This window comes from Gallinula chloropus, assembly GCF_964237585.1.
Source record: "Gallinula chloropus genome assembly, chromosome: Z".
NCBI lineage: Eukaryota > Metazoa > Chordata > Aves > Gruiformes > Rallidae > Gallinula > Gallinula chloropus.
Window position 1 is genome coordinate 52,469,457 of NC_140089.1, and position 288,358 is coordinate 52,757,814.

A 288,358-nucleotide genomic window follows, 5' to 3' on the forward strand; every position below is an offset into this window, starting at 1 on the left:
GAACAGATGACATGGTTTTACTAAACTGGCTGTAGCAGAAACTTGGTGGAAGAGTGATATATAATAGAGCACTGAAATGTCATACCAGGTGACTACTTGGCCTTGGGCAATGTGCAAGGGCTGGATCAAAAGAGAAAGGCTGACATTAAACAGCAAGGTAGAATTTGCTACCAGGAGGAGGAAAACAAGTTCCAAGGGGAGATGGAGGGTGGGGGTGGGCAGATGGGGACAACAGGAATCCTTCTGGTTAGTCAGAGTTATAAGCAGGCTGGTCAAAAACCTTGGAGGAACAACTTCTTGTGGGCATACACTTCTTAACCACTCACCAGGAGAAGGATGCCTTTGACTGTGTGAAAGGTGTGAGTGGTTGCATAAGTCAGGGCGAAAAGATGGATGGATGGATGGATGGATGGATGGATGGATGGATGGATGGATGGATGGATGGATGGATGAATGGATGGATGGACTTCATGACCTCTAAAGGTCCCTTCCAACCTTACACGTTCTGTAAGGCCATAGCAGAAAACTAAATACATTCTTCACATCTGTGTCCACTTGAAAGGAGCTCTCTAAGCTTCAGTTTGCTTTCTCTTGGGATGTGATGGAGGATCTGTGTCTGAATAAACCTATAAATCAACTTTATAAAACAAAGACTGAAAAAGTCACCATGAAGGATGACATTCATTGAAAACATCAAAAGAAGTCCATTTATGAATTTCCCACATGAGTTACTGTGGTGTGAAAGCTACCACTTAAAACAAACCTCGTGAAGGAACAGTGGGTGGTCAAAAGCATATTAATTTTGAGCACTTGTGGGGAGTGCAAATTAATAATTCTGATAACCATGTTGAGCAGTACAAGACAGAATTTATGGATATAACAAATGCAATCAAGAAGAGTCCTCAGATTTTGCAGGGGGAAGTCATGTTTCACCAATCTATGAGAGTCATTTTGAGGACCCACTGAAGATGTTTGTGAGGAGGCTCCTGTTGTTAGGTACCATGTGAGCTTTCAAAAAAAGCTTTTGACAAGATGATTCCCTACAGTTTTTTGGAGAAGATAAGCTCCAAATGGCTAAAAGAGAAAGATACTGCATAGGTAAAGAGCAGGTTAAAACAAAGTAGCATGTGACTAAAAAGTCTGATTTTATGGTGAAGACAGTTTTGTAATGAAGTGGATGTGTACAGAAGTAAGTGTTGCATAGCCTGTCAACAAAAAAATTGTAGAAAGGTTTGGCAAACACACAAAGGTAGGGTAGTAGAACAACAGGTGCTGGGAGGGGTTACAGACAACCCACAAGATGCAAACTAACATAAGAAAAGGTTGGTTGCAGATTAAACTCTTGTCCTATTTAAAACAAAGCAGTTCCCATGTGGAAACAGCGGTGGCAACACTGTGGTGAATTGTGAATTCCACAGTTTCACTAAAACCAATATTTCTGTATTACTCTGGGTTGGTCTGCAAAAACATTAGTTCAGTGAACAGTAAAAATACAGAAAGCAACTAATGTAGATGGGAAGACACAGAACAGACTATATCAGTATGTTAATCCATACATGCCTAGAATATCCACATCTTGAATACCAACTCTAATTCATTTGTCACAGAAGAATTTTGGGCAGCCAGAGGAGAAACACTGGGATGACTGTTGTGTGGAGAGGCTGCAGCATGAAGAGTGATTAAATATAAGGAGGACAATTCTTCCTTAGAGGAGATGGCTGAGAAGAAATATGCTGTAGCAATGAAGTGTAATGTCCAAACCCCAGGGAACCTAGATTTGTAGTGCTGCAGCAGTGGAAATGGTTCTCATGAGAGGGAAATGCATTTGGGATTTCTGAGCTGCCAGAACTCACTTTGAATTTGAACTTTTGTATATTCTTGGTGCTATGGAAGTTTAAGTTATTTGGCTTTATATGGAGAACAGGGCTGAGGTTAAACACAAAGAGTGAAATAGGTTTTTAAGGGATTCATCTCCAGCTGCTGAGGGCACACTCTTCCCTGAGGGCACACTGTTCCCTGAAGGCCACTGTTGTAGGGACACCCTCATTTCTCAGGAGACACACTTCTGAGACTGACGTGTTCTTTGGCAGAGTTTTCTTAAGAATTTTTTCCCTACTGCTAAACAAGCACCACGACTGGCATACAAAGGCCTTGAAGAAAGGGTGCTGAACTGGCAGATTTCACACTTATAATCTGTAAATCAGTATCTGGAAATGGCCCCCAAAAGAGAAAGGCAGCCTCCCATTGCTCTACAGCAGCTTTTCCTTCTTGTGAGTATTAGGCAGGCCAACAAGAGGCCAAGGTGCTAAGCATGATGTTGACTTTAAGGAAAGGGACAGTGGACAGTGAAGGAAGCTGTTTTACTATATGAAAATCACAGGGCTTCAGGTCTTTTAAGTTTAGTGAATATTTAATAATAAATGATGCTAAAACAGTCCATGAAAATACCAATCCAAACAGTCTTTTTTTCTTCTCTCCTCCTCCCAGTTCTATGCATTTTGAATGGCTCTTGGCAACTGAATGATCCTTTCTCTTTGCAGCGGACTGGTTCTCACTCACATAATTCTAAACCTTTCACATCACCTGCCTGCCACATCATCCATGTCTGTTCCATGATTCTACATCTACACTACCAAGTCTCCTGAGTTGCCAAGTATCCTAGCTGAATGACACTATATTCAGTGTTGCCTGCAGTTTGTGACTTCATCTTATTGCTTCTGGATCTTCCATCTTAGCTGACCTCACTTTCACATTCCTTTAACCAGGTTTCTTTACCTCTGCACTCCGTTCTCATCACAAAAACCACCACATCAATTATATTAATCAATCTGGCTTTTGGAAGTAGAAGCAGCATTTCTATCTGTGATTTACCATGTATGTGAAAATGCTATAAGATGAAATACATAGTCCCTTCTTCTCATGGTGTAAGAAAAATCAAAAGTGCAAAGGTCAGGACAGAAAGAGGTTGTAAGAGACTAGGGCATTCTTAAGGATTTTGAAACTCTAGAACAAAACACCTAAACATGAAACCCATCAACTTCTTCAAAACAGCCTTGTTTTGAAGAAACCATGTGCTAGCATGGTTTGGGGCTAGTGATATTTGTGGGATCAGTTTCATTGCTGGATGCAGAAAAGCCTGTTAGGACTGCCTTCCTGAGCCTCATATAAACCTGTAGGGCTGTCATGACAGTCTGAATTTGTAACTAATGATAATTTTTGGTAGATGGACCATTATCAGTTCACTAGCACCTTTGTCTGCCTTTAAATAGCCAAGCCTTTTACTTTGTTCACTCTGCAGAATGAAAGAGGCAGTACACAGACTGAGGCAGGGAAGGTTTGGCCTTCACGACAAGCTCAGAAAACCGTTCAGCTGGGACAAGCCCAAGGTACTTAATGAGGAAGCAATACTAAGCTGCACAAAGAGAGAATGGGGAAATCCTACCTGAGGACCAGCTATGCAGAAGGGATCGGTAGGTAAATACAAGTTCTGTTACAAAGACTGACACCCCAATAAAAATTAATTCATTTTAAAAAGGACTCTTTAAGACTGGGAGCTCTTAAAGAGTTGTTTAGAGTGGGACCTGGCAGAGTACGCAGGTCTGCAGCTGCCCTTATTCTGGGATATCTTGCTAGGTGGGCCTACTGCATGACCATGGTCTCTGAGGGGCCAGACTTACTGATAACACAAATTCTTAGAGCATGAACACAACTGGTAAGGCTCGGGATAAAAATGGCCGGAAAAATCCTCATTCAAAGTCTTGGGCTTGTGTTTTCTGAATGTTTACATACAGAAAATGGGATAGTGGCTAGAGGCTGAGCTGGAATCAATACTGTTTCCCAAATGCCTTCTCTCCATCCATAAACAGACTGAAAGAAGGAAGGTATCAGAGGAAACCCGGAGAGATAAGGGCTATTTTCCCTGGCCTCTAGTTGCTTTCATCAGACTATGTAAAACTAGCCATGCAGCATGGGTGTTTTTCTCTTCTCTTTGGTCCTTTTCTGGGTTGTGACCCCTGTAAATACAGGACCTCATCTTTCCTCTCCTGGAATACAAAATCATAACTCCTCTCTTTGAACCACAACTTCCAATATCTCCCCACAGCCCTATTTTTATGGACAACACCCCATACAGCCTGTGATCTTCCATGCCATAGGGTGGGGAAGAGTCTAGGAGACAGAAATCTTCAAGGAAGACGAGGTGGACCAAAAGTATTGCGTCTAGTATGTGATGCTCTGGAGAGGAGAAACGGAAGGGAAGGTGTGGGATAGAAACAGTTTTCTTGCTGTGCCTTTCTCAGCCATTGGGCATGCAGGATTGGCCAGGTCCTTTGTAAACAAGATACACAAAGGACAGTTCAAGCTGCTATGAAACTGATGTTCTCAGAAATTACTTTCAGGTATTTGATTTAGGAGGTAGCACTAAATTCAGGAAGTCTGAATCTCTATCTTTCCAGACAGACTGATGGGATGGGAAAGTTACAAGGAAAAGGTACTGAAGGAGAAAAAACATAGCAAAACAAATTAATGAAGCAAGAAAAGGAATATGACATGTATAAGCAGTAATACTGCACCGACCCAACCATGTTGTCTGTATCACCAGAATGAAGAGGTTTAACTTCTCCACAGGTAATCAGGAAGTGCAAGTGTAGCACAAAAATCCATGGCACAAAAATCCATGGCACTGCCTCTATAGTTTCTCTATGCAAAACTTCTCATTTCATTTAGAGCTATGTCCACACACCATAAATTAGCTGAATGAGAGGCACTTCACACAGGAGTCTCAGAAGAGAAATCCACCATGATCTGAATTAAGTGGAGAAAATTATCCTCTAGCAACACACACATGATAAATATGAATGTTTCTACCTCCTGTGGCAGCCTGGATTTTACATACACCCCGAGCTTCAGGAATGATAGGCATGGCAGAATATAATCTCATTAAAAATGCAAAAACAACAGCTGCTGGCCATTATGTCTACAAGTTAACAACTTCAGTATAAAAATGTAATCGAGAGATCTAACCAGGAGAAAAAGGAGAACCCCAATATTCAGTCATTGTGGTGGTTGCTTTGGAGGGTATTCTGTGGGAAGTGGAAAAGTGGCCCTGGAAAAGAAACAGTCATGCTTGTTGGAGACAAGCTGCAAAAGCAAGAGAAAAAGCAGAAAAGAGGGTGGTTTAGCAGGGAGGTGGCATGGTGTGGTTTGTCATGGTAAGGAAGGTGCAGAGGGGAAGACACCCCTGGGACAACCTTTTGTATAGGAATGTTGTGGTTCTAGTATTCATGAAAAGTCCTGAAACCTGACTCGAAGCTGCTGCGTCAGCCACCAAGAGGGTATGAAAGTTTGCTCAGTTGTTATTCATGTTGTCTTCAATCTACCACAATCAGAGTCTGTGCCTTTCAATACTCCACAGTACCCGATATCCAGCCTACAGTTCTTTGTCCTGACAATTGAAGACAATTCATGCTCCAGCAGCCTTTTCTCAGGTCTGAGCTGAAGTGGACCATGCCACTGCTGAACAGACCCTAGGACAAGAGTAGGACAGCCTTTGCCTCTTCATATCAGGTAGGAGACACTTTAGGGTTACCTAAATTTTACCACATCTGTCCATCCAGTAAGTCCTTAGATGTTGGCAGAACCAGTCTTACAGGAGAGACTAGCCCAGATATGGCTTGTCCCCTTTGGGCCCATGAAACACTGACACCAGAAACTGGTATTTGCTGCAGAAGTGTTCAGTATGGGCTAAGGTCATGTGTTCTCTTGTGGTTAAGGCAGGCAGGCTGATAAAAGGCCAGCAGGCACTTTTGAATCAAATATGGATAGTGGATTAGCATTCTAAGACCTTAGTGTCCTCAGCAAGACCTTTGACACGCCTAGAAGCAAACCTGACAACAAATTCATGCTACCAGCCCACATGGTATAGAGCTTGCTGACAATTTCAGGCTGCTTTGTGTCACTAAATTAAGTAAGCCATATCAAGCCCAGACAATGTTATGTAAGGCCAAAACCGGGGTATAGTGGATGGTCTTCCAGCACAGTGGCATCTGTTTGTTTGACTGCTGCAGCCAGGAAAGTCTTTGTTAAGGTACTCATGTGAGATTCCATAGAACTGAAGGCAGAATGCAGAACATGACTAATCCCATGGAAATATATAATCACTTTTGGCCAGCCTGCCCCCCCCGCCCCCACCCCCCAACACAGGCTTGATTACTTGTACACAAACACTTGATACACAGAAGATCTCTCCTGTGCCTGACAGGACTGTGTCTTCCTGACACTACTAGGAAACTTTTTCTCTTACTCCAGCTGCCAGGAGCTGCTGTTATTGATAGGAATCCTTAAGTAGGAGACAGAAGACTGGAGATACTGATTTTACACAGCTTTTGCCACCAGCTCTTGTCCGGGCCAAAATTAAACTCCCTTCTCTTTTTGCACTTGACTCAGCACAGGGGGATCTCACCTCTGCAGAAAGACCACCACTGCCATTAGCCAAGATATATATATATATATATGTATATATATATATACATACATGCAGGTGGCTACCTGGTGTGAAAGCCCCAGTGACTCTTCGAAGGCCCAGTTGTGCCAAGCCATTAAGGCACTTCAGTAAGCAAATCTGAAAGCAAAACTTTGGGCAGGACATGTTCCTGTGCTCATGCCATTGTGCAGTGCCCTAAACAACAGCACAGTAACTCCCAGCTTGTTAGCAGCGGGGACTGCTGAGGGAAGGGGCTACGTGTAGCCTACCAGATGCTCTTAGAACCCATCTTACTTGCATGTCAAGGGAATCATGGTGATTACTCCTGCTGTGGCTGTAGCAAAGGCCAGGAACGAAGAAGGTCTTACAAATCCTTAAATTGCTATAGCTGACTCACTGTAATTTACCTGTCTAGGCCCTAAAAGTATGTTTAAAAGGTCCCTCAAAGTAGATGGCTCATCCTGTGTTAATTTTCATCAATATGTTTAGATGTGCAAATCACAGCAGTTAAATTGCTGAAAGGGTTTTTTACAGGAGGGCTTGCTCAAAGGGTCCATTTTACTTCAGTTATCTGGACAGCTGCACGTAGAAAGGGTTGAAGAACCAAACAAAAGTGTCAGAACTTACAAACAAACCAACACATTTCTTTCATTTTGTTACACACAAGTAATTGCACTTGCCAGGTACTGTATTTGTGGAGTCACAGAAGAGTCTAATTGCATCCATTCAAAGACATCTGGATTCCATGAAAGGTGAAAAAAACAGCCTTGCAATATTTTTAGCTGGAGATCCAGGTATCAATGGAAAATCTTTTAAAATTACTCTTCAAGCATCATAGTGGATGTTACAGCAGGGCATGATCCACATTTGTTTTCCTAACAACGCACCACAACTCTGCTATCACAGATCGAAAGCTGTCTTGAAGAAACTCCTAAGAAGTGGTGGAGTTTCAGATCACAGAGTCACAGAATCGCAGAATCATAAGGGTTGGAAGGGACCTCAAGAGATCATTGGGTCTAACCCCCCTGCCAAAGCAGCTCCCCAGCTCATATTGCACAGAGAGGCGTCCAGACAGGTCTTGAATATCTCCAGAGAAGGAGACTCCACCACCTCCCTGGGCAGCCTGTCCCAGGGCTCTGTCACCCTCACTGGGAAAAAGTTCTGCATGTTGGTGCGGAACTTCCTGTGCTCCAACTTGCAGCCATTGCCCTTTGTCCTGTCTCCACAGACCACTGAAAAGGGGCTGGCTGATTCCCCCTGCATCCCATACTTAAGATATGTATAAACACTAATAAGGTCCCCCATTAGTCTCCTTTTTTCCCCCTACAGGCAGTACAGGGGGATCCAGAAGCTGAAACTGAACATGTACCCAAGCCCTATGATAGGACAAGGGGCAATGGGTGCAAGCTGGAGCATAGGACATTCCTTGTGTACAGGAGAAACGTGCACAGTGAGGGTGACAGAGCATTGGAACAGACTGCCCAGAGAGGCTGTGGAGTCTCCTTCTCTGGAGACATTCAAAACCTACCTGGACATGTTCTTGTGTGACATAATCTAGTTGATCCTGCTCTGGCAGGGGGTTGGACTAGATGATCTTTCAAGGTCCCTTCCAACCCCTAACACTGTGATTATGTGACTATCTTTTCTCTGGCTTTGTCATTTATACACGCATGGAACAAGCTACACAAAGCATGTTGAGACAAACTGGGTTTTAGCAGGGTCTGTAGCTGACAGCATGCATTGATGGTAGTGGCAGAAGTTATGTTGGGGGGGAAAACTGAAAATTAAATGAGAGAAAGAGGTAAGAGAAAGGAAAAATCCTTCTGTGGTAGCAGGTGGGGAGAAGCAATGGAAGTTACCGACAAGAGTGCTCATCCTGATTTCATCTCCAGGGCAGCCGATGAGTCCCCCCATGATACTTCCCCCATAAAGTTTTTCATTAGGCACGCAGACTCCTGATTCCCCCTGCTTATGTGATGCTCTACACACTAATGAACCCTTTGCTGACGTAGAAGTGCTGCACGCTGGCTGGTTGTTAAGCTTTGTGCATGCATGTAACAGGGCTCACAGGTATAAAGCTGAGCAAAAGGGGGCTATGGGGCAAAGTATCCATGTCGCTGGGGGTCACTTTCCCAGGGAGCCTGTCACGCTGACACTGGCAGAGTCACAGGTGCAAGACCATGCCAGCAGCAAAACAGCACAGGGAGAAGGCTCTGCAGAGTGTCTGGAAAATACGGCCACACCATCTCCAGGGAAAAGGTACTGAGCCGTGAAAAAAAGGCCGGCTACAGAGCTGCAAGTTTCTACTTGCAGCAAGCAAAAGCAAAACCTTTTGGCATTACAAAAGGTAAGGTACCTACAGGACCTTGCAAAAAGCAGCTCCATCAGGGAACAGTGCAGAAACCCTGCACTGAGGTAGACCAGGGCATGTAGCTGGTGCATGAAGTGATGAAAATGGAAGACTAAAGTTTCCTGCCCCACACCTACTAACCAACCCATCAGTGCAAGGATCAGAGTTGCGCTCTGCCTCATCCCAGCCAGGCAACCGCTACACTGTGGCTGTGTCTGCTCTGCTCAGGGCTGTGCTCTCACATACAGGGGCACAAGCACTCTCCTTAGAAGCTGGAGGAGTGCTTGTGCTGGGGATCGTGATTCCTGGCTCTTTCAGTTACCTGAAAGGAGGTTGTAGAGAGGTGGGAGATGGTCCCTTCAGGCAGGTGACAGGTGATAGGACAAGGGGAAATGTCACAAAGCTGCGCCAGGGCAGGTCCAGATTAGATGTTAGGAAAAAATTTTTCACTGAAAGAGTGGTCAGGGCCTGGAACAGGCTGCCCTGGGAGGTGGTTGAGTCACCATCCCTGGATGTGTTTTAAAAAAGGGTAGATGAGGTACTTAGGGATATGGTTTAGTATAGGAGAGGAACCACTGGACTCGATGATCTTAAAGGTCTTTTCCAACCTTGCGATTCTGTGATTATGTGATTCTGTGATTCCTGTTCTGCTCTAGTCCTCTGCAAATCGCTTGCATCAGGCTTTCACAGTGGTATAGGCCCACCCTCTTTCCTCAGGCACTAAAAGCTCATGGTGCATTGGTTTGAAAAACCTTTGCATTGAGTCTCAAGTCAGAGGACAGTCAAAAGCTCTTTCTGTACAGCTGAGCAATCGCTACACTGCAGAAAGATGTTCCTAGCCAGATGATAACACTTGAGCCATTGTTCAGTGAAAACCAGGACCTTCAGGGAAGAGTAGTCAATGGATATTGCAGACTGAAATGTGCAACCTGTGGTTTTCTGTCTCCCTTATATAAACCAGGTTTAACATTGGCAGCTCTGAGCAGGTAGTCTGTGAAAGCATGTTTTCTTTGTAAATAAACTAAAGAGCAGTTTCTCTGTCTGAAAGTCACCTCCTGCCTGCATAAGGGAGACTCTTGAAGAAGACTGGGCGTGTCTTCATGTCAAATTGGGAAACACCAAGTGGCTTAGCCCCACGCTAGAGGACATCTTTCTACTGCCTCTGTGCACAAGGTTTATTTAACTGATTAGTGGCTAGCTCAGTTTAACAGCCAGCTTATGGTCTCAAAATTAGGTATAGACCATGTAGGTATCAATCAGGTAACCTAAACACCATTTGGCAGGGAATCATCATGCCAGCTTTAGTGTTTCAACAGTATTAGACAGTGCTGCACCTTGTGTCCATTTGACGGCTTTCCCCCAAAAAAAAATAATGGTCAAACAGATAGGTCTGAACAGATCCAACAGTTCCTGCTATTCAGGCATTATTCATTCCTCAGCTTCTTATCCATGTGCAAGTCAGGTGCATAAGCCAGATTCTGCAGCATAGCAGGATAGATACTGATTTTTGTAAGAACATGAACAGTGACTTCAACAAAATCTTCTTCAACTGCCCCTCCCAAAGAGATGCCATCTCTTCTGCACCGAGCCCCAAGAGAGAAGGGAAGAGAGGCCCTAGCTTCCACCGACCTGCTGCCTTCCCCAGGTGGCAGGGACGTCCCCATGAGACCCATGTTGGCCTGCCTTCCCCACATGGGTAGGGACAGCCACAGCCTTGCAGAAGCTGGACTGTCCCACTAGCACCCCAGGCCTTCGCTTCAGACTGTCATCAGCATTGGTCCTCTTACCAGGCTGAGGTATACCACCACTACCAGCTGCCCTGTGTGTGGCATTTGTCCTGCTGAGCACAAGGCACTGGCTGTACCACTGTATTGTGCCCCGCTAAGCTGTGCCTCAGTCGCCATGCCAGAAATGGGGTGGGACGACACTCATGACTCGAGTCCTGCAACAGATAGCTAGAAGCTCTTCAGAATGGATAGGTGTGGAATGAGAGGCAGGGGAGTGGCTCTCCATGTGAGGAAGTGTTTCAGCTGCAAAGAGCTCAACGATAAGGTTGAGCGCTTCTGAGGAAGCATGAGGGCAAAGGCCAATGAGGCAGCCATTCTACTGGCGTTCTCTTACAGACTACCCCAGCAAGATGAAGAGGTAGATGAACCACTCTACAAGTGGCTGGCAGAAGTCTCACAGTCGCTAGCCCTTGTTCTCATGGGGGACTTAATCTTATCAGACCTCTGCTAGAAACACAACATAGCAGAGAGGAAGTAGTCTAGCAGGTTCCTGGAGTGTGTGGAAGCTAACTTCCTGACACAGCTGGTAAGCAAGCCTACCAGGGGAGGTGCCTTGTCCCACTAGGACAGCCACCTCCTCAAAGCAAGGCTCATGATGCTCCCAGCACAGCTGGGAGGACACTGAGCTATGAGGAGGGTGTCTGCCCACCTTTGCATGCCATGCCATGAAGCTGCTACTTTGCTGAGCTTCAAGGCCCTCACATGCCAAGCGTGCCTGGAAGGAAGAGGGCATGGAGCAGCGAGGAGGATGTCTGCCCACCTTTGCCTGCCAGGCCACAAAGCTGCTACATGCAAGCGCAGCAGAAAAATGCACCTCCCAGGAGGAGGAAGCAGAGGCGGAGGAAGAGGAGGAACAATCACAAGCCCACAATCAACCTTGCTCCTTTGATCAAAGCCATGCAGCCCATAAGTGACTGCCACAGGGCCCAAGCATGTCTGCCTGCCAGGGAACCCCCAGAACAGTGTGGCGGGTGGCTACCAACCAGGGAATGCCAAAGGGCCAAGACATCTCACCCTACCAGGGAGCAATGGAACAGCAAGGCGGGTGGCTGCCCACCACAGAGCACCGTGAAGTGGAGATGTCTGCCTGCCAGGCAGCAGCCACAGCAGCAAGGTGGGGGTCTGCCCACCACAGGACACCATCTAGCCAAAGTGTGCCTGCCTGCCAGAGGACCCCTGGAGTAGCCCCGTGGGTGGCTGCTCGCCTCTGTGTGGGACAGCACAGAGACAGTTCCCGTGACTGCCAAACATCACCCTTCCACCATGAGAGCCACCACCTGTGCTCATGTGACTGTTGCCAGCCAGCGTGCGGCTGTGGGCACGCAGGTGAACAGCCTGGGCCCTGGTGTGCCTATGTGATGAGGTACGGCCTGCTGCCTGGGCGTGGTGGCCCACCAAAGGACAAAGTGGAGCCCATGGGTGTGGTTCCACCACAGCATGGCCTGGGGCTGACCGCTGTTAATCCACCGGACAGCAGCGTGCAGCCCACGGACCTGGATCCACCTCCAGAACCATCACCCATGGTGGCAGCAGGTCCACCTGCTTCAGGGGTCACCTGCCAGTACCCCAGCCGTCCAGGCTCCTTTGCGTGAGACGCTGGCAACAGCCTGGAAGGAGCACCTGCCCGGATGCCTCCTGGTGGCTTAGCCTCCACACCTCCCTGGCCGGACAAGAGTCAACAATAAAACAGTTAAAATGCTTTTGGTCTCTCTTATTTGACGTTCTGGCGACTGCAACCACACTCCGCTGTCCTCTCCTGCTGTCTGTCTCGGAGGAGGAGGCTCTGCTGCCATGCCCTCCTTGGCACTCTCAGACCTTTTTCCACAATTCATGGACCTTCTGCTTCCCTTTGAGTTTACGCATGAGCTCTCTGCTCATCCACACAGGTCTTCTGCCACCCTTCCTTGATTTCTTATTCATAGGGATGCACCGATCCCGAGCTTGGAAGAAGCGCTGACCAGCTCTTACCTTCTAATGGCCTAGCCCATGGAATAGCTCCTATTAGGTCCCAGAAGACATCAAAGTTTGCTCTCCTAAAGTTCAGGGTAATCTTATGTTTCAGTACAGGTTGGGGGATGACCTGCTGGAGAGGAGCTCTGCAGAGAAAGACCTGGGGGTCCTGGTGGGTGACAGGTCGGCCCTGAGCTAGCAGTGTGCCCTGGTGGCTAAGAGGGCCAGTGGAATCCTGGGGTGCATTAAAGGGAACGTGGCCAGCACGTCAAAGAAGATGATTCTCCCCCTCTATCTGCCATGGTCAGACCCCACATGGCATATTGTGTCCAGTTCTGGGCTCCCTGGTATAAAACAGACAGGGATCTCCTCCAATGGAGGGCTACAGGGATGATGAAGGACCTGGTGCATTTTCCCTATGAGGAAAGGCTGAATGAACTGGGGCTGTTCAGCCTTGAGAAAAGAAGGCTGAGAGGGGATCTGATTAATGTTTATAAATATCTGAAGTGTGGGAGACAGAGGGAAATAGCCAGCCCCTTTTCAGTGATCCGTGGGGACAGGACAAGGGGCAATGGCATCAAGTTGGAGCACAGGAAGTTCTGCACCAATATGCGGAAGAACTTTTTCACAGTGAGGGCGACAGAGCCCTGGGACAGGCTGCCCAGGGGGGTGTGGAGTCTCCTTCTCTGGAGATGTTCAAGACCCGTCTGGATGCCTACCTGTATGACCTGTCCTAGGGAACCTGCACTGGCAGGGGAGGGGGGTTGGAATCAATGATCTCTGGAGGTCCCTTCCAACCCCTAAAATTCTGTGAATCTAATGAAATGGTTCGCATTTTCTTATGAATCTTGACAAGGCTGTCAAACCATTGGACCTCAAGTGGATCAAGCAATTCTTCAAACCCAGTTTCTGCAGACTGGGATGAGAAGGAGACTCTTAGGCTTCCTCTACCTGCTACTACATTACATGGTGCAAAGCAATGAAGAATCATCCACAGTTATGTTTTTGAGAAGAAGAAATGGCGTAATGTTTTCTTTCCCTGTGTGCGTTGCTGCACAACATTACTAGATACAAACAAGATTTGGCACTCTGGGGGGGAAGAGGGAGATCTTGTTCAGGCTGTTATGTATGTCAGGAACAGCTTAATCACTGGTAAGGTCGCTTCCTTGCCTAAGACCATTGCTGTATCTTTTAGGAATCATCAATGTTCCACTTAGGAAATAGTTTTGCTTCTAGTGATTTGTATGTGTGTGTTAGTTATCCAGCAAAAGATGGCATGACTAAATAATCCAACAAGTGTTTTATCAGCTTGTGTTTGCTCCCGATTCAAAGACAATGCCCCCCAAACAGTCATTCCCCAGGAATGCAGATCTTAGAGCTTTGGCATTAAATTTCACTTAATGGAATTTGCTGCACAGATAAAACACAAAAAACAGCAAGTCCTGACTCTGAGGACATTTCCTCTGATAACAAACAGTTGACATAGGAAAAAATATAATTTATCCACTGGTTTGTCTGAGGTCAATGATTTAGAAAAACAAAGGTTTTTTTTAAAAAACGACAAGCACCCCAGAAGAATGGATTTCAAATTGATGAGGTATTTTATCCTGATTTTCAAGTCAAATGAACTCACTTGTTGCCGGACGTGCTTTAAAGGACTGACACCAGGAGCTGCAGAGGAGATGTGTTGCCATTTCAGCAGCCAGAGGAAACCATGCTTCAAATCTAGTACCTGGAAGCCCTCCGGACAGCTAAGTGTGGCAGAGATCTGACTGTGGCCAAGAAAATGGCAAGGAGTGTCACACATACTTCAGATGATTTTGGAATGAAACCAGCATCCACAGACATATTTGTCTGGATGGCCTCTGTGTCTCAGGTTCTGCCAGGGAACCCGTTTCTAGTATACTAGAGTGCTGTTGCAAACTGGAGACTGAATATACTGGTAGAAACTAAGGGAAAATGAGAAGCTTCCACCTTTCCAAAGTACTGGTACCTTCTACAGATGCAGCTGTCTTTACATGTTTTACTATCATATCTTCTTTGCATCCAATGCCAGTGCCACTGTCCCTTTCTTCATTGATTCAGCGGGTTGCAGTGGTTTGGGAGGGAATGGATAAGGGTTGTAATATGTTTTAAAAATTTGGTACATGAAGAATTTGTGTAGAGGGAAATTGTCTTGGTAATTGCTCCGGCATAATAATCAGACACCGAAGTGAACAGAGATTGGTACTCATCTGACTTGTCAAGGTCCCAGAAAAACTTGTTGAAGCATCATATGGGGATCATGTAACAGGGCATGTATACTGTCCAGACGCCTCTCTGCTATTGCCTTCCTCATGCCTCATCCTCTTCTCCTGGCCCTCAAGTCTGAACTTGTGATGTTCTCCTGATTTTCACCATGAGATGACTGATCTTCTTACACAAAAGCAGAGGCTTGAGCAAGGAGGCCCAGAACATCTGAGCTGTTCCACAGTACCAGGTCAAGCCTGCAGCAGAAACTAGCTGGCAGCACTCCTTTAGCGGGCAGAGAAGCATGCTGTACAGAACAGCATGTCCACTGGGGATATGAAAGGGGAGCTTTCTTCTCTACTCCTGTCTGTTGCTTGTCTCTCTGCAATATAGTCCTGAAATTAAGTTTTGCAAAGCATTTGCTATCTCTGTTAAAAAAAAAAACCCAAAAACCTACACGCAAAAAAACCCCAATACTTCCACCCTAGAGGATTCTACAAAAGAAACATCTAGTTGTTTGACATTTGCTACCAGAAATGGCAGTGTACATGCTCACTGTGGGAGTAGATTTCAGTTCCAGGGTGAGATATTAATAATAGTAGTACACCTGGATAGGTACAAGCCTAGCACTTTCTCAGGGAGGAAAGAGAAGAGCAACAACTCAGTGCCTTGGGCAGGCAGACTTCCCTGACCTCCCCTGAGAACATGGGTATTACAAGAGTGTGTGGTGTTGATCCATTTACAAAGTAAAAGAAGGCATGCTATGGGACTTACTGGTTGCTAGCATCTTGGAGTCCTCTACAGAGCTTGGGTGGTGGTGGAGACAACCATTTCCTCTGGAAAGGACCTCTGTTGTCTGTAATTGCCAATGGTTTTCTAGTATACTGGTCTGCCCACCCAGCATCAGCTTTAGTAAACTACAAGTGAAGATGTGGTAAGGTAGCTGTCATCCGTGAGAAATGATATCTTGACTGGCCTCCAACAGCATCCAGGAGCCTGTTCTCAGCAGAACAGTGAGAGTCCTCTTTCCAATACTCTGCACCTGTAATAAGCTAACAGTGACTAGTAACAAATTTCACCTGGAGCTGAGCTCTTTCTATTCAGCTCATCTTCACAACAATCAAGTACTAAGAAGTAATGCAGTCTTGCAGCTGGGAATGCTGAAGCCTTCTGGCTGTTCTGTAGTTGGAGGGCAAAAGAAGATGACAGCAGGCAAGAGAGGTTATTTGTAGAGTGGGTCAGAAAATTGATTTGTTCCAACCATAAAGTAGCATGGATGAGAGTAAAAATAGAAACCCTTAGTCAGAATTTTCTGCATTCACTATCCATACTCAATGACATTTGTTAGAATGTGGACATGAACCCTTCAGGGCACCAAAATTTACTTTTGCTTGTTTCCATTCTTTTCTTAAATATTTTAACTTGTCAAAATCCCTAAATATCAGAAAATGGATCTTTCGACTTCCTTCTCAGTGAAAAACCCCTGGCCTGATTTTCATCAGGAATCAGGACATACAAATATGCAGTCTGCTTGCCATCTGCCACCCTATCCCTATAATAGTTATTGAAGCTATTCACAAGTATCTCAGAGGATTGAATTTCCTCAAGTCTTAGGGAAGCTGGAAGTTGGCTAGGAGAACCACTGTAGAAGGGATGGTGACTTGAGTTCACCAGGTGTTTTCTTTGGCCTGTGATAATTTCTGTCTCTCCTTCAGCCATCAGGTAAGGACCAGTTAGAGGGGCAAAACAGGGGATGGACGGAGTGGGGGGCAATAGCAGTGCTTCTTAGCATGAAATCTTGTAAAATCTTCTTTGGAGAGTGAGCTGGAGTTATACAAAATCTGTCTTAGTGCTTTCAGAGAGGAATGAAATGCCTGCCTGTCTTTGTTCACTGCTCCAGTATGAGAAAAGCAAGTGGATAAATTGCCCTTTTCTCCAACTCATTACTCTCCGAGTATGAAATCCAACACAGATTGAATTACAATGAAATACAAATAGAGAAATCCAACTGTTTACATCGTCTTTGTGGTCCCAAGACCAAAGATGCATCTGCAGCTTTTTTGGCAGGCAATAGAGGTGTCACCTTGAGATAGGTATTTGGGACAAGAGCCAAAAAATATATTTCATCAGAAAAAGGAATTATGAGGTTCTACCAATATCACACCCTCTGCTTCATTTTCCTCTTGAGAACTTGAGGGATAATATGCTAAGTCATAAATCTTCAAGACACACAACCTTTTTTGCTCTGACTGCTAGCAGAGTGTGATGGAAGAGCAGCTAACTTATCTAGATCTCTATAAAGATCAAATTATGTGAAATTTAAGTCTTGTGTTTCATTAAAGTTGAAATTGGACTCCAGTTGATCCAGTTGTGTATGCCACACTGCCTTGGATATCAAGTTGAGTCTTGACTATCAAGCTGACATGCTTTCTCATCACTCTCTGGTGGGTTTTGTCCATAGCCAGTGGTTCTGGGCTCCCTGGTATAAAAAAGACAGGGATCTCCTGGAGAAAGGCCAGAGAAGGGCTACAAAGATGATTAAGGGCCTGGAGCATCTCCCCTGTGAGGAAAGGCTGAGTGAGCTGGGACTGTCTGGGGGCAGCTGGGGACCCCACTGCAGCCTCCTGGGGGACCCACTTAGTGAATAGTCACTGCTGGAAACCTCAGTGCCTAGACCCTCTTGATTTGGGTGCCTAAATGTCATTTGGAAATTGTATGTGTGAGGAAACCCAAGCTGACTGTGCCAAGTAAGCAGGCTGATGGCCAGAAGTGCTGAGCATCCTGCTCATGCCCATGGTGCAGCAGTAGCTGCTGTGGGTTGCTATTGTAGATAGAGTAACACAAAGCAGTTGTGGTTGCTTTTCAACCATGGCCAGCTAAATTTGCAAGAAAATCATTGATCAGCCTGACACAGTTCGTTAGTTGTGATGAGTCCAGAAGACACTGCAGTTCCCTTTGCTGTGTAGGGGCATCAGTTACCCCTGTCTAAGGAAGGCTTGTCTTGAATGGGAGGTGTTTGGGAATGTTAGTGTCCAGCTGGAGAGAGTGAGCGCTGCTGAGCAACAGCAACCTTGCCTGATTGAAAGAATACAACTGTTTTGCTGAGCTCCGTTCCCAGTGTTACTATGATTATGAATTCAGTTGTTCATATTCTGTCATAGGCATTTTTCACGGATTAGGCATTCGGTTTCCACACTGCCATTAAGCCATGCACGCTCCAGGGCCCTCCATCCCTCTGCTCACCCGCTGGCTTGCTGAGGCTACAGTGGTGAGGTACTCGAGGGGACATGATTATGGAAAAAGTAGACAGCTATTTCTGTAATGGGCAGGAACTGTCTGATGCTTCAGAGGTGTCAGATAAAAATTACAAACAGGTGATGTTAACTCTGTGGTAATGAGACAGAAAGGACATGCATCTGCTAAGAATTCTCAGGGCTGGCTTCTGACACCCTCTGACACTTCTGGCTGTCTTACCTCTCCATGCCTGACCCTAGAGAAGACGCTGGCAGTATTTGCATCAGGAGGTACTCCTGTGAGGAGGGAGTGAAGTGGTCTGGAACCAACTGCTACTGAAGTGCTGTGCTCTGGAAATCCCAGGAGCCAGCATTATCTAAAGGATTAGTACAGTAATTAACAGGCTCTCTAAACACCTCTGAGTTTCCAGAAGTTTAGTTTTCATGACCTCACCTCAGAGATCGAGGTTTCCTGGCTAGACTACAGCCAGTAAGGGTTATTTGAACTTTATGCAGTTCAGTTAGGGAGTATAATAATTTCAAAGGTAGGAGGTTTTCCCCGTCATAGCGTTGCAGCACAAGATAGTTGTTTCAGTGTGTATCTGCACTTTGTTACTGAGGCCAAGCTGGATTGCCAAGCCTACAGAAAAGCACCAGGTTAGCTTCATGAGTCCAGTTACACAGGTATAGCCACTGGGACATGCAGCTGGACTTCAGGAAGCCCCAGGGTTCAAGCAGTGTGAGCAACTGTGTCTTCCTGACTGTGCTAATCTTGCCTCTTTCCTCCATGCCACACCTCTCCTTGGCATCCTGACAGGTCTGCACTCTTTTTCAGGGGAGCCTTTTATCCCTCTCCCTGAAAACTGCCCAAACAGCAGCAGCAGTTACTGCTGGGTGACCACAGTCACCTTTTGAGTAGGTGGTGGATGCCAGCTGAAGCATGGCTCGGGACCAGGGTGTCCTGAAACTTGCTGCTGAGCATCCCTGCCAGCTTCCAGTGGCAGGTAGGAGGCAGGCAGTCTGCAGGCAGTCATGGCCCTGTGCTGCCTTGGCTGATGTGATGGGATGTTACGCCCACGGCAGCACTGCCAGCCGCCCCCTCTCAGGCAGAAAACCTAATCCCAGGTCAGACACTACCTCATATTGAGTCTCAAAGTGATGATTATGCCTCTGTGCTGAGCAGGACAGGGAGCACTGCTGACACTCTGTAGGGCTTGGTGTTGGCCCCTGCTTGCTGCCTGAGGGAGTCCTGCACCCTCCTCAGGAGCAGTCCGCATCTTCCTCCTACTCCCTTACCCTTTCAGTTGTGGCTGTTTGTCCAGACCATAATGGCAGATGTGTCCTGGTCTCTTTTCCTCCCTTTCTGGACCTTTTCCTGCCCCTCCCAAACTTTTTGGGCTGCAGCAGGTGATGTGCGCAGCAGTGCTCAGAGCTGAGGTAGCAGGCAGAGCTGAGCCCAGCCCAGCTTTCTTGTTGTTGACAGAGGTTGCATGGGCAGAAGGGCTGCCCTGTGCTGCTGGGTGATTTCCATGCTGCCCTGTCCTCTCCAGCTCTGGGCACCATCTCTGCTCTCACTCATCCACAAGTGGTGGTGCCCAGGAAGAGCATGACTGGTCTGGGAGTAACGCAGCCTTTCATTCCTCCTCACCCCAACTCCATAGCCTTCTCCTCTTCACCTTTTTCTCTCCTGCTCTCCTGCTCTCCCCTAACCTGTCACTCCAGGGTGCCCTACCCTAGTTTTCCCCACCTAAGTGGCACTGGGGCAGGCTGGAGGAGCCAACACGGAGAGGCAAGGAGCCTGCCAGATCCTCCAGGTGCTGTCCTTCTGTCCTGCTGGTGGGGGCTGCCAGGCAGACAGCTGGTACCCTCAGCCATACAAAGCAGCCCAAGATACTTAGCACAGAGTCTGTCATCTTGTGCCTGAGGGTGAATACAAGGAGAGCGAAGGGGAGGGATTACCTCTCCCCACTGTGCACCGTTTAGAAAGAAACACAGTTTGTTATGATGCCAGAGCATCAAGCATGTTATTGCTTAATTTGCCTTGCAGGCCTCTTGCATAGTTTACATCATAGCATTTCAGCTCAGACCCATATGTTATCAGCTGCTAAAAGGACTAATCTGAAAAATATCTGACACTGTATGCAAGTCTCCTAGCTGCTGAAATAGTTTAAACAGATATGCTCTGCTTCTGTTAACACTCTTTTAGACACCCATAAAAATGCAAATCACGCAAGTAGATGGATGCTTTTGTACCAAAAAACCCCACTAAAGATTAAGCCCACTTTTGGGAGAGGGAGGAATTAAAGATAGGTTTGTTGAAGAATAAGAACAGCTAAACATTTCCTTTGCCTTTTCTTTCCTAGTTCAAATTTGTCTCCCTCACCGAGCTGATCACATACTCTGCGTGATACTCTGTGTGCTGCACAAAATGGCTGACATGTCATTAATGCCTTGCCTGCAAGCACAGGCCCAGCCCTTCAGTGTGTGAGGTATTCACAAGCAGTCCCAAAGGCAGGGCAATACTGGCTGGAGCGTGTGACTCAGTCAGACTCCACGATATATCTGCGTGGTTCCTCTTTCTTCACTGTTCAGGTTTGTCAACTTCACAAGAGACTTTTTGGTCATTATTTAATGTTTGTGTTTTCTACCTGGCCAGTACATGTATTCTTGCACTTCTTTTCTGCACACTCTCCACCCTAGAGCCCCATTTGGGTGGTGTCATCAGATTTGCCCACTATATTTGGGTCCCAGGCATCAGTTTAGGACATCAGTGTGACTGATCCAAAAGGTGACCTTGGATTTAACCCCTTGAGGTTAAAAGGAACCCCTCTACTGGCAGTCCTGCATAAAATACAGCAGCCTAGGAGCCAGATGACATAGTCTGACATTGTCTATAAACTGTTGGCCAAGTCCTGGAGGTGAAGCGTATCGGGCCATAGACACTCTGCCTTCAGTACATCTGGGTTTGTCAAGGAAGCATTCAAGGTCAGGCTTGATGAAGCTCTGAGCAACCTGATCTATTTCAAGGTGTCCCTGCTTACTGCAGAGGGGTTAGACTAGATGACCTTTAAAGGTCCCTTCCAACCCAACGTGTTCTATGGTTCTAAGGCTGGAAGGGAATATTCCCATCCACTTGAAGTGCCTCATTCTGAAGTCCCTCACAGAGAGAGAGAGAGCATGTGTGAAGAAAGGCCTTGAATCTGACCCTTCCAGCTAGCTCATAGAGGAGATGCTTTGTCCAAAGCTGAGTTGGTGTCCTTAAATAATTTTTTCTTGCCTGCTACAGAGCAGCCTGAGAAAGCTGGCATGACTGAGTGGATTTGCAGCTCCTTTCACAGTCTCTCTGCCTCCTTTAAGCATTTTTTTTTTTTTAATGAGAACTATCAGCAGACCTTTGATACAGGCCCAAGCATAGCTGGGCTGAGTGCTGAACAATAGTGCAGCACATGTATTAATACACATGCTGCCTACACTTAGGCAGTTGGGACTGTACCATTTGAAGAAAACACCTAAGAGCTGGTAACTAGGCAAAACACTGGAGATGTCAGAGATTTTTTTTCCCAGATCCCTTTAATTTCAAAACTGATCATCTGACACTGTTCAAAGATGTGGTACTGCCCTGCATAAAAGAATCACAGGAGGGGCTACAGGGACTTAGATGCCCTAAAGAGCAACTGAGACTGTGCCCTGGTTTCACTTTTATGTTGTCCATAAGTTCTGGAAACTCTTTCCTATTGCTTTCATTTAGCTTTCAGTACTCTTAATCTGAAATTGACTTTGCCTTCCCCCTAACCAGAGCTTTTTTAATGCATGAATAGCACTGGCTAGGATAGATCATCATTAAAGCAAGACCGGAAATCTGATCAAATTTCTGGCTTACTCTTGTTGCCTACAGCAACGCAGTCTGCACACCCAGAAAATGATTTTCTGAGGGACTGCACTTCAATGCACAAGTTGACTCAAAAAAAAATTTAATTAACCTTCTTGACTTTTACCTTGCTTAGGCTATTTCCCACTTCCACAGGTGTCTTTTATTTCTCTTCCAGTTGCATAGAAACCAGAATGTAACTCAGCAGCATCAGCTAAAAAAGAAGTAAGATGATGCATTTCAACATGATTAAGCCCTTTATGCTTTCTTTCTCTAAGTGCAATTTCAAGTGACAAACTCTTATGAGATGTTTTAAGCAAAAAATTGTAACAGGGAACAAGGGACTTTCGGCTTCATTTGGAGCACAGTAAGGTAGGAAGGCAACAGAGTGCCAGTACTGTAGGATACTGGTACCCAGCTTGTAACCTTATGTGGATCGGATTGTTAATGGCATGGTGGTGTGACATACCCATCCCTTGAGCTACTCAATACTTGATGCAATCTCTCCCCGCTTTTCTGGGCTGCATACCTGAGCAGCAGACCAGAGTACTGAGGCACCCCCTTGATCTGCCTGGCTCTTGCTTCCTCAATAACAGGAACAGCTTGGTACATCTGTGCTCAAACTGTGACCTTCTTGTTCCCTTCCTACTTGGGAGCAATAGTCATAATCAATCACCTCCTAACAACCTAGTGCACCTGTACCCGAGCCCTGGCCCAAAAGGGGTGCATACCAGAAAGGTTCTGAGTCTGTGCATCTGATGAACGTACCAGAATATGTTGTCACCCGAGCTGGGCTGGAGTGGAAAAGTACCTGACAAAAGTCAGCTATTGCGGACCCTATAAATACCGATTCCTAGTGAGACCCTTAGAGCTCTCCTGGATTGCAGCAGGCTGTGACCAGTACCCCCACCTGAATGGAGACACCTCTCAAGGCACAAACCATGAGAATCATCTGCCAGAGCCCAGCCAGCCTTCTCAGTCCTAACTATCACCCCTTGAGGAATTCTAGTGCTTTGTGAGTATTTAAACTTAAAGAGATAAATTCTAAGTATAAACTAGCTCCCTTTATCCACCTCTACTTATGTATGTCTTCAGATATGTACGTTTGCCTTCACCAGTGTGGGTGGCATATACCACTGGCCCCAAATATCTCTGTCTGTATTTGCTTGCCTTATGTTTTATGTTTATATATAAATACACACTTTGATTTACGATATCATACAGAAAGTTAGTGTGACTCTTATCTTCAAATCTGTAATTAAGTTGCTGTTTTGATCATAATATATTTTACTGAATCACTTGTAAATCTTGAAAATTAGTCAATCATGAAGTGCTGCTAAAATTTAACTTTTGATTTACCTCATAATATTAATAAATTTTGGATCAGCTAAATCATAACCCTGTCAAATACTTTCACCTGTGATAGATACATTTTCTTGTAATTATAGACAGAACAACTTGTATAAATGCTGCTGGGCACCTTCTTGTGAGAAGGGACTGGTTTACTACCAGGAAATGTAGCCTGTTGATTGTGAAAATAGCAGACAGACAAGGGGGCAAAGTGGGTCACTAAATCTGTCTACCTTGGTCCAACTTCACCTTCCACAGTGCCTGTTCCCGAAACAATACAGGTCCTGTTTGGGTGGAGCACTCCTTTCCTCGTGGCTAGCATAAAAGTTCTTCTCTAGCAACATGCACCAAATTGTTTTCCACTTAGGAACAGTAAGACAACAGTCTGTGAGAACCTAGCTGAGCCTCTGAACTGAGGCTTGGCAGATCCTACAGACCATAGTATCCGAAGAAGAGAGAAAACTAGCAATACCAAAGAACAGCTTGATGTTCAGTGACAACCCTTACAAGATGTCCACAGCACACCACAGAGAAACCCATTTTACAGACCCCAAGGTCCTGTGGGGTGGTGATGAAACATTACCTATCTGCTAACCTCTCTGAAGAACAAAATGCACTCTGCAAGCAAAAGTTTGCGTTAGCTGGGTGAAGCATGGCAAGAGTGGAACAATGTCATTATGGGAAGTTGCTCTGGCTGCATCAACCCAGGAGCTAAGCTGTGATCTCAGAGAAGAAGAATCAGATGACCGAAGAACCAAAAGGAAAAACTGTTTTGTTTTCTAGCAGTTTGTGGTTTTGTTCTCTGAGGCCAGGGTAGAATGAGGCACGTGGTAACCAGGACAAACATCGGACTGAGGATTAGGCTCAGCACTTGCGTGCTGTTTTGGAAGACGGATGTATTTCTACCCAGAAGTGTGGAAAAGTCAGAGCAGCAAGGATGCAAGAATGCTCTAATAAGCATAACTCAGATATCGCATAGGCCTGCTAACTGGCACAGTGACTGGGATTTATTAGTAGATGACCATATAAACATGCCCTAGCCAATCAGTTAAGTCACTGTTCCTCCATCCTTAGAGTAAATCAGGAAAGGCTTCGGTTTCTGGAAGTGTACTGCTGGTAATTGCAGAAATCCATTGTCATTTTGTTTCTGTTAGGAGGCAAGCAGACCTTTCTCCTCCATGTGTCAGACTCCCTTGCTGACTGTGCGGCACTATTAGTTTCATGTTTATTTTATTCCAGTCCTGCTTGCACAGCAGTAAGTTTCAGGGGGGCATTTCTAGCCACTGTGCACAGTTGTTTGCAGTGGAGAAGCAAGTCCTGTCTGCTTCTGCAACAACAGCCTGCAAACTTAGGGAGTGGGATAATTCTGCATTCCCACCTCCTCTTAGTACTGGCTCTTGGTGGCCAGGCAAGTCTTCCTGTTAACTTAGGAGACATGAGAAAGATGACTGCTATGTACAGCATCTCTAGAAGTCCCAAGTACTCATTATGGATCAACTTCTTGCCTTATTCCACAAGGACTTATCCATGGAGATTTATTAGGCAGTCCATAGGAAATGGGAGCAGCAGAGAGATACTCTTTGCTTTCTGTCTTTGAAGCTGACCATGGATGACTTCACACACACCCTAAATATCATTTTCTGAGCACCAGCCATCACAGAACAAGAGCAAATTTTGTTACTGAGCACTCCAAACAGCTTTTCTGTGTTTCATCTGCCAGCAGGGGCAACAGGATCAAATGCATTATTGTTCCAGGGTCCTTCCAAGAAGTGGGGCATTGCATGGGATACTCCAAATGTGTGCCACTTACAGCTGAAGCTTTCTGCAAATTAGCTGACAGAGAACCCTGAAGTATGTTAGTGGTAACAAACTTCAGCTATAACAAGGTTATGTACCATACAGCACTCCAACATTATCACTGTCACATGTTAATAGCATTAGCAACCCTATTTTTAATCCCAGTCATTGCATTAGTGATTGCTGTTAGCAAAGCAGCTATTGATGCCGTTGCCAAAACTTTGGAGCTTTGTGAATGAAGGCAGGAACATTATCTTTTGAGAAGCTGCAGAGTGCTCAACGGAACAACCAAACTGTAGTGATGCTGAAGCTAATCAGCACATGCAAATGAGGTCTACAATCCTTGTAGAAGGTTTTCTCCTCCAGGGCAAGTCATTATTCATCAAAGACCAAAAAATGTTTCTCCTGGGAAGGGTAAGGATGCAGACTCTGCATTTAACCCAGTTATCTTCATTTCTGTGTTAAAAGTGAGCAACTTCTTCTGTGGGGAGGCACGAAAGCATTAAAGATTCACAAGCACAATTCTCTTTGCCCAACTACTTTAGAGCTCTTCACTTCCCCAAGCCCCTCCTACAGCATCTGACCTCAGGCTTCTCTCAAGTTTAACGCAATAGTGGAAAAGGCTGTTCCAGAAAGACAGGGTCCAGCATACACAACATAGGTCATTTTGTGCTTGGACTGCATGAGTCAGCTATCTTGGGGAGAGGGATGTTGGGTAATTTACTAGCCTGAGTATGAGTGAGAGCTAAGACCAACATGTTTAGCCTCAGTAATTCCTGGAAATATCAACTGTTGAACATTTTTCCGCTGTTTATGTAGGCATAGCCAGGCTGGTAGATGAATGTTTACCACAGCAGAGAGCTTGATCTGCACTTCAAAATCTTTGTGGAAGCCTAGCTAAGTATGCATGTGGCCAGTGCATGCTAGGATCTCTGCTGTCACTGCTATTTTGCCATTAGCAGTAAAGGGGATATTCTGTCCCCTTGGAGGCATTCCAACTTGCAAAGTTTTGGAGACTCTTACAGAGAGGTCAGATCTTTTAGACTTAGTGAGTCCTCCAGGAGAGTTTACATCTGGATGAGAGCAGTTACATGCTTTAGGCAACATAAATATCTTGCATGGTCAGTGGCTAACATGCAAGAAGTTCTTGATGCATAGGTACAATGTTTATCTATAGGTGGATGGGACAGCTGGTTACAGAACTACACTCCCCAGACACTGCTTGGGTATACAAGGATGGTTGGATGGTTGCAACCATGTTGTCTCAATCATAGCCATCTACCAATAGTACCGCTTAAAACCAATATAAACTTCTTCTGAAGGTCCTGTGGTGCATTTGCTGCCAGGAGCTCCATGTCTGTAGTGAGTGAGAGCATCTTCTGTCAAAGTGATGTCTGTGCCTCCAGGCTTTGGAGGACTCTAACCCAGACTGCAGGCTTAAAGTTTCCATTGCACTTCATCTTCTCAGCTCCTTCCCACAATCTCTCCAAGAAGTCAGGGAAAACACTTGCTCTTTGGTACAAGAGATTGTTCAGCTTCTAAGTCACCGAATGCCTCTGTTCTGAAGTAATTCTCACTACCATAGCTGTCATAGCAGAGTATTGACACAGTGTCTGGTTCCGGGCCAACACAGAGAAAGTCAATCTGTGCATTTGTTTTCGTCTCCTTCGGGCTGGAAGAAGCATTGCTGAGATCCTAGGTCTCCTCACTGGATTCAGGAAGAAAACCCCAGATAGGTGTTTTCAAGGCAATGGGCTTTTCTGCCCGCCTGGGAGCCCTTAACACCCCTGAAAGCAATTTGCAGCCAAGAACTACTGGCCTTTGAAACCTTGGGCATAGTGCATTGCAATGCACTCAGATGGCTGACTTCTTAGAACAATGCTCTGAGTACTTCTGAGGCTCCCAGGTGAGCTGGGTCTCTGTGTGCCACTCCCTAACTGCAAGGTGGTTTGAACCTCTGCTCTAAAGTTCAACATCACCTCAGGCAGAATGGCACACTGCCCAGCACCTCAGCTTGTGATGAATAATACCTTGCCCAGTGAGTGTAGCAAAGCTAAATATGGTCTCAGTGGTAAAGCTGTTCATCTTTTACTTGTGAGGCAGAACCTCATAGTATTTCCTTTGTTCAGCTGCCCCTCTGAAAGCTCTTTCGGTTTCCTTAAATCTAATGTGGTGCATGCACATCAGAAGGGTTGGGAAATGGATGAACCCAGCCCTTTTAGATAGATCTTTAAGCAAAACTATTTCCAAACATCTATGTTCTGACATTGATGATGTGATCCTGGTGAAAGACCAAAGAAGGAGCATCAAACATGCTGTTCTGTTGCAGTCACCTAGGGACCAAGCTGTGAGCTGTTCTGCTGCTGAGCCAGTGGAGTGCTTGTTAGTGAAATGAAGTTGTAATGCATCTAGTGAAGTTTCTTAAAATACCTTGATTGCCACATCTGAAGTCCTAGAATGGCAATTTTAACTAACTGGGAAATATTCAGATAGGCCCTGGACTAAATCAGGCAGGCAGAGGAAGGAAAATGCTGAGGGTAGAATTACTATGAAGATGATCCTGTTACCTGGACTTCATATTAACTGGACTTCTGTTACCAGAACTTCAGCAATCTTAGTTTCCTCTTTGGATCTGGTAAAGCTGTTTGTAACAGGCTACGCAAGTCTTGCTTGAAGGAACATGGAAGTTCTTGGACATGAAAGTAATAGGAACTAGAGTATAGGAGGTCCTCTCTGTAATTTCACTGATATGACCCAAAACGAGTGATTTAGCTCCACAAAAACTGAACTGCTAATTCTAAACCAGAAACAAGATAGTTATGGTCTGCCAGTTCTTATTTGGACTTTTATTTCTTTGAGCTTTATTTCATAATCATGATCCATTAGATAAATGCTTCATATTTTATTTGAGTATGTTGTGTGCAGATGCTAAGATGTCAGAATTACAGGGCTTTAAAAAAAATTAAAATGGTTCATGTATCGCTAGGACAGTATAATTTTGTTTTCTAGAGCTTTTCCAAGGGGATGATTTTTAAACTGGATGCTGACTTGCAGGTTCCTGAATTTATACAGTGCCATTCCCTTAAATACCCATAATTTCGTACAGTTTTGGATTACTGCTTCCACAGCACTAGTATTTCCTGTTGCTTTTTCCAGGAGTGATGCTGTAGGTGCAAGGTGCACATATCTGGGTCTCCTCATATACATTCAGCAGATCGCCATCGTTTCTGTGGAGGATCTGTCTCAACTCACCCTCAGCTTTGGGGCCTCTACAAGCACTAGGTGGGAACCTCCCAAGAGTCAGAACTCCGGGTAAGAATTGCTTTTCAGGGGTTCTCTCTCTTTGCCACATATAGAAGGCCCAGGACTCATCACGTGGGCATCTTCAGTACCTCTCTTTCTGTTTGGGATGAATCCTTCATGTCTAGCATTATTTCAATGAAATGAGTGACATACTGCCCCCCTTTACCTTAACCTGAGCCCCCTCATTCTTCTACCTGGCCAGCCCCTTCTCAGTCGTGGTCCTGTGAAAGCTCTTCTGGTCCAGCCTGTCCAATTGGCAAAGCAAGAAGCATTCCCTTTTCCTCTCTTTACAACGGTACAGGTCAGATACCACCCTCATTTTGTCTTCTCAGCTGTGGAAAAGGTGTTTCCTCTTAGATGCAGGCAGTTAGGCAGCTGCTGAGTGCCCTTCTTGAGGCATTTTTCCTTACCTGTCACTGAGAACTCACTGAGCATCAGGAAATCATTACAGGAAATTGGGACTCTGTGTGTGTAAGTGTGCGTACACAGTGAACGCATCACCCAACTGCCTGCAGTAATGTGAAGGGTAAGTTAAAATACCTCCCATACAATATTTGGCTTCTGAAGCTGGGTTCCAAATTGGCCACTACCAGAGCAATGATTTAATCAGTTGTAACAATCACTGCTCTTTCTACCAACTGATGAGCATGTAACCTTGCAATGACACACTTGCCACCGCTGTTGTGGTCATCAGAAGAGCTGACTTTGAATCAGGTGGTTTCTATGCGGTGCTGCCAGGGTTCCTATCCTGAATTCTCAGGGCATCACATCGAGTGCAGGGGAATCTCTTGCTATCCCCAAGGGGAAGAAACAAATTGGAAATCTCAGCAGCTGTTATTTATGTTAAAAGTCCAGCTTCCAACTAAAGTTGGTGCTAGGTTACCTCCTGGACATAAAGGCTTAGAGAATAAAGTCTAGCTTTCAAGGGGAATTTGTTCTGTTGATACTGATGGCTTTGTCTCAGCCTCAGATAATCTGAGAAATGCTTAGAAAGTGTAGAGCTCTAAACATTCCCTGGAGGAGAGAGCTATACTCCTTTGACATATAAGCCTTCCTAGGTGTGCATGGGCCTGATGATTTTCCACCTCTTCCAGAAAGGAACTTTCATTAAGTCCTTGTCTTGATGGGTGTAAATAGGGGCATTAGTAGCATACCAGTGTGACATTTGTTCTACCACAGTTCTCAGCCTCGTAACCTGAGTACAGTCTGTGTTGCTTTGCTTGAGCTGCACAAGTTAATCCCCACTGACTAGCTGCAACATCTCAAGGCATTTCACATAGTTTTCTTACCATCAGCTGTAGCTGAGACAGAGAGAACTAATTTGGGGGATGTATCATCCAAATCATGTGCTCATAAATGTGTGGAGTTGGCATGCTAAGAGCGTACCCAGCTGTGGGCTGCAGAAATGGGAAGAGTTTGACTCCTTTTTTTGTATTGTTCCCTGAGGCCATCTGCTTCCAGACCTTGTGGAGAAGTGCAGAGGCTGGAGCTTGGCAGAGACAAACATAGGATAAAGACAACATAGAGTGACAAACAATGTCTTTGCAAGGACAGCCATTTGGGACACACAAGGATGTGTTCCCTGAAGCACTCTTCTGCTCTGTGTCAAATGTGACATGAAGCACTTAGTCCTGTTGACACTGAATGGTTCTTATGGTACTTAATTGCTTCAGGAAACCTCTACTTTCATCTCCCACCCAAGAAAGGCCAGTGGGGATGCCTGAGGAGGAAACTAGCTTCCCAGAGTAACCCATTGCCATTTCAACAGCCTGGTAAAGAGGAGCATCCGCCTTTCCTCAATAGTTGAACTGTGCAATGGGATGGTGGCTTGGGCTCGCTCTGAGGTGACAAGGCCCTACCTAGCTAAGATGTTCAGGTGAAGCAAATAGTCTGAACACTCAAACTCGTGGCTACAGGATTCCTTTATGTGCAGTGGCAAGACAGGGAAGTTGTCAGAATGGAACTGAACCTGTCTGTAAGTCTGACTGGCCCACCGGGTCTTCCTTCTATATTGAGAGTGGGACAGGAAGTATGACAGAAAACCAATGCCCACCCTCCTTCCTTCCCTTCCTCCCTTCCTCCCTCCTCCTCTCCACCCCTCCATTTTTCTATCCTTCCATTCCTCCATCTTTCCATTCCTTCATCTCTCCTCAGTTTGGCATCTCATTCAGTACCTACAGGGAGATGGAAGGAGTCTGACCTACATGTTTCCACCAGGCCTGGGAACAAATGGATGTGAAACACATTCAAGAGGTCTTTGCTGCACTCCTTACTCCTTTCCTCACTCCTAGCTTTCCTTGTCATACTTAATGCCTGGCAGTCACAAATGACTTTACATACTAAAGCCATGCAAGGACAGCCAGATCATATACCTGCCTTGCACTATCTCCAAGAGTGGCAGAGAGGTGGAGAAGGCTAAGAGCATGGAAAAGAATACCTGCCTTGCACTCTCTCCAAGAGTGGCAGAGAGGTGGAGAAGGCTAAGAGCATGGAAAAGAATAAGTGATATTCCTAACTAATGCAACCTTCACATGTTTTCAGTTCAGTTGTTTCCCATGACTGATATGTTTTCCATGGATTTAGTAATTCTCATTGGATTACTGTGTAAGATCTGGACCCTTCTTGAACCCATGGAAACTTTTATGACCCACAACCTCTTGAAGAAAGGAGTCCTCAAAGTTCCCTACACCTCACATGAAGAGCCACATCTTTCTGAATACGGTGCCCAGTAGTTTTAATTGATAACTGAAGTTCTTGTATTGGAAAACAGCCATTCCTTTCCTATCCTCTACAAGATAATTAAGTTCCACAGACCTTTGTGATATCTGCTCTTGGTTGTCGTTCCTAACGAGACGCAGCCTTCTCAATGCCTGCTGAATACCACCGGCTCCCAGTATTTGTTCACCTCCAAACCCTTCTCCACTATGCTATTTCTCTTCTGAGACAAGAAGACCAGGACAATGCATTGTATTTAAGATCTGCACAAATCAAGAATTTATACACTGGTATGGCAATGTAATCTAATAATTACTAGTGTCTGATTTACTTTATTGATGTTACTGAGCAGTGAGATGACATTTTTGTAGAGCAGGCGCTCATAACCCCAAGACTGTGTTGTTTCAGCCCCTCCACCACCAAGCCCCTATCCACCTTGAGTAGTAACGGTCAGGATAAAGCTAATAATTCTCATTTGAGAAACTAAAAGTGTTGTACCTAGGAATAAGAGTGTCTGCCAGAGACCTCCACAGGGATGAGTCAGAAAACTCAGGGAATAGTGTCCCACAAAGACAGAACAAGACCTTTACAACATTTGGATCCAGTGAGATGGTGGCTAGTGATCTGACACAGTCTGCTGAGCAGCTGGGCCCGTACAACACATAAACAACTTAATCCAGCACCTCTTTTACTGAAAATGAATAACAAAACCTTAATAAATCAACAATTACTTATTGCTGTATTTGGGATAATAAATTCTTTAGTTTATCAGTAGCTTGTGGCTTCCATAGCATGTTCTTTGAACAGTTTGCCTTTCAGTTACATCCCCTTTCTCTCCTGAACAATAAATTAGCATTCATTTTTCTTTTAAAGGAAAAGAGGGGAAAAAGAGGATATATTACAATTTTTTTTTCAAAGCAAAAAGAAAAATGCAACATATTCTTGACATATATCTTAAAATAATATGAGGATAACTTTCTTCGTGTGTTAGATGCCTATGCATAAATAATAAAGGAGTTATGTTATTTACAGTGTTACACAATAAACTAAGAGAGTCTCATTTAACACATAATCCATAAAGACAGTAAATGATGAAAACATCCAAGTATGTACAAGATGTATTTACAATAGAATAGAGAATTACAAATGATGATAATTGGCCATGTTCTTTGTCTGCCCTTCTCTGCAGCATTTCATAGGTGCTTTTTTTAGTTTCTTACTAGAAGTAAGTCCCAGCTGATGGTAAGTAGACACACTGCAGGGCCAAGAAGTGTTCAACAGGCTGAGAAGTGTGTCCTTTGAGGGGACACAAGTTTGCTATCCTGGATGCTCAGGAAACTGCTTGCAATGTGTTTTAGAGAAGCAGGGAGATGCAGCGTTGGTGTTTTGGAGGATTGGAAAGAGAAGTAGCTTTCCTGTTTCCCTGATAAAGGCAGTGATTGATCTCTTAAACTTGTGGGGGTGTTGGGATGGCTCAAGTGAGGAAGGGAATAGCTGGGTCAAGAGGGGGGAGTAACTTTTTCTTCATTACATGAGAACCTCTGTGGAGCAGTAATGATTTACACCTGATGAACAGGCAGGCTGTACCAGGTTGTGCACAGCATATACCAGCTATACACCCCTGAAGGAAGCCTTTTATCCTGGAATAATTCCTGCATATAAACACATACACAGGGAAAACTCATGGCTCAAGTTAAACAACATGGAGAGAAACCAGGACGATCTTTAACAACACTGCCACCACCGGGGTATTTTCCCCCTCTTCAAAGTACGTGTCTCCTTGCCACGACTTTCAGCCAGAAGTTGACAAGGCTTATACAGTGATGGCTCAGGGATGTTGGGACTGCCTAGCTCAGAGGTCCAGGTAATGAAGTGAATATCCCCAACAGGGGAGCTGACCTTTCCCATAGGCACTTGCTGGCTCTGCTCCGTGCTGCTGCAGTCTCCAGTCCCTTGGCGAGCAGGAGCAAGCTGCAGCCTGCCAGCAGATCTCATGGCCATGTAGACATGCTAACTTCGGGGTGTGGACTTGACTGACACAGAGCACCCTCACAGTGTGCAAGTCCAGAGGTGAGGGGCAACATCCTGCTCCCACTTCTGTGAGTGCCAAGCCAGGGCAACTCCCATAACTCACTGTTGCATGAATTGTGCTGTAAGACTGAGCTCTCCCCAAAGACCTAAGGGCTTAGGCAGCCATATCCCCAATTGTATTTTCTTGTTCTTAGGTCCATGTGGAGTCCCCAGCCTAATTTCATGCTTACCTTATAATATGCTACTTACTGGTGGGGGGAGGGAAAAGGAGAAGGGACTGCAGACCGCTTTGACTTTGAGGCACTGCAACCGAAGACGTGTGACATTTTCCCCTCATCCCACACCAAATAAATCTCACATGTACAGCTCCCGAGCATGCAACTGCTCTTTCTTTTTATACTGGCCTTCTATAATAACAGTGTTAGTAGTCAAATAATTTACCACACTTCAAGGCAAGTTCCCTCTCCATTCTGATTAATCTGTCTGGGCTATCACAGACACTTCAATAAGAGCTGGCCTTGTCAGTGATCTATGCTGGAGGAGATTACAGAAGACCTGTGTTATAATCTCTATTCTGACTGTATGATGGGTGATTTTGGGGCAAATCTCTTGTTCCTCTGCCACCCTTTTTCAGTCTTGTCTGCCCTGTAAGATCTTTGTGGTACCACAGACTTTACTGAAAGGAAAGATTTAAGTGCCTCTGGAAACTCAACAGTGCAAATCCTTAGGAAACTGGTGGTCTACATGAGGAAAGCCCACCTGACCCTCTGTACTACTGAGTTGTAGAGTTACTGGGGAGGTGGATGTTCTGCTGCATGGGATTGCAGATAAATAGGCATGACTAAAGGGATGAAAATGAGTGTGTGGTATCTAGAATTTGTAGAAAACATTTGTTTTGTGTTTGCAAAGGCAAAGTGTGTTCAAGTACATGCTAGCTTCGGAAGAAAGGGGACTTAAGTCCAGACAGTATGTATTGTATTGACAAACTTTGCCATCTCCCACAGACTCCTCAAATAATTAGTGCTATTTCAGCCACCATGTAGCCCAAAGCTGTGCTAGTTTCCTAGCCTTTTGCTTCTACCAATAATATTCCAGCATACAACTTTGTCATCATCTTCTTACACTACGTCTTTATTTTTTTTCTTTTTTTTTCTGCTGAATCTAGTGGTCAGGTAGACTCACCCATGTTCTTAATAAGGTGAGAAGCTCACTTTCATCATCCTGATAAACAGCTTAATTTACTAGACTTTACTTACAGATCTCAAATCAATAGGACACCTCATTCAGCAAATCTCTTAAGCGCATGCTTAACTTTAGGCATGTGCTGGATGCGTCAATGGGAGTCTAGCACATGCTGAAGATAACTTTTGCTGGGATTAGCATAAGCATATGCTTGAACAATTTACTGAGACAGTACTTTACTTCCTTGGGTTTACTTCTCATGAAACTTCCTTGACTTATTTCTCTTCATTTAACTAGGACCAGGATGTGGCCCAAAGGATGAGTGTAGTTTGGCTGAAACTCTTTTTCTCTTGACGTGGCTCTTATTTAGAGACCAGTAATACCTGTAGAACATATGTTCTCATTTTCAGAATCCCCGGAGTCTAGGAAAAACATTTGTTTTCCACATCAATCCTGAGTCTATGCTGTGCCAACAGAACACACAACAAAAATCAAAAGAAGAAAAGAGGCAGAGTGACCCTGACTAAACTGATAGGAATTCAGTGTGAAAGAGGCCATTTGCTTCTCTCTGAAAGGATGCAACCACTCCAGCACTGACAGCATCCTTGTTCACTACTGGTCAAAGACTTCAAGGCCATCACTGGCTGTATAAACATTGATATCAAATAGCCATGCGCACTACGGCTCTAACCCACGTTGTGCTTGCCTTCATAAATGGAGCTTGCATCAGCCTTGCCTCTCTCACCCCAAATAACAAAGTCAATAAAGGCGAGTGGAATTGAACTCAGTATTTCTGCTGCGTCCTTCCTACTTGCCTATACTTTTTAACCATTCAGCAAATCAGTTCTTCCCTGAAAGTAATTTTTTTGTATCCAAGAGTAACCCTCTTCTAACAATGTCTTGCTAGAAGCTTGCCAGGGTTCTTTCTGAGGAGAAGAAAGGAGAGAAAACTGAGGGGAAAAAAAAAGGATAAGTAATCTATTAGAAACCAACATTAGAAAATAGAGGTGAAAACTGATTGCACTTTTATTAGTGGCATTTGTTTTCCAGCTAGATCTCTTCCTTGCTTAGTTACAGATATCTGCTATTATATTTGCCCCATTAACTTAAACTAATATAAATATTTTTTCTTTTTTTTTTCTTTTTTTTTTTTTGTTTGTTGATTTTAATAGAGTATTGGGTTCAAAGCCTCAGCTAACCTAAACCCATTTTCTAAGGGATAACTAGAACAATTAATATCTGGAAAATAATGAAATGGCAGCTCCTAGTGATTACAAGCTGACCTCTGATTAATAATATATTTGGTTTAAAATCACAGTATTACTTTCTTTCTATAAGTAACATTATTTAATGCAGGTTGGCTTTTTTTTTGTTTGTTTATTTTTTGTTTGTTTTTTTTTTTTGTTTTGGTTTTTGTGGTTTTTTGTGATTTTTTTGGGTTTTTTTTGTTTTTGTTATCCTGCTGTAATTAATAGTAGCATGCTGTTGGATCTACTATTATCCCAGTGCTCAAAGAAGCAAACCTTTTGGCTGGCAGAGAGCAGACAAAACTCATTGTATATACGGAAAGCAAATAAAACTTCTTATAGAAGAAAAATTTTTTTGTGGTTTTTTATGTTTTTTTCTTTCCTTTTTTTTCTTTTTTTCTTTTTTTTTTTTTTTTTTTCCTTCTCTGCGTGTGTGTGTGTGTGTATTTTTGTGGTGGGGTGGGTAAGGTAGGAGTGCCATTACAGGGCTTTTTGATCTGGGGATTCTACAACAAGCAACCAGAGGGACTTCTGCATTTCTTGAAATCATACATCCAGTCATTATAATGCAGTGCACAAAAAGCCAGGACAACTGAGGGCTAGAAGGTTTTGCGAAATACTATGGGACAGCAATCATTGTAACTGTACAAAACTTGCTCTCAACGTAACATAACATAAAGGCACCATTGATATCTTTCCCCATTTTTGAAATACTGTAAAAAATTGCTACATATGGCACATAACACATTTGTACATACGTATATTTAATTTATAAAAGTTTTTTTTTTCCTCTCCTGTTTTCTATCAGCGGAATTGCTAAAATAAAATAATTGTTTAATTTAAAGGTGGAATACTTCATTATATAAAATAAAGTTTTACATGTGAATCTATGTGTTTTATGTTTTATACAGCAATAGGGTCTTGGTTAGCTATCACACTGGACAACCTTGCTTGCAACTCTTCCGGTGTGGAGAAGCGATTCGCCGGGTTAGTCCTGTTCTCAGCCAGCCGGTAGGCAGCGGCCGGCTCCAGACTGGTCGCCCCGGGGTTTGGGATGCTAAGGAATGGTGTATCCTCACCTATTCTTTCATCTTCGGTTTCGGTCTCAGAGCTGCTGCTCTCAGAGGTCGTGTCGGAGTCCACTTTCACTCTGCTGGAAATGTGGCCGTTGGGCTTTGTTCTTTTCACCCTCCGGCTGTTGGTGAGTTTCTTTGGAGGCTCCTGTGCTGGTTCGTACTCCTGTGTGGTCTCATACTCCTCATCCTCCACTATCCGCAGAGGACTTGGCGGCAGGCTGTTGCTCTCGTGGGCAGGATTGTGATGGAAGGAGTTGAACTGCTGAAGTTGGTGGTCGTACTTGTCACGTAGCCGTGGTGGGGTCACCAGGAGCAGTGGTCGCTCCTCTTCTATGAAGGGGCTCACTGCCACCGAAGGGACGGAGATGGTCAAGCTGGAAGCCGGTGGCGACATTTTGGAGGGGGGGGATTTGGGAGAAGTTGGAGTGTGGAAATCGACAGGTGACATGCGAGCTGGTGTGGTCATAGCTGAGACATACCTGAAGAAAAGAGATGGGGAAAGGTTGCAAGCTCAGGAGCAGTGGTGACATGGGAACACAGCTGCTCAGATGGGCGGGGAGGGAAAAACCAGGGATCCTTTAATATGTCCAGCATCCTCACACAGGCTACCAGGGAAACTTTCCTGTTGCTACTAATCCTAGAAAATCACTGACTTCTGGGCCTCTGGGCAAAAACATTTGTGAACAGGAGGAGCATGGCAAAGCCCCCAGGTGTGCTTGCCTCAGAAGAGCCATGGAGATGCTGTAAATTATTTGCCAGAGTAACTTCCTGGAATGAATCTAGGAGTGGGATTCAGAGACGGGGGGAGGGGGGCCAGAAACAAAATGCATTTCCAAGTATCAACTCTAAAGAAAAAGTGCTGCTGCACTTCTAGCAGGATTTCACCAGAACCTGGGGTGTACACAAACAGACAGGAGGAGAGAGGGACAGTTTTCCTGGGGCTTTCACCCTCTTTGGGCTAGACTGTCTCAGGCTGAGGCAGAAGAAATAGTTTGAACAAAACCCAGAGCTAGTTTCTGCTAATTTTAATCACTAGGTGTAATAAGAGGAGGATTTGCAGCACTGACCCAGTGGCTCTGTTCTGCTCCTCTCCTTGGGTGCTATTTTCCCACATCTGGCAGGTCTGTCTGCAAGGAGACATGGACTGTTATTTGTCCTCATGTGGGAAAAAATGCTGACAGAGAGGACTGTCTGGTCTAGTGTTCATGATCGCCCTGCAAAATTTGCCCCTATTCCTTCAAAAGTTTGTTTGGGAAGGTTGATTTCTGAAAGGTCAAAGGTGATTTCTGAAAACGAAGCTCAGGTGCCAGTACAGAGCTTTGTCCCAAAGAGCTCCGTCTCTTACACAGGCCCACTGAGACAAATGATATAGCTATGATCAACAAAGTTATTTACTTTTTCATTTGTGATTTCTTTTTCTGAGTCTGAAATGACCAAAGTAAATCATAATCCAACTTCCTTATCCAATCTATGACTCAGCTGCACATATTATACTTTTTCCAGAGTTGCTGGTAAAAGACAAAGTGGGTCACACCCTGAACTGAAAGGGAGTGAATTGGTTTCAGCAGAGGCACCTTGACTTACATCAACTGATGAACAGAGGAAAGAAAAACAAAACTGGGAACTAACCACATTGGCTGCAGTGAGAGCAGAGGGCAATTAATAGGTCTGTGCATTGGATGAATGAAACTATTCTTTAGTTTTCCTTTCATGAGTGAGCTTTTCATCCCTTACAGATTTTTAAATAGGCATTGTCTGAAAAAACAAAGCCTTTCTACTTCCCCAGCTAGAACTGTGTTGTGCATACATCTTCTTGACACACTGGATTTTAGTTAAGCTGGTTTGGTTAACACACTTAAGTTGGTTAAATGCGTTGAGGGTACTGTGCATGCTTCCATCAGGGTCAAGTTACTCACACTAGGGTGCTGTGCAGTCACACATTTCTGGTACATTCCCCAGACTGTAATGGGCCAGTGCTAACAAGTTCCTCTCCATGAGCTGAGGCACCGGAGCCAAACAAATGCAGCTCTAGCCTGTTCCAAAAGGAAGACTAAAAGGCCATAGGTTTATCCAGCTTCACAGCCGACAAGAGGTAATCCATGCTGGCTCAGTGAAACGGGATCAGAGTGTAGCCACAGACAGCCAACAAGCATTATGTAGGTACATGCTGCCAACTTCACCATGTAGATCAGCCTTCTGTGCAGACATGGTGTTTTTTGATCTTCTCTCCTCTATTGATGGCTAAGGACTTTCTGAAATACAGGTGCTCGAGTCCTCTTCATGTAAATGCATATGGGATACAGCAATGGGACAGGATAATGCAAAAGAATGCCTTGTAATGTCAATTCTGTCTCATTTCAAAATTGTGAAAAACTGGGGGACTGGAGGGTGGAGAGAGCACAGCCTCCATCTACCAATTCACAGCACAGCAACATCTGATGGCTTCAGGAAGGGATTTGTCAGCTTGTGCATTCCTTTGTGTTTCAGAGTAATTTTTATTTGCAAATAACTCTGGTTTTCCCCCATAAACACACACACACACACAATCCATCTCAGAAATAATCTGCCACGCTTGCTAAAAATAGATGAAGCCTAATTTAATGCCCAGGGAGCTATCTTCTGCACTCCAGTTTCACGGTTGTTCCAGGCACAGGCTATTCACAATGCCTGGTGAATTATCGCAGAACTGTGGCCACTTTTCATCTGCAGTATAATCTTCAAGAAACACAGTAATTGATGAAATGCCTTCTTTCAACTCATGGAAAAGGCATATGCTCCTTTCACGCTCTAAAATCTAAACAATTTATGTCAGAATGACTGTCCGGGGGTCCCAGGCAGTGTGGAAAGGTGGAAAGATAGTGAGAAGTATCTTTGCTTCCCAAGACATGCAGATGCACACATATACTAAGTGGCAATACTTGCTGTTGGCAGGCATGTGGCCATGCAGCCTGTATGGTTCCCAGGCAGGACACGATGCCGTATTTACTGCCATAGGTCCTGATCCAGAAAAGCACTTAAGAAACACGCTGAACTCTACCCGCGTGAGTAATCCTGCTGCTACTTGCACAATTAAAAGTTAATTTTGTCGAAGTGCTCTGCTGGATTTGGGCCATGGCTGTTTATGTCATGTGAACCACATATCCTGAAATTAAATTCCATGCTAAAGAGCAGATAACTTCATTATAAGGAGAGAGCTGGTTCACTATCCTTAGTGGCCCTACACGCCTTACTCAGAGAGCCGTCAGCCATGGTGCCTTGTCCTGGTGCTAAGTAGTTCTTTGTGCAGCATCAGGAGTACGACAGAAACGGCTTTTGCTGCACTTGCACATTCATTTCTTTGGAAAGGATGATTTGTTTCCTACACAACTCCGTCTCCTTGGGGATTGCCTGGCTGCATTTTTGACATCATGGACATCCCACAAGATCAAATCCTTTGACATTTCACAATGGTCAGATAATTGGTCCAGTAACCCTTTGTTTTCCTTTTCTTCTGCCTCTGATGTTGGAAGCAAAGCTCTCTTTGAATATCTTGATTCCTCTCAGTCTTTATTTTGCTATTCTGGGGCCATTCCAGAGTTGCTCTTGAGACAAAATCCTAGCCTAAAGCTGAGAAGACTTTTTCAATAAAAGTTTTATTGCAATTGATGCACTTCAAGGCAGACCTTAGACAATGATCAACCAGCATTTTCAAATAAAAATTACTTTCTTGGTAAACTCCTTGCGAACTTTATTTCTAACTACTCCTGCTTTTGATATCAACCTGGATTCTTCTGGCTTGCACATTGTATTCCTTGCTTTTATTTAATAATGGGGAATTTTTAAGGAGATAATGGGAGATAATCCCCCAGAAAGTAGGTGGCAGAATTTCTAAACTGCTTAGGAGCCCTTAGTGCCCTCCACCTATGGATCACTACATTATTTTCTTCCCACCTTTTGCATCTCACAAAATCCCCCCATTTCCTCACTTGATTCTTCTAAGAAACTAGTAATTAGGCAAAGATCCGTTTTTACTTTACAGTGGAAATTTCTGACAAATGACATCAGTGGAGTTTATCCAAATGTGACCTTCTGGCTACTAGGGAATAAATCCAGCAGAGGAAAGAAGGGAAGAAATGTTTTTGGTAAACTTTAAATTACTACTAAACTCTTCATCTTTGCAAACAAGGAAATGTACACCCTACATGAACAGCTGCACTGTTGCGTTTCCTCCTGGACTTCCAAGCTTTCAAACCATCTGGGAACACCAGGTCTTGTCAGCTGAAAGCAATGAGGTGATGTGTCCTACCTTTCACTGTGAGGAGAGTCTCGATAGGAGTCAGGGGTCTCTCTCGCATGCCGGAGGAAGCTGCTCCCTTCCCGTGGCCCACCGATGCCATTCAGGCGTCCCCGGGGCCCTGCTGGGCTGGTGTGCCTGCTGTTCTCCATGGAGGAGCTGACGAGCACTGAGTGACTTTCGGAGAGGATGCTTTCAGTGTGGCCATTACTCCAGCTGGAGGGGAGCAACCAGGAAAGGAAAGGAAGGGAGAGAAGTGTGAGAGGGTGCATTGGTCGCAAATGCGGATGAGCAGAAGTTTGGCCAGGAGAAGGGACCGGTTGCTGCCCAGGATGTGCAGCACAACCTTCGGGTTGGTATCTGGAGCTGTAGAGTTTTGCAAACTGTATGAATCCAGACACATTAAGATGATTTTGCATGTGTGGATAAAAGGACAGGGAAGGATGACTTTCCAGTCACCAGCACTGTAACTAACTTAGCAATCTGCACATATTAAAATTCATTGTACAAGTATTGGAATGCCATTCAGTAAATAAATCTCTGTAAATTCCTGGAAAGATAATTAGTTAGGTGACATGACATGACATAAAATATTGTTGGTCTTGAAAATGCTGTTAAGGGAGCATCAATTTTTCTGGTTTTGATCTTTTACACTTCTTTTTGGTTTTGCAGCAGCAAGAGATCAGATATTACAGGTGCTGTTTGCCTTCCCCCTCCCGTACCTGTGGCTGGGTGTCTGGGTGACTGTCACGGAGTGATGTGTAGTTGAGGTGTAGTGGCTCGTAGAAAATGAGGTCTCTGTTTCTCGTTCAATGACATGATCACTGGAGATTACGTTTTTTGAAACGTACTGCTGAAAAAAACCCAGACAAACCTCAGGTTTACAAATTGTAATTCAGAGCACATCTGCAGATATAATTTCTAATTCCTCCCCTTCAAGCCACAGCTTTTTACCCATGCCAAAACACAAATGTCGTCACTTAACTACAAGCGAAAATCACACTGATACACTTAAGGAAATTCATGGACATAAACCCCACCTAAATTCAAAGTAGGAAGAAATAAGTGAAGAAAATAGGAAAGGTCTGCACCCAAATCAGGCTATAAACAGCATATATATTTAACAAGGGAATAAGAGGTCCTCGTGGATGGAGACCTGGAAAGGCACCCCCCCACACACACCTTTACTAAAAGATTGGTCAAAAATAGTGCTCTTTGATGCAGAAAAAGTAGTAGTTAGCAGAAAAAATTGTTCCTTTCTGGTTAAGAATCTGGCCAGGAAATGGCTGCTGTCTGTGCCCATGGATGCAGCACCAGGGCAGACCTATTCTTCCGGGGGTGATCTGCAGAATGGGCCAAAGCCTTCTGAAGTGGGGCTGAAGGTGTGCAGTGTCCAACATCCTGCACAGCTCTCACTTGGAGCCCCCTCAATGCTGTTGCTGGTAGGACTTTGCATTCTCCTCGGTGGGCTGTTTTTCCTCAGTTAATAATCTGACCATGGATGTAGGTCCTTTGGGGGGGGGAAATACAGGAAGCTTAACTCTTCTGAAAAGGTTTCTTGGCCTTAACCAAAGTCAGCGGGAGCATTGCAATTGACCTAGCAGAGCCAGGGCTTGCCCCTGCAGTGAACTGTCATAAATATGTACATAGAGATGATGGAACAGGGATGGCTTGAGGCAGCAGGAAGCTGATGTTCCCTCTGGGCACTGGGATCCCCTGGGAAAGGGAGAAGAGGAGCAAGTAGCTACAGGCACCATGAATCCTAGCCCCTAAGGCCAAGGGGCTTGGCCAAGGCTGAAGAGTAACTCTCTGCTCCACTCTGAAAAATGGCTGGAGGATGCCAGTGGAGTATCCGCCCCAGCCACACCTCCCCAGCCACTGCCAATGTTCAGGTGAGATCTTAATTCAGATTTTTACCCCTGAGTTCATAATGCCACATTCCTGATCCAAGGGGACTGTCCCTACTCATCAACCACTGGGCCAAAGGCAATAGAAAGACCCAGGCATTTGTGTTTGAGGAAACAGGTCCCTGCAGCACTTAACCCCGCTGTAAAGCAGTTAGTACTTTTTCTGAGGTGTTTTTCTTGCTTTTGGTGTCCTAGATTCTCAGGAACAGCTGCAGTACTGCGGCACGCCCCAGTAAACTGGCTATCTGCAGAAACATAACTGATTTTGCTGCATATTTTACTTTGCAAAGTGCCCAATTGTGTCTGGGTGGGGAAAGCCAAGAGAAGTCAGTCACCAGCCTGAGGCAGCTAGAAGTTTAAAAGCTTGTGGCCCAAGCTTTGCTGTGGCACTGGCAGCCTTGGCTGAAACGCGGGCAGTAAGACCTACGTTCACCAGCTGGACATTATCCGGCGGTGGGTTGGGGTGGTGCGGCCCGTTGGCCATGTTCATCACATTGTTCCTTTCCGAGCGCAGGCTCTGCCGGAGGCGGTCATGCAACTTTTTCCTCTGCTTCCTGTGCACGAAACATAGAAACGGTTTTAATAGACTAAAGGAGAGCAGCTGCATCTTTCAGCATGTTGATGACGATAATAATAATAACAATAATGTAACATCACTTTATTTGTCAGCACTTTCCCCACTGCTGCAAGACCTCAGAGTAACTCTGAAGAGCCACATGTCTAGTTGCAGCTGGAGCTGTGGGGACCTGCTAATGGGGAAGGATGTGTGGGACCCCTTCCAGGAGTCAGCAGGCCACAGAAGGATGGGAATACGTGCGAGGAAGAGGCAAGCCATTTCTATGTCATGCCCCATCTCAGGAGGAGTTCCTTTCTAAGAGATTTTAATCTAGCCACCTTGACACCTTCACTGCAGCCATGGCCAGGTTTGTAACAGCTCACCAGCATAGTTTTTCCCATTTGCCACAAGTGTTCTCACCTCAGGGCTTGCTTCTGGCCAGTAGAAAACATGGTGCATGCCATAATCTTCATAATGTGGCACCTATACATTTTTTTTTGTGAGATTCATCTCCTACCTACACAGTGCACTTCAAATGCATACATGTATTAAAGAAGCGAAGGGTGCAGAGGAAGCCCCAGAAATCCAAAGTAAGTGAGTGTGTGAGGTATGCCTGAACCTGCTGCCATCCTGACAGCTCTGGAAGGTTTCATTATGGCAACGTCAAGTTAACTCTGGAACCTCATGGTTACCAGGTGGATGCCAGGGCTGCTAATGCATTCAGTAGTACTATCCATCAACCACATGTATTAATGACATGGGCTCTGGCTGACTTGGATGCTTCTACTGTGCCCTGTCCTCAGCTGCTCCTCCCCCAGTTGCTAATCCTTCCAGCTCTCCCCCAGAGAACTTTTCAGGAGACCGTTACATGCTGTCAGTAACAAAACTTGCAGCATAGTAAAACATGAGCCTGTGAAGGCCATGGAGAACACACTGAATAAAACACCAAAATAAACAACTGGGGAAAGAGCTATTCCATTTCAGACTTAATTTATCAATATTCCTCAATTTTGTCTCATTATGCTGGAGAATTTCCACCATCCTGCCACAGAATCCAGGGAAATGAAAGGCGGATGCAGGCTCCAATGCACTGCAGAGTGCATATGACCTTCGCTGTGGCAAGAGCTAAAATACACATAATTCCCTAAGCCATATGAATAAGTGCAGATAGTTTTGGCAGGGTAGGACAATGTAAGTTATAACCATTTTCAATTCCATTTTGAACTCAAGGGGACTATTCCAATCTCTCCAAAAAGGAGGAAGAGGGGAAACAATAAATATGTTGAAGCTTGATAGCCAGACAAGTTTAAAAACAAAGAAAACATGACTTGACACACTGCAGTTTACATATTTTCTCTGTGTGCATGTAATGTGCCTGGATATTGGAAGATATTTAATTTATGTCACTCCACATGAATGGCATAAGCAGACATGACTGTCTTGGAAATGCTCCTGTCTCAGCAGGACACAGTGTCTGCTGCATATGGGCTTTGTCTTTGGTGGGTAACCAGGCATCATCTTAGGACACACAGGTGATAAAGGTGGATGGAGGGTGCAGTGCTAGGATATATCTGAGCAGCTACCCAAAGATGAGCCTGTGCTGAAAAGCAATGCAAACATGGGTTTAAGGGTTTAACTTCATTTCTCAGCAAACACCTTTGTAAGACCTTGGAGACCTGGGATGCTGAGGACAACCAGTGGGCCCTGGCATGGTAGATAAACTGAGAGGGAGTTTGAGTTCATCATCTATGGGTCTAAGATTCTGGCATATATTGCCTGAGAATCTGTCCCTAGGAAACCACATTCCTTCCCACCATTTTGCATACTTCCATGTTTGCTGATTGTAAGGACACTAAGTAAAAAAAGAAATTATTCCAGGAAACCAAGAAGAAATAATAATGGGAAAGCTAATGTCTACTTTGCTTATTTCCAGAAGCCTGTGCCTTAATGTAAATGACTTGCAAAGGCATTGTCAGAAGATACTGCCTTGCATCTGACCAGCAGTGTCTCTTGCAAGGACACCAACAAACAAAATCCATTTTATTTAGTGTGTTCTCCTAACACCATCACAGCATTTCCCCAAGTTCCTGGGTTTTCTCCTACTAGGGGAAAGGCACACAAGGGGCACATCTCACAGTCTGGAAGGGCTGTTGCATTTGGAGGGCCATGACCTGGCAGCTTACTCTCATTTTCATCAGCTGTGTTTGAAAGCATTTCACTTTTGGGTAGCAGTGATTGCTGATGTTTGGGGCAAACCATGACAAAACATCCAGACCCCTGATAGAACACCATACTTCAGGACCCTGACTAAATGTTTGTTGAGATTCATGGGGATATCACCAAACTTTGCACCAGGAAAGATGTTGTTTAGCTGCTCTGGTTTGCCAGTTGCCATTTCTAAAAGCAGTAATTGATCTGATTCTTTATTACTGTTTCAGTCATTTCCCACTGACTGGCACAAGGTTGTAGGTGGAAAAAGGTTGTGTGTGTGGTTGGAGACTCACTGAGGGGGACAAATGATCCCTCTCCCCCTCTCCTTTTAACACATCCATTATTAGTGGGTCCTACAAGGAAAATCAACAACTCAACTGTCAATCAGGCCCTGCAACAATAAATCAGGTTTATACAAATGTGGAAGATTTATGATAAGAGTTTTCTGTGTTTTGGTGGGAAGATTTATAAAAGCAGCCAGAAGTTTGGGAAGCACAAATCCTGCTGATGTTCAGTGTAATTTATGATCCAGAGTGCCTCGTGTGTTTTTGAGAGTCACCCCCAGTAATTTACACAGACTTGCAGAACGCATTTAAGTGCCTACTTTTGCATTGGGAGCACTTTTGTATTCAGTTCTTTGGCCTTTGGTGGTTAGGAACTTTTAGCACCATTAATCTAGCCTCAAGTACAAACAAACTCGGCTGATACATAAAATTTACTGCTGGAGAGCAATGATTCCAGTGTTGGGCTTTGTTCCTTTCTGGTGATAGACAAAAAAATGCAAGTCATATTTGAAGGGTGAGAAACCTGTCTTATTTTTGAACTGCTGATGGGCATGGTGACCTGAAACCATCTGTCTTGGACTAGAGCACCCTGACCACAGGTTTTCTCTTCACCTCAGCTCTGGAGCCACCCAGATGAAAACTTAGAGGAGTAGAAGCTAGTCAACTGGGAAGGCCCTGACCAACAATCACAGATATAAAAAAGAAGAGATAAGTTTACTTGGTTTTGCAGTAGGCCACCACACACATGATGCCAACTACTAGAAGAGCAATGCAAATGCCAGTTATGGTCAGCACCCGTTTCTGGTACAGTTCCTCAGCTTCTAGAAAGGGACAAAAACAAAGAAGGTCACAACATGGAGGATGGTTAGGCAAGGAGCACACAGTCAACAGCCGGCATGCTACAAACCACTGAACAAATTCACACAGCCACACTGAAACACAGCCACCACACTTCAGGCAGACCCATTGACTGTGAGGAGAGCAGGACGACACCACAAACTCTTAACACAATACTGGGGATAAGCAATCATCTGTACAATTATAGTCAAGAGTAATCTTTGTTTGTTGAAGTAAACAAGAGTATTATCTAAGAAACAATTTCACAATTGACAAACACTCAGCATTTGTTGGAAATAAAAATGCAATGAACTAATGTAATAACATGAATTTGCAAATGCTTTGGAAGTTTTACTCTGCAAAGACAGCTGGAATGGAGGTCATTTTTATGGACCTTAAGAGAAAATTTATTTTCTTATTATCTTTTCTGATTGTTTTCATAGCCAGTTTTCCTCTGCCCCCATGTCAATTTATAACTCAGTTGTCTTTACATGAGAGATTTCAAAATATTCTTTCACATTTGAGACATGAGCTTGGCTTGTAATTATATCACCAATGGAAATAAAGAGAAGTTTTGAGCTCTGGTCATAAAAGTATGACTCTTTCTCCAGCTCTCCTTCACGAATACAGCAATGTCAACAACCAGCAGTACATTGTATCAGAGAAATGCTGAGTTTCTACTTGTGTCTTCTTGTGTCCAGCAAAGGAACTGTTCTATCTAGAGTGGCAGCTTTCTTGGTGATGATAACCTTACTGATGTGGATTTACATTCCTACTTTGACAACAAAAATGGTGTCTGGCTTGGTTTTTTTTCTCAACTCTTATTTTTGATTAAGTAGGCAATCCTTTTTGATTAAGGATCCAGACTCGAGGGTGACCTGAGCTCAGACTGCAATATTTACCACAGTCATAATGGTAGCAGAAAAAAAGAGAAAGAATAAAAGCTGCACAGCTCTGCACTGCCTTTGGGATAAATGCCAGCATTATTCTTGCTGGAAAGGGCTTATATAAAAGGTTTGTGGGGCAACTCACCAGGAGGTACAGAGATGCACAGTGTTTTTTCACATGTGACATAAGTGTCTGTCCAAGCTCAGGCACTTAAATAATGTGAAGTCATAAATGCCACATCAGTTCAGAAGAAAATGCTCTCTACTGAAGAGGGAGCAGTCATTTCTTACATGTGTTTCCTGATCTCATCTAGTTTAGTTTTATAATTGCTATAGGGAAATGGCAAATATTCCATGCAACAAACCACAAAACAAAAACAAATCTTAATTTCTCTGATACAATGTGCCTTACCATGGAATGAATTTGTCCTACAAGCCAAACACACTGTAAAACAGCAAACAGGTCATGAGTACTGTCAGACAAAATTAATAGCACATTATTAACACGGGGAGGGAAAGGGAAGGAGTAAGTTTGGTAGAACTAGGATGCTGCAAAAATGTATTAAGGAAAACAAAAACGTAACTCTGACAACAGAAAGTCTAGAAGGAAGGAAGGGAGGAAGGGAGGAAGGGAGGAAGGGAGGAAGGGAGGAAGGGAGGAAGGGAGGAAGGAACTGAAACTCCAAACCAAATTAGGATGAAGGTAAAAAGAGGAAGGTGAGGTATATGGAAAGGCAAAATTAGAGTGTTGAGAAGTCAACTGCAGGCCTGGCACAACATGCTTGAGACTAGAAAAAAAAAGTGAAGAAATGCTTGGGGACAAAAAAGAAAAGGCAGAAGCAGAGTGTGAAAGGATTTCTCATACAGCATAACTCCTCACCTAGGCTAGTTAGTGGCACTTGATCCCCTTCCCATTTTTGCCCCTTCTGAAAGCGCTTATTAGTTAGCCATGGAAATGGTGTATTATGAGGATGTCACAGGAAACAGGAGAATTGTGCTAAGCAATTTAGGGGGAAAATTTGAAATGCTTAAATGCTTTGATTGATTTAATTAATTTTTTTTTGGTCATGCTGTCAGCTGTTAGCTTGTGAAAGCAAAATGAATAAGAACGTATCAACCTGTTTTTCTTGGAGGGGAAGAGAGAGGGAGAAGAAGATTAATTAATAGTGGAAACTGCTTGGCCTTTTATACTCCAGGAAAAAAACTGCACTGATGCCAGGAGGTTTATGCCAGGCTGAGGCTCTTGCTAATGAGCTGGGCAGCTGGTTGGTGATGGCCTTGCTAAGGCTGTGGTGGGTTGCAGCTTGTTATTTGTGTGTTGGATATTCCTGGGTTGTCATCCACTCCAGGAGAAGGGGGTGAAGTGAAGGAGGAGGGATGTGAGTGCAGCACTGAGCAATGCTCCTTACATCTCCTGGAACTGTAGGCCTTGAGGGGCGTGGAGAGGTAACCATTGGGTCTGCTTTAATTGTCTTAATTCCCTCTTGTGCCCTTTGAAATGAGGCCCTAAGGATGATCCAGGTTGTTATGGTGTGTGCATGGATGACAGTGCTACATGCCTCTCTCAATCTGTTAGGGGAATGGCTGACTGGGAAGGCACATGTCAGGCCACATATTGCCTGTCAAACCAGCAAGTTCCAGCGTAAGCTTGTCTGTACTCCTGGCTAAGAGCATCTCCCAGCCTGGGACCGCAGGTCCTGATGGGGGGTGCCCGGGTGTCTGGTGGGGGCTGCTGAGGGTGGCAGGGGATGATGGCAGCTGTGATAGGACAAGGGTCCTGGCCACAGCTCTGCAGGTAGAATAGTGCCTTGAGGACAAGCCTGGGCCTCTCTATTTATGGCCAGACGAGTTTTATGAAGCGGGGACAAAAATCCCATGGGACACTTGTGCTTATAGCAGATCTCACCCCAAAACTGCCCTCTCTCTCTCTCTCTCTCCCTCTCTCTCTCTCTCTGACCAGTATTAACATTTATAGAGCCAGGTGATGATGCCCAGCCAAATGACATGTGCTGTGTTTGTGCTGCTCATCAAACTAACTTGAAACAAATTAATAGCAGCCTTTGGGAAAAGTCCATGGAGAAATGTATGTGCAGTGAGAATTTAGCCAAGGTTTTAGCCTTAAGTATTAAAAAAATTGTTTGAATACATTTCCTCCCCACCCCGCCGTAGAATTCTAGGAAAACCAAATCAACATTAGACTCAAGTCAAGACATTAAATCCCTCTATGTGCAGTCTTTTGAATATGCCCATTATGCAATTAATTTCACATCACCCTAATTTATACATAATTTATGTTATATATGGTCTTAAATTTGTTATGTTTTAAAGTTTTTCTTCTTAAAGGTGTCTTGGGATATTCAAAATAATTTCAGCCCAAGAGGCAGTTCTACTAGTGTAATTTCATATATAAAGCAAAATTTGCATGTCAGTTTTTTAAAGGTTTTTTATTTAATTCCTCATATGTTAATGTCACTATATATTTTTTACTACAATCTAGTACTTACAAGTGAGAATTAGTATTGTCTTGTGATAATGCTAATAATAATAAGATGGGTTGTGAGAGATTTTTTAAAATTTGGACTTGTAATGGGTTTTCCACGGTTCACAGCTCAAGCTAATGATATTTTGGGGGGGTATTTTATCAAGAACATGAACTAAAGCTGTGTGAAAAACATCACTGGCTAGCTCTTCTCATGTACTAGCAATTTTAGGAGATTTGAAACTGACCTGAATTCCAAGTTGACCTATTCAAGAGATGCGTTATTTGTACCCCTGATTACTAAATGTTAGTCAGCTAAGTACAGTCCATTGATGATGAGGTCTCCTAAGATCTATTTATATAATATTTAAACTGAAATGCAAAAATAGTACCCCCTGCCAATTTTCTTGGTTGGGTGCCATGTGAGTTTGGTATCAGAAATAGTGCATATATTTGTTGACACGAGGACCTGGAGTCTATCTGTATATCTCTACTTAAGTTCCTAAATAGCTTCTAGTTCAGTTCTAATTTACAGACCTAGAAATGAATATATATGTCATTTATACGTTCACATGTACATCAGATTTACATACCTATCTGTGGGTTTAGATATAAAACTTGGAAACCAGAGCTTGAAACTGTAAACCTGTAGGATTTTCAGTGGTTATCACAGCTTATCTTTTTTTACAGACTAGTTAGTCATTTTGCTTAGTGCTTACAGTGTCTCCAAAATCCAGCAACCCTAGAAGAACTTAGCAAAAGCAAATGTAAAATCTAGTCAAAATTGCTGGAACTCCTCAGGTCTGGAATATCCTACTGCTGTTGTCATTTTAGTGAGTTGATCTCCACTAACATTTTGACAAGGGTTGTTGTTATAGCTGTATGATCCCTTCTAAAGCATGAAGAAATTGGTTAGGAATTGAAAAGGGGAGGTGGAGGGGAAAAAAAAAAGGTGGTGGTGGTGGTTTATATCTCAGGGTCTAAAATCTGCAGGCTAAAAGGAATGATTGGTCCATACCCATAAATTCAATCCCAAGATGCTCTGCCAATGCAGAAAGTTGACAAAAAAAGAAAGAAAAAAGGAAAAAGTTTCAGAAAAGAGCAATACACTGTACTCAAAAACAAATCACATATGAGAATTACAGCTACTTTGTGTCTGCACATGAAACAGGACAAAGGGGCGTGTGGTTATTTGGGCAGTGCTCAAGTGCGCCTCTGTAAGCTACATGACCAGATCTTCTGCGAGGGTTACACACCAAAATACGTATGGGGGATCTGAACAGCCACAGTGCAGGGAATGCAGCAGGAACCATTAACCCTTAAAGATCTTACTGAGGTGAGGGGTGGTTTTGGCCTGAGAACCATGTGAAACCACTGATCATTTTTGGGTGGGACCATGAGAACACAGGGATGCTTTACAAGGGACAGCATCCCCCTGCAAATGGGTCAGGCAGTGTTCACCCTTCTGTCCCTGCTCCTGTCTCCAGTACATGGCTCCCTGATCTTGTGGGTTGTGGCCTGGAGGTGGCAAGAGCTGCTTGCTCAGCACTGGGACCCCTTCTCAGCTTTGCAAACTGACTGCAGTGGGACTCTCATTTCTGGAAAATGAGGACCCAACCCCTGCTTTCAGTGGGACTACCTTGACAGAACACCCCACTGGCTGGCCACCTGCTCTTTACAGGGATCACATACTTAAATTCATATTCCCAGGCCCCAGCAGCTGGGCATGAGGAGAAGCACAGGTTTCCCCTTGGAAGGTACCCTAGGAGACCCTTCCCACAGGCCCAAGACCAAAACTGTGGTTGTCTCACTTTCTTTGTCCTTGTATGCCATGAAATTTAAATCCAATCCTATTCAAATTGATTTTTATGTAGGCTTTACACATGGGGATTGCCAATTATTTCCTACCAATCAGTAACATTTTAAGGGTTAAATAAGTTGGAATCCATCCAGGTCTCTTTGTAAAGAGCCAGTATTACACACCTACGTGAAGACTGCTAATGATATGTATTAGTTGCGTGGAAAGCTTGGTTAAATCTTCAATAAAATGAATGACATGCCCATGCATATATATTGATGTATTTACGCTTGTTTAGGTAAGATGCCTAGCCTGGATGTAATTCAATTTTAGGGGAAGTCATTCATATCATGCAGTTTCTATTTAAAATACTTCAATGAGAAGTTGGTACTTAAAATGGGAATGTATTTTGGCTCAAAGCCCTAGGAAGAAAACATGCTGAAGAAACATGCATTGCTTATTCAAACCTAGGTGACATTTAGTTCTTATTTATCTTTGGTATTCCTAAGCACACTCCCTAGACTCGAGTAAAAGAAAGCAGAAAATCCCAACACTTTTCATTTTATAAACATGTAATCACTTTTGACCTTTTCCTATTTAAGCCAGTATTGTTGCATACTTTTTACATGTGATTTGGTTTCTGTTGCATACTTGTCCAGGTGCGATAAGAAGAAATACAATTAATTAACAACTCAGTTTTTATTCTGGATGTGATTTTTGTTGGAGCAGTATTGGAAGGAAAAAAATGCTTGGGATGCAGCTTTTTTTTCCCAAAACTTACAACTACAACTCATTGGACATATTGTAGCATGCTGGGATACAGGATCTACAGAACAAACATGATGCCTGGAGATGCTGGAACAGGTCCTCCAGGGCTGCATGCTGTGCTCATGAGTGGTGTACCACAGCTGCTGAAAACACGAGATTTTGGGTTGGCTACTCCATAGAGTTAGGTGGGTGGTTATCCTGGTGATATGGTGCTGCCCTGTGAGGGGTAAGCACAGCTGCAAGTTTGTGTGGAGCCTTTGCACCTGGAAAGGGAAGGACCCATTTGAATCAACTGCATGCAGCAGCAGAGACGTCCAGGGAGACCAGTTCCACCTCTGAATCATCAAGGTGTCATGTTTCTTAAGACATTATTTACTTTGCTTCCTAAATGTGTTCTGTGGGTAATGAGAAATTCTAAAAAATGTTTATTTTCTCATCTAATTTGAATTGAAAACAAACTAAAATCCCTCCAAACTGTCACAGAGCAGAACCCCCACATCAGACAATGCTTGAGGGTCTGGGATGCTGTGTCTCTTTGTGAGGCTTAGGATACACTTTGGTTCCTAAATCTTGGTTCATTTTAGTAGTACTCAGGCTGCAAAATAAATTTTGAACTTGGAATGTTAAGTCCTATGGGTCTTGTACAAATGTTATCCTAGAAATGATTAGAATCTCAGAATGATAGAAAATATTCTTCCTTAATTAGAATATTTTATAATAGCAATTTTAGCATTTAATGAGCATTAACTGAGCAGTTTATAATGACAAAATACATCTTCTTTAACCTTGAGCAGAAGATGGACAATGACATTTTTAGAACCTGTTTCTATGATTTAGAGATCTTGGTCTCCATGCAGAAAGAGTACAATTTAGGGTGCTGAAAGGTTTTTACATAATGAAACTCTCAGGTAAGATTGTCTTGTACCTTCATACAGATGTGAACACTTGTGAAATATATATAAATTGAGAAATACTGTACTAGTAGAATTGCTGAAAAATGGACTTCTGAAGATCTGTAGTTTATGTGGAAAGACTGAAAAATCAAGGCTGTTAAAGAGTAACAGCAGTTTTGGTCATCCTTCTAGAATGTCACAGCTTTACTCAACTTTTGCTCCTTTTAATTTCTCAGCCAGATTAATTTTGACAATATGAGTCAGGGGCTGTCATCTAAACAGAAATTTCCCTCTGCCCCTCTTGATACTGTTTCCCATATCAAGGACAGCAGAGCTGAAATGGACAGAGTTGAAAAGGGTGTCCCATGCTAAAACACTTGCCTGCAGGAATGCAGGCACCACATTCAATTCATGCCTGATGTGGCTCATAGCATACCCAGAAGTTCTACCCTCACAGTATGTATGTAAGTTTTAATTAGTGATGTAAGCGAGTCCATTGACCCTTTGGGTGAGGACCTTGGCTCATCTTGGAGAATAGTTTACCTGTGATTATGCTCTAGAGAAGTTTTCTCAACCTTCTTTTAATCTGAGGCTTGGCTAGTGTTTCTTATCCCAAGGATCACTCTGCATAGTGTTGCTGTAAGAATTCCCATGCATAGCTACATAAAAATGAGCCAAAAACGTTTGATGTTTATTAATTAATTTTGTTTCTCCCTTGATTTCTTGTCTGCAAGGGAGTAAATGTGTGAAGATTCAATTACAGAGAATATATCTGCATGGAACAGATATATTTTTGCAACACTGTTGTGGACCATCCTCTGATGTCTTATGGACTGATGTTGCACCATGAGCTTCAAAGTAAAAACCACTGCAGCAAAAAGTCATGGTATGGGGAGAACACCAGGTAGCAGCCGTGACTACTGTGCTCAAGTAAAGGACATTAGAGGGTCTGCCAGCCAGACTCCAGAGATGAGCAAAACTAGCACAGTGTTTCTTTAGTTTCCTTTGGTCTGAAGTGGTGGTAAGCACCATCTGAGAGGGAAAATCTGCATAGTTGCAGTGCTGGAGGTGACTGTGGCAGTGGAGAATCCAACAGTCATCATTTCTCAGCTACAATAGTTTGTCCTACAGTTTGGTGTATTTGCAGAGCCGTAAGCCAAGGGACAGTCCCCCTAAATATGGCCTTTACAGTAGTCTCCCTTGCATCCATTCCCAGTTATGCTCACATGTCTATTGACAAGAAAGGAAAGACATATCTATGGAAGAACTTCTCTTAAAGTGGGCATCCACCTAGTTTTCTGTATCCTTCTTTAACCTATTGCTAGTGGTCCATAACTGAATCCTCCACAGCTAACCAAACTACTCCCAAAAATAAGCCAGTTAGCATTGCACTTTGTTGGGATGGGTTATTCCCAAAATGTTCAGAATTGGCCTTGTTTTGATCTTGCAAAAGGGTGTCAGCAAAGCTCAACTTCAGGACTCTTATCAATATCACCTCTAGGGCAGATTCTGATGCTAACTTTTCCTCAACAGCCAAATATGGAGCCGTCCTGGTTCCGGCCAGGCCAGAGCTAACATCCACAAGCAGACAGCATAGGTGAGCTGAGCTGGCCCAGGCTGTTTTCCACACCACATGACATCATGCCCCCATAAAACGGGCTGTTTGGGGAGGGATGGGACTGAGCAGCTCAGGGGTAGTCTGAGTGTGGTTGGGTCAGTCATCGTGTTGGTCACTGCTCTGTTTTATCACCTCATCGGGTCATTTAAGTGCTCCATGTCATCACTGTGTGTGTGTTCTGCCACGGGCTCTGCTGTTGTTCCCATTTTGCAGTGCTGTGTCCGTAACTGCCCTTATACCAACTTGCAGGGCTCTGTCTGTCCTGCCAGGGGAGGGGTCAGTGAGTGGCATGTGGTGTTCAGCTGCTGCCAGGGGCTGGACCATGACAGTCCAATTTAGCACCCAGCATGGGGCTCAAAGGGTTGGGATAACAGTAGATCTGACCCAATTGTGTTAAAAAAAGCTGTTATCATACTATTCAAACAGGTGCTAGTAACAATGATGTTTTGTTTGGTCACCTGGCTGTGGTATGTGACCGCACACTGACTTTATGTAATCCCCACTCTGCCTTTTATCACCTCAGGGAGGAGAGTCAGGATTCCAAGTCTGTTGTACTGTGTGATATTGACTTATAATAACACATCATCTGTGTTTGTGAGCTTCAGTTGGTATTTGTACATGGCATTTCTGTTCTGTCCATATATTGGGCAATGTATCTCAGCATTGTTTAATAATCACACAGATTTTATGGGGAAAATGGCAGGGGTGGGTGGGTGGGGGGGACAAGGACGGGACGCAGGGAGGGGAATGCTTTGTCCTTCCCTTTTCCCTTCAGGCAGGTTACAACATCCTTTGAGAACTCTGACTACCCCTGGGGTGTTCAGGCCAGTATGTTCCTGTGGTTCATTCTCCAGAATGTGTGGGTCATAAGCTTGCAAAGTCCCTGACTTTTGTACACCAAAAGGGACAAGGTTTGGATAAGAACAGTTACTGACACAGCACTGTGAAAGGGGAACAACAGAGCCCCTGACAGAATACATACATCGTGATGATATGGAGCGCTTTACTGACCTGGCAAGGTGATAACATGGAGCACTGCACCGATGCCACAACTGACCCAATGCCCAACTGCACTGGGACTGTTCCAGAGCCATGTGGACCTGCCCCTCCCCAGATAGCCCCTTTTATGGGGTCACGATGTCACATGGTGTAGAAAACAGCCTGGGCCAGCTCAGCTCACCTGTGCTGGCTGCTTGGGGCTGCTGGCTCTGGCCTGGCTGGAACCAGGACAGGAGCCTTAAGACAGTAACAGCTCATCAGCAGACACACTTGGTGTGGAACCAACCCCAGGACCCTCTCCAAATGCAGGAAGACCTTTCTGAAAGCGAGTGAAATTACATAGCACCATGTAGTGCACATATACAGTTTTGTTTCCTACTGGCACTTAATGCTATTTAACATTCTTATTTGCACAGCACTTTGCAAAAGCTGTATCTACAGAGCTAAATTAATCACCTGGAACACTTGGTACAAAATATGAGCTTGGCTTTAAGCCCCAAATTAAATATTTGCCTGAAGGTAACTCCCATTTTAAGTACCCTTTTTAATTGTATGCTCTGGTCTGCATTGGGTGTAATAATAAAAAGTCATATAAATGCTTCTTCATTGATTTTTTTTTGTTAAATATAAATGTGCCCTTACTGGACCCCTTCCAAAAGTGTCATTTTGAGATTTGTGGCAATGAAGAAATCTGACGTTATACTGCAGATGCAGCGAAGGCAGAAGTGCCAGAGTCTCACAGACCCATTGTGTGGGGCTCTCAGACTAGCCTACGACAGCTACATTTACACCTTTTCCATGGAGGTATCTTCAGAAAATTTCAGCCTGGTGTCTGTTGCCCAAAGATTCCTTTAAAAACCCCAACCAGAGTTAGGAAACAGAATAACTAACGAAAGAAAACCCACATAAACTTTTTTTTTTTTTTTCCCTGAGTAGGAAAATTAGTTTATGATCAACATCCAATTCTTCCATCTTTTCAGGATAAATTCAGCAGCAAACAATGGATCTTATATTTTTACATCACCACCTTTTAAATGATTCTTCTAAGATCAGAAAACCATAACTGCACTTGTCACCACAATCCACAGGAAGGGCTGCTTAAATCTAACATTTGGTAAAATTAAACACTATAACAGCATAAACATTTTCAAATCCATAGTTACCAGAGGCATTTTAAAAATAACTCACATTAATAAAGCTTTTGAAAGAGGGCATAAAATACACACTTGAGTGCTGGAAGGTCTGGTCAGCACCCTTGGGATTCACATGGGTAGCTTCCATGATGGGCAGTATGAATTATATATGGACATCTTTCATCCATCAGTACACGAGAAAACCTATGCATCTTTTCAGGCTCCAAAATGTCGAGCACATGCTAACAGCTTTTTGTCCTATATACTAATGGAAATTAAATTAAGCTAGCCTATAGATTCTGAAGTCTTTCTGTGCTGGCAAGTAATCCATCAAAGAAATAGTTATGATAATACTGCTCTTAGATCATAGTACATTCTGATGCCAGCGACAATTAATTATGAATAGTACACATGCATTAAAAAGTGAAATCTAGCCAGTATTCTTACATGTTTCCTTTGACTTTGTTATAACCAATGACAAAACATAAATATTCAGTGTAGTTTCTGTTGCCTACCTGACAAACTTTCTGTTTCTGTCCCTCCATGGGAAAACATGTATGTGATGCAGTGCTGATTCCAACAGCAGTCTGACACAGTCTCGTGTGTGTGTGTGTGTGTGTGTTGCATTTCTTTAGCCAATTAATCTGGCTCTGAAATACTTGATCTCTTGCACCTGTTACCCACAAATAAATATGTTAGACAGCATTGTTTATGCCATCTCCTCCCCTTTTCTTTTTCTCTCTGTACTCTTTCCTCTGAAAGTTGGACAATGAGGAAGAACACTTTGATCCTGTTTGGCGTGTGCTCATTAGAAATGATGTGAGTGTGTCAATTGCCTTTAACTTGTAGTACAAAACACGAATCTCACATGTAAGTAGAGGGTAAGCTTCGTGTCCCTTTGATGGGGGAGTACTGTCCTGTATAGCGACTCACAAGCTTTCTGTGGCAAATAAAACATGAGACTTCCAAAATGTCATTTTTGCACTTTTACTGCTTTATGTCAGTGGGGACTCTGTATCACACCATTCAGTGTTAAATTTACAGCGTTCCTAAGTCTTGCATTTCCCCATAACCTGTCAAACAATCCAGGAGAGTATTGCAACTGCTTTTTGTTATCATTTTCATGCAACAGGCAGAGACAATCAATATTAGGCCTTAGGCAACAAATCTAGTTACAGATTAAACAAAAAAACAAAAAAAATTGGAGGAAAGATGCAGCGACAAGAAAGCAGCACCGACTGAGCATGCGTCTACTGCGGCACAGACAGAAAGGTAGTGGACGTACTGTAGAAGCTGGCCATTACGTAGTTTTGGCAGCGATCACCAGTAAATTCATTTGGGCACCTGAGAGGAAAAACAAACAAAAAAAATGGTAGAGAAAAAACAGAGAAAAGAGAAGAGGTGAATATATGCTAAGAAAGAAGCTCCTTCAGTGTGAACTGATATGACTTGGTGAGTTCACTTTCAGAAACTGAATCTCGGTTTTAGCGTGTCAAAATGGCTCAAGATGTTGAGAGCAACACGTTTGCTCTGTCGGAAAGAAATTCCCCCCTGAAAAACCAGCCAAACCCAAACCAATCCAGATCAATGTGTGTTTCCAGGTGTGAGAGAGATATTCACCATTCCAAATTCCTAAATTGCTTTTAGGATGCACTTTCCACAAGGCAGCGAAGACACAAGATCTGTACATTACTCATCTCCATGAGTTTGCTCTTTTAGGTTTGCACTTTATAGCAGTCTCCCAAACAAGAAAGCTGCCAGTGTTTGCATTACAAATGCATCTGAAAATGGACGGAAAGATCAAAAATCACATAAATGAGAAACATTTTGGAGGTCAATAATGCCATGGTGTACAAATTTTACTTTAGAGGACCAGGTTATAAATTAGTGTGTATAGAGGCCGGTTCCAGCTGAACTGTGAAAACACCAAGTACTATTGATTTTGTTGCTGTAGTTGGGGAAGAAAGCGAAGTTCAGATTATTTTAACATACTTTCTTGGTTTTGGATTTTCATGGGCAGAGTTTCAGTACATCTTGCTCCAGTGAATCCAGGTTGGCACCTAAAGGGCAAAAACGTGATAAGCAACAGGACACCAAAACCACTGCACTAACAGACTGACTTCTGCTGGCCTATGGAGATGGGAGTGCAATAAGTCATCTCCTGGTTAGGTGTTAGTCAAAAATCATCAGAAAATGGCTGAGAAAGTGTAACCTCTCCAGAAGATAACACTTTGCAAAATTTACAGCAAAAATCCACCAGAGGAAAAAAAAAAAATCTATGAAGTCTTTTTGTTTGTCTGTTTTGAACAAAAACGGAAGAATCAGGGCTAACAAAAATATGTATCAGCTTATTGCTTATTCCACTGCATGAAGGGACCAGATTGAGGCTTTTTAAAAAATATGCAATGCAGTGTATAACACCAATTTACACTGTTGCTTTCACCAGTTGAAATACCATGATTTCCCTGTTTCTGTAATGACATGTTGTATCTTCCAGTAATTTCTTTTGAAGGGGAATAGTTAAAACAGCAATCACAGAAAAGGCAAAAATAATTCCAAAAATAAGAAGGCAAACTCAAACTCAAAGGCAGGAAGTATATTTAACATGACTGACAAATAGAAAAATAGTCAGTCCAGTCAATAAGTGAAATGAGAGGGCAGAGGTGCTCTCAAAATTTGAAGCCCCACAGCTGTTCGGCCTTTGAATTCATAACCTCTTCTGCAGAAAACTTCAGCGTAGCTTGCCCCTTAATCACAGTCAAGGCATATATCTTCTGTGCTTTGTCTGTCCTTTTTGCTGCTTCTGGCTGTCAAGTCTTCCTTCCCCTTTGTCTCCATTTTGGGCCAAGGTCAGGTATTTAGTCCCAAATTATCACTGTAATGCAGGCTCCTGTTCTTCAGACGTAAGTGTGAATGACTGTCCACCTCACTAAATACCTATGGATTTCAATCTTTCTTCCTCCTTCTTGTATCCACTCTTACTCTGCATGTAACCTGAAATTACCTGATATCTGCTTCCTTGAATTAGTCTTGCTTATGTTACTCATCTTTCTAACATTCTCCATGAGTTTGCCATTGTGCAAGGAATTTCTTCTTTGTCTCCTGTCACCAGCTTGGTGCTAGCTTCCTTCTCAAAGTTCTTCATCATTTACTTACCAAGGGTCAAACAGCCTCCTTATTTGCAATGCAAGTTGTACAGAACAATTCTCCAACTCTTCTATCTGTTTGAGTTTCATGTGCATTGAAAGCTCTCCTGATTTTTTAAATTCCACTCTTCCATAATTGCCTCAAGTCCTAAGCGTCAGTGATGTTGCCTTTGTACAAGTGGGCCTTCCAGAAAAGCACTTCAGGAGACAACCAGTGTCAGGAATAAACACTAGTATCTTGTTCAAATAAACCATGTGGGAATGTTTTGTATAATAAAGGAATATTTTGAGGATCAGCAGGTGATTCTTTGGAGCTGATTTACTGTAATGATCTATTTGTTTATTAAGAAAGAGAGTTAATCCTCTTCAGAGCCAAGGTCCTATCTTTGGTAAGTACCCAGTATGGAGACATCTGAGCCTCCACAGGTACAATCAGTTGAGAGAAAAGCAACAAGGATAACTCTGTCATGAAAAGAGGACATTGTTGAGCATGATAGAAGACATTCTGCAACTTTGGTAGAAAGAAAAATGCTTTTTATAGAAGACATTGTGATCTGTGTAACTGCATGAGAGTAAAAATGTTTTAACCATCCATGATTTCGGTTTTATCTCGCTCAATGGTGAAGCTGTTAAATATTTGTCCCTAGAAAGCTGGCATTCGCACCTGCATTGGCTTTCACTATACAGGGACCTCTACATCTCAATCATCAGGCCCTACACAACACCAATGAACATGCTGTGGAATAAAGCCTCAGGCTTTCCTCCTGCCACTGTCTGGTGCTGGTTGCTTGCTCCATCTGTGCTTGTTCTCAGATATTGGTGCAGCTGCAGAGGTGATGAAAACAAATCAAGCACTGGTGCAGACAATGCTGAAATTGCTTCCAGACTGAGCAGGGTCAGCCCTATTGAGATGGTGCTGGAAATGGTTCAGGTGTGTTTGTATTTGCTCTGAAACCATTGTCAGCAAAAGGACTGCAGCACCTGCTGCTGAGAATGGGCCCATGGTGGGCCAGTGAAGATGTGAGCTGAGATAAGCTTGCCCACTTGCAATTTCATGTGAATGCTAAAGGCATCTCATTGCTCGCCTATGCAGTGCAGGACCTTTTCCAGTGCTGTTTGGCAGGTTGCTTACTGCAGACTGTGGCTTTACAAACAGCTTACAATGGTGTGGTTTTCCTACTCAGAGTTTCCAGACATTATTTCTTGTGTATTTATTTTCTAGTTCATTGCCCACATACCATTTGTGACACTAGCAAAAGTTGGAGACAAGCAGCTCAGGGCAATGGAGCTGCCTTTCATGCAAGTAGACATTTGTGTTGCAAGAGCCTTATAATTTCCTTTTGCTTAAAAAACCCCACTACTTGGAATATTTATTTATTGTATTAACTGGATGAAACCACAATACTAAACCACATATGCTAAGATAAGGACATTTTTCCTTTACACAGAGGAGTTGCAAAGAGTAGTATTTGCATGTATTCAGAAGGCACCTCTCAGAACATCGAAAGCATATCATCAATGGTTTTTGTCAGAAAAGGAATGGCTGAATGCATCAGGACCTCACGTTTCCATTTCACCCACTGCCTATAACCAAATACATTGTGCGAGATTTTTTTTTTCTGTTTTCAAGAAACTTCTGTAATATCTATTCCACCAAGGCATTTACATGGAGACACATACAGAAACTGATTATATTATTAAAAAGTGTGTAAGTCACTCTTTTTCTGTTAAGAAAAGTAGCACCATCCTTCTGCTAGAAATAAGAATTTTTCTCATCCAGTGATATTCAGATGTAAATGAATTTCTTCAGTAACAGCAAAAGCACTAGAAAAGATGATCTGTGATTAGGGAATAAATTAGTCAGACCAGCAAGTCATTCATGGTAGGATACTTCAAAAGAACACAATAAAAGTGTAACAGATATTGTATTCAATACCTAGCAAAAGGTAGGAAATCTGGTCTTAATTTTGTATTTATTGAAGAAGGTATCTGATTGTTTGTCTTTAGTGAACTTGGGAAAACATTTCCAACTGAACAGAAATTACTTAGGAACCTCGGTCTTCATAGGAAGCCAGTAATGTCCAGACTTCCAAAGTCTATGACATTTGCAAAATGTGACTCATGTTCCTATGGAACTTCTGAAAAATTTATACACTTGTTTATTTAAGTAGAATCACAGAATCATTTTGGTTGGAAAAGATCTTTAAGATCATCAAGTCCAACCATTAAAAGAAGTCCCAAAGCTTCCATTTTCATCTTTCATATTTTGAGATTGTTTAGTTCAGTCTGAGGCCATCATTAGAATACACCCAGGGAACATACGTGCTACCATAGATGTAGCTGTACAATGCATTATTAAGTCTTCATACATTTCTTGAATATTTCACATGGTTACCTCCTAAAAGCAGGGAACTTTCTTTACATCAGTATCTGGGAGAGCAAGATCTGATCCAGTCTGGATCATTATACTATGTATTTTACAAAACACTGGTTTGTTTGGGGGTTTTGTTGGGGTTTTTTTTTTGTGGTTCTTTTTGTTGTTGTTGTTGTTTGTTGTTTTTTGGTGAGGTTTTTTGGTTTTGTATTAAATAATAAGTAGCTAGATTTTAGAAGGAGATGGATTTAGGAGCTGCTTTTTTTTTAATAGAGTAGGGGCTTTACAAAAGCAGAGATATCACTTGGAAAATTCCATGGCTGTTGTGAATCTGAGTCATGTCTTTTTGGTTAGGGATAAAACCAATTTAGAATGATATGGCTCATGCTTTAGAAATTTTGTTTTTGCTCTCAACAGATGGACCATATGGAAAAATGTGAACTTGCTACTGAGACAGAAATATGAAGAGCAAGTACCATATTTCAAGCATTCTGTTTCCACAGGCATGTTCTGGGGGAAGATTTATTTTCTCAGAACAATGAAGGCAATGTGTACTGGTTAGATACTTACTTTAATTAACACTGGAATACTAGAATTAAAAGTAGACATCTGTATTTTTAATGAAGTAAAAAGAGAACCGTATTTTGTCTCCGTACACCCACTTTCAAATACTCACACTTCAATTTCTTACATGACTGTATTGTGTTCTGTTTTACTACACAACATAAAGTTTCAGTTCTGGCAAGTATTAGAGGACATAGGAAAGGGACTTGCAAAATAGAGGCAGCCCTGACTGTCCTTAGGATGAGAATCCTTTTCCAATGCCTTGCTCTAAATGAGACTCACCCTTTCGGATTTTACAACTCTGAAGCTTTTTTTAAATAGGTCTTGGGCCACCCGGAGAGAGGAACATCTGCCAAATTTGGGAATTGCCTTTTCTTTCAACTCCAGCCCCAGAAGTAAAGGTTATTTCTTGTCTACAAGTGGGAAAAAAAATCCCACTTCATTCAGTTTTCTCCAAGGCATATAATTAAAAACAGCCAGTGTATTACCTCAAAGCGTAAGTCTCTGAATTATATTTTTTTAAGTTCCCATACCAATGAAAATGGGATACCTCCGAAACTGTAAAGACAATGCTAATTATTAGCAAGTCTGCTAGATGTTCAGGTCTGCTGCCCTGGAGTTTTTTGTGTGTTGTATAGGACTTTGACAGGTAGGCTCTTGTACATGGAGAGTCATAGCAAACTGCTCCTGTTGTGTCACTGGCTTAGAACGATAATGTAAATTTAACACAAGTCTTTTTTCTCTCTCTCTCCCAAAGAAGGATTCAACCCAGCAGATCCAGTAACTTTTCCATGTTCACTTTAGCCAAAAATGATTCTAAAATCAATGAAATACCACTTTCATCAACAGAACAATCTCGGAAAACCAAAGCAAAACAAAGCTCATAAAGAACAGGTAACAACCTTCTACAAAAAAAACCCCAACAATACCAACCCAAAGAAAAAAATCCAGACAACTCACAACTAAAGAAGGATATTTTAGAGTTTGGTATGGTTTTGTTGGTTTGTTTGTTTTCCTTTTAAATTGAAAACAGACATAAACAGTATATGCCTTCCTGGCCTAATGAAAGCAACATAGACCTTCACATACCTCACCCTCCATAGTCATGTTTATAATTACCATTGTTTGATTTTCAGACTGCAAATCTATTCAGCTACAGAAGACAACAGTGTTTACTGATCATTGTTTCGTTTGTCTGAAAAACCTCAATATTTTCACAAGAGTGTCCTCTCTCCGCTCAGTCCTGTTAGGTACTAAGAATGTTTCCCAATAAATGCTGAGTTCTCTCTCAAGCCAGAGGTAGGCAGTAACTTAATATGACCAATTCAGCTCCAGATGTAAATCCTATGTGATGCACTACCAGGCAGGAAGTGAAGTCCAGGGCTGTTGTTCTTCATGCATGTTTTCCAGCATAATGGACTACTGCAACAGCCTGACACAGTACAGGCCAATACTTGAAAAAAATTCACAATTCCACTCTTAAAATTGAACTCCTATTATATGACTTCCTGAATCAAGATCCTCACACGAAATAGTAACCTCCACCAATTACTGTGACACTGGTTGTTTTTTATCCGATTAAACACAAGAGCAAAAACTCAACTTGTGGATGTGGTCCTATTAGAAAGTGTTCAGTTACTACAGCAGACAATAATCAATTTGTCCTGAACAAATGGTATGTATCCAATGTAGTTATCCACATACTTTTTTGCTATTTGCAGTGTATTTAGTGTACTGTAACCGTTTTGTTATTTGTATCATAAGGCTCAGGGTTTCTTACTTCATGCCATGTAAACATCAATGGGAGTTGCAGCGCTATTATGACATGGGAAGATTTCCCAAGGTAGTTTTTTCTATGCCTCATATAATGACATGGAGATAATTATTGGTAGGTTATTTTCACATACATATACTTAAAAATGAGGAAAGAAATATCTAATGCTGTAAGTACAGTAGAAAAAGTTGTTCAGGTGTTCCTTTAAAGAAGAAGCGTTTCTGGAACCTGGTGTCTCCACCAAAGCAAGGAAATACCATTTCTTACCTGCACAGGTATCTTGGGGGGTTTGGGAGATCTTTAACCATGTAACACTCTCCCCCATTTACACAGAAGGCTTTCTGTTTTATGTCACATTTCGTAAGATGACTTGTCCCAGTTGTAGATGTGGAAGTGGCTGGAAAAGATAAGCATGAAAATAGGGATCAGAATGACTTAGGTTTTTCTTCCTGACTGGTAATTGTACGTGAGAGAAGGAGTAAGGCCAGGGATGATCTGGCATGTCCTCTGAGCTTTCTGTCCATTGCCACCACAAGCACTAATTACCTGACCCTGTATTATGTTGATCAACACAGGGAGTGGAGTTTAAATGCACATCTCAGAGATGTGCTACTCCACCTGGGAATAAGGGAGGATTTCACCAGCCCTGTACATCAAATGACCTTATATTTCTGAAACACTCCTTTGTATTTCATAAAAAACCATGTAATTTATGTGCAGTTATTTACTCTTGCTCTTTATGCTGCTCTGTGCCTGCAAAATCAACTTTGTGAATGTAGTTAAACCTAGAGTCAGGCATGTACCTGCTGGGCTGCAGCTGTAGACCCAACCTGCAATTTCTGGTTGCCCCCTTATTTGGATAAGTTTTTCTCTAATTTTTGTCAAAACAGAGTAGGCATGCTTGAAAGCTGGACACCAGTCAGTACCCAGCTTAGGAACCATGGCACTGATGGGCTGTGTGAACTCTGGCAAGTCATTCAGGTTATTCATTTAACTCGATTTTACCTGCCTAAAACTGAATTGCTTAGTTGTAAGGCACATTCCACCCTGCACACACAAAGCAGCTACACTTATCCCCTCAGTGGGTGGGATAAACAGCCCCTCTGATGTTGTCTGTCTCCCTACACTGACTGCTGAGCACATTTGAGATCCTGTTAATATGCCCCTAAGTTTAAAATGGCTGAAGCTAACTGAAGAGACTAGCTGTGATCTGTAAAAGTGGGGAAGATTCCTGCATGATTTTTGTTTAGCCATTTCCAGACATAGAGAAGTAAGATTTTTTTTTTTTACAGTGTTGAACAAATCCTAATGTTTCTGAAAGATAGCTTCTACCCTGAGGAGGAACAAGTCTTTTGTCTACTGGTTGATTCCACTAGAGTTGACTAGGAACCTGCAAGCACCTACACAAAGGTTGTCTGATGTTCAAAGTCTTTTCTAACATGAAGGCACCCAAGGGCCATATTTGTAGTAGGTAATGTGTGATGTTCTACCATCTGCAGCACACAGTGAATCCAAAGAAACATTGCTCTTAGCAGATTGGCTATTACCAAATACCACGTATACATTTCAAGTTCTTTCTGAGAATAAGGATGAAGTTGTCCCTGTCACATTTGATTTTCATGTATTTCCCATTATGTTCCAAGTAAAATTGTATTTTTAGTGCTTAGAAGAGTGGGTCACCTTGGCTGGCATCATTTTCAGAGTGGCTTTGGCTATCTTGTTGCAATGAGATATGAGATAGTGACTGGAATATTTATGTCTCCCCTTTTATTCCAACAAAATCCCATCTGCCTGTACCACTAACATCTCTTACATCCCTTCTTTGCCATTAAACATCAGCATGCCAATTTCTTTGTCTTTCTTCCATGACGCCTTGCTTTCAAGGGGTCCCTTCTCCATTGGGCCAGGAAAAGCCCTCCTGTGACCCCTTCTAAAACTCAAGCTCTCTCCTGCTTCTCACTGTTGCACCCACCCATTGTGTGACATCTCCCCAGATCCAGATCTTGACTGGGGCCTCTAAGTGCTAATGAAATGCAAACATAGAGTACTAATGCCTCGTAATAACACATTCCTTTCTCCTGGCCCCTCAAAGCATGATTTAAAACATCTCAGAGCAGGATAAATTTATGCCTTGTCTAGCGGCAGGAAAAGGGGTCATGTTTTAAGAGTAGTCTGACACTCTTTCAGCCAGCACCAGTTCAAACAGGACTTTGCACCCAATGTTGACAAAAGGCTGGCCAGCAGATTGCAATCAGCTCAGCGGTGAAGGGTCATCTATGCTTGATGTCAGTGGGTTGACCACCATCCTTGACATGAATCTTAGGATGGAGAGATTTGCTTTGTGGAAGAGCCTTTCCTTCTGCACTGGTTTGAATGGAGCCTGGATTATTAGCCCAAAGGAGATGCCTGACATGACAGGCTATGGCATACCAACACATATGATGTGACAAATATGAGCGAGAGAATCTCATCTATACAGTAATGTGAATTTTGAAGCCTTTGTGTGTCTTCACAGGTAAACTCACTATTAAGCTGCTGACAGTCTATCCGCCACTGTGTTCTTTAGCTTTATTAAAAGACTTCATCCTGTAAGTGACACAAGCACTCTGAGGATGTCCTTAAGCTCAGAAAGCTAATGCATTAATTTGGAAGAGAAAAGAAAAAGGAATATTGTCTGTGGCATTTCTGACAAAAAAAAAAATAAAAAACCCAACCTATTTTACTACCCTGCTGGCTAATGGAATGTTTTAAATTGAATTATGAAGGTAGATACAGTAGCAAGTGGGATTGCAGCTACCTATAGCTGTTTTCATCATCTCATTTCATTGTCTTGCTTAGTGCTTTTTCTTTAAGCAGCAGTTCAATCAAAAGCACATCACTGTGAGTCTCAAAGTTAACAGTTATTTTGTGGCTGATGTAAGCAGGCTTTGGATCGCAGCAATCACTCTGAACTGATTACATGAGATGGGAATAACCTGCATGTCCCAGAGAAATGTCATGATGTAAGAGTTTTACACTTGTGAGGTGTGCCTCTATCCACGTTTTTCATATTGCCTGCTCAAAACTGTGGTATAAATCTTGCGTGAGAATTTTCTCTTCATTATAGATCCACTGGCACCATAGTCCCAATCTGCCTGAATTTTGTAAATCCATGGGGTGAGGGGAGGGAAAGTCTCCACCAAGTTAATTCTGGCATTAGTTTTAGTTTGCAAAGGATGCATAGTTTTTATGGCATATGGCCAGTATTCAGTCTATGCACTGTAAGTCTATTTTGCCAACTAAATACAAGAAACACTAACTATGGTTTTGGGTTTCGCTTAAAGCCACATAACGGAAGAAATGTGGTATTTGGGAGCAGGTGTTCATCAGAGCCCATTTCACACAGCCCATGACTAGCCCCACTACGCTGCTGTCCGATACATAGAGAGCTGTATAGTGGGAATGACCAGTAGTTGTGAGGTAAAGCATAGCTGTAGACCATGTATTTGTGTGTTGTTCTCTATTCACCTAGTCAAAATTTGTACTTCCTTTCTTTTCTGTAATATTTTCTTCAGTTATACAAGCACAAGACAGAAAAGCTGGTTTGTTCTTGTCCTATTCCAAGCTTACTGAAGGGACTAAATTACATGCTGTAATGAAATTGAAAATACCATGCATAAGATAACATCTGAAAACACTGCATAATCTACTTTTTTTCTATTTTATTTTAACCTGAATGTGGAAATACCACATGTAAAAAGGGAACTGCAGGCAGTATGAACAAAATTTTTACTAATGTAAATTTTCACAGGGCACTTGGAAAACAGTAAGATCTGCTCCCACCTATAGGAACTACCTAAAGCTGTTAGCAAGAAATAGGAGCTACTGCACCTTTCAAAAATACTCTCCGAATCATGAATTACTGCTGTAAAACTACTATCAAGCAGACATAACTTCATGTAATTCTGAGCTTACCTGGGGAATCTCTGACTCTTTTTTGTCCTGAAACAGAAAACCACATTCTTTTTCCCTCTCTTGCTTTCCAAAACCCCTTTGAAGTTCAGTGGCTACAGCAGCGGGACTCCCAGGCTAGGATGAGGCAGGTGAGGCTGTCTGTTGAGAGGAGCCCCAAGGGATCTCTGAGTCAAGACTAAGTGGGAAGGGCTTTGCAACCTAAACAGAACAGTATCCATGCCTCTTTGAATTGAGTTTCTGCCAAGCTGGTGTAAAATCAGAGGATGTGCTCAAAGTTGTGCAATGTGAGTAGTGAGATGCTTATGTCTCAGTGGTGACAAAGTCAAGAGACTGGAAGGTCACTTAGGGGATGTAAACATGTCACCTTATTGGACTGCAGGTGGAGACCTTTGTGGTCTCTTTTTGTGCACAAGAACAGTAGATAACTGGGGCAAGAGCAGGACAAATACTTCTGCTTATCATTGTTTTCTGAGGCTAAGGCTTGAGCAAAGCCTACTGGCAGCTCATGCTAATGGAAGTGGAATGGACATGCACGGAGGGAGGGAGGAAGGGAGGGAGGAAGGGAGGAAGGAGAGGCAAAACACACAAAAATAAGCTTTGGGTGATGAAATATGTACCCCCAGAAGAAAGTCAGCTTTACTAACTCACATTCCCTCACTTGAAGCTCTTTCATTTCTTTAAAAGCACAATCCAATTCCCTCTTGACTTGCTGATGGGTAATTTAAAGATGTCCAGCCTTCATCTGCAGTGTAGATTGATTTCCCATGTAACCTTGGCTTTAGCACTTAATCCCTCTATGTCTCAGTCAAGCCATCTACATTTTCTTCCCATTGAGTACTGAGCCTCTTCAACTCACTCTGACTGCCCCGGTGCGCCTGACTTGCAAAGTACTTGTGACTGCAGAAAACCTTGGCATTTTTGTACTGAATGAGGAAAACTGCTTGTTCCAACATAACTGTGGGCAGTGAAAACTCTATGGGTACCTTCAAGGAGAACAGAAGCCAAAATCTGAAAGCAACTGAAAACTAGCCCCTTTCTGAACACACAAGAATTTCCATTTTACCAGGTGTGTAGGAGGATTTGTTTCATTCCCTTCATACTTAATGGTTCCAGAGCCGAAACTGCGTCCATGTAGCTCCAAACATATCAAAAGTTTAAAATAAGTTACCAATACCAACAAATAAACCTCATAAAAAAATCCCCAATCTCTATAGGAGGCATTTACGGTCTATTTCATGGGGCTGCTCAGAATTTTTTACATTGCTTTGGTGATGTAATATGCTAAAGTGGCTGTTCAGTCTAGTTAAAAACTTCTTTCAGCTTCAGTCTTCACAAATAACATGCAGTGTAAACAGATTCCCGAGACCTTCACAGGAGACCATTTAAAGAGCCTGATGTTTTGCCAGCAGCTGGAACTAAGTGCTCACAAGTTAGCAGAATTACTTGCTGGCTCTAGGACAATGTCCTCACTTTGGCACTATCTCTGTGAAGATCAGGGCCAGCAAGAAGGAAACAGGAAATAACTGGGTCTGCAAGATAGAAACTTCAGGAAAGATTGGAAGCACATAAACTCTTGCTGAACCAAGGCAGTATGTCCCTCTTCCCCTTATGACATGGACTCTGTGGCAGTTTCCTCTCATGAATCCAACCTTAGCAAAGCAAAGGAAAGGGAAAAAAAAAAAAAAAAGAGAAAATCAAAACAAAAGACAGACGCTTCAGCTCCCTGCACTACCCGATCGCTTCCTCCCCGATAGGCCAACAGACTGACCCAGTTGGCAGGCACGCAACAGCGAGACCTGCACAGCATCTGGCTCACCACAGCAGGTCGAGAGGTGATACATGCTAAAGACAGGCTGACCAGGGACAGTTTTTGTTTGCTTCATTTAACTTTGGAATGGGATGAAAGATGAGCAGAGAGAGACACACACGCACAGCTTCATGGGCTGTTAGTGAAGAAATGCAATTACTGCTTGAAAACACTAGTTTTCAGAAAAAGGGGACAACATGGGCTGCAGAAGAGTGCAAGGGTGCATGAAGAGACCCATGGAAGTCAGCTTTGACACAAGTCATGCTTTCCCATTGCCATGGAAGATGTCAGGTTTCACTTTAGGGTGATGTGATAAGCGTCTGCAAAGGCCTTTAGAAAACATTCCCCACCCGGTGAGGGGAGACACGAATGGCAAAACACAAGGCAGTGACAGGTCAGAGGGTCCCAAGAGGAAAAATGTGGTGGGGAAGGACAGTGAGAAAAGAAAAGCAAGGGCGTGTATAGATGGAATGAGTGCGGGAAAAACAGGTCTAAGTCCAGCTAAACTGACAGCAAGATAGGGAAGTCCCTTTACAATTGGGGAACTCTCAAATAACCTTGAAAATGCCAGAAATGGGTGGGAGCTTTAGATTAAAGGTGAGACTTTAGATTAAAGCAGACTGTAGATTAGGAACCAAATACAACTGCCATTATATAGTGAACTTTATCCAACACGCAGTGCTTTGTTGTGCTGGAGAACATCCCACCATGTGGAAAAGCCTGGGCACCTTAATGTTTAGCCTTTTTGAAGGCAAAGCCCGCCCACTGAAATATCCCATGTTAAGCAAGTTTGCAGGAGGACGCTGTGTCTGCAACTTTCCCTTGAATAATTCTAAAGGTCCAGCCCAGGATTCCTGAGTATGCATTAATCTGTCTCCTATTGTATAGTCTGTGGTGAAAAACATTTACTACTTTACTAATTCCACAGTGAATAAAGCTTTGATTCCGAAGCACATCTTCAAAGTCATTAATGGCATGCCCCCTCCCCCATCCCCAAAGCACAGGAGACTATCTGCTGTTTTCTCAGTGGCCTTCTGCTTCATGAGGGTGGCCATGAGAAGAAGTCACTCTAAACTTGAGGCATGAAAGGGATGTGCTGACCCTGAGAGCTCAGTCTCTTTAACCAGCCAGAGGTCCTTGGGCAATGTAAAAGTGGAGTAGCAGAGAAAGGCTTTTCCCATGTAACTGTGGCTCTAAGGACACCCTCTGTAACACTGACTAGTACAGAGATATACCTCCATTTGTGAGTGAAAGATACAGCAAAGGCAGCTACTCTCAGAAAACACAAAGGTTTGCTCACAGCCTGACAAGTATCTTTGATATCTACGATAAGAAAGCATTACAAGAAAGGACCTCCAATAAGACTGGCAGGTATGGGAGATAAGTAAAGAACAGGAATGCTTATCGAAGACAGCATTATGCCTAATGCACTGAAGCTCACATCTATCTGTCAGTTTACTTTGATATTTGTACTCCAGCAGAGATTTCCAAGGCCTCAAGTTTTTTATTTTCTCTTAAAGGTGATTTACAATTCAAAATGGTTTTGAGATGCAGCTAGTAGAAAAGAAGAAAGACATTCTATCCCTGTTAAAACTTACTCCTTACATTTGAAATGGACCATTCCCACTGGAAAAAGGTATGAGAAACTGTTAGATGCAGCTGCTGGGTCTCTCATGTGGGCTCTGCTAAGGATCCAGCCTCCTGGCCTGTTTAGGAGCTGCTCACTGAGACTGAGGACGAAAATCTTCTCCAGGTGAGCATGCAGGGAAATTTCCGTTCTGCTATCCACCAATACTACCACGGGACCCACCTTCTCTGAGGAACGCAGACTTATCACTTCCCTGCTTGGAATTTCCCTCTTCAGAGGAGAGTGGTGGAGAGAGACATTATGAAATACTTTGCTTGTAGTGAGATCCTTTGGGGTCTGTAAGCAGGGTCCTTTTATGGCAAACTGTCAAAACACTTGAAATCCCTATCAAAGAAAGTGCTTTCAGCAGTGAGGGAGCCTCTTCTCATTTCTCTCCCTAATTTCCAGCCTGGAGGTATGAAACTGTCACTCTTTATAGTGCTCTTTGAAAATATGTGTGTATGAAATGGTACTCAGGGAAAACATACTCGTGTTGGTAAAAAGACAAACAAGAATGGCCTAGAAAACATGACTAGTGGGGTAAAACTGAAAGATTTCAAGTTGTCTACCCTGAAAGAATTATTTTTTTTCCCAACTGTGGGCTGTAGTTCTGCTGAGATTGACTCTAAGAGGCTTCAAAGGATATCATGATGTGCCAGAACTAGCTGTGTTAGCAGACACCATCTCAGTGTTTCCACAGTGAAACCTGCCTGTGACTAGTGTCACCCCTGTCCAGGACCGCAGTGCACTGCTGGGGATGACAGTTCCGAATGCAGAGGACCAAGTGCCTGCATCCAGAGCCAAAGCTACAAGCCTGGTCTCCCTCCTCTGTCTTCACTCCTGCCGCCATCTGCATTAAAAAGCCTGCAGTACTTCACCTTGGGCTCACTGGCAAAGCTGTGAGGTAAAACTTGAGGTCATTGCAAGGGGAATGGGATGCTGTCCTCAAATATCTGCTATTAACCTTGTAAAAGTGAACAGTGGTATATTTGTTGCAATAGGAAGGATTACCTTCCATCCATCAATGGCACTGTTTATTCTAGCACTTTATTTACCTGATAACCTTATTTTATTCAGCTGCTATTTTTTCACTGAAGTTATAGTCTAATGTGCTGATACAGTAACTGTCATTTAATCACTACCTGTTGTCAAGAAATATCAGAGACGACTATGCAATAAACATGTCACTGTGCCAGACAGTCTTTAATGTTTATGAAAAGTTTGTAGGCTTGGGTTTTTTTCACTTTAAAAGTAGTACATTAAAACAAGCATAAGGTTATTTTTCCTGCCTCTAAAAAAGTCTGGTAAGAAAAAATACAACCACGTAGAAAAATAAAATGTGTTCATGTTGAGCCTAAATGGCACACTTCCTCCAGCAGTTAATTTCTACAGTCTGGTTATAAATCTGTCAAAAATCAGATTTATAATGAAATGCTAACAGATTCCAAGCAATTGCTGTGTTAATGGAGTCACTGTCATACTCGTGTATTTGTGCAGGCACAGACCTGTTAAAGGGATGGATCTGTACGGGTAAGAAAAAGCATTTAACAACCTGAGCCAAGTGTGTACCTTTGCAAGAGAAAGTCTCAGAGTGAGGTGAATGTTGTACTTTCAACAGAAAGCCAACATTTTTATCCAACTAAGGGAGGAGATGTCTTAACAGTGCATGCAGAATCATATGCGGAAAAAGCCTCATTTATCCATTTATCCATAGAGCTGCCACCTGAACAGTTTTTCCTAAGGTGGTGCTATCCTTGGTCCTTGCTCTTCAGCCTAGGAGTTTTTTGCTGGTATTTATTATTCCTGTCATTGTAAACAGAGACGGGATACTGTTGTGCACCAAGATCAAGGAGAACACTAGGCAGAAATGCAAAGGATTTACAAGGCATATAAAGGGCAAGAAACAGAGGTATGTGGAGATTTGTGCACAAGAAAATATCAAGAAACTCTTCATGATGACAGCCAAGATTTCTGCAGATTCTTACACAGAAAAGAATATTCCACATAAAATGAAGATGTGTGGCTTACAGGGAGCCCTTGCAAATCAAAGTACTGAAGTGGGCATTTGAACAAGTGGTTTATGTGAAGTGGCACCTGCGTGCTTCCTGGAGGTGGGAAACTGCACCTATAGGATGCATGGGAGGGAAGCTGTAAGGGGACTGGTGTGCAGTGGCATGAGAAGCCATGGGAGAAAGGTGGAAGGAAAACACTAGTGACACCTGAAAAGCCTAATGGAGTGGAGGTCCTAGGTGTGTGAGTAAAAGCTGAAAGCTGTGCTCTAGTGATAGCATGCACAAGGAGCTCTCCAGACACAGATAGCTGAGCTGGACATCCACCAAGCCTACACCTTTTTAGCTTCCTAATTTCAAAGCACCATGGGATGAAAAAAAACACCTTTCTCCTGTAGACTGGGTCTAACCTTTCAGGTTCATTGCAGGAAACCATCAGTGCATGTGGTACCCTACCAATGACCTCCCAAGCAGTCCATTTGTTCCAGGTATTTTTGTGTCCCTTTGTATCAAAATGGAAGCCCTTTTTCATTAGTCAACCTTTTAGAGGGCTTGTTTTTCAATCTTTTTGCAGTTTATGAAATGAATCATTATGGCTTCTCAACTGCTGCTACCTTTTTCTGTACCTTCAAGCAAAAATCTGTGCTAATGAGAAGCTTGAGTGTGAAATATGTCATTGCCTCCTGCAGGCGATTGAGGAAACAGCCATCTACCACCCCAGAGGAGGGACACACTCCCTGTCCCCCATCCATCTGTCCTTTGTACCTCCCCTTCCTGAAGGATTGCCCTTGTCATATTGCCTCTCTGACAGCGTTATTTCCTGGGTTTCGGCCAGTAACTTAACAAAAGCCAAAAGAAAACCCAAAGGCTGGAAAGGAATTGCATACTCGAGCCCAGTGAAGCAAAGCGTGGTTTCCACCAAAACCCAGAATGTGCTTCACATGTCACAGTTATTACGCCCGCATCATTTTTTTTCCCATCTTTGTTCTAGAGTTAGGAACAAAGATAAATTCCTGAAGGTTTCCAGGACAAGACAGCAATACAGCACCAACTGGTCAAAGGGGAAGCTACCAAGTGCTCAAGGCCTACACATTAGGTCAACACTTGACAGTGGCAGTGGTGGAGATCTCCTTAAAATTACAGAACATGTAGGCTTAGCATCTATATTTTAAATGATCTGGTCTTGTAGTATGAGCTAAAACAAGAAGATTGATACTCTGAGACATTTAAAACCCCTTACTCAAGCCTTCAAAATCTTGAGATCAGTTTAGAAGAACAGCAGGATATTAAAAGAACCCCATTCCCTCAGCATTTTTTCTTGTTTTTCTGCTTTTCAGCTGTTAAGTCTATTTTGTATTGCAACCCAAAAAGTTAGGTTTTCCCTTTTTTCTTTCATTTGAAAGCTAAAATGTAGCTTGAAGAAAGATACGAGTGACTGCAGGAATTCTGCCTACTTTGTTTGCTGGTAGCACTGCTGCAGCCTTTCACCATAGCCTAAGAAAGAATGCAACCCACTGCAAAAGGATCAAAGGATCCTTGGCAGCTGTACCCAGTGTGAACTGCAAGGAGCAAATTACCAGCCTGGGAGGTGACAAGCGTTTAAGTAATGACCAATTTTTTTTACTCTTAGGAATGTTGAAACAAGATTGAGCTTTTTCACAGGACAAAAGTCCTCACTGGCTGATTTTCTCCAGGGCTGAGCAGTGTGTGTGGGAAAGCACTCGGATGCCAATGTGGCATGCGTGGTGACCTCATGGCTGTGCGCAGGCAGCGCTGCATCTCCGTGCTGCTGGAGCTGATGCCATTGGCATGCGGCTGCATCTGAAAGCTGCAGTGGTGCCTCTGTGCTTTCTGCCACCAGCCCTTCCCTGCAGCCTCCCTTGCCAGTTTGCACCTCCCGGAACATAAAGAGGCTCCTGGCACAAAGACGCAGTGAATGAACTAGCCAAAACGCATCCTGCCTCTCATAGGATGTGATACCTCACTGGAAAATACTAAAAGGTCAGTGAAGAGGAGATGTATGAGTATCACAAGGCAAAGCAGAATGATTTTTTCCTTCTTTTTTCAGGGTGTTCTCTTACAGTTGAGTGAAGCTGACTTCATGACTTTTTCAAGTTTCCTGTTGAATCAGAGACCTGTGTCAGCTGTCTGCCTTGTTCAACCTTGGTCACCAGGACACAAAACCTAAAGGACAGATAGTGCAGTGGCAGACACTGTTGTCTTCCTCCACTTACCCAACACGGTTTGCTTCATTCCACCAAAGACACGTATTTTGTTACCAGCAATGACAATATCTTGGTGGCAATTAAAGTCTTCTGCTGGTAGCATGCCAGTGGTGAGCTAAGTTACAGTGCCTGTGCAATCTTTTACTCTTCCCAGTACTGTAGAGATGACCCCTGGGTGCCATTAGTTTCCATGGCCTTTATGAAACTCACTGAGTGGGATGAAATTGCATTTTACTGTGAAAGGAGTCTGCTTTGAGACAAAAGGGCAAACAGGCCAGGAGGATTTATCTGCCAGAGTCACTTATGACTTGACTGAAATGAGATCCCACAGAGAGAGAGAGACAGAGACACAGAGTGAGTTCTTCTCCTCTCTGACATTTCTGCACGATTTATCTGCTGTTATTTACATGCACCAATGAGAAGTGGTCCTATGAGCACTGTTTTCTTAAATGCTTCTAAGGCTAAGAGCAGCCATTTGAATTAAATAGTTTGAGACACTGCCCCTATGAAAATGCAAAACTTTTAACATCTAGACAAATTTTCCTTTTTAGCTAGGGATGAAAATGAACACTATTTAATCAGATGAGCTCAAACTCATCAGAAGGAATTTGAGTATTAAAGACATATCCATTAGCAGATGATGCTAGGAAAAAGAAAATACTTTTTCATGCTTTTTGCAAAGCAAGAAACAAGTTCAAGAAACCCAATGATCATGTTAAACAGTTTTGGGCTTCTAAAACCTAACTTGTAATCAAATCTAGAGAAAAACTTCAAGAAGTCATTAGAGAGCACTTAAGAAGAATGAGACAGCAGTTAAGAATGCTTAATATGTTTAGAAGGATTTGAAATTAAACAAATTGGAAAAAGAGGTGGATCAACATTTAGAATATATCTCACTGCTTTCTTGGATAAGAATGGGAAGCCTCACAGTTGTAGTTTTCCCTGCAAGGAAAAGACTGTATTATTTTCATTTATCAGTTTGCTCTAATGATGCAAGACACTACACAAAAATCGGTATAAAAGAAAAAAAATAACACTTTCAACTGAAAAATTATCAAAATCTTTTAGGTGTCCTGTCAACAAATACAGCTTCTGTGTGGTGCATATCCCATGCATGTCTATCAGACTGCTGCAGTACATGTTGTTTGTGTCACTGACACCCATTAGGGGAGCAGAAAATTACCTATATGAGAAAAGTAATTATACTGATTGTTCAAGAAATTCTACCTGAAAAATCCTTTCATTTTTACTCACTTAGTGCTCAGTAGTTGGGATAGCCACAAAGCAGTTTCTCTAAAATAAAAGATACAAGCATTTAACTATAGCATATGCTGGTTTTGGCTGGACCAGCTTGAGACCTCTTGAGCTGGCCTGCTTTTCAGAAAGGCTGGGCTCTTCCTGCCTTGAAGCTGCCTTGAATTAGGGAGTCCAAAAATGGAAGTACCCAAAAAATCAGCACACTCTTTTTAAAATCTGAGTTTAAATGCAACAGTATGAAGTCCTAGTGGAATTACCCTGGGTCTGTCTTGTTACTGAGATCACTGTTTGGCCCAAAGTCAATAGCAGACACATTTTACAAATGAGTGAGAACAGGATGCCATTCATTACCTCCCATCTTTCACACATACTCTGTGTGATCTGGTGGAGTGTGTCACATTGGAAAAATAAATGGAAGAGGTTATCGCTTTGAGATAAAATGGGAAAAAGCAAGTTTCAGGGATTTCATCTTTGACCTTACTATAGCCTGAAATTTGCCAACTAGACTCTCTTTCCACAGGCTGAAAAAGAATTACAGCTGCCTAAAATGATACTTCTCCAGGCTCCATGCAGAGCTGAGTCCCAGCCTGACTCTCATTGTTGTAGCAGTGGACCTACAGAGCACAACCCTTACCCTTTCTGCTTTCAGATCCTTTCACTCTCCCCCCAGCAATTAATTTCAGGCTGTGCCAGAACAGCAGCCCAGTCTGTCTGTCTCTGTTCCTTGTCACATTTCTTCCCTCTAGCCCACTTCACAGTTGGTTGAAACCCCTTCAGTTTCTTTTCCCCACTCCCCTTGCACCACTGCTCCTGCAAGCTGTAAGGACTGCAGGGATATTTTAGGGCTCCAGAAGCATCAGATCCTGATGAGTGCCACTCTGCTCTCATGACGGAGAGGGAGGCATGCAGGTGACTTGCTGAGTCAGCAAGATACAAACTTTCCTGCAACCAACTTGATCAGGGCCATTTGCCTTCTTTAACTCCAGGTCCGAGTTTGTTTTGGAGGGCAGACGTAGTGTGTAATCTGGTCAGGTTAGAGTCTGGGGGGAGCTGGTGGTGGTGGTGGGAGATTCCTGTGCGGGAGCAGGCTCAACACAGTAACCAGACCCATCAGTAATTGCATCCTCTGCATATTCTGGTGTGCCTGGCTCCTCTCCTAGACTGACTCCTCTCTGGAGACAGGTCTGGTTATATCTTGATACAGAACATGCCCTTGGTGTTAGATAAAGGGTCACAAAGAAAAGCATCAGCTCAGCTACTTAGTTTGATAAAAATTTTTTTTTAAGTGTTTTTGAAGTGGTCCATTTTGTTTGGACTTCAGCAGCCAATTTGTCATACAGAGCTTATTACTTTGTATTTGAAACTGGAGATTTGGCTTTTCCATGCATTTCATTTTCCCTAGCCCTTAGCCAGGCCTTTCTGGATTTTCAGTAAAGACTGAATTAGGAGCAAGTGATAGGCACGTTATGAGAGGAAATTACCAAGCAATAGAGGGCAAGAAAAGTGAAGCAATTATCTGAGCTAATTCCAGCCACTGAGTTAAGGAAGCTAAAGAGAATACCCCCACCCCCAAGTCTGTTAAATAATAAAGTTAATTTACATATCAAAATTTTTGCAAAACCTAGCCCAGATAGCCTGCTTACAGCACCACCTTGATGTGACATCCATGTATACCATTCCCAAGGTGTATAGAACATGTCTGGTGGGAGATGGTGGGCCTGGGAATCAATCTCACTGGCTCTCTGAATAGCCCTGCCTGGCGTCATGTTTTGGTGGTCATCTCAGGAGGTGTGTAGGTCACCCGGTTCAGCCTGTATTCAGTGCTAGCCTTACAGTCCACAAAGCCATGGGAACATCCTCTGATCATGCAGTAATGCCAGCCCTGCTCACTGAGGACAGAAGCTTTCTGGACGTGCCAACACTCCTGCAAAAACCCACCCAGCTCAGCGGCACATTTTGTGCTCTGCTCCAGCAATGCTCCAGCTACCTGCAGAGCTGATTTAACTGCCTGATCAAATGACGTGTTGGCTCAGCCTGTGCTTTCACACATTGCAGCCTACACACTGCAGCCTACTGATTCTGCTTCAGTCCTCCCCTTTATGATACATATAATTTTTTGAGGAGATAATATCCTTTATTTTGCAAAATTCTTTCCAACACACAGTAAAAGTAATACTTAGAAGAAACAAGCATGGATGCAGTTCATGAGTGTCAGCCACGATCATTTTATCATGATCTCAGAGGTTGGATTTCAAAGAATACAGTGAATTTTGGAGCATGCTTTCTGACAGTGGTTGGTTGCAGGAGGAAGAGAGTTGAAGGTAAATTAAATGCTTCAAGAGATTATTTGCTCATAGAATTATACAAAAGGTATTTATTAATGTAACAAAGAATAAGTAGGCTATTTACACCATAATTCTGAGGTGTTTTTTTTTTTTTTTTAACTTGCTAAGGAGAATGTCCAGCCATTAAAATTACAACCAATATATAAAACAGACTACAGCGCTCTAAGTACTTCTGTTCTGAAGTGTCAGCAAATCCTGAAAAGGAAAAGACATATATGGGAAAGGCAAAAGTCTGTATGAATCCCAGGACTTACAGATCTTTAAATCCTTTGCATAGGACTGTTATTTTTGTCCCTTGGAGCACTTAAACTAAAATCGTTGGTCTCCTGCCTACTAAATATAATGCCTGTAAAACTTTTATGAAAGTGAAAGATTGCACTTCCAGGTGGACATTTAACTATGTGAAATCACACGTCGCATGCAATTCCCAATTCCCTGCTCATGAGTCTGGATCAATCCCGTCATTCCTTAGAATGAGTACACTATCACAAAAAAAGACCCCAAAACAAACCAGTTCGGCACAGCTGATGTGGATCTTACGGAATTTATCATTGACCTTGGCTCTGGCTGTACTTAAATGAACAAATCATGATCACATACACTGCATTTTTTGCGGGTAACTTTCACTGAAACCAAAGGGACCAGCAGGTGCTCATTACCTCTCTATAATTAATCTACTACTTTTTTTCGCCCAGATATTCATACACAACACAGATCTCTTGTGGTAGCAGGAGGAGGTGGCAATTTCTTGTGAAAGACCAGTGTTTTATGAGATAGGGAAATCTGATGGCACACTGCCAAAGGCTTGCATCCCCTTGATGTCTAGCACCTGGTTTTGGTATCTGAGCTGATCAATGAATTTGGAAAACTGAGCATTTGAGTACCCGGCTGGACTAGCTGAGACTACCCTGACCAGTCCTTTATGAAAATCAGACTGCATTAGAACTGGCAGTGACAAGCATCTTAGCAGCTCTTCTTTTTGCTTTCTCTTATTCTTCTGCTTTCTATGCAGCTTCAGCTCACTGAGGTAGCACTAAAGGCGCATGGAGGTAAAGAGACAAAGGACACTTTATAGCCACAGTGCATCTAGTCTCTAAAACATTGGAAAAGGGAGCCTTTTCTAAGGTTCCCATGAGGTTTATGCTGTGATTACTCTCAGGGTTTCTTTTTCCAACATGTTAATAGTTCCACAAAAAGCACTCCTTGTAACTGCTTGCACCTATTTCAGATTAGATAAAATCTGAGCTTGATCTCCTCCTGCACTGCAGAAGATGCTGGACTGCATGCTGTCTTTGAAGGTGCTAGAGGGTGAAGGGAAGGAGGAAGTGTTCCCACCATGTGCAACATATGTGATACTGCTAAAGCCAGATGAAAAAGTGGCTGGGAAGAGACCACCTCATTCCTCTTTGGAAGCAGTAGAAGCTGATGAAACTGTCTTTTTTCCACCTGCTTTCTTATTTGTGTATCACCTCTGGGAAGGTACTGAACAAAGGTGGACAAGGCTGTGGTGAAAAGCAAATTCAAAACTCTATTCCTTCACGCACAGATCAACCACTGCTGGCCCTGTTGAAAGGAAATCAGACCTATAACAGATTTTTTTCTTTGTCCTCTTCCTTCTCCTTCTCCTTCTCCTTCTCCTTCTCCTTCTCCTTCTCCTTCTCCTTCTCCTTCTCCTTCTCCTTCTCCTTCTCCTTCTCCTTCTCCTTCTCCTTCTCCTTCTCCTTCTCCTTCTCCTTCTCCTTCTCCTCCTCCTCCCTGTTTCTCCAGCCTTGCCAGATTTTTCAGCTTGATTGACATAGACCTCAGAAGACAACTCATGTGGGAGATACCTTCTCTGGACATGGACATCTTCACATGAATTTTTAAAACCCCTTAGCAGCAGCAAGGGGGAGAGGACAGCCAGTTTCTGAATGCACCATGGTAAAACTTTGTGCAAGGATGCTGCCACAGAAACACCTATGCATCTGCATCTCATATGGCTTCTTGGACAATGGATCCACAGGAAGAGCAGCTAACAGATGGCTCAGGTAGACATGGCCATATACAGAGAAGGACTAGTGACACTCTTCTGTGCTCTTCACCCACCCCCACTCACCCCATCCCCAAATCACATTTCAGGTATGTTTCCATTGTCTACAAGGAGTGCTGAGTCCAACTGGCTTCTTCATTAGAATGCTGGGGGTTAAGCCTGAATAAATACGTGCCTTCTGCCCTTTCACCTTCAATCCAGGAAAATAACTTTTCTGGCCTTGTGTAAAGGGCTTCTAATAGAAAAAACAATTATTGGTCTGGGGGCTTCTGTCTGCCCAAAATATGATGTGCAAAATACCTGAAAGAAAGCAAGCTGGTGAAAATCAGCTGGGCAGGACCCCAGTGCTCCAGGCTTCTCTCAGCATCCCAGTATTATCGTACAGAAATATAGACAAAAATGACCACAATCCAAAACATTGTTGCCTCAAATGTTTGTTGAAGCTGAGATCCCAAAAATGTGCTTCAGCTGCAGGTAAACATCAGCTCATGGACAGATGGACATCACTCTTATGTTGCCAAGGAAGAGGAAAATCTTAGCATGGGAAGCATCACATCAACTAACAGGGAACTCAAAGCCAGAGCATGAATGGGACAAACAGCTGGTCTCTGGTATCAATCCTGAACACTGAAGCAACACAGTGTCTGTGGGAGGTCTTATTCACTGATTGTTTTATTTTTCTAAGCCTCTGAACAGGAAAAACCTGGGGACGTTGAAAACCTGGGGTGAGGGTTAGGATGGGTGAAGAAAACAGAGGATTTCTTGCCTTTGCATGTGTACTCTATTGCTGAAATGGTATATCACACACTGGCAGCAGGGTGGCTTGAATGTCCTCCCAGTTTCTCTGGCTGCCAGGGATTCAAAGTATCTCCTTTGGCATATGGAAGTGTCTGTGCAATCACTGGCTTTTTCTTTTTCTTTTTTTTTTTTTTTTTTTTATTTTATGGGAGTACAGATATACTATTAAAGGAAAAAAATTCCCCAAAAGTGCCAATGGATTTCAAGGCTATGGGGAAGGCAGACCATAAATCACAAATGTGCATTGGGATCGCTCAAGGGGTCTGTGTCTTATTCCAACAAGAACTAAATTTTTTGAGAGACTGACTCTATTTTTATAAATATTAGGAAAAGTAAAAAATGCAATTGATTTTGTTTTGCAGTTATGGTTTGTAAGTAAAAATATGCATCAGCTCCTGTATTACACATTGGTTATGCTTCTTCCTCACTGTATTTTAATGTTTTTAGCATGTTTACTTCAAAAAACTTGACCAAATCACTTAGAATAGCTTTTTTCTCTTTCTCTTTCTCTTTCTCTTTCTCTTTCTCTTTCTCTTTCTCTTTCTCTTTCTCTCTCTTCTACCTCTCCCTTCCCTTCCCTTCCCTTCCCTTCCCTTCCCTTCCCTTCCCTTCCCTTCCCTTCCCTTCCCTTCCCTTCCCTTCCCTTCCCTTCCCTTCCCTTCCCTTCCCTTCCCTTCCCTTCCCTTCCCTTCCCTTCCCTTCCCTTCCCTTCCCTTCCCTTCCCTTCCCTTCCCTTCCCTTCCCTTCCCTTCCCTTCCCTTCCCTTCCCTTCCCTTCCCTTCCCTTCCCTTTTTTTTTTTTTTTTTTTTTGGACTGAAAGTCTAGCTACATCTGTTCCTAGCCTAGATCTACATGAAACCTACTGATGGGAGCAAACCCATCCATTTTTATCAGTATGGGGCCAGGTTGTAATCTTCTAGGCAGAATTATGTTGCCTGCAGAGAATATCTCCATGGTGAGAGGAAAGCGGGGTAATTGAAAGCAAACTCAGGTCTGCTCTCTGGAAGCGAAGGGATGTTCACGAGCAGTGATACAGCTCCTACAAACTGGAGTGAGTTATCAGCTCAGCCTGTGGGCTAGCTGGAGTCCTGCTGCTCACCTTTAGCTGTGTTGCTCCTGCCCCCTTTCTTTCGTTACCTAGTTGCAAGATGGGGGCTGGAAATGGAAGAAGGCAAGTCTGCAAGGCTCCAGCACTACTTGGTAGCAAAAGATGGACCCAAGAGAAAGGCCTGGATGGAGGACTGGCACATCATCCCTCCCAGTGTGTTGCCCTACAAGTTTCAGAGTCCTCTGCTCTGTGGGTGGTTGACAAACCCAGTACCAGTCAGAGACATAAGGTCCTCCTGTCCATGTCTTATGGGGCTGAAGGTGAAAGAGGTCTGCGCTGTTGTGGTGCATTCCCGTCTGTCTGGAAGTAACTGGCCAGCTGCCAGTGGAAAGCTGCCATTTTTGCCTCATGATGCTGTCTAGTGACCTGAAGGACTGCAGCAAGCTTGGTTTTTGATAATCAGAGAGATTAGCCAGAGGTTTCATCTGCTCCTTAGCTAAAGCATTTCCTTTTGCTGGCCAGTCTTGTCTGCATTGTTTCCTAGACTGAGCCAAGGGCACCTCCCTCTTCACCAACCCATCACCTTGGCACATATTCCTGTTTTGGTGCAGGATTTGAAGTTGGTAAGATAGTGCCACTCATAGCATTACCACACAAATATCAGGGTCTTTGATGGTTTCCACTGAGCAGTTTTAGTGACTTCCTGACAATCACCACTCTGGTTTTAGCCTTATGATTTCCTTTGGCAAGAAGCTTGACAGTTTAACTGAATGTAGTATAAAGCAAGATTGCCTTTGATTAGCTTTGTAGTGGGACTGAGCACATGCTTGCTTTCATACCCGTGGACAAAGAGAGCAGAATAACCTGTCTACCCTCTAAAGGCCATTTTAAAAATCATTCAGTTTTCCCACTACGTCCCTCACATCTTTCAGCTACGATATCCTGACATAGAAAAAAAACCCTGAGTTTTCCCAAACTCTCTGCTATTCCTTTAACTCTGCTTTCTACTCCTTTAACCCTTTTTAGTCTGGTATTCCATCTGTCAAATGAAGCAGCAGGCAGCACTCCAGACAAAAGTACATCAACAATTTCTATGAAGGCATAGCAATATTTTCCCTACAGTTTTCTCATCCCAATTCATGTTTCCTAACATGTAATTGGGTCTTTGAGCACAGTGGTGTATGCAGAAGGGCTCTTGATTTGGATTTAAAACCCGTCCAAAAATACTGAACTACAGGTATGCTGAAGCAGCAGTAGAATAAGCCATTTCTGTTTCACAAATATCTATAACGCAAGTGAAGACCCATCCCCTAGGGTGCTTATAACCCAAAGTGGCTGGACAGGTAAAAGATACAATGTGATGTTCCTGAGGATAGACAGAGGGTCTGCAGTAGAGGCAGGGAAAACACATCGTTGTCCTGAGCAAACAGCTTGGTTCTGGCTTTTGCTCTGGGAGATGGATTAATTACACCTATGCCTCATGCCAGCTCAAACAATTTAACCAAGTGGGAAGGGAACTGTCTGGCTCCTACAGTCTGTTTCCCTATATCCAGGGGTCCACCTTCCACACTGTTCCCTAAGAGGCTCCCTTCTTCCTTTCCCCCCCTGTATCATGTATAGTTTGCCGGTTTTGTTTAATATGAGCCATGAGAAATAACTCTGTTCCATGAGTTTTGCTCTAACAGATCTGCACAGATACGGTCACCCAAGAGACAACGAAACTTTGACTGACCTACTTGTAGCCAAAGTTTAACTTTCAACAAGGAAGGAAGCAATGCCTTTGATGCAAAGATTTCAAGGAGGAAAACCAGAGAAAACCAAAAATAAAAGTCAGCCAGTTATCCCTGAAAGACATAATACACTCCACAGTATATTTTTCAGGGTAGAGGGAAAGGAGGAAATGGGGAGCTCTTAATTCTGTTCCTCGTTCCAGCTGTCTCAGGGGTCCTTTGAGCCTTACAGATGGTCTGAGTTATAAATAGGTATATATCTTGCTTTTCATTTCTGGTCTCTCTGTCATTTTCTTATTGACACATCTGGTCCAAGAATGGCCATTGACAGGAAACTATTGCATATGCTCTGGTGAATTTTCTTACTGAAGTGACAATCTTCCAGTAACTAGACTCATATTGTTGACCCCCTATTATGCTAAGTGAAGAAGAGACCCTCTATTTCCTCCCTTCCATATTTCCAAAATTGATTTTCTAATCTATTTCCAGTTGTATGCCTCATTTCAGAATAGAAAAATTTCCAGTATTGATACCATCCTCTCTCTAGGTTTAACAAGAAATTGCTTTGTGTTTTGGAAGTTGAACAAAAGAAAATCAGCTCAACTTTGCTTTGACATTCAGAGGAAACCAAATCTTGCATGAATAAAGAATAACCTGATAAAATGGGGCAGACTTCTCCAAAGACATAAAAGCAGCCTGCTTCCACTCCCAGGACCTGATTTACAGATGCAGTCCATTGCCCTTACAGTTTTCTATGGGCACTGTGATGCCGAGTGCTGCCCACAGTGAAGTTTTCAAAACTTAGTGCCTTTCTTACCAGTTTCTTTGAGCAACCTCTGTGCTAACAAGTTTAACTTGGAGCTGAGATTGCATTATGGGTGCTGACCACATGTCAGAAACTGGCCTTTAAGGCATGGAGGGAAGATTTGTGGTTGCATTGGTCTGCTGCCATATTGTTGCTTGTAGCTCTGGGGAGGAGGGGATGGCACAGTAAAGAAGCATGCAGGGGAGAGTAGGAAAGAGAGGAAGGCAGGCAGGCATGATGAAGGGACAGACAGAAGGCAGTTATGCTGCTCTTCAAGGGCTTCTTTTTGTCCCAGAAATACAGTATTCAACCCCAGCTTTCTGTGACTGAGAGTTGCTCTGTTAAGCAAACATGGGGTTTTTTTGTACATGCCTATTCTTTAGAAAAAGTTGCATATGAATGATTGGTTGTACTCTACCTTTTTTTTTTTTGGTGTTTTCTTTGAAAGCCTCCTCTCTACCTATTTTCATATTTTCTCCCATTTTTCTTTTTCTTCTCTCCCTGTATTCCCCATCCCATTGCTGCAGTTATATATCCAAACATGGGAATCCTTCCCTTTCTCTCATGCTGGGAGCAAATGCTGACAAGTGCTGTGGTACAATCATGCTGTTCTTTCACAGGGCCTGCCTCTCTGTGAGATTTTTCTGGAAGGTCCAGGGAGAAATGTAGTCTTGGCAAAAGCCCTGCTGTGTTGGCAGAACTGCCACACCTCCTGTCCTGCACAGAAGGTCCCATTGAGATCACTTTAAAAATTAAAAAGTAGCATTAAAAATGGAAAAGGTTTTTGACTGGTCCCAGTGTTACATTTGAAGAGGGTGATGCGGCCTCTCAGACTCATACCACCATTCAGACTTAAAGATGTGTGTGGTTAGGTCTTGTTGAACTCAACAGATGAGGCTAGGTATTAGGTTTCCTGCTTTTGACTGGGAAGAGGCTAAACTTCTGGTTTTTTGCTCACAGTATCTGAAATGAGAAAACTTATTGTGCTTTCCCAAAACCTTGTTTCTATTTTAATTCTGAATCTGCATTTAAACCAGAGAAAATTGGTTTTGCCAGACTGTGTCTGGCTCAGGGCCCAGTCACCCAGTGTCCCCTCTCTGACAGTGGCCAGTACCAGGTGCTTCACAGGAAGGTGCAAGATAGTCTGCTAATGCTCAGTTATGGAATAAGCAGGCCCCAGGGAAAATTTCTTCCTAAACTCTGTTAACTAGAGCTTGGCTTCTGTCCTGATGCCCAAGGATTTATATTCCATCCAAAATCTCTTGTTTATTTTTAAGTATCAACCTTAAGTATTAACTGTTATGACTCTGGCTAATGTTGCTCTTCATATTATAACTAATCCTGTTTTGAACGGGGCTGCATTCTTTGGCTTCAGTTATATCCTTTGGCAGGGAATTCCATAAGCTAATTGTGTATTGTGTGAAAAAATATTTCCTTCTATTAGTTTTCACCTTTTTGTCTTAATGAAAATAATTTTGCTATTTTATGCCTCCCTCCCCTTTCCTGTTTTTCTCACAAATAGATATCCAGCCCAGAGCTGGAGTAGAAGGGAGAGACATGTACTACTGATGTAAGTTATGCCAGTGGTTCAAAGACAGGTAGGTGATGGGTTGGAAAGCATCACCTATTCAACCTCAAGCAGTCCACCAGGATGTGCCAGTCCCTGAAAAGCAGAGATTCTGTAAATAGTTTTTAGACTCATAGATGTGTCTAGATTAAAAATTCAAGGTTTGGGGTTTTTTTAAACTTCATTGCAACAAATTCTAAATTTAGATATTTCAGTTCAGCAATTTATTTTATTTATTTGCAGCACATAGTCACTGCTTTGTTACAGACAAGTAGCATTTAGGGCCAGAATTGGCAAATGCAAGGTAAAATTTGCTATTAGTTGCCAACCAGCATTCCTTCTTATTCACTAGAGATATTTCCCCAGAAAGGAGACAGATGGCAGTGCCAGTGACATCCTTCCTTGGAGATTTTCCAATGAGGAAATCTTCCTTAAATTAAAAACTGAGCTTTCTGAGAAACCAAGTAAAAAAAGTCTGCATAAGTAACTTAGGACTTGTTCTTGCAAGGTTCTTCACATCTCTTAGTATGTGGTAAAGTGAAAATTACTTTCCAACATTGTCTGTCACCATGAAGAGTCTCTGATGGAGGAGCAAAACTGCTAGGGTACCAGTTGGTCTCAGGCTAAATGGGCTCAGTTCGCCTCCATCTAGCTATAAAGATACATGGCCAGAGACATGAGTTAGCCATGAAAGACACATTCTTGCTGTAAAAGCAGAGTCTACAGCATTACAAGATTGCCCCTTATCCTCTTTGTAGCCTTAACTCCATCTTTTGACTTAAAATCCAGTATTTGAAGTATTACACTTAAAATCTGCTTTGGTCACCATTCTTATAATTAGATGTGTGTCGCAGCCTGTACTTTGTAGGGGTTATCTTCTAGAAAAAACAGATTTCCATCCTGCAGCCACATTAATCACATACCAAGCAAGCTGTTTAATTAATCAAAATCTGAGTCTTGCAACTGATTCAATTTAATGAATCAATTTCAGTGCCATTGCGGGCATACCAGGCCACTCAATCATTGTCTCCTACTGAACTAGAGGAAGTGAAACGGCTTCATTTTCAGTAACTGCTCACTGAAAGGAAGAGTAGAAGTGACATGGAAGTTTATTTCATGAATAGCCACTGGTCACGGAATTTGAGGAAGCCAGCTGAACAGAAAGTAGGGGTGATTGTTGGGTGAAGCATTCAAGCTCATGAATGTGATCTTGGGGGGTCTAGGAGATAACCCAGGGCAAGCTACAGGCAAGGTGCAGGGCTGACCTCAAGATAACCACAGTACCTCAAAGAACAAGATGCACAGAAAATGACAACAAAAACAGCTCAATGGAAGACTGCATGTAAACAGCAAACACATAATTGCAAGCTTGCAACACTTTTCCTGTGCAGTTGCTCTGTGTACTGGAGCATCACCTTATGTGAATGGATTGCTGCCTCACAGCCCTTTGTCTTAATTGGTCTCACAATAAAGTCATTGCTCCAGATGTCTTGAGTCATGGTGCCTTGACAACGGGCTGTGAGAGCATTAACAGGTGTATGACCTCACTGACAGACTGGGAGAAATAGCGACAGATATTTAGCCAGCAGTGGGTGTTACTAGGCAGTAAAGATGAAAAATGGCACAAACACAAGTAAAAGGAAATGCAGTGAAGAACACGGGTTGCACTGGCCTTTACTCATGATTATGAGCTGTAAATTGTAGTAAAGGAAGAATGTCTTCTGTACAAGTCCCCTTTCTTAAATGGTGTGTGAGAAATAAAGAGAGGTCTCCTTCCAAAACCTGTAGTATTGTCTGCATTTGTGATGCTGTACAGCAACCTCATTTTTACTTTAGTACTGGTACACAAATGGTCATTGGTCATCAGTAGTGCTCCTTGCTTAACATGTATCAATCTAGCTTTACTTGCTCGAGAAATGCCACCTCATTCTGACCCTGTGGTTGCAAATGTTTCTGTGCAAGAACAGAGCCTATGTGTTTGATGGTATCTGCATTTTCAGAGCTGCTTACAGTCTTTTGCCACTCATGCCATGGGGAGCCTCTCCCATACCCTTTGAGCTGTGTGCTGTCTCAGAAGTCTGTATATCTGCACCCTGAGAGATCAGAGGCCGAAGGACAGGTTCAATGAGAATCCAAGTCCCCACAGACATCAGTGAGAGCTATTGTCCTTAAATAGGGATTAAGAATCTAAATGTATTTGTAGTATATTGCCCAAGAGACAAGAAGATAGCCCAGGATCTCTTAGTTTCCACTGACATTCAAACAATGCACTGACAGAAAATCACTCCAAATGCTTCTGTTCCAAGACACATAGATCTTAGTAAGTGCATCTTGTGCAGATCCCAGGCAAAGACAGGCACAGTATGCATATCCATTCCCTACAATGCTATTTTTCTAGATTGAGTGCTTCACAGAAATTAAGACCATAAGGAACCCATGCTTCAGTTTTCTTAACCTCTTCATATTCCACCAACTCCTTTAATGCTACATAAAATGCCATTGTAATATGGGGAGAAGAAAGGCCTTTCCTGAAAGGTTGTTTCATTCCTGATGGCTACTGCTTTGCTACTTCCATACTGAACTTAACCACCGTCTGCTGCTCTGGAATGCCTGCTTCAGTCTGTCTGAGTAACTCTCAGCAACTGATTCCCAAAGGACAACAAAGGGCTGGAGCTGTGTATGGCGAAATGGGAAAAGCAATTCCAGAACTCCTTGTATTGACAGCCAAACTTCATTCATTTCAGCCCTGAACACTCAAGATTTTAGCTCTCTCACATATACAGTAGCCAGGATGGGTTTTCCATCTATGGCTGCAACACATTTCAAAACTTCCATGCACCAAGGAAGCCTGCTCTTGGGATTTATTTCTATCTGTCCTGGTTTCAGATGGGATAGATTTAATTTTCTTACTATTAGTTGGTATAGTGCTGTGTTTAGGATTTAGTATGAGAATAATCTTGATAAGACACTGGTGTTTTGGTTGTTGCTAAGTAATCATTATACTAAGCCAAGGACTTTTCAGCTTCTCATAATTTCCCAGTGAGGAGGGGCACAAGAAGTTGTGAGACTTCACAGCCAAGATAGCTGACCCAAACTGGCCAAAAGACTATTCCATACCATGTAACATCATGCTCAGTATATAAACTGGAGAAGTTGGCTGTGGGTATCACAGCTCGGGAACTAGCTGAGCACTGTTTAGTGAGTGGTGAGCAATTGTGCTGTGCATCTCTTGCTCTGTATATTTATTATGTTATTATTATAATAATTATTATTATAATCATCATTGTTATTTTCCTTTTATATCCTATTAAACTGTCTTTATCTCAAACCAGAAGTTTCATTTTTATTTCCCATTTTTCCTCCCTATCCCACTGGGGATATGGGATTGAGCGAGGGTCTGGGTGCTTAATTGCCAACTGGGGTTAAACCACAACACCATCAAAGGTCTCCATTTGGAAAAGCTTGGAAGAACCTGTAATTTCCTGAATGCATGCACAGTGCCATGGACACCCTGGGGACACAACTAAACAGACAGTAGTATGTGATGATGAGCAATCTGGAGAGAAAAGCTAGTGCCAGATGATTTGGGCATGAAGGAGTAACACAATGCAGCAGTGCTGTGGGTGCAGCCAGGCCACTTGAACTGAAAATGAGCTGAGGCCTTGCTCCTGAGAAGAGCAGGCAATTGCCTCAGTGGATGTCCCTAGTAGTTATTAAGGTGTGCCCCTGCAAAGAACCTCAGCTACCTTGCCAGGTCCTCATGCTGCCCAACATCTTTTGCATATTGAGCCCAGAAAGAAATAGGATGTTTGGCCTTTCAGATTAACAGATGAAGTACTGCTGCATAATTAAAAGATGTGGTGCTTTAATATGGATTGATGCCTGCTTGTGCTTTCATGGTTACAAAGGTAAGAAAGGATGAATCACCCTCATCACAACAACACCTGGACTGTGAACAAACTAAGAAGTCTGAAGCTGGAAGCAGCCACATTTTGCTAGTGACACGACACAGGGTGCCAAAAAAACCAGGAATGTTAAGACGATTATAAAACTGTAAATGAAGCTCTATTAATATGTAGCAAAGTTGTTACAATTTTTCAGTCCCCTGACTTAGACAATATCTATTTTCATGTAATGAGAAAATCCAAGCCAGAGTTTGGATGAATTTATTTGTTTTATCCATTCCTCTAGGGCTACTATGCACTTTACACAGACCAGTGCATTGGCTTTCAATTAAGACGACAGAAAAACATAAATCTAGGTTTCTTGCTGGAGTTGTTTCTGCATTTCATCCTCCCCCTCTATCCAATCCAGTAGCCACCAGAGACATGCAGAAATGGTAATATTTAGGTTTTATGTTTGACAACTTTCCTCCTCTCTCCCATTCAGTTACCCTTAATTTTCTGAAGCTATTAGTCCCTAGAAAGACCTTCATGTACATCACAGATGGACCAATTTCATTTGACCATAGCAGGAGAGAAGATTAATTCCAGGCTTAACAAGGAAAGCTAATCACAGCCTTAGCTACAGAGACCACCAGCTCTTCTTTGTTTTGAAACAGCAAAACCTGCTTTTAACAGTGTCAGTGCCTGCAGCTCACCGATTTTGAAACCACGGTGGTGAGGAAAAGAATCAGTTGCAAGAGCATGGTGTTAAAATGGTTTTTCTTTTACATCACTGGCATTTCTGAAATACTAATTCTTTAAGTGCTTGGACGCTTGCTTTGTACCAAGGCAGGGTTATATTACATTGAAGGGCGTTGCTGTAATGTTGCATAACACTGAAAAGGAACCTGAGGTGTGTGTGGAGGTAGGGATGAAAAGCACAGAAAATGAGGGCTTTTGGGGAGAAGAGCTCTACAGATTTTAATTGGAAAGCAAATGTAAAAGCATTAAGATAAATTATTGCACTGTGACTTGATGAGATGTCTCTGATGGGATAGAGTACAAAGAAAATAATCTTCTTTACTCTGTGAGTTTTAAACTGTACTTAAAAGATAGCAGTATTTCACTAGAAAAGAAAAGGCACTTAAAGTAAAAATGTGATTTGGGAATCTGAGATCATCACATACCATCTCCTTCCTGAAATGCTTCAAGGTTACCAAAGCCTAACCACCATCTTAGAGTATCTTTCTGAGCTTGTTCTTATGTAGAGGAAGCCCCAACCTCCCAGAAATATCAGGAACAATCACAAAATTAGCTAATGTCTACAGGATTTCCAAATGGCAAACTACAGCAAAGGCCCAGGGTCATGGGGGGATGTTTCATGCACATTTGCAGGTTTACATGCACTGTTTGAGAGAAGGAGTTGAGTTTTCCAGGACAGCAGTGGAAGGGTTACTGTCTCAGTTCCACAGACATTGTGAGAAATGGTAAAATTCCTTTCCCATCAATGGATCTATGAAGGGAGCTCCAAGTGGTGAGGCTGCAGGACACCAGAGACTGACATGGCAGGAGGATGCCGGACACACAGGCAATCTGTGATGGACACCATGAGCTAGGAAAGCCCTGAACAAAGCCCAAGGAGCTCCCTAAGAGCAGTTGCAGAGACACTAACAAATGATGCATTCTGCTTTTCATGCACCTTTACATGCCGTACTGGTTTTGTCATTTTGAAGAAAACTTACACAACAGTCATGATGCAACTGATGAATCAAACACATCCCGGTTCAGATGACATGCAAATTCGAGCTGTTAATCAAAACCCAACGCGAGTCATCCTCTTATGCCAAGGAAAAGGAGTAACAAAGAAAATTAGCCAACCAGTAACTAAACCCACACATGCATGCTTGCGCACACACAGAGGGATGCATGCACACACGCTCACTCTTGGACGCAAAAGGCTAAACAACAGAATCTCATCCAGTGCCGGAAATATTGTATGCTCATTAAAACACTGGCCAGACTGCTTTATGATTACTATCCCAGGATTTTAAACGATGGCTGAGGTTGAGATGAGGCTTTCAGAACAAAATCTGCTGATGAATAGAGGAGGGATGTGGAGATGAAGAGGGTGAAAAGGATTTAGACATATAGGAGGGACTTTTCTCCTAGAGCAGCCAGAATGACTTTGACAAGTAGCCACTGTTTCTAAGCCAAAGTTCGTTCTTTCTGTCTGTTGGGGCATTATCTTAGATGACGAAGAAATTATGGAAATGAATGGGAGAAGCATAGCAGCATAAGCTATTTAACATTACTCACAGCCCCTCACAACAAATCAAAGGGGAAAATAGAAATGTGGCCTGTGCTACATCCTCTCAATGCAATTGGAAAGATCACTGATCATGCCAGCTTTTATCCTTGATTGTTGGTTTCAGGGTTTGGTGGGGGTTTTTTTGCTATTGTTAATTTTTAATTTGCTCTCTATTTAAGACTGAGGCAAGTGAATCAGCAAGCCGGTATCTTTCAGCTAAACATAAAACAGATCATTCATAAAATGAAAGAAGAAAAAAAAAAAAGACGAACAGCAGTTAAAAGATCATGCTTCAGGGCAATGTGGTCTTCAGTCACAATCCCAGCTAGTTATTCTTCCTCAAGATAAGTAGCACCCTGCAAACTCCTTTCAACAGAGCATACAATGCTGACTCACTCCAGGAGGCAGATCACCTTTTTTTTTTTTTTTTTTCCGTTAATGGTGAATTGGGCAGCTGTGCCAAAAGTGAAGTAACAGTTTCTCCTCTCTTCTCAGGAATCCTGCAACTAGTGGGTATACAGTTTCTCCTTGAAAAAATCTCCTCTTCAGTCCTCCCCCCTCCCCCCCTTCCCCCACAACATCTCAGTTTTGGTTTTTTTGGAGAACAAGGTTATCATGGTGAGAGTAATACCTATCATTTCCCAGCAGGAACTCGCTAAATCAAATCTATCTGCTGCTGACATCTCTGTCCTTTCTACAAATTCCCCAATGTCTCCCCTTTATGTCATGTATGATCCAGAGGCAGAAATATTTTAGATGCCTTGGTCACAACAGCAACAGGTAAGCATCCCACAAGGATGCAAACTGGGTGCCACTGGGAAGAAAAAAAAAAAAGGCTGTGTGAAGAGGCTGAATGAAGCTGATGAGACATTAGGTAGCTGGCAGGAGTCCAGTGGGACAGTAAATCACTCCCAGGGCAGACCTTCAGGACTGCTGTCAGAGACCAAGCCTGTAATGCTGTGTAGATCCTACTCAATTCAGACAAGTTGCAAAACTGATGGGCAGAAAAGTAGAAAACATACTGAGATCTGGAAAGAGCAGCTTACACGTGGTTACACAAAATGCAGGATGTGTTGTACTACTGTTAGCTGCCAACATACTCCCCATACCATAGCCCCCAAACATTAGCAAGGCTGTTTTACCATTCTGATAAGCACACTGACGTTGTAAATGAAACATCACGCTGAATGCATATGTTTTATAGTGGTGCAGCAACGTGACTTCTCAGTATCTAAAGAGTCACCTGCAAGTGTGAGTGTGAGTGCATCCATTAGGTGCTCAGAAGCTATTCTTTAGCACAGGCAAATCTGTCCTGCAAGAACTTTCCTAATCTTACCCTCAGAAGATCAGAAAATTCTTTTTCACTGAAACTTTCCAAACAATGTTTTACCTACAGCAAGAAGCGGGGAAATTTTCCATTTGAATAGTCTTCCAAAGTTGTAAACCACATCGTGGGCTTATCATGGAAAATGCCATACAACCTTAGCTACAAGGCATTGGCTACTATAATGTAAATACTATAATGTTTAAAAGAAAGTAATTTCTTTGTTATGCAAGATTGCTAGACAGTTGTTTTCTGTTTCAGCTCAGTACTGCATGGCTTCCTTTTACACTTAGTGCAAGAGAGCGGCAATGATGTCATTCACTTCTGCAGAGGAAATAAAAAGCTCTGAGCTTAAATCTTGGCAAGAAGAAGCAGTTTTGCACTTAATCTCTAAACAAGTGTTTAAATACAGTTTGTTTTGCTTGAATGCTAATCAGGGTCCAACAGGAGGTTGGTAAACTTTCCCCAGGCACCCAGTGTCTGGACAGATGAGAAGTCAAGGCAGAGTAGAGGGACTGAAAGCACCAGGGTGCTGTAAGCCCCATAACCATGATAGCAACCAAACCTTTCTTTGACAACCTTACCTCCTGCCCAGCACCTATACCTTTCTCTGGGCACATTAAAAGAGATCAACATCTCTGCAGCAGTGGCTTCTCAAATTTTGTGTGATGTTCAGTTAGAGGTTTCCTAAAGGACCCCAAACCGCTGCGCATTTGGGTCTGCCTGATCAACCCCCCTCCACCGACCCCTAAGTCTGCTGGTGATGGCCCAAAAGACTCACTACTTTGGAAAATTTGGGTCATAAACTCTAGTTTGTAACAGGCAAAGCTGGTTACCAAAGGAAAAGGACAAACAGGAGTAGTCTGTGTGACTGGCTGTGAGGTACCTGAGATCCTAAAACATCGCCTGAGAGGCATTTAGCTGTGCTGTGTTACTTCACACCTGAGACAGTGACAGCACTAAGATTACTTGAAATGTGCTTATGTAAAGGATGTCCCTGGAGGCAATCTGGGAACCATAACAGGCAGAAGTAATTTGCGTGCCTATAGCACAGCTAAAGGCAAATACAAAGCAGCTGGAAACCGTGATTTCTTGTTTAGGGATGTTGGGTTTTTTTCCTGATGACACAGCTAACAAAGACCCATAATATAATTATCTTGAATCTGGGGAATGATAGAGGTGAAAGGAGAGTGCATTTCACTGTAATCACAATTCAGCCTTATTTTGCATGCTAACACCATTAGGCTGGTGATGAAAGCTCATCTATCCACCTGAGAGGAAGTGCACCAGAGTCAATGGCAGATGGGGGGTTAACTCTATCAGGCCCACCACAGGAGCCCAACAGCCATACATCAAGGGATGGAACCCACCACTGTGATTCAACTGTAAAGGGTTTCTGGAGCAGCTTTCAGACAGAGGAGTGTTGCTGCCTATGGGCATCTGAGACTCTGTATAGGGTCACAGAATCATAGAGTCAAGGAATGGTTTGGTTTGGAAAGGACTTCAAAGACATCCTCCCTCCCACCCCCCGCCCCAGCGCCTGCCCAATGCCAATGGAAAAGAGACCCTCCCCTAGACCAGGCTGCCCAAAGCCCGACCCAACATGGCCCTTAATACTTCCAGAGATGGGGCATCTGCAGCTTCTCTGGGCAACCTGTTCCAGAGCCTCACAGTGAAATTTTCTTCCCAATAACTAATATAAACCTACTCTTTCACCTTAAGACCTTTACCCATTGCCTTATGACTGCCAGTCCTTGTAAACTGTCCCGCTTCATCTTTCCTGTAGGCACCCTTTACATACTGGAAGGCTTCTATAAGGTCTTCCCAGAGCCTTCTCCATGCTGAAAAAATCCAAGTCTCTCAGCCTGTCTACATAGGAGAGATGCTCCAGCCCTCTGATCATCTTCATGGCCCTCCTCCGGACTTGTTCTAACAAGTCCATGTTGCTCTTATGTTGGGAGCCCTAGAGCTGGATGCAGTACTCCAGGTCGAGTCTCATAAGAGCAGAGAGGAAAAATCACCTCACTCCACCTGCTGGTCATTGATCTTTTACCATAGAATCATGGAATTATTTTCATTGGAAAAGATCCTTAAGATCATCAAGTCCAACTGTTAACCTAGCACTGCCAAGTCTAAGCAGTAAACCCTGTCCCTAAGCACCACATCTACGCTTCTTTTAAAGACCTTCAGGGCTGGTGACTCAACCGCTTCTCTGGGCAGCCTGTTCCAGTGCTTGACAACCCTTTCAGAGAAGAAAGCTTTCCTGTGATACAACCTAAACCTCCCCTGGCAGAACTTGAGGCCTTTTTCTCTTGTTACCAGGGAGAAGAGACCAACACCCGCCTTGGTACAACCTCCTTTCAGGTAGTTGTAGAGAGTGGGAAGGTCTCTTCTCAGGCTCCTTTCCTCCTGACTAATGATGCAGTGCAGTCTTCTCATTAAACTCCATTTCTAAGTCTTTTCTTTGGTAAGGGGTGCATGTGTGTGCAGATGATGTGTGTATGTTCCCACACCTGCTGGGAATGCGTAGCCAGACTCACTGTTGCCTGGATCTGGGGCATGGAACTGCCACAGTCTCGCTTCAGTGCAGCCACCAGATTTGTCCACTTCCTAGCAAATACAATATATTGTCTTCAGGAGTATGATGGTCAGTATAGGGAAGAACAGTGCTAACTAATTATTTCTGTGTACCACAGACACAACCCCCCCACTAATTCTACTTCCAGTCCCACCAGGCTGTGGGTATTGTAACTATTCCTCACTCTAGGTACAAATAAATGCAGTATACACCTCCTTGATCTGAGGTAATTAAGGAAAAAAAAAAAAAAGCTTATCCTTTTAAATTCATGTGGAAAGTTTTCCATTCAAAAACTGACACGATATCTGCTTGAGAATGGGAGACTTTTAAACAATTTGGGGAATTAAGAAGATCTTGTCACATAGTGAAATATTTTTAAAACAAGGTGGCTTAGTGGAAAACACACCACCACTTTAGAAACAGTATGTTTAATTTTTCTGGTTTGTTGCAATGCTTTCTGTGCAGATGTTTGTTTTGGTGTATACAAGATGCTCTCTATTTATTTTTTTTTCCCTTTGGCTACAAAATGCTGTCTTGGAAGACATCAGGGACATGAAGCAAATGTGTTTCAGACTGGGGTGTTATAACTCAGGGATGCTTCCTGCAACTTGAAGGCAATAAACTTGAAGTGGAATAAAAAGTAACAGAGTTTTTCTTTGGATATGCTCAGCTGATAAACATACAGCCTGTAATGAATATATGCACCTCAGATTTGGTTGCAATGAAGAAAAAAGCCTCTGGAGCATGGGGGCATAACAGTCAGTTTAGCAGACCAAAATTCAAGGAAACAAAGCATCTAACAAGTCATTTAGCACAGCATCTTGTTACAGAATATCCAGGGTAATGCCCCAGGTGACTCAAGTCAGATCTGGCAATTTCCTCACAGTCTGCCCTCTTAAGGTGTCTCCATTTACTGCTGTTTCTCTAAAGCCCTGAGACGTAGCTGTTTGGGTTGGCAGTAGATGAGTTGTCCAGCACTCAGATGGACCCTGATCCATAGCCTCCATGTCTAGAGAACACTTGCTACCATGTGGGCTAGCCTCAGGGGAGATAGGACATGGAGGGACTGATGGAGGTGGTAAATCCATGGAAAGGAAAACCCACTGCAGCACTGGAGCTGCATCATCCTTTGCCTTCCTGCTCCTCTCTGACACACTCCCTGGAGATCTGCTCCAGAGCACAGCTGCTCTGAACTACAGCAATTGTCTTCTGCATTCCAAAGTTCAATTTCTCTCCCTCCCACTACTGCTTGTCCCTTTTCCCATCTTAGGAGATAGCCAGAAGTCCAGCAATTATCATATCAGGTACATCTTCCAGTTGGCCCTTTTCTTCTTTCCAATTTGTTGGTGTCTTCTGAACTGGCTTGACGTCTTATCATACCTCCTACATGGGAGCCAAGGCTGTCTGGTCCTTCATGGGTGTATTCACCCATGTGTCCCCAGTCCCCAGGTAGTGACAGCCTACCTCATGACTGCAGCTATGGCAAAACACCAAGGAAGCAAGCTTTTATTCACAGTGTTGTACTGCACATGGGTGCCTCAGCACAACCCCCGCAGGACTGCTGAGGCTGTCTTTCATCCCTGGGTGGAAGAGGGCCCTGGAGATACCCCACACCTGAAGAAACAGAGGTGCCCTTCCCTTTCAGACCAACACAGCCATGTGGCAGACCTGCACTAGCCACTCTCCTGACTAGGAAGGGTTACTGTTTTTCTCCTTTCCTCACATTTTTAACAACTCTTAGTCATTTGGCCTTTGCTAAATATAGGCCAGGTGTAGACAGGGTCCCTCCTTCAATAGGCTTTGTGGTATTTTGGACTCTTCTCCCTCTCTAGCTGCCTGTAAACAATCAGTGACTGCTGGAAAGAATCTCCTCCATTTCTGTTTTTTGTCTCAAAAGATTTTCTCCTCTGACACTGTCACCATGCACACACCCAACCACTACACTCAGCAGCGTAGATTATCCTGTTTCTTCTTACGGAGACGGACACCTGTGCTGTTTCACCAGGGTACTCAGCAAAGGACAGATTGTTGAATCTGCCTTTTTCTTCTACTCCAGTGTAATTTTGATGAAATTTGCCTTTGTCTGAACATGAGGTATCCAGCTTATTAGGAAAAGCATTAATAATTAAACTGTGTCTCTGGTTCCTCACCTTTCCTGGCTCTGTATTACGTTCTTTCTCTGTTCTTTATGGTTTGCCCTGTTGTTAATATTATCTGTCTCATGAAAACATTGTTCCTCAGGGGCTTTCAGACTGGGTCATTAATGAAAAAATGGCAGATATACTCTCTGATCTGTTTTTTTCCATTGTACAGTGGACATTGCTTACATCTGCATGAAGAAGATCTTGGGCACAGTTTCCTCCTCACCTGATGATGCATGTTTGTCTTTCAGGTCTATTCATTAGCTTAACTTATTCATTAGTTTAGCTTAGTACGGGAATGGTTGGACTTGATGATCTTTAAAGGTCTTTTCCAACCTTGTGATTCTGTGATTCTGTGATTACTCTATGTGTTGAACAGATCTGGAATAGTACTCAGCTGACTGTTAGCAGCCATGCCTTCCATTCAGAGGACAGATCTGATGCTTTCCTTAGTACCCTAACTCAGAGGAGAATTCTTTTTAACGTATTGACCAACATGAAACCTTTCATGATTATCCATTTAAGCATGACCTTTTAAATATGACTGCTTGCAATGTTTTGCTGATGGCAGATATCCACATCAGACCATTTAATTGGTTTTTGCAGTAACATAGGTAAGCAGACAGCAGAACCATTTTCATAACTCATGCACACTATAGAACCTTACATTTTAAATGAGGTAAGGTCTGTATAGGGAGGCAGTACCTTTGGGTAGACTGATGGATTGAGTTGGAAAAAGGTAGATGAACTTTTGAGCCCACCAATGTCTCTTCAGGCCTCCACAGTTTCAACAAATTAATCTAATCCCACAATGTTCTTACACTCCATAAGCAATGCTTTCTGCTGGTGTTCTAGGGGTTAACTTTACAGGGGTCAATGTGGCTCCCCACATCCACTGGGGATTTGGCTTTATGTATGTATGAACTGAACATACAAGTGAGATAACTGAGCTAACTAATGGAGCGTTGACTTGCCTGTGGTCCCAAACCCCGTGACTGGCGGGTTGGTAGTTACAGGTGTTCTACTTGAACACAGTATCATTTAAGTCTCCAAGCCTGCTAAATTTGTGGAATTTGCTCTTACCTCCAACACTGTCCAGACCGCTTGCCACCTGTCCTAATTTATCTGTGTGCAACTGAACCAAGAATATTTTTGAAGGCCTTACTCTTGCATCCCATAAATCATTGTTCATACGCCAAGCAATGCTGCTGCCAGTGTTCAACAAGTACACTCAGTACAATGCTGAACAAATGTACACTCAGTCAGAGGTTTGTAAATTACTGGCCTTTCTCATATGCACCTTGTTTCCCTCCAGCCCACAGACAGCTCAGTCATCCTCTTCAGAGGCATTTATTCAGAGTCAAAATCAGCCTACTCCCTGCAGCATGGATGCTAATTAATAGCTTCCAAATGCACACAGGTATGAAACATCTCAGTTCAGTAATGCTAACAGCTCTGCTTCATTCTTTGACCTCTTTCCTTGTAGTGTCTCTTCTTTCTATCGCCAAGGGTTACAGCAGTTGGTAGAAACAGGACACCCTGGGAAACCATGCCCTATTATCTGGCCTCTTTCTGTGTGCTGGAATGGGAAGAACTACAACCCTAGTGTCTTCAGACACTGTCCTGGGTGACTTTGGTGCATGTTTCACAGCCTAGAAATCCACATCGGGCAATCAGGAAGGTAAGGGCTCTCACCCACCTGAATGGCTTCCCCAGCGACTCCAACACAATAAGCCTTTAACTCTAGCTGAGGCCTCTGGGACCAGATTCCCCAGTTCAGCAATGGCTGAACATCACTGGCATTTCTCCCTGGCTGAACTGGGCAGCGGAGATCTGATGGGTCACCCCAGCTTCTCTGGTGTGGTTCTTCACTTCCCTGTGCAGTCCCTATTACACTGTCCCTCCATTCTTTACGCAGCTTGTGTTAGGAAATACAGACAGGCACAGTGTGTCGGAAAATACCTAATTGCCCTTACTCAGCATGTTTCAGCTGCTAAGTAACTCAAGCCATATTCTCCAGCTCTCGCAGTCTGACCTCTTCTCATTTCCTGATACTTTCTCTAAACACTTCCATGCAGAAACAGCTCTTAGCCCCTCTGGGATCCCTGCAGAAAGCTTTGTGTGTCTGCCTGCTGGGGCCCAAGCAGCAAGGCAGTGCTCATAAAGGAGGTGTCAGAGAAAGTCCTTGAATGACAAACAAAGCAAACAAGCAAGAATAAATTCAACCACAGAATATGGATCCTTCCCTCTAGCCTGGGCTGCCTTATACCTGTCCAGCAGTGACTGCATTCCCCTCCTAATGTGACTTTTTCTGGGCAGCTGTTTGGAAGGTTCTCTGCTTAGTACAAGCAGCTTGGCCTTCCCAATCTGCCAAAAGTAGCTGCTCACACCAAGCGTGATCTATTTGTAACGTTTCACCTCTGAGGAAGATGCTCATGACTGATGGCTGTTAACAAGAGAATTGAGACAATGGTTTTCTTTTTCCCTCACTAGCACTTACATTGGCAGGAAGAGGAAAGCACTCAAACACCTCAAAAGCAAAGTGCTTACCCTTAGCTCTGTGGAGCCAAGCCACAGGACTGGAGACAGGATAGGGCAGAGCTTTCTGGAAGGCATTGCCCCTGAGCGTGGGGAAGAAGTACAGGCAGGGACACTACAGGGAATAGGCAGTGCTGCCTGTGCTGAGAGTCACACAAGGCTTGGGAACAGCCTGGCTCTTGGCTTCAATTACTGAGCAGCAGGACTGCACTTCAGAGACCACTTACCACTGCAATAAATCTTGCTTCTCACTGAGCACATGTGGAAGCTGAGACATCTGACAGTGAGGAGGGTTCACGTAGGCAGGGGTTTGGCAGTGCAGGCAGGCAGCAGTTTGTACAGACCTACACACTATTGCCAGAAATGTGACAGCAGCAGTATTCTTGACTAAAGCTGCTTTTTAGGTTTATTTTCTTGGCAGTCAGGGGGAACAGTAAGAAGAAGGTGATTTGTATATGGAATCTTTTTTTAAACAAAGAATGGAAAACAAAATTCAGAGCAAATCCACAGCCTCACAGCTTTGGTACAACTTCACCCATAGCTTCTGCACCAGGCTGCTGGCAGGGTAAGGAGAAGTTCCTGCCACGCTCCAATTTTTACTGCTGCATTTGCTGCAGAAACCATGAGATATCGGTGCCTTCTCACACTGTTTCCGCACCCGGCTGCTGCACCCAGCAGTGAGTCAGCACCAGATGCTTGCAGGCTTGGAAATCTCAGCTTCATCAATTGTAAAGCCCTGCAGCTCCACTGGCTACAAGAGTTCATCAGAGCAACAGCAGCTGGAAACCTGAGCCTGTAAATCTCTGGGGATGAGCTGCCCAACCAGCTCTGCTTCAAGCTGGCCCTGCACAAGGGTCTCATTCTTCCCCATTCCGGGGACCATTTCCACTTCTCCCAAAGCTTAAAGGGGGTTTGGTGGAAGTGGGAGCCAGGGCTCCTGGCATGTAGGTTTTGCTTCATCCCTAGTCTAAACAAAAGTATAAATGAGTTTAAATGAGAGTCAGGAGTTTGTGTGCCTGTATGTAGGGGAGGTGGTAAGGCTGCAGCCTGCTTCTGTCCTCCTGGGAAGAAAACAGGCATTTGTAAAACCTGCACACACCTAGTTTGGAGATGAACTGATTATCCATTATGTAAACACTATCAGAAGCCTATTTTTAGCCACTAGGCAATCACAGGGTATCTGTCAGCTCAGTGTTCAAACCTCATCCTATGCCTGTCATTCTCCTTCCCCCTCTCTCCTTCCCCCTCTCTTCATGTCTTCACCATCCCTCCCTAAAACTTTCCCCTTCCTATGGAAACTGGGAGATATTTTATGAAGTTGGAAATGAGATTCCATCTCTACACACAATGAATCATCCAAAGAGTTCTTCCCTCCTTTTCCACATTTTTTCACAAGAAAATGCACTGACACTTCTGTGATCACATAACAGTAATACCAATGTCTTCCTCCCTCCCTCCCTCCCTCCCTCCCTCCCTCCCTCCCTCCCTCCCTCCCTCCCTCCCTCCCTTCCTTCCTTCCTTCCTTCCTTCCTTCCTTCCTTCCTTCCTTCCTTCCTTCCTTCCTTCCTTCCTTCCTTCCTTCCTTCCTTCCTTCCTTCCTTCCTTCCTTCCTTCCTTCCTTCCTTCCTTCCTTCCTTCCTTCCTTCCTTCCTTCCTTCCTTCCCCTCCCCTTCCCTCTCCTCCTCTCTCCTCCCCTTTCCTCCCATTCCCCCATCTGTCTGTGCTAAGCAATAAGAAAACCTTAAACACTGGCACTATGCTATTACCATAATGACTTTGCATGTGCATGTGCCTCATGGTATCAAAGCAAGCTCACAGACCAAGAGGGGTTAACAAGAGTAACATAGTCCTCCCATGCGTCACTAGACCCAGGGATGACAGAAGCAGCACACACTCTGCTAAGTGCAGGGGCTCTGCTAAAGGCCTTAGCAGCACTCAGTACACAAAGTGTTGACATACAGGCACAGGCACAACGAATTTTCATTCTGCTTTGTTTTATGGTATGTCATATTCAAAGGCAGACCTCAAATGGTCTGAGGCACCAGAAAGCAATGAAAAAAACCCAGCAAATCATGCAAAAGTAGATAATGTTGCACTTCCAAACAAATCCAGGGAAACGCAAACATTCCAAACTGCAGAAAACAGGACTCTACATGGCCATTGCCCAGAAATGGTCAGCTACATAGAACTATTATTTTAACAGCCTCATACATTGTCTCTAAATCAGAACTATTTTTTCATTTGAAACTCTCTAAAAATAATACCTATGAGAATTCCCTTATTTTCCCTCATACCATAACAGAGTCAGGAGGACTACTACCATGACTCCATTAGAACAAAGATATTTTGTCACTCATCTATTATTGCAGTGTCACTGATCACTCCAAATTAGCACTGCACCCTCAGAAATGTAGCTCAACTCTGACTGCAGGAGATGGGTAGCAAAGAACAGCCAGGGGCAGTAACTTCCTCACCTGCTCCATCTCTGTCCTCAAATTACACACCTTCCCTGTGATCTCAGAATATGCAGACCCCAGCAGGCAAAAGTTGTTCTTGCTATACTGATGGAGAACTGAAAATACAAAACCATTCGGAGTCCCCGCAGTCATTTATCTCTGAATTTCAACAAATACCTGATCACTAAATTGTGCTCTTCTCAAGCTAATTTACAACCTCTTTTTGCCTCTGTTTTAACATTCTGAAAACTTGCAGGCGGTAGCAGGCTTCCGAGGCTAATTCACATGCTGTGTCACCTAAAAAAACTGCCAATGCTTGTCCTAAAGATGCAAGAGCTCCAGCGTGCAAGGATGGAGCAGCCTTTCAGGGAGCGCATGGAGCGGTGTCTAGCACTCAGTAATTGATCAAAGGTATCAAATGGCTGAAGTAGAACAGAAAATGAGGATGTTAAAACAGTCGCTGCAGCCCAGGGGTAGAAGAAGGTTACACCATACTGCTCACAGCATTTCAAACAAGATTGCTGCACTCCACCACCTCCTGAGAAGCTGGTTTTTCTGCTTCTTCTGTATGGACAGCTAGCAGAAACCTATGTGCTGAGATGCCTTACAAATTACAGGCCAGAGATGATACTGACTAAAAGCAATCTGGTTCTGCTGCACTGCCTGCCTATTTGCTTGGTGTTGTAGCCTGTGCAGAAATGGAAATTTTTCTCCCATCTTATTTTGCAGCTCTCACAATAGGAGTTGTGTGCACCCAGAGGGCACCACCTGCTGCCCTGCCCCCTGCTTCAGGCAGCTGTCATTGGAAATTTCCACGTGGCATTCCTCACGTCTGGGGTAGGTATTTCTACCATGGATCAGTTTTCATTCAAAAACCTAATGCCATAAATCCAAAGATAACCCCAAAAGCAGTGCTGTATAAGCAGTGGATTTGTACACCAGGAAGAGGGCATCAGACAGCTGATGGGGTGTTACACAGGCTATTTCACTCATGACTAAGCTGTTTTTGACTTCCTGGGTCATTTAATATTCATGCAACATTTCTTCCTTCACATTATGCAGTAAATCACTACTTTTCAAAGCACAGTCCCACAGCCTCTGCCCAAGGGAAGTTCAAGAAGATCTGGAATTGTCTGTGTGGCATTAGAGTTTGCTTGTTTAACGACAGCTTTGCCGATTGCTGTTCCGCCTTGATTTCTAGGGAAGAAACCTGTGCCAGCTGTTGTGAAGACAGTAACCCCTTCCTAAAACATGTGTTGTACAGTAAAGGCTCTCCATGACACATCTGCTGGGCAGCAGGTATGAGGAATGACAGAGAAGCCTAAAACCTTGCAACAGGCTCCGCTCCAAACCCTTAAGATGAGAGAGGCAAGGTGGGATGACTTTCCGCCCCTGGTTTGGTGCTTTGCCCTGTCACCACTGCATTTTTTCAGGGACGCGGAGCCATCCACCATGGCACCTCCTATGCATCTGCTGCATCGTCCACAGACAGCCCCTGCTGCCTGCACCCTCACAGAGGCAGGCACGGGTGAAGGAAGGAAAGAGGAGGGATGGAGATATACGGTAAGAAACAGCTGCACTCTTACTAAGGGTGAGGATACTCACTACCAGCAACAACGCACATGGCAGCGGCTTGCAAAACTCAGAGGAGGAAGCTACCAGCTCAGCACTGTCCTGAAGCAATGAAACAGGACCTGATTCCCTCTGAATGACTGCAGCTCAGTTAGCTCACTCACGCTGTTATCCTAGCCTCGTAATGGAAAGAAACGCATTGCAGAATGGTCCAAGAGCAGTTCCTGCCAGACTCTGTGCTTGAGGCAGAGCAGGCTGCTTATTTCTAAAACCTTTGCTGCATGGTTTTGGTCCAGGACGTTTCCCAGGTATTCACATCACCTCCTGAGACCACACACACATCCTTGTTTGTGGGTCCTGTTTCCATCCACTGGCAGGAAACATTACACAGAGTTGTCTGCGTAAAACCACAAGCCTTGAGATGAGGCGCAGAAGAAGATGAAAAATATGTATCTATATTGCTTTGCTTGAATAAAATGACCAGGAATGAAACTTAAAAATTAAAGAAACAAAACCCAAACTATGGAGAACAAGGTAACTGGGATCCCATCCATTCCCGTGTGGGGTCAGGCAGATGTGCTGGGGAGGCACAAGCAGGAGGAGACAATGCAAGCTCTCTTGCTGCTGCCACAGCTACAAAGCAAGCTGCTTCCTCCTTTCTGACACACTTCCCTTTTTCAGAACATGAGCTGCTAATAGCTACCACACATGTTATGCCTCCCTCTCAAATTCTGCTACTGCTTCACATACCACTTTCTCTGTATTTTCAGCTGCCCTTACTTCTCCCAGTAAATCTCTGGACCACCTTTGTTTCTTGCACTCTCCTCTGGGTGCCTTCCGCCTTGGCTTGAGAAGGCAGTCCTTGCATTTCCCCTGCATTTGCCATTCAGCTTTGTTCACCCCTTGCTAACTTCCACTGATTGCTCCACCTGAACTTCAGTTTAGGCTTGAAGGCCCTGTGAGCAAGGGAGGATCAACATCAGGGAGAGCAGGAGACCAACAAGTTACAGGCCTGAGGGACAGTGGGATGCAACTGTGCACATCCAGCTGGCTGTCAACGTCATCTGCTCAGCTGGAAAATCCCAGAGGGTGCGGATTAGCATGAGTGAGAGCTGAGATGGTGTATTCTTTGCAGTGAAAACTCTTTCAGGAAGCAGTGACTTCTTGCAACAAGAACATTTCTGCAGAAATGTTTGCTTTTCTACAAAGCTTTCAACAGGAATATGGCTTGGGGTGGCAGGCTTTGTGAGAAGCAAAGGCTGGTGTGCTTAGCCAGGGTGTAATATATCTGATATCAAGCCCTTTGTCCCCTGAAGCAGGAATTAATCTGTGTCCCATGCACTGTGAAGGATTATGTCCAATGTTGTTGGTGCTTAGTGGAGGGAAAGGACTGAAAGGGACTGGGTTTCCTTCTGACAACCAACAGAAACACCTCAGCCAGAGACCTAAGAAATCCTAAGAAGCACCTCTGGTTCTTTCTTCACACGTACCACCAGCATGAATGTTCACCAGCAGTTGCAGGGAAGTCTCTGCAGATGCAGCACAGAACTTCTCAGAGGACAAGCTCGAAGTAAGTGTGGAGCTGCTATGCAAAAGCACTTTAATTGCTTTTGACACTGCAGTCTAACTTCATTAAGCCCCAGGCTGATGACTCACAGTAGCAGGCTGTACTGGTGAAGGGAACACAAGGGGACACAGAGAGGAAGGCAGTTTTCACAGTAATTAGAAAATTTCTCACAACAAGTGGAACTGCCTCAGATCTTGCCTTCAGCTGGACTTTAATAGTAGGTGATCAGAGATGTCCTCTAGGATCAAAACATGCTTAGCAGCACCTACTATTATCTGGCTTGTATTGAAAAGAATAAAGTAATGGTTCTCCCTGAAGGGCATGCCTCCAAAGCTAGACACTCTCCTTACTTCTTTCCAGCAAATAGAAAACTTTTTCATCTGCCTAAGTACTCCACAATTTACATCCAGTCCCTTCACCCACATAGATCTTGTTTGGCCGGAAGAGCAACATCAGCATGTCTAGGGGAAGGGAATGTCCTTGCTCCATGATTGAATCTGGAGGGCAAAACCTGGAAAAACTGACAAGCCATCAGGCAGCAAAAAGGATGCAGCACACTTTTCGCCACCATTTTGTGAGGCTCAGGTCCAGGCTGCCTTGCTGTGGGTGCTGTTACCCACAATAACTCGTGTGGTGTGTGTCCTGTTCCTGAGAAGCTGGTGTGACCCCTGCTTGCATGTCCAGAAATGCACTTCAGACTCTTTGCAGCAGTAGGTGCCATGTTCCACAAAAGCTCAGGCCTTGATAAAACCATGCTGGCACCTGGAAGCAATCCTGTATGAAAGCTTGGCTATGACATTGAGAGTTTCCAGCCCCTGGGTATCTGCAGTTATTATTGTTACCTGAAAAATGACAAAGCTATGGTGGAGATCCTCCTGGTGAGACCACACTGGAAGATCTACTTCACCAACCACATGCATGTGGGCAATGTGAGCTGATGGAAAGGGCCACTCCACCAAATCCATCCCACTGTGGTCAGTGTGGGTCCAGCACTCTACAGGCTCTGACTGGAAGAATCAGTCTACAGAGGAAGGAAGGGAGGGAAGACAAGAAGCCTTCCAAAGAGGGACAGGTAATTGCAGGAGCTGCAAGGTTTTGTACTTTTTTCCCTTTTTTAAATATTTTTTTAATAAAATATCTAGCTCTCAGGTGAGACCAGATAATTTCTAGGCATACTTGAGCTATGAAGCATTCAAACTCATCAGCTAATCTAGAGCTACTTCCTTTCATATGAGCACATAACAAACAAATACTCTGCAGGCAAAAGCAAAAGAATCAATGAGTGCAACCAAATTAGGAAAGCTTTTCCCCTGAAACAATAAACGATATTGCAACAGTGAACACTAATGAGAATATCTTCTTTTATGTCCTGTCCCCTCACTGTGAAATAAGTAGTTATGTCATGAAAATTATCGGGCTCCGAGGCTCTGAAAAGTTATCAAATATTTGCCTGAATGACAGAACTTTCATGACAGAACATTGTCCTGAGATCAGTTATTATGCAATATGTTTGCAGATAACTTTGCCAACAAACTGAAAAAGCTTTCTAAATTAGTACTCATCATTAATTGCTAATAGTTATAAAAAAATCTTGAGGAGTGGCATTTTATACTTTCCTACATCTTTAAGCATATCATTAAAATAACTATAATAACTAACAAATGCAAAGCAGTCTATAGTGTCTGTTGCTGTGCAGATCTAGTGGTAACTGCAGAGGGAGAGGCTTTCTCAGAATCTGATTTTTTTATTAGCTTTTTTTACTTCTTGCTTCAGAGATTATGTAGAAGCAGCTGTAGCTCTCCACACTTGAGATGTCTTTGTGAAAATTTATTTGGTTTGTGAAGGATTAAAATATGGCTTTCTCAGTTTTGGGGGGAGATGAGGAAGTGGAGTGGAGATGCACTTTTGCCTATGTGTGTCTGTATCCAGGCTATTCCTGGTGAAGTCTAGGGCAGAACCTCTCCTGGACAACCACTGTGTGTCTAGCCAAGACAAGTAACAACTCCTATCACAAACTTGTGAAGGCAGACAGGTGTCAAATTTTGACTATTTATTCATCTAGGACCTGATCCCATTACAGTGTTTGATTCTTGAAGTTGGTGTAAGTGAGAATTAGAAGAGCAAATATGGCAAGGTATTTCCAGGTAACCAAACAGACATCTTTGAACTTTTTCAAAAGCTTTTTACACTTCCCTTTGTGGTGACTTTGAGTTAGTTCTCACTACTAGTTCATTCTCATAATCAATACATTTATGCAACGAGGCCACTGTGGTAACAGCTTTATAAAAACTACACAAACCCCCCCATTGCTTTTCTGCAGCATCCCATGAAGAGCAATGTTCACCAAGGCTCCCTCATTTTAATTGCAGATTTTAAACGTGGCAAGCTTTTAGAATGGGTGTGAGATTGCACATTTAAATGTGAGCTGGGCTAAAGCTGCTATAAAACTGGTACTATTATTCTCCCAACGCATTCACTGAATTTGCATTGGTGTGCTGGGGGAGGGTGAAAGACTCCTTTCTGTGGGGCTCCACCATTGCATTTTTAATTGCACGGGTCCCAGGCCAGCAATGCCAGTGGTCTGTTTCCATCTGTGGCAGATATGCCTTGCTCATTCTATCCCAGCTGTAGGATGCACACCTTGTTTTCTGGCAGTGATCTGTTTCCTGTGAGCTAACTTCGGTACCGGCATCAAAGCAGCAGTGCAGATGGAAGAAGCAGCTACACAATTAAGGTTCTGTGCTGTGCTGGAAGGGGACTGGAGCTTTACCCCTGGCTCTACCACATGCTTCCCGTGCAGCGTAAGCAAGAGAGGACATTCTCAGACATGGCCACTAATCTCGTTTCACTCATTTTTCTGACAGCTGGGGCCTGAGCTTTCCAAAACACTCTGCCTTCTGATGTGCTGCCGGCAGGGACTGAACGGGGAAGAGGGAAATCCTGAAGCTCAAGCTCTGAGTGCATAAAGGACAGCCTTTGTGAGACAGTAGTGCATCTAAAAATGTTTACACCTGGGCCACCTTACTTAGGTAGGGGTAGGAGCACCTGCAGAGTTACAGAAGAAGACACAGAGAGGACCTGTCAGTGGGATGGTGTTTCCTCTTTAAGCCACCGTATTGCTCTTTCAGGTACTGATGGAGATTCTCAGCTAAGATCCTTTCCTTCAGTCATCAGATAATTTGGACACAGCCACTGGATATCTTGGCCACAAAACCCATTTTCCAAATCACATATAAACAAACAAGTGACACAGACTGGTTTGTGTGACTCATACTCTCTGAAAAAGCACTCTGTAAACAGTTTTTATGGTTAAAAATTATTATAATCTGTCAATTACAGCATGCTACGCAACGGGGCACAAGTGTTCCACATTTCTGTTATTTGTCACACATTGCTATGGACTGTATCACACACTGGCAAAACTGTAAAGGTTGAGAAGTTCAGTTATGGTCTTGAGTGTATGAATGCATAGCAGGCAGTCTCTTCATTAAAGGGGATTTTGCAAAGGAGGAGGAAGATGCTGTTTGGTGGGAACAAATAAGCAGAATGAATCAACTACAGACATGCAGGTGGGGATGAATGATTTCAGGGAAGGACATCTGAGCCGCTGTGGATCACAAATAGTGGGGAACAACAAAGCCACAGAAAAGGCACGTCCTGTGCTGTGATGCATCAGTAAACCTCCCCTGCAAACCTCAAGACCCCTCTTCGAAGAAGGATGATGTGGACAAACCATGAAGTGTCCAGAAGATAGCAACAATTGCCCTAAACGTGAGCCTGAACAAATGAGTGGATGAACATGAAGGACTGAATAGCTTCAAGATCATTCATGCTTAAGCAGGGCAACAGAAATGATATGCATTTAATCTTTAGATCATTACTGTGGCTTTAGCAGTGTAACAATGTAATGCTACTGCTGCATGTCAACTCTCATTTTGCTGGGATAGGGAGTTTCCCTACCAATCTTGGCCACACGCCTTTTGGATTCACCCTTTTGCAGCTCAAATTCACATGAAGCTCAGTGCACAGAGAGGCTAGCCCTCCAGCAGCCCATCCTTTTCCATTTTCCAGGAAGGTTGTTCAGACAGACAACCTGCTCCATGCTTCTTCTGGTAGAAGGATATTAATTAAATGAGCCTTGAGTCAATTGCCCTCTTTAACCTTTAAACTCTTATGTTAAGAGAACTGACACTAGACAATAGATCAAAAGAAGTTTATTTTGTGGAGGGCGCTTATAATGAAAGCATGGCTTGGTTTTTAGCAAAAATTACCAGTCTGCTTGGGGCAGCTGATAAAACCATTTGGTTGGCTCAGATGTACTTTACAGACTCAGCAGAGGGAGGGTTGTTAGTTTTTGTGAGTATGACCTTCTGTGTAGTGTAGGACATGCAGCTCTTGAGATGGTAGAAGAATCAGTAAGGAAAGAAAAAGAGATTCTGACGCTGTGTTTGGCAAAACATTCCATGTTTGGATCATGGAGTGTGCATGTGTGTACGCAAGTACAAGTGCCTATGAGCACATGAAATTTGGAGTGGGGATGAGGGGAAAGCAATATTCACAATTCATCAGCTTAGTGTCATTTGGAGGATGCCGGATGTTTATGGCCGGGGATAGAGTAGTCATTTCCTGTAGGAAAAGACCATTAGTGGAGTAATTCCAGAAAGTTTCAAAAATTGCCCTACGTGTTTCTGAAACGTTCTAGAGGTTTTCAGACATTTGTAACATCATTCAGATCTTCCATCAACAACATGCATAGGCCTGTTTACATTTCATTCAGCCAAGCTGGAGACGTTTTAGAACAAGGACAGTTATTTAAAGAAAAAGTCATCCAGAAATCTGGCCTGAAGAGCTTGCCATAAAATAAAATGAATTAATGTGTCACTGTAACTAAAAAAAAAAAAAAAAGTTCTTTTAAAACACAGATTCCTGAAGATGCAAAGATTTGAAGTCTGTGTTCTCAATAGAAGATTATGCAGCCTGTCTTGCCAAGCCTAAGTGTTCAAAATTCATTGAATTGGCAAGAAAATGAAAATGACACATTAGTTTTTGGCCTCTGGATTTTTGAACTTTAGCCGCCCAGATTTTCAAGGTTATTTTTGCAATCATAATGATTGGACATTAATGAAAAAACATAAAATTTCAGGGGAAAGAAATACAGATTTTTGAGTAGTATCAGGGCTGAATGGGCTAACACTTGATCAAGAAAGCTTTGAGTACTAAGACTCTTGTGGTAGTAGCCAAAGTGTTGGCCCCCACAGAACAGCCAGCGTGTGTTATCTGCACAGATTTTTACAAGCCAGTCTCCACTGCTTATCTTTTAAGTGCTGCATTGGTGGAATATATCACTTGGCTACAAATGCTTGCTAAGACAATTGTTCCGACTGTCTATGTACCTGAGGTGCTTTTTATTACAAAGCAGGTATCTCCAAAGAACAGCTACCTTAATTAATGTTTGCAGATCTTTTGTCAATAGTCATTAGTATTTTTTGACAACAGCTGACCAAATCAGGGCCATGATCTAACTGACAGCTCACACAATCTACACTGGTTGAATTCACAAAAGCAGGAGCTTTTATTGCCAACCCAGATGAACAGATGCTGTGGGGAAAATCTGCTACTGCTGCAAGAGCCATGGCCCTTATCACCTCCCTTCTGCAGGCAGGAAGGCAGTGGAAAGCAATGCTGGATTGAATTTTTTACTCACTTGCTGTTCTCCCTGAACAAGGGAAAGGTTTAATGGGAAGCAGTGGACCAAGGCTGCACCTTCAGAATTTGTTTTTCAGGGGCAGTGCAACCTTTGCCTAATGCACTGGCAGATTTTAAGAGGGATTTAAATACCTAAGTAAAGTGGTTGACACCTAAAGAGATTTGCTAAAAGGGTCTACACTCCTCCACACCCTCCCCCACGGCACCCCCTCACCCCAGGGTAAAATGCATCCATTCTTCCTTCCTTGAGTCCATCTCATACAGCTTTTGCGGGGAAATGAGGAGAAAGAACACATTTGTCATCTGTTGGCCACATGACACGATTCTTTCTGCCTAGGGTCATTTGTATAACTTCGTCCACTTCCAGTGACTCACAGCAATTTGCCATGGAAGGAGCATCCACCAGCAGTAGGTGAGGATGTATCTGCCAAGCCTTTTAATGTCAGCCTCAGTGCCATTCCCACCATACCTTTCACTGCTCTGTGTGTGTGTCTCTGTGTGTGTGTGTAGGAGGGTTGGGTGAGAATTTGTCCCAGAGGAGGGCATTTCACACCTGAGTACAGACAGGTTAATTTGCAGGTGTAGCTGTGGGTCTGGGATATGTGCAATATGTGAACTTGCTTAATCAAATACAGAGATAGCTGTTGTGCTGACCATTTTCAGGTGGGTCATATGAAGCAGACTAAAGCTTGTGCCGTGAGGGATTATGCTTCTTTCCACTCATGCAAAATGTGCCCTGACATGATCTTTATCCAGGGCAGGGGGGACAGGTTTTGAGCTTGGAGATGCATCTGGTGGTTCGGAGGGCGGCAGGAGGAAGGAGGGACATCTTGGTGCAGAGCAGTTCTCACATTACACAGCATTAATGAAAGGCTACCACACAAACGGGCCAGCAGCTGCGCCTTTGTTTTTGTAGGGGTTTTGCATACAATTAGAGCTTGAACCAGCAGACACTGCAGACTGAGCCAGGCTGTTGCAGCCATAGGACGGCCTTCTGCTCTCTCTTTCCATGCACCCACAGCAGGTGCTGACAAACTCAGCCCTTGGCTGGGCTGTGGAAGGTACACCAGTCTGCTCTGGGGAGTGGTTTGTTGTTGGCCAGGTATTGAGGTCAGTGCACACTGCTTCTGCTGAGGTTCAAAACTGCAGCTTTCCATCCTGTACCTCTGAATGCCTTTTTGGTATAAAGCAAAATTGAGCCCTTCTAGGGCCACTACGTGACAAGTGCTGCTCCTCATGCCTTCCCTTAAGAGTTTGCACCAAACTTCTTCATTTCCAGCACCACAAGAAGATGTGCAAATACCTGTTTTACTCATTACTTGTCCTGCTGGCCACAGAGGGACAGGCAGTAACTGGACGGTACAAAAACCTGCCTGTACAATCGCTTTTGGAACAAATCTGAAACAGAGTTGATTTCATAGTACTTGACAGTGTCAGGATGAAGTGTGTTTGTACTAGTATGAGGTCCTCTCAAAGCTGTTTCTCTGTCAAATTTTAGCCTTCCAATGTCCTATTCAAAGGCAGGGAGCAGTTTGAGCATCTATGGGAGGTGACCAGCTTTGACTGTGTAAGTAATAGCTTTGATAAATTGCTGCCACTCCAGCAGTAGGAGGTGGGAAGACCTGTCAGCAGAGAAGACCTGACCCAGGAGCCTCAGGTTCAGCCCCTTGTCCTGTTTTTGTCTTGCAGCAAGAGCTTGGTCACACTGGTTTCCCCTTCAGCCCTTTGTCTGCCTTGGCTCTGTGTGCTATGACACCTTAAAGGAAGGGCTCTGCCTCTTATCTCAATTTGTTGGCATAGCAGACCTCAAGACAAACTTTATAATGCTAGAAATAATAAACATGCATTAGCAAGCTATTAACAGGATCTGAAATGTTACGCTGACCTACAACATAAGCCCAGAGGAGCCACATCTATGTGCATCATTTCCAGTTCTGGTCCTGCTGAGGTCTGTCTTTTTGCAGTCTTCAAAAAGAGTACAGATATGGTCAGAGCAGAGGAAGAGCTGCCTCACTCTGGAGGGTGCAATGTCCAAGTCCCCCAGGGTGGAATCTCACCTTTAATAGTAATCTTCAGCGCTTTCAGAGAGCCCGTATTCACCAATCACAAGATTGGGAAGGAGATTATCATTCACCAGGCCATAGAGGCAATTTAACCCTCTTGTTTCCTGCTGATCCCTGCTGGTCGTGAGCTACAACAGAGGCTGCTACATCTATTGTAGCTCATCCAGCAGGCAGTGATGGGATCTTTCTCGCACTTGGCCAGGCAGAGCAGTATGACTTGGCACACGTTGGAAAAGCCTGGGAAACAAGCTGCAATTGGCCATATCCTCAATGCCAAGAGGGTGAACATGAAGCGATGGTGCCTTGCCAACCCTGAGAAAACAGACCTTGTTGCCCATATTGTGCATGGCAATGTGTCCCTCAAAACAGCACTGTTGTTCTTGTGAACTGGGCTAATTAGTTCTGCCCCGAATTCAGGTCAAGTTTAGCCCCTGTGGGAGCACATATATCCTTTGTGATGCTTAACCAGTTCAGTCAGTATATGGCTTGGAGAGTCCTGCCCCAGGCAAGGGGCACCACTTCAGCACCCTTCCCTGTTGCTGCATGCTCCCGAGCTTGCAAGAGCTCCGTTTGCTAGTGCTAGCAAGACCCTGTGCTACAGGAATGACATAGCAGGAGTTACCCGGAAAAATGCATTTTATGAGAAGCAATTACAGCGCTGAGCAGATCTGCGTGAGAGGAACTGAGTAAAACATTAATAGGAAAGGTCTGCTGTAACTGTCGCTTTGAGAGAAATGGTATGGCTTTGGCCCCTGCCAAACTGTTTAATTTTCCCTAAAATTGGCAACACATTGGGAAGGGGAGTGGGAGGCTGTACGAGAATCCTCATTTACTGGAGAGCTCTCTATTTATCTCCTGAGGTTTGTGAAACCTTGTAGCTTGTTCTCTGTTAATGTTTTATACTCCTGCAAAGCTCTTTTTTGGTTATAATAAATGATGGCCTCCCCCACCATGGCAAGAACAGATTGTGATGTAGTTCTCCAACAGGACCTGACTGAATTGCACCACAAAAGATGAAATAGTATGGCATTTCTTTTGAAGCAAAACTAGTTACCCTCCATGTCTATGGTCTTTCATTTAGCAGAAGAGAGATGAATAATAGATGATCCCCTGAAAATATCGTTCCACCAGCTCTTAGTTGGCATCAGGCAATGCTAATACACTAAGAGCATTCAAGATTATTCTATTTAATATCCATAACGATATAGTAATTTTAGCCTAGTGAGAAGCAATGGCAACTTCCCCCTCTCCCCCGTAAAGTCCTTGAATCTGTAAGTGAAAGGAGGTCTTATACATGTCCCAAGGCAATAGATAAAGAGCCTTTAGCTTCCCTGTCATTCTCTAGAAGTGTCAGATAACCAGGACATGATAGAAGGCATTGTGATTAGGAAACAATATACCACTGAAATGTTCCAGGATGCAAGGGACTTCTTAAAAAAAAAAAAAAAAAAGTGCCTTGGAAATAGAAAGTTGATGAGAATTGTTGAGAGACAGTAAATTACAAATATCAGTGACAGCAATAGGACAATAAACCTTGTTTATTACAGATGTTTTTGGGTTCGGATTGTCAAGTCTCTAAGGAAGGGTGAAAGGACAGGGCCATATTGTGTAAGACCACCACCCACATCCTGAATCCGTGTTTCTCAGTTATCTTCCTGATATTGAGATTTAATACCTGCAAAAGTCCACACCAGCCCCAGAGATCATCCCGACAAAGTAAATGAAAACAGGTGCTTGAATGTTCCAGAGTGTTTGGTAAAAGCTTAGCAGTCAGGCCTAAAATGACTTCATTACACAGATATAAACTCACATGTGCACTCTACTGTAAAAGTAGCTATGTAAAAATAGGTATGCTTTCTTCTTCCTAATTTTGAATCTTATGGCAGATCAATCCACTACCATATCCACCAATTTATCTAAATTGTTAAAAATAGCCTTGAGTCTGTTTCCTTTCTGATGAGAATGATGTGAATGCAAAACAGATGTGTCACATAGTAGACCATCACTTTGGCTGCCGGTAGTGGCAAGCCAAATGGTTCTTTATTGTTTGGTGTCTAAGAGGTGTGCAGCATTTTGCCTCATGCCTGCGGACTGCAGCACTCCACAAAATATGCAGTGTTGCCCAGTAACAGAAGATACTGAGAAGTCTCAGAGCTATTTCCCTGCCTTACAGTCCATTGGACCACTGAGGATGAGAATCATGTTGCAAGAATGAAGCAGAACTTGATCTCTTAGCTCTTGAGCCATGCCAAAATCATTTAACCTCTCTACCATCACTGGTACAGGGACAGTAGGGTAGAGGGCCTGGACATCCCTCTAAGGGCTGCTGACTTTTGGAGATTGTGCATTGTCCCCCCAAAAGAGGTAGGATGCCTCCCTTTTGCAGTGCACAAGGACAGTGCAGAGGCACTTGTCTCTGCAGTAGGCACCATGTGCTCTGCGTCCAGTAATTTCCCTGCAATGTCAAACTAGAAAACTTTCCACAAGACTTATTAAAGTGTCGTCATGGCATCCTGCCCTCACTGTGAAGCAGCAGAATAATTTGGGCTGTGGCTGAAAACGTTTGAGTCTTCTGTAAATGTCATCATGGCAGAGCTGAACTCAGATGTAAAAAGGACACAGCTCCCTGGACTGTCCCAGCAACTGGTCACGTGCTGAGTTTGGTATAGGAGATACCATCACATGCAAACCTTCATTTGACCTCCCTCCTCAGATACAAGTCTGGCAGTGACCCAATCCCATGCATTTGTGCTCTGTACCAAGCCGTCTATCCATAACAAACCCTGTATTAACATTGGCATTTTCCACTCCAAAGCAATGGCATTAACCTATTCAGGAGCTGATTTCATGCAGGACACTGGGAATAAAGCACATCTAATGTAATCAATCTTGCAGTTCTAGCTGAGGCAGTGCTTATGTTGCTTTTTGCTAACAGCAGCAGCAATATGGGTATGCATAGTATCCCTGCTGCAGAGAAAAGCAAACTGGCAGGAGAAGAAAGGATTGTTCCTGGCATCATTTCCCCACCTACACAGCAGAAGGCAAGGCTGAAGCCAAGCAATTATCCTAAATTTATTACAGTAATGACAATAGTGAAGGGCAAAGCTAGAAAGTCATTCTGGACAGGGCTGACCAGTAAGAAGAGGGGTTTCTGCCAAGATTTCACTCAGACCTCCGAGTCCCTCCAAGGTGTTTGGGCAATGCTTATGTCCCTTCTATCCCAAGGGTCTGCCTTTTTGCCTGGTAAGCTGCAGCCAAGCCTGCACTGCACACCAGTATGATGTCTGCACCCTCACCGAGCAGTGCTGTGGGGACTGCCCTCCCTCCTGGCTATAGCACTGGCACAATGCTGTAGCAATGAGGCAGCAGACCCTTCACAGACCCTCTTCTTCCTCACTGCCACACTCTTCTGTCCAGCAGATCTGGGTTCCTTCCTATCTTGACCCAAGCAGTGGAGTGGCATTTCTCCCATATTGGAGTGGTGATATTTCTCCCAAGCAGTGGAGGTACTTCTCCCTCCACTATGGGAGAAATGCCCTGGCCAGAGACATAGGAGGTGATGGTGAGAAAACCATTCCTGCAGCCTTGCTTTGTGCAGGTCAAGGCTGCTAAATTTAATGGGGCTCCAAGAGTGGCTGAGGAATTGAGGTTTGGATGCATATTACACATGGTACAGTGAAAAAAAAAAAACCCAACCTGGCAGCAGACAGCAATGAAAATGACCAGTTGATTTTGTGTAGTTATGCATGAAACCTGAAATTAGCAAAATTTTGGAAAGAAGCAATCTTCACTATTAAAAACAAACAAACAAGAAAGTAAACAAAACCAGTAAGAAATGCAAACAAACAAGCAGGTCCTGCAGCTGCTTGAGGTTCAGCCAAAGGGTGAGCAAGTCTTCGACATTCAAAGCTCTCAACTTTGCGAAATGTGATGCCCAGACTTTGGCTAAACGGTCAGTTGTCAAATGTCAGTGAAATGCAACGTTGCTATTTTTTATTCTTTTTCTGAAGGAGGCTGCTGGCTAACAGTCTATTACACTCAGTGAAGCAACAACAGAAAAGCAGCCTAACTTTAAATGTCAGGATCTGATTTTGTTTATATTTATTTAATGCATTTTTAGTGATAAATGCCAGAAAGGAATGTCTTTTAGCAGTGAAGATGCATTGTCTTCTTATGTATGTTAAACAATATTTCTTATCACAAACAAACAAAAACCCCATGCCTCTGGAATGGGAGGATTCTGGTATTATATTTTAGTGTGTTGTATCTTTATGCAACCATACAAACTACCTGGATTTTCATTAGTATGTGCTACTCTTTAAAGAAAGGACTGCTGCATCTCAGGCTGTGGAACTTCATTCTTGGTGCTGCCACAGGTTTCTCTGTGATACTGGGTAAATCACAGAAGCCTCTGTAGGAGGAGCTGTTAGCACTCAAGAGATTGTAAAGTCACCCAAGCAAGGCAAAATATTTGTAAACTTGTCACCTACCATGTTATTATTGACTCATGGTAAAATGGGGCTGGCAAGTATATCTCCCTAGCTTTCTCCCTGGCTTGCGGTGGATATTAGTGCTGCTGTCAAAACATGTGTTTGTGGCTGTTAGTGGGATGACTCTTAAGGGTTCTCTTATGCCATACAGCCTGGGGTCCTAGCTGGTCCTGCAGCGTGCTTTGCTGATGCCAGCAGTGACATTGCAAACATCACAGCACCAGCCTTATGACAATGCGGGTTAACAGTGCGAACAAAATTCTTGCATCTGCAGCAAGATCCATCTCTACTTGCGGGTCTGGATATTCCCACACTTTCAAAGGAGAAGGTGAATTGCCCCCCACAGCTCACCTTTGTGTGGTCCAGCTCAGGAATATATCCCCCATCTCAAAACCTGAACAGCCTCTCAGGATCTAGGTGCTGTTTGTCATGCAGCCAAAAGGGCTGGCGTGCATCGCAGTGACATTTCAATCATGGCCGCCATTTCCCCATTTCCCCTTCAGACTGAAGGCCATTAACAGCTAAACTAGGCTACTTCCCAGCGCTCAGCTGAAGGAAGCACTTTGTTGGGAGTATAATCAATCTTACCACAAAACTCTGGCTGGTACTCTCTCAGGTGATTAAACAGTCACATGGGAGAAAAATGACACAATTCAAGGGCTGCTCTTAACCAAGCTAGGACATGAAAAATGAAAAGTGTCACTATATTACTTTGACTCACTTACATCACCACCCTGAAAAAGGAGCCATGAAGTGCAGCCCCTCTGTGATGGACTTATGCATAATTCAAAACACGAGCTGCCTTCAGGAGCCAATCTCTGGGTCTGAGTCTGACGAGAATACCAAGCAGCAGGAGCTTCAAGGCTTCTCAAGCAAGGAAATGGGAGATCACTAACAGTGCGAGAAAATGAAGTGCAGGGAAGACTGAGGTTGAGATCACACATGGGAAGTCACAAACTGACAACTGTAAAAAGCTCTGTTAGCAAGTGAACATCCCCAGCAGCTCTCATAGTTTTACAGATACCTCTAGATTTGTGGTCCTTCTGCTACATAGTCCTCTCATGCTTTATGAATGTTCACTGTATTGGCTCCTCACAAGAATGGAACTCAATGCTCTTTATGTTAGCAAAACTTAAACCAGAATTAGTGTCAGATTCAAAATGCTCATTACAAGATTTGAAATGATCATCCCAAGGTTTCTTCTATTTTCACATACACGATCAGAGATGATGAGGTCCAACTGGAAAGGTAGAGACCATTTTCAGTCCTGACCTCACTACAAAGTAAAACAAAGGCCAATGTGGCTGAACTGCCTATTAGTTTTCAGTGAAAACCAGTGCCAGCATGAAAGTAAAGAGTTAGTTTAAGTCATTTTTGTAAACGTGAAGAAATATTGATTCACTCAAAGTCGCCAGAACATGGGATTTGAATTTGCTAAAGCTTCACTCTTGGTGAGATTGTGATATGCATCAGTCACCTTGGAGCAGCCAGGTACCATGGTGCTACTAGTGATATAACTGGTCGGGAAACATATTCTTCCCAAGAGGTCAATGGAGATCAGTAAAAATTCCATCAGTTGGACAAGCACAGTTAAAAAACATGTGGCTAATTTCTGGCTTGAATTATTTTCAGCTCACTCCTACATGATGCAGTATTTCCTTGCCAGATCTGAAGACCCCAAATTTTCTCTTGTATGACCTATCATTGCACAAAAGTCATGGTCAAGTCATTTGTCTCATATTTCACCATTGACTGACAATTTTAAGTCTTCCTCCACAGGGGAAATACTGTCTTCATTTTGGATTAATTATCAGGAATATTTTGTCATTATTCCAACACCAATTGTAAAACAGAATAATGTATGAAAATGAATATATGAGTGAAATTTAAGTTAACATCAGACAGTATTGCTGGTGGACCCATTTGTTAAAATCAATGTATATTAGCATCCTGAAAATATCGGTAACAGGCCTGAGAAGACATTGCAGATAATCAGTAAAAGGAAAAGCAGAGCATGATCACGTTACTCGGCAACTGGGGAAACTTGCTAGGTTTCTATAAAGGGCAAGTCAATTTACATAGCAAATTCTTCCTTGACTGCTGACATAGTAACATGTCATGCTCACTGGATCTCATTTCTGCTCAGAAAACATCACAGTATTTTTCTGTTTTCTTTGCCTCCAGCCCCCTCCCCTCCAGCTTCTGTCCAGCTAAGTGGCTTTAGGGAACTGATACTTCCTCTGAGTCACAGTCAGTGAATCTGCTTCCTGGGCTTGTAGCAGTTATCTGACACTTACAGAACACGTCTTTTTACTCCTCCCTCCAAATCTGGAGAAGGGAAAACTACACACACTAAACAGTCGATTAGCAGCAATTAGGAAAATTAGAGGGTAGCTTGAAAAACTGCTTATCTGAGAGATCTCCATTAATCTCTGTAGAGAATTCAAATGCTTGGAGCTAGCAAGCAACAGCAAGGTTCCTAGTGATGGTCTCGAACTTTCACGTGTTCAAAACCCAACATATTTGTTGACCTTACTGGGCAGATGCCATTTTATAAAACAAAAGGAGAATTTGGAGGTATCTTTCTGTTAACTGACTTTGAAGAAAAGTCTTTGTGTGCTAATGCATTTATTGGATTTTTGATTCTGAAACACAACCTTTCCTTGCGCACAAACCCCATATATAGACAGCCATACATCCTGAAAATGACACAGCTGAAGGAGTTTGCAAAAATTTCTCCTGATAACCTTCAAAATCTATTAATGCTCTTGCTAAATCTAAGTCTCCGAAACATGGGGCGGGATGACAAACCTCCACGAGGCAATGGCTGGATTGTACCAAGGGCTTTTGAACACACTGACAGGAGGGAATTCAATGATGGAGAGCCACTTTGCAGGATTTGCTGCATAGACAGAGTGACCCTCCCCTTGAGGAGACTGGGAAGCAGGGTGCACAGGATCTCTGTGTCAGTGAGGAGCCTGTACTCAGCATGGCTGGATGGCAATAGGCTCTGTGTTGCAGAGGTTCCCTTTGGAATGCATCATGGGCCAAAGAATGGATGACTTCATTCACAGTCCAGCCCTTCAGCAGAGGGAAGAGCTGCTTCAGGATGGCCTGCAAGTCCTAGGCTGACTGAAGGTACCTATGGCACTGGCAAACAGATTATTTCTGCTTTCTTCCAGTCCAGAAAGGATCAGACCTCCCCTGCTCTGCATGACATGACAACCATTTCTTCACAGGTTACTGGAACTTTCCTGGCTACTTAATGATGTTCCTGTATTGCAAGTCTGAGCACAAGTCTCTCCAAGCCCCTGCCTGTATCAACAGATCAGAAAGCCTTTTGTCATCCCTCTTGTCCTGTGCTCCTAAAAATTGACAACACAGTCACTAGTTCCTCTACGGTTGTCTCACCTTGATACACTTCATTTCCCTTGGGAAGGCAGTATTACCTTCACACTGTGAACTGTCCTGCTGAACCAACCCACAGCCCCAGAAATGCTATCTTGAAAACACAAACATGCCTTGAGAATCTTGGCTTTCTTGAAATTATTTGTCATTATGACTCTCTTGATGTAATTGTGCTTCTTAACTCCCCTGTCCAGTCATGATAAAAGATGCTTGGGCATCATGTGACCCTGCCAGGCTGCATCCATACAGCAGCCCCACTGCAGGACAGAAATGCAAGAGAATCAATGACATAAGCAAAGTGTCTTTAGGGTGGGTAGACAGGAACAATGCACAAACACCTAATCCTTCCCTCCCACAAACCCATGCTCTTGGGCTGTGCTGCTTTTGGAAGGAGGAACCAGATTTTGCAGGAGCTGAGACAATAAACTGAATGCAGGGCGAACTAATGAAGTGGCCTTTCAGCCAATAGTGCGAGAAGTGTCAGCAGACCACAGAGGGAGAAATCTTTGAAATCATGAGCAGAAGTCAAGCAAATAGGGGGAGCCTGCACAGTTAAAACAATTGAGCTGACCTCTGGTCCAGCCAAGAAGCCTTGCTGAGTGCATACTTCAGAGCAGGATGAGACCAGCTGGGGAATGAAAGAGCTAAAACTCCTAAAATGCACACAGCGCTGCCAAGGACAAGTGATGTTGGTCTTTTCTTCTCTTGACTCACCCTTAGGATCATTGTTTCATCCAAATAAGAAGCAGCATGAGACCTCGAGGGTCAAGAACCAGGACAGTGAGGGACCCTGTATGTGTTAGACATGGGTCTGACACTCTGACTGGACATAATTACTTATTTACTGTTTAACATATTAAACAAACACCGGTGCTACTTAGAGCAGCTTGGGTGCTTCTAAACAGTCACCGGGAGACTGAACAGTTTTTGTCCTTTGTTGGGATTTAGGACTAGTCCCTGTATAAGTATCATATCAAAATTACAGCTCTATTTTCTGAAAACTAAGAAAGTGTGAAGGAGGATGAAATAATTCAAGGACTGCAAACAGTTCCCTCCACAGAGAGAATTATGGACTTCAGCTTGCCAGTCCTGTCAAAAAAGCTTATCTAAAGCTGAGCTGATTACAGTGTATGTGCACCTTTGTGAGAGGAAAATACACAGCATGGAAGAGCTTCTTAATCTAGGATACAAAGGTGCAAATGAATGAATGGCCAGAATACAAACATGCATTATCAAAGTCAAGGTAGGCAGTTCTGTTTAGAAGAGAAGCTAGGATAAGGGAAAAGGTGGATGCTGTCTTGCTCTCGGTCTTAAGATTACAGACGGTGGGGCTCTGCAATAAAACTTAAGTCAGGAAGATGCTTATCATGTAGGTTATGGATATGAACATCCCAATTCTCTGCTAGGCCGCAGAGAGCTACAAACCTGAGAACCTTTATGCCAGTGAAAATTCAGGGCATTTCATTCAAGCTGAAACCTGAATTAATTACCCAGATTAATTTAGTATAATGAAAAGCCTGAGCTTCTCTTCTTGAAATCCAGTTCCAGTAGCTTTACAGTGGCTTCCAGTTACCACCTTAGAAGATTTAAGTCATTTTTTATAAGCTTGGAGTCTTCTTTTTTTTTTTTTTTGAAAAGAGAAAGGCTTTTGAACAAGCTTGATACTCCTTTTTTTTCTCCTTTGATCTGTCTAATCACATGAATTAATTGACTGTTAAAAATTGTAAAATTCAAATCTCTTTCAGGAATCCCATAGAAATACTGAACTATGTCATGAATCATGCTTAAGATCATTGCTTCATATACTCCCCCCAGTGCCATGTGACTACCAAGCCAGTATTGATTTCCTTTCATCTCAAAAACTGAAGCAATATTCATTGCCAAAATAAAAAGCTGTCTGAGTTATGAGAATGCACTGCCAGCAAGTTCCAGGATGAAGCATAGATATAAAAAAGAAAAAGTGGGGGAGGGGGTAGTGAAAGCATATGTGAAAAAAAATGAATATACTCTGTGAGAAGATATAAAGGCTTTCTTAATAAAAAAATACAGAAGCAAGGGTAATAAATGGATGCCACAATACCACCGATCTTGTCTGGAGTTGGATGGACATTGCCTTTGGTTTATCTTAGAGCAGTGCTGAATAGTGGCCAGTCATGTCTCACTGGATTTGTTCCTTCCCATTTCCCCCCAGCTAGAACCTATCCTTTTGTCTCAGTTACTAAGACTATATTGATATGGAAAGGCAGAAATGAGAGATGGGAGAAGACAGGACAGGCTGTAAATAAGCAGACTTTGCATTGCCCAAAAATAATGCATAGGTATTTCTCCCTTGCTGCTTTCAAGAGCTCTCTAATTGCCAAACAACAGTCATGTTCAGGCTCTTGAGTTTAATGTGTACCTCCTGCTGAGACTGGTATTCATGTAACATTTTAACGTGAAAGATCAAGACGTGATTCACAGCGCTTACTCTCCAGGAAACTGAAATCCCTGCAGTATGAACCACAAAGTTATCCAGTGTTTCTACTATAAAGGAATCCACACAAAGGCAGCATCTGCTCCACTCTGTGGTCTGCCTGGGGAGGAAGAGGGCAGAAGATCTTAGCAGAAGATACTCTAAAATCGCCTACCCATTTCCAAAGCTACACACCATGACTCAGTGATTCCTTAATTTCATGTAGCCTGAACACAATCTGAAGCACAAAGACTCCTGTCTTTGATTGACTTAGACCCTTTGAACAAACAAGACATCTTTGGTCCAAACAGATTCCTCAAAGGAAGCGATACTCTTTCCTCAGTCAGGGAAAGCCTTTTCACCTAACAATGCCTCATCCTAGACGAAGCAGGGTTTTTCCTTCCAGAAGACTTTCATCACCTGCTGTGGCATCTTCTAGGGCTTCCTTTTTCTGCCAGAGCAGTGTCTGCCCAGGTACTGTCTACAGTAGACTGGCATCACATATGCTCTCCCTGAACCAGCTGCCTCATTGCATTGCTATTGATTCCGAGTTGGATTTCTGCAGCAAATCTATTGCATTTCCATTAGCAAGATTGCAAATGATGAAAACGCTCATTTATATCATTCCAGCTCTGCTTCACAATTAACCTGATACTTAGCCTCCAGCAAGCCAAATTCTGCCGTCTCATCTGATGCTGAGAAAGTTCCACAAGGTTTCTCTGCACCTGAAAGCTAGGCACGGCAAATCTGAGGTGGGCTGCTGTGTATGTTTATTTGCAGTGCCTGGATAGGAATTAAAACATTTTGCATACACATAAAATGCATACTGAAGGATGATAATTTCAGACCCCTACAGTGGAAATCCAAACCCTGGGTGTTGTTAATACATCAATTTTTAGTAAGTTTTGCTCATTAACTTATGATGTAGTACAGGTCCAGATATCCTTTTTAATAAAGAAACAATGGCCATATAGTCCATATAGCTGTTGTATTTCCTATGCTGACATACGTATATAAATGAGGAGGGATACCACTCAGAAGTTCCAAGTAGCATGACTACCTAAGATTATTCTCAGTGAAGTTAACAAGGTAAAACAAAGCTTTGAAAAAAGAAATACAAGTGCAGACTAGTATTTTGCTCTGAGAATTTCTGTTTGTTATTAAGAAAAAATACTTCAGCCAAAACCTGCTTTTTCCTCATCATGCTTTGGACATGATGGGTGGTGTACCACACCCATGAGGTAGTTTTGACCATGAATTTGGGGTGCTTGTCCAAGAGAAAGAAATGCAGGACTGATCAGTTCAGTCCTCTGCATGCTAAGTAGAAGAACTGTTCCTATGCAGGCAATGAATGTTAAAAAAGGAAGGTGGTAGAGATACAAAGAGATACAAAAATACACAAAACAATAAATTTGTCTGAACAAACTGTGTGCTTGTTGAGGGCATTTTAAAGACAGTGTGACAAACTGGGCTGTGGAGAGGAAGTCTCAGTTACCACTTTAGAAGGCTTAACGGACCTGAACTCCATAAAAATTACAGTGTCTTATGCATCTCACCCCACCAGCCCCAATCCCTATTCACTCCGAATGTTCCTGCCACAAGCAAGCACATCTGTAAGTCACCATGACCTTTGGGGCAACAGAAGTATTTCAGGGAAATACAGACTGGCTGGCTCAATGCAGAGTGCAGTGGCACTTGTTTTATTGCTGCTTGTTAATGGAGGCCCAGTTGTGTCTCCAAGGCTTACTGAGATCAGCATCTCTTTATTGCACTCTTGAGTTAGGCTCAGAACTTGTCTGGTATCTTAACCATGTTTAATTATAACTTCCATGTGCACGTCACAGGAAAGGCATGGCTTTCAGAATGAGTCTTCATATCATATAGCAGATAGGAACTTAGAAACTGAACTGCAAGATGTTTCTCCCTGTACACTCATCAGAGAAAGAGACTTCTGCTGGGCTCACACTGGGAATTGCCTGGGGGAGGTCCCTTCCTTTGTGCTGAATAGGAAGCTGAAGCCTGCTTAGCTTCTTAATGTAGGCACATTAAGTCAGGTGTCTGAAGCTGAGCAACATCAGTGTTTTACCAGAAATGGAGCAACTTCAGCTTTAAGGTGCTCTCCTCCTGCATCTTCAAGCTTTGGGGAGAAAAGCAATCTCCCTTGTGGCTCTGCCCTGCATAATAACAGTGAGCTCAGAAAAGGCTAGTGTACAGTCTGTGCTGCATCACCTGCTCTCCCCTCCTGTGAGTACCATGCACCACAGCTCTCCGAGACATCCCTGACCTTGACTTAGACTTACTTAGACTGTTTCAAGCAAAAGAACAAACACCATGTGAAGCTGCTACAAACAAACCTTTGCTGTCCATAAATTGAAGACTTCAGATGGGCTGCAGCACCTATGACTGGAGGGAGATGTTCCCTCCAGCATGACACAGGTAAAACACCGACCTTCACAGATCACAGTGTATAGGAGAAGGGACATCAAATACAGGGCTGAGAAAGAACAATCAGAGGTGGAAGAAGGAGGGAGAAATGGCAAGAAATATTTATGGTGTGACACCAAAACAAGGGACAGGATAGGTTTCTTTTAATTTCTCTCTATCCCTAGCTCAAAAAAGACATGAGAAATTCATCCATTGTGCCTGGATAACTTTGGAAGAGACCTGAGACCATTTCCTAGGTAAGCACACACCACTGGCCCTCAGAAGCACTCTCTTAACACTTTTTCCATCAAGGATGAGAAAGCAGCAGCCTTTGCTGATGTTGACCCAGAACCGATGAAGTGGCAGGAGAAGCAGTGAAGGAGCAGTCCCAGCCAGGGGCAGCTGGCAGGAGTGCACAGCCTTTTGGCGCTTTACCATGTTTTCCAGGTGAGGGCCAGCAGCAGTGAGGTAGGAAGGAGCCCTGTCCGTGCCCAAGGAGCATACACAGGCCCTGTGCTGCATCCCCTATCCCACCTCTGCATGTTACAGCCACCAAACTCAGTGGACACAAAGGTAGGGAGAGGCAAACATGCCTGTTGGTGACTTACTGGCCATCAGTATGGTGGGAGGCATATAGCTGTCCTGTTAGCTCACAACACCAAGGTGGTCAGGGAAGCCGAAAACAGAAAGGACACGGGGTCATCATGGCTGTGCCACCACAGCAGTGCATTCTCTGGACCCTACTTGTCTACTCAGCATTTTGCCCTACTCACAGAAAGCCACTCCAGCAAAGTCCTTATGCTGTGGTGAATGTCCAGCTCTGCCTCTTGTGTGCCCCACAGCACCTGATCAAGTCAGGGAAGATCCAATCCCAAAGCCAAGGGCTTGGGCATCTCTGCTTTGGGGCAGACCCAAGATGCAGGAGCACTGCACTCCTTTGGCAGAGCTGTGCCCCCAGAAAGGCAATGGCAAATGGATCTTGGTGGGTGGTTTGAGGGGAAACCCACTTAAGTGGAAAGAGAAGGTATTCAGAAGACCAGTAATGAGGGGAGTGGCTGGTTTGCAGACATATAGATGCAGTTATTACAGAAACACAGTTTTCACAGTACTACAGATCCACATCTATTATCAGCCTGGGTAAAGGGTAGAACTGTATTTAAAGGTGATAGTGTAGGAAGAAGTAAAATTTAGCTCCTGAACTGTGTTAGCGCTTTTGCAATCTGCATGTCTTCTCAGAGGGAGGGAGATTGTAGGTTAGTGTGTAATATATCCTGCTTGTAATGAAATCTTCTCTGGTGTAATTATGATAAGATTGACACGCTCCCTAAATATGGGAATGCTTTAAAACATTCACCTTTCCTTTCTGTTCCAGCAGAGGAGAAACGATATTGCAATGTAAAACAGAAACCAAACAGAAAGGAAGAGATTATTTATGTATTGATAAAGGGCAAAGTATAATAATAGGAGTGAGACCAGTCTTGAATCTAATGCACCAGACACAATTACTAGGATTGTCTCTCTTCTGCTTTCTCTCTCAGGCTCCAGGAGAAAGAAGAATCAATTAGCTCTCAGCAGACTATGACCTTGAAGGATACAGTTCTAAGGGGAATATGCTGAGTAAGACAGAAAAGAGAGGAGAAGAAGAGAAAAGGATTTGGAAGCTCATGGAAGGGTTCTGGTTCAGAAACAATACATCTGCCACAGAATATGAGATGTGATGGGGTTTTTTTAATTATTATTTTTGCAGTGGATAAAAAGTTTATCGACACAAAAGTGGCTTTCTGAGAACAAGTTACCTCACTCTGCCTGAAATGGAAAAAAGGACACAGAGAAGGAAAAGGGACAATCCAATTTGCAGATGCTATGTTCAAAGCCATCTCTCCGAGAATTTTATAGCTGTCAAAGGTATTCATATTAAAAAAAAAGTATCACTAGTGCAATCTGTCAACCTCTCCAACAAATCTTGCTCTACATGAAACACAATGATGTGTTTGAAATGCAGCTGCTTCAAAACCCCCAAGACAGTGCTTTAAAAAAAAAAAAAAAAAAAAGAGTTCTTTAAATACCTCTTCAAATTCTTGGGCAGATCTTCTGCCATGTACTTTTACAGCTATATTTTCTTCTTTTTCTTTCCAGGCAATTGCAGACCCTTGCATAGTCAGAATTATGTGCCACAGTTAGAGTAAATGCTGTCTACACAACCATCTCTCTCAGAGCAATCAAAACTTGACCTGCTGCTGGTTCTCCCTCTCCTTTCTGTCTGTATCTATCTGGAAGTCTATGGTGTCTTAAAACACATTTATGTTAAGAAAATTAAAGCAACAGGTAAAATAATAGAAACAAACCAAAAAACTCAATCCAATCACCTTATTTCTGGATAACCTTTTATTTCCTAGATATGAGCATATCCGAACACAGACAATGGCTTTTTTTTTCAGTGACTGCTCCAGAGAATCTCTTCCCACAATCCCCTCCCCCCCCACATCCCTTCATTTACTGCAGAGATGAGTTTGTGGAAATTCAAGAGGGTGAGGGCTGTCTTGTCATAACCAGCTTTTGTTTGCTTCTCCCTCTTACGCAAAAGAAGTCATTTTGACCTGATGGTGGTCCATGATCACTGAGTGAAGTAAAGAATACTGTCATATCTTTAATGTCAGATGATATTTGCACTACAAAAAAGATTCACTGCATCAAAAATAATAATTTTTAAAAATATCACCTAGTATAGTTCTATTTTAACTGTAAAGGTGGTTAAATGTCCCAATAATTCAAGTAATGATGTCTTACCTCCCACAGACAAAGCCCCCTGTCATTTAACTGTAGTGCAATACTTCCCTGTTAGACTGTTTCCATCAGACAAATTACTTTAAATTCAAAGGCTGGATGTCACCCATTACCTAAGCAAAAACCAGCAGGGTTTCTACAGGAGAACTTAAAATTTTCTTTCAGTGATTTGGAATTGATGTTCAGGCCTGACTCTCAGCTGGACGTACCTCCACTGAAAGCGCTGTAGTTATGCTCATTTTCACCAACAAGGTGGTCAGCCTGAAATGTTGTATCTAATCCAATTGCCACATTATCTATTCTGAGCTAAATCCTAGTGGGGCTAAACTCTACAGTGAACTTCTGGTGACTTCAGGGCTCCAGAGTGAGTTCCAGTACGTACCACCTTCAAGGTGGCCATCCTGCAGCATTACTGAGAAGGCACAAGGGAGAATAAAAGTGGTGGGGTCTTGCAAGCCAATTTACAAGGAACAAAGTTGCTCATTCTGATCACTGCAGCTTTCCAAAGGAAACATCAGCCCTGTGCTCTTGGCACAATGGTGCGTTGATTTCCCTTTTACTAGAGTTGCACAGTTTTACAGAGCTCAGGAATTGCTGGCTTGATCTGATCGAGAGTTGATGGGTTAAAATTATGAATGTCAAAGAAATTACACTTCAGCAATGCGGTACTTTGATGTTTTATGATTGCTACTGGAAAAACAATGCAGGTGCCTTGGATATTTTTTCCTTTAAAGATGAGCAAAGACTAATTTAGAAACCGACCCCTCCTGCATCAGCCAGAATGCTTTCCTGAAATGCTCTACAGAAGTCACTGAGGCAATGTCTGAGAAACATGTTTAACAAGAATCGGCTTGTGGAGGAGAGGAAAGACACAGAGAAATGTGTCCTGTGCTCTTAAGAGAAAGGGAAAGATCATAAACTAACTGCTAAGTTAGTAATTTCTGGTCTCTAGCTACTTCAAATACGCTGTTGTTCTTTCCCAATGTTCTCCCTGACTGTTTCAGCAGGATGACAGGGATGTCTGCCAGCAACAGACTTCAGGAAGGAGGTAGCAGAAATGCTTTGCAGGCAAGGCAAAGAAAATGAACACACTTGGAAGATCTAGCACAGGATGCAAATCAAATTTATAAGAAAAATACACTGATAGACTTTGTGGAATAGGTATCAGATAAGCCCTTGAAGTAAATCACATACTTCTCTACAAGTCGATGCAGAGAAAAGGGCCACACAGGGACTTTACAAAGTCCCAAATGAAGCCCTCCATATTGCCATGCACACACTTCAGCACTAAGTTCAGAGGTCCTTAGGAGCTCTCCTCAGAAGGTAACCCATGCTATACCCATCCTAGCACATGTAAACTTTGCATGCCAATCCTGTGTCCTACTTGAGGACAATTGCAGAACAGGCAAGGGCCTTTTTTCTTTCTTTCTTTTTTTTTTTTTGTCTTTTAAGGAAAAACAAAGAAACACATAGCTTCTACTTACAAAGTTTTGGAGCAGCTTGGAGATTGGTTTCTGTTGCTTGTGCCTGAGATGCTGTGGTAGGCTCCAGGGCGGGTGGTGACAGCGAAGGTGCAGCAGAGGACAACAACCCAACATTTAGGATGCGGTTATACAGAGAAGGCTGGAGGAACGGTTTGGAGGGCACGAGCGAGCTGTCAGTTTGCACTGTCACTTCAGCCTTGCTCTTGGGGCTAGGTACAGGGAAGGGTGAGGCATACACCTCCGAAGGCACCCAGGCAGACAGAGCTGTAGGATCCACAGCGCTCTTTGGGTCTTGTCCTATCCTCCCAGGGTCAAGGTGGGTAGGAGAGTCATACTCAAAAATCTTGTCCACAAAGACCCACTTGAGGCCAGCAATGCAGAGGCAAAGGCTGAGCAGGCAAGCCAGGATAGGGGCGATGCAGATCTTTTCAGAGTTGAGGCAGCCCTTCAGTCGCTCTGCCTCCAGGCACACACAGCAGGTCGTGGCAAGGCCTGCTATCCCCTGGACCCTCCTGTCCTCTCTTTGGGTCCCCGGCATGTTCTCCTCAGCCGGGAGCCCGTTGAGGGACGCATCAGGGCTCAGCTGAGCTGAGGGGCTGGGGAAAGTGTCGGCAGCTACTTCAGACATGTTTAAGCATCAACTCTCAAACAGCTCACCTCCAAAAGGCCTTAACTCTATCACAGTCCATTACTGTGAGACACAGACAAAAAGAGATGGTAGTAATAGTCACAGCGCTCTGCAAAAATCACAGAGTGGGAGTCAACAAAAGGTCCGAGCTCAGCAACATCATCCAAACTGAAGAGGAGTAATGTACAGGAAAAACAAGATCCCCTCTATCCCTCCCTGCCTTTGAGCCCTCTGTCGCTCTCTCTGCCTCTCTGAAGCAAGAGTAGCTTTGCTTTTACTGAGCTCCCGTTTGCTGGCCACTTTTATAATTCCTTAAACACCTCTCAAGCAATTCCAGCTCTTCTGCGGGAGGGAAGAAACATCTCCCCAAAAGCAAGCACAACAAAACAAAACAGGGGGAAGGAGAGTGAGGAGAGAAAGAAAACCACAAACACGGAACAAATTGATGGATTAAGTGAACCAATAGCCCAGAGCGAAAGGCAAGACTCTCACCTTGAGCATCTGAGGCTGGTATCTGCTTAGACGAGGAAAACAATTGTCATGCGGTAGAAGGAGCAAGAGCAAAATCTGTAACAACAGCGGCAGCGGCAGAAGTGACAGTAGCAGCAGCATCCTGTCGTGTTACAGCGGCGGCTGAAAGAGGCTGAATCATTACAGAGCAGCAGGTGCTCGCTGTCTGAGCATCACTGCAAACAATATCATTACACAGAGGTTTGAAAGGAAGAGCGATGCCAAGACGGTGGTAACTCCCTTTCTCTCCCCTCCCTCTTTGTCCTTCTTGAATGCTCATTCACTTTCCTCCTTCCCCCCCCCACCCCCACCCCCCCCACCCCCCGCCCTCCCACCCCGCTCCCCCAGCCCCCTCGCAGCCTGTTTCCCTGATGTACAGACTCGCTCCTTCCTCCCCCACCCTACCCCCGCCCTCTGCAGGGCTGGTCTGAGGGAAATCAGTACACCCAGCAACGCAGGACTGTCAGTGACTTCCTATTTTATCCAATTAGGAGGAATAAAGGCCATCAAATCAAAGGGAGGGAGCGGGCTGGCGCGCAACTCCTGCTCGCTCCCTCTCTCCAGCCGGAGCGCGGCCGGAGGCGTCGGCCATCGATGACACACAGTCCTCCGGCGAGGACCGGGTGTCGGTAGGAGCTCTTCGGGTTGGACTGGGCTCGCTCAGTCTGATATTTGATCTCTCCCAGGGGGAAGACTGCTTTCCAGCAGCAGTTTCTCCCTGTCTGACACCTAGAGACAGCTTTTCTTTCCAAGCCCCTGAGTAAGTTTTGTTCACTAGGAATAATGATGGGTCAAGAAGAAGAAGAAGAAGAAGAAGAAGAAGGAAAAAAAAAAATCCCAAAACATTCCTTCCTCTGACAAATTTGCATTCAAGATATTACAAAGAAGTTTGCATATTTTTCCAGCCTCATTTCCAAAACTGAAAAAGGAAAGACTTCACACTGAAGCCAGCTACTGAAAAAAGCAAAGACTTCACACTAAAGCCAGCTCCTGAACATACTTTTCAAGAGCTGGCATGTTGCTGTCACAGATCCTCACTCCCCCTTAGACTTAAAAAAAAAAAAAAGAAAAAATTATTAACAAGGCTTCAGCTTTGTTCTTAAAGTTGCCTATCATTCCTCACCTCTAGCAACACCTAGCACTGAATCCCATGTCTACTGGTGTACTGACTGTAATGCAGGGATAAATCAAAGGTACAGTTAACATAGTGAAAGTAAGATTAGAACCTACTCCATTGCCCGTCTCTTCTGTCTCCCACAGAAAAGTATACCTGTGTAGCAATGCAGACATACATAAAGAAGGAGAGGGGCTTTTAACACAATTGCTGGGTCCTTGGAGTAGGTGAAAATCTTTTGTATTATAGATTTGACAGCATGAATCCCCCACTCTCCTTAGTATAAATGGTTGCAGGATGCATAAGGAAACCAAGAATCAGACACTAAAAATGCCATGAACTTCTTTTTGCTGGTGCCTTAGTCAGGCATTCGAAAGGTAATTTCTATTGCAGTTACGTATCTTTGGTAGTAACAAAAAAGACATCTGTCTCTACCCATCTCATCTCTCTGCTTCCAACTCTCTCCTCCCACTGACTTTCATAGGAACATTAGTAACATTCATATAAAAAAAGACTTATCAAAATCTCAATGAATCCCATAGTGTTTTCACAGACTCTCCTGTCAAGGACTAATTGATGGATGTCTGATCACAAAGCTTCCTGTGAGTCTGTAGTAGCCAACTGAAGTAATAATGATACTACTGCATTCAAGTGCCTGGAGAATATACCTTAAAGCACAGTCAGTGATAACACTCTCCGGAAGAATGTAAAAAGATAAATCATCATACAATCTAGTCTACATTATCACTGAAGTGTCCGGTCCTCAGGTTAATGATGTGATCAGTAACCTCATATAGAATGAATGACTTGCATTGTATGTTTACATATGTGGCTCCTCTTATTACAAAGTACAGGTACTGGTAGTATTCTGTATGAGTGCAGCCTCTTTCAAGTATCACAAAACCTATTCGAAACAGCAGTAACAACACAGACGCAATGGAAAGGGTAACATCACAGCAACACTGCAATGACAGATGTGGTGGTCTGGGAGTAAGCAAGGTTTCTAGGAAAAGGATGAATCTCTTATTAGATTAACTGATAAATCTGGGAAAACCAGATATGTTTTTGCACACACAAGTTGCTCCTCAATGCGAAGCTGAAGCATTACTCCTCAAAGTAATGCACAAGTTGAGAACCAACTGGGAACATTCTCTTCATTGCACAGATGAGATACTACAGCATCTGAGTGCTTGGCACAAGCTTTTAAAAATATCTTGCCTCCTTTATCCACGTGTACTTTTTCAACCTTCCTATTTCCAGTGAGAAAATTTTCCTTGCTTCTCTGAGCTTGTGTTTAATCCACTGCCCTGTCTACATTTCCCTGCACCAGGCAAACTACTCATTTTCTGACTTCTGCCTGACTACTGTCCAGCCTATCTGCATTTAGCTGCTCTCCTTTAAATCACGTTTTTGCTTTCCTCACATCTTTCTAGAAATGAGGTAAATAGGAATGCATGTGGAGATCTTGCACCTTTCTTACAAAGGTTGCCATGAAGTTAAAGTAATTATGCACAATGCTACACAGCTTGACGGAGATAAGGATTGTTACCAGTTCAGACCGTGGGCTGCCTCCTCTCTGTCTGTACACAATGCCCCGTGGAACCTCAGAGCCTCTTCTCCCACGAGCCCGGTGAGGTCGCTTCCCGGAGCCCTCCCTGCATGTGGGTGCTTTGTCCCCCTCCTCACCGCCGGCGAGGCTGTGAACTCGCAGGGACCGGGCAAGGGCTGTGCCAAAGGGGTCTCGCCTGCCTGCCTGCCTGCCTGCCTGCCTGCCTGCCTGCCTGCCCCTGTCGTGCTCTCCCTCCTCCCGCAGCCTCCCCCTCCTTCGCCCTCTCGGCTAAATGGCGCCAGGACAGCTTCTGCTACCTCCGTTGCTTTTTCATTCTCTTCTCCACCGGCCAGGGCCCAGCCTGCCTGCACCATATCCTCCCGGAACGCAGCCACTCCAGCCCCTCCCGCCGCCTCCGCGGCCGCAGCATCTCCGTGGGGCCTGGCTCCCCTCCAGGCTGCAGTACTCTCCTCTGCTGCAGGTCCCTTCCCCCGCGGCACCTCCAGACCTGGCGCGCAGGATGCCTGCTTCAGCATCGCGCCAGTTCTGCTCAGACATCCTCCTCCTTCTCGCGTCCCCCTCCCCAGGGAAGCCCGCGGAGCCGCTTTTCCCCCAGCCTGCAGCTGCGGGGTGCTGGGGTTTGCGTCGAGAGGAGCAAGGCGGCACCCTGCCTTCGGAGGTGCCTAGCGGCTCCCCGGCCAACAAGGGAGAAAGGCAATGCTGAATCATCGGCCAGGCTGCTTCCCTGGCCCGGCTCCACAGGTGGCCGAAGAGCGGGGCTGCGGCGATGCTGACACCCGATACTGCACGGGGCTGCCTCCTCTCAGCACCTTTTGGACAAAAGTGCAACCCCATGGTCTTCACTGTACCCGGGTTGCTAATGGAGGATGCTGCCTTTCGTGCCAGCTCTCCTGGCTGTGGTAAAGGCTGATGGTGTCTGACTTTGGGTCTGATGATAGGACCATAAACTAGTTCGCTGTTTTTGGGGTTCCCTTCTGCTCCCCATCCCCCCAACAATACAGAAATACTTTCTTGTATCTGCAGTCTTGAGCCTTTTACATTTGTGTAGTGACATGCTAGCACTGCCTTCCCATGCCTAAAAATGGGGTTTGGCCCCGCCTGGAGAAGAGTGCATTGGAAAAGAGTCAGCTATTGGTTAACAGAAAGGGAGACCCTGGAAGGAAACAAGAGGGAGCATAGCCTTGGAGGTATAAAAATTTTACTAGGGTAGCCCACTGGTGGGCAATATGAAAGGATAAGGAAGGAAATCACTTGCCTGTTTGTAATAAGGTTAGATCCTTGTGCAAAGATTTATTTTTGGTTATTATGTGGCTTGGGTATCTCTGGCTTAGAGGAAAAAGTAGTGTGATTCCACACTAATGAAGCTAACCTCTGACTGAGATTTGGACTCTTGCCATATGTAAGTGACAGGTTGAAACTCAGAGGCTTACAAAACTGTAATTTTATTTTGTGGAGTGCTTTTTGCAAAGAATCAAGTGTTATTTTGCTAAATTCCACTCCCAAAATATTCAAGGAGAGACACAAAGCCAAAGTCAGTATTAACCTCCAGCCTGTGATGAAGATGAACAAGCTGTATCTGGTTCTCCAGTTTTTTAAAAGGAGGCTGATTTCATACTACCAAATAGCAGAGGACCATTCTCTCTGGCCAGACACAAAGATGTGAATAAAGCTTAAATAGATATCTGATCATAACTGACAACATCTTGCAAATTAAGCACAGCAAGTAACCATTTAACTTGGCTGACCCTTCGGTCATGCCATCATCAGACCCAAACCTACTGAAGATTTTGGAAATTAGGCTCATCAAGTCATTCACATAGAAGCCGTTGGATTTCAAATATCCATCTGCTTTTAATAAAGTCCCAGCAGTCCATGAAAAGATTCCCTTAATATTATCTACTTTATTGCAACTACTGATACATTAGGAAAGTAGAATATGTATCCAGAAGTGGTTATTCATGGCTCTGCTGGATCACAGTTTAAAAAAGGACGCTCAGAGGGCTATGCATCAATGCAGGGCAAGTGGTATCTCCCAAGACCGCTGTTTTCCTTTAAGATGCCAAATTTTCAGAAAGAACCAGCAATATGCAGTATCAACTACTTCATATGTTTGATTGCACTTCCTTTTTTCCATACATTGAGAAATAAAAAACTTTGTAACCAAGAAGCTAAAAAGAAAAAAAAATTGCATGATCATTAACAAGAGATTGATGAGGAAGATAAAAGGATCTCTTTTTATTGATTGCAGGCACTTTCTTCAAATTAAATAAGTGCACTATTTAAAGATGTGTGTGTGTGTGTGACCCAAAGCAACTGAGCAGTCTCAGTAAGCAGCATAACTGCCAGCAGTCATGATGTAGGAAGAGTGGGCTATCACACATGATGCAAGCAAGTCATTTGTTCCTCCTTTCAGTGCTTCACCAACCTCTCCCCTTAATCCATTTCACTTGGATTGATGCCAGCACTCTATCCTTCTGAGTCTTTCCAAAAGCTTTTACTAAAAACCTCTCAGCTCAAATGGCACAAGGAGAAAACTTCATTTTGCTTCTATACTGGTCCTGCCACTGGAACTGCAAATGTTAAAAAGGGACAGGCTGACCCAATACACATGACAGAACTGTTTGTGTGTCTCTGCCCATTCCCACCACTTTTTTCCTCTCTATTTTTGAAAACTCTCTGGCCATCTATGACTGTATGTGATGGAGGAGAAGAAACATTCAGTCTCTAAGAAAATGCAGGAAAGTGTGAGCAGTTAAAACATCAACTCAAGCACATATTCAGCCTTAGACATGAGGGAGGATCACTAATGTCAGCAGAATCATTAGTATGCTTAATTCATTTGGCATAAGAAGGCTGCTGTGGGAAGACCTCCTACCCTCAGATAAGACAGGAGACAGGGAAATGAAGAGGATGCATCCAAATCATCTCTGTATCCACAAGTCAAACTAACTATACTGGGATTTTTGCCCTGCCCATGTAGATGTGTTAGAAGCAGGTCCTCACACTAATACATTTCTTAGAAATCTCTGGAGCACAGAATAGAAACTTCAGTGCCTGTGAAAATATTAGAGAGCTCATGTTGTTTCTGTGGCAGTGTTTTCTGTATTGACATCACATGTGTACATTTACACCAGGCATTTACACCAGGAACTTGCTTTCTGTAAATAAAATAGCTGTGGCTTGCAGCTTGTGATTTGAAAAAACAACACAACTACAACGGCTGTTTCAAGAGATGTTTATACTTTAAATAGCTACAGCCAGTAATTGAAACTGAAAACTGCCATAAAATGGGCTGTTATTTCAGGGGAAACAAAAGGTTTTCTGAGTCCTTTCATCTTCAAGTGAAATGTGAGACACTGAGTTTCTTTCATCCTAATCAAAAGCAGAGCTAGTGGCACTACACAAGACACAGAAATCCAACATCAAACCATGAATGTCAGGAGTTTTCATCAATGGCACTGACTCATTCCACCAGCCTCTGCTCAGTCACAAAACTGGGATGATTCCTGCCACTGTTCAGGCTAATGTTAATTATCTCTGCCATGTGGTAAAGGAGCATTTAAGAGCTGCAAAGACATGTAATGTGTTTAGCTAGGCTCTTCTGCCTGGGGGCAGAAGCAGCAGAAAGACCATGTGCAGTTTTCTGGTCTGGTTTTTGTGTTGTTTTTTCTTTTCAGATCTGGCATCACCTTCATCTTGTCACTGGAGTCTCCAGCAGACCTGCTGGGACATCGTGATTGTTTATTTTCACATTGCAGCTGTGAGTTGGGGCAACATTTGTAGTCACGGGGCCCAGGCTCACTCATCAACTACTACCCACCTTGGTGCTCAAACACATATGCATGCCTGCATTTGAGCCACTGTATTCAGATGGATGAAATTCCTCATGGATGTTTGCGGGGCAGTGGCAATACTGCCACCTTGCACGAGCACAATTATGCAGTGTTTTGTGCTGGCCAGCCTTTACATTCACAGTGCTGCTGCTGCTGCTATGGGAGTCACTGGACGCTGATAATTTGAGTAAAGGTCTGAGAGCCCTAAATCAAGAAATTATCCCTACTCCATTGACCCTTGGTTAATAAAGTACTTAAATGTGCATGGAGTTAAACAAGTGGTGAAATGCCTTTCTGATTAGACGGGCTACATCATATATCTAAGTGCCTTTTTGAATCAGAGCCTAATTCAGGAACCAAAAAGGTATTTTGGAGCATAGTGCTGTAGTTTCACGATAAAGACAATTTGGCAACACTATCACTCTTTCTCCTGTCTCTCCCTTCTTTTTCCTCCCTCCATTCTGTGACCTGCACTAATTCAGTAACATTGTTCATGTGGGCAGGCTCTCAACTGGATCAGAGAACTAATTTTTGACATAACAATGGTTGTTTCAGGTTTTTTTGGTAATGGACAATCTTAGCAACTAATTCCCAGCCTCATCTCACAAAGATTATCAGACTGAAAGAATGGGGACAGGATCGTGTTCCAGGTGACAGAAGTTCCTTGATCTTGTCTTCTCAATAAAAACCTTACATAGTGAAACCATGCCCCATCCTGAATCTAAGCTTAATTTGTTTAGAATTTCATAGAAGATCCCAGCATCATACCTGTTATTTGAAAAGTCTTGACTTTACTTACTACACATTTAATTTTTTGTAAAGACAAAATTATTTTTGTACCTATTCCCAACTGTACACATTGTACACATTCCCAGCTGCTGCTGTTTAAAACTCAAGACCTTGAACATCACTTTAAAGTGTAATTTTCTAAATTTCAAATACGCATGGGCTTTTTTATAGAGTAAATCTCTTGTTTATATGTATGGTCAATAGTTTCACTATTAGAAAAACAAAAAGAAGGAACTCAAAGAGGTGCAGCCCGCCTACTGCATGTAAGAGTTTCTATACTATTAAATAAACAGGTATTAATGATCGGACATTGACATAATACTGGCTTAGATATGTAAAGCATGTCTTACAGCATAGCTCTACATTTAGACCCTGCAAACTTCAGAAATTGCTTGCAGAAGATGCTACAATTTCAGCTCAAGAACTGGTTTGCTTAACACCTTTCTGCAAATAGCTCCAAATAATGAATTTAATTTGCTTTATCCAACATCAAGATACTAGTTCAAGAACACTGGTTGGTTCAACTCTGGTCATGTTGATATGCAGCCTGATTATTCTCAAGTTAGCAGACTTGAGATATTTGCTCTTTAAAACAGATAAGCAACACGGTATTTATATCTGCATGAATTCCAACAATAACAAAAGCAACAGCTCTCTTCATGCCTTAGAATCCAAGCATCATCAAGGACATTTAATATTTAATATTCCTTCTTAGTGCATTCAGAAAGCGATAGAAGGCATGAATCACTCCTTTGGCATTGGCTGGAAAACTTTGTCAATTTCCAGCAAATAATTAAGAAGAATTCAAATAAGTATGACAAAGGGGATTTTATGTCTAGTCATGAATTTTCAGTGGTCTAATCAAATAGGGTTTTATTATACATAGCTATGTTTTAAATGCAAAGCCCAGCCTGCATTTTAAGACTCTTATCTTGTGCTATACATGGTCTTGTCAGGAGCAAGAGCAGCAAACAGCAAAGAAATCTTAGAGAAATCTATCTGCTCTACTCCCATTTCACTGACTCAGGTCAAAAATACATAGCTGAACCTGTGCTGCTTTGGGCACTGAGCAGTCCCTTACACCAGGGTGAAATGTTTTCGTTATAAGATTTTTTCATTTAACACACAGGCATGTGCAGGACAAGGCAATGTGGGCCATCGCTGCTGGGTGGTATAAGAGCAGTAGTGTGGATTTGGAAGCACTCCCTTCTATAAGACATTGGGCAACCTAGAAGTGGAGAGTAGGAGGCAGTGACAGAGCAAAAAACCAGGTCTTAAAGCTCACAACAGGACAGAGGAAGATGAGTAAATTGAGCCTTTGCTACAAACCGCACATATTTCTAACCCAACTACTTATAACAACTGCGAGGGAGTGTTTCTGCACTTGTACATACAGAAGTATCAGAATGAGCTCACAGCAATCATAATTTAATGTGATGGATGCGTTATTCCTGCCGCATTTCCTGCATTCAAACTGCAGGTGGTGCACAGCGGGGGTGCCTTACATCTGCCAGTGTTTCACCACAGAGGCTGTAGAGTGGCAATGGGACCACAAAAATGGGGTGGAGGGGACAGACGGCCTTTCTCTTTCTTCTTGAGTGTGTGTGAGGGAGGAGTAAGTGCATTTACTCAGAAAAAGAGTGGGCCAGACTGACAGGGTTGAGGTCACCCTGGATCACGTGTTCCCGTCCAAGCTCATCCAAATTACCATCCAGAGGAAAGAATCAAATAAAATAGAGCTCTCTGCAGGTACACCACTGTAACTGTGCCATGCCTGTGGTAGGAAGTGTGGCCATGGTGGTGGGGAAGGGAAATGAGCACCTACAGGGTGCAAGAAGGAGAAACAGGCACTGAGTGACCTTGACTTGAACACACATGAACAAGGTGAACTGTGTCCCTAAATCCCTTTCTGCTGAGGGCCATAGTTTGAAGTCATACTCTATAAAACTCTACCATTCCTTCAGATATTCACTGCTGCAAAGATGGAGCCAAACCTCTTGCCACTACGGGCAAGAATTCAGCCTGCTCAACCACAGCAACAGTAAAAATCTAATACCTGTTTTCACTTGAGGGATTCCTTGCTCTTGCTCAAAAAACTCCCTGCATACTGCTTAACTGCCGCTTAACTCCAATTAAGTTAAAAGCTGCCAAAGGGCAACAAATCCTCCCATGTTTCTAATTTCACACTAAACCCCATGTCCTTCCTTCAGGGTTTTCAATAAAGGAACTGTATTTTAACAACTTTGCACGTGCTAGAGGAGAAAACAAGGATGTGACCAAAATAAATCTGATTCTAAAGGCACCAGCTCCACAGGGCAAAGCCTGAGTTCCCTGGGGCAGACAAGGCTGACACACATACTCATGGGCATAACACTGTTTCTACTTATTCCAGAAGTCTGAATCTCAGTTAAGGGAGGAGAAGGCAGCATGTCTTGAAGTTTGAACTGCTTTCACCCCAAAGAGTGAGGATGGTGTTCCTGCCTCATTGGTCAATATGAAATGATTCTCTGGAGGCCTGGTTAATAATACTTGAAAAAATCAGTGAAATTCTGTGTATTACATTCTTTTCCTTTGTTAGGCATTTGTTCATGGTTTCATCAGGAAAGCAGCCCTGCTCAGCTGCACAGAAATCACTCTTTGAGGCTGCCTTGAAGGACACAAAATGACTAAGGTTTAACCAAGTGACCTGAAAAATAAAAAATGATAAAGTTTTGGCCTGTGTTGCTGAGTATGTCCTAGTAACACTGCACAGTGTAGGTGTGAGCAGACAATACACTCCCTCTTCTAAACTAGCCCATTTAAGAAGTCCTTGTATCATCCCAAATGTGACTTATTAGGGTTAGACATGAGCTAATTAAAACCCTCTGCAGCTGGGGTCTAGTCAGCATTGATAATTAGTTGTAGCTATTTCCACCACTTTCCACCTTTCACCTCCATCTCCTTTCTTCCTCGTACCAAAAAAAAAAAAAATTCTCTGTGCATGTATGAAATTACAGGAATAATAATGCATTATTAATGTGGCCACATCAGACAGAAAGTTTGGGTTTACTGCTTAACCGTGTGGAGGTAAGCTGTAGCTACTGGCAACAGTCAGCTCATTGGTGCATTAGGTAACAAGAGAGTTTCCAACTAAAGTAGCTAAATAATACCAGCTACTTGGAAAATCACAGAAGCTGGTAGGAATGATGGGTCTGAATCTATCACTGAGACAGACACCTGTGGACAACCTGTAGGAATTATTCCAGGAACAATTAACTTGCGACAATAAGGTTGCGCATTTTCTTTGATCCGTGAATGTGATTATATTCAAACACAATTATGCAAATCTCCAGAGGACAGGCAGAAAGGAAACAGGTACAGATAGCAGCATGAGACAAAGCACTCCAAGTAAAGGTCTTTACCAAGCCCTTTTCCCACTGAAACACCACATCATTCACAGCGAGATGGAAAAAAATCCCCACACATGTCCTGTGATTCAAGGAGTCTCAGACAAATCAGACCAGAAGTGCTCATTTCTTGGCACACCAAACAATGATCTATCATTACAGACATGTATCTGTCAAGTTGGTATCTGCACACACATGCTGAAGAAATGCCTTTCGAATTTCATTTTCCAGTTATCCTGGACAACATATTATGATGCATACAAATACAGATACATAAGGCTCAGAACAGCAGAAAAATATGGCATGATTTGAACAAGCAATATACCTATGGATTAGATATACAGATTAAAGTAACAGAAATTAATCCAGATGTTCTCCCCAGCAGGGTGCCTTTGTGCAGTCTCAACCCAAGTCACATTTGGGTTCCTTTTTTTTTTTTGTACAAAATTTGTAATTCATTGATACAATGCGTAAAATGTAAAAAATCCTATAAAGTGGCAAGGACCTGTCCTAAAGCTGAAGAGTCAGAAGCTTCTACCACACACCATTGATGTTTCTCACAGATTTCAGGGATCTACCAAAGAAATGCGAGTAGACTTCCTTCCTGATATGCCAGAGTGGAGGACTTTGGTCAGCAGCCAGAACCAAAGGGCTAGCTTGAAATTTGGCTCATGCAACATTAAAGTTTCATTGTCCCATATCACTTCTATGTTAGGGAGCAAGAACCACAAGAGAGTTGTCACAGCACCTATCAGTCAGGTTGCGGCCCCTCACTTCATCTTGCTGACCATGAGCCCTCTATAGTAACTTCTTGTTGACAAGGAACTACTGTTACTTATCCCAACCATTGGGCACAATAGGGATCAGAAAAACCACTGCAGTCCTGCCTTTGAAGTTGACTTTTACTGGTTTGAGTGGCAACAGTTAACTATAATCTTTTCAGCTGCCCATGTTCATTGACTATTTCCCTACTGCAGACAGGCTTTTTAATACCGCTGTGGGGAACTGTACTCAGATGACACAGAGAAATCCTTTGGTAATTATTTGTGCTAATCCTATTAGGAAAGAAAGGCTTTCAATTGCTGAAGCAACAAAAAAACCTTTCAGAGAAGGAACCCAACACTTCAAATTAAATCAACGCCCCCTTCCAGCCAGGATAACCTGATTATTATTGCACATAAGGAAACTTGTGTTAACTGAAATAAAAAAACTGTTTAACATTTTAAGAAGTTGCATTTAAAAATTTTTAAAACTTCCTTGAAATGCCTAGAAATTCAAAATACACCACTTTGCTTTCCGGCACTTTACTAGTCCACAATTCTACTTCTGTTTTTTCCAAGCAAGAGACAGATTTTTACAGAATGTGCATAAAATCTTTATAAAGATTTTGCCTATGCTCCAAATTTATGCTACAAGAGAGGACAAAATTTATGTTCCCCACATTTGCTTTTAGTTTAATGCTGTGGTACCGTGACAGTGGTAGAGTTAACTCTTTCATATGCTCATCAGAAATTCAGCTAAATATTTAAAATGAGAATAACTTGATTTATTGAGCAATCAGAGGAATTATTCCTGTATGGCCACCAGCCAAACAAGTAATCTTTTAATAAGGCATGTGAAGTCACTGCATTTCCTTTCCAAGGGAAAAAAAAAAAAGCCGTTTGAAAAAAATGTGCCTAGGCACCTAAAACGGACCTGTAGTTGGTTGACAGGCACACCCAACCATGTGGCCTTAGGCAACTCAACTCCTCACACCTGCATCTGCTCAGGCTCAAGGCCTGAGTGACTCAAGGCCTTGTGACTCAAGGTTTCCCTCCATTTCTCTCTTAAAGGGTAGTAGACTTCACCCAAGATGTTAATAGTAGCTTTTGGATTTATTTTAAAACAACCTGATATGGCCACCCCTTTTCTACCCCTTGGGAGTTTTCCTTCTCTCTCATTTTCACATTTTCAATGCTGGCACTGCAGGCAGTTTTAGGGACAACTTCCAAGTTCCTCTTGCTGAAATAAGTCTCCAGCTTTGCAGAAAATGATTCAAAATTTTCTATACTAAAGACAATACTGTCATGGCATCTTTTTTTCTTAGATTTTGTGAACAGAGGAATGACATGGTGAACAATCTCTTCACAGGCAAATAGTATGTGCACTTATTCCATGGTGGTTTAATGGTTCTCCCCACCCTTTTTTTTTTTCCCTCTTTTTTTTTTTTTTTTTCCTCCTTATACCTCATAGGAAGTGTTGAAGATCTAGGACATGGGCAGAACAGGAGAAAACTTCTCTTGCACCATTTTAGTCATCTCCAACATGCCAACTAGCTGCCTGGCTTCCCACTAAGCAAATAAGCATGGAACAACCCTTGTTAATTGTTTAAACTAATCCTTGTAAGAAATATTTTTCATTTTGTGGCATCTAAAGTCTCTCTGGGCGTTCACTAGATTGCTTGCACATGCAGTTCAAGGTTCATGGGTTGTTCCCTCAGGACCCAAGTGCTGGTCTGGGGTTTCCAGCCTGTTAAGCCATATTCACATTAGTCCTAAGAGATGTGCTCAGGAAATCTTTCTTTTCATCAGTATCTTGCTAACATCCAATTGCTGGAGTGTCTGGTTTTTTTGAACATGCAAGAATGTGTCCTTGTGATCACTGTCCCTGTGATATATTTCTGCATTTGCAGATGTACACCTTTCCTCAAGTAAAGGATTTAGAAAAATGTAAGCAGAATTGCATATCTGTTAGACACTCTGAGAAACAGAAAGGGAGTGTTGGTGTCTGACCAGCAGCATTGAGTTGTGTCCACCCTGTATGAAAACACAGAAGATACAGATGCTTTGTGGAACTCTATTTATTTAGAAAATACAGGTAACTGCAAGCCTTTAAAGCCTTTAAGATAATGAAAACGAAATACTTTTGTAAGTGGAGGGAAATATTTCATAAGCCATGAGAGAATGTGAGAATATATATTAAAAATTAGAGTAATTTCAAAAAATGCTGCTGCCAGTAATCAATGCATAAGTTTGAAAACTCAAGCAACAAACTTTGAACCTGTTTTATTTTGTACCGCCCACTTTCTAGCTGAGATCAAATATGTTGTTTAACAAATTGATCCTTTTCCCCTGCCCCACAAGCATTCCCATTTGAATGTCTACATTTTCTCATACTAACATTATGGATCATGTCTGAAATCGACATGCTCATACAAATTCCCAAAGGAACTTGGAGCATGGCTCATGTTGCTCTTGCTGCACAGGAAATGCAACCGTTCTTACTCATCCTTCCTCTTATAATGAAGAGTCAGATTCATTGCCTTGCTGTGCTGAGGAGGAAATTGCTGCATAATCTCCTTTCACAGCTAGACAATCCCCTCTTTCCAAAGCAGGCTAAGCATGCAAATTTTCCAGACATATTTGATGAATTTCTAATAACAGTGGGTGAAATGACAGGGCAAAGGTGAGTGTCAGTGACAGAAGCCTTGTGCTGGCTCCCTGCTGCAGACATTGTTTTCCTTGTACGTTCACCCACATATTAATTGTGGGTGATACATATTAACTGTATCTGTTCTGGGACAAATTAAGCATAATCAGGTCAAACAGTGGCCAATCTTAAGGTCAGTTAGAAGTCTTGAAAAAAACTAACATGTACTGCTCTCAGCACTTCACATGGGCTGCCAAATGAGACCCCAAAGGTGTCACAGTTTATGATTTTACATCACCAGCATAGTGAAGGGAGTGCCTTCAGCCAGTCAGGATATTTCCCTCCATCTCTTGAGTGAAGAGAGGGACTGTGAGGAGCAGGTCAAGTTATGCAGCCTGACAGGTGATTTTATAGCCCTCTGGTAAGAATTTCCTGTATGGTGTACAGACACATTTATTTGTACTATGTGGGAACGGAAAAGAAAAAAAATAATAAATGTCTGTGATTGAGAAACAAACAATTGCTCATGCCCCCCTTTGGGTCAAGTACTTCGTGAAATTTTGAGAAAAGATTTGATAGTTGTATGGAAAATAGGAACTTGCTTTCCCTTGCTGCACTAACAAGAACAAATGCTTCTTCTGCCAGGGCCATTAAACCTCATGCTTTATGTCAATTCTTAATCACAAGAAAGCAAGGATTCTAGGTAGTAAAACAAGTCAACCATTTTCCATGAAGACTATTTTTGTACCCTCCTCTCCCTTTTTGGTCTTACCCACAGTGAAATGGTGATCAGTAGAGCACTGACATATTCTGGCCCTCTGCATTCCCACATCAATCATGTGCGACAATATTCAAAGTGTCTGAAATGTCATGTTACTCCAGCCTCCGTATTTGATTATGTGGCTTGCTGCTGTAATTGTTTCTAGTTGATGTAGATATGAGATGAGGAAAAACAACAGACCAAGAGAAGATTACACTCCACTTAATGGCTTAGGGTTTAATCATCTGTCATCCTTGACTGCCCTGGGTCTAAAAGGTGGGGGAAGCTCCTTCCAAAGTCATAGGGCGCTGGTATCCTTATAGGAAGGAACCTGATCCAAGATAATAGTGGGGTGGTGCTGCTATGGGGGGATTGGGGGCGAGGGGTGGGGTGGGAAGGGAGGCGGGAGCTGAAGCCCACAACCAAAGATAGAGAAGAGACAAGACTCCCTGCAGGTCTAACAAGAGGAAAAATAAGAGTCAGAAAGGTTGAGTTACCTCTCTCGATCACAGCTTAGGAAAAACCTCATTTAACAGAGGCATCATCTTTCTGCTGTGTTTTCCCCTTGCTAGTCCCTGAGGCACCAATTGCTGCCTGAGACAGGACATGGGGCTTGACAAGCGCTGGGGCTGGCTAGCCAGCCTGCTGCTGTGTGTCTCTGGCTGCTCTGCTTCCCTGTCATCTGTGAGCATGGGCTGGCAGCAGAAATTCTGCCCTGCAGCAAAAGCTGTTTTCCAGAAAGTCAGCTTCCCTTTCTTCCCTGGCCAGGTAGAGGAGGTACAGCAGCATGACTGCTTTTCATATGTGGTCAGTTTCACTGGCTGACAGCTATGACTCTCATTCAAGATTTGGTGGTATTTCAGTTTTGATAGGTGGTGGTGCATGCAGAGATCATGCTGACAATTAATTGGAATGACTGTTTTCTGCAGAACTAGTGAAGGCCAAGACAGGATCATGACGGGGGCTGAGGAAGAACCAGCCCACAGGCATCAGAAAAGCATATGGAGCTTCTTAAAGACTCACTGTACCCTCATTATTCATTGTTTCTAATAAATTTTGTCTGTAATTTGTTACCTTGATGGTTTCCTGTGATAACTAAAAGATTAGACATGAAGAACATGGCAGTGTTTAAGATGTGAGCTGTGAGATTTGGTTGAGACAAAGGCTGAGCAGAAATGCCAGCTCACACTGACACGTCCTCTCCTTTCTGCTTGGACTGGCCTTCCCTGTGATCCACTACTGCTTTAATGTGAGGACACAGCAGATCAACTTGACAGTCCAGCAGAAAGTCTAAACAAGTGATAACCAATTCTCGGGTTGCCTCCCATTCTAGAGTTGCCTGATGCTGATTTCTCTTTAAACAGCTTTTGTGTGGGTTTTTTTTTTTTTAGAATTCTTTTTTCATTAAGGAGATTTCAAAATTTTCATCAATCCTATGCCAAGTCATCAACTCTAGCTAAAGTGTTTCTAGTAGAGCTGCCTGCTCCACATCTTGTTCTGAAAATTTGATAGCAGTCAATACATTAGGCTCATTCTTTTTAATTACTTTTTCCTCACCCAGAGAAAATTCTCCATCCAATACTTCACACATGCTGCTTTTGGATTGTAGTGAATGGCCATCTCATATTTTACAAGATATTTAGAGATAACAAAAACCATTCCTCAGCAAGGATGGACTCCACCATTCAGAGTAACAGATTCTTACCAAATTAAAAGAATCCCTCCCCTGTACCTGGACTTCCTTACTGGTCGTCTGCTAATAGTGTATATGTGTGTATAAAGTTTATTTGCACATTTAAATTGAAAAGCTCCATTTTCTCAGACTGAATGTATCTGTGCTCTTTTTATGGGGTGAGTATTAGGTCTCTGATGCATGCATACATATTATCCAGTGAACATATAATTGCAAATGCAATCCACATCCAATTATCTGGAGATTTACCACATATTTTCTATAGATAACTCAAACAGTAAGTAGCCAATACATTAGCTCTCTAGGTGTCCATTTGGCTGGAAGAACTAGTAAGGTGCTTGCACTTAGCTCCTGTCCTCTAAAGTGTAATTCCCTCATGGTGTTGCTGCCAACATGTGAGGTCACTTAGATACTTGCTGCAGGATACAGATGCTGTGCGGAAGACAGTGAGAATCCTCTGCATCTGACAGAAACATTCAACTAGACAGATGGAGGTAAGTCACATCTAATTTCCTCTTGACTACCTCCAGGAAAGCATTTCAACAATGCACAGCCCAAATGTGCGGGCTGAACGTGCATGTAGAGGATTTCAGACTTGTATTACCTCTCACAAAGCTTGGGATTGATCCACTGCTCTTGGAAATCGCAGCTACACTGGCTTGACTACTAGTCTATCAGAAACCCAGAATCCGTATTCACAGCATTCCTTCATTTGACCTATCTTCAACTCGTCCTCCCTCCAAATTGGCAAATATATAAAGGAGTTACAAGCATCTACTTTGTAGATGTAGGCTGTGTAGTAACCAGGGACAGCATCTGATTCAGAGCTCATTACATCAGACAACTGAAACACCAGCTCTGCATCGCAACAGACAGACACGCATCTGAATGAGCTCCATTGCTGCTCAAGGCAATTCTTCATCCTTCCTGCAAAATTAACATTTAAGATTCTTCTGGCCTCTTGCAGACTCTGAGACAACTGTTATCCTACTGTCTGTCAAGTATTAGTTGCCAACATGGCAGCTAATGGGTTTTGTGTAAATCATTAAAATATTCAAGAACTATGCATAGCCTACAGCTTGATTTAAGCCAAAGATCTCCCCAGTGGGAAATGGAAGGAAAGAGCTGTTCTAGGGAAATAATAAAAGTCATGCTAACAGTAGAAAAACTATAGTTCATGATTAGACTCCACTCCTATATCACTGTGTGTCCTGTGGAGTCAGTGGAATCACTCCATGTTTTGTTTGCCTTGCTTTAAATAACATAAAATATTAGGGAATTCAAAACAATAAATGCTAGCTTTGGACTTTCTTGGAATGGAAAAAAGTGGGGGTGGTGGTGTGTGTGTGTGTGGGGGGGGTGGCATTTAATCCGGCGAAAGTACCAGACATTTAAACCTACTGTTCTCTCAGAACAATAACTAAACTGTTGAACTAATGCCCCAAAGCATTGGATGATAGTGCTTAAAAGCATACAGCAGAATTTTAGTTACAACTGAAAGAACATCCTCAGTTACTATATATAAAAACACAGACATTTCAAACAAATAAAAGCATCACATGTGGTTAGCTCACTTCTAATTTGAGAAGACTAGAAAAAAACTTTCTGCCACTGACAATTTGTGCCACAATTGGCAGCAGAAGATCTGATGGGTAGCTTTCTACAATGTAGGTAGCTGTGGCTTTCACAGCTAGATGTCTTCCTGCAAAACAGACTCTTGAAAAAAATGCCCTCATATTTCTTCCCTGGACTATGGCTTATCTTTTTCTTTTAAAAACCAACCACTGCAGTAATACTTCTCAGCAAACCTGCTGACATTTTGGAAAGCTTGTCTAAATACCTGTCAGATGCTTGACTGTTATTAAGAATCATATTTGGGATCATTGTGAATATTACCAGAAAAATATTAGTAATAAAGCTCAGATTCTACTTTACAAACATCCAAAAAATAATGATTAACTTCTGAAGTTAACTTCACCATCCCATGTATAAATGTTAAGCTCAGTGGCAGATGATGTTCGTAAAATCCTTCCTGACTTGACATCAATTCTGAACATTTATAGCTCTTGGAGCAAGGATCTTTTCTGTGCTGAATAAACAAAACAGAAACCAATGAACAAACAAAAAAGCCCAGCCCAGTCCAGCCCAGGGCTCAAAACACAGTTGCCTTGTCTGTTGGCTTTGAACTGGATTGTAGTAGGTGTTGTCTCACCTTTCTGTTCAAGACCAATGGCCACAGTTGCTAAACTTGGAGGGCTGTGGTATAACACCAGCTGCTTTGTGCCCCACAGGTACACTGTGGTTGGGAGGGCTGTGGTGGGACTGGCAGCCTGATTGCTCAGATGTTCCTACACTTCTCAGTAGTAAAGGGGATGGATCATGCTCTCAGTTCAGGACAAGTCTTGTGGCTGGGCTCTATCTACATCACACTTCACTTCCCCACGGCTCTGGCCTTCATAAAAAATAATTTACTTGTGTACTTTTTCCAGTCCTCAGTGAGTAAATTGTGGGAAAGCCATGTCTTAACCAATCCAGACTGTGTTTTTATGGCATGGAAATGGCTTTATGATTAATTCTCTCTGGTATGGTATGGTATAAAGGCACGTGGGAGTTTTTGGGAGTTGCAATGTCTGTTGTGATGATATGGGAGGACTGCTCAGAGTGAAGGAAGCCAGGCTGATAGGGTGGTACCGATGCTGCCTCATCAGTAGTTGATGTGAGACAGAATGACACAAGAAAGCATGTCAATGATGACATGGGCAAACTGCTCCAGCACTCCACATCACTTCTCAGCCTCACTCAACTTAGCACCCTAGGTTTAGCCTTTATGAATATCCATCATAAATTAGAAATATCCAATGCTATTTTAGCTTGCAACAGGATTGATGCAGTTTGGAAAGTGGAGAGCTGTGTAAAGTTTCCTCCCTTGTAAAAAGTAGATCTCTGTAGAGGGGAAAATTTGTAATCATTTTGCCAAAAAGATCTCAGACAGCTGGATACTGTGATTAATATAAACTACTAATAAAGTCTATGAGCTCTGTATATCCATAACGAAGTTGAAATGATGAGCATGAAGTGTAAGCAGTCAGGAGTAGAAAATCCCGTGAAGAAATGCAAGAGACTTTATATGTGTACATATTCACCAAAAGAAAATACTGACATCCATCAGACATGATTCATAAAGAACAATGGCTCCAGGGCATTGCCTTCTTAAAAAAAACCCAAACAGCATAATGGGTGTTTTGTGATCCTTGCCATGCATTTCAATGCTACTGTGGATGTAGCTCAAAAGTACTGACTAACTGAATACTGCTAAATATTTGGGAAGATGTACACCTAGAAAGAAGATCACGCTGTAAAAGGCCACTCTTTAATTGCTGCAGTGACTACAGCAATTGCTTCTGCTGTCTGTACAGAGGGTGAATATCAAGAACAGCAGAAACCATTAAGAACCTGCGGGAACATTTTGATAATGAAAGTCACAGGAGAGAGCACTTTCCCACTTTGCATCCAATTAGGAGAGGTTACCAAAAGGCAATTTAGAAGAGATGTGGACATGAAGGATGGGATGGTAATTTCTTCCCGAGGGTTTAGCTTGGCTCCCACTGCACTGTAGACTACTGCTAGAATAGGAACGTGAAAGAAGAGTATTGCTTTTAATTTACCTGGTAGGAACTGCTATGGTCTAAATTGAGTCTCAGCCATAGTCTGCCACTGTGTTTGTGGACAAGCTAATGAGGTGATATGTTGATGGCTTTTCAAAGCCACACATCTGAATAGATCACATCTATGCATACAGTGCTCAAAAGCCTAAGGCACTTGAAATATATCTTCTTCACGCAGTCTGTCTTTTTTAAGAAGTAATTTATTAAGGAGTTATTCTTAAGCAAATCAAACTTATTCAAAGCCATACACATTACAAGTTATTCCAAACTGTACTTTTTCATATTTTATGTACTGCTGTGTTATGTTTTGCTCTCATCTTCTAGAAACAGAAGCCACTGAATGCTGAGGTGCTTCCAGTTACTAAAGTGGTAAGGACTCCCTGGATTCCCACTCAGGAATAAAGAGACCTGGAGACCAGGCAGATCCGAGGGGTATCTTCCCTTCTGTCTAAGAAAGTTTGTTCCTTCTCCTTAGATAACAGCACCTGCTTTTTGTTGTTGACCTGAACTTTCTGAATTGAAAGCTCAGCCTGAAAACAAAGCATTGGACCCAGTCTCTTGACTTCTTTGTATTTCATTCATTTTTTGTATCTGGTTTGTCACAGACTTCCACTACCAGACCATTGAACTTGAAACATGATCATGGACTAGGACCCTGCTGTGCCACAGAGTGTCCCTGCTTACAGTTGACATCTAGTAAGGAGCCCAGAAGACGCCATCTAAGAAAGCCAGCAGTATGTGACTCTGTCAGAGAGAGCACTGCAATCTTCCAGGCTCACTGGGGTAATTCATATTTGGAAGCTCAAATTCTCTTCGGTCCATTCCTCTTTGTTGGACCTTTCCCACTAAAGCTGAAACAGAGAAACTCCCACTCCAAAACCAGGAAAATGGGCTGCAAACACTCAGGATCTGTTCACAGATCTCTGCCCAGCCAGTATCCCTGCCTTTTGTGTACCTTCATTCAGTATGAACTACCTTCATGCCTCAAAAATGACATGGAAGAGATTTTGAGAGGACTGATCCAAGACCACAAAGTATGTTGATAATTGCTACCCAGAAAGCAAAGACAGCAGGGAAGCCCTTGAGCACCTGTTTTTGTCACAGTGGCAGCACCAGAGACTTTTTCCCATGGAAGACAGAATGGCAAAACACCATAGTCAGACCACCAACATATCCCTGTGCTACAAACTCACATCCTCCAGTACAGCAGACTATGCTGGCAAATCAGAAAGATGTTGATTTGCGTCTCAGGAAGGGCGTGTAGTATATGTCACAATTTGGAGAAGCCAGAAAGGCATAAACTAATGTTCTTTTAGGAAAGGTTTTGCCATGATTATACTCCCTGGAATACCCTCAAAGAAGCCAGGCCTAACCAGCATCCCCTTGAAAACAAATTGCCACACAACTTGTTAGGTGTGAGAAACAGAGGTCCTGACACACTCAGGGATCCTGAGGAAAGCTAGGAATGGAGCCTGCAATCTCCCATCTCCAAGATCCAGCTAAGGCAGTACGTAAGAACATGGCATTTGTCCAGCTACCCTGTTGTGATGGTGTCCCCCACTCTACTAGTGACTACACATTTATTTCAAAATTAAAGTAACTACTGATCCTTTTTGTTGAATGATGGGAAGAGTTTCTATTAGGACCTTGGAGAGGAGATGAACCACATGGTAAAGGCAATGAGATTTTCTTTCAGAAATATCACAAGCAACAGAAGAATCTGAAGTAGGTTATATGACATGTTTGCCAGCAGAGTAGACTGCCACACATTTGGTAGTTCTTTTCATGGTGTAATCCATAACCTCAGGAAAGCACAGCCTGAAATACACTAATCCAAAATATTGCCTTACATGTATATACTTTATAAACCTATGTATGTATGTATATTTATTCATAAACCACTACTGCCTCATCATATACAAACGGTAAGGCAAGTGTTAGCTGAATAAATTGATTATTGTATGCACAAATATACAGACAGCTAAAGCCAATGCCCTTAAAACCCTTCAACTCCGACAGCCATATTTAAACCATGTAAACTGTTGCACCTACTCCTTCGTGTTACATTAGCTTCTTGCCATTTTTGTACTGCTTATATCCATCATTGCCTTTTACCTCTCTGACCTCCTTGAAGGAAAAAAATCACAGCCCAAAACCAAACAAAAAACCAACCAAGGAACCCCATCACAGAAGGGAATTCATTTTATACTAATCATGTAATCTCAGAATCTTGACATGTATAAACCATCCAATAGAGCTGCTGAACCCATCTCAGGTCCTCAGTGCCAATCCAAGCTCTCCTTCAAAGAAAGGCTGCAGGACTGAGTCCAACTACAGAAAACCCTGCAAGATCAAGTGGTTTGGAATCACTAGCCTTAGACTGGGAATCATGTAAAAGGTTGAAAGCTGTGTCTCTGGGAAATGTGACCTATTCACATGAGTTTGCCCTATCTGTGAAATTTAAGCACAGGAAACAGTATTCGTCATACTAGATCGAATCATAAGGGTACTGAGATTACCACTCTATTGTCCACTGTGATTAGCACCCACTGTGGAGAAAGAAACTGTAAAATACTACACATTGTGCTAGGTTTTATCAGGGGATTGACACGTTTTCTTTTCCGCTCTTTCAGTAGAATTTCACTAAACAGGAGGCTTAAACTCACTTTATATTAAACTAGAACTAGTTATCTGAATGTGCTCTGTCTCTCTAGAACAGAAAAGAATGTTTTCTCCAGAGATGGAGACAGACACTGAAATAATAAAGCAAAATGTGTGAGGTGGTACAGTGTTTTCCTCTGACCCACTGTCTAACCAAGACATGAGGTATATAGCTTTCCTGGAGAAGCAGTTTTTTAGTCTGTGGAATGGATTAGTTAAATGCTGACCGTTGAAGATGTCAGTCAAACTTATTACAAGAGCAAGAGCTGGGAGTCCTGCTGTGCTAGCATAATTGCAACCCGAGTAATTGCCTTCGCCATATGAATTCCTTCAGCTTTCTCAATTGGTTATAGTATTCTCCTCTTCCCATCCCACCCCAAGTGGCTCTGCCCTGTTACTAGACTCTCCTAAAACAAGTCTGGTCTTTCACCCAAAGATACCTGCATTTCAGAAGTAAATAAGAGGCTACTAAAGTATTTAGGTTTTATGAGAAAACAGTCTAGCCTTTTGGGATGAAAGAGGTTAAACCCATGTTCAACAGTTGGGCAGCTTCCCTTGATTTTTTCTAAACCTTAGATTATGCTGCAGCACTGTCCATCATACCAACACCTTCTTTGTCTCCCAGTTTTAGAGGGGATATTAGAAATTAACATATGTCAAACTCAGAATAAAATGAAGCGAAATAAAAGACAGTAAAAGGAATTAGTGCAAAAACTGCAAAGGTACTATATTCTGTTATACCACAAGGTACCTGGTTACCAAGTGACACTGTATTTTAAGAGAACAGCAATTTGCATGGACCTCAGAAACTAGGAAAGATTGCAGGGTGGAGTTTCTCTCTTCACCTGCCTTTTCTTGATTCCATGAGTTTTGGCCACATATCAAAAACAAGCACATTCCTCTAGTTACGTGATGTGCATGAGTACTAACAAAAATTAAAATAAATAAAGATCCAAACATCAGACAGCAGGACAATTTGAGCATTCTAAAGACTTGTTACAAATCAAGATGTCCCTTTCAACAATTGCTTGAAATAGCAACAAAATCAGAAGTTCTTTAGATGTTTGGATAAGTATCCCAAAGCCAGAAGGAACAGCCTCATAAAACCTGTATCATTAGGGGTCTAAGCATTCTGATTTCCAAAAGCAACGATTCAGGTTTGTATGATTCTTAGACAAAACTGATGATTTTTGGAAATGAACTCCTGTCAGGTATTACATACATAGATACAAGGGAAGAGGATTGAGTTCACTTTAGAGGATGAAGGAAAGTAGAAACTAGCAGAAACTTAACTTTCTTATTAAGATTTTGGGACACAGATAATTTAGTGTCCAGTCTGCTTGCCTCACACATGCAAAAATGTTCCTGTTAAAAATACTCCATAAAACAATGACTCTAAAAACATGTCATCAAAAGTTTTACTACTCAGCATGGAACACTGTCATCGAAGCAGCTCAGTATTGTACTAGAGAAATGTGACAGGCAAAAAGTATTTGCATTCCTCCCTTCTATATGCCATATTTCTTCTCCATTTAATATGCAGGTTGGAATCTGTTACTGCACCATGAAAAGACGAAGTGCTAGAAAGGTGCCTTGCCAGGTTTGAAGCTTGCAAGTTAATAACTCCAGAGAGAAAAGATGAGCAGTCCAAACTGACACATTTCTTCTCCACTGTATCTTTCTTTTTTTAAGTTTCTGTACAGGTTTTAGATACTAGCATGAAAGCCTGCAGGAAAAATAGATTAAAATCATCTATGGGACAGATGACCAACACTGGGTCTTTCCCTCCAGCCAAAAGCTAAAGAAACTTGCTCTTCTGAAAAAGAAGCCATGAGCAATATCAATCTCCTACCTGCTCTTCACACTCCTGCCTTCAGATGGGCATCGTATCAACCCACCAGATAGTGGACAGGAGGGTGCATCCTGCAGAAGATATGCTCCAGGCACATACGGTGCTATGGCTGCTGGCTTACCATCTTGAATAAGCAGACAAACCTAAACTTAGAATCCCAGTGTAAGACAACCAGATCTGATATGCATGTATTACACAGTACGCTCCAGCATTTTGCAGGGGAGGAAGTGGCTCCACAGATATTTTAGGTGGCAGCCCTTAGTGGGCAGCATAAACAAGGGTGTGAAAGTAGTGCTGCAAGGTGCAACTAAACAAATGTTTCTGTCTGTGACAAAGAGTCTGAAATATATTCCCACAGGCTCTGGCTCTGTCTAGATTTGTCATTTCCTACTGTTACAAACGATCAGCTTTTGATCCTGGAGAACAGACTTTCCGACTGTTCCTGTCTATAGACAGTAAGCTAAGGTGCTGCATCACTGCTGGTCTGTACACTCATAAAGTGCTGCAGATGCTTCCCACACCAAAAGGAACTGTGATCACTGTAAACAACCTGTATCCTACCACTTCCCTTCTCCCCTCTTGCACTGTACATCAGGAGGCTGTGCACATCGCAGATGATTTTAACTTTGAAAAACTGATTGCTTTTGAATTTCCTTCCAGGTATGTTGTAGTTTACAAACAAGAATGCAAGTTTTGGGACCACAATTCTGAAGAAAATTAAGACTGCCACATGATATTTTTGCCTGTCAGGGTGAGAATCCAAGACTCCTTTAAGAAGTCACAGAAGAGCAAAACCAAAAAAATCTAGTCTTGAACACATAATTGACTACACCCATGAAACCAAGGCACCAGGGTGAAGTCTCAGATTTCCTACTGCAACCCCTGAACAGAAGAAAGTCAAAGGATCATAAGGCACTTGTTTCAGGGCACTGCAGTCCTGGAAACAAAGAGAAGAAATATGTCTTCCATCCCCAAATTGTTCTAAGGTGCTTAAGAGTAGCTTCTGCAATCTTTGCTAGTGAGACCATAGAGGGGTCCTATTGCTGGCTTGTTCACTTCGTTCAACAGTAAAATCTGTATCACAGTGAGCTCTGTCATCATCATCAAGTAAAATGCAAGTGAAGATGTAACTTCGCTTTCAGTATTACACAGTACTAAACATATATATATATATACAGAAAAATCCTAGGGTTGGGGTGGAAGGAAGGTGGGAAGCATTTCTACTTGACAGGGGCAGTGTTAGCAATCAGTGTCACAAAGTCTCACTCTATAAAACAAGACACAAAGGCATCAATTTCCTTTTCCTCCTTTGGATTACTGATCCCCCAACATGTTCACTAGCCCTTTATGTGAAACTGGGAATACATCACAGTCTTTTCCTTCTCCTTTACTTAAAAATGGAGACCTACGTTCTCAAAATGGGACAGATTTTGAGGAGTGTAGGTACATATGGACATGAAAGGGTAGAAAGACCTTCAGTTTTGGGGTGTCTGTTGTGGAGTGTCTTACAGAGATTGGATTTTAAAAACCCTTTTATTGCTCTGAATATCTGTCACTGGAACTCCAAACAAGCAAAGCATGTCACATGCCTGTTTTCTTGTGAAAGCCCCAGGGGAGAGAGCCTACTGAATCACTCTGTTGTTCTCAGGTCTTTCCCAGAGTCGGGCCAACAGTGACAGTGCTGGCATGTTCTCTGAAACATCTGCTATTGTCTGAAAAGTGGAAGGAAACAGTTTATTTTATCTCCTGTAGCTGTTACAAGATTGACAGTGACAAGTGTGAAATGGACATGTCCCACTGAAACTCAGAACAGAAAAGCCCTAAGCAACTTCAGAATAAGTACGTGGACTAAATTGCCTCACCTCTCTGTAGTGTGACTAGACATTCACATCTGTTAGCAATAAACATTGGCTCCCTCCTGCTTTGTAGTACCTTTCCTACCTAGCATACACAGCAATATCCAGTACTGCTCTCTCTTCTCCATTACTTATTTTAGTGACTTGTACTACATCCAATTTACATCAATGCAACTGAGAACACAACAGAAAGAAATGAGTGTTTTAAATTGCTCCAGGAATTATTCCTGCCTACCCTGCTGCTATGCATCACAGGAAAAAGAAGGCCAAAACCATTAACTCCTCTCACCTTGCTGGGAGGAACCTTTTTGGTCTTTTTAGATAACCTATCAGATTTCTAAAATTTCTTCAATACACGTTCAAAACGCTAATTAGTCCAAGAGCTGAGAAGGAAATCTACACAAATAAAATGTTTGCATATCATGTAAATTATGAAGAACATTCAGAATACTCTGTCCAGAGATTTGGCTTTGACCATTCCCACTTGTGCTGAAACAGTAGCTGTAAGATGTGAGTTAAGGGCATTTATGTATAGCTTCCCACAGAGAAGCATCTCTACAGAAGAAGAAAAGAGTCAACTGGGACCCCCAGAGCTCCCAGTCTGCTCCTAAGATGAGCAGAGAGACAGCCTTTCTTCCCCAGAATGGGGAACCATTTCTGGTTCTCTGTCTCAGATGAGGGTAGACATACAGTAAGATGTCCTCACCTTCCTCATCTCCTTCCTAAGACCAGCCAGGCACAGGAGAAAGAGCTTGAGGAGTTCTAACACACACCAGCTGGCACAGGGCTGAAGGGAGGCAGAAAAGACAGCTTTGAAAGCCATGCTTTACTGGGGAGGGCAGGGAATTCCAGATAAGAAACAGTGGAGAAGTTTCCTCCTCCTTTGCTGTGCCCAAACGTGTGCTTTGACCTTCCTGAAGGAACATGTTTAACCCTCAATCTGCAAAGGACATGGTTCTGAGAATTATACTCCTAATATAGATAACAAATAACAACTGCACCTGTGGAGCAGGAATCCTGCCCAGTCATTCTTGACTCTTTAATGTAGGTTTAGACAGAAGCACATTCTTGTCTGAGTTGGGAGTGAGAAGTGTACCTGAGGGTCTTGCCAGCAACAATTTAGACAACTTATATATACTTACAGGAGGAAGTGTTTGTTCCTTCTGTTGAAGCTTGTATCCTAAGCGTGGGTTCTGTAACACACAGAAGTAACAACAAAGTTGTTGATTCTGTAACACACAGAAGTAACAACAAAGTTGTGAGAAAGCCACCACAGCTACGTTCTTATAATGGAGAAGACTGAACCTCTTTCCCTAGCAGAGCTTTCTTTTTTTCTTTTCATTTTTTTTTCCAGTAATCAGAAATCCGCCAAAGCAAAGGAAAAAAAATGAGATAGCTGGAGAAAGCAAAGAACTTCAAAGTCGGTACAGCATGTCCTAGGCACGCTGTGAATAATCAATTACAGCAAAAATGCTCCATAGTCCTGGGAGGAAAGGCCAGGAGAAAACTGGCAAAGAGAGCAAAGTTTTCAGCTGTTTGTGACAGCATCAGAGGAAAGTGGAAAGCAGTGGGTCTTGAAGCTCCACATGCTGACCCAGGAAACACTAACTCCGTATCTTCTTCTCACATAACTCTAAAAGGATAGTCAGGTCTCCAGGTCTATGACTACAATGGCTAAGGACCTCTGTGGCTTGGAAGAGAGCAGAGTCCATGAGTGCCACAGGTCTGCAGAGAGCTGTAGCTGGAAGGAAGAATGGGACAATTTCCAGGTCCAAAGTGGTCGCAAAGAAAGGATAAAGAAGCAGCAAGAAGCAGCATTCTCAAGATGGCAAAGAATCTTGTAGGACAGCTGGAGAAAATGGACCTCCACACAAATCACACAAAGGAAGCACTCAGACAAATGAGTGGAAGAAGCAAGATAGCCTTCAGGTAGGGCTCAACCTTCCGAGCTGCAAACATAGAGCAAAACAGAGCCATGCATTTGAATGTCTGCATGGGCAGTCTTACAGCCCAGTAAAACATACAGTGTCATGTATGAATAATGATTTTATGGGAGAGCCTGAGGAGTGCTATCAGCTGGAAGGAAAACTTTGCAGTCAGAGTGCTTTGCCTAAGGTGACACTGTGGAGAAGGATGAAGGAAGTCAGGTTGGCTAACAACCATCCTGTGCATCCTAGAGAGCAGGTCAGTCATATTGCATGCTCTGAAGGGAAATACTTAACAACATGCAACATCAGGCAGAAAAGATGATTCTGACACTTAACACTTCATTTTTTGGCAGAGTAAAACCACCTTTAAAATCTAAGATCAGTCTGTAAGTCTTCTCATCACCAGAACTGTAACAATACTTCAAGCTCTTGGTGATTTAAACCTGACTTGCATGTCACAAGAGCTTATCTTCAATTAAAGAAGCAACACACTAATAATTTATTGGCATTTGCAAGAAAAAACTCAGCAGTGCGCTAAAACCACAGGCTGTATTGGTCAGCAGAAGACTCCTGTAGTGGCAGAGAAAACTGGTATGGTTTGGACCCAGGGCTGGGTGAGAAGAGCAGGAAAAATGACACCTGGCTGGGTTTGAGACTGAGCAGGTCTCTGCTTCAGCCACATAGCAAAGACCTGCTCAGAGCTCCTTGACAAGACCTCAACAAGCAGCCACTGAACATGTTGCTTTCTGCTCTCCTTCAGAACAGCATGATGTGCCACTTGGCATGAAATCTGCCAGTACAGATTCATCAAGAATGCAGACAGCCTTTTGAACATCCCAGCCTCCTCCTCTCCAGTGGCACAATAGCAGTAAAGGGAAGAACAGTACTGTAACAGCAGGCCCTGGAAGGGACATAAGCAGAGAAAGAGACCACTCAAGAGCAAGAAATTTAGTTCATGGGAAAGAAGGGAACAAAATGCAGGGACTACATTCTTGCTGCTGAAGGGAGAAGGCAAGGCAAGCCCAGTGGAGTCAGTGACCAGCGTGCCACCTCCTTTGAACAAAATGGTTCCAATGGTTACAGGACACTTCCTATTAGCTATGTGGTCTCATACATACCCAGTGAAGCACCAGTGACAAGCCCCATTGAGAACATGAAAGAATATGGGCACATCCAATGGCTCTTCTGTCAGGCAGCAGTGCCAAGATTTCAGAAGTAGGTCGCCACACACACAGATGCATCAAAGGAAAGGCTGCAGGCATGCTAAATGCAAAATCTGGCAATCACACTGTTTTCCTTGATCTAGCCTACAAACACTGTCATCTCACACTAAAACCTGTCCCTGCCAGACATAGCTTTCTCAAAAAAGCTAGCAGGACCCTAGCATCTTTGCCAAACAGGATATGTGCATCTTGTAAATCCTTGGGATGCTCAGCTTACACACGCCTATCCACAGCTCCCTTGGCCGAACTCAGTGGTAGAGACAACTGCTTGTATTATGGCCAGCAGTTCTAATAGTTAAAATAATGAAAGTGACTTCTCACTGGGGTCAGTTCCAGGAGTAACTCTGGAGGTGTGCAATCTGTGACTGCAGGCAGGATGGTGAAAGCAAAATTCCACTAGCTTGAAAGGAAACCATCTGGAAGAGAGTCCTGGTATGCCAAAGCAGCTTCAGAATTTGTTTAACTACTCACAGTGAGTTACCTGTCTACATTCACAGACCCTGCAGAGCTGTAGGGCCCTGAGGAACAGAGCAGTCTATGAATCAGACTTTCTGGAGGAAACATCAGTATGTCTGTACACTCTGCATAGCAAATTCAGATGCAGCTTCTAGGATTTACAAGAACAGGGGCAACAAGTGCTTTTCCAAAACACAGTTCCTAACAACTCAAATACTTTTTCACTTGGGTAGCTGCAGGTTGACAACTACAGGCGAAGTTACCCTCCTCAATGCAGCTCCAGGATATTAAAAAGTACAAGTAACCCTTCTTCATTCATTTCTCAGTCCCTGAAGTAGCTCCAGTATTCAAGGTGATATGCAGATACTGAGGCACTGGATGCAGGCAAATTGTTCTCTGCTAAGAAGGAGCAGTTTCAGAGCTGCGGAAGCAGTTTCAAGAAGAAATAAAGAGAAAGCGATAGAAAGACTCTGTTAATTCAACTTACGTGAAGAAGTTTTTGTCCCTTCTGTTGATACTGGTATCTTGCTGGTGCTTTCTGGAAAACACAAGAAGCAACAAGAAGTTATAATGCGGAGTCAGGCGATCCTCTAACAGCACTCAACTCCAAGAATGGACAAAATAAAGGGTGAGAAGGTGCTCAAAGAAGCAAGCTTAAATTCTGCTGCAGTGGGCAGAGTCTACAATCAGACACCAACTTGCAGAAGTTTTCTTCTGTGAAAAAAATGAAAAATGATGGTGTCTACTAGTAGGACTGAAAGAAAAAGCCCGTTTCTTCTGAAAGAAGGCAGTTGTTTGATCTCTCTTTCTCTCCTGGGTATAGTTGATCAGTGGCAACAGGAGAAATCATACAGATGGCTCTGCTTCTGGAAGGCATCAGGGTGAGTATTCATTCCTTTTGCTTCTAGGCAGTTAAATTTTGCAAAGACACATTCCTGTTCATATCACTCAGATTGCTGGTAAATACATCCAATAAATCTCACTTGCCACTTCAGGGAAAACTTTTCAGTCACATATGCAAACCCAGTCTCCCATGGGATGACTTCTTGGGGCGGGGGGTCTCTGTAATAGAAATGGAACATTTGTTTTCCTGAAGAGATGAGTAAAGTTGCTCTTCTGTATTGCGCCTACAGGGATATGCTAGTGACACACTGCCATGGGCTTCTTGCATCCACTTGTTGGACTGGCTCTTGGTTAAGGGGGATGATGCTTCTGTGCTTAGAACCCTACTAATGCCTTGCATTAGATGGAGAAAGCAAGAAGTAGAAAGTCTTCTTTTAGGCTTTACAGACTTGTACAGAGATCTTGTTTCGATGATGCCATCCATCTGTGTGCTGCTGACCCCTCAAGCCACCACCATGTGCAATTTTGTGGGCATGAACAAATTGCCCTTCAGTTGTACACGTCAATAATCTTGGCCTTCTGAAAGTTCTCAAAACACTTTTCAGCCTCATACTGGTGCAATTCAATACAGCTGCACACATTTCAACTTCACAGCTGGAGAAGGACCAGAAATGCTAGGAAAGAAGTCTTGCCTTGAATCCTCTGGTGGTCCAAACAGACAGAATTTAGAAAAGGCCTTGTAAGAGATTTAGGAAAAGACAACTTAGGAATGTTTTCACTCTGTTCCGTGATTCTAGATCAGGTGGCTCTGCCCTCACTGTCTTCAGAGTCCACAAAAACTTGACCAGAGAAAGAACTTAGTCCAGCTTTCTTCCCTTAAACATCCTTCTCATTAGACCTCAATATTGAGCCTGTATTTTAACGTCTTAATTCTTAGTTCATCTTTGGTATTTTTTCCAGTTTGGACCAGTTTTCTTTGGCAAATATTGTGTTTGCTGGGGCAATATGTTCCAGTTTCATCTCACTAGTGTGAGAAAATATGTTATTCAGCATATCCCTGATAGTCAGTGATGTGTGGCATGGAAATTAGTATCATAAATAAAATTTTTAAGGTCAAAAGCTTCTCACTAGGCCTTGGAACACAGTGGCCTATAGCCAGGCAGCTTTCAGGACCATTTTTTGCTGTTCTGCAGCTGGGCTGTCTGAGCAATTAACCTTTCTTAGTCACAACAGGAGACGGACCAGGGTTTACAGCTGTGTAGCTCAGCATCTGGCACAACTGGAGCAAATTTTTCTTTCACCATTAAAGAAACCATGTTCCATTTAGTGCCCATGTTGAGCTTGAGGCAGCATTTCTTGCTGCTGTCTCCTCAGCCCAGCTGTGTCAGTACAAATGCCGGCAGAAAAGTTTCCCTGCCAGTGGTAAACACAGCCAGAGCCACCCACATGTGAAACATGCAGAGGAACATGTTTGGAAAACATGTGTCAAAGCCCCAGATTACCAAGCCCCACTAGTGATATTCACATTAGCAACATTAACAGTGGATGCTTACATTTAGAAGATGCAAAATTTGTGTGTATTGCTTACTGTAGACCGCAAGCGTCATAGAGGAATTTTACACTACCCAAGAAGGCGAGAATGGAGCCACACGACAAGCCTTCTGAACACAAAAGGCAGAGCACAAAGAGGCAGCTCGTAGAGAGCCATCAGTACTTGCCTAAGGTAGACGAACTGGAAGCATTTGTCAGTTGTGATACTTGCAGCTGCTGCTGCAGTCTGCCAAGATATGGAAACAGCAGTCTGCAGCCCCGTTGTCTTCGTCATCATTAAGTCCCCACAAAGAGTGGCTACCTCAGATGCTCCATGCACATCTGTCCCCTGGCACTTCTAGGAGCACTTAGTTCTGGTGAAGTGCTGTTCTGTTGAACTGGATGTTTGTGTCTGGTCTCCTTATGCAAAAATATTGAAAGATGGACTAGAGAACCTTGTTTGGGGATGCTTTAGGGACAAGTTCCTGCAGCCTCTCAGTGTCATTTTCTTAATACTCTAGCCAGCTCCGTTACCTGCTGTGTCCTTTGGTAAGACAGAGAAGAACCCCCTCAACCCTGATGGGAGTCACAGCAAACCCCCACCTTGCTGGGCTCAGTATCTCCATCCACCCTTCCAGGTAGAGAGCTCTCCTTAGGCTGTCAAGAGGAGACAACTCAGTCCCTGGTCAACAAGGTCTGCTGTAATGCCTCTTAGGGAGAAGGAGTTCCTCCTGCTCAGGAGAGGTGTTTTCTCCAGGGGAAACCAAATGTCTGACAGTCCTACAGCTGCTGTTGTGAAAAACCCTCTGCATATGCTCAGAGCCCTTGCTGCCCCCACTCCTTTGCCAAAGTCTTGATGCAAAAAGTTTCTTGAACAAACTGAAGGGATTTGGTTGAACATCATGAACATCACAGGTAGTTGTAGCTGCAAGCAAGCTTCCTGTCATCCTGTGGTTTAGTTTCTGACAGTGATATAAGACTGAAGCCTTTTGCATTGATTGTGCCATTGAGATGACACATTCTGAATTACATGAAGAATGACACAAGTTAGCACATGCCTTGAGAAAAGGGGAGTATCTGAGACCTCTGCTACTTGTTCTACAGATGGCAGAGTAGGGAGTAGGTGTGTAGAAGGTAAGCCCATAGTCTGACACCTCAGAGGCAGACAGGCACATGTGATCAAGGAGACAGTGAGATACAATGGATAAACTGACGTTCCATTTCTTAAAAATACTATGCTTTTCTACCTTTTTCCTGGTCCTCCAAGAATCTACCACCCTCAATTGGATAAGAGCACCACCATCAACTGAAATATATGTCAAATTGCATGGTAAGTTTTGAAGCTATTCTTAGGGGAATTGCTATGCCAATCTGAGCGATGGACACATTTCTTTCTACATGGAGGCCCAAATCAGTGACATTGGTCCAGGCATGCTGATTTCCCCAGCTCAGAATCTGACCCATTATGCCAGTTAAAAATGATCTATGGTCCAGGTCACCTGTAACTACACTAGAGAGACAATAGATACCTTGATCTCTTGCTTTTATTAATAATATGAATAGAAGGGACTTCTGAAGTATTTCATAGCTGGCCACATGTTCTATGGATACTCAATGTAAGATGTTGATTTTGCTTACTTATTTTCTGCCATCTTATTGAAGATAAGCTACTGGGCACCTTCAGAAGAGGAAGAGCAAACTAAAGTTTAATGAATGATGAATATCAGATTTTCATTTACTACTGTACAACTCAGAAGTGCTAGTACCACTGCAAGACCTATGCATGCAAAAGAAGATGTTTGCCAAGGCCACTTACTATGTACCTAATGAGTTTACCAAATCTTACCTCTACCTACAGTTCAGTTACATAAGCACATTACCTTTTCCCTTCACTTCATGCAAAGTTGTCCCAGCCCACTGATGACTCAAACTACATCAACTTTGCACAGACGTGCAGGATGAGTACTCACACAACCCAGCAGTTATCCAGCACCACAGAATGCTAACTTCTGAAATACCTCCGCAGGAATACACCCTTTTGCATCCTGAGTCATGCCAGGCCCAGCAAACATCCTTAGAGAGGCAAAATATTTAGGTCAACAGGTTTTAATGGAAAAGACCGAGACCACATTCAGCTGTAGCTGTGGCATGCTCAACACTTTAGAAGACCAGGTGACTTACCTAGTTGTCTAAATAAGGGGGTTTGTAAGCAAGTTTTTGAATGTGAAACTAAAAGCTTCAGCTGTGTTATGAAGTATTCTTTCAGTGTTATTTATTAAGCTTAATCAGGTCTTATGTTAATGAGAAAGTCCACAAAAAAAATCACTATATTTGCCTGGTTAAAGTGACAAATTAGGAAAACTGCAAAAGAGCAGTTTCTGTCGCATTAACAAACATATACACTATTTATACAACTCCAGGATAACTTCATGCCTCTATTCTGACCTCAATTACGATCTTTCTTATGGGGTCATATATGAACAGGCGCGAATGAAAATAAGAAAGCAGCTCATATCCTGTGGGCAAGTTATGCTCATTATAAATTTAAAAGAGAACAGAATAGGTCCCACTGCTTGCTATTAAGAATGGTTAAAAAATAGTGTTTGTCTACTTATTTATATATTTGTTAAATTTTTAATCCATACATATGGCTCTATAAAAAAAGCTTTATGATTCTTTCAGTAAAAATAAGAAAATTTAAAAGTTTACATAGGTTAATATAGATTGGGGGTGTATGTTTATGTGTAGCAAAAATATGCACAAGAGCAAATTTGAGAGTTTTAAATAACAGCAACATTAACAGTAACAGCAACAGCAACAAGGATAGGAGTTATTATTGCATTGACTATTACTTTTTGAGACAGAAAATTTTAGTATTTCAGGGAATAATAAAGCTCTTTGCTCTTTGAAAACAACAAAGAAATTTTTACAATTGTTTTATTGAGAAATACTAATTTTTCTATGCCATGCAACAGGAAATTTGAATTAGCAGTTTTCATACATATGACCCCAGTGGCAATGCTGTGGGTTTTCATATTCTTAGGGAAAAAGTCCAACACATTTGCTTTATTCTTCATGTGTTTTTTCCTAATGCCCATTGCTAAGCATCATGCTAGGTAGACCTTTGGTCTGGCCCTAGAGTTATCTTTGGTGGAACAGAGCAGCAAACAAAATTTCAACTAAGATAGTTAACGTTTCACAAAATTCTAGGGAATTAAACCCAAGATTTTTAAAATGAAAAGCACTCATCTTTTAGTGTAAAAAAAAAATAAAGCAAACCACCCCATGCCCAGGAACACCATCACCTTATTTTCCCTCAGTCTTAAAGCATCCAGCATAAAGGGAAATGAGGATCTAGTTTGCAGATACCAAAGGCACACATAACAAACATGCCCAGGTGAGGTCATTAAATTAAAGGTAATAATTAAAGTTATGGTTCACATAGCAGAGCAGGCCGCTACAACTGTAATGAAGTAAGAACCTCTGATACACCCTTCTACACCCCGCTGTTGCCCTATCAAGCAAACTCTCTGCCTACCCTGAGAGGTTCGGCCCTCTCAACTGTCCACACACTAGTTTTCTACAGGGGCTTTTGTACTACACTGGAGCCCAAGGTCCTCTATAGAAGTCCATTCATAGGAAATAACACATAAGAGCTAAACATGCTGCTTAAAAAAAAAAAAAAAACAACCCAAACAAACCACTCATTTTTTATGAATAGTGCAGGACCACACAGATATATAGGACCTGAGTAATGACTGCCCTTCAGGGCTCATTACCGAGTTTGGATCCCAAATCTGTCATTAAGCTAGTAAGGGGAAGAGGTCAGGGAATGCGTGGGAAGGAGAGGTGAGAAGGTCACCTGCACAGGGGGGTCTTGTCCTTGTTTGCAAAGCAGATGTTGCCCTCTGAGGCCTTAGGGATCCATTGCTCTTAAGTCACCAGATGTTGCCCATGCTGTTCCTCAAATCCAGGTGGAAAATTCCATCATTATGAGGAAAATTAGAAACAATTTTACTGATAATTTATAAGCAACAATAAGCAGAAGGGGCTCAGATGTATGTGTGGCAACCACATACACACGACTGATTTATTCATCCAATGAATGCTGGCATGCCTGATTATAGATTATCAAATGTCATTGAGATGTTCCAGTTCAGATATCACCGAGTTTCCAGTTCAGATCTTTACAGACAAGAGCCAGCTGCCAGGTTTAGATCGGATCCAAGTTTGGTCGCATTTAAGGGAGTTTGCATGCATGGCTGTGTTTTAAACAACTTATGTTTCACAACAAGATTAGACAGATTCTAACATACCAGTTATAAATGCACATAATAGGGCTTGCCTGCAAATATATTCATTCAAAACCAAGCTCTCATCTCCCTGCAGCAGGAGTGTTTTGCTGTCATTCAGGACAGACCAAATGAAATTGAAAAATCTGTGTCACAAAGCATAGGAATGTGGGCCCACGTGCATTCTCCAACCACACCACCGTTCCTTGTCTGAGAAAGTAATAGAGGATGCCCAAGCATATTTTTGCATTTATATGTATCATTGCCCAGGCACAGTGCCCAAAGCTGAGTTTTGGAAACTCCGGTATCTTGGAAACAGTATAGGAGCTTTCCATGTAAGCAGCTAATGAGCAACCGAAAATTGTGTTCATGGAAACCAGGAGCATTTACAAAGCTACACCTACCCATTTTTCCTTTTAATAACATTCTGGTAAATAACACTTTATCTTTTCTATCAGTCTCCTGACATCTGACAGTGATTATGATAGCACACAGATAGAATGAAATCTTAGTACTTGAGATTCCATAGTGGATGAAACAGAATCATAAATACACAAAGTCAATATAGTCAAGAAATTGCTGTGTGACCACAAAACAGCAGATAACCAAAGTCAAATCCCTTTGGCAAAGGTTTATGTTTGTTTTCCTATTTATTTCAATGCCTATCTCCTGTTTCAGAGTACAATTAGGAACAGAAATGTATCCATGGTAAATTCCCATTTCAACATCATTAAACCCATCTCAGGTACACACAGAACTTCTGCTTTGTTTGCTCATGAGGGCATGTTTCTTTGATACTTCACAACTGCCTGGACACCAGAGTTTGAATTATAAGAGCTGAATTAGCCAATGTCACACTTAAACATTTCAGCCAAACTGCAGCCTCCAATGCACTTACAAGGAGAAAGAGTACTGCTAAAACATCTGTGTGCAATGGAAACACCCATGAAATTCCATCAGAAGGCATTGGAATTTCCTGTAAATGAAATGGAAAGGAGGCCTGTCAAAATAGCAATCAATAATACTTTTAAATCATTGGGGTAAGTGTGAATGCTATCTGCCTTATGAAAAGCTCCGTTCCTCAAAATATAAGTTTAAATCATAGTTAACCTGAGTTAAAATACCTGAATTACATGTATGCCATTGAATAATATGTCTTCAAAAACATCCAGGCCTTTCCCTTCATTATTTCAGAAATCAAAAGAAAAACCTACTGACATCTGTGAAAATAAAAATGCTGGCAATAGGAGACATACAAATATTATGTAAAGACAAAGAGAGGGGTGCTGGTTTAGAAGGACATGTTTCAATCTAAATGAAAGCTTCCCCACGTGACTACAGTGCCTCCAATTCTCACATGTACTATAGGAAGTAGAATGAGATTCCCGTCATTCTCTTGTTCTCTTGGCTATTTAGGCCATGTCTTAGATATAGTGTTGGAAAGTGTCACAGAAAATTCTGATCTTTCCTGAGATCTATAGGAAGGCATTCCATTTGTACAGGCAAGAGAAACCAAACTTCTCCACTACAGAGCAGACAAGCCAGGCCTGATTCATTCTCTTAGCACACCTAATAGATTTCAGTGTTTCCACTTCACTTGCAAAGCTTTCCCTTCCAACAAACCCTTTATTCCTGATGGCAGCTTTAATACACAGTCTTCCTGAATATGACAGTAAAAGAAATAGCCAAGCCTTACCATTGGTGTCCGTGATGATAACACTGGCTTTAGTACTGTCATTCCCTAATTTGCTGCTCACTCTGCATGTGTATTCCCCAGCATCAGTCAACGTGGCTCTGTAAATGTGAAGCTCAGAGTATTTCCTGTGAAATCAGAAAAAAAAAAAAGTAAACATCCTGTACTGGAGTAACAGTCACTGCATTAATTAATGCATTCTTTGATTTCCTCTCAACACCAAGCCTTGTCTTTCATTCTTACCAACAGATTAACATTATCTGGTTTTGAAAGAAGGAAGGAGAATTAAAAAAATGTATCTCCTACAGGGTGCCGGAAAACAGGCATGTTAATGATCTCAAATGAAGATACTTGCTTATGCTTTTCTGCTGCAGACAGGTCTATTTTTAAAGGAAATCTGAAAAACAACCGTTCTCTCTCAGCTGAACCATTGGCTATCCAGATGCCATGGAGATGTGTGTAATATTAAAATAGATTACCGTTTCCTACAGGTTCATATTGCCAGTAGAAGAGTTCTGGATAAGTTCTGTAGTTTCCAACATCTGACTAAATAATCATGAGATTAGGACAGACCACTTTCTTTAACAACCTCTGAAACCCCAATAGTAAATCATTCTCCAGTGCTAACAAAAAAATATGGGCAGGAGCACAATTTGCATGAAGCTACATTTTGTTCCTGGCTCAGAGACATAATTTAATCAGTCTCCAAGGTTTTAAGATTAGATTTTAAAATGCAGAACTCCTGCCTACCCATTAATTTGGTAGGAGCATGTTCTGGTGTCATTCAAGGGGTCTCCAACTCATGTGATGGCAATAATCCCATTACTTATACTGTGGAGAATGACTAGCTTGGGGAAAATACACACATTATTGCTGATCCCGGTTTCTGTTTAAAATAAGTGCTTTGGGAAAGTTTTTTTGCCTGTAGCACAACCTGTTCATTTATTTATAGAATAGTCACTTTGTAGAGTGCGTGAGCTTTGGCTTCTCTATATTGGTTTACCCCATCATGAAGGACTGATGCCCAGGAATCAGGGGTTCTTAATTCTGAAAGCTTGTAGTCATCAGCAAGTCTAGTGATGAGTTATGAGTTAAGCAATGTTTGGGGAGCTGCTTCACTTCAACAGAGCCATGACTCCTAATTCTCAATGCAGAAATCAAAACTGATTACCCCTTCTGTGAACCATTGGGTTCAGATCAGAAACTAATCTGTTGTAGTAGGCGGGCTGGTGGACCAACCAAAATGTCTGACACATCCTTGTGAGCCTTCCCTCCCTCCAGCATAGTACAGTATCCCATCTGCTGTCAAATGTCTGCTTATCAGCAGCTCAGCCTTTCTTGCTTCTACGCGAAGGTCGGGTCACTGAGAAGTCATCACTGTGGCTCTCATGGGATGAAAGCAGTGTGCTAAGTGGACCCCCATCTCACATAGAAACACACATTACAAGAGTTTCTTCATGTCATGAAAGACAACCTCTTTCTTGAGGCTTCTGGGCTTGCAAGAAGAAGAAACAGCCCAGCTAGGATGGCATACAAAACCAGATTTTAGCTGGTGGCAACCACCAATATATTAGAAAAATGTGGCTGAGACATGGACACAAGTGGCCAGAGGGTTAAAGCTACTGTCTTTTTGCATGGGAATTTTGCACCTTTCTAACAGTTGTACCACAGTAAAAATGCCCTGCTCTTTAATCTTCCTGCTGCCCATATACCCACTTGCCTTTGTAACAGCCTGTCCAGGAACATTTGGCAGAAGTCTACACCACCTAACAGCTTGTATGGATGTGCAGCATTTCCCATATTCCACAGGTTTTCAGCCATGCTTGCAGACATTTGTCTAGATGGAGAGCAGGCACTAGTCTCAGGGTGCCTCAAAAGTCAATATAAACAGGCTCAGGTTTTTAAGAAACTTACTTTGACCCAAAGATAAGTAAGAAGCAGAGTGGCAGCTCTGTCACTTTTATTTGGGCACCCACTGTATGTCTGCTGGAGTCTCTTTTCCTCTCTGTATGATATCTAAGTAATATTGCTGCCAGCCACCTTTTTCTTTTAGAAGAAGAAACTATCTGAAGTGTATGTTTATTTTTATTCTCTTCATTTTACATGATACCTATAGAAAAAGTGAGGAATTGTATCATCTTACAAATTTACTTTTAACAAATTTTCTCTTATTTTTAGAAAAACTCTCTGAGAGCAGGAGAAATAATATGAATATTTATAGCCTTAAGAATATTTTTGAGACATATCAGGACAATTCAAAATAGAGGAGAAGATGACTCATTAGTGGCTGTAAACGAAGTGGCTCCCTAGCCATATAGTACTGTAACAGTACTCACTTAAAGACTGATATGGGATTTCATACTCAAATGCTTGTACTTGTTTCATTCTATAGCACGCTACACCAAAAAATGCCTCTTCCTATAAGATTTACTTCTGCTGTATCTTTAGCTCATCACCACTATGACACTGCTGAGGTTGGATTCATAAATGAAAGGGGAAAAAATACATCTGCAGAATGCAGTCCCTGCCCACCTTATCTGACTGCTTGAATTCATTTTGCTTCCAGCCTCCATCTGTCATCCAGAATTGCCTGTCTGCGGGCAAATATCCAAGCGGAGCTTGGATGAAGCCCAAGGTACAGGGCACTTGCACACAAAGTTTTCTCATACATTACTGACTGCCATCAGCTAGACGAAGTGGTAAACACCTTCCCCCTGCCCACCCACGCCCCCTCCCCCTGCCCCCATAATCCAACCCTGATAAAGGAGCCTCTCTTCATGTGATGAAGGGGGTCTGACTGTGTACAGTATGCTACTCAAAACAAAAATTTGCAGGCTTCACCTGGGTTTGAAATCAGAGAAAAAAACCCAAATGTTACCAGGACAAGTGGGCAGGCATGTGAAAATTAGATAGCAGGTGAAAAGCCCTTGTCTGGTGCCTGATTTTTTTTTGTAACTTAATTGACAGAAAGGAATAGCTTAGATCTTGGACGCACAATCAATCAATTGTGGCATCATAAATCATCAGCGATCATACAAGCATCAGAAACTCACTGACTGCATGGTCTCACTCCAAGACAAATTTCAGGCAAAAAGCTACTGCTTTAAATGCCTTTCATTACAATTTACACTCATTTTCTCTTGACTTTCCAGGGGGAAGGAGGCACAGTCTTTTAGTCTTTCACCTGCTGTACTGCCACGTCATTGTGTAATGGGGCTCTGTGCCCTCTGACTCAACTGCTCTGAAACCATCCTAGCATGCTTAGAGGAGCATTCCCCTGAGTTTATTTTACATGCAAGGCCATCTTCTGAAGGCTAAGCTTTGAGGAAGCCTGCACTGCCACAGAGTCTTCTGCACACTTAAAAAAAATAGAGAAACACAGAAAACCTCTGCCTCATTTCTTCAAATCTTTGATCCAGGAGTATTCATACTGGCCAAATACACCAAATAAACACCCATCTGCAGTATTATCTTTCCCATGCCTGCCCCAGGTGCCAAGCTAAGGTCTTTATTTTCAATTTCAATTTCTCAGAAATTGAAAAAAAAGACACTTCATCATTCTGCCAGATATTTTTGCAATTTGTTAAAAAACCTAAAGCTAGCTATCCATACCTCAGAAACATTTCTTTTGCTCTGAACAACAAACAGGTTTTTATTCTGCTATCACACAACAAGTAAGGTCATTTATTGCAAAATATAACATTACCAAAAGTCAGTTGTAGTTATTGGGCACTATTTACACAAACTTTGTGGGTTTTTACACTATATGTAGAAAGTGTTATTCTCAAGATTTTGGACTGAAGAAGTCAGTAAGACTGTGGTACTCTACATGCTAATGGTTCTCCACAAACATAGCCCAATTTTTACGTAGCCATTTGACCTTTAGGATAGACATTAATCCCAGGCTGCTCAACAAATACTCTAGCCTTCGTAGTTTGTTTCCCACACTTGGTAATAATAAAAATTTCACACTGAAATGCTCGTTGTAACAATATGGCAGGCATGTGAAAGTGACAAAAATTTATCTATGTGCTGTCATGAAAAAACACACAAAAATAAGTGATAAAAAACTCCTCGACCATTTATATGCCTTTTATTTGTGACTGGATGCAATTTGGCTTTCTATGTTGTAATCTGTGCATGTATTTTTATACATTCATTTGCACCGCATTTTCACCCATTTTCTTTTAGTTTTAGAACACGTGCCTCTCCCAATTTTTGTCAAAACAAAATTTATCTCCTTTTGCTGTTCACATCTACTGAGGCTTGGAAGCACATGAAAATAACAAATGAAGAAATGGCAAAGCACCTTTGTGTCCCCAGATAAAAATCTCAAAGTAGAAAGGCAAGAAAAATCCTTCAGATATCAGCAGACCTCCCTTGTCTTCCCCTGTTCTCTACTCTGCATCTAGTAACTTTCACATCTCTAACTGGAAGGGTTTCTCTGTTTCACACAGACGTTTCTGTTTTAAAACAGAAAACATAAGAGAGAAATTCCAACAATGAGTGATACCCTCCTGGCTGGGGTAGCACACAGAAGGGTGAAATCCAGGTCAAAGCCTGCACCCGGACCACTTACAGTGGGGCACTATGAGTTCAGAGTTTCATTTTCCAGGAAAGGGCCCAATTTTAACTTTTTTTTTTCATTAGGTATCTTCTGGGGAATTTTAAACATGTTTTGGCACATCAACCTGAAAAAATAGTCTCACACGTTCCACATGCATGCTCTAATCAATTGCTAATAGCTAGTTTCCCTTCTGCTAGCTCCTTAAAGTTTTGTGGGGAGGGGAAAAAAGAAGGCAAAAAAAAAAAAAAAGAAAGAAGGGAGCTGGCAGAAGGCAGCAACTGGTTCAATGCTGAGCTGACAAAACCCAGCCCCAGAAGGTGCAATCCTGGCTCCAGTGCATTTGCTCAATCAGCACCAAATCAAAATGTAAGAGGAGAAAACACTGTTTGCCCCTCACATGGACCACTATATTTTTGAGGAAGCTGAGGCCCAGGCTCTGACCTGAACATTTTCTTTACAGTATAGACTGAAAACACAACTCTGACAGAGACATATGGCCCTGTAAATGTGTGCAATTTGCCAGGCTATCTGCCACCTGGAACGACTCCATTTTGCAAATGCTAGAACAAGACATCACAGGTTCCTTCTTGCTGTCTGTGCAACCATAGCATAGGGCTGCGGTCATGCGGCTCTGCTCCCCCTCCTTGTTTCACCTTATTTTCCAGGCTGGGGCACAAGAAACTGAAGGGAGGGCAGGATGTCTGCTTTGTAACATGACTCTGAAAGGTCAAGAGTCTGTTTGATTTGGGATGCTGTTTTGCCTAGCAAGATGAGACCTTACAAAGTGTGTGGGACCACTTGACACCCTAGAAGCAAAGATCTGCGGAGCCCACCCCAAATCATCTGAACTTTGTACAAAAGGAAGGCAATGGCCCCTCACAGCAGATAGCAGCCCTGCCTACTGAGGGCAGAAGTGAGAGCTGAGGAGCTGTGTTCAAACAGATTCTGTAGGTTCCTTTGATGTCTACAACTGAAATTTTCCACCTAAAAACAAGGTAGGGACCAAAAGCCTTCTTCTGTCTCAGTACAGCAAGCACATTGCGTAGCTTCTGCTTTTTCCCTGCACAAACAAAGCATGAGGCCATTTTTTGCCACTGGTCAGCAGTCACACGTAGAGGACATTTTTCCCCAGCCAGGACAATGAGATTTGCAGACTTTGCTACTCATCTGACATCTGCTAGACCTGTGCCTTGTTCTGCATGTGCAGGAATGCCTCTGGTAAAGGACTACTGCAAGCTTGCGTAAGACATTATAAGCTAATGCAGGCAGCACTCAGCCTTCTTAAGGATTAGATTTCTTGAGAAGAAAATCTCAAAAATATCTCCAAATCTCAATTGCTGTGATGATTTTAAATGCTCTTGGATTTTCAACAATAAACATCAGGTGCCTCTGTTCTTGTCAGTAGTTCAAAAACAGCCTGTCTCCAAGGTTCACTGGTTAAAATTATAGCCTTTGGCTATCAGAAAATAACCAGAACTTTAAACGATAAAATTATTTATTAAATATTTATGCCATACTACTACTTCATCCATACATTCAAGAAAAACAATGTCACTGACTGTTTCCTTCTTCCTGTGTAATTAACAGCTTTTAGCTTTCTGATAGAATTAACAACCTCAAAGCTTGTGTTCTGGTGAACAGCTCTCCACATCCCTCCCAGCCTCAGTTGTGAGAAATGTTTCTGTACTTACTTTTGTTTTTTGGGGATCTTGATATTTTCCGGTCTGGTTTTTTTAGTTATTTCCTTTCCATCCTTTAACCATTTGAATCTGAGTGCAGGGTACTCTGAAGTCGTTTCACACCTTAGCACCAGCTTCTGCCCCACAACAGCCTCTTGGTTTTTCATTTCCTTCAATTTGGGAGGCACCGCTGAAGAAATAAAGGAAAGTGATGGTGATTAGGCCATCCTTAGAAGGGAAAACAGTGATAATCAAACTAAGCTAGGCAAGCCATAGACAGGAAAACCCCAACCAGACTAGAAACAAGTACACCAAAACCTGAAAAATAAGATGGTGGGTATCATCCCTTAAAGCATGAGGATACATTTAATGACAGCCTAGTTTGGCCCTTTGGACTTGTCTGACACGGGTCTCAGCCTGCAAGCCACACACAGCCGTAGCAAGAACAAAAGTGCTGCTTCAGAACACAGTATGAAGCACTAACACCACTTAATTTATCGTATGCACCTAGATGCAAGACAGCATGCTGCAGCAGGCAGCCTTGGTAGGTAATACAGAAGGGAAAGGGAGGGGGGTGTACTGCTGCTTTATTTATTTCAACTGCTGTGAGTCAGAGGCTATACAAAGGCTCCAGGTGCAACTGATGTGAGAGGGAACTAAAAGCATAAATATAAGCTCAACAGCTTCCCTGTTCTGAAGAAAAAGGCTTTTGCTCTAGCCAAATGTTGTAACTCACATTATACATCTACCTCAGACCTCAGCTTGGCCATATCCTTTCCCTGAGGCAAGAGACAACAGGCTTGGAAGCCCATCAAGAGAATCAATATCAATTAAGGGTATTTTGGACCCAGAAGGGGACACTGCATTGAAAATGCTCAGCCAATGGCTCCTACACGCTGAAGGGCTCCAGCTGATGCATCTCAGTTTCTACTGTGTTGTAGCAATAGTATTTCTCATGTGTGTAAATCTCAAACCATTTAGGGCTTTCTAAATTAAAATCTCTAGTATTTCACAACTAGGACTGTTCTTTGAATACAGGCTTCACAAGAAGACGCGGTGCCTTCGTGAGACACCATGCTTCATTTGATCCCGTGGTTTAGCTGTAAACCAGCCTTTACTGTGCTTCAGTATTGAGATAAAATTACTAGTTCAGCCTTGACTTCCCCTGAGGCTTAAAGACAACACCTTCACTGCATAACCAGGCAGGGCTAATACAAGGTGCTATAGCTGGTGAGCTGATGGGTGACAGCTTCTGAGTCCATCCTGGCTCAGCTGTGCCCTGTCATTGGTCTGTACCTCTGGGGAGCCAATATTCCCATGAAGCACCTCTAGCTGCAGTCTGTTTTGTTGCTTGAATGGCAGTAATGTTGTCCAAAGAAACAAATGTTCAGCATCGCAAAATGGTTGTTCATAACATGCAGATTATGAACATTCACTGGGACACCAACAGGTCTCCAGTATGGTCCTGTACAAGAAAATGTTTCAACAAACTGTAACACACTTGTTTACATTTTGGTATGTGTTGGTTGTGTGTCTGTGGAAGCTTGCTGACGTCAGTTGACCTTAATTATTATTCCAATCAGACAAAAACCAAGCAGCACCATCACAGCTGTAATTATGAGAGGTGAGTATGAAGAACTGGATACACACGTCTGACAAGCAGCTGCAGACGGCAGCATGGCCTGTTGCACATGTGAGACAACCTTCCTTTTCCCAGGAAAGCCAAGGGATATGAGGGAAATCCTGATTTTCCTGGAAACAGAGCTTGCTGGGTACCAGCAGAAGACAGGATGGAGATGAAGCAGCCTTCAGCTTAAAAAACTTCTGATCAAAGGAAGGTGATGACTTTTTCCGTGTGTCTCTGCTGGTGGGGAAACCAAGTCCCTGTCAGGAAGGCTTAGGCTAGACATCAGTAAAATGTCTGAGACCTTCTCTGGGGAGGGTGTCCCTGTAGGTTTTGCATAGGGTAGGCACAGGTGTCAGGGAGGCACTGGGATGGATCAGGTAAGGCCCAGCATTTCACGACAGGAAAAAATCTCCCCCAAAATATCTGTGCATATGTTGGTTTCTATTTTCCACTCCCTTGGCATAATTTTGGAAATTCCAGCGCGTTTCCCAAATGATACCAAAACAAACTTTGGTTTCTGAAAAACAAATGCCCACACACCATTCTGAATCCAATCTCTCTCTATATATACACTTTTAAGAGTATGCGTGTGTGTATTTGTATATATAGACACATTTTCATAAGCACATATGTGTAACTATTCAGGCATTTACCCAACAGAGAGAAAGAATTTTTGCAAAATACCAACCTTTAAATTTTCCAGCAAAAACAATTAGCCTTAATTAACAAGCTTTACTACTGAGGTTTGTGTTTATAGTTCCATTCTATCATTAAAGAATCAAGATTATAGACGTTTATTCCTATGTAAGAAAAGGATCTGCAGAGAAGTGAAATGAAAAACTAAAAATTTTTTATTTTAGTATATTTCATTTATTACAGTCCCATTAAATATCTTGCATAAATTAAGACAATAACCACAACTGCAAGGATCAGAATTTTTGTTCTTAAGACTTCAACTGGTTATTGATTTTCCTGTCGATATAGCAGTATGAAACTGGGAACAAAACAGAGATGCCATTTTGTTCCTGAATTTTATGTTAATTCAATATTATCTGCTCAAAATGACTTGCAGATTTTTTCATCCATCAGAACTGTCAATGAAAAAAAAAGTGTTAAATTAATATGCTCAACTCTTGCCATAATTCAGGAGTTACCAGGAAACATAAAAGAGGATTTAATCAATGGCAGTGACCCTCACTAATTCACAGTAACTCGCTGTCCAAGCATGCAGGCTCTCCAGGGAAAGCAGTAAAAGCTGTTCACAGACATGACAGAAAAGAGATTGTTTCTTTTTTTTTTTTTTTTTTTTTTCTTTTCTTCTTTTCATTTACAGTATGTTTGCTTCCTTTCAGCTACAGTTTTGGAAAAGTTAATCGGACCTGCCAGGCATATGAGAAAGCCTGTGCTGATAAAACTACAGCACTGTGTGCTTGTATTGAGACCAGCTACAGCTTCCACTGTCGCAAGAGGTAGTTGACTTTCATCAGTCTCTGCCAATTTCTCTGGTGTTGGTAGACAGGACCTTGTCTGAGGGGTAAAAATGCTTTTAAAGGAGGCAAAAAACAGTTACAATGATAACTAGACATTGGTCCCCCATGACACCTCCCTCCACTTGGCTCTCTACCCCTTCCCCCTTTGTCCTGATGCCATCTAATGCCAGCTTGGCTCCTTTCCACTGCTCCTTGCTGTGCTTGTCATGCAGCATCGCTCCCGCCACCAGAAAGGCTTCTCCCCAACAGGTGAGACTTTCTGCTGTGGGCAGGAATGAGGGAGAAAGGGCAAGGAAAGTGCTCTCTGCATCTCCTACACATGGATGGAGTTTAAGGTGCCACTGGGGACAAGATGGACACATTTCCTGTGGGTTACATTTTGGACTGCAGTGTTGTGAGCAGCTCTAGTACAGTGGCAGCAGAACCTTTACACATGCCATCCACCACAGAATGACAAGGGCCAGGTAGCAAAGAAAACAGACAAATCCCAAAGAGAAACAGCAGTGGCTAAGCGTGGAAGCACACTGAAAGTAGCACTGCTTAAATGAGAGGTCTTGCTGGATATACTTGATCTGCATTTCTTATGCTGAAACCCAGGAAGGCTTCATGTTTTGAGAGTCAATTAGAGACACAGAAAAGCACCCATGTTTAACCCCAAGCTTTTCACACTCACTGGTTAGGACCTCTCCCTCATGGACCTTCCCTGGTTTGACAGACTTTCTAAGAAAGCAACTTGAGCGGTAACAGCAAGAGAGGGCTGTCATGCTGTGACAAGCCCTCACAAAGTGTCGGAGCACTTGTGTCACCAAAAGTCCTGTGCTGTCGGAAGGGTTTAACAGGAGAAAGCACGCAAGGTGTTAGATCTCTGCTTATTAAGATGACTTGAATATCTGTCATTTTGTTAGCAATTTTTTCAGGAATGTTTGTCTGCTGGCCTGCATAATATCATCGCAGATAAGGAACACACATTTCCATATTCTCTCTACAAAAGCCTCACTGATAATGTATGACTGGAGATAATGTCTTCTCTCTGGACTTTGGCGAGTTTGGCAAAGCACAGCAATCTCCTCACCCTCAGTGTTTGATTGTATAGCTAATCTGCATGGAAGCTCAACACATTGAACAAATTAAACAGGAAACCTGCAAAATATTATCACACAACTACACTCTTTCAGCTGAAATTCCATGGGTGGTTGGGTCCCCCTCTTCCCCTTCCCCCTTCCTAGGAAGGCACAAAGCCTTGGAGTCTGAGTACAGGAATGTATTAGGCGTGCTTGCCATTTAGGCACATGTGCACAGTTTGCTGTGCAAAATTGTGACCAACAGCTTGGTGAGTGGTAATAGAAGTCACGAGAATAGCGCCCACTGCCTTGGCCCCAGACCTGGATTTTTGTAGCATAATGCTGAAGGCTGGGCAGTAATGCAAGACAAATTATATTATTTCCACAAAGCCTTCTCCCCTTGCATATGAGATTGTTATCAAACTCAGGTTTATCATCAGCAGGCCAGATTAGAATTTCTAAAGTCTTTTGTATAAACCATATAAGCTACACTTTAAAATGTATACTGCTCCTGCTTTGACAACTAAAAATGCCTCCCCCCCCCCCCCCCAAATTCTGTTGTTTTCTGCTGATTCTGATCCTCTTTTTATTCCTTTGAGCAAGATTTGGATTGTGAACACTTTTCAAAATCTGGCAATTTTCTTCCAGCATGCTGAGTTTCTGTGCAGGATTACCTACACGATAAAACTCTGCTGGTAATGATAGGACGTAATCCCACGCAACAAGATCTCCAAAATACCAGAGTAACTGAATACGAGCTCAGAGACTGGAAAACCAAACAAATCATTTAGCTACTTAAATGGGAACTTCCCAGTTCTGAACTCTTTTGAAAATACATTTCAGTTCCTGGGTCTTAGTACAATTTAGATACTTAAGTCTGTATAGAAGAGCAAAGGGGAAAATGCAAATCTGACATTTGTTGTGAGCAGTACATGTGAAACCAAGCTCCAGAGAATCTTGTTTTTCCTAGTGATGTTAAAAGAAGATTTTTGCAGAAGTTTTAGATGTGGTAAAGGCCAAAAGTAACAGGAATGCCACAGGAATGGCTAACAACATAGAGCCTATTAGACACTTCCAATAAGAGTATCATGGGCCAACTCATAACATAACTGTGGGAAGGCATGATTTTCAACAGGAGATTCGAAATAGACATATGGATGAAGTACGGTGCAAATGGAGAAAGTCTCATTACTCCTCCCTCCATTCTATAAATAAAAAGCATCTTCAGTGGAGCCAGAAAAAGGATGGTAGTGACAAACCAGCATGTCTAGAAGTATCATGTCCATGAGAGAAAGCCTGAGAATGCCCATTTATTCAGTGTAACAAGATAATGCCAGGCTGTCCAGCCTCCTGCAGTCACTCAAGATATCAGTTTCTGAGCTTAGACCTCCTTAGAGACAGGGAATTGTGTTCAAAGATAACAAAATGTAGGTTTCACAGGAGAAGCTGGGTGTGAGCAAGCGTCTAACCTAAAGATTACAATTTAAAGGTCAACACTTAATTTATTTACTGATGATCGTGTCTACAGGAAAACACTGCCTGATTGCATTAAATACTCTCTCCTCTGGTTCACAGTGCTTCAGCTGACTCCAACTGGCTGCATCCCTGATAAACTTTGATGATCCTGTTAGACACTGTCAATACAAAAACCTGATCATACAGACTGAAAATGTGGGGACAGCGCAAAATAAATATATACTTGATATCCAATGAGTGATTCAGGGACAACTGCTCATAAAGTCGATATAGAAATCTGCAGGTCCATATTTTACATACCTAAATGCATAAAGGTAGACTCCAGGATCTTTATTTGAGCACTAAAATGAAAGCAATCCAATGCATAGAAATGCTACGCAGGCATAAATCCTATGGACTTCAAGGGGACTTGCAGGCACTCAGTGATTTCATTTTACATGAGGACACTTTCGACTTAGGAGCTGAATTTTATGAGTGCACATTAAAAAGTTTGTCTCAAGTTTTGTGGCTTGAAGTCACATGAGTGGAGGAAGGGCAGCTTGCTGCATCATAGGTATACCACATTCTTTTCTTTGAGATTCAATTAAAGTATCTTCATCACTAATTTCTGTATTTGCTACAAAAAAGTCATAAAGTAAGCCACCAAACAGACTAATGCAGCTGAGACAACCACCACAGGCAAAGGCTGTGACTGCACTGTTAATTTGATGGGGTCTCAGATTATGCTTTATGGCCAGACTGGGATGGTTTACCCCATCACTGCCCTGAGAGGCACAAACAACTCAAACCTTGTGTCTCAGCTGATACATGTGTAACCACCTTGATGTGCCCTAGCATCATGTTAGGAAGAATAAAAACAAACGGACTAAGAAAAGGCAAGGAAGGAAAGATGGACTAGGCAACTCCTTTGGCATACTTTCAGAGGCTATTCCTCTAGGTTACTGATGAAAATCCAGCTCCTGGGTTACTGTCTTTTTCCACTTTTTGGTAAAACTGACTTTTTTTTTTTTTTTTATAGCTTCCTTGGAGCTTTAGCCCTTCAATCTGAAGGCTCAACAGGGGTGCAGCCATCTCCTACTCTCCCTCTCATGTTTTGTATTCGCTAGCACACTCCTGTGAGTGCCACTGTCAGGAAACAGAAAGACTAGTTCTATGTGCTGAATCCTGTAAGCTTTCCAAATCCTATGCGCTATGTTATATTTTATAACCCTTGTTTCCGTCTCCTCTACTGCCACTTGCTTCTTCACCCTCTCAGCATTTCTCTGTCATACACTTTCCCTTCACAGTGTTCCAGCAAAGCTGGGATGCTCATGTATAAAGGACATGAGTGATTGCTTTCCCTTGATCCTAATTATAAACAGCTCCATTTATTTCTTCTGGCTTACACTGTTTTCTTAGCTTTGGAGCATTTTCTGATTCTGTAATAGTTTCACTTCTTAAACATAAATGTACCACACATCAGCCAATAAATAATCCAATGCAGATCTATCCATAGCAGGCCTTCTTATTCCTCAAAACCTTCCTCTTCTTGAGTCTGTGGAAGCCTTAAGACACACATCCATCGACACTGCCAGCACACTTTTTTGTGCCTGGTCAGAGATCTTCCTAATTATGCATGCCAAAATGTCCCTACTCTCACAGAGAGATCAGTCATATATGTACAGAAGCAACAGTCACACATGTGGGCATGATGCAGAATTTAAATGACATCAGATGACACTGTAGTCATAGGATTCACATAAGTTTCCCCAAACTAAAACAACTTTCCATGTTGAATAGGAAAACCAGAAGGACTCACTGTCCACATGGATGCCTTATTATCAAATGATGCAACATGGGGAATAGGGAGTACCATAACAGGTGAAATTCATTGGAAATGGTGTTCAGAAGGAAATTCCTGGACCATGGGATGCAGGGTACCTCAACAGGTAACCAATATTGATCTCGTCCTGCTTGGGTTCACAGAGCTGGAGTCACTGCCACTACCACCAAGGATACCTAAGTAATCTGAGTTTGGGGATAAAACCACTGGAAAGAATAATTAGTGAGTACACAGGCAGACCCCCAAATGGGATGTACCAAATGACCTGCCTTCCCACAAGTCCCAAACAATCTAACAAAAGTCACACAGAGGCTACCACTTTTTACAAAGTAGATGAGAAAGTTTCTGGGCATCCCCAGGCACAGTTGGCAGTTTAAGGGGTTCATTTGTCCACTAATGTTCTTCCCCACAAAGAACCACTCATACATGTGGAAATTTTGGGGTAAGAAGTGGAAAGACTGAGCTGAAACCTGTCTGATTGCTTGTTTGACATGAACCAAAATGAACCCAAAATGTAGACATGTATTTGTAGGAAAAAAGATTACTTTGATCATTGAAAGGAAGAAGTTGCTCTTGCATTACAGACTGTATAAAATACCCACAGCAGTGTGAAGAACTTCAAAACTTTCAAGACATTGATCTGCTAATGCACAAGTCAAACTTTACACTATGGGTATTGACTCCTGATTTGCCACTTTCCTTCCCCTCCTCTTGTTTAAATGCTTTGTGGTCAACTCTCCTAGCAATAATCTTTTTCTGGGATTCATGTGGGTGTGTAGCACAGGCTGTGTAAGGACAAAAACATCTGTATGCTCAAAAACTCCATGGAGGAAACGACTGGAAGGCAAGGGCAGCCCTTCCACAATAACCACAAAATTGGGTCTCTCCCTACTTTGACATAACCAGAACTGCCTTTAAAATTTTTCATAGTAGTTGTCTCCTGGTGCTGGTCACAGATGGAGCAGAGTATGTGCCAGCCCCATTCCAGCTGCACAACACTCGAAGAGCAATCCTCCTGCCCCTGCCTGTCATAATCTTCACCAAGTAGAAAACATTGGAGCTACTTCTGGTGGAACATGCTGTGCCTCCACTTCTCAGTCAATTCAGAAGATGACTACTTTAGTACCTACACGCTAAGGGGAAATCAACATGCTCAGACAGTGCTAAAAGGGTGCCAGTCCCACAGTGAATGAAGGTGCCTTTCCCTAGGGACAAGGCACAAACAGCACTGTCCCATTCAGCTGACTGAGGTGGGTGTCCCTTGGGAATGTCCATTAGTAAAATCTTCCTTTTTTTAACTAGGAGGTATGCAAACAGTTTCACCAATTAGAAAAAAAGTCACTTGACTCACTTCAGAAACTGAGGATCTGGATATGTCTGATCATTGCATACAAATAAGCTCAAACCCAGCTCAGCAAAAATCTCACCATGGCACTTAGCATTTATGCAGACAGGATCTTATCATATACCCTCAGTATAATATACTTCTAGCACATAATGAACCCCACACTGGTGCTCTGCAGCTATGGCAAAACAGAAAAGGAAACTGCAGTGTAAAGGGAATGCTTATATCACACCTGTTTGAAAATGTCTTCAGACAAATGAAAAATTAAATTAAATTCTTAATAATAAATATAGCTAAATAACTGCAATCAGGAACAGCTCATAAAAAGACCTAATTAGAAGCATCTCCCCTGGTTAAATTATTATACAAGATTAGACATCCTTTTAAAGGTCAACCTCCAAAAAATCCATAACCACATGACCAGTAAAGCATGCAGAAACATGCCACAGTCCAGCAGTCACTGGAGGAGGAACAGGAACACTTTCTGAAATGGATTCTGGACTGCAGGCAAAAGTTCAAAAATTATGTAGGAAAAATTACCAAGCTTAAAAAAATATTCCAGATCAACTGTTAGTGGTGTAATTGCATACCAGGAAACTGGTGTGAATGCTAAGTAGTAGGCCACACAGGAATGGGCTCATCACAAAAATACAGGAAGCTGAAATAAATCTTAAAGTGAGATGGATCTCCAGGCCAACAAGTTCAGCTTGGACCGCCCAGTCCGTAATGATTAAGCCCATTCTGTCAGGTATTTACATAACCTTTTGTCAAAATCCCCCAATAGCCTTAAAACCTATGACTATGTGTAAAGGACTACAACATGCACTAAACAGGAATTATTTAACACCTTACGTATTTAATCCTTGTGATTATTGCCACCACTATCTATTGTTGGGGAGGAATTATTGATTTTACTGTAGGAAGGTGATATTCTTTATGTAGAAGCCACAGGAAGACTTCCTAGATCCATTCAAATATAAGTAAGTAATGTGTGTAATTTACCAAATCTTATGACGCAATCAAGGCTGTCCATTAACAGAACAGACCCTATATTGTAAAGTTCAGCTAAAGGGAGCTAGAGAATAAACTTCTGAACAGGCTGCCAATAAAAAGAATAAAGACACAGTAAATCAAGCAAAAATCCCTTCCCCCACTTCTTTTTAACTAGCAAATGGTTTTTGTGTGTCACAGTTTTGGATAAAACCAGAGCTTGAAAATTGATTATATCAAGTGTGCAAGTACTCAGGGCTTTATTTGCGATACGATAAGAACTGTAGGCCCTGCTCAGTACTAAGGTAAAATTCAGGCCCTGTGAAAATAAAATGCTTTGTCATTGATTCGATACAGCTAGACTTGCAACACAGAAGGCAGAGAAATGTGCTGTAGTCTTTCTAAGGGGAGAAAATAAAGTACAGATTTGTTTATATCCACATTTGCAGATTTTCTAAGTAAAGTATAAATCAATTTTATTGAAAGCAATCCAAAGTCTCAATGTGAACATACTTAAACTGATTTAAAGCTGATTTATGATTAAAATCACATTAAAATAAATTCCTTAACAAATGAAGTTGAATTGATGAATCCTAACGGATCTTTTCAGAGGCAACTCTGCTTCAGTTGAACTACTTTAAGAAACCTGACTGAATTGACAGTGACTTTGTATGTTAACACTCATACATGTTAATACGCATTCATCATCCAGGGTAGAAAAACATCAATGTGATTATAAAGCTCTGCACAAAAGGACTAATCAAATCAATGTCCCATCCCATTCCTAGTCTCTTTTTTGTTTCCTTCTCAGTAGTAATAGCCTTGTAAGCAACGCCTTCATTATGCTGCTACTGAGATGGAGATTTTTGCATATCATCTCCTGTGACTTATCTGTTCCACATTACTTACTAGTAAAGTTTCAGTTTGTCATTATTTCTGAAACAGGAAATTCTTCCTTTGCTCTTAATTCTCATCCAGGACACCAACTTCAATTATTAAATCACCTGGAGTGTACACACATACCGTCCAGCTTTTCTGCTGCTGAGAAATTACAGAAGAACATTAGAGCAATGACTGCAAGCCAGACCTTCAGCAAAGCTGTTGCCACCACAGAGTCCCACTGGAGCTCAAACCAGCTCTTTTTGGTTTTGGACAGCTGAGCTGCAAGGAAGGCAGTGATCTACACACTCTTTACTGTGCCAACAGAGTCAAAAAATACTATGCGACTACTCCCCAGGAAAAAAGTCCAGGTGAAGAAAAGCAAAAAGGTTCCTTCATTGCTGGCACTGGTGTCAAGCTGTGGCAGCTCAGCAGGTTGCTTATCTATTTCTTGCAGAGACAGAATTAAGATAAGGCTCCAGCCTCATCACATGTGTCCACTGTGCTTCTCTGAAGCTATCTAAAGTGAGTAACTGCAAAATCTGTTAGAGAGGGCTGCTGCTCCTTGACATACACAGGAGGGATGTATCCTCATGCATTGAGATTGAAGTAGCAAATCCTAACCAAATCTCCCTTCACTGACCCACTGCATAGAGCTCAAATTCTTATGTGTTGTCACTTTTTTCTTTCTTCTAGTAGTCTTCAAAAAAAAACCCAGTCTTTCATGAACCAAACAAAACCACATTATCCTAAAAATATGTTATCATGTCAAGAGCCAATCTGGATTTTCATTGAAAATAGCATGTAACAGGCAGAATGCATAACCTTCTCCCCAACTGTGCAGAACCCGAGGAGGCTGCCAGTCATCTCTTTGATCCAGATTTTCTGCAAGGCATGAGAAAGAAACTCCTATTACACAAATAAATCAAATATAAAAGCTTGATCTTAAGAAGGTTTGAGAAAATGGAGTGTTTTAATGGATACCCCAGCAACCAAACTGACAGGTTCATCAGGTTTGCTTGAAGATACAGCCCTGTAAGGTGGCCTAAGTGGCTGTCTCACAAGAAGACCTGTGGCAGGCAGCATTTGTTTCATGCTGATGAGCAAAAAGATGTCTGCTGTTTACCTAAAATGATGTATCCACACCATCTGGCTTTTCTACTGTCTTTTTTTTTTTTTTTTACCTCTGGCTTTTCTCTCACAGATTATTTCACTACTGCTGCTATCATGAAGTTAAAATCTCTGCTTAGGAATGTCCATTTATTCTCTTTCATCATGAGCTGCGCGGTGGTCTGAAGTCCATCCAGAAGACCAAAGACCTCTCTTGGTTTTCACAAAACTCCTCCTCATTTGGGTGTCACAATCACCAAAATATTCCTGTATTAATTGAAGTCTGGGATTCTACCTACACATGAAGAAGACGACATAACTGTGTGGAGACCTGCCAATACAGGGGCTGAAAACCCCTGTGATAAATAGACAAAGAAAAGGTACACCAAAGCCTCTTCCTGATGGACTGGGACCTTGATCCTGCCATGCGTCCTAACATTTCAGTACTACCTTCCACAAAATTTGCCCTACATTAGTAAGTACATAATAATGAAAGCTATGCAAATGAAAGACATGAAAGATTGATGGAGGAAGTTGAGAAAGAACCGCAACAGTATCAGGAAGGGATGTTCAGGAGAAAGAACATATGGCATGAATTCACCGCATCTGATGAAATTTAATATCATGAGTCCCCCTTCTGGCTGAAAAGGGAATTTTATGTAGGAAGCAACCAAGCAAGACACCATTACTGCTGAGACAAATGGAGGCAATCAAGCCAGAAGAGTGCTCTGTAGAAGATAAGCAAACTTTTTTTTCCCCACAGTTATTACCCTATTCTGAATCTGTCTGCCTACAGAGACACGTCATAAAACCCAACATGGGTGAAAAAAATGATAATAAAAACCAATACTGTCCTTCTACTGAACGTCTACCATATTTTTCCTTTTCAATCACTGCTCAGAAGTCATTATTTTCATGTTTGATCTTTTTTGCAGAGTGCTTTATCTTTCGAGATTCATGAATTTCCTGTAGTACATGAAAAGACCAAGGATTAAGGAAAACCAGTATCAAACCAGTGTTTTCCTGGAGCCTCCAGAACGATTTGTGGTGGAAGGACAAGAAGAGAGCACACATGGTGAATTCAGGGAAGTGTGAAAGGGCCCAAAAGCCATTCTCATTTATAACTCTGAAATGATCTGGGAGTGCATGGGAGGTCAAGATACAGCAAAACATCAACAAAGTTATTGTCTCCCCTGGCAGTGCATGGCACCTCCATCTGAAGCCTTCACAGACCTGTCCAGGGTTGACTGAATGCACACCAAACACAGCATCTAATCATTAAAGTCCAGGCTTCCACGCCAAGAAAGGCAGAAAGCTCCAAGGTCAGTTGCCCTTTTTTCTTGCTGTCTCTTCTTCCCAGACTTCCTTAGAGATCAAAAAAGAAAAAAAAAAAGGGGTTTTTTTTGTTTGTTTCTCAGTATTTGCCGGTGTTCATGACATGGAATTGTTTTGATAGTACTGAGAGGTTTGACAGCTGTTAATCCCCACAGCTTGCTTCCCCAATCTTCAACATCATTTCAATAATCAGAGGAAGCACTGACCTAAACAACAGGTTTTAATAATCTTTTTCCTTTCTTTCTCCAAAAAGAAAAAAAAAAAAAGAGTAACATTCTCACTAGTTGCTAACTATTATATCACTTCTTTTTCTTATTAAGCATAGCCTTTATTCACAGCTTGGTAACTCAGTTTTCCAAACCCTAAGGATGTAACGTCTCTGTCCACTATTAATTCAGACAATTGTATAATTGAACATATACATAACCAACCCATAAATTCTTATATTTTTTATGCTGGAAAATAATGCACTACCTGATGTATTTGTTATCAGACTGATTATTCTGCAGGGATAGAGATTAAAATACAAAGAGGATTTTGATAGGACCTGCATTAACTGAATCTGCTAGACACGTGTGAAAAGAGAGAAGCAGAAATGTTATTAAAATATGTTTTGGATTTACAATCAACATGCTCACTAAACACAGAAGTACTAAAAGCGGCTTTATGAGTCACATTTGAGTATGGTCATCATGGCCTTAAAAAAGAGAGGCATCTCAGTTTTAAACTTCGATTGGGAGAGAAAAATGCAGGATTTTGTCTTTTAACTCTTATTCAGAAACTGCACTTTGAAAAAACCCCAGTCATTACATTGAAATAGATTATAAACATTTAAAAAAACCCAAAACCCTAGTCTTTTCTCAATCAGCAAGGCAGATGAGCCTAGCATTCAAATAAAGATCTCAGAAAAGTCACATTTCTGCATTTTGGGCTTTCCATGTGGGATGGGATGTGAATTTACAGAACTTCGGTTATTTTACACTCAGTCACTTCAGGCATTAAATTCATATTGACTGGAGCAGCTTACTGAAGTGTCATGTTAGAAACCACTGAAATGAATGCTTCTTCACCCATGATAACAAGTCCAAGCGAAATCAGAGAGATGTATAGAAGGCCATTGACATTGCACGGGTAGCAGGCCTAGAGAATAGTCCTACTGTATCCCTTCTTATGAGGTGTGAGGTGAAATACTCTAAAACTGGATGGCTTGCCAGAGAGCTGTTCATCAGGGCTAGAATTCAAGAAGATCACTCTAAGAGAGGCACACGGAATGCAGGAGGACAATAAAGCTCAGGGAAAAAAGACATTGCCCTTGATATAAGTCACAGTAGACTTGTGATGTGATAGCTGTAGAGGGAGTGTTTGTGTTTGGGGTAGAAACAAAGGAAAAGAAACTTGACAGAAACTGTCAAAATTGGCATAGTTTGCTCCCTGACCTCCAAGATTCACTTCTACACAGACCCAAAAGGATTTCAAGACAAGTGACTACTCAGGTCTCTTACACATCCCAGAGATTGTGGGCAAGAGTTCTTGGCAGAAGTAAATTAAACTGATACATCCTGGTGAGAACCCCATTTTTGGCCATTTTCCTTGTAAACTGTTGCTTGGCTTTCAGCAATATTTTTGCACAGACTCGTTTAAAGCACTCCTCCTTCCACTGCTGGCACACAGGGCTAGTCTCTGTACATCCCATGGTGAGGGGTTTAGACAAGGCCCTCCATACCCCAGGGTACCCATGGTACCTCCTTACCATGGAACAGGTGAGTGTGGCACAGAGCAGATTCATGCATGGGGGACAGAGGCAGGTGGTAGACACACAAGGAGTTAATGAGGATTCACCAAAGGTGTACGTTTTTCCTGCATTATTTAAATAAAATAAAACATCAAAGCAGACATTATCTCTTCTGAATTTGGGTGGTTCTGGTGTAATTCACTCCCAAAAAAGATTGAACTCCAATTTACCAAAAGGGTTCATCTCTGAACAGGAATGTTTGCTCCAAGGTTTCCCACAGTTGAACTCATTCACTGAAAATGTTAATATTTTGAGTACCTCATCTGGACCAGCTGTAGGCCTGATCGTATAGAGGATTTGTGCAAAGCAACCATTGGGCTGTAAATTCACAGTTTAGCTGACTAATTCTCTCTTGTAGACAAGCCATTGTTTTTCCATAAAAATCTAATCAAGTAAATCCACCACCCCCCTCTTAAATACTTACTCGAAGTTGCTGTGATTCCACTGTGGCCCATGACATACCACAAAGGTCCTGGCTCCCAGCTCTAAAACAATTAGTCTGGGGAAATTAAACAGTGCTTTCTGCTGTGTTTTCTGCGCACCTGTGATGGGCTGCACTCCCGTGCCTGAGAGCAGTGCCTCTCCCACACCAACACACACAGGCTGCTAGCATGGCTCCTGGGGCCAGTGTGCCCAGGCAGCACCCTCCCGAAAACCTGTTGGGGGACACGGTGCTGTTTCACATGAAGCCGAATGGAACCACTGGTTTGGCAAAGAAGCTGCTCGTGAGGGTCTCTGCTTAGAAGATTTATATATTAAACAGGCAAGAGCTAATATCAAGGGGGAACAGATACATTACCAGCAAGTCATTTCCAAGCAGCTAATAACTGTTTCCCTACCCACCAGATCCTAGGATGCATTTTCAGGTTTAAACATAACGTATATATTGTAAATAGCGGAAACATCTGGGGTTTATTATAACACCACTTTGCTAGCCTTGGGCATTGTACAACTCCCGCAGGCCACGGTTCACCCTTGACCTGCCAAACACGATTACTGTACTCAGGCAACTTCCCCTGCTCCACAGCTGCTCGCCTTCCCCTCCCCTCCATCAATACTCATTACCGCTATCATTATGGCTACCATCCTAGAGCAGCCAGTCAAAAACTTGGGTTGCTATGGTCACTGCATAGAAACAGCCTGGCTGTGCGGGTGGAGGGGAGATGATGAGCATGGCCAGTGAAGTCATTTTGCCTGCTGACCCCAGGGAAAGCGGGGCTGCACAATGCCCTCTGCATCAGCAGCCTCTTGTCTCCCCCCACAAGGCCACTTCCTTCTCCATCCCTTCCTCATCCTAACCTTATTGTGGGTTTGTCATGCTTCAGTTTCCCCCTTTCCCCAATCTCCAGTCTCCCACCAAGCCAAAAGCAACCCTGTACCTCTCCCTCCCACTCCTCTTGCATGCTCATCTCTCAGCCATGTCTCGCTCCTAAAGTTCTCTGCTCCTACCTTCCTCCCTCCTCTTGCTCTCCAAGAAGGACCTCTCTTCACTCTCTTCCCACTGCTTGATATATATCCTTACAAATCCCAGTCCTGTCTTCCTGCCCTTTGCCATCCCTTCTCCCCTCCTCTTGAACACGATCCCAGGTTGACTTCTCCCTGTCTCTGTGTAACACCTCATGTGTGACAGCACCGCAGGGCTGCAGGGTAGGGCTCTCTTGTTTCTCCGGAGACTCAGCTGGGGCCAGGGACTTAGCCAGGCAAAACAGCATAGGGGTGCTGGTGAAGGGGGGTGTTTAGGGTTGTTGGCACAAGGGTAGGCTGCAAAACTTTAACTAAACTAATTCAAAGTATGAATATAAAGTACTTCAGTTACACTATGGTGGGGACACACTTTCAGAAATAAAGTGATCTTAATTATGGCTGGTTTTGAACTAGGCAAAAAAAAAAAAATCAAGTGGTGATCCAATATGGCTTAATGTATGTACTTTAAAAGCTCTTTTGGATGAGCTTTCCAGGTGTGACTGCATAAACAGGCTGCTGACCACAGGCTATTGCTTTCCAAGCATGCATAAGCAGTGCTGTTACTGCCTCCAGCTGATCCTCCCTGCTGAATGCCTGAACAAGCAGGTAGGAGACCAGTGCTCAACACTGCTAATCAGAAACAAATCAGAAAGAAATCTATGTTTCCAAAAGCTCTGTCCACCAGAAAACAGCAGCAGACCCAGTACCCTGACAACCAAGCCACGACCTGCTGCACCCCTGCTTACAGCTCACAGGAGTGTAATGCCTTTCCTACCAACCCTGTGGTACAAGAAGCTTCCCTGAGAGGTAACAACTGTACCAGCAGCAGTACATCCATTTGAAGAATGCTGTCAGAGCTCCTCTGCCACCCCTCCTTGATTAAAGCCTATTATCTACCCAGGCCCTGGAATACAGAGTTCAAGTGTTGACTACAGTACTGGGGTACCCCTCTCTCTCCCTTCCACGCAAAGTAAAGGCAAATTTCTGAAAATGAATATCTGAAATTGCCTTTTAAAAATTTTATTACTCAGTAGCCTGCTAGAATCCTCTGTGTTAGGGAAATTGCCTTCTTTTTTTTATTTCTTAATTTGTTAAGTTCAATCTACTGATCAATTTAAACATCATCCTGGAACTATGCTATGGCAAAACAAATGCACATTTAGAGAATAAATGGAATTGATTCTCTTCTGGAGTAAAAGGCCTTACTAAATGAGGTATTTAAATATAACCCCCAATCCCTCGCTGAAGAAGCACCTGGTAATTCACTTTTTGGATCAAATTGCAGCTCCACAAAAACTTTATGACCTCATGTGGTCTTTCCACCCCCACATTCCTCCCTAGAAACCTTACACACAGCATGCTCCAGGCATGAGGGTTTGTTAGAAACATGGATGGTAGTGCTGGGAAAAGATACGTAGCAGGCACCAGGACAGCAGCAGAGCATAGAGAACGGGTAGCTGCCTGAAGGAGGATTCTGTGAGATGCTGATACATTCATTTCTGGTCAAATGCATGTCCTCCGTTCCTGCTTGAAAGATCCTCTACACCCAATACTTTCCCTAGTCAAATCGTCCCACATAGGCATCCTTCACTCCATTCTCAACAATGTTTCAGCAGCCATAAAAATTACCATCCCAGTCAGACAAAAAGCCAGTCTAGCCTGGTATCCCATCTCCAGGTGCGACTTATAGTGGATGACAGGGTGTCATGGTTTCAGCTGAAATAATTTTCATAGAATCATAGAATACCCTGAGTTGGAAGGCACCCATAGGGATCATCAAGTCCAACTCCTGGCTCCACACAGGGCCAGCCAAGTCAGAGCATGTGACTGAGTGCATAGTTCAGACATTTCCTGAACTCAGTCAAGCTCAGTGTTGTGATGACTTCCCTGGGGAGCCTGTGGCAGCGCCCGACCACCCTCTTCCTAACATCCAACCTAAACCTCCCCTGTTGTAGCTTCATACCACTCCCTCAGGTTCTATCACTGGTCACCAAAGAGAGGAGATTGGCACCTGTCCCTTTGCTCCCCCTTGTCAGAAAGCCATAGACCGTGATGAGGTCTCTCCTCAGTCTCTTCTTCTCCAGGCTGAACAAACCAAGGGACTTAAGCCTTTCCTCAGAAGATTTTCCCTCCAGACCTTTCCCCATCCTTGTTACCCTCCTTTGGACACTCTCCAATATTTTTGTCTCCCTCTTGTACCGTGGCACCCAAAACTGTACACAGTACTCGAGGTGAGACCATACCAGCACAGTGTAGAGCAGGACGATCTCCTTCCTGGACCAGCTGGCAATGCCGTGCTTGATGTACCCCAGGATATGGTTGGCCCTCCTGGCTGCCTGGGCACATGGCTGGCTCATGTTTAACTTGCTGTCAACCAGGACCCTGGTAACTATAGGCATGTCAGTCTCACCTCTGTGCCTGGTAAAATTATGGAGAAAATCATACTGGGAGTTACTGAAAAACACCTGAAGGACAGCACAGTAATTGGTCACAGCCAACAAGCGTTCAGAGAGGAAGGTCCTGCCTATCCAATCTGATTTCTTTTTACAACAAGGTCACCCAGCTGGTTGACCAAGGGAAACCAGTTGATGTTACTTTTTTGGATTTCAGCAAGGCTTTTGATCCTGTGTCTCACAGTATCTTGATGGACAAAATGTCCAGCACACAACCAGACAAAGCCACAATGTGTTGGGTGGGCAACTGGCTGAGGGGTCAGGCCCAGGGGGTGGGAGTAAACGGAGTTACATTTTCTTCACAGTAGCTAGTATGAGGTTATGTTTTGGGTTTGTGCTGAAAAGTGTTAGTAATATATAGAAGTTTCTGTTACATAGATGCTCAAGCTGCGTCTTGCTCTTCTGGTTGGGCTTGAAGGTGGTGGGCAACCTTGGCTGACTCCAGGGAGGGACCTAAGTGCAGTGAGGTGGGCCTTTCCACTGCATCAGAGACGGCAACTGTTAGGCAGTATTACTGGACCCACATGGACCCTGCTGATGAACACAGTGAGGGTAATCCTGTTTTATGGGTTTGGGGTTTTTTTAATCTTACCTACTCCCTGGCCATAGAGCCAGCAGCCACCATGGTTTTGTGAATGGGAACAGCCTCACAAACTCCAGTTCTACATACCCCAAGTTATTTCTTATCATCCCTCAACTTCAAAATGATTTATAGCTCTTATTTGTGCCTGGATTCTTTGGGATTGATTTGAAATGGACTGGGTTTTGCCATTTAACTGATAGCAAGAAACATTACGAAACGTACCATGAAACAAAATGATCCTGAGGCCTCTTGGTATTTCTTTAATTTGTCAAGGGAACTGTTAACCAACTGCAGCTTAAAAAAAAAAAAATCAAAGGAAACTCACTGGTCATTTCAGTACTTCTCTGCTGTGCGTCATGGTGGGGAGATTTCTGCTTTTCCATGAAGAGTTTGCTTCCAAACACTACCAAAAGAACATGCATTTGTTCCTCACTAAAGCATTTATATGAAATGAAAAGGATTATTTGGAAAAACACACTGCTTTCTCACAGCAGCTTTCAGTTCTATTCTTTAAGGACAGCAGTGTTTTCCAAATTTGTGCCATCCAGCTGTTGGCACATTTCACAGAACTGCTCCCTGGAGGCGGGGGAGGGTGGGAGGGGACTCTTTCTCTCTAGGAGCTCCAGCATTTTTATGGAACTGTGAGTTAAAAATGGCTTAGAAAAGAAGCCTTTTCTTTTCTTGACACTTCCCCAGTGAAGAAGTTCTCTGATGTAATATATAACTCCAGGAGGTCTTGAACACTTCAGAATTAACTCCTCTTTTGCTGCAGTTGTGATGGACCAGAGTGTGTATGTGTGCATGTCTGCATATGTCTGCTCTAATACTGCTCTAGCATCATTCCAGGGGGAAAAAAGTTTGCTTTCTCTTTGCAAAAGCTAAGACTGGAATGAGAAACAGCTATTGCTCTGCTGACATAAAGAGGATAACATGGAAAAAGATGGCAAAAAAATTCTCAAAATGTACATGCAGCTGATTTCATAGGTATTTAATTATCTTTCTCTCCCTGCTGTTTCTAGGCCAGCAGACATGATACAGTGTATCATTTAAATTTCTTTCAAATACTGTTTTTGTTGAACATTTGTTGCTCTCAGTTTAAATAATTTGCAGTGTCATTAATTGCATTTTCGCTTAGCTCTTTTGGGACTGGCCAAAGGACACCCAAGATGGCCTGCTCACAGTTTAAAATACATAGGTACCCAGAACTGCCTGTAATAGGTGCCCTGTTCTGCCTCTGAGTTAAGGTCCCTTCTCTGGTGGTGCAACACCCCGTCTCTTGAGTGGCTCAGTACTTGGCACAATTTCTCACCTCTTTTTCATACCTGAGTAGCAGACCAGAGCATCAAGACACCCCCTCAATGTTCCAAGTTCTTGCTTGCTTCTTAGAAAGAATGGCCTGTGCTCGAACCGTGACACTCTTGTTCCTTTGTTACTTGGGAACAATAGTGATAATCGATCACCTCCTGACAACCTGGTACACCTGTACCTGAGCCCTGGCCCAAAAGGGGGGAGATGCCAGATCCCTGAAGCGTGTAATGAAAATGTTTCTTCCTCAGGGGATTTGGCTTAAAAGCAACTTTTCTTCTTCCCTGCCTGGTGTATGCAGGTTCCTGGGACACATTAAGGTGAAATATGTCTACTCTAAAGCAAGTTAACATCACTGTCCATCCTTTGCCACTCATGCACATAGTATATGGGTCCTGCAAAATATGCTTGGTTTTTACAGCTCAGAATTGGATGAAAACACTGACAGTGGGCTGACTCAAGATCTGTCTTCTGATGCCCCTGGACAGTACAAAGTGTCTAAAACTCACAGCATTTTGGGAAGCAGTCAATTCAAACCAAATTACTGTATAGATCAGAGCAATTTGAGGACTACTTGATTTCATGGTGAAGATGGCAGAGCATGAGGAGCCTCTCTGCCAAAGCACTGAGCAGCCTTTGGTACTGGAGCAAGTCTGGTGAAAATTTATTATTTGGCATTCCCAGGTATAAGCATCTTGGATAAGTATGCAGAGGCTCCAAAACACTCTTTGTTTATGCAAGCATTTGAAAAGCTTGCAAAGTCAACTATTTTCACATGTCCTTCTGCCATTTAATCTCATCGGCATGAAGTTTCCCTCTTGCCAGTGCCATGGGGGTACTTTCAGGTAAGTTCACTGTGGCAGCCAGCACTGTGAACTTGGCTGAATGACCAGCACAGGAGCAGAGTCTGACCTTTTGGGAAATAAAAGGGAAACAAACACCAAAAAGTCAAACTATAGACTCTGGAGAGAAAAAAAAAATAGCTATCTAGACCTAGAAGCCTAGAGTCATCAGAAGCATTTAAAAATCCACCCTGGGATTAAAGTCATCCTCAGGTATCTTTGGTGCTCTGGGAATCTCTCCACCTCCCCTCATGAGGAAGCAATGTCACTGGCAGCAGGTGTGCAACTATTTCCATACCATTAAAATAAAATGCCTAAATGAAGCTACTGCTCCCTCAACAGCCCTTAGAAATATTATTCCTTCCCTTGTTCTTTCTGAGGGCAGCACTTTGGCGATAGAACCAAGGACATCAGGAGTTGAAACCACTGGGTTCTGGCATTTGTGGGACTGATGTGAGCCTCAAAAGACATCTTGTAGCAAGAATGAGTGCTGATTACTTTGTGATAGGGTGGGCCCTAACCCTACGAAGAGGCTCCACATCTGGGTGGTCTTCACTGTTAGTGAAGGGCACAGTGGAGTGAGAGACACCATCACTCACAAGATGGGAGAAGAAATTAAGACATAGCAGTACTAAATAGCATAGAAGTGGGCCTGAGTTAAAAGGTTAGTTGTCTACTTTAAGTCCCCCCTCTCTGGCCTTGTTTTCAAATCTGTTGTCTTCCCTCTCCGAGACTATTGCTCTGCAATAGTTTTCCAATTTCTGACCTTGCAGGCACTTCACACAACTGGGAAAACTGGTGCTCTACATAAGTTTTACCTTCATTGACAATTAGTTTCTTTTCCCCACAGTTCATTTTGTCACCTAGCATTTGCACTCAGCCATTTGTACATTTGCAGCACCTTCCCACATGCCATGGGTGACACACTAAGGAAAAAAAATACCCATATTTAAATCAAAATGGTTCAATAACAAAAAACAAGATGAGGCCAAGAGTGTGAGAATCCACAACCTTAAGTCTGGCAGTAACTTGCTTAGGGGGTAGAACTAGAATCCTGACACAAAGAAGAAATTCACCCAGTCATTTCTGGGTTCATCCCATAGATTTTGGGTTTGATTTAGCATATCTTCTGAAAAAGATATCAATCCTTGACTCAGATGCTCTGAGTGACAGAAATGCTTCATACACCCAGGCAAGTTCTTCCTTTGGATAACTGCATTCACTTTTACGATCAGTGTCTTTTAGCTCACCCCACCAGTGCACCGGCAGCTCCATTCATCATCTAGAGCTCCCATGTTGAATACACTCTTCACAGTGAGTTTTATACCTCTGCATTTCCAGTTCACCCTTTCCAAGAACAGGTCTGACTAGCAGCTTTCATGTTTCCAGGTTTGCTTTCCAAAAGCTTAGCTAACTTCCCCAAAAGTAACTTCTCTTGAGATAAATCAGGACACTGATGCAAAAGTAGTATGGTTCACTGCAGAAGTACAGCAGAGAGCAGAAACAATAGGCACTGTCTACCCTGGGACACGGGGTTTACAGGTCATATTGCTCTCCTGTTCTTGCAATGGGACATGGTGCCCTTGGAGTTAGTCTGCTGGAAAATTTTTCTAACACCACCTTCTTTCTGAAGGTCTCTCAGATCCTACCAGCGACACTCTCTGAACATGCAGGTCTGGCACAACCGCAATGTTCCCTGATGCACTTCATGTCCATGTTCTCCTGGTGGAAAAAGTTCCTGCCCCAGACCTAGTTGCACAGGACCAGCATGACAGCAATGTGTGTACTACCTAAAAAGATCTCCCCAATTTTTTGTCCCCTTTGCAATAGATGCACCAACAATGCACAGTGCCCTCTGGGAAACCCACTTTCACAGAGGGAAATGAAAATTTTTGCACACCAAAGCACAAGGCAAGAGACAGGCTTGTGTTACCTGTGGGTTTTTTCTGTCTCTAGCATGGCCATACATCAGGAAACAGGGTGGTTTGAAGAAAGAAAGTTTAAACAGAGTCAAGAGATTTGATTTCTGTGCTTGGATCAGACTCTGATCTGCTGTAGCTGTGGATCTGTGGAGACAGAGGCTTCTAGGCAATAGGAGCTTGCTCTCATACTGAGCTTGCTCCTCAGAGAGGAATTTGACGGATACAGATTTCAGCTAGACCTCAGAGGACTATGATGACACAAACAATACCAGTTTATCTGGCATAATTCAGGACTACAAGCAAAAATGTTTTTACAGAATAGTGAACCCTGTTTTATGTACTGCATCTGCTCCACATGTAATGCAGTAACTCGGCACACTTTTCAGTGCTGTTTTGTATACACGGGTGCAATATGGCATTGACAGAACAGCCCCTTTTTCTCCTTTCAAAGTCCAGTGGACTTCCCCAAAGGAATACTAAAGAGTCTGCCACTGTAGAAGCCAAAAATCCTGCTAAAATATCACACACGCACACGCAAATAGAGTGTCTCCCAATATTGGATTTAAAATTTAACTCTTCTGGCAGTCACAGCAGTGGGAACAACCTCTATCAATCACCTCTGCAACTGGATGTTTACCAGAACTCTGTTTAGACATCTCAAGTATGCATTCATGCTTCCGTAACTGTCTTCAAAGGGATTAACCATTAGCCATAAGACATGGCATGTGGTTGACTCAGGGGTGAAATGAAAGCTGTTAATGCAGGAGAAAGGCATTGAGCAAGGCTCAACCTGAGTCCAAGTCTGAATGCCAAGCCCAAACTGCCTGACCTGGATTCCCCCTGCTTACAGAGGTGGAAGGACCATCAGCTCATAAAACCTGAGAAAGACATGCACAGAGGGAACGAGGAAAGGCTCCTGAGTGAAATGTCATCTTTCCCTTCCTCCCTGACCTGTGAAGCCTGTGGACTCTTTGTCAGGGCTTGGAGTCATGGAGTAGCCCACAGTGATCCAACTACATGACATGGTCAATTTCTCCCCAAATCCAATGCTCCCAAAGAAAATTACGTAACCAGAAATGCAAAACCAGACACAAGTAGTATTCTGTGCACAAATAAGACTCTCCCGGTCCTCAGACAGGAGGTTATGTTAAAGATCCCTATCTGTCCCTTATGAAATATATTGCTTTATTTTCACTTTATTGTTTTTTTCTCCATTAACTCAAGTAGAGCAGATGGTAAGGACAGGAGGGAGGACAGATGGGTGGAAAGGAGGAAGAGAAGAAAAAAAAAGAGGAGGGAGGGTGAAAGGGAAAGTAAGATGCAAAGATGGAGAAAAGAAGGGAGGGAGGATGAAAAGGACAGAGAGTGAGATGTGGAAGAACGACAGTGGGACAAGTGGATGGAAAGGGGAAAGGGAGGAAAGAAGGGAGGGAGGAAAAGAAGAAGGAATAAAGAAAAAAAAAAGGAAAAGAGGAGAAAAGCATACTCATGAACATCCCTGTGACCATGCACTGGATGCGTTCATCGTGAAAGAGTGGAGTGTTTGCCAGGACCACAACTTCTTGTATCAGTTTACCTGCACATTCGCTGAGTCTCAGCATAAGCTGACAGCCCCCACCCCACCTGCATTTTCAGGAGACGGCTTTCCAAGTTGCCATCCTCGCACCACCCTCGGACACTGGCGAAGCACCCACAAAGCCGAAAGAGACCCTCCCAAGACGCCTCAGCCGAACACCCCGCATCTCCGGGGCAGCGGGCGGCTGCCCCCGCACCCCACCCGTGCTCTGACCGAGGAGGGGAAAGTGCGGGGGGCCGGAGCTCCCCGTCCCGCACCCGCCGCGGGTCTCCGCGGGCGGCAGCGCGCTCCCGCCGCACCCTCTCGCGGCCGCCGCCGGCAGCGGCAGCGGCACCAGCGCGGGCAGCGGCACCGCTCCTCCAGCCCCCTTCCCTTCCCTTCAGGTCACCAACAGATATACATATACATATACATATGTATATATATATATATATATGATTTTCTCCCCTTTCACTGCGGCTTTGGTTACGCTCAGCGCAGGACGTCCACAGGCGCCGGCGTGAGCACGACGTGCGAGCGCGGCAGTGAGGACATCGGCTTCCCCCCTCCCCGTCGTGCGCCCCCCGGCCCCCGCGCTGCACGCCGCCTCCAGCCGCGGCATCGGCACCGCAGCTTTTCAGATGCAAGGCTCCAACTGTAAATTTTCTCGGGCTGGAACAAACCTTCCGCTCCCCCCTCCCCCCGCCCCCCGCCGACCCCAGGACTCCGGGTATTTGAGGGAGCAAGTGAGGGTTAACCGAAACATTTCGAGCACATTCAAGCGGTTCTTTGTATAGCTAGAATGACTCACACAAAATATTGACACTTGGTTTGTTTTCTTGTATCATAACGGAACATGATAAACTATCAGTACTGTTAAAGGCACATTCACTCTTGTTACTTTTGGAATGTTAACAAAACACTGATTTGGTAAGAATTCATAGCATTTCCAGAGCTTCTGACACCCTGTGACATGATTGTTCTTCACTGTTTTGCTCTTGGTTATAAGTACCTGTCTTGAAGGACTATCAGATGCTTACGGGTAGATTAAAATGGGAGGCGGGGGAAGGGAGATGCTTGCAAGAAAGTTTTCCACAGTTCAGCACTCAGCTCACCCTTACTTACAGAATAACGAATTGCCTCTTCAGTGCCTAAAGTAGAATCTCTTGTCAAAAAAGTTCAGTAGCTCCTCTGATATTTTTTGTGTCTAGATGTTCATGAATCAAGCACACAATTTTTTTCTTGAAAACCCAGTGACTTTGATACAGTAGATAAGATGAAAAGTGAGCTGCCCCAAACAGTGAGTACTGAAATCTTCCAAAAACTCAGCTGCACATGATTTTTTTTTAGCTATGAGACCCTTTTCAAACAGTTACATTTTTTTTTAACTTTCTCATTCTAGAAAATCCACGAAACTCACCACTGCAAAACTCACCATTGAAACTTCCAGAAATCCAAGAAACCCACTATTGCAAATACACAAACTCAGATTTGAGTGTCAGCTCACAAGTTTTGTCAGGGATTAATGTTTTAAAATCCTTGCATAGCTTAGCAGATCTTGGCATTTCTACACCCAAGATAAAAACTTTTTTTGGCCTTCCCCAGATATCAATATTTGCACAAAGTTCAAAACTGTTTCTGGAGATATTTCACAGGGCGAATGTCTTTCTATACACATGCGGTATTTACTGGACACCTGTACTGGTATGCCCTCACAATTTTGTTTGCATTCCCATGGCTACAGTCAAGTAGTACTTGTAGTGTTAAGTCAAAAAAGTTGAATGGTGACTAATCTCATTTATTCACAAAACATGAACACACTCGCATGCTTTTTAAAGGATTCATTCTCAAAATTGCTCTGAAGATTGAGTGGAATGTTTGGAACATTCAGGCATTACACAGAGGTGGAGAGGCTTTCCTCACAGAAAAATGTACAGGCATACCAGTGGCACATAAATATTTTGGCCTGGAAACATCAGAAGTTGTCACCCCTTCTAAGAAATGGCTTTCTTCTAGAGTTGGACACGTTTTACCAGAAATCACAGCTTTCATTTTATCTTCAAGGGTCTTGCCTTCAATTATTGCTAAAATACTGACCTGCCTTCTGACCTCTCTTTATGAATATTGAGTTTCAATTTAAACTTTAAGCATCAGATTGAGCTCTAGCCCTCCCAGCCAAGCCCTGACCTGCAACTGGGTCCTTAATATGATCAAAACCATTTCTTTGTCCGTCAACCAGGCCTGAAGGCTGCATTTAAAGGTGATGCTCAGTCACACTCATCTCATCTGGACTTCATGCCATTTATTTTGTCATGCAGTCTCAAAGCTCTGGCATTTTACCCAACTCTAAATGAAATTTCTCACCAAGAGATACATACTTCCTATGTTGATGACCACAACCTCCCCTCCCTGGGCTATGGAAGTGCTGATGTGTTCAGAACGATGCTGCTGAGATCACCGCATTGAAAAGATGATTGGGACCCATCTTTACTGCTCTTTCCTCTCTCCCCCCCACCCCAGATTTTCCTTTCTGCACCAGATCCATGCACAGCATTGCTACCACTGCTAATGAGCTAGAGAGTGGATGACATAGCCACAGAGTTCATTGCTCTGACAGCACATAGTCTTCGCACATATCAAGGTGTTTTTCTCAGAAATGCTTCATGTCTTCTCACACTTTGTCCTTTCAAACCCAGCAGCCTCTCCCTCATCTTCTCTGCTAAGCAGAAACCACCTGAAGACTCACATTCCCCACGATGTCTGCAAACACTTGACAAAGGCTTGAGTAGCTGAAATGCTGGTGCACCACCTTATATACCAAAACACAGCTCATTCACAGAGAGGGTTTTCCTGGAGTAATTCCTTTCTCTCAGTTAACTAGCACTGCTTTTGTGGTCCAACACCAAAGTTGGGCTGGGAGAAGGTTCAAGGGCTGGCGGAAGGTTCAAAGGCTGGCGGAAGGTTCAAGGGCTGACACAGTGGGCTCAGTCTCAGTCTCCCTCCTAAAACAGCAGCCTGAATCAGTAGCAGGGCCTCTGTGAGGGGATGGTCAGAAGCCCTTGTTTCACAACCTCAGCTTCCCTGTGTTAGGTTTCTCTACCCAGTCAGGATGTATTTTCAGTGTGCTGGGGATGCTCAAGGAAGCCCAGCTGTTGGTTTTGTGAAGCCTCTCTGCAGGCTCAGTTGGCATAGCAGTTAGGTGAAAACTCTTGCAGAAAAACTAAGCTTCTGTCCATTTGTGTTACTCTCTCCTCAGTTTTTCACAGTTCTACTATTTATCACATCCCAGAGTGTCCTGCTGAAGGAAGATCTGGACTTGACACAAACCAGACAGAATCACTTGAAGTGAGGGGAAAAATGTTCCACATAATTTTAGTGACAAAGAAACTATAACAATGTGGACCTCCCCAGACTTTTGTAACTGAATCCAAATTTCACCTGGGCAATGGAAAACATGAGATGTGTTTGTTTTTTTTCTGATACCGCTGTGCAGCTGAGCAAAGGAGGCCAAACCTGATCAGTATTTTTTTTTCACAAACTCTTTAACTTTCTTCTCCAACAGTAATTCTGGAGTTCCCAGATAAGTTATGATGGTATATAGTAAAGAAACTTTTTCTCATACGCTTTTTCAAATAAGAAAGTGGATTCTCACCCTGGCGACAAGTTGCCAGTAAGACAATGCTTCTAGACCCAAGATTGAAGTGACATGTGATATAATTTGATAGGCAAAAGCAGACTAAGCTGAGAGAAGCAACACTAAGAAAAATCAGCACTAAACAAAATACTCAAGATCTGCTAAGGTCTTCCATGCTAGTGCACATATATTGAGACTGGTAATTGACTGCAAGCCCTTGTTTTTCATATGGGAGGGAGACCATGAGCTGATGCCGACTCCTGACAGAGTTGAACACACCAAAGATGATGATTCCTGACATAATTAAACTTAAGAAAGCAGGTAACTAAAAAGCAAATCTGTTTCATGACCTCTCAGACTGCATGTCAACTGCACCTTAGTTAGAAGAATGCTCAGCTCTTGCCCACACAGGAAAGATTTGACTAGTAATGTCAGGCATGGATGAAGGTGGTTCGCTTTCTTAGCAACAAAAATATACTGGTACTTCAGAGAACTGAAGTAAGCATTTGCAGAAAAAATGGCTTTTTCTTCTTCAAACACTAACATATTCTGGCTTAGCAGGGACATGAGTCCTCTGGGGTTTTAGTAAAGCCTTAGGAGCTCTGCATGATCCAAGCCGTGCCTTGGTGAACCTCAATTTACACTGGCTGCTTTGCAGAATTTCAGATAAAACTTTTGCCGTGGCAGACATGATCAGACCACAGGACCGGATGCAGGGATTCAATACATATGGATACCTAAACCTTAGGTGATATATATCTGCTTGGATTCTCAACACTATTATTCTGTCTCCTCCCCACCAGACAAAGACCGTTGTCCCAAAACTCTCTGCCTGGAACAGAATCATCTTGGTTGGATTACCCAAAAATTATCTCCACTGGTTCACTGCTCCTTTCCCCACTCCCTCCGTGCTGGCACAAGTGCCCAGCCCAAATACTGTCCCAGCTCCTCCAGTGCAGCAACCCAGCTCCACTGGAGATGGAAGACTGTCCACAGAGTCAGAAAAAGGAGCTCTTCTACAAGAATGGGATGGGACACTATGGGATTCTGTGGTTTGCACGGTCAGAAAATGTATGTCTCCTTTATGCTTCCTCAAAGGAACTTTCCTGTCACAAATCCTCTAAAGTGTCACTGTCCTCCTGTTTTCTATATCAACCACAAAAACAAACAAAAAAACCCCAAACACTTCAATCAGCCTAGCTGTCATGGGTAAGTTTGCCAGAGGTTTTAATGTTCCAAGAGGCAATGTTTGCAAGCAAAGTTATAAAAAAGCAGTAGAGTGAGAGCAAAGGATGGTCAAAAGGAGAGTTTATCCATAACTTGGCATAACAGGAGAAATATCCCCCTGCTGTACCTGAAACTCATTTACACCCACAGCTGAGCAGAAGCTGGGTGAGCTGTGTCTCAAAGAGACACAGAGAAGAGGATAGATTGGGCAGTGCTAGTCTGTAAAGATTATTAGCCCAAAGGGATACCTGCTGCTGCTGAATCACATGCACTCCCTGAAGGCTGATGATTAAGGTCTAGAGCAGTATTGTGTTGGCCATGATGCACTAAGCAAAATTATTGCTGGTATATTTAGAAAGTTTCACCCTTCTGGGCTTTCTGTTTATTTGGCTGTTTAGAGGGGGGAAAAAACATCCAAAGGGGAAGAAAAAAACCAAAATAAAAAAAGTGCACCCAAATCAGGCAACTGACTCTGCTTTTCCAAGCTTCTTTAAAAGCAATTTTCCACAAACAACAAAGAATTCAAAGATATAAACTATCAGATAACTCCAGTTACACACTGCTGCCGTAAAAATCTATGTGTATTTGCCTGTACTTCTGGACTTTTTCGTAAACTAGGTGTCATGACATGAGCTCTCTAGGAAAAGCATCATATGTCTGTGCAGCACTAGAGAGTCTTGATCTTGATTGGGGCGTTTGACTGATGCAACCAACTAACCGCGGCCAGCACACTCAGCTGCGACCCTACCTTTGGGCTGATCCACAGAGTCTTGCCTCTGTGGACACCCAAAAAGGACAAGGGTATCGCTGTCACGTATCCTTGTGCTCGACACTATGGAGGCATAAGAGGAACAACACGCGCTCTCTGTTCATCCCTGAGTAAATAGCTGCAAGTTTAGACAAAATACCCCACAGGAAAAGTTTGCCATCTATGCGAGCCAGCTAAGTGATTTCTGGGGAGAGGAAAGGACAGAAGACGTGTTTTGTAACAGGAGAGATAGCCCCACGCCCTCCAATTAAGAAGAGAAAAAAAGAAGAAGAAGAAGAAGAAAAAAAAAAGCAACAGCTGGCCGAGAGCCGCTCAGGGTTTTGGGGCCGGTGGGAGGGAGAACTCCAGACCGGCCCGCGGTCAGGCAGCCGAGAGGCTCCCGGCAGCGCCGCCGCCGCCTCCGCTGCTCCGCGGGGTCGAGCAGCTCGGCGGGCAGCAGTCGCGGGGCGAGCAGCTCCGCCAGGCCGGAGGTGGCGGACGCCGGAGAGGAGCCCGTTTCGTGTGGTCCCGCGGGTACGGGAAGAGTGCGGTGGGTCCGCGCAAGGGCGGCCCCCGCACCTGCCGACCGGCTTACCTGTGGCAGACCCGGTCGCCTCGCCCTCCTCCGGCGGACCGGGCTTCTTGCCGGGCCCTTTGCCTTTCTTCCCCTTCTTCCCGTTGCTGTCTTTTTTCTTCTCGGCCATCCCGGCTCTGGCTGCCACCGCGCTCCCCGCCGCCGCCGTCCCCGCGGCTGCCCCCTCTGCCGCCGCTGCCGCCGCTGTCGGCTCCCGGAGCGTCCGACGCTCCAGCATCGCTCTTGCCCGCCGCCGTCGCCTGGGACTTGGAGCAGCGAGGTCCTTGGAAGTTTTTGGAAACTCCTCTCCGGGCCTTTTTTTTTTCCTTTACCCCCCTCCCTCCTCCTCCACCCCCTTTTTTTTTTTTTTTCTTTTTTTTTTTTTTTTCTTTTCCCCTTCTTTCCTAATAATAATAAACTCCAGCCCACATACACACCCCCTCGGCACACGCCTTACTAATGCCCGCCCCGGGCACCGCACGCTTGCTCTCGGGAGGAGCCTGCACGGCCCCAGGGTGTGGGGCCGCCCCGGTCGCGGCCCCAGCCCCGGGGAGGGCGCAGGCACGGGCGGGGCGGGGCAGGGCAGGGCAGGACACGGCAGGGGCTGGGGGGTGGTGGTCGGGTGGGTTTGCAGCCTTGTGCCGGCCCGCCGATCGTCAAAGCCCACGGCTCGTCGCGGACGCGGGTGGCTTTGCCGCCGCACGACCTGCGGGCACACAGCGGGAGCTCTGCCAGGGACCGCGGGTGAGCCCGGTGCGGGGTCAAGGCAGGGAGAAAGCGAGAGGAGGGCGCGGCTGCAGTGGGTCCTCGGGGTGCTTGGGTGCTCCCACTTCACACATCTGCTTAAACTCCGGCTTCCTGCGGGGTTACCAGCCGTGCCGCTCCACACATACACACCCCCCACATCCCCCTTCCCCCTCAGGCGGTCGCAGATGCTCAAGGGAAGGGGGGTTTGCAAAGCTAGCGTGCACTCCCGCACCTGTGCTTTGCAAGGCGATCCCGACCCCGGGGAGGTCGCGCTTACGGTCCAAGTTCTCAGCGTGGGTCCGTTCCTACTTTTTGTATCCTCTCACGGGTCTGACCCCAGACCCACCAGTTCTCATAGCTGAGACCTGGTCAGGTAGAGTTTTGCATCAGTTTGTCCGTGAAAGCACACCAGACGCAGCCATAGCCAAGACAGATTTAAAGTAACCGGTACCAGTGTAAATACACCAAGCCAAACTCCACCGTCACACAGAAAATTCCTAGAATCTATCTATATCGTCGACCAGCTAACTAGAGCCATATTCCACACAGAAAGCTCTTAGCTGTCGGAGGTACACAATTAGATGGGAAACACAATACACTGAGAAGTTCTGGAAGGGTTCTCCACAAACTACTTGAAATCTCACAATAGAAGGTTTTCCCTGTATGCCTAGAAAGGTCACGCAATGTGGAAAAACAGGAGATCAAAGCCTAAAACTAGGATTGCTACTTAGCAGTTCTTCGTGATTCCTCCTTCTCTTGAGGACGCTATTTCACATGTCCCTTAGACTGCAAGAACATTTACGATGATCACCCAGGCACTAAAGATGCTATAGAACTATTTTTCAGTATTTCTTGATTGAAAACATCACAAAAATCCTCCTGAGTCAGGCCCAAAAGAACGCCAAGACACTCCAAACCCAACATACAGTGAGTTCCTCATCTGTGGCTGAAAGTTTTAGGTTAATTTTTTTTTTTTTTTTCAAGAATCTTTCCTGGAGCAAGAAGGGTTTGAAGCAAGCAATGGTTCACCAGTGATACTGAGTTTTCAGCATTTTGACTTTGGAAAAAAAAATAGGAAGAAACCCCCAATGCTTGTGTTGGTTCTGTTTCTATGGTAAAATAAGAGGAGTGAACCACAACGACTGTGAAACAATAAGGCACAAAAGCCCCCTAAAACAGACTACTTAAGTGTCCTGGTGATACAGCATTAGTGAACAAATGAAGACGTGAGTACAATTCCTGACAAAAAAAAAAGTTACAGAAGATGCCTGCTGCAAGGGGCATTTGAGCCACATTTTGGATGTCTTGATACACGGCGTTATGACATCCTTTCTCACATCTACTGAGACGAAAATGAGGGAATAAGTCCCTGGCAGGGCGGGGAGAGAAAGTAGATCTCCCGGAAGAACTGCTGGCTGTGGATGCGAAGGTACCGCTGGCGGCAGTGGCTCGGTTTTTCCTTAAGGGGTCACTACTCAGCAAGGAGGGAGACAGCTCCCGGCAAAATGTAAGGGCCTGTGCTGGTTAACAAACTGTACTTTTAAGAAATCTCGACATGATCTGGTTTTTTGTCCTCTGCGAAATCCGAATGCTCGGGGTAAACATTTACCTTCACGCCGTGTTCATCAGGGTCAGACCATCATTCCAGGGTGCTGTCAGCTCTGAGGCGTTGCCAGCAGGACACAGGATGGAGCCCCACTAAAGACTCTCTGAGGATGTGATACTGTGAGAAGCCTTCCAGGAGCCCAAGACACGTCAAAAATAAAAGCCTAAAAATGAAATGTCGGATTTCTGACTGCCTGGTACATTCTTTGGGAGAAATGGGAAATTTATTGGGAAAACATACCAGAAATCTGCCCTGGAAGTAAGACTATTCTTCTCAGAAGAATGCTTGTCTTTCATTTTAGGCAATGTGTCATAGATCCACAGCAAAAGGGTGTGATTTACTCCTGTATACACTGATGAAAGAGAAGGAGGTATGGCTTATAGCACCTAAGTCTCTGCTCCTTTGCCATTGCCAGCTTCACCAGAGTGGGTAACAGCTGGTTAAATACCACATTAAGCTATTTCCCCCACGCACTTGCAGTACTGTGGTAAAGAGTGGGCTTGTCAGAGATGGGTCAGACAATGCAGAACGTGCCCCAACCTTTTTTGAGCTGCTACAGCACAGTCCAGTCTACCAATCTCAAAGCACTTTATCAGTTCCCAAATCCAAAGGCCCCTTTGGACTTCTTGAAGCAGAGAGATGCAACCACTTACATCATTTTGGTGGAGTAGGAAGCATAGCTCAGACATGTTGTGCAATCTCCTAAAAAATACACAGCTATCTGGGGAACAGAAGTCAAACTTCCACGTGCATCTTTTCCTCATAGGTCAGGTAGAAGAGAGCTGCTCACTTGGCACCAACACAGAGATGGAGGCTGTACATGAAGCTTTTACTCATTCATCTCCTTGCTCTCTCCATGTCAACTTCTTCATCATAAATATTAAGGTCTTCCTATGCCCCAACTCATCTGGTTGTTTGTAGCCTGGCTACTCTCACCTCTGCACTTTGTGCAAATTTTTACCTCACACAAAGTGAATGTAGGATGCTGCTAAGTCTGAGCTTTCACTCATAGAAACATGTCTGCAAAATGCAATGCAGGGCAAAAGAGACAGACCAGTAAACAAAAATAAATAAAGAACTTTCCAGGGCAACAAACAGCTAAACAAAGCTTCAGCAGTCTGATTTGATTTTACCTCTATGTTCATTTTTGCAAATGTACTGGCCATACAAAAGGGGCTTAACTGCAACTACTTTCAGACTCCAAAACCTTACCAAGAGAGTATAAAGTGTCCTAAGACTTTTTCTTTTTTTTTTCTTAGAGAATATGTACTCTTTTAATAAATTCCCCTCCTAAATTAATAAATTTCATGGTTTAAACCTATTGTCAGTCTTCTCTTAAACTGAGCACTGCCCCAATTTCTCTTCTGCATTTTCTGCTCCTTCAAAACCCATGAAGGCAAGTGGGAAGACAATAAACATAAAAACTGCTTGTTGCCACTCCACTGGAGTCAAGAAAAGAGTAAGAAACATCAGCATAATTAGAATTAAATGGTAAAGATGCATCCTAACCATAACTGTGAATAAAATACATTATTATTTGAAATCAGACTTGAAATTTCATCAGCCGCTAAGCCCCAAGTCTTTGACATCTACTCAGTTGAGTAACGACAACAGTAGCTTTTGTTCTGCTGACATTTTGAAGATGCAAATCTTGATTACACAAAAGTATCCTAACAGTGGTTTAAAGGTCGTGCTGACCAGGCCAACATCTTTGACAACAGCAGCAATCGTGACAGGTGATGACATCCCACTAATGTCTCTCTTCAGGAAATGGCACATTTCAGAGTTGTTTGTACATGTGTCTGTATACATATGTTGCTACAAACAAGACCTGATAGCCTCCAATTTACCAACAATTTTTACAGACTCAATTTGTGGAAGTTCAGTAAACTGTCTAGAGATAAGTGGATACTTTAACATTTACTCTTTCAGAACTTTTTAGATGATCTATTCACAACTGCTAGGCCCATTAATGTCCAAGGCATCAATACTGTTGGGTGTAGGATGATCAAAAACATATTTTCATGTAGTTAATAGGCATAAGCTTTATCTTCTTCAAAAACATACCAGGTCAAAGTTTCTACAGGATACTACACTCCTGAAAAACATTACTAGTTATAACCAAGGATATTGGTGTCTGAAAATAAACTAAGTGAAAAGGCATGGAAAGTAAACGTTTATTAAGAGGAATAATTTTGGTATCCCTGGTTTGAATCGAAACTCTTCCAGTGCCAGCTGTACTCTCACTGGTTTGACTCCACTGACCAGTGTTCAGTCCACACATCTCATGGAAATGAATCCAAATTATTTTTAAAGTGTATTGAAACTTTGTTCAATTTCTGGTTAGATATTCTCATTTCTGAAATTAAATTCAGACTAATTCACTTAGCAAAGTAATGAAGTCTAACCACATTAAAAGCACCTTTGATTAAAAATGCCAAAACAGAGCTTTAATGTGGTTTAAAAAATTCAAGATAAATGCATATATGTTTTGGATCCAGATTTAGTTTCCTTACTGTGGGCAAGACTTTAGTGACCAAGCATGGCAATCCCCACAGGTGCACTCAAAAGGGACCAACAGACCTTTCAACTTAGAGTGTAACCACAGCCAGAACATATGCCTTACCTCTGTGGTGACATGTCTCAGAAGGGATGCTGGTAATGACCACATCCAAGTCTGCACCCACATGATTAACAAACTCAAAATGCACTCTGCCTGGTGGGTTTGGTAAAACTGTTTCTATCTCTGAACCACTGAGCTGCAGAGGTATGTTTATATATTGTATGGTCTTTTCCACCATGACAGCGGGGAAATTGTGGCCTCTGTGCTTCCCTGTGGTATCTCCCCTTCTGCAGCAACAAACTAGTCAGTCCTGAGGTAAACTGACTGACAGCGCAGACACCAGCCTGCATCCCAGCTTTATTGCAGGAGCAAAAATGATGGTCCCAGCAGGGTGCAGTTAACCAATGTTCACTATTATCCCAGTGTCCCTGACTAAATCACTTGTCTAGTCTGATGGGTGCCCAAGAGTTCCATTTCATGCTGCCTTTCTTATACAGGCTCTGTGATGAAAACAGCTCCCCCTTGGAGTCAGCCAGACTAGCACTTGCACACTGGAGTCTGTTTTGCCTCCACTGCTACGCACAGTTGTTACAGCCTTCTTTGTTGCATGCAATGTTCAAGACATCTCTTCTCCACAACACTCCTGTGGCCGTGTGTCAGACAGATCACAGAACGGTTTGGGTTGGGAGGGACTGCAAAGGTCATCTAGTTCCAATCCCCCTGCCATGGGCAGGGACACCCTCCACTAGACCAGGTTGCCCAGAGCACCATCCCACCTGGCCTTGAACACTGCCAGGGAGGGGGCAGCTACAGCTTCTCTGGGCATCGTGTTCCAGTGCCTCATCACTCTCACCGGGAATAATTTCTTCCTAGTATCTATCTAATCTAAATGTACTCTCCTTCAGCTTAAGTCCATTACCTCTGTTCTGTCATTCCATGCCCTTGTCAGCACTCCCTCTCCAGTTTTCTTCTAGGCCCCCTTAAGTACCCTGAGGCAAAGCTACTAGCCTCTTTCTTTACAGAAGGGGAAAAGGAGTTAGAACTGAGATGGGTTTAGATCCAACAGCTCTCAGATTTGTAGCTCCAAACTTATAATGATCAAAACAGCATCCTGAATTAGGCACACAAGCTGCACATTCAGAGCCTGAGGAGTGTTCAGTGCCTGATGCCTGCTAAGCAAGAAACTAGCCAAATGTCTTGGTGTTCATCAACAAGATGTCTTGTTGAACGTTAGGAGACTTTCAACCCCGTGCTGCAGGGGGTTGCATGCACAGCCCCAAAGTGAAAGAAAACCACCAGGGGAATAATAAAAAAAAAAGGAGATGCTATTTGAAGATGATTGCGACAAGGACAGACTCTCCTCCCTGTCTGTGCCCAGTGTTGGGCAATGTCCTCTCCCCAGGACAAAGAAAGCTGAGATTGGTTCTTTCATCTCTCTGAAGAAATGCAAGTGCACATCTCTCAGGAGTTAGACAAGCTTTTAGGCACCCTGGCCAAAATTTCTGGACTGGTGAAACACTTAGGAGAGTAGGAACTGGAATTGAGACCATCTCTTTCTTTCACATAAGCACTACCGTGTTTTCTTTCTCTCCGGCCCAAAATGGGGTGGGACAACTATGACTGGACCGACTGACAGTATTCCTTCTTATCTGAGTATACCAACAAGTCTAGACCCCTAGGCCAGACATGCACATGTACATTTTTGTGTGTGTGTGTGTATTTCATTGAGAGCTCAGCTAAATGTCTTGCTGTTAAATGCAGAAATTGTTTGGATCCATGTTGTCATTAATACACAAAATGAAGGATGAAGCTTCCCCCATGCACATACCTGATCACATACGTATACACACATGCAGATGCACACACACGTCCACAGCTAATTCAGAACTTCAGTGGTTCAACTGAAGCTTTTGTTGCCCATGAAAAGTATTTAGATAAGCAGCAATAAACAAAAATATGGGGAGAGGACTCTCCCTGTGTGGGCTTTTTCTTCTCCATAACTCTTCTTATTTAAATCCTAAGCAAAACCGAATAAATAGTGTTAGAAAGGATATACAGTCACTCCAGCTTTGTTTTAAGGTCTTTCATCTAGCAAGATAATTAAGATGTGTCTGATTAAAATGTGAACCTGGGGTACGATTCCCTGCTGTGACTTATCTGTGTACCTGTGTAAGAAATATACAACTGTAGCTAGCCAGTCTTGACTGCTTAGCTCAGGCTGTAAAAATGTGGGTCATTGTTTGCGATATCCCTGGTTAAATCCCTGATTTAGTAGATGTCATGTTAAGCACAGTAGTATTTCTGTGGCAACTCCTTTGATCAAAGCCATGCACAGATTTAGGACCTTTCAAACAAGGGTTTGGGGAAGATTGTTCTTTAAGAAACTTTTCATACTCTTTCCTTTCTAAATAAGTGAAACTTTGGGTAAAATGTGTCTGACATGCCATTCCTCCTATCAAAGTTTCTCAGCTGCAGCCTTCACTGAGAATTTTCTATGAGTAATAAGTTGTTTTCACTGAGTTGTTTCTGAAAGTTGCATGCACTTCCCATCACATCCAAGCAGAAGATAATTTTGGTAGGCTTGCCTCAAAAAGGGAAATATGCTATGCAGGGGTATCATTTCATGCTGTGAAATAAGGATTGAAGCGAAAGGTTAAATAGGAAACTAGTCAAGTGGTAAATTAAAGCCCAGGGAAATCCAGTTACTTCAAGCCTCAAAAAATAACGTTTTGAAATTGCAGTGCACTGGTGGGGTGTTACCTGCAGACAGGCTGGAGCAAAAACCATGTATCTGTCTGTCTTCAGCCCTGCCAACCACTGGGGAGGAAAAGTGCACCCCAAATACACCTGTGCACTCTGCAGTTACCTTAATAACAGGTACCTGGCTGACAGACAGGAGTTAGGAGCATAAACCTGGAAAATTGCTCTCTACATGCCCAGTTCTTGAAATCTGCTGTAGGAGCCTGCTCCTGGCCATTGCTAGAAAATGGGCATTAAGCTGGATGAGACTTGAGTTTGACCCAGTATGACCTGTTCTGTGTTCTTTTGCTTTGCATGCAATTTGACAAGTGCCTAAGGTTTCAGGTTAGTATAAGACTTCATCTGTTTCCAAAAGCAATTGGTGACTTCAGTGATCGGTAAGTGAGCTCTGTTTGTTTCAGAGTTGTTTGTAGGAACTTGTTCCTTCTTTCCAGATTAATTACTTTCCACTTTTTAAACAAGTGTAGAGACATCATGCAAAGCCCTGCTGCCTTATCCTTACGCCACAGTTAGGATCACTGGACCCCCGTAGTCACCCTGTCCCACTCATTTTGGGGCGTCAGAAATTGCTAAGTCATACACGTATTAAAAAAAGCCACGGAAAAGTCAAAATTGCATTTCAAAAAGATCTTATTTTTAAAGTTTGACACCTTTTTAGAAACATGACTGAAGGTATTATGGGTTGCTTGGTGGTGGGGTGGGAAACTTGAATTCAGCATAAAATATCAGACAATGGGCTAAATATGACTTCGTATGGCAAAAAGCCACCACCTTAAGGAAGGTGGTGAAGATAGTGTTTAAGTTGAAGAAAAATCCAGAGGTCACATCCCAAGGTTGGAAAAATAGTATGGGTCTTTTGAAGTCTATGGAAGAAGTGTTTTGCGTGTCTGAAAATCTGGCCCTAACACATTGTGACTATTTCCAGACAAGCCTTAGTTTAAAACATAGAGCAAATAGTTTTGCTGTTTGGTGACTAATTCCTCCCTTTTAGAAGGAAGTCCTAATAGGGAGTCAAGCTGTAGACCCTCAGCTCTGTAAGGACTCTGATGTAATCGGGCTGGTGTGACTTCCTCTGTGGATAAAACCTTTTGTGAAATACTCTTTAGACATAATTCTGGGGAGACCTTCCAGTCATATACATGCACGGACATGCACAATACAACTGAGGAGGTGCTGTGGTGCCACAGAGATGCCAGTTTACATAGTACTTGAGCACACTTGAAGACCTACATACACATATATTAAGGAGGTTTTTATGTATCACTGAAAAATTCCTACAAGCTGCCTTGCCCTGGCTGCCAAGTTTCAGTGCTTGAAAATACCATATCTGGGTACTTCCCTCTGGGGCAAAGTTTTTGAAAAATTACTCCTACCCTTAGGAAAACAATGCAGAACGCAGCCTTCAGGGAATAAAATGTGTAGTGCTTGTGTCACTAAATTCTTTCAAGTGGTTTTAATTGACTCATAAAACATCCAAAACTGAGCCAAGACAGGAACCCTATTAACCAAAGTGTACTGGTCCTATACAGCTTGCTAGTGAAGCACTGAAAGTTGTGGGATCACCTCACCAAGCAGAGAAAGAATATACTTTATGGTAATTCCTCCTGCAAGCTTGTCCATGAGTTAAAATCAACAGTCAATGTGATACTCTGAAAACTCAGACCTTTGTTCATGATTAACCCACAGAAAGACTCCAGCCATGTCAGTTACAAGGGAAGATATGAACATGCCATTTGATAATTTGATTGCTGTGTGTAGCTTGGTGCTGGCCCATTATGTAAACCTATTTAATCCTATGGTTTGCTCCTGAACTATTCACCACAGCTGCCGTGGAGAAGTGAAGAGCCACCATCACAGCTATGTGGCTAGTCACCTAAATCACAAAGTTTATGTTCCAAGATAGGAAAGGAACCTTTATAACTGAATCCAGGATCTGAACTTAAAAATGGAATTGAAAGCAGCCACTGCTCCCAGTGCATATCGACTTCTATTCCCCATCAAGGGGTATTAACTATTCCTTCTTTTGCCAGGTTTCCTTATGCATCAGGTAAGCGACAGTCAGCTTCCCATTAGCATTCCTTATGTTTTTCACTTTAATCACATGATTATCTCTAGAGAAAAAGACTCTATAGCAAAATCAAAGAGAGTACAGTCAACCAAATGATGATGTTTTGCTAAGAACCTGTCAGTGGAAAGCTTGGAGGGATCAAAAGTGCCATGAAATATTGTGGGGTGAACTAGTAACTGATGTGTTCACATTGTGTGGTTGTACACCACCACCAGTGGTAAAAACATTTTGAACCAAGAATACAAAGAGAAGACATCTTTGTCAGAGTTATTCACAAGATATTTGTTTCCCAGGAACACTGAGCAATAAAACCCGAACAAACCAACTCCAGAGGACCTTGTGAGAATGAACAATCAAGTTCTCCAAGAAAAGCACCCCCACGGAACACACACTTCTAATACAGTACATTAAGACTTACCAAAACAACCCTGCAGTCTCTTTCTCTCAAGCTATGACAAGTAACAGAAGTCTTCTCTTTCCATATTGCCAATACGCTGTTATGGCAAATATTGCCAATACCCTGTTAGCAGACAGTCAAACAGCAGGTATCCAAAATGGAACTATTAGCCCACCAGAGAGACAGAACTGACTTGCAAACTAAACTCAGCTGTATGGGTTTCGGTGATGCACAACAAAACAAATGAGAGGCATTTTACTCTCAGCTCATGCTGCAAGGAAATTGGAAAAGAAAATATTGCTGTGAATGCAAAGCTCTGGGAGCACAATGGTAAACTGGGTATTTTGCTGGATTGCCTAATAAACCTACAGAACGACTCCTCAACAGGCTGGCTTGTGACAGGCAAGAAGAAAGAAAAAACAAAACCCAAAGCAGCATAAGAAAAAGTCATAGAATTGTCAGGTGATTAAAGCCAGGCCTTTCAGTGTTGTCCCATAAGCACGAGCAAGAAACAGAACATGAGACGAAGGCAGAGAACAGGCAACAAAATTGGCAGGAAAGGGAGAACAGCACCAGCACTTCCCCACTCTGTGCTAGGGTCCTGAAATCCAGGCTGGCTGGTGCCACTGCACTGTCCCAGACCTCCCATTTCCCTGGGTGCAGGACGAACAACACTCAGCATGCCACACTGCCCGGCAGTTTCCCCACAAGCTCTTTTCAGCTTCTGGAGGTAGAACTGGAGTCCTTCAGAGTTAATGGCAGGAGAAAAAAAAAAAACAAACCGGGTTTTGCCTGTGCTTCTGAAACACCTCACTAGACCCTCTCTGTACAGACAGATACCATTGAACAAAGTGCAAAGTAATGGATGAAGAAATGTGCGTGGGTTGAATTGCAGTCTGCAATGGCAGATGGTCTAGCAGGTGCATGTCTTGTCTACAGCAACAGGATGCAAAAGATATTAAAGAATCTGATGAAGTGTTTGATGTTCAGGGACACCTCAAGAAAATAATAAGCCACGTTGATATGGATCCCAGTGTTTTGGCAAAAATAAGTAAGTGAGTGACTGTCCCGAGTGAAGTGCTGAGAGCTAGAGGATAAGCTGAACTAGTTTAGAGAGAATAATTAGCTAGCAAGAGTGGCTGCAGTAACACTAAAATAGTTAAGGATCAGCAAAGTAATCAAATACAAATGCTGGGGAAGGCAGGCCTAGTTTTCAAATGGCATTTTTCAGAACTTACCACAGTTTCTGAGGTAAGCTAATGGCTTTGGCAGGCAGAAATGTGCTGTGAGTTCTCTTGGGGCAGCAAAGTGAGTTCCCTAGCACCCTGTCTTACCCCACATACTGCAGCTTGAGCTGTCTGAGGCATGGGTGCAATGAGAAGACTGGCCAAAGTCGCTGCTTTACCAACAAAGAGCACGTAGATGCCCTCTTTTGTGTATTCCTGTTGGCATGTGAATAGGTCAAACACATCTGAATTTTTGCATTGATAGAAGGAGCTGGGTGTGAGGGTTCAATATGTCTGGGTGTTTGAAATGTTTTGAGAGGAGGGTTCAGGCCCCTGTGGCCCCAGTGCACCTCTGTACGAATGAGAAATTTGCTTGAGGGGCAGAGCTTTCCTACTCCCATGTGCTTATTTTTCTTTTAGGGTATTTTCAAAACTTTCATCTGTCTGTTATTTTGGACTGAAGGCTATGGTGAAACCTCTCATTTGCCCCATTTCCCCTGTGTTCTTTCAGATCCTGAATATTCCTTCAGCAAATGTGCACCCTTGCATGTCCATTTATTCCAGTTTGTTAGCCTTGTCTCTTGGCCTTAAGACAGCTGTTCTGTTCTTCCTCATTCTGCAGAAAACCCCATTTCTCTCTTAGAGAGGAAATGCTCATGGCTTGGAAACTGAAGAGCCAACCACTCAACCTCAGTCTGGAAGCTGCACCCACTCACCCAAAAGAAAATGTGACCCAACCTTCAGACGTTGCATGTTATGTTTACCGGTTGTGGTTACATTTAAAGCAGTTTATCTTTGTTCTTCCCAAAAGAAAATGAGAAGAATTTACAGACAAGTTTAAACAAAGAGGTGGGATCTGAGTCAGTTTCTTCAGTCATCGGTGGTTTTACATGGTCAATTAATTACTATTAACTCTAACATCCATGAATGCCTTCTGGTAACCACCAAGAAAATGACAGTGTTTACCTCCAAGAAATGTCATCAGTTCTTGAAAAGACTGCCAGCAGCACCATTCTCTTGGTTTAATTGGGATAATTCCTAGCTTTTAGGGGTCCATATAATGGTTCCCTGTTGAACAGCAGTGGAAACACAAGCATGATGAGAAGAAGCAATTTGTTCAGGAAAGTACATCAAAGCAGTGGCAGAGTCATAAAGACACCAGATCTTCTAAATGTTGTTCCTGCAATCTGCAGAGCACCGTCTTATCTGAGATCTTTATTCAGCACAAAAACATTGTCTGTTTGTGCCTTTCAGGCTGTGTGTTGCTGGCAAAGTCAGGTGGTCCCAGTCTGAGACAGGATGCAGGACACACTCAACCTGCGCTGGTCTGCCTTTTTGCCAGGCTCTGCAGACAGGGTGCCCCATGAAGTGGTCCTACACCTAACATAACAGGCCACAGGCCGCAGTCTTTTTGAAGAAAGCTGGCCACACCAATGTGACCCTAAAGCACCACATCTTTTGCTCACAGACATCAGTGAGATAATTTTACTAAGGACATTGCACCAGCCACAGAAAAAGTAATTGATAGGAAGGGGAAAAAAGGCTGCAGTGGGGCTCTTATACTGTGCTAAACTAATCACATATCACCTTCAGAAAGGTTAGTGCTCTCTGGGATAGGCAAAACAGTGAAAACAGGTTTTCTTCCCTTTTCATGGTCATTGATTTAATATGGCACCAGTTGGACCTAGCAGGTACTAATCTCCAGTAGTGCCCAGAGGGTCAGTTTCTGACCTGGGATGGCACCAGGTGACCCCCAGTGTAACAGCAATGCCAGTGTATGGGTTCACAGCTTGTGCTGTAGTCATTCTCCTGTCTCTGAAACAGTGGTCATGGAGGTTGACCATCACCATAATGCAGGCTATGGATTCCTGTACACACAGTCGGGATGGCTTGCCCCCTCCTTCCTGTTGTTCCCATGCAGTCTCTCTCCCACAACCCTTCAATGCCTCTTGCCTTTCTTGGGGTGGATGTGCTCTAAAAGCTGTATAGTTTGTGTGTTTGGGGTAAATATGAGGCCCAAAGCAATCAGCAGGGCTGCAGAAAGAAAGGCATACAGACATGCCATGGGATTTTCAGTTGGACAGAAAAAAGTCCAGAAAAAGTATTTGTTTTTTGGCCATAGTCCTTGTGCTATGACTGTGTCATGGACGAAGTAAGACACTGGAGTGGAGGTAAAGGGGTTTTTCCTCTGTAATATTCCAACCCTGACCTTTATTGGTTAGGATTATCCCCACTCAGGATGAGTTTCAAATAGATAGCTCTGCAAACATCAAGGCTCATGGTCCACTGAAATAGCAAACTCTGTATTAGGAACTTTTGAGAATGGAAAAGAGAACATCTCTCCGCAAATCTTGGTTTGCAGCCACATTTTTTAAAACCTTATTAAATCCTTGTTCCTGCATCTGCTATGGATAAAGTACAGAGAAGAGCAAGACAGATGGTTGAAGTCATGCAGTCTGGTGGATGTGGTGGTCCCATGCACTCCATGTAAGTGGAACATGGAAGACATTTAGGGAATGACTGAAGCAAGGAGCATCAGTAAAAACAGAAAGTGATAGTTTCAAACACAATACCTATTATTTTCAAACAGGAAAACTTTTTCACACAGCAGTTAGGTAATTACATTGTGGAACTCCTTACACACAAGACATTGTGGATGGTAAAAGTTCACAAGGAGTTCAAAACCAATCAAACTCATGGCCCAAAAGGTGATTCAGGAAGTACTAAATCTAAATTCATACCCATGCTGCTCAAGTTCTTGGAAGCTGGGTAATCATTCCCAAAAATCTCTCTCTGCATACCTGCTATGTTCTTACACTCTTACAACACTATGGGCTCTTGGCTAGTCTCAGGGGCAGGGTAGTGGGCTAGATGGTCTTGAGGTTTCAGCTAAGAAAGCTAAGTTTATGCAAGCTATGTTCTCCATGTCCTTTTTTTTCCTGTGACCCAGCTTGTATTTTTTATTATTCAGTTTGCAAGTTCTACAGGGCAGATTGATTTGTGTGGGGGAGAGGAGTGATCTCCTTGGCTCAAGACCCATTGGACCTCATACAGGCACCACATCCTGTTTGGGGTCCCAGAAGAACAATGACAAACCAGAGGTGCTTCAGTTGCCCGCTGGGTTAATGGGACTGGAGCATTGTCCTGAAAGGAGGGGATGATTCTGCTGGAAGCAGAAATGGCTTTGGGGCACCTGACAGCACCCTGGCAGTGCCTCACAGGAAGGGGAGCTACAGTGGACATAAACTGAAGCTAGAGAGAGATTCATGGCAGCAATCAGGCAGTGCAACAGGATACCCAGAGAGGCTTCTCCAACCTTGGAAGTTTTCAAGACCATAGAAAAAGCCCTTACAAAGCCCTGGGTAAAGTTCCTTCTGCAAGAGAGTCGCCATTTCCATTGAGCCCTCTGGGCCCAAAGATAATGAAAATGCTAATGAAATGCCATCAGTTCAGTGTGTAATTTCTTTTTGCTTCTGAAATGTATGTATGCAGGTCTTGGCATTTATACTCATGCGAAAACAGAGATTAACTTCAACTTACTGCATAGCAATAATTACTCTGTCCCTGTCCTAAGAAAGGAAAGTATATTAACTGTGGCAAAAACAGAGGACAGGTTTTCAGCTGATGCAAGTCAGTGCATCTTCACAGAAGCCAACAGACCACATGGAGCTTAATCCACTGAAAGTCTGCACGCTAGGAACCTCAGTCCCTCACCTTTCCCCACTGCTTATATCAGCATTGCTAGTTGGTCAAGTAGCCTTCCTGACCAACTAGCAATGCTTTGCTCATGCACAAGCATGTGCTTGGTGCTCTCATTCAATAGGAGACGACATACAGGTCATATGTACTTGCTCATGCCAATGGGGAGACTAGCCAGACCTCTCACACCTGCTCACAAGTGAAGAAGAGGAGGAGGAGAGGGATGCTTCCTCTTCCTCTTGCAGAGCTGACAAGGCCCCTTTTCCTTTCAAGAGTACTATGGGATGGGGAGAAGTGTGCAGGTAAGTCTCTATCAGTATCTGTGCTGTGGGATCCTAAGCAGCACACTACAGACCTGTCTTCAAACTGACAGTGGGGTACCGGTGCAGATACACGGCTTTCCTTTCCTAGGAGACCTTCTGCCCATGGAAACATGTCTTTTAATGAGGAGTGGCCCTTGCCTCAGATTTGCTAATTCCAAACACCCACCCTGTTTTCTATCAAAACGGCCAAGACTAATGGGCTAGATGAATGCCTTCATGGCCAGTGGCTGCATGATGCCAAATTTACCTATTACACTGTAATAGCAAAAATCCTAGCAATGAATCCAGCTGATTAGACATTAAACTAGCTTTGTTTTCCCCTGTGGGCCCAAAAGATGCTTGTGCTTACTTTAGATCACATCAGCATAACTTTTCTTGCGAACTCTGCTCGCAATCCATACCCAAAACGAAGCATCACCTGACACCTGTTTTGCTTTCTCTCATTTCCCAGAACAAAGTGAGTACACAGACAATGCAGGTGATGGAGCATTTCATTTGTGTTGCCTACTTTGAGTAGAAAGGGGACAACATCCTGGCTGGCAGCAACAGCTGTGTTCAGGTGAAGAGCTGGAGCTTGTTGTCCATCAGCATGGTTTCAGTGGTGAACAGGCTTTTGAGTCTTCAAGCCAATTTCTTCCCAGCAGAAAGGAGGTCCCAGCTGTAACATCTAAACCACTACCACCCAGCAAGGCAATGCTGTGGAGTGTGATTTCTTAGGGACCCTGTTTCTCTGTGCAGCTCTGTGATCCAGTTTCTCCCTCCTCCTTTTCAAAAAATCCCATTTAAATATGCAGATATTGACCATTGGGCACTGAAAGGTAAGGAGACACATGTTTCCCAGCATAGTTGCAAACCAGGCAGGACGTGTTGCCACAGAAGGACCTGTAAACACATGCACTGGCTGCTCATGTTGTTCAGGAACTAGGTATACACACTCAGCAGAGAAGAATTTCCGTACATCTTTTGGTTTTCCACCTGTGTTCAACATCTTGATGGCAACACATCACTTACTCGAGTCACCTCATTTAAGTCAGTGGGACTACTCACCAGGAGAAAAGGGTTCTGCAGGCAGGCTACTAAATACCTGATCATGGTTACATTTGTGCGCGCCTGCTCCAGGCATAATTTAAACACCTTTGCATGATCCCTTTAACTGCCACAAGCTTTTGTAAAGTCAGAGGAATGCAGGATTTACTGGGTGTTGTAAGGGAAAAGTGTAGGCCAGGCAAACAGAGTACACAATCATGACAAAGATGGAAGAAAAAAGAAGCAGGAAAGTGAAAAGAATGTACAATACATGGGATTTTTTTAAGCTGGTCTGTCACTGTCAGAGGAAATGTATTGATTTTTTGATGTCATGGACTGCTTCAAGAAGTGTAGAAAATTATGTTAGGTTACAGCACGTCCTGTGTGTCTCACCTGTCACATGTGTAAAATTGTTACTAAATATGAAATACACCATTCTTTTTATTACACTGGAGGACAGGAAAACAGGGAGAAGAGGTGGGTTTAGTTCTCTGATTTGAATAGTGAGGCTCTCAAACAGAGATTGCTTGTCACCAACGCTGTTCTTTTGACTCATCTAGATTATAGATGTTACAGAAAGACACATGAAGAGACTTGTGAAATAATACACTAATGTTTACTCTCTTCCATATCTTTGTAGTGCATTGTATCTCCTCCTTATTCCTGTTTTATAGTCCTGCTAGGTATCTTCCTAGTGGATATGGTCAAGCATCATAGAAATACACAAATCATAGAAAGGTGTTTCAAGTTTCAGCAGGGTTGACTTAGTCAACATTGCCAAAGAGGAGGGAGCTATTCAGTCAGATGGGATGCTGTTCACCCAAGCCTGGCATTCACTCCATGGGCAATAAATATCCTGAGTAGTTTCTTGGAAGTGCTAGCATTTCCTGGTGGAATTCCTTTCACCCCAAACAAATGCACACCCTTCCTGTACAGCACACTGTCAGGCGCATGCTGGGGCCAGTTGATGCCTTGCAGCTATGTCTCACCACGCACAGGAGGTATCTGCATGACACTGTTTTCCAAGAGACTCCTGGGCCAGGCAGTTTTCGATACTGTGCTGTGAGGAGCAAACAGCTTCTGCCCTGCATTGGAAGCAGCCTTTTCTATTGCCTCCATATGCTTTGTGGTATGTGTGCAAATACTCTGATGCATCTTCAGGGCCACTCTCCTGTTTGGACCATGGGAAAAGGAAATTGAAAAGTAGGGAGCAGACACAAATGGGTTGTGGGTCCAAGTGCCTGGTGAGGAAGGCCCCTGAGGCATGACCTCCAGAACTCAAGTCTTCCCTTGACCTCAAGGAGAAGGAATTTCATGCAGAGCTCTGGACTAAGTGAGGGCATTTAACAAAGTTTTCACTAATTTTTCAGTTGCTCTTGGAAGATTTCTTTTCAACAGCATGGGGTCATGTTGTTCTCTGCCAGGTCTGCTGAGGAAGCCTTCATGATGCTTGGTAGGACTGCATCAAGAGAAGTGAACAGAAAGCATGAGACTAACAGGAGAACATTTTCCTGATGCATGGCTGAGAAGAATAGTTAGGTTTTTTTCCTGGACAGATGTGTGTTTTGAAGGGAAAGGGAAAGAGGTATTTTGGGCACTTTTCCATAACCAAGGCTGTTTCTGCATAGATGTACTTCAGCTGTTGCCACGTGCCTGGGCCCTAATCTCCTCTCTTTGCAGATACTAATCTGATCAAGCCAGAGTCTAGCATAAGTCACACACCTTCCTTCCCTTTAGCATAATCCTTTATAAAACAGCAAGAAAATTTCCTTCTGATATTTTTTTTTAACCGTAGGAGGGATGAACAAGCATTGTAAAATCTTTAGGAAAAACTGTTAATGCTTCTGCTGAGGTTGTGTTCCAGACCTGTGAAATTGCACTTTTCGTATCTGCTTTTAATTCCTGCCTGTGCAGAAGAGGGTGGCTAGATATGTCTGCCTCGCTGTCTCTTGTCGCTGACAAAAAGCAACAGGAAAGCTGAACTCAAGCCCTCCTAAATCCTTACGACAAACAGCTGCACAGAGGGTGCTCGGACTCTCAGGCACCATCCCAGACTGTCTTCTGTAGCATCCATCTTGGCTTAACAGGCTGGCAAAGAGGGTTTTTTTCTCTGGGCTTGGGAAACAGAAGAGAGGAGTGAAAACCGTACACATACTCATTTTCAGAAGAAAGGCAAAATGACTGATGACTACTTCAACTTCATGAGTTCCTAGTTATGCACAACCTTTAAGCCTTTATTTGTAATTTACTCCAGAGAGGAATCTTTCTTTTTCTTCACTTATCTGTGTCAGCCAGCTGATATTTGTTCAGGGTGGGAAATCACTGTTTAGAACAACTTTGGAGGAAAATAAATACACATATTAAGAGAATACAATTGCAGTGAGCTGTGCATGCCCCAGGAGGATGGTGTTTTCACCCTGTAATTGAAGCCCAGTAGGAAATAGGCGCTAGTAGTGGGGGCACTACCTGATTTGCTTTGATAGCCTGGGAGCAGATAGGAAGGACAGACTTTCCCCTCCCTGCCCCAAACAGAACCAGCCCTGTGTGCTTGCTGAGACCCAACTACGAGCAGGGGAATTTGCAGTGGGTTGAAGGCACAACCAGCATGGCTTCCCTACTCACCCTCCCCTGCCCTAGAAGAGAAGAAGGCAAGATGATTACTTTAGGGTTAGGATCAAAAGAATCTGTGCTTCACCAGTTCTCAGTGGCTGTGTGGTTTCAGAGAGGCTACTGGCAGCTGCAGTCATTTAAAGCAGCTCTGGGCTTTTCCGACTTAGGTGCATAGTGTGAGCAGGGGCAAACACCTTCTGAAGCTCAATGAAAATATTTGGGCCAACATTCTCCACAAGTATGAAGAAAAAAAAAAAACAACCCAGTACTTCTTTCTTTTAAGGTATTTTTGGCATTATTTTGAAAAGTCTCTGATTAAACCTAAATCAGTTGCTTCCTAGTTATCTGACAAGCTTATGTATCATCACTCTCTGCCCATTTTGTGTGATTGTTCAAAAGCATAGCTAAAAATCCACTGATACGAGTAAAGGATGGCATCTAGAATCATGCTCAATATGCCATTTTGCATTCCTGCTTCTGCAGCCAGCCATGGTAGAAATATTTTTAATGCATTAAACTTGAATGAATTTGTAACCAGTGAAATTCACCCCTTCTGCACCATAGGACAAAGCACTTACCCCCATAGCCCCAGAAGCTTTTGAGCCATGAGGAAAACACACATCTTCTTGAAATGTAGCTGAATAAAATCCAAGCTAAAACTTAGATTAATATTTTGAAGAAAGAGGTAGAATGGGAATTGAAACCAGGGTTGTGCCACATCAAATCTTTTAAGCTCTAGCTGCACATGTAGAAACCATAATACATTCAGTTGTCTTTTACAGAGTGTTCCCTACTAACTCACTACTGCTTAAAGTTTCATTTAAAGATTTGACATTTCTGTTTACTTCAGGGAATGGAAGACTTGTCTAGTGCTTTAAGCAACATCCACCAAGCTAAGCCAATTTTTGATACTCAAATTGCCTTACAAGTGAAGTTTCATTTCCTCCCACCAGGAATCAGGATCAAACCCAGGTCTGAAGTTGGGACGTTCTTCACAATGAAAGCATCAGCAAATTATTGAGGTGTAGATGTCTATGGGTGGATATGTGATCCAACCCCAGCAGCCTAAAAGTCAAGAGCTGTACTGGATGGAGAAGTCATGAGAAAGTGAAGATCACACTTTAGGAAGGCCACACTCCAGAAAGATGAGCTTGGTCTGTACAGACAGGTTGTATTCATGGAGCTACCTCTAGTTTTTTACTTTATTATTTTGTCCTTCAACACACTTTTAAAATGTAACCTGATAGAATAACAACAACAACAATAATAATAATTTCACATCACAACCAGAAGCAGTAGAAAATACTTCCAAGCACCAGATGGACAAGTAGATAGGACTGTGTTGTAACTGTGATGATTTAGGGATAGAAGTAGGTCAAGGATTGCAGGGAAAGGTAATGTCTCTTAACTGAAACAACCAATACAGTTGGAAAAAACTTGATAAGCTGGAGGAGGAATTACATGCTAAAAGTTTGACTGTATTTTCTCATGGATCAGCTACTCTAAGATCTGACTCCTCCACACAAACTGTATGTCAATTATATAGACCGAAGAATTTCCTTCTAGGCTGATTTTGAAATTTGCCTTGGATTGCCATGGTAAACCGTGGGACCCATTATCTAAGCTCTTTGTGTCATCACCAAACACCCTAGGTGTAAGTCACTAATTCATAAAGGTCACAGAAATGCATTTAAACCAGGCCAACGTCATCTGAATAAAACCTGTTGGAGGAGCAAACAGCCGTAGCAGTCACTGAATGATCTGAGTTTGATTGTGTGATCAGATTAATTTGGCCTGACTGGCACATTTATTTGTACAGCAGATAGATCTTGAAGAACTGAATTTAAAAAGCAGGCACAACTTTATCAGTAATTGAAAACTCACAGAATTCAGTAGCCTGTGTCGGTCACACTGACATCTCAGATTGGTGGCTTTTTAGAGGCAGCCTCCCTGCACAACCTGAGCAACAGAATAAGGTTCCCCATGCCAAGCATGCAGTGGAGCAGCACAGCTCAGTGACGACATTGGATTGTGCCTCCCCTTTCCTGTGGACAGGACTTCACTTGAGTAGTAACATCTACAGAGCTTTATCTGTCCACAGAGTTTCCAATGGCACAGGCATTTTGTCTGCCCTGTCCCCACCAGACAGACTGAAAACAACATAGAAGGGGTGGTAGGCCAATAATTGTGTATTTGACTCTTTTCAGCTGTTGGGTGAAATGCATGCATGCTAAGAAAACTGTTGATTTCCTGCATATTTTGATCACAGCAAACTGCACATATCACCCAACCTGTTGTTCATGACTACAAGCCTACAGACCTCTCCTGTAAATTTCCATCTTTACATAGACTCCTTGATGAATTGAATTGCTTGTCTGCAACTCGACCTGTTGATATACCAAAAAATCTGAGTGTTCAATAGCAGCTGTTTCTGAATACAACTGTTGTAAATAATTTCTGGGGATAAGAAAAATACAGAGGTTTCCAAAGATAATCAGTGTTCAGTGGTAGCAATTTTACCTATTTTCACCAACATTTAAAATAGGTAGACACTCAAAATATTTAATGAACATTAAGTTTTAATTTCAATAAAGACATCTAACAACTCTTTTTTTTTTTTCCTGTCTTACTTGGACTTTTGTAAATAATATCAGGCCTATACAAGAAAAGTCAAAACAATGTTCTATTTTGTGAGACATTCGAGAAATTTCACTTTATTCCTCAACTCAGGATTAAATTAGCCTTGCTTGCATCACATTGTTCCTTTCGTATTTGAACCAAAAGATGCACTGTTTTCATTGCAGGATAAGGAAATATTTTTGAAAGTTACTTTTGCTAAGTAACGCTACTTGAAGTTTTAGTATCACCTAATTAAAAAAAAAAATCCCTATTTCTTTAGTTACAGGGTGACTTTGAAAAGATCAGATGCACAAATGATTGCAAGTGCAACAGTTGCATGCTATTTGTGAGTGATGGGAGTTTTGGAGTTCTTCCAAGTGTGAGCTAGCTGAGTAATGAAGAGAATGAAGTCAGACCAAGAACTGTTTCTAACCTGTATTTAGAAATGTGTCAGTAATGTGTAGTATGTGGAGCCATGAGTGGACGGTGAAGTATTGAGAGTCTGTGAGTAGAGAGGTGAGCTGCCAGGAAGAAATAGGGATTTAAAGAAAGAGAGGAGCTGAAGTTGGGTAGGATAGGGTGTCTGAAAGGAAGGGAAAGGGACAAATCTGTGGGACTTGATGATGGTGGGAAGGTTTCGGGCAATTTTATGTAATGCCACAGTTCCCTCTTTCTCTTGCCTCCTCGGTTCTATGCATCTTAGTGGCTGACCAAAAGGTTTTGTAGGATCTTCTGTCTGCCTTCACAGCAGGGTATCCCAGTCCTTCCCGGTTGTGTGTGTGTGAACAGGCTGGGGACAGGCTGAAGCAGAGACCAGAGTAGCACTGCAGTTTGCTGCTCCTTCTTTTTGCAAGAATGCAGAAATCTCTTGCTAGCAGGAGAGGTGGAGAAGGGAAGGAGCAGAGTCCCATGTCCCCCATGCTGCTCCTCAGCTTCCAGTCCTACCTGCAAGACCAGCTCTGTGCAAGTCTCTGTATGCAAGAGATGGAGATCACTTTTTCACGCAGTATGTGCTGCTTAAACAGATATGTCTCCCTAAAGAAAGCAAAGAAAACCAGGTGGCCTCAATGGAGCCATCTTCTACTACCAGCTGTCAGTGAAGCAAGGTTGCTGCCTGATTGTCTCTACTTAAAGCCAATCTCACAGAAAAGTTTTTGTGTTTAGGTCTTGATCCTTTGGTTAACATAAGTGCAAATGGTGCTGTTGAGCTAAGTGAATATATTAAGAGACACAAAAAGAAAACCAACAAAAAAGCTGCCAAATGCATATATAAACAAATCTTGTCTGACTTAGAGGTCAAAAATCAAATGGACAAATACCAGTTTCTTCTATCTAGGTTTATGTTAGTATGAGACATCTGGTAACCCTTCTGAGACCACATATGAACATTAGTTTCACCTAGAAGAATTTCTTCTAAGAGAGATGAGGACCCCTTTCAACAGTGGTGTCCTCGCTGATCTGTTTGTGGTTGGAAGTGATAACCACACAGACCAGAAAGGCTCTTTTCCTCCTCCCCATGAGGGTTCCTCCTTAAGATGGCGGTTGCTGCTGAATGGAGGCTGACAACTTAACAAATGAAACCTAAGAACAACAGACTTGAGAAGCTCCTTGAGTGCTGAAAGTGCACCAGAGACAGCTTTTTCATGCCGGCGATTCCTTTTGCAAAAAGTGTTACCAAAGACGTCACACAGATTAAGCAAGCAGTGCACAAGGGCCAGGCCATCCTATAGCTCACTTTTTTTGTGTTACCCTGACTCTCTGCCTATGCGACTGTTGAAATCCACCTGCTGTGTCTCATCTTCCAGGCTGCAGGTTCAGGTACTGGAGAACTTCACAAGCTGCAAACATCAGTACGTACATCTTATAGTTGGTGAAACTGAGGGATGTGTTTCTGCAGCATTCTCCAGTATACTTTCTAAAGCCTAGAGTGTAACAGAACAGGTTTTGACTGGCTTTGAGAACTGTCATACTACAGGTGTTTAAGTAATACAGATAAACCAACCATGTTAAGGAAGTAGCATTGGAAAAGTTAAGATATTTGAAAGTAGTTAGTCAGCCTAATGTAGCGGGAATTACACTAGAAACCTCCAACACCTATTATAACTCTTATATGTACTTAACTTTAACATGTGCTATGCACTACCATGCACAGGGAAAGAGATCAGCTGTAGGAGCGAGACAATCACGTGTGCATCCCACTGACTTCCCCAGTGTAGAAGCTTAATTTTTGTCTTTCTGGAATTCCTTTCCTCTCAAAGACTGTGTTGACTGCAAGCTGAAGAGCTGGAGGTTACAGAAATGTACCCATACTGTCTGCTTTCTCTCCCACTCACCTAGGAGACCTAAGCCAGACCTAAGTCTGTCTTTTAGGAAGAAAACACCATTGTTACAGAAACACATGTTGGGAATTTGCAGGTGACTTCACTCATGCTCAGGCAAGTGGGTGAAGGAGCCACAGATGTCGTTGTGCTGATACTGCCCAAAGCTGAAGAAAACTCTCCCCACACTGAAAGTGAGCATGTTCAGACAAGCGGCACAAGGGTGATACTTCACTCCAGCAAGGAGATCTCTGTTTTAGCAGATGCAAGTGAGGTAGTTTCAGCATGTGGGCGTCAAACGAAACCTAAAGTATGTGGTGGATTTAGTGATTTTCAATTTGTTAGCTTTACAGACCTGACTTTGCAAACAGTTTGGATAATTCTGTGACCCAAAAGAGAAGCCAGCTGTTCCCAGGCTTCACTTTCAATCACTTCCTCCTACTCTCTTAAAACGAAAAGGGGGGAAAAAAACCCACATTTAAAAAAAAAAATCCTCTTTCCTGTTATCAGAGGCTCCAACTGTCACTCTGTTTTGTTTGAAAAGGACAATGTCCTTGTTCCCTGCGGATCAACAGGCAAATGGCTGTTGCTCAGCAGGGACGGCTGCATGCTGCAGCAGAAATATGTGATGGGGTGTCCCAAAGATTCTTCCCAGCTCTACTCTGGAGCCTGATCACCAGTCCCACCAGGAATATCAGGTAAAGCTCTCACTGATTTGCACTAATGGGAGGACTGTCATCAGCCATGATAAGGAATGAGGCTGAAGCAGTGCAATCATAGAATGTGTAAGGTTGGAAGGGACCTTTGGAGGTCATCTAGTCCAAGTTCCCTGCAGTAAGCAGGGGGATCTTCACTAGATAAGGTCACTCAGAGCCCCATCAAGCCTGACCTTAAATATCTCCAGGGATGGGGACCTCCACTACCTCTCTGGGCAACCTGTTCCAGTGATCTACCACCCTCATAGTGAAGAATTTCTTCCTAATATCCAACCTAAATCTCCCCTTTCCTTGTTTAAAACCATTATCCCTCATCCTAGTGCTACATGCCCTTGTGAGCAGTTCTTGCCCAACTTTCCTATAGGCAGCTTTCAGGTACTGGAAGGCTGCTGTAAGGTCTCCTTGAAGACTTCTCTTCTCCAGGCTGAAGACGACCAACTCTCTCAGCCTGTCTTCGCAGGAGAGGTGCTCCACCCCTTTGATAATTTTTTTGGCCCTCCTCTGGATGAGGTCCAACTGGTCCATGTCCTTCTTGTCTTGAGGGCTCCAGAGCTGTACGCAGTATTCTGGGTGAGGTCTCACCAGAGCAGAGGAGAAGGACTGTATCACCTCTCTCTATTTGTTGGCCACACTTCTTTTGACGCAGCCCAGGATGTGGTTGGTCTTCTGGGTTGAAGATGTATATTGGCGGCTCATGTCCAGCTTCTCTTCCATAAGTACTCCCAAGTCCTTTTCCTCAGGGCTGCTTTCCAGCACATCTCCTAACCTGTATGGATAGTGGGGTTTGTCCTGACCCAGATGCAGAACCCTGCACTTGGCTTTTTTTGAACCTCATGACGTTTACCTGGGCCCACTTCTTGAGCCTGTCCAGGTCCCTCTGGATAGCATATCTCAACATGTACAAATTGTTATGACTAAAAAGGTCTTCAAATAACATTGTTTTTGTTTTTCTAATCTGCATCCCAAGAACTCTTTACAAGTTGTCCTTCCCAAGTATCTCTGAGACATGGCCTCTTCTACCATGCCATATCTCCCAAGTTTAAGATTAGACCAAATGATTGATAATTGTTGCATGTAAAATGTAGTGATGCCAGGTCTTGTGGACTGACATAGGTCATATCAAAGTGAAAGTAGAGAAAGCAGAGGAATTTTGAAAAAGACTCTAAAAGTGTACATTCAGTTTGAATACACTTTCTCTTTCATGTTCATCTCCCCAGCAAAACTGCAGTGGATAGACCTTACCCCTTCTTTTTGGCATTTCAACAGATTAGAAGCTTCTTGATGTATGAATCTCAATTAAACCATGTCACTAGTTGGGCAAACCTGCCTGGAAATGCACATGACAGAGGCAAGGTCTTTTGTGGGACTTGGACCATTTTATCTGGATTTTCACCAAGCTTATTTCTAAATGCTATATCACCTTCAGCCAAAAAGAAATGCAGCTTAGGATACTTTATAATGCTTTTGCTGTATTGCTACTGTATGCACAGTAATGAACTCTCATGGCAGCCATTTATTCTGTGAAGAGACCCCTTCACATCACTCTGGCAGCATATTATAGCTTTATATAGGCTGTAAATTATATTTACACCCACTTAGCACTCCTGCAATAATGCAAAGAGAACTTACAGAAATGAGACCCTGCATGTTCTGCATACAGAAGGAATGTAACATTCATTATAAACTTCTACTCCAGCTCAACATTAACCACACAGAAATCTGGTTTGCTTCTGTTTACACATTTTAAAAGGATGTAAGAGACCCAGCAACTTCAGCCAATTGTGGTGCAAAGGACAATATGATTACACTGTCCTTAAAAAGTGGCTGTGTATCTTCCCAACATTCAGTGGCTTGTCATAGGTGTGCCTTGTTCTTCTCCAGCTGTCATATGCCATGATACCAATGTACTCAGCCACTGACCATGCTCAGAGTTTCAAAGGCCTTCAATGACTGCCTTGTGGGCCTCCATTTCCAATCTGATGTCTGTACGGACAACCAGTCTTGGTATCAGTTCAACAAAAACCAACAAAGATATATCCAGGGAAAACTGTGAGTACAATGTCGCTTACAAATATGGTTCTCCAGTGTGATGGTTCAGCCCCAACCAGTGGCTGAGTACCACATGCTGCTCTATCACTCCCACAGGAGAAAGAGACAGAGACTCTGGGGGTCTGTCAGTTTACTGACAAAATCACAGTGAAAGGGGAACAATAACAGCCCAGAGCAAATTTCCTTTACACCCAGTAATAACACAGAGTATCCTATTGACTTGATGATAACAGCATGCTACACAATGCAAGGATTGACCTACACCCCAGCCACACTCAGACTGCCCTGGAGGAACCCCAGAGTGCCTCTCCCCAACCAGCCCCTTTTATGGGGGAGTGATGTCAGGTGGTGTGGAAAACAGCCCGGGCTAACTCAGCTCGCCTGGGCTGGCTGCTTGGGAAGGTTAACTTTGGCCTGGCCAGAACCAGGATATCCAAGCACATGAGAAGACCTCATGGTATTGCAGGTACCTGCTGTTCCAAGCTCTATAGAAGATGGGTGACACTTATGTCCTCTCAAACATTATGTGAGCAGGAAACCCCAGGAAAACAAAGGGCTGTGGATGGTCCGTCTGCTGAAATGAGATCTCAGTGTAATTCGTGGTCATCTATTCTCCAGCCTTTATTCACTTCCCCACTCTATGAACTCTTCATCTCCCTTTCACTTTGATCTGCACCCATTGACCGCAAAGGGCCCATTTTTCCTTCCTTAAGGGTGAAATCACCTAATTGAAAGGCTACATCATCCCCCGGTATTTCCAAAACAAAAGAAACACCTGCATGCTTGCTTCACCAGGAAATAAAGAGAAAATCATCAATCAGACTGGATACTGGAGAGGTCAATTGACCGCTAAGTCAGCTGTCCAATTGATTATCCACTTGAACTAGTCAACCACTTCTGTAGAAAGAGGACCATATGCGTTTCCTCCTGACATCAGGCTAGCAGATACTTTTAAAAGCTTCATGAGACTCTGAGGAAGACAATGCAGCCTTTTCAAATGCACCTTGAAAGCACAGAAAATCTGTGGAGAATTGATTTTAAGTTTTTGTTCAAAAAGTGAAGAGAAGAAATGCATCAGAAATTGAGTAACTTTTAAGAAAATATATCCAATGAAAGTCTGTTTTGTAACTTAGAAATGCCCAAATCAATCCTCCATTTTCCTCCAGATCCTTTCAATAGCCTCACATAAGGTAGGTATGATTTCCCTGCAAAACTGGAGCAGCTTCAGTCACTGTGTAACTGGTTTTCTATGTGAAACTATAAACATGAGCATATTTCTAACCGGACCTGGAATCTCTATAGCACTGACACACTGTAGCACTGCTTCTGTATTTATAAAGCCTTGAAAGCCATTTTAGACTACTTGAGCAGTGTGATTTGGATGTGAGGGCTTTGTATCATAAGGCAACCGGTTTCGTCTTACATGTGGTAATGTGTAACCAGCCCCTGCCTTTCCACCCACCTCTCATTAGGACCCTTAAGTAATACACTAGGTTGTGTGTCATAGGCATGTGTGCTTTCATCCCAAAACGGGAGTTGCATCTTCTGGCCAAGAAGCAGGGAGGACAGCTGAAAGCAGTGATAGTTTGATCTGCTGCAGGTAAAGATGTCAGAACTCTTGACTGATCTGCTGTCAGAACCCATGATTTGGAGTGCTGAGTGTGAGTCAGAATCAGGCCTGTTCATCATTCTTATCCAGGTTTTGTGCCCAATCCTTTTATGCCATGTTGAGGGCCAAGAGTCCTCATGACTGGTTAAAAAAAAACCCAGTGAGCTCTTTACAGAGATGCTACTCAGGTAAATTTGTGAATATTAGAAATGCTGAATGGTGCTTTGGACCTGGTTGTATTCCACTACATTGTAGCTCAGCACCTGCTCAAAGCTACCACTTCTACATTGCAGGTCCATTATAGCAGCAAATACTAGCAGAAGGGCAGAGAGAAAATTCAATGTTTTCAAGATATCAGATCAGTCTTCAAGTTTAGAAAAGTTTTCTTAAATAAAATGACACCAGATAGAATTCGTACAGAAGTCAGAGCAGGCCACTGCTGAGTCACACTGTCTAAGGACAGTTGTGTACTGAAGCTGAATAGATAGCAGTGTATCAGGCTCTTGTCTTCCCTTAGGGGAGGAGCAATGGGTTCATTTATATGTAGTTTACTCCCTCTTCTGTAAAAGCAGCCAAACAAGAATGTTGCTAGGTCCAAGTCAGAGATTTGGTCTCCAAGGTCAGTCCAGTCCTTTGTTGTTGTTTTTTAGCATCTAATAAAACCGTTTAAAAAAAGATTCAGTTACACTTCTGGATGACACAGAGAACAGTGCCTTAACAAAAAACATTTACCAGATTCCTTCCCATTGTCAGTTTACATCTCTGCTTTATTTAACAGAACAGTACAAGATTTCTGGTGAAAACTACATGTTTATTACAAATGAGTGAATAATTCACAATGAGTAACTTATTCCATGAGTTTTAGCCACTCTGAACAGCGTGTCTGTTGGCACAACATGATTTCCACAAGCACACTTTATATTTTAATGTATTTGATTGTTCATAGCTTGTTGACCCATGCCTAGTTTTATATTTCCAATGAACTTCATAAATATAATTAACCTGAACAGGAACTGAGGTGAGAGGCTGCCATGAGAATATAAGCTATCATTAATGGACCCAACTAAACACTTAAAGACACACATACTTAACTCCCAGGACTTGTATTAGTTCCTTAGAAATTGAGAAGAGTTAGGAAAGGTTAAATGTGTCCCTGAGGCAGGACCTAGGAGTCCAAATATGAATTTATATTTTCAATGTTGGCCTGCCAGGTTTTAGTGTCTGTCCATGATGCACACTAAATGCTGAGAAACTGAAGACTATATTATGAGGATTCCCACATGCAGTGTATAATTGGAGAAAAGCAATGCTGCGCCATTCTTCATTATTGAGGCAAGACTGCAGAGTCATTACATTACAGAAATCCACCAGAATCTAAAACTAACCAACCTCATGCATCCTCCACAGGATTATGTCTCAGTGTCTGACTCTATTCCAAAATATATTACAGGATCATTCCCTTAGAAGTGATCCAAGTGTTGTTCTGCTTCTTTGCTGTGACCCATAGGCTGAAATTCACTCAAAGCCCACTTTCCACTTCCCCACCCTTGGCATAGGCTCACCTGCAGCTTCAGTGAGGTGCTGCTAATCCACAGGGTGTATTGGTGAGATAATGGAGAGGGTTCCCTTCCAGGAACAAAATCTCCTCATGAAGAGCATGACACCACTGCAATTGCTCATTCACAAAATAAATAGCTTGTTTGTCCATCCTTTCACTAACCTACCATGGCACTACAATAAAAAGCATTAGTGCCAGATGAGTGTCAGAAAGGAAATCCATTTCTCTTAGAATCACAGGTTAGAAGGGACCTCTGGAGATCTTCCAGACCAACCCCCTTCTAAAGCAGGATCACTTTCAGTGGGTTCCACAGGATCACATCCAGACAGGTCTTGAATATCTCCAGAGAAGGAGGTTCCACAACCCCCCTGGGCAACCTGTTCCTGTGCTCTGTCACTCTTAGAGTAAAGAAGTTTTTTCACATGTCCAGATGGAACTTCCTTCAGTCCAGTTTGTGCCCACTGCCCCTTGTTCTGTCACTGAAGACCACTGAAAATAGTCTGGCCCCATCCTCTTGACACCTGCCCTTGAGATATTTACAAGCATTAGTAAGATCTCCTCTCAGTCTTCTCTTCCCCAGACTAAACACAGCCAGCAATCTCAGCCTTTCCTCATATGAGACATGCTCTGGTCCCCTGATAATCTTTGTGTCCCTTTGCTGGACTGTCTCCAGTAGTTCCCTGTTTTTCTTGTACTGGGGAGCCAGTTCCAGATGTGACCTCACCAGGGCAGAGTAGAGAGGGAGAAGAACCACAGTTGACCTGCTGGCCATACTCTTTTTAACCCACCCCATGACACCACTGGCCTTCTTGACCACAAGGGCACACTGTTGGCTCATGGAGAGCTTGTTGTCCACCAGACTCCCAGGGCTTTCTTTGCAGAGCTGCTTCCCACCAGGTGAGCCCCTAACCTGTACTGGTGACTGGGGTTGTTCCTTCCTAGGTGCAGGACCTTCCACACTGAGAATGGCTTCTACGGATATCAGAGTGGTAGTGTAGACGTACATGTGTGTGTGTATAAATATATATACAATATATATACAATATGTATATTTATATGTATGCATGTATATATGTCTTCATGCATGTATACGTGTAGATACACACATATAATTATGTATACGTATGAATAGAAGTATAAATGAATGCATATCTGTATAAGTATGAATGTATGAACTAGAATATGTTTTTAATCAATACAATTGAATATATTAATCTGCAGTCAAATAGGTATTTCCTATTCTGATATGTGAGACAGGGCAAGGGAAGTAATAGCAAGATTCATGGTTCCAGGTGATTTCCACAGAGAAAAATAAAACCCCCCAAATTTCTTAGCAGTTTCAGATCTGGAGTTAGCAAATAATAAACTATCTCTCCCTCCAGGAAGGAGCAAAGGCCATTAGACACATGCAGCTATTTTGTATAACAGAGATAATTAACTTGGCCTTGCTGTATAAAGAGGTGTATTGCAATCCTAGTAACTGATTCTGTTGTTCTGTAATGAATTGTCTTTTCCTTGCAAGCATATTGTTACGGGCCCTGTTACAATGTCAGTGGTGTCTACAGGCCTGAACGAGCCACCTGTATTCTAGGCAGATATTAGCTATATGTTTGTAATGGTTGCACTGATAGTTCTTCCTTAGTTCTACCTCATCAGCTGTATCAAGCATGGCAACCTAAATACCTGCCCAATGTTTACAGCAGCTTGAAAACACTCTACGCTACCTTAACTTGGCTGGAAACAGACACTTGAAAAGTAAGTTGTGACACTCTAGCTTAATACCAGCCCTCGTAGCATGGTTTTGAAGCATTACTTCTAAATCAAAGTCATTGAGAAAGAATAGAAAATCACCAAGGAATGCTCCTCCCATATGATAGGACTAAAAAATATTTTCCATCCAATACATTCCCCATGCAGCAAGCCTTAGGTTACCTATAAGACCCCTATTTTGCAGTGCCTCTAAATCTGAGAGGACTTGCTCTAGAAATTTGGCAGAGGTTGCATATATCTCATTTCCTTTGCATTGAATGCATCTTCCCCACCAAGCTAACCAATGCCATTTTCCTTATTCTGTTTTCAATGGAAGCTGTTCTATGAGATGAAACAGGTTTTCATACATATTGCTTCAATAACAGAGCACTTGTGATATTGAGGAGGTTCAGTGGGTTGGGTGGTGGTCAAAAGTTTGGGAGATAGATCCCTAAAATGTGTACAAGGGAGAGAGAGGGTAAACCCAGTGAAGGCTGCAGATTCCTCAGCAGTGAACCCAGAAATACCTTAGCTGACAAAGTTCACAAATACAGCAGGAGCACTACACCACTCTAGCTGGTAAGGGTTGACTTCAGGGTAGCATGAAAGAGCCTTCAAAGAAAAAGTCACTCAAAATGACATCAACTCAAATTTGAGTGGCACATGCAGAAAAAGTTAGCTTAGTTTGTTTTCATCAGATCTGAGTGTGTGGAGAAGATAGGGTTAAAGGGAAAGCCAATGACATGCAATATGGATGCTTATCTTCTCTTCCATATTTGTTCTTTGCTATTTAAATTATAGCTTCCTCAAGGAGGAATGCCACTTGTAGCCAGCTCAGTGCTCTACAAAGTCCATAATGGTCTGGCAGTTCTCTTGGTACAACCCTAACAAAAAAGCAATCCGCTAAGAATGCTAATAAGAGAAACAGAGAACTCTCAGGTGAGGACAGCAATGTTGTTTACATTTGTCCTTGTGTAGCTGTTGCTAATAAATACTGATATGAGCCTGAAATCCACTCTGGGAGCATTCCACATAGTAGCAAAATACTTCTTCATTGTTTCTAGTATGGTCACACCTATGGAAAGCTACGTATTTATCCTTTTCCTCTGAATGGTGCCAAGATCAAAACTCCTCTCCAACTCCTCTTTGGGTAACACCGGGCTACTGTGAACTGCTGCTGAGTGGAGTATAGCCAGAGCTCTGGAGACCCCTTTCACCAAGGTAAGGAACCTTCTCCATCCAGCATCCTGCACCACCTGTACTGGAAGCAGTAACTCGGTTCCAACGCCACGTGTTTACAAATCCTGAGTCAGGGCGCCAAACCTCACAGGATGTTTAGAAAGACCTTGGAACAGCGGCTGGAACCAAGGGTTTCACTGTCCCATCCCAGAGCTGTATGATCTTGTTAAAGAGCTACGCTCTCTTCCACTTAATTTTCAGTTTCATCTGAACGGTAAACCAGCTTTTATAGAATAGAAAATACCATTAAACCGTAACACTTTACTAGTCTCTTGGAAAACCTCTTAATGGGGTGTTTTGACCCCTCTCACACAGAGAGAGTTTGAGCCACAGACTTGAAGCTCTGTGACACAGTGGGCAGCTGCCAGATGAAGCATCCTGGCAGAAGTGGGAAGTGGGATGTCCATTTCACAACACCCAAGAGAGCAGTACCCAGAGCTCCCAAAACTTTGACCAGCAGCTTAGCTAGTGGAAAAATCCCAAGCAATGTTTTACTGGTCACCATGAAAACTGCCACCACCTACCTCCATGCATACTGGTCCTAGAGCTTTATTGAAAAATATTTAAATCTATATCTTATTGAGTAGAATAAAACCAGTAGGAAAAAGGGGTTTTATTTTGATGGTTATTTTAAATAGACAATTCTGAATTAGCTCTGTCTGAGGACACAGTGATAACGAAGAGTCCAGATGTTGCCTCCCAGCTTCAAATACACCTCATTTCTGGAGTTACCATAAATGTTTTACACTGGCGTCACAGCACTATCAACAGCAATGTTTTAAATGACAAACCACGGCTGTAAGTGACCACGTTTCTCTGAATTTTAAGGCAAACATTTTATCTCAGCTAAACCCTTAGTAGCCATGTGGTTTTGCCCATCTCCTCAGGAACATTTAAAGTACTCTTCTTCTTATAAACAGTTTAAAGTCATAACAGTAAACATACAGGCCTAAAGCTAAACTTCCATTCCTTACACTTGTGTTGGTTATTTGCAACAATACCAGAAATGTTTACCAATCTACCAGCACAGTTTACACTGAAATCCCCCACTCATTTACCTCTTGTGCCATGATTAATTGTTGGCTTAAGCCAAGGAAAAGAGTGAAAAGGATACAACTTGTGCACCAACTAAGATCTTCAGCTGACCAAATCAGTTTTTAAATGTGATTCAAAAAAACAGCTCAAGACTCGGTGTTGTACACTTCTCCCAGACTTTTCAGTAATTTCCAGTGCTTTTACTAAGCCTTTGAAATCCACTAAAGCCTAGAAAAGACATTTAGATGAGCCAAATGCTTTATGACTGATAGCTCCTTCTGGAAAGATAATACAGGCGCGATGCTGGGTGGCAGATTTCAACAACAGCACTGTGGTACCTCCTAAAGCCTCCTCTCTGATTCTGTTTCTTCTTGGACTAAATTGCAGTACATTATGGATCAGTACAGCTCGCATCAAGATGCACAGCAAAGGACATAATGGGCTATGAGACCCTGGAGATGACGGAAAGTTGCTACGCCAACCTAACAAAACTGCACAAGATTTGTCTTGACTTCTTGAATTGGATTTCAAGTATCTAACTTTGCAGCACTAAGTAGCAAATAAAATGGAGTATTAAACAAAGAATCAGCTTAGGATATCATTAAGATTCACCGTATAGCAAAGAGAACAGATAACCAGATCAACGCTTCAGACAACACTGACACAGCAACAGGAGGGCAATCCTGCAACAAAGATAACAGGAAATCTCTGAGCACTGAAAAAAACCCAACAACTGCAGAGAGCAGCACATAAGTTTCTTATTTTAATTCAAACACTCTATCTTTATCTAGTTTTTCAGCAGCCTTGTCTAAAAGATGGACCTTTCCACAGACCCTAGTGATGAACAGTCCGGAGGTATTTCACAGCAACGTAACAGCCTTCAAGGTTTTTCTTTGAGATGTTGAAATGAAGAAGGGATTCCTGTGGTTGATTTGGATGAAGAAGTGGCTCTGAAAACCTACCTTTCAACACCATTTTCACAGAGTTGCTAATGCAAAATGGTGAGTCTAAGTGAGTAAGAAATGTTGATTTCAGAAGGAATCTGGTCAGGCACACAGTTGGACAGAAATCTGGCCATGATCCCAATAAGACAAATGTTATAATTTCAGATAAAATGACACCAAAAAATGCATAGATATCAGCAGCAATAAGAGAGCTATCTACCATAGATCCATGGGAGTTGGTAATGGGCTCTAGAGCTCCTACAATTTCCCATTATAGATTACTATAATTAGAAGTTTTAATTTAAGTTTGCTGGCTGATGCATCTGCCTGATAGATACACATTTCCTAAGCTTTTATTTGATGGACGTGTAAAAATAGAAATAGCATTATGGACACATCCATGAAAACAGGCCACTTCTTAATGGCCAATAAGCAATGTGGTAGAGTATCTCAAACTTAGCTTTCATGTTTTCCTTTGTTTTAGTTTGGCAGGCTGTGATTGCAAAAAGTGTACGTAACAGAGACAGAAATCAAGGCATTTTTCCTTATGCCTTGAACAGAAGACAGATTAGAAAAATTTGTTTTAAAAAAAAAAAAGTCTTTCCATTCTCCAAGTGTCTACAATTAGCCCAACTCCTTGCATTTTCCAGGAGCTTTTGGTTTTTCGTTTTTTTCAAATATATCTTTTTTTTCCAGAACACACATAGGAGTTCCACAATCTCATCACTGCCATTTAAGGCCATTATCACCTCTTTCCAAAATGCCTCTGTCCTAGAGCACTCCCTAGGCACACCCTGGAGAGTTCATTTCCTCACCTGTCACCCACATCTTTCTGTCCTTGTGGGAATGATTTCAAGCTCTAAACTAGCTTTCTGATAGAAAACAAGTGACCTTCATTCTTTCCCCCCTCTTTTATAGTCTCTTTGCTTACCTCCTAGACCCTAACTCACCTTTACTCAAATTTACTTCATTGTTACTTTATTATTTTGGTTTTTTATTATATACTTATATGTGTTTCATAAAGCCCTCCATTTGCATGCAGAAATGTAAAAGTGCTGAAAAAACTTTGCCTTGTCTTTAGCACTGCTACCATCTTTGGAAATAAATTTGGTACTGATACAGGGCTCTGTAACAGGGATATAGGCAGAGAGTAGGGTTATATGCAGGCATCTCCTGGTGGGAAACATAGTATTAGTGGGTTCCTCTGCCCAGATGCTGCTTCTTTGGTAGAAGCATACAAGAGGCAAGCTGGGTTCATGAAATGGGCACAGCTGCATCTAGTGATTCATGCGACATCAGTTGCCAGCCTTGTAAGAAAGGCAAAATATCATCTTTAAGAAACACACCAAAGGTATCAATGCTAAATTTTCATTATTAAATTACATAATTTACAGTCAGCATGGAAAAAAGCACAACTGACACTCCTGACATGTAAATAAGATACAATCGAGATTTAGGCCAAGGGACTTCCTTAGTATGTTACAAGTTGTTTGGGTGAAAGATACACAAACCTGAGAAAGGGAGAGAAAAACAAGCAAGAAAGATTAACTGTCTTTGCAGCAGTATCCAGTTCAAGGTAAAGCACTGATCTGAATGTAGCACACATTTTGTGGTTGTTCCTGCTGCTGTATCGAATATATACAGGCATTCGTTACGGGAGGACTGTACTTGAGGAATGAAGGTGCTTAATGGTACCTACATACTTACAAGTCATCTCACCTGCACCCTGATCCATGTAAAGTCACGCGCACACGAAATTTGTGCATGGAAAAATGTGAAAACAAAACCCAGAAACTGTATTTAACCTATACTTGCAGTTGAACTGCGTATTTTTGAGGGTTTTTAAAAATATATTAAAAGTAGTCCAAGGCCATGAAGATAATCATAGATCACTGGGAATTAATTACAGGAATAAAAACCCCAGGATGCCTCTTTTATAGCTGGGCATAAACCCCCGCAGGTAGTCTTTAACATTGAAAACTATTTCAACTCACAGAGACATGTTACTTGCAGTAAGACAGACCTCAGAGAAGACAATAGTTTTCGCAGTAAAATTTCTTCTTTGATAAGAATAATCAAATTATTGTGGTGATAAAATTCAAATAATCAAATTATTACTGGTGATAAAATTCTCAGTGATCTGGATCGCGTCCTGAAAGCACGTACCTCAGTTGGGTGATACAGATCAAGCAAACCAGCATCTAGCTTGGATTTCCCTCAAGATATTAGGGGAAGGAACTACCCCAGATTAATTTGTTCGAGGAAGAAGCTGGAACTTGGATAAGGCTGACTTTCATTGTAGTTCACATTTTCTCACTGCATTCCGTTCTCCATTCTGTTGATTTTGCAGAAAGGAGAAGATTGTACATCCATCCCCCAAGAGAGACTCCTCACACCGTGGAGTAATTCCAAAGCCACCTATCTTCACATTTCTGTCATCTTCATTAACTTCTGAGAAGGCTTTGGTAGTTTCCTAGTGAGTGCTGTCTTCTTAAGCTCCTTCTGATGCATTTTCATGTATCCCATTTCTCATGTTCTTAATGTATGTGAATTTGTGTGCACAGAACACAAAATAAAGTGTTGTCTATTGCATGAAAATACACAAAGCTATATCCTGATATAGGTATGTAATTTTTGTATAGCTCTCATATTTTTCAAGATAAAGTGTGAATATTTCTCATAGTCCCATACAATTGGTCCTTAAAGAAAAATCACCATATATATGTCATCCATACATATCATGGAAACATAGAATCATTTTGGTTGTAAAAGACCATATCATAAGATATGGTCAAAAGACCATATCATTGAAATCATAGTGTCCAACCATTAACCTAACATTGCAAGTACCTATAGAAGCAGTTTATAGCAAGGTTTCTCATCATCTGGTCTGGAGACCGCTGCTGACCTATCAAAGGTTTTTCATTCTTTCCTTCCCACACTTAACTACTTCCTGCTGACAAATTTCTTAGAAGACACATAAAACAAACTTGGGGTTTCCTCAATGTCGCACTTCCCTAGAAGAACGTCACGGGTTGCCAGGGAGGATGTTACGCAATGCCTGATGAAGGGAAGGTAGATACAGTCAGGAGAGAAGCTGCAGACATTTTGAACCAGTGTAGATAGTGTGGCTGAGATACAATCTCTGTGAAGAAGACAATCTCTTATCATTAAGAGTGCCTAGGTCTTTTCTACGTTGCAATGTGTTGTGCCCACAGGGAGTGCATAATGGTAACCAGGAAAAAATACCCCCCCAAAACAGAAAGCAGAAACAATCCCTCATCAAGACAAAGCAAACCAAGCAGCCCACAACCCAACATAATCTTCCAGGAAAGAAAGACCACAAGTCTTTCAGAAAATCACTATGTCCCAGGCTAGCCTCAGTGTGTACAAAGCATCCTGTTCTCTGTGCACAAAGACACAAAGACAGCTCACAATGACTCAGCTGGTGTTTCCAAGCCATTTCTTAACTTACACTTTCATTAGGAGTAAGCACATCATCGATTTTTGCCAGACATCTTCAATGTAAATCTCTATGAGGCTTAGACGAAGACACAAGCACCACATCTTGATGCACAGTTTGATGTACTTACTCATGCAATGGAGATGCACAGGATGTGACTGAATGAAGTGGTACTGAGAGGGAAGGTGGTGGCAACAAGAAATAGTGGTATTTGGGAAGCAAATTCATATGCAATTTGCTCTATTTTCTAAATTTGAAAGGGGATCACATCACTGTGGTAACTCCTTAGTTTCATTTATCTATTTGAAATAACCTCTTGTGTTTCTGCCCTACTGTAGCACTTGGAAGGACCAGCAATGTTTCCTTAGCACTGCACAGTAGTTTTGCAGAAATGTGCTACCTGCCTGAAGGAGCTTCCAACCACAGTTGCTTCCTGTTTACTTTGGGGCTGAACCCATTTACATCAACATTTTCATCATCTTCTATCATGGAAGAACATGCTTTCAATGGACTACAAAGGGACCTAGGATTTTCAGATCAAGCTAACAATTATTCCTACTGTCTGTTTTAACAGCCTTCCTGTATTATATGAGACTAACAAGAGAGACATCTTGCTGTGGGGAGCAGTATAGTCAATAGGCATTGTTACCCTGGGATAAGGACCAGAGAATCTCACTTTTTCCAGAGGTTTCAAGGAACGAGAAAAATTGATTTTGAACCAAGAGCTGAGTTAATGTCCTAAAGTGAAAATGAAACTTTATCTTTGGTCCATGAAGGAAATCTGAAATACAGTAAATTGTGTCAAGAGTGGGTTGTTAGCTGGGGATTTGCATGGATGGGTGTGTTTTCTTAACACAGCACTGCCTGTCCTTCATGGATAGCTGCAGGGAAGGCTACTCTGAGGAGCAAAAAAGAAACGGCCCATATGGCAAAGTTGCTGTAGTGATTTCCTTGAAATAATTAACGGTTAGGAGGAGGCTGCCTGCTGTTCCACATGTGGAACAACAACAGATGGGCAGCGTTATATTTCTCTGATAATAAAATGACCTAATGCTCTATTTAGAAAACTAGAAATGCTTCTCTCTCACTGTTTACAGATTTTAGAAATATCATGATAAGCAAACCCAGAGAGTTCAAAGCAATGATATAAAGGACAAGTGGATAAATAATGACCCAACTTTGTTACGAAACATAGTGGAACTGTTGTATTGTTAATATAAACACAGATGACCTTTACTTTTGCTCATTTTTTGTCCCTAGAACAGGAAACAGCAGATAATCTTTATCAGCCAGTAGAATCTTCCACTTTGCTTCTACTTTGGAGCTGTGGGGAGGGTTACTGTGCTCTGTTTAGGAGTATGACAATGTTACTATCTCTTCTAAGCATATGCTGAAAAATGATATGGCTTTGAGAAGACAGACATACAGCTTTGGATAACCCAAGAATCTCACTAATCACAGTAATAAGCACCCACTCCCATTGCTCAAAAAGCGGGAGGGAAGGGGGCTAAAACTAAAACCACAGAAGCCAATTCACTTGTATGGTGTTTCTATATAAAAATACCTAAGGAAAGCAAATGGTTTTTTTATATCAGAAATTATTTATGATCCTTGGCATGAAGGAATCTAAAGGTATTGTGCTTGTGAAGGTTATGCTATGACCTACTCCCTTAAGAGGTTGTCTTGCCCTTCTGCTCTTGTTCTCTTTCTCTTTCTTGTGTTGGCAGCCAGGGACAAGGGAAATCATATGATAGAAAACTGACCCTGAAAACTTATGCCACGAGACAATAAGCTGTTACTTTTAAGGCTGATTCGGTCCTTTGTCTCACTGATCACATGTACATATGCACTAGAGATGGTATAAGATGCCAATGCATGTCTGGGGACAGGGAGGTAAAGGTCACAGGACCAACCTTTTATTTTCTGTATGGACCTTTACTGGCTGAAAGCAATTTTGAAACTTGACATCAATGACTAATTTCTGTGCACTACTACAAATTTGAGGCCTCAGCCAAAAATTATGTTCCAATAATGCTGGGAACTGCTTAAAACCAAAGCAAGAGTAAATCGTTGCTCTGAAATGCTGGCAAAAAACGTGACTAGAAGACAGTAGTTTGGATATCTGTATTGGTTCAGAAATGTCTTGTCAAATACTTGACTACTGTTATCAAAGTAGACTAGAAGACTCTCAGGATTTAACCCAATTTTTCACTACCCAGTGCTTTAATATGCAATTTACTCAGCAAGACAAAAGGATGAAGCATGTTTCTCCTGGACTACTATTTCTGTGGCTTTCATTCTACCACTGTAGCTCTCCCCTCAGGACTGAAGCCCGCAAACACAAACCATTCTGCTTCCCAATTTGACAGGACTATGCAGGGCAATCCCCCTTTGGGTGCCCTTCAAGAACCCTAAAGGACAATGAAACAGACACAATGGATTTGCTGTACTGTACCAGTGCAGAACTCCCACCAGTTCCTTTCTCCCACTCAGGCAGGCCAGTGGGGTAAAACAATCCTGGCCTTTCTAAAGATGCCAGATATCTCAGACTCATTCATGCTGTCTGAGAAAGAGGGGACTGGAAGGCTACGTGCAGGCAGAGGGTGGAAGGCAGGCTTGTCTGTGCATCCATTCCAACTCTGATCAGGACCAAAAATAATGCTGTCTCTGGGTACAGTTGTGGCCTTTCCTGTAAGCAGGAGGAAGTGGATCCAAAAAGTGCAGTTAGTGGCTTTGTCCTGATATAAGCAGCATTTTATTGATATTTCATCCTATTAGTGCTGCACTCACCCCTCCTTTTTCAGCCAGATCCAGTTTCAGACTTGTCTGTGTGCCTAGTAGGCCTTCTTTGGCAAGTTGGTGCAAAGTTTATGAAAAAAAAAAAAAAAAAAGCAGGCTTATGAGAAGGTAAATACTGTCCCACAGCTGTCACTGACAAAATGAGCTCAACTGTCTGCATGGGATATCAATGAATCCCTGCTGGAACATGGCAAGTGTTCATGGGGGAAAGATAGGTCCAACAGAGTGGGGATCTGCTATGACATGAAGTGGGTGTCACTTTAAAGTGGGGGAAGCATTTTAAAATGCTTTTAAATTTAGCACATTTCCAGAAAAGTAGCCACAAGCAGCTCACATAGAACTAAATTATTGATGGAATGGGAAACAACCCTCCTTCAGTTGACTGTATCATCAGCAGTGACACACGGGCACACAGACAGCATATGGGTTCCGGGATAGCATAAAAACCCCAAACAGGAATTTTTGCCAGTAAGGATTCAGCTTTTCACAGATAGTGTGCCTCTCTTACCATTTTCTGTATCACTAGGTAATCAGAAGCACAGAAATTCTAAGAAAAATCAAGCTAAGTCTACAGGAAAATATGTTTCTTGGCATATCACAGAGTGGTCAGTTCTTATTTGGTTGCTCTTAAACTGAAGTGTTCAGATTCATTCCCTGTATCTAGCAAAGCAAACAAAAAATACCTATTTCCTTCTTTTTCAAAGAATGTGTCTCAGAGTAGGGATGGAGCAGTTTAAAAAATGAGGGTGATTTATTTTGATGGTGGAGTAGGGGTCAGAATCCTTGGAAAACATAACATAGATTATTTATTTTCTTTTTTTCAGTACTGACATTAGTGAGAATTAAAAATCAAAAATTGAGTCAAGTATTCCCTTGACAAGTCCTGTATCTCCTTCTGTTTTGAAATTTGCTTGAGAAATACAAACCCACAAAAATACTGCTGAGATTTTTTCTAGTGGCTTTCTGGGTTTTTTAACAGGTGGTTATTTTAAATATTTTCTCCCAAATCACAGGTATAAGCTAATTTTTTGTTGTTGTTTTTACATTTGTTTTTTGTTGTTTTGTTGTGCATCAAAGCTAGGACTGTCACTTAGTAATAGGGCTGTGGGAGCTGTAGTTAACAGAAGAATCATCATGTGCGTTGGCTGCACTGCTGCCGCTGTGTTGTGACGCAGCTCTGGGTCATCTGGTAACAGCTTGTCTACTGTAAGAACTGCAGTAAAGATGCAAGGTGGGGGAGGAATGCTGTTCTTTGCCCTAGATGGGAATTTCCTACAAGTTTGTGCAACATCCTCAGCACCATTAACAAAGATAAATGACTATCATTTTTACAGAGTGTGCTCTTCATGGTTCACAACTCTTACAGGCTCTGCAAAGTTTTCTTGTGTTTGAGTCTCTTCTGGTTGCAGCTAGTGACCTTTCCACTTCCCAAGAAAAATGAAACCCAAAAATATCTCTGTGGAAAACACAAGTACAGTGCAAGCCACTACTTCCCCTCACAAGCTTTGGGTTCACAAAACTTTGGTTTGAAGGTGGATTCTGCAGTGAGTGAGTAGGTTTAATGCTATAGTGGCCAAATGAGGTCCAACATGAGCCTTCCACAGTGCTCTGGGGCAGCTGCTGGCTGATGTGTTGAAGCTGTATCTTCCACTCCCACTCAACAAGACAATTTACAAGCCAACTATCATTTTGAAATTATTGTAGCCTGAGATGAGCAAAGCAACCGCACACATTCTTTTTTGGATAAATATTAGCTAAGGACTTAAATTGACCAGGAGCCTACACATTTTGCTAGCTCTGGAGCAAAGATTCAGACAGTCCTGAGATTCTGGGACAAGTGCCTTGATGATGGACTTGCAATTTTGAAGTTAGGACTACGGAGAGTTACACAAAGTCAGAGTTCAACCATAGAAGCCATACCAGCAGAGTCTGTGTGTGAGGTTAAATAACTGCACACCGTGTTTATATGAGGAGCCTTTCTCTGCTCTTTTGTGACTTTTACAATTGAGTGTGAATGATAACAAGATATTAACTATGCTTAAATTGCTTGTAGTCAAGGCTGAGGCACAACAGGAATCTGTCAAGTGTAACTGTCTTCTTTCAGATAATGCCTGCTGTCTTGCACTCTCACTGGTGATCCCCTCCCCATAGGCACTGGGGTGCTGTTAGTGCACCAAAGTTGCCCCTGCTACAGGCTGATCCAGACTCATCCCCACAGCCTCCCTTTGCCGGGTCCGTGCTCCAGTGACACCATCTTCACGGTCCCATTGAACCTTCTTCAATCAAGTCTTTCTTGAACATTCTTCTCTACTTTCAGCCTCATTTTCTCCATCACATGGGGAGGAAAAGGGAAGGAAAAGAAGAAGGGGAAGGGCAGGGGGAAGGAGAAGTGGAAGGGGAAAGAGAAGGGAATAAGGAAGCAGAGGGAAAGCAAGGCAGCAGAAGGCAGGGAAAGGCAGAGGAAGGCAGGGGAAGGCAAGGGAAGGCAAGGAGGATAAAACATGTGGCAGTAAATTCAAATTACAAAATAGGAAGGAAATGGCATCCAGCTTGAATGAAATTTGAAAAAAACAGGTAAAATATAGTTGAATCTGCTTTGGCTGAATATACCAAACTGAAATGTAGGATACACTGAATGGCCACATTGTCTTGTTTGATTTACTTAGTAATATTAATTACTCAAGAAACACCAGTATCATTTTCTTGAACACACCATATCAGAGAAATGGAGCTGCAAATTTCACAAGAGGCTGAATTGAAGAATGGACGGAGCCATTGTTTCATTGTGTGACAGAATGAGATCTTACCCAACAAATTAGCCCAGTGCTGTGTAGGGAAGATGAGGATCTCTTTCACTTAGAAATAAATTTCCTAGTGGTTTATGTGTAAATTACCAATGACTTCTGGAAGAAGAGAAGCAGTTTTGGGTGGCAATCTCTAAGTTCATTGAAAACTGATTCAAAGGTCTGTTCATTAGGCTGTACCATCAGATTCAGAGCAGGTAAATGCCCATTCCTGCAACTAAGCAAAGGATCAAGTGCTTATCTTTGTACCATTGTGTGACACTTCTGATCTACACCCATGATGCCAGCCTGTGGCAGATCTCTGACTGTGTTGAATGTTTGTCACAGAAGGATCTAGGTAGTACAAAGGAAAGACAGGTTCTTGCCCATCAGCTAGGAGGCAGATGTGTGACTTATACAGCTCCTGTCTCCTCCCCACTGGCTGTACGGTATCATGCTGCCCTAAAAAGACAGAAATCCCACCCGCTACGGTTTGGCCTTTGCAGCAGATGTGGAGGGAGCATCAGAACAGGACATCTGAGATCTCAGGAACTACAAGAACAGATGTTTTTCACAGTAATACTGTGACTAAAGTATGTCATTGTTTGGCATGGGAATTTTTGACTTTTTACTTAAATATAAGCAACATTCCCCAAGTGCACGGATATGTCGTAAGCTCCTCTGTTTTCATCAGAAAGTCACAAGAATCACGATCATGTAGCATTCTATTCAGAATAAAGTTTCTTTAATTTGCTGGTTTAGAAAAAAATCAGTCTGGGTCAAGAGAAACAGCCCTGGCAGGATACACTTGTATTGGTTTTGCATTTTAAAAAATAAATCAACAAAGCAAGAAGTCCTTTTTACCTCATTGTGAAAGAGAGAGACTTCCAGGAATGCAGAAACTGGGATCTGGCTTTAGGATAAAAGTGTTCTAAATTCTGGAGGTTTTTTAAATTGACGTCATTCATTTTTCTTTGCATTGAAGCCCCTTCTGAACTTTTTTTAAGAACCACAATAGCTGTTCGTCAAAGTGAGTGCTCTTCACATGCCTCAGTCCATAATTTGCCAATGCTATCTCTTGCTCAGCTATGTATGGAAAGCAGTACTTGATCTGTGGCACAAGTTTCTCTTGTTTCAACCTGGCATCCCTACTTCAGAGACCTGTTGTCACAGTCTGCCTATGGGAAATGCTAGTATCATCTTCCTCATCTCCTCCATGATCTAGACTGCTTCTAGAAGTGAATAGCTTTGTCTGTGTCAATGGGCAAGGTGTCAGAAAGTGTCTTCTGTAGCTCTGAATCAATAGTTTGCAAAACCATTGACTGCACTGAGAGCACAAGGGTCAACTTTTACAAATACCCAAAGATTGCCTGTTGGAAAGCAAAACACTATTGACTCCAGTCACTGCACTGCTGTGAAGATGCTTTGCATGGTTTGCCATCTGGGCTAGCAGGAAAGTGCAGTGCAAAGTAAAACTTGTCAAGGAGGTAACCTGTAGGTCTCAATCACTTGAAATGGAGCCCAGCAAAATGTTCACCACAGGAGAACAGAAGTTGATGAGCAGATTATGCTAGCTAAGTACAAACCAGTGGGAAAAATTAAAGTGGGGTAATATGATGACTAATTTGTCATACAAAGGAGAGCTTTTATTGATACTGATGTGAGTGCAATTGTCTGATGGGTTGTTTTCATGTGTCAGTTGCCAGCATACCTCCCATACCTCCCATACCTCCCAGACTAAGGCATTGTTAAACATGACTGTCTCAGTTGCCGAACTGTGTGATCTGTTAATGGCAAGAACAACCAAGAGAGACATTAAAGAGGCAGCAAGAGAATGCACCATAAATTAATATTATTGGCACCATATAAGTGTGTCTCTTTTTTCTTCATTTCTTTACAGAGTAGCTAATAAAATTCTACCAAAACCGGCACATATGACACTTTTTCCCAAGGCAACATAGGAAGTTTATGAGACCTGATTCTCCGTACTTCACAAACACTGCCTGCTTTGGCCTGGGAAGAACTTGAGAATTCACCTGCTAAGCCCGTTGTATTTTACAGTGTCTTATGGCAAGCCCTAGATATTTTTGCACACATGTAGCTGAAACCTGCCTTTGATGTGTTGGTCCAATTTGGTGTGACATTCAGCAGGTGTTAGGCAGCTGGGTCCAGGCTTGTGGCCTACCAGCATCCCAGTGTCTTGTGCTCTGTCCCAGCAGCAAACACTTGCTCCTAACTCCACCTTAGCATCTTTGCAGATGAGGATCTGTAGGCAATTAGGAGCCTGCATTTCATTGACATTTATGTCTTACCATTTTTCAATGTTGGCAATCGCTGAGATAGTTTAAAAATATTCCTTTGAGTTGCTTGCTTTGTGTGGTTCATGCAGTACCTCTTTCAGCACAGTCAGTGAATCCACTAGTTCTTCTGACAGTCCGTTAATTAAAACAAATTTCACACAAGTTCGGGCTTTTACAAGATTTTTTGGGGAAGATCTCCCCTTTTTCTTTCTCTTCTCTAGATTCACAAGTGCTTAAATATTGCTTGTTACTAATTGTTTGAGCCTCTCACCCAGATGCAGCTCAGCAAAATGTCATGCTCAGATCACTTTTGAAGAAACTTCCTTAAAATCTCAAAGAGCTAATGACTATGTTTGTTAGATGGAGATGAGTACAGGTCATTCCTTTTAGTGACATGGCATCATCAGGAACAACTCACTGGGTCATACAGTCCCTCATCTGTTAATTTCAATCTAACCCAGAACATGTGTTGAAAGCCTGCACTGCCTTGCTAATGCGAAGCAGTGCTGCCTTGCTTCTCAGCCTCCACGAAACACACCTCACGTCAAATAGTGAAAAGCTCCAAGAAAATGAAAAACATGTGTCTTAGGGAATGTATTCACTTTTGTTTTGGCTTTCCCTTCCCAGATTATGGGATTCTGGATGGAGAGGGAGGCCAAGGAAGAAAGCTGGGACTCAGAGTGGTGTTGACTGAACCCTGTAGGGACTGATGCCACAAGAAAGCACCATCTATAAGTCACAAGAGCATTGCACTGTACAGTTGTCTGCTCTTTGTTCTGCCTTGTTACAACCACTCCTTAGCATCACCGGGTGTTAAGGCAGAGTGCATGCATTGTTAACTGTCAGATAACCAGGGTGAATAATGGATAGCCCAAATAAAGGGGAAAGGACTCTACAAACAGTTTTCACTGTATGTAAATTAGGTTAGCATAGCACACCATATTTATCTTTGAAAAAGAAAATGTAGAATGACTCATAAATGCAAAGAGAAAAAGAAAGTTAAAATTGTTTTACTTCTTAACATGGTTTAGTTAATTTGCAAAGCGTGTAATCCATTAATGGATAATGGAAATTTGGCTGTCGAGGAGAATTATAAAAATTGGTTCAGATAACACTTTGAAACACAGTTATTACTCTTTATTGTGCAAAAATATTTATCATAACAGTATTCTGATCTTTTAAAACAATCTTTGGAGTGAATATGGTTTTACAAAATGTCACAGTCCTATGAGGTATTTGGTAGTCTCAACTGTGAAAAAAGCAGAGTTGAGCTCCAGGAAGAAATGACGTCAAACTTTTTAAAAAAAATATTTTACCCCTGCAGCTGTCCTGTGGAAGGGGAGCAGCAAGGACATACCTTCATCTGGACTGAGGTCAGTTGAAATACCTGAGCCTGGTGGCAACTCCAGAGGGTTGTCTGCTCACCTCTTTACTTTAGGCCAGTGAGTTACTTTCTCCTCAGCAGCACTTCACTTTTGCCATGGCCTAGGAGATCAAATGGTCACACAGGATCACACAGTGAAGTCGTCCCCTGCGTATTTATCCAACATAAGACTTGGGACCAATGACCAAATACTGCAAACCTTCAGTGTTCAGACACTTGGAAAGAGACCAGAGCAGAATGTTAGGGGGTATGTGATTAGCAATAAGCAGGTACCTAATCTGAACCTACTGAGTGGTGGGCTTTTTTTTCTGCCAGCATATCAGCATTACATTTATCAAGGTCACTAACTTTTAGTGATGGTCCCATACTACTTCTTTGGACTTTAGGAGAAATACCCCTGCAGGGGGGAGTTAAAGGAAATTCTGTACTTAACCACAGGCATAGAACTGAGTTGCATAAGATTCCTCCTATATTAAGGTTCCCTTTATAAATAGTTTATAAAGCATTAATACATTATTAATAGACATTAACCAACAGTGATAAAGTTTGACAAGTTGTTTATAAACATTGACTTAGAATTAGCTACATTACCTTCTGCTGCTGTGTTTATAGCTATTTACAGCATAGACTGCCCATGCCTATAACAAGCTCAAAGCTTTCATTAATCACATACTGGTCTTGTAAGAATGTAACCTTAAAAGAAAGCCTGGCCAGTTCTTTTGCTGGTCAGTTCTGCAAGCACAGAAGCCCCAGAAGTTAGAAGCTGTCTCCAGCACAACAGTGCTAAAATATAGGTGGTGATGGGGATGAAATGGTTTTAAACGCCTTTTCAAAACTACCAGTACTGATCACATGTCATACACTGCTTTCACCAGTTTTGTTACCAAAACAGCACGCTGCAAGTTTTGCAGATGACATAGGGATATAGACAAACAATCGTGAAACCGAGAAATAATCTTTGCCAACCAAAGATTGCACAAGAATGAGCAGTCCAAAGACCATTTCTTGGAAGAACGGAAGCTCAGTAGATTTTAAAGGTGAGAGCAAGACAAGAGTATAATTTAAGAGCTTCACTGAACTTGGGGTTTTTCCAGCATCCCTCAGACAGCAGTAGTTGCTACAAGTGTGTGTACCTCCTACAGCAGCCAATCCAAGACATGAGAGTCCGTGAACTATTTCTGACATATCTGCAGAGGTAAATAACTCAGAAACCTACATCCACAAGTACTGCAGAAAAATAAACACCTGTGATATTTATGGATGGTCTTCTCAGGTATCAAGGCAACAGTGAATTTTGCCTGGAAGTGAGAGGCAGGTACTATGCCAAGCAATGCTGCTGCTGCCATTGGAAGCAAAGAAACTGTTGAAATGGTAAATCTGGGCTAGAGACTGCTGTTTCTGCCAGTAAGGGCAGAGATGGACACTTCTGGAAGTTGCTGTACCCCTAAGCCATCCATCTGAACCCACCCTTCCTTCAGTAACACTAGCCACTATCACCGGGCAGCAAAGGTGTTGGCACAAGCATCAGGGCCAGAGACATATGATGCATGCACATTTCAGCCATATGTTGATCTCTGTACTCCTCTAGAAAACGCCCAGGGAAGTTGACACAAACAAAAGGTTGTGAAATGTGTCTTTAGAAGCATGTGTCTTTCTGAAAGCTTGACTGAGAGCAATGGGAGTCACTGGGTGATGGTCCAAGGAGGCAGCTCTGAGCCAGGAGTGCAGCTGCTGTGCACAGGCCTGCCAGGCTGGAGAGCTAGTCACTCCAAGTCTAAGTCACCCGCAAAGCCATGGCACTGCAGTTGTTCAGCTGCATCTTCGACAATCTGCACCAGTGTCTTTGCACAGCATCACACCATGCCCCACAGACACAGCCCCTTGCTTATGAGGCATCGTGGATGTCAACAAGATACACCAAAGAAGCACAACTTTAGACACTGTATCTACATGAAAGTTACAAAGGAAATAAAATTGCTTTTATTGATGCAGAGGTACCATCTTATATTTTATAGCTAAACCCAGTGCAACTATTTTTCCTTTGCTAAAGAGTGTCATTGCTACTGGCAGAGCAGCAAGTGCAAGAGTTAGTGAAAGCCTCTGTATTTATTTAACCGGGGAAAGAACCCTTGAGATGTATACATAATAGATTAGTCAAACTGAACTGAACACTCTGAAAATTACTGCCTCTGGATGTATCCCTTGATTCCTTACCAATGAACTCTGTGAAGGAGTTATCAATGCAAAGGGAAGAAAATCTCTTAAAAGTCACAGTTGCTTGTAAAAAAATCTGCAGAAAGGTCTACTAAGTTAAAAGTGTTTAGGAGAAGAATGTAATTCTGGTTTCTAGGCACTATTGCAAGACAGATTTACGATGACTCATGAAGTATTAATTTGATTATATACTGCTGTGTTGTTTTCAGCACCCCAATCACAGAAAAGCCTGCTGTCTTCATTAATGCCTACTGCAAGCTTTCAGATGCTTTTGGACTTGATGGCTTATTTGTTTAGGTTTTTTAATGAATTGTTTCATTCTAGTGAAAACACAGCAGTTCACTAGTAGTAGATGGAAGCTGAGAGCCAATTGCTACTTCCTTTCTAAGGAAGGAATTTGATATACAGGCCCGAACATACTTTTAACTTGCTGAACTCCATTAACTTATTCCTAGAGATGCTATATATGAAAGTACCAAACAACACTTTTTAGACTCTTCCTGGAGAATAATAGTCCAATTTTTCAGTCACTTAATCCTTTATGTGGATGGCTGCTCTCAGCAATTAGTAGGCAAATGCAAACAGCTGAATTATTTAACTTTGCAAAGTAGCTGATGTTAAGCTTAATGGTTGAACTGTGCAAGCGTATGTCTGCTGAAATTCAGGGCAGCAACAAATGTCAAGTAAACAGTAATTATCCCACAAATATTTGGCATTTTAGGTATTTCTCATGTGAATGCGACAGTAATTTTCAAAGTTTTCAGATTTAAAGTAGGATGAGATTTAAAAAGTGCACAATAATAAAAGCGTTGGTTTAGATACAGGCTTGAGTTTCTAACTTCAAACCATGTTTTATTAAAAAAAATATTCACTGGAGTTCAGAAGAGAGGAATTTTGAATTTTACAATGAGATTTTTCTACATGGAATTACAATAATTGCCAATTTTGCTTCCTAACTTATTATCTCTGAAAATAAGTACTTGATAAAGGTCCAACATTAGCTCTATTTGGGCTAAACATCCATTGACTGCTTCCCACTCAGACTGGGTACATTTTGGGTCCTGGTGTAGCAAATATATAGGTCTAAAAAAAAAAAAAGCCTTTTAGGCTAAATTCATGTTTGCAAAGCTGCCTTCATCTCCCTATGACCTTCCTGCAGAATACCTATCCTTGTCCCTCAGTGTGCACTAGGCCAGGCTGGTCCATGCTGAGCAGGTGCAAGGGAGGGGATTTTGCTTTGCATATCCGCATGGCCCTGCTGTTCTGCGCCACAGAACTACCTCTGTGAGCAGCTGTTTTGAAGCCCAACAGGTATGCAGAAGAGGTAGGATTTGCCCATTTGATCTAGTGTGTCCATCCAGGGGTATGCATACAACTCTATCACCAGAAAAACAAATTCCAGAGACAGCAAAATGAGGATCACACAGATTTGAAGATGGGTGGTAATGAAAACAGAAGCTCTGTTCTGACGATCTTACTGTTCAGGCTGAGATGTAATTTGTCACATGCAAAAGAGGCCAATGTATAATCCCTGCTGATGGAAGGGTTAGTATTTGGCCATTTCAGAAATGCTTTTTCTTCTTAAAACTTCTGCTACTGGTAGAGGCTAGCTATGGCCATGACACAAGCGTATTGTCCATGGACACTCTGACCACAGGTTCAGAGATGGTCATCTAAGACAGACTAGTCTCTTCTATGTGTTATGGTTTATCTAACCTTGCAGAGACTTCACAGAAGTGTATCTCAAATATTGTGTATCAGGCTTTGTGAGTAATGGCAGGATGTCTTGATATCCTGTAAGCAAGCCTGAATAATAGATATATTTTCATACAAATACACATAACTGGACAAATATTACCTTATTGTTGTAGTTGTTGTTATTATTACTACTACTCTTTCAGACAAGCTGAATAGTTCAGGGAAAACTTGCAAGGGTAATGCTGTGAGAAAAGTTGGAAGTGACACTGCATGGTTTGTTGGTTTTATGAAAACCATGCCTTCAACTGGGACCATAACTCATAGATGCTCACTGTGGCACAGACAACGTATTTGCACATACAGTCTGGGTAATGATATTTAATGTATAATAATGTATAAAATTTTATTATGGCAAGTCCAATGCCTTCCTGTGGCTTAGCACTGAGGAGAGTTAATGTAACTTTAAAGGATGAGAATTTGTGGAATTTTGAAACACATGGATAACAGTGAAGAGGAACAGTTTGATTCCTAGAAAGCTTTTGAGAAATCCTCACTGAAGGTTTGAAAGAAACTAATGTTTTTTTCTGAGATTCTGTCAGGAAGTGGCTAAAAACCAGAGAATGAAATGGTACAAGTAGATGCTTATCTTTCACAACAGAAAGCATTTGGGTGGTTCTGTGAAACTCTGTGCTACCACCTTTGATATTACATGTATTTGTCAGCATTCAAGAAAAGCATGTGGACATTAAACGGTAATGACACTGAATTTGATCCCAAGTGAGTGGGTGCTAAACATCACTGCAGGCAAGAAATACCAGGCCTGACTGCACAGACTCAAACCCAAAACATTAGCTATTGCCACCTGGGAGAAATATCTCAGGGTCAGGACAATTTCATGAAAATGTCATTCAATAATCAAATACAGTCAAAAAGTTACCCTGAATGCAAGGCTATCCCACTACAGAGTTATAATCATTAATGGCATAAAAAGCAGACCTAAATGTTGTCACATGGGCCACCTGTTCCATAGCAAGGATATAAATTTCTTCTTGTATACATTATCTGCTTTCTTCACTTGGGAATATCTGGGTTGTACGTGAATATTACATACACAGGAAAAACCCACTATATAAACCACCACTTAACTGTAGCACCTAGGTTGGGTGATGCATACCTGCATCTCTGCCCTTTAAAGTTACTGCTATTTCCCACCAGTTTCTAGTTCCGAAATCTACCCCTTCACATTCCATTGCCAATGGAGAGAAAGGTAGGTAGAGACAAATTAAACTGAAAAAAGTGTCATGGAATCATAGAATCTACTGAGTTGGAAGGGACCCATAAGGATTAACGAGTCCAACTCCTGAAACTGGACAGAAATCTACCTTACTAATGCCTTACAAATGACAGAACCACAAAGATCTAGAGAAGACAGGAAAATACTAAGCAAGAGATTAAAAAAGCAAGAAAATCTTCATGGCAGTGCAAAAATGAGCAAAAAATGGACAAGGACAACCCCCTTTTTTTTTTATTTTCTAAGGGCTGTGTCCCTGCTGTTAGGGAAGCACAATCAGTGCTACTCCACTTAAGGAGGTTATGATATGCATGAGACTACCCAGGGTACTGTGAAAAGTAAGCACAAAGGTCTTATTACAATTCTGATTTTGTAAATTCTTCTAAAATTTGTCAGGAGTGAAAAAAAAAAGTGAAGAAAAAAAAAAGATCTAACTATCTAGGTGAGCTAGAGGTAAAATAAATTTAATTTTCACCCTTATGTAAATCACATCAAAATTCTGCAATTCTTTGAGATCCTGGTCTTTGATTAGTAATCTTGTAAACTCCAGCTGGTAAGGAAACCATAAATGGAGCTGATATTGAGTGAGTGTAATTCAGACCTCTAAACAAAAGTCAATGGAAGTAGCTCTAAGAATTCTGAATCTGAACTTTGATTTGCCTTGATGAGGCTCAGGGCTATGAAAAATTAATACCCTTGCTGCATGACACAGTCAGTAGTCCTGAGTAACTACTCCTACTCCTGGTCACAGGAAGCGGCTCCAGGTTTCTTATTTTTTCTCTCTGTTACCCACATAGGAAATGGATGGGGAAGGCTGCTTTCCAGTACCTGCTTTCAACAGTCATGGTGCATGGGAGGACCTTCTTCTGGGAATGCTATGATTAATAATTATGACAAGGAGCTCTTATGGTAAGAGGTTTCTGAACATCTCTGAGACATCTGAATCACAACGTTATTCATACTTTGCAACTTAAAACTTGACAACTATATACGGGGTTAAAGTCAACTTTCTGCGAAGCTTTGAAGGATGCTGTCCCACAAGGCTGGAAGATTGTTTAGTTGTCAGCTAGCAATGAATAACCACTCTTAGTCACTATCCAGTGACTCAGCCTGTAAAATCCCTAGAGGCTGTCACGTATTCCATGGGTACTAGCGAATAAACCGTCATAACTGGCTGCCAGGATTTCTTTCAGATGAGGTGCCTTTTACGAAGCAGCCTTTGGCCACAGTGAAACAGTCCCCAGTAGGTACAATGTAAGGTGGTGGCAACCTCGGTTATCTCTTATCTTGGACATAGAAGCTGTGTGGGGCACAGATTTGGAACAAGGACAAGGAAAGCTCAAAGAGCTCAGAAACTTGACTTGGATCAGATCCTTTCCATGCCTCCTTTTCATCCTGTTGCTAAACTAAGACTGAGAATCTCCATCAAAAAGAATTGCCCACTTTCTTGACCTCCTGCATGATACTGTAACATAGAAATAAGCCTTGCAGACAGCTCAGTCGATGATGTTTAGAAATGCTGGGGCTCCGCATATCCCTTGCAGCAGCTGTTGGGAGGTATTTAACGCTCAGCCAGAACCAGCTGTGCTCTTTAGGTCTCATTTGCCACACTTTCAGCCAGGGGTGTGAAAAGGACAGTCCCCACTGACAGGATGATGCCGATCACCTTGATACAGATGTAATTACACTGGAAAAAATATAATACAGAAACCGTCGTCTGAGCCATTTGTAGCAATGGAAAGAACAGGCAAGATCCCCATACCCTGATGCAAGTAAAATGCTCCTGAGGTAGCTATAATGTGTGTCCTAGGCCACCCTGAGACAGTAAGAATGCCTCTTCATGCAGCATCCATGCAGTCTGAAGCTGTATTTAAGACAGTAACCATTTTCTAAAACTCTGCAGAAATCTTTCTTCTGATGAGTTAAGAAATACCACAAAGACTACTGTTCACTGGATAATTTTGCTCTTCTGCCAAACAAAATAAAAGAACTAAAGTAATACAAAAGTATTCTCAACTTGTACAGGTCTGTGAGAGGATTTGGGGGTCCAGCCTAGTGAAAAAGACTCGCTGGTCTATTCTTATTTCTTTCAGATTTATTCATGTGGCACAGGCTTGTAAGAATAAGTTGGAGAATTCCGTTGCTACAACGGAGTGTAGCAGTGAAGTACTCAAGAAACGGCAATTTTCTCAATCATACTTGGAAAGTTCAGTGAAATGGCATATATACATGTTCCACTGAAATCTCCCTGGGGAGAGCACTGACTAGGAAAGACAGGACCTGGGAAGCTCCTTCCAAGGTAAAAGCAGCAGGGGAGCAGAAAGGCAGAAGTGACAAGTCCCAAAGTGCAAGGGGACAGCTTTGGAGATGAACATCCAGCATGTCATGATGAAGCAGGGAAGTGCCTCCTCTGTCAGCCCTTGGGTTTGATTGAATCTAAAGAGTGTTAGTCACGCTGAAGATCATGTGCTGGTACACTGTGGTGACCCTGCCAGCTTCCCTACAGCACGTTGCAGGTCAGGTGGAGTAAAGTATCCCTCTCCACTGCCTGTGAGATATCCCAGTGCTTTTAGCAGAGATGATGATTCAGGTCACAGGCAGAAAGAAACATTCACATTTGAATGTTAGCCCGAGAAGGTAGATCTCCGTGTTTGTATATGCCTTGGAGATAAACACAGCAAGAAACAAACTCATCTCATCTTACAAACAGGAAGACAGTCTCCTTACACACAGATGGGATGGCACAGTTACAGCCTGTAGCTCCCTGCCATCTTCCTCACATGCGCTGCTGCTGGCGTTGCTGAGCAGAAGGGCAGGATGCAGCCCTGCAGCACAGATTAGTGAAGGCTGGCTTCTGTCATCCTATTGGAGTTGAAAACAGCACACACGGGTACACGTGAATTCTTATCCCTGTCCAATACACCATCACACCCTTCAGGGATATCTCCCAGCTTCTGCAGCTACAGTAAAACTACCATTCAATCAGCACTCAGATTCGCTTCAACAGTCTTCCCACTTCCAGTTTTTGCAAGGTCCTCCTAAGTACTTGCATCTTGGAGATAAGATATCTGGAGTTTTCATCTTGGGGTTTCTGTTACCACTAAAACTTCCTGACAGAATTACAGCACAAATACGAGATTATCAAGATCTGTATCTCAGAAGTCAAAAGGAGCAAGATTAAGCTCTTACTCTTCATATATAGTTTGCACGGATGATTATAGAGTAAGAATATTAAGGACTGAAAAGGTAGGTAATGCCTGCTCCTCAGTTCGGTTGTTTTTTGTGGATAGATCAGGATTCAGGTTTCAACAGTCTGACGTCAAATTTACTTAGTGCTGAGAAGAGAAGTAATGTGGGTTTTGCAGTAAGAATGTATCATTATTTTCCTTTCCTGTTCCAAAGTACGGAATTGTCCCCTGTTCTGATATTTATACAGTTCCCTTTCTTCAGTTTTCCTTTATTCACCCGTAGTTAGTATTTAAAATCTGATGAAAATGAACTGCTAATAATTTCCTCAATTATTATGGCTTTCATTATTATATTATCTAAATGCTTCAGAAACATGTAATTATCACCATGATGACACAAGAGCCTATTATCCTATCCTCACAGAGGAGGATGAGAGGCACGGAAATAATAACACATTTCAGGTGTGCCGTTTGATACATGTTGGCCCTGATTTATTACAGAAGTTAGCGTTACACAGGGCTATGTGACCCAGACCCAGCTCAATGCCATTACCCAAGTACTCAACACTTCAACAAGCCAGACTACAGGCTCTCAAAATTTATGTTCTGCTCTTCAGGAAAGGGAAGGGGAAGAGGAAGGAAAGGCAAAGGGACAAACACACACACATACCTCCCACACACCCCAACTCCACCACCAACCCCTTCTAAACCAGACAAGCATAACCTCTTTCTGAGCTCAGTTTTTCATCCATCAGGAAGACCAAATGTTAGTCCCTGGTCCCAGACCCGACTCAGCCTTACTGAACCATCTTGAACAGTGTTCTTCCTTCACTCTCAGTCTTACTTGGCACATTTATGTATTGATTTCTGGGGTACATTAGGGACGTCTTGTGACTGACGGGCATCTGGGAAGAAGGGGGAGCTCATCATGTGAAAGGGCAATGCCACTGCCTCCACCTTCATTAGCTCATTAGAGTGTTAGAGATAATTCCTAGCCATCAAGGTGATGCCACAATGAAAACTTAAAGACATGTAAGGGAGATCCCCTCCCAACCCCGACCCCTTGAGCCCTTCTGATTTCCTTAAATGATTGATGCAAAAAGGAACGGGGAAAGAAAAAGAGCAGGTCTTCAAACATTATGTTAGCCTATTACTATATCTTTTGAGGATGTGTCAAGGATCAGTAGGCATAGTCTGTTGTAGAGATCTCACCCCACATGCCTTGGCTTTAGATCTGGAATTGACATAAGGATTATGTTACCTCTTCTTTCATTAAAGCATAGTCACCCAAAATAAAGCAGCTTGGCTTAATGGACTTTTGATCTGACTCTGTATATCAGTACTTAAGTTCAGTTATAAGCAAAAGGATTTCCAAAGGAGGGATCGTGATATTGTAATTACTTGCATACCAAGTACTTATGGAGAAGAGAAACAAACCATGCAATGACGTGCCCTCATTGTGTTCCCAAGTGTTTGCAACACTGGGCAATTTTATATTTACTTTTGAAATCTTGTCATACTTTCCCTACTGCCTCAGCCTCATCATAAGCACAACATAGTCCACATCAGTGCATCAGCCACAACTTGTCTCGGCATGCAAATCCTTATGTGACAGCTTTAGGAGAGGCAAATTCAGTGGGACAAGGAGAAACCTAGGGACCACCTCTCCCAGTAACCCTGACAACATTTCCTAAATAGGAGCATCTTCATTCTTCCTCCAAAACATGGCACCTTCATGGAAAAAGCACAGAAATAGGTCTATCCTGAATACTGCACAGTGGTATGAAGACACACAACCTGGCCATAGCAGACTGAACTTCAGTCAGCAGTGTCTGTCTGGTTTCTTAGGTCTGCCTGTGTTATATTGTGTTTCTGTGGTAGAAGAACTATCAAGTTTCTGGCTTTAAGTTGTTCTGGTACTTAGACACTATAAGAATTGTAGACACAGTCCTTGAGAAGTATATGTGGCACAAATAGCTAAACTCTCAAATAATCAGGAAAACATTCCCCCTCCTAACTGCTGTCAGTGACTCCACCATTTTATAACTCTTTTCTAACCCATTCAAAGAAGAATGCTCTTATTTCACATTCAGAGTGAGGTAACCATTGCATATTGCAAGGCATAGAACAGTAGTTCATTCCTTTTCTAATCAAAATGGCAGTTCTGTGATTTAATGAAAATGATTTATTCTCAATTGAGAAGCCTAGATAAAAAGAAGATGATAACTGGGGATGCTGTGTAGTATGATCCCAATTTCCCCTGAAAATGCAGCCTTGGAGGATAGATGATGTTTATGTTAGAATGCAGCCAAACTTTATAACTAAACATTTTGCTTGCTTATGCATTGTGAGTGCAGTCTAACTGTCTGGTTGTTAACCAAAATAAGCAACTCTTTCTCCATCCACACATTGTTTTAAGAGCCTACAAATAAATCTCTTTATAGGTGAGGCTGGAGGCTTGTCAAAAGAAGTCATTGATTCATAGTGACTAAGACTTTAGGAATAAGAACAACTTTGTGCCAACAAGTTTCCAACAAGTCTCAAAGGATGCTGCCTCAATCTCCACCATGTAAATATGGCAAAGAGTATCTTTGAAGTTCATTAAGGGAAACAGTTATCTTTATATGCTGCCATTTGCATCAAATCAGCTGTGAGCAAACAATGAACAATCCACACAATTTTTTGGTTTGTGTTGTTGTGCTAAGCATACTAATGTTTGACCTCAAAACTGATTCGTGTTCGTACGTTAGTGTTTCCACCCTCTGAAGGAGGAGCTGAGATCTTTGCCTACCACAATTAACCTCTGTCCTAGCAAAGGTCACCTCAAAGGAAATATGCTGTCCAGAAGGAAGAAACTCCTGGTTTGGCTTCTGCTATTTTGACGCAACAGTATTTCCAGTGTTGACAACGTCATTACAAGCTCAACAACATGCATTGCTTCTGCTGAAACTTGTACTAGTTTCAGTTACTGCTTGAAAATTGCAGCTTTCATTTTCCTCAGATAGCGCTTTCCAGGTTTAAGAGCTTTTGACAGGATCTGTGGAATGGAAGGACTCCAAGCCTCAGTGTTTGCCTCACTCAAGGATGGAAAACAGATCTTCATGACCACAGATGATGCCTTGTATACAAAAAATAGATATTAATCAAAATTGTTTTCCTAACAATTTTTCACAGTTGAGGAAGGAACCCTTCCTCCTCACCTCCATTTCACGCTTAGAACTAGTATGTCTGTCTAGACATGGATGGTTAAGGAATTTAGCCACTTCCCAAAATCCCCATAAGCCTTTATCACTCATTATTAACGAACAGTGTTTACATAGCTATGTCAACCTTAACTTTGCTTCTTTGTCTATTTCTGTAATGGAAATACACTGTTGACATTTGCTGTTGATTTTATCTTCTGTTTATTGGCTGGATGGTAAAGATTTTGAGGTGAAGTGAGTCCCAGCTGTAGTGAGTTGTGTCAGCGCTTCCGAAATTTTCCACAGTGGTAATAGACAACTGAAGGACATTTCAAACAAACTGCATCGATCAGTCCTTCTGTTGTATAGACCATTTCTATTTAAAAAAAATAATCAGGGATTCCACAAACAAATCTTTGTTACAATACAGCAAAATGACCACAGGTTTTTACAGGTGTTTCATTTATAGAAATAAAGTGATTTTTTTTACAAACTATTTTAAAGACATATGGATAGCTAGAAATGCAAGGTCCCTGCCAGTCCCACCAGCAAGGACATCTTTGTCCCTTGATCTGATGCTGTTCAAAGCATATTACCCATCTGTAAAATGCACTCAGAGTTTTGCATATGTCAGGAAACTATATTAAACTTTGTTACAAGATTGATCAGACTTCTCATCCTCACCTGGTAGGTGGCTTTAATGCTATCCCTGCTAAAGCAACAGATATAGTACCTCAGGCAGGAGAATGACAGTTTCTGCAAGTGGGCAAGGTGACTACAAACTTACTCTCATAAGGAACGATCAGCGACTGTATTAAGAGAAAAAAGCAATCCATGGAAGCACAGTGAAGTCACCACTCCTTGCATAGTCCTTATAACAAAACCACAGTCTGGGCAGAAATAGTACAGAAAGGAAGTCAGTTTTTACTTCCCCATGACTTTCTCTCATGGACTCTTCTTTTTCATAGTCTTCCTGCCAGACACTTTTATTCCTCTCCCAAAAAGTTTATCTGCTTATTCCTGTATTGTTGCTGTCTTTAGGCTGAAGACTTTTACAAGGAGCTTGTTTGCAACTCCCTTTCTATTATTGCTGATGCTGAAAATTATGATGAATTTAAAAAAAAAAACCCACAACAACCCCCGCCTCCCCAAAACCCTAACCACCTGATTTTTTTTTTTAAAAGAGCTAGAGAGTGTTTATTCTGTTGCAGTCAGGCACAGTAAACAGCAGTCAGCAACAGTAAAGACAGACATAAAGAGGAGGAAGAGAAGAAAGGGAATATAAAATATCGACAAGCCATATGTTTCTAATAGTGAGTCTCTGAACCTTCATGAAGGCATATTATTCTCACAGCCTGAGAAGATTTCCACTAATGATTGATGCATTTGGGAGATAAATCTGGGGACATGATCCCCACTGCTGGGAACCTGTTTGGAGCTGCACACTTTGTGCTGTCAGGAGGTTTCACTCTTTGTTAACAAAAACATGAATTCACAGAGATAAAGTGATGATGAGGGAAAATAGGAGGGCAAGCATGAATTAACCAATCTAATAAAGCAGCTGATCCTTTAAGCATCTTAACCTGAGGCACCTTATGATACTGGAAGAGCATCCATGAACCCTTTACTAGGCTTCAGATCAGTTTCCATGCTAAGCACGAGGCAGCCTTTCACTCCTTTTGTTACCCATATCAGCAGTGATCAAGTGCAACATTGAAGAATAAAGGAGCTTCAGTGCTGTATGGGTCCAGATCCTTCCAGGTGCTGAAACCCATTCTCTCCAGGGGCATCAAAATACCCCCACACTTGGAGTTACCTGGGCCCCCATGTGCTCACTGCTGCTCTCCCTGCCTCACAGTTCTTGGATTTCCCACCCCACCCTGGGACACACAGGGAAGTCAGGGAAATGCATCAGAAAACATCTATTTTATAGACAACTTGACAATCCTCCTTTACTTCTGACCTTTCTGTTATACTCTGACTTCTTTGTTTACTGAGTAAAAAGAGCAAATCTGTTAATATTAAAATGCTCTGACTGAACAAAACTACAAACATATGTTTCTATAGCTGACAATAGTCAATTTATCTGGCCTCTCCTTTACACTTCAACTAGTCAATTTCCATATACATAGGATTGCCGTGTACCTTTTCTTAGAGATACACATTTTTATGCTAAGCATTTTCTTAACAAAGATCATATTGAATCTTGATCTTTTCTCTGATGCACTAAACACTGCAGTATTTGAATGCTGAATACAGGTGTACTGAGGATTAAAACCTAATTTAATTTATCTCACCCCCACTTTTGAAGACAAGCAAAGAGTAGAAACTCTAAAGAAGCAGTCTCTGGATAAACAGACTGAAGCAGTGTCCTGTTAAAGCAGACATCTAAAAAAATATTTGGACTGAGGCAAGGAAAGAGCTGCTATTAAACACATGGCTCATCTAAAGAGCCAGACTCTGGACTCTAGAAACTAGGAGCATCATGAAGCAGAGCTCCAAAGTCTGGAGGTCCCTGATGCTGTTGGTCAGACCCTGCTCTGCCTCAGGTTAGAGGGAAATGTTGACCAGACAAAGCCCAGGGTCTCCTGAGAGTGGAGCACAAGGCAGTGCTTACAACATTCTGCATAACGTCCCAAAATGTTCTACATTTTCTCTGTTCATCCCAACTTTTGCTACTGCAACATTAAGAGGAGAAATTTAGCTTTGCCTAACATCTCTTCTACCCCCCTGTCTTTCCCCATATTAATCTTCTGGCTACAATGAGAAGTGGCATGAAGGCTCAAATGGCTGCCTGTGGGTGAGTACACTCCCCTTCCCCAAATTAACTATTTTGAAAACTTGGTTATTTAGGAACTGGCTCAGAATATGATGGGCTAGGAATGGAGACTAAAGTTTATAGCTTACACAGATCTGTGTTTTCTTTAGTTTTTGCTTTGCCTTGGGCAATTTCACTCCCCTGAACTGTGAACCAAAATTCTGTGGTGACCTCTGCAATGCTGTTTGTGTTTGGATCTACATATTTCCTGTGGTGGTTGCTGGTCTCAAAACGGAGGGTTGAAAGTAACATAGGCAGAGGAAGATGTCAGTTATTACATAACTTTGTGAGAGATTATTTTTATATATCTATATATCCTTGCACACAGAATCACACCCGTGCATATAAAGTCATAAAGCACATCTATATATATGGGCAGGGTCTTTTTTGTCACATGGCTATGTATAAAAATTACGAGGTTTTTCAGATATTTTGCTCCCAAAGATTGTAGTGCTTGGCATTAAGAGGCCTACACGTGAATCCCTTCAAGGAGAATTATAAAAGGCTTGGACATATGCTTAAGTATAAGCAAATAAGCTCTTCCTTTATTCAGCCACGTGTTTAAGCATGTGTCTTACTGTCAATGAATGCATGTATCTCAGAGCAGACAGTGGAGTATAGGCATCATATTTCGAGGAGACGGCAAAGTGTTGTGAGTTGGTGCCATTGTCAGGGTGAAGATGTAGGAAGATGAAGATGGTGGAAAAAGGCCATTGTGGGCTCACAAAGTTATGACTATAACTCCCCACATTCTTGAAATGAAAAATGCAATTTTCAAAAATGTAAAAAAAAAAAAAAAAAAAAGCCTGAAAATCATACATCCCACCAACCTGTAAGGTCGTTTAGGCTTCTGAGTCCCTAAGAGCATCTGAACGTTGTATTTGTTTAGCTTTACCATCTTGTTCATTACCCCTCTGACACATTTTCTGGTATCACAGTTCAATATATTTCCGAGATATTAATCTCTACAGATGTCAGGAACAGGCAGCACGCAAGTCTCCACTGACAGTTGCGGAAGCCCGGCAACACTAATTACGTCGGCAGAGCTCCCTCTGCTGCTTCAGGACAAAAAGTTAGCCGGGTTTTTTTTTTCAGCCAGGAGCTTCAGTATCGGTGTATTGCAAGAGAATTCATATCAAACGGTTTGCCAAAGAAACTTTTGTTGGAAAATTATTACTTGCAGGCTATTTCGGATTTAGAAAATCCAGTTAAGAACTTCCTGCCCCTCCTGTCTGTCTGCATATGCAATGCTTCTATACTAAAGAGATGCTGGGAGATGATGCTATAGAGCGCAGCCCTGCAGAGAAGGACTTAGGGGCACTGGTGGATGCAAAGCTTGACCTGAGCCAACAATCACAGAATCACAGAACCTCAGAGTCACAGAATTACAGAACATTAGGAGCTGGAAGGGACCTCAAAAGATCATCTAGTCCAACCCCCCTGCCAGAGCAGGATCACTTCGACTAAATCACATAGGAATGCATCCAGGGCTAGGGTTTGGAATGTCTCCAGAGAAGGAGACTTCACAGCCTCTCTGGGCAGCCTGTTCCAGTGCTTCATCACCTGACAGTGAGAAAGTTTCTCCTTCTATTCACATGGCACTTCCTATGCTACAGCTTGCACCCATTGCCTCTTGTCCTGCTACTGGATATCACTGAGAATGCAAGCTCACAGCCCAGAAGGCCAACCAAATCCTGGGCTGCATCAAAAGGAGTGTGGCCAGCAGGTCAATGGAGGTCATTCTGCCCCTCTACTCTGCTCTCCTGACACCCCACCTGAAGTACTGTGTCCAGTTCTGGAGTCCCTAACATAGAAGGACATGGAACTGCTGGGACGGGTCCAGGGGAGGGCCACGAAGAAGATTACAAGGCTGGAACATCTCTCCTATGAAGACTGGCTGAGAGAGTTGGGGCTATTCAGCCTGGAGAAAAGAAGGCTCAGGGGGCCACAAGGAAGTGGAAGGGACTTTTTAGAAGGGTATCTAATGATAGGACAATGGGGAACAGTTTTAAATTGCAAGGGGGCAGGTTTAGATTGGATATCAGGAATAAATGCTTTACTATGAGGGTGGTGAGGCACTGGAAAGGTTGTCCAGAGAAGTGGTGGATGCCCCCTCCCTGGAGGTGTTCAAGGCCAGGTTGGATGGGGCCTTGAGCAGCCTGTTCTAATGAGCGGTGTCCCTGCCTATGACAGCGAGGTTGGAACTTGATTTTTAAGGTCCCTTCCAACCCAAACCCTTCTGTTATTCTATGATTTTCTGATTCTGTAAAGAGGTTTCAATCATCATTTTGCTAAAAGCAAATACAAAACCAGTCTTCTACAAAATTCCATCAGATATGCCTTTGAACCTAACAAAAATCCAACACAAAACATGTTACATAGCTGGATAAAAATTGAGCAAATATTTCAGTTTCAAGCTATATAAGTGAAATGAGGTGAAACTATTAGGAGAAATATCTGGATCTGTAGCCCTTGTCCCTGTGGGAGATTTCAACCTCCCAGACATCAACTGGGGATCTCATACTGCTGTGACAAGCAGGTCTTTGAAATTCTTGAAGTTCACAGAATCACAGAATCACAGAATCACAAGGTTGGAAGAGACCTTTACGATCACCAGGTCCAACCATTCCCATTCTAAGCTAAACCATATCCCTAAGTACATCATCCACCCTTTTTATAAACACATCTAGGGAAGGCGACTCAAGCCCCTCCCAGGGCAGCCTGTTCCAGGCCCCAACAACTCTTTCAGTAAAAATTTTTTTCTAACGTCTAATCTGAACCTGCCCTGGCACAGCTTTGTGCCATTTCCCCTTGTCCTATCACCAGTCATGTGGCTGAAGAGACCATAACCCACCTCTCTACAACCTCCCTTCAGGTAGTTGTAGGTGGTGATAAGGTCTCCCCTCAGCCTCCTCTTCTCCAGGCTAAACATCCCCAGCTCCCTCAGCTGCTCCTTGTAGGATTTTCCCTCCAGCCCCTTCACCAGCCTTGTTGCCCTTCTCTGGACTTGCTTGAGGACCTCAATGTCCTTCCTATGGTGAGGAGCCCACCACTCGAGGTGAGGCCTCGCCAGTGCCAAGTACAGGGGCACAATCACCTACCTAGACCTACTGGCCACACTGTTTTTGATACAAGCCAGGATGCCATTGGCTTTCCTGGCCACCTGGGCACACTGCTAATCAGCCTGCAGTCAACCAACACCCCCAGGTCCTTCTCTTCCTGACAGCTCTCCAGCCAGTCTCCCCCAAGCCTGTAGCGCTGCATGGGGTTGTTATGTCCCATGTGCAGCACTCTGCACTTGGCCTTGTTAAACTTCATCCCATTGGTCTCAGCCCATTGCTCCAGTCTGTTCAGATCCCTCTGGAGAGCCTCCCTACCCTCAGGCAGATCAACACTTCCTCCCAGTTTAGTGTCATCTGTAAACAAGTTTGTAGGTGATAACTTCTTGACACTAGTCAGTGAGCCAACTAGGAAAGCTGCCATCCTAGATGTGACATTTGTGAATAGAGAAGGACTCAAGAGGGATGTGATGATAGATGGGGCTCTTGGCCACAGTGGTCATGAAATTCTAGAGTTTGAAATTGGCAGAGTAATGAGAAAACAGGAGAGCAGACTCATCAGGAAGATTACAGAGCTGTGGTGCTTTTATGCAGGGATAAGACATGAAAGGCCCAAGCTCAATTATAATTCAAACTGGCCAGTGTTGTGCTAGGTGCAAGAAGGGATTTTTAAGCATGTTAATAGTAAGAGAATGTCTAAAGAAAAAATTGAACCAATACTTGCTGAAGATGGCCATCTGACTAAAATGGATGAAGAAAAAGCAGAGGCATTCGATGTGGTTTTTCCCTCAGTCTTTAGTAACACTGAGAGACCTTGGGCTCAGTAGGAGGACTGTGAGCATGAGAACTGGTTTTCTATCTGTGGACACTGAAATTGTCATGGACCAGATGTATCAGCTGAAGTTTACATCGAAGTTCATGGGCCCTGATGAGTTTCATCCAGAGTTCTGAAGGATCCAGTGGATCTTACAGCAGGACCCCTCTTTACCATCTACCAAAAGTCCTGGGTGTCTGGGGAGATCCTTGATGACTGGAAGCTGGCCAACATTATTTCAGTCTACAAAAAGGGTGCAAAGGGAACTACAGACCTGTTAGTCTAACCTCAGTTTGTGGAAAAATAGTGGAGAAGATTATACTAGGTACTATTTAAAGGCATTTAAAGAATAATGCAATCATCAGGCACAGGAAAAACACAAAGAGAAAGTTGTGTTTAATTGGATTTCCTTCTATGATGGAGTCATTCACCTAGTGGATGAAGGGAAGGTGGTGGATGTAGTTTTTCTGGACCTGAATAAAGCTTTTGATACTGTCCCTCACAGCATCTTTCTGGACAAGTCCAAATGTGGGTTTATGGTGCTCTGCGTGAAGAACTAGCTGAAGGGCAGAGCTCAAAGGGTTGTGGTGAACGAGGCTACATCTGACTGATGGCCAGTCACTAGTGGTGGTCCTCAGGGCTCGGTTCAAGGACTAGTTCTGTTCATTATATTTATCAATGATCAGGAAACAGGAGTTGAATGCATCATTGTCAAGTTTGCAGATGATACGAAAATGGGAGGTGCTATTGCCTCTCTTGAGGAACAAAGGCCCTTGCAGAGGGGTCTAGATAGATTTGAGTTTTGGGTAGTGATTAATAGAATAAAATCTGAAAAGTCCAAATGGTGAATTCTGCACCATGGACAGAGGAACCCTGGACATGAGCATAAATTGGGAGAGGAGTGGCTGGAGGAAGGGATCTGGGGGTGTTGGTTGAAAGCAGCTCAGTATGAGTCAGCATTTTACACCAGCAGTCATGAGGACAATCTGCATCCTAGAGGAGTATCAAAAATAGCACAAGCAGTTGGTCAAAAGAGGAGATTATCCTGCTGTATTCAGCACTGGTGTGGTCTCACCTTCGCTACTCTGTGCAGTTCTGGGCCCCACAATTCAAGAAGGATGATAAGGTACGTGAGTGTGTCCAGAGGAGGGCTGGAAGGAATGTCGTGTAAGAAGCGGCTGAGGACACAGGGTTTGTGGAGTGTGGAGATAAGGAGGCGAAGGGTTGACTTCATTGCCCTCTACAGCTTCCTGGGAGGAAGTGGAGAGGGAGATCCTGAGCTCTTCTCCCCGGGATCCAGTGATAGTATGTGTGGGCTTGGTTCAAAGTTGTGTCAGAGGAAGTTTAGATTGGACATTAAGAAGCACTTCTTTACCTGGAGCACGGTCAAACAATGGAACAGACTTCCTAGAGAGGTGCTCAATGCCCCAAGCCTGTCAATATTTAAGACACATTTGCACAAGGCCCTTAACAACATGCTTTGACTTGGTCATCCCCGAGTTGGTCGGGTAGTTGGACTAGATGATCACTGTAGGTGCCTTCCAACTGAAATAGTCCATTCTACTAAACAGTATTACAGAAGCAAGAAAGTGCTTTTAAGACATTTCTCAACTACAATTTAAAAGCTCAACCCAGTGAACCAAAGATTTTAATTCAACAACCTAACTTGGGAATAGTTCAGCAAATATATGCAAAAAGAAGTCCAGCAAGCTGTTTCCTATCATATTCCTAGATCTTTTAATTTGCTTCCTGATATTTCAAATCCTACTTAAGAAACATTTCCGTAATTATTCCAAGGAAAGCAGCAAAAAACTAGCTTTAGAGTACAGAGTTATTTGCTTCTGTAAAGGTTGGGCTTGATGTTTCCAACCACAATCATCCTACAATTCTATGATGATTCTGTATTTCCACCACCCTGAACACTGCAGGATATCCCCAAGAACATCTGATATGTATTGTTCTCCTTATGATTAAATATTATCCCTTTTCTTCCGCTCCCTTTTGTCAGGTCAAGTCTCTAGCCAGATCTTCTTGGGACACAATTTTATATTGGTATATATTTATTTAATTTAATTTTATTTTTCTTATTTTTGTGTTTCTTAACCTGAAGCTAAACCTGTTAAGGTTTAGCCTTAAGCCTTTTACTGAGCAAGGGCTTTAGGAACATAAACTCTAGAATATTGCGCACAGCTATTCATGTCCCCCTATCTGTTTTACTAGTACTTTAAAATTAATAATTCCTTGCTAATTTAATTCAGTTTATTTCTACTTTTATCAAGGCATTTTTAAAATGCTTTCTCATTTGTGGGAAGGAAGGCACATAGGTTTTGTTACAGTGATACATACTTTGCGTTAACAAGAATACATCTGTAATAATTAAATACATTTCCTTAATTTATTAAATATTGATATATAGTTCAGGCAAGACTTGTAAACATTTGTGTGGCATTTCTGGAGTTTCAAAAGTCTCCATTTCCTGCATGCATTTGAGCAAAAAGAGTTTGTGGCAGTCTGGCAATACTCAACTTTGGAACTGGAACTGTTTGGTACTGAACCCAAATCCAGCTGCTGTGTGCAGGGGATCCTATTTCTCAGCTGCTGGTCTGTAGTGAATTAATTAACTCTCTTATCCCTCATCCCCTTTCTGCCATGCTCAAGATGAAATGATAGTTGCAGCAGAGAGCCTGTGGTGAAGGAATGGACCATCCAAGTACCCAAAACTACTACTTCAGCTTCTGGACCATCTTCTCTACTTTTTCTTTCTTACACTGAAGGATAACAAAAAGTTTAAGGCTTTGAATTGAAATTCTCTCTCCAAGACTGATTCTCTGCTTCTCCAAAATGTATTCTGTTACTTACACCAGGGCAAAACACAGCCCTTTAGTTCAGCAGCACTTTGAACCTAGGGCACCAAGGAGCAGGAAACTGCAGATGACATATGGGAAGGGCAAAACAGGGGAGGATGAAAGATCCAAAAAGCTCTGTGCTCTACCTTTGCTCTTCTCCTGCTGTCTCAGAACCACAGCCATCAGAGGTATAAGTAGGAAACAACCCTTTTGAGGCACCTCCTTATTAAACAACTGAAAGACAAATGTGTGCATGGAGCATAGCAACTTCCTCATGGGAATATTCTTCACAGTTCTCAACATCTAGCCTACCTCTGCGCCAACACCCATCAGAAATGAACAAAGTGAATGAAACAACACATAAAACCCCCAAGATCAAAGAGTGTCTCCTTTCCTACAGTGACCAAGTAGTTAAAATAATTCACAGAATGTTTCCGCTGGTGACAGGCAGTAGCAAGAAGCTTCTTGCGTTTCCTTCTGTCTCCCCACCTTCTGAGTTGAGGATGGGCATTTCCATTCACAAGACAGGTGAATCACAAGGAAATCATTCCAGTTGTGTAGAAGCACCAATGCCAGCCCAATTCTCTGGCACTGCTTCTGCTTCCCCTCGTGACAATATTGTCAAATTAAATGGCCATAGAGAGTTGGGGACAAAGAACACCAGGAAAGTCAAGATGTCTCTGCTTTAGCTTGTCTAGACAAAGCCAAAGCAGAGCTGTCGTTTTTGTTCCTTCTGGTCAGAAACAGAGCTTGCTTGAAATTGCAGGGTTTTTTTTCCATAATGTAATATTGCAAATTAAGGGTATTTTCAAGCTAGAAGGCAATGTAATCTCTCTGATCAAAAGTACAATAGAAGTTGATTTTGCTCCAGCCTAACAACACTCATTTAGTCCTTAATAATATCATAAACAGAGAACAACCATCAATATATAGGTACAAAACGCTAAGGGAAATGCACTGCTGATGTGCTCTGACATGCTTGAAATGGCTCTTTAGTAACATGGCAGCACTCAGAAGCGTACAAAATAAGCACAGAGAAATTGAAAGCTTGTCAAGTACTTCTCAAAACATCAAGGACATCAAAATCTGGAACATATATTTGAAATAAATATCCTCATGAAATACTGTGTGAGTTATTAGTAGTCATATTGCATTCCAGCGTTTGAGATGCTACTGTACCAGTGACATGAACATATTGGCAAAGCTTAAAGGCCATGCTAACTTGCAATTATTTATTACTTTTGAATCATAGCCATCAGCTATGTGTCTAATTTGCTTAATGAGCACTGTCTGCATTTCATTCCAGTATGCCATTCTTTCCATGAAAACCCCTTCTTCTGTAAACAGCCAAGAAAATAAATTTACTTGACTAGTAACCTTATTGGTTTCCCTAGACTTTAAAAGTGTCCGAGTTAGGAGGGTTAACATTCTCTTTAAGTCTGAGAAGTTAACACATCTTACATTAGACACCAATAAACAATTACCTGCAGCTGACCATTGCTTGGTTTATGAAAATGAAAGGTGGGTTGCTCTTTAACTTTCTGAGCCCAGGACTTCCAGCTTCCCAGGAATGTCACAGAACTTCATGATCAGCTTAACTGAGAATATTGCAATAATGATGTAGTTCTTATTGTAGCACACAGGCATCCCAGTGGAACGCATCAAGCAAATTCCAGAAGCCATTCTTTTCTGAGTATTCAAATGCCACTGTCTGCAGAAACATGCAAAAAAAGCTCCCCAATAGAACCATTAGCTGTCACCAGTTCCACTGAGAAGTATTTAAATTCATTTAAATTAGTCACACTAAATTAATGCATTTAAATAATGTTCTTCTTGGCAGTATGTGGCACCTGACTCCAAGTTTAATGGATGTGGAAATATTTTTTTACCACTGATACCCACTTTAGGACCCTGATTTGACAAACTTTGGTATCAAGATCCATCCCTGGCAGTGTATGAGGACCCTCAGAATGAACCTCCAAGATGCTCTGAACATGTGCTTTCCCCAGAACCACTCTTCAGGCTCCCATAAACTCAGACGGGGTGATAGTACACTGCTGTGGGCTGTACAACGTTGCTGTGAGATGCAAAAATAGGTTGGCCTCCTGCCACCTAGCTCACTGCATAGTGAATTGTTTTCCTCACATTATTACTGCTGGAACCTTTTGTATGTATGTTTAATGCTGTAATTTAACACTGTCAAGTACTGCATTGGGAATAAAAAGTGAAACCATTTTGCCTTCCAACTCATACTCCAGGTTTCCTAACGTATTACTTTGGTTATTTTATCAGAAATTAGATTGATTTTTCTGAAGAAACACATTCAGAACCACATCCGAAGGTTTGGGAATCATTTCTGCCTCATGTTTTTCTTCATCCTGTCTTTGCAGCTCTGCAACTTGCTATTTATTCCTTCCAGAAGACAGGATTTTACTACAATGACTGAACAGAACACGGTAGATGAAGTATCTCCTCTTACAATACTTCGCTTGAGACATAAAGCTCATTTCTACACAAATGGGTAGTGGCTAATTAGCAAATAGTTGAAAAGTTGTAATGCCTAAGCACCAAGGCATGTTACAGAGATCATCAACTCTGATCTCATATAGCCACTGAATTTCAGCAAATTTTAACTGAATTATTGTATTTCTTCTTGGGTTTTTTTTAAGCCTTCAAATATAGTAAAATCTGCCATGTTGCTCAGTGACTTGTGACTCAATCCCTGTAAACCTTTTCACTTTTCTTTCTGCTCTGAATTACTCTAGTCTGGCTCCTAGCCAGTGCCTTCTTCCTTCAGCTTATTTTGATACACATGACAAAATGTCTGTGATCCCTTCTTCAGGTAACTCTCTAGAGAATGCATCAAGTCAATTCCCTTGAACATATGAAATGGACTGTGGTTCTCAAATAACCTCACAGTAAAGTGAATTTTATTGACTTCAGGTGATTTAGGCTGTTCTTTTCTGAATCACTTCCCGAATTTCTAATGTCTTTTTGGATGCCTAATGCTGCATACAGCCACAAGATTGTCCCTGCTTCTAATTCCTTCCCCTATTCTGTAAGATCCCAGATAGCCTTATGGCACTGCTTTGGAGGTCCCAGCTCAATTAGACTTCTACCATCATCCATTAGCTATTTTGGGGTGCATTATATGATACAACTCTCCATTTTGCACATAGAGCTTATTTACCTCTCTTCCAGGATATTTGACCTGTCATTTTTCTGAGTAGAAAGCACTGTGCTCAAACGAGGCAAACTACCAAACTATACAAATCTCTCCACTTAAAATCATTGAGGTACATGTCAAGCAGCTTTCTTCTAACATATTTCCAGATGAAACTGCTTTCCAAACATTAATTGAAGCTGGTTCTTCACAATCTCCAGTTTTATAGAGGCTTACCAGGGTGATCTGTGAAAGTGCATGGTTGAGAGGAGTACAGGAGAAAGGTCTTTAAAGACCTTCTCCTGGATATGACATCCTGGGGTCGTAAACACTCTCAGCTTCTCAAGCTTTAGCCTAGGATCTGATGAGGGCCCTTCAGGGTCACCTTTCAGCCTGTGGAGTCAGGGTGTTTGAATTCAGCTCTGAGCGATGGATGCTCAGTTACACCATCAAGTCCTTTGCTCCTATGAATGGATGAGGACCTTGCTCGCAGACCCATTTTCTCTCACTCTGATTTTACACTTCAACATTTTTTTCTGTTTCAGCAGGAGTCTATGTCCCTTGCTTTCTTTTCTGGTGAAGTGAATTATTTAGGAAGCATTTTACCATGGAGCAGATGCCTGCACAGCCCTGAATTACCTCCACAGGTCTCCAGCAGGGTTAAGGCTGCAGGGTAACACACAGACAGAGAGGCAGCAGGGGTCCTCTGGGGCAGACACTGAGTTTGGTGTTGTCCACCAAATTGGTAAAGACAGCAATTTGTGCCCTCAGTGAGAAGGTTAAAATGTCTCATTAACCAGTGGGAAATGGGGCTGGAATGGCTCCTAGAGTCTCCAGTACTACTCAGCTCTTAGCCAGTATATTTTTTCTTTAACTTCTCCAGAGGCACTTAAGAGTGTAGAATCTAGTCCCAAAGTGGTTTTCCACAGGATTTTCCACATAAAAAAATGATTCTCCAAGGCCCACTAACCACTCTCAAGACTGACAGGCCACCAGCTGTGTTAAGACATCATGCATGTGTTTCTTAAATACAATGGAAAATGAAATGAAGGAAGCTTGCTAAACCTTTCAGTTGCCACAGATAGGGCCTGATTTGAAAAATCAAAGTCATACCACCTGATCTCAGTCTTTGCTTTTGGGTTGGCACTAGGTACTAATAAGATTAATGTTCAGGCATCAATTCAAATACAAGATCAAAGTGCTGCCTGTTGCATTCAGCATTACAACTTCAGCTCCTACAGTACATAAGATTCTGTAATTTTACCACATGCAGCTGCTCAAGCAATAATCCAGGAGGGGTTAGAAATGTTTTATGACTCAATCTTTGCAGAGTGCTTTTGTTCTGTTGTGAGATTCAGTTCAGGCTGATGACTGACAGGGGAGTTCAAGGAGTGGGAAGATAATGGTGTAGATAGCTTCTAGAAACACAGCTATGTCCACCTGCTTCTTTTGGCTTCATCATCCTTATTTAAAGGGAGAAGCTGAATGGATGTGTACATTGCTATAGGTAGGCAAACCAGTTGCTCTCAGCATATGCCTCAAATGAAGCAGCTCCTTGCAGTAACTAGGGACACGCAGAAGTGTGCAGGTGGTGAGGTGCTGGAATGGGCTGCCCAGAGAGGTGGTGGATGCCCCATCCCTGGAGGTGTTCAAGGCCAGGTTGGATGGGGCCCTGGGCAACCTTGTGTAGACCCAGGCCTGGAGGTTGGTGGCCCTGCCTGTAGCAGGGGGGTTGGAACTCTGTGATCCTTGGGGTCCCTTCCAACCCTTGCCACTCCATGATTCTACGATTCTATTCACCAGGCTGTGGATACAACCCTGCGGTTTACCTCAGTTTCAGCAGGCTACTGATGTCCCGCTGACATGCACATCTTCTACATCTCTCAGTATGTACTTGTTCTGCTTCTTGCATAATGCAACCACCAAATTACAATAATAAGTGATAAGAAATATCATAAGCTAACTTCTATCAGGAGGCAGTGCATCAGCACTGATGTTGGGTTCCGCTGTGTGTGACTATTGGATGCAAACACTGTAACTGATTATAGTCCATAGTCACCCTCTGTGAGGGGCGATGTCTGCTTTGACATTTTCACATCATTACAGCCTCACTACAGGTACTGTCATGAACTCTGGAGGACAGTCCTTAACATTAGCCCAGATATTTTACTTGCAATTTTTTTGAAAGGTGTTACGGACAAGAATGCAAGAAGTTTGCAATCAGTAAGTGACAAGGCACAGAGTCCACTTAAACATGCTTAATAATAATTTACCAAGTGTGCTTCACCACCATCATGAAATATATTGCATCACTGCTTGCATCATTTTTCCCAACAACAGGGGTATTGTGAAAAATTACAGGTGTAATTTTTACACAACAGGTAAAGGTTGTGGAGCTTACTCTGCTAATCAAAATAGAACTTTCTTTCCCAGGGCAGAAGCTGAGAAACAACCTAGGCAGTCTGGAAATATATTGTTTCTAATGGATATATAGGACAAGTCAATAAACTCTCATTTCTTCATTTTTTCCTCAGAAGATGGCTGGATGGACTTCCTTGTGCAAAACTCTTAATCACACTTCTCTGCTAGCTTTCCTTCCTTTCTCTATACTTCTATCTTACCAGTTTTCCCTGGGAGTCTTTGGAGCACTCACAAATTGCTACAATTACTCTTACCTTCCCTCTCAGCATCCTAGCTAAGAACAGATTCCCTAAAGGTGATGGTGGTAAACACAGACCACGAGAAGTGCAAACAGGATGTTGTCTATCTCAGAAGAGGCTTAGGTGGCACTATGTCATGAACTCACAAGGACATAACATTGTTTTGTTTCAGAGCATTTTTGTATCAGAGAATTACTTACAAATTCCCAGAGGGACTGCTCACACTTATCCTGTTGGTTTCAAAAGGTAACAGAGACTAACTTTACTGGATGCCCAGCAGTCTGGTTCTATATGTGATACTGCCTTGTGGGTACCTCCATTCTGCACACAGATAACCACATTAGGGTACCCACAGCATCTGCTTACACGGAAAGTAAATCACAGACACAATGAGGGCAGCTCATACACCTACCTAAAAATATTCATATTTGTTGAAGAGTCTTCTGAGGATCACAGGCAAGCTCAGGATAGACTAACCTATTTAAGTCACAGTTTTCTACAGATATGAGAAGAAATCCTCATCTCTTTCATATCCAGTATTCTGAAAAGGTACAGCAGACAGTTTGTTATTCTGTATGCTGGAATTGAAAACATAAGAAAACACACTGTTTAGAATGTGTAATGTCTTTCTGTTTGCAGTGGTTTTCCCATATGTTTCTTGGAGGTGACACTGGGTCCCTAGAGCTGAAGTCCAATCTGATCTCATAAGCACCTCATTGTGCTTCTACTGGAGTCTTCAGTGCCTTAGTATTGGAGGCCTAACCTAGAGGAGAACAGGGTGAGTCTCACAGCACACAGAAGTAGCCATAAATCACTCATCACACTGTTGGCACTACACAAATAATGAAATTACATTCCTCTTTGTCTGTGATACCTATGTGGCAATGGTTGGCAAAGACTGACATTTTAACATCTTCTTTGCTATTACATCCTTACCTGCCTTTCAATTTCCTAAGAAACAGATGTATTCAGAGAACTGATGTAGGAAACTAAATTAAGTCTTGGTGAGTGGCAAACAGCATTTGAAAAGTATTTACTTTTCCATGTTTCACTGGCACATTTCTCTGCTCCTGCTCTGACATACCAGTTAAAACAAAACAGCAGGCTGCATATATACTGAATTTGCTGCAGTGCAACCTTCACTTTGGCAAGTTCAGGCAAAGGAGAGAGGCACACCTTTCTAGAAAGGCTCAACGCACGACAATGAAGTCCCAGTCTCCCTCATTCCTGCAAGTCTGGGCAGAGAACTGTGAGTGGCTCTCACCTGACTGTTATGACATGCTTGGCTGCTGCTCGATGTTTTAATTCCAAAGTTCATGAGCTTATCCATGGTTCAGAGCCAAAATGAGGAAAAGGCATGGAAATGAAACACTGAACCTTCCAATTCAGGCCTTAGTGACCAACAGAAGCTTCAGGAAGACTGCAAGTGGGAAGAGATAAAAGACACTATTCTCAAAACAGAACAAAAAAGCTGATCACTTTGCTGCTTGCATCATGAAACACTGGTCACAAAACACTAGGCCTCTAGGCACTTTTCTGATGAGCTTGTCATCTTGTATGGGTGTTAAATCAAGACCATACCACCCATGTCTGTATGAAATATGACAAATTCCAAGGCAAGGAGGGTAACTTTTTTCCACCACTGTTGCAAGCAGTGCCTGTTCCCAGTCGTATTTACAAAAAGGACACTGGGGAATATAAGGAAAGGAACCTAAAGTAATATCTGAGATACAGGAAGCCTGCTCCTCAGGAAGTACTGAAACTGAGCTTTTTGACTTAACAAAGAGAAAGGTAAGAGGCAAATTAATTTTATGTCCGTGGAAGTAAGAGTACCGGCACTCCTTTTAGCTGGCAAGGTTACCTTCTTGGCAACAATACAGATCCTTTACCTTTCTTCCATTGAAAGCTCCTGTTCATTCCCCCACATCACCCCTTCAGTTGCGTGACTCAACTGTATGTGGGGATGAAATTTAGCTTAATAAATCTAGGTGAAAACAGTCCTGAAAAGGAAAACCTGAACTGACACAGTGACTAGCCCTAAACAAGTTGAAAGACAACAGAGATGCAAAAAAGGTGCTGGAAGAGACTGAGAGCAAAACAAATCCATAAGGTAGCATTGCTGCTAAGGAAAAGGCACACAAGCCACATAGTGAGGTCTGAACTCAGACAGTGCTTGGATAATTAAGGCAGATTCAGACTAGGAAGAGGTTTCATTTTCTGAATTGCAATTATTCCTATTTTAATACTAAAGAAAAGCAACTCAAAGGACATTGTGGATTTTTTTCTGTGAGCCATTACTCAAAGTAGGATGTCTCTAAAGACACCCTTCAGCTCAATCAGAACAGGAGGTCAGACTGAGAAGTGATGATATTTCCTACGCAGGTCAGGCTAGAGGCTCTAGTGCTCCTTCCTGAGAGAGAGCTGGAACAGTGAAGTTTGTAGCAACTCTTTTTTATTTGACAATTGCCAGTGGAACCATAACAATTTTCTCTAGACAGAGATACAGTCAATAACATTTAGCTGATACATCGGTGCTATTTAGTTGATTGGTTTCATTTGGCAGGTTTACTGCTTTAAATAAAAACTGTGTGTAATTATATCATCTATTTATCTATCTATTGATCCATCTCTTTATGTCTATACACCATGATTCATGTATGACCTTGCTTTGGCTGAAATGAAAGGCATACCTCACTCCCTTCAGGGCCAGGATTAACACCTCTTTGTGACCTGACCAGATCCATACCACACATATCTTACTGGTTCTAATGCTTCATTTTCTTTTCTTTTTTTTTTTTTTTTTTTTTTTTTTTTTTTTTTTTTTTTTTAGCTTAGAAGTTTGTATCCCCCTGGAAAATCTATCTCCTCACTTCTACTGATGTGCCTGAAAGGCAAGACTTCTTAAAAAAGTGTGAGGTGCCTCCACCAGCTTGTGATACGTTTGCTGACAGTAACCTTTACCCTTGTTCTGTAGGTAGCTGTATAGGTCTGGAAGTGCCTTCATGTGAAGAGTTTGTGAGTCAGCCCTGACGCTCTATCAAAAAATGAAGTTATTACACTACAAAGCAATTTGTTAAAGCCCCTTATGAAGAGGCATTCCCCGGATGTTGTGGACTTGTGGTACAGTTCTGATCAACATTCTCAGAAAACTTCGTGGGGAGGAGGATCTTGGCACACAAGCAGCC

General features: G+C 42.8%; 1 protein-coding gene across 3 annotated transcripts; it reads right to left on the reverse strand.

Annotated features, from left to right (window-relative positions):
- Window positions 1–36,426: 36,426 nt before the first annotated feature.
- NRG1 (neuregulin 1) lies at window positions 36,427–210,887 on the reverse strand (the record flags this gene model as incomplete). 3 transcript variants are annotated; one of them, XM_084278958.1, is made up of 12 exons in its annotated part: window positions 36,427–37,078; window positions 40,885–41,088; window positions 41,595–41,725; window positions 43,207–43,333; window positions 46,549–46,651; window positions 59,235–59,302; window positions 65,368–65,497; window positions 162,348–162,398; window positions 165,300–165,350; window positions 173,174–173,298; window positions 179,429–179,606; window positions 210,672–210,887. In XM_084278958.1, the coding sequence occupies 12 exons, from the start codon at window positions 210,778–210,780 to the stop codon at window positions 36,427–36,429; spliced, it is 1,929 nt and encodes a 642-aa protein (XP_084135084.1). The 3 variants fall into 3 exon arrangements, with proteins under 3 accessions (XP_084135084.1, XP_084135083.1, XP_084135082.1); XM_084278957.1 differs by lacking the exons at window positions 59,235–59,302; window positions 162,348–162,398; window positions 165,300–165,350; ... (1 more) ...; window positions 179,429–179,606; window positions 210,672–210,887 and adding exons at window positions 51,052–51,075; window positions 58,528–58,586; window positions 133,481–134,108; XM_084278956.1 differs by lacking the exons at window positions 162,348–162,398; window positions 165,300–165,350; window positions 173,174–173,298; window positions 179,429–179,606; window positions 210,672–210,887 and adding exons at window positions 51,052–51,075; window positions 133,481–134,108.
- Window positions 210,888–288,358: the final 77,471 nt, after the last annotated feature.